Here is a 288,358-nt window from a genome sequence, read left to right on the forward strand (position 1 = left end):
CCGTGTGATCGCACCCCCCAGGCTGGGCTCCTGCCATCCAAATCCTGTCACTCTCTGACTTCTTTCCTCATGTCAGACCTCCGCTGCCCCTTCTTTCGAGACACACGAGTGGTACAACAATAAAGGACTCAAAGCTGGCACCGCGCTGCCCACCTCCACCCCCAGAGATGCCTTTTCTCTTGGGTGCGGGTGGCACCGGTGGTTTCTTAAATCCTCCCTTTTTGCTTCTGTTCTGTGTCGACGCTGTAAATAAATATGACAGAAGTCCTTTGTCACGGTTGTGTGATTTTTCGTGTCTGCTCCATTGTAGTCTTCCTCTTTTGTTTCCAGCCTTGTGGCCTCGCTTTGGGGTCTCATGAGCTTCATATTTCCTAGCAGTGGTCTCACTGGTTTATCTGGCAGGGCCCTGATTTCTGGTGTCATTTCGTGTGTTTGGCTTTGACCCCCCGACTCCATTTTCACTTTCCAGTCCTTTCCCTTTTGCCCTGCTGGTCCCCTGATTTCCAGCCCGAGCCCCCTGGGAGGACATTAAGGAGAAGTTTCCATTCACGCCGAGGTGACTTCAGGAGGGTCTCGGGAACAGTTAAGGAGGGAAGGGGGTTCGGTGTGCCGCTGTGCAGCTTCGGTGGTCCGAGGTGAGACTCGAAAAGCCCGCGACTGGGGACATTTCTTGGACACAGCTGGACACGGACCAGAGACAAGCGCACATTTTCAAAATCCAGATTGATTAATCACTGCCTCCTTTTCTTTCTTCACCAAATTCTCCCAATTGATCACAAATTATCATCGGACCAATTTGTCAAGGAATGGGCAGGCGGCTCCAGCCGCGGAGACACTTCATTTATTAGTAGAGGATGACACGCGCGCCCACTCCGCCGCGGCTTAATTGATTTAGCTTATTCATTACATCACTGCGGCGTCTCGCTAATTGCTTGGAGAATTCGGCGGGCCCCCAAACAATTACACGAGTTTACTCTTCGATGACAGGTGGGAGGCCCGAGTTCATTTCAAAAACATGCAGAATGAACACATTTGGGTAATTTGGCCTCCCCTTTGGTACCACTGAGCCACCTGGACATGGGCTGGCACTCAGGTGACACGCTGGCTGAGATGGCACAAATGCAAAACACGTCCTCCCATGAAGGGGATATCTGACTATTAGAACACACACACGGGGTGACGCCACCACTGAGGGGGACCTGCTAACTCTGAGGAAGAAGCCCACGTGGGCCGTCCAGCAGCTGCTGTTGCAACGAAGCCCCCTGTGAAGAAGGTCGCATTTGCAGGCCTCGGCTTGACCAGAAAGCGACAGGCCACTCGGCAGATGGCACTCGGTATTCGAGTCGCGTCATGCGTGTCACCTGCGTGTGTCATGGCGGCTCGTCCCTCTTCGCCTCTTAACTTGAGGTTTGTAGCCAGCAGATCTCCCTGAGCTGCAGCCCTCGCCTTTCAAAGTCTTTGTCCAGATGAGGGCAATGCCAGAGGGCATCACGAAGGCCCAACGTGGCAGACCAGCAGCAGCATCTCTTGGTCGGACTGGTTTTTTTGTGACGTGAGTGGCGTGTGAACTTGCTGGTCATTAGAAATAAAAGGGGGGCAGACATGATCAGTGAGGGACGTTCACGTCAATGTTAGGGACGTCCGCACGCGTAGGGGGCAACTTTGGGAAAGCCCCACAACTGTCACGCCAGCAACGCCACAGACAAAGAGACGAGAATGAAGTCCATCAGGCTGAGGATGTTCTGCTGAGTGACACCTCGGGGGGCACCAGAGCAGACCACCTGAGTCGATGCCCCTTACTTGAGACGAGGCAGCAGCCTGATGACCCGATGAAGGTGACGTCTCTTTTGATGAAGGTGGCCGCCGCTGTGACACTCTGGAGTGCTAGGCAGACTCGCCACGGGTGTCGGGTGACATTTTGATGGACGCTATTCTGGAATGAGAGCACTTCCTACGTTTGTCTTATCATTTTATTTTGATTTTATTTGACCCCCCGATTGAGGGGGTCACAGGGGGCAGTGCTAAGGTCGTGTCTCTTGATTTTGCTCCCCTTTGTTCTTTTGGGTGTTGTCTGTAATTTCATCCCAGACCCTTTCCCCTCCGTCTCTTCATTTTGGCCCTTCAGGTGTCACACACATGCATTGGTCAGACGGCAGTGATAACTCTGTGGGGGTCCAAGCCAGCCCCCCGCACACAGGTGCCTGGCCATTACGAGGAGACTCTCGTGGACATCACTGGCGGCTTCAATGGACTTTACAGGTGGCTCTAGGACATCGTGCCACTGACTTACTAGAAAAGAGAAGAGAGTGATGAGCAAATGGAGCTGCCAGTGCCCCCCACTATGAGGGGCAAAGAAAAGGTGACAGAAAACACAAAATTAAAAGGACTTTGTGTTAGGAATTAGAGTCCCAAATGTGGCAAATGGACGTGAGGCCACCAACAATACCCACAAAGCAGGGCCGGGACCCTCACTCTGCAGCCCAGACGATGCTTACTCTGACCGGCCCGCCCTCAGCAACTACCTGCCGGCTTCGGCCTCCCCAGGCCCAAAACTGAACAGCTGGCTTTTAGAGTTGAGTCCCCAAAATGTCACAAACGTCCCTCATGAGGGAGAAACGGTGAAAAGTCAGGCTTGAAAAAGAAAACTCGACGCAAAGAGTTCGGGTGGGCCGCAGTGCTGTGAGGACGTCGAGAGGCCGCTGTCCCACTTTGTCACTTCTCGTGATGGCACAAACTACAGGGGTCAAGTTGACCGTTAGGTGCGTCGCTAGGGGCGTGGCCTCCGAGGTAATCGACGGGATAACAGGGTGGCTATGAGTGCCCATCGCTGTCTGAGATCTCTGAGGGTTTGACCCACTTGTTCTCTCGACCTCGATTATTGTTTCTACCGTTTGGTTTCACTTTGTATCTTTTATTTATTTGTTTGTTTGTTTTGTTTTTTACACGCATCTCCTGGTCGTTGCTCAAAAAGCTTACTGGCCAGACAGGACACCAGGGAGGTACAGCGGGTGAGTCCCGTGGGCGTCAGCACTGCCCACACCGTGGAAGACAAGCAGAAACAAGAAAAGGAGGGTCCCGGGGTGGTGCCCCGTTGAACTTTGTGAGGTGTTGGCACTCGAGGGTTCAGAGGGCATGGACTTCCTGTTATACACTGGAAGGGGTGTGGCTTTGTGGGTACAGGAAGTGACCTCATTGCTCTGCAGTTGGTTTCTCATCCGCCCCGTAAGGCGCCCGCTTTGTGTGTCATGTGGATGTAGTGCCACTGGCGCGGTACCCAGAGGAGCCCCGCCGCCCTCCAGCTTGTCTGCCTGAAGTGTTTCATCCGAGCGCTTGGTCCAGAGGGAGCCCCTCGATGCTCGAACAAAGCGCTCCTTACATGTGCTGATTGTACCTGGGGCTGCCCCGTGGATATTCACAACGCGCCCGACTCAGAAGACGTTTAAAAACCAGCGCAGTCATTTGTTCGTCTTTTGTCGAAGTGTTTGTATGACACGCTGCTGCGTTTTCAGTTAAGTACGCTTGGCAACGGCAGAATCAAGGTGGGCTCCTTAAAAGGGACACGGCTGGCATATCCGCAGCGGGATGTGCCCTAGCGCCAGTGCGGTGGCGGGACGGCGGTTCCTTAAATAATAAATGGCTTGGCCTCACCCCGCCACCTCGTTTGCTCAAAACATTTTGGACCTCCTGGTTTGGCGCAGCGGATACCGAAACATCTGGACGAACTTTCGTGAATCCAAACCACGAAGTGAAATCAAAGGTCGAAAAACACGAAACGCCAATAAGGACAGAAACACAAAAAACAACACATAAGACGGAGCTCATCCAGGGTGAGGATAAAGTGAGCCACACGTGACGACATCAGCAGTCGCGCTCGCCCAGAGCATTGTGGGAGAATCGCCATAGCAACAGGAAGCGGGATTGGGTATGTGAAAACGAAACACAAAACCTTAAACTGACGAGCCGTGGCGTCTGTAGCGATGGCTCTCAACATTTGGGTTGTCACCAAGCTGTCACCACAAACGACAAGGGGCAGGGGGTCCTGATCTCTTAGGGCTTAACATTCAAACTCTGAGGGGTCTCCCACCGGAGGTTGACCGTCAGGCCCCCGCCTTCAAACACAGCAGTGCACACCGGCCCCCCATTACTGATTGTATTCACACCTCCTGCAAAGGATTTGGGAGGAAAAAAATAATTGGATTGTCTGCTTGAGGAATCAAAGGCGCCTCACGCTGGCGCATGAAATAAGCTGCTGGATCATTGGCTGCGGCGCTTGCATAGTTTAATTAATAAAACAACATCCACGGGCACAGGTTACCATCCCAAAAATCAACCCTTGATGCTCGAGAGATGGCAGCTTTTTAACTTAATGGCGCTGCTTGAACATGCAGCTGGATGGAGCGACAACGGAGGCGTAAATCGGAGGAATGTCTACCTGCCTCTCTGAGATCAAGGTGGGACGAGAGAGAAGCCCCCAACACGAGGTGACACGTCTGATGTCAGGGAAACCTCCAAGGAGAGATGGAAATCAACGGGCATCACCCTCTGCTGGCGGGCACAGATATTGGTGTGTTGACACTGGAGTGTCCTGCAGGGGGTGTCCTGTGAGTGGGCCGCTTTTATAGCCCAATCAGAAAGTCTTCGTTTGTTTCCACATTTTGTGAAGTCGCAGCCTTCTGCTCAAATCCTTTTAATTCAGTTCTGTCGAGCGACTCTCAGCGACAAAGCAAAGGCGGGACGGGAGGCATCTTTACAAAAGTAACAAAAACGAAAAACCTGAAATACCACATTGAGACCACCACTCAGACCCTCTGCTGTGTACTTTGGACGCCATTCCAGCCTGGACAAGCTTGGCACTCGAGGATTTGGGGGGGTTTCTGCCCTTCTTCTCCTCTGCAGGTCCTCTCCAACTCTCTCAGGTGAGATGAGGTGGGCTTCTGTTCCCAGAGTTGTCCCTAAGCCACCCCGGGGTTGGCTTTGCTCTGTGACCCTGAAGCCCAGTCTGAGGCCCAGAATCTCTTTTTAGGGATTGTTTGCTTTAGGGTTTGCCTTTTGTTCTCCCCCTTTATGGTCATTTTTAACAAACTGGTGTGGTGGATTGCCGGCTTTTTACTCCGGCCCTCACCCCCAGGCCGCCAGGAGGAGCTCTCCAGACAGTGTGAACGTGCCCCGAGTTCCAGCAGGGACTCATGGACTATGTAGTTTTTATACACAGCCCTGCTGGATACCTTGGGGGCCACCAGGAGTCGCTGTAGGAGGACTCGGAGGCTCGTATGTGCCCTATAACCCGGGAGTATGTCACGGTCACGTGACAGGAAGATACGATGTGCTCCTGGGTTGAAGAAAAGGACTGTTTACCCTGACCCGGAAGGAATAAGGAACTGTGGACTGATTGGGCAGGAACACCTCCGGGTCAGGGTGTATAAAAGGACTCTGGGAAGCCCAGTACATTGAGCTGAGCTGGGAGGTAGGGTGGCGAAGTGTCTGGGCGAGGAGGATTTGTGATTAGTGTGGCGATTGTGTATTTATGAATAGTGTGGTGTGTAGAGTGCTTTGTGCACGTGATTACAGTAAAATAAATAGTTATTGTGCTTTTACAACGTGTCTGAAGTGGTACCTGAGGGTTCAAGAGGTGGATCGAGGGCTTATCTGCTACACTGGTAAACAGAAAGGACCTTTGCTGGTGGCCATTTGGACCAGACTTTCTTATTTTCTTTTTAATGTTTTCCATCTCCTCATTTTTGGACACTTTGAACTTTGGTGAACCCTAATTTAAGGCCTGTGCAGGCTTGATGCCTGCCGTTTGAGTTTCGGGCGAAATGGAATGGGGTGAGGCGTCTCTAGTGAGCCCAGAGTCATAGTGACAGGAATTACAACACTGTGTATCGATTATATAGTGCCTTTCACAGTGTGCATCCATCTGTCACATGTCTGTGTCTACATGGCTTACATCTATCTATCTATCTGGTCCTGAGCACTACGCCAATTCTGTCTATCAATCTACCTATCTAATCCTGCCTACTATACCAAATTCTTTCTCTTTCTTTTTCTTTCTTTCTTTCTTTCTATCTAATCCTGCCTACTATACCAAATTCTTTCTTTCTTTCTTTTTCACTTTCTTTCTTTCTATCTATCTAATCCTGCCCACTATACCAAATTATTTCTTTCTTTTTCTCTTTCTTTCTTTCTATCTAATCCTGCCTACTATACCAAATTCTTATTTCTATCTATCTATGTATCTATCTAATCCTGCCTATTATACCAAACTCTTTCTTTCTTTTCTTTCTCTTTCTTTCTATCTATCTATCTAATTCTGCCTACTATACCAAATTCTTCCTTCCTTCCTTTCTATCTATCTCTCTATCTATCTAATCCTGCCTACTATACCAAATTCTTTCTCTTTCTTTCTTTCTTTCTTTCTTTCTTTCTTTCTATCTATCTAATCCTGCCTACTATACCAAATTCTTTCTCTCTATTTAATCCTGCCTACTATACCAAATTCTCTTTCTTTCTTTCTTTCTTTTTCTTTCTAATCCTGCCCACTATACCAAATTATTTCTATCTATCTAATCCTGCCTACTATACCAAATTCTTTCTTTCTTTCTCTCTTTCTTTCTTTCTAATCCTGCCCACTACACCAAATTATTTCTATCTATCTAATCCTGCCTACTATACCAAATTCTTCTTTCCTTTCTTTCTATCTCTCTATCTAGTCCTGCCTACTATACCAATTTCTTTCTTTCTTTCTTTCTTTCTAATCCTGCCCACTATACCAAATTATTTCTATCTATCTATCTAATCCTGCCTACTATACCAAATTCTTTCTTTCTTTCTTTTTCTTTCTTTGTGTCTATCTAATCCTGCCTACTATACCAAATTCTTCTTTCCTTTCTTTCTATCTCTCTATCTATCTAATCCTGCCTACTATACCAATTTCTTTTTCTCTTTCTTTATTTCTTTCTAATCCTGCCCACTATACCAAATTATTTCTATCTATCTAATCCTGCCTACTATACCAAATTCTATCTATCTATCCTTTATATAGTGCCTTTCACAATTTCTATCGATCATACAGTTGTGTTGAAGTCTGATTAGCACATACAAGTAATTATTTTGCGAGACTTTTTTCACAAGACGTGACACGTATTTTCACTTTGTACTGTCACTGTTAACATATTGTAGGTTTTCTGTATATATATATATATAGAGAGAGAGAGAGAGAGAGAGTGGCAGGATGAACGTGTCACCTTGAGCTCTCATTTGTACCCAAGGATCTGTCGACGTCTCGAATCGAACCCGAGTGCACCTCGACGCAGGCAGCGGCGGCAGTTGATTTTCAGCGGTTTTGCTTCTCCGCCTTTTCGTGCGGCCTGCAGTATTTGTGCGTCGTGAGCGCCGTTTGCCGATTTTGTGCTCCTCAGAAGGGAGCTCACGAACGAGTTGGTATCTTGTCAGCCTTTGAGCTGCCGCCTTTTTGGTAGATGACATCTTCTATGTTAGCGGATCAAACAGATAATTCTATTACCGAGCAACAATGGAGCGGCGCCGGCCGTGCTGTGAATGCTGAGCGGTGGGCTTCATCTGGGCCCGCGCCCCCCGTCAGCCGCCGTAACGCACTGTCCACACGCTACAAAGTTAATGATGATATGGCTGCTGGGTGTTCTTGAGATGCGCTTCTTCCTATGATGTAAAATTTATGCCAGATACCCTGAGGGCTTCATCATGTATGCCACAGCACTGCCGCGGACTTTGAAGTTTTCGATATTCCACAGCGAGCCCCAAGCACTTTTTTTTTTTTTTTGAGGGAAGTGGATAGAAACGGCCTGCCTGTTAACTCTTTAAACTCCACTGATTTGCAGTCCCCTTCAGTTCGCCGATTCGAGGAGCTGCGGAGTGACGTCAGCCTGGCTCTGCCCTTCTGTCTTGACGCCATTCAGCCAGCCATGGGGCCGCGTGACGTTTTGTCGCCACATCGGCTGTCGAGACCATCGTGTAAAATAAAAGCTCCTGAACTTTACCCCCGAAGAGGGGGCAGGGCAGCCTGGACGTCCCCCGGGGTCCACTTTGACGGCCGCCTCATTAGAGCTGCTGATGTCCTCTGCGTGTGTCTTGAGAACAAACTGGGAGGCCACTTTAGGGGGCAGGCAGAGGGTCCCTGAGGTGTTTGACTTGGTCTGTCACCGCTGACCTCTGACCCCCGGGGTCACCTGTTAATGCGTCTGAATATCTCAGGTGGGTTCCAAGTCTTGTTGCCGGTCTTTCTCTCTTTGGCTCAATTTGGAGCCGTTGAGGTTTCCTGTAGGGGTGGCATGGTGGCGCAGTGGGTAGCGCTGCTGCCTCGCAGTAAGGAGACCCATCAGGGTTCACTTCCCGGGTCCTCCCTACGTGGAGTTTGCATGTTCTCCCCGTGTCTGCGTGGGTTTCCTCCCACAGTCCAAAGACATGCCGGTCAGGTGGATTGGCGATCCTACATTGGCCTTTAGTGTGTGCTTGGTGTGTGGGTGTGTTTGTGTGTGTCCTGCGGTGGGTTGGCACCCTGCCCGGGATTGGTTCCTGCCTTGTGCCCTGTGTTGGCTGGGATTGGCTCCAGCAGACCCCCGTGACCCTGTGTTTGGATTCAGCGGGTTGGAAAATGGATGGATGGAAGGATGGACGGAGGTTTCCTGTTGTCCGCTTTGCTTTCCGTGCCTGTGTCATATTCCATGTGGGTGGTCCCCCAAGAGGCGGAGCCCCCTGCCGAGCACCAGCAGGAAATCCAGAGGGTCTCCCCCAGTTTCCACTGGTTTGTCTCGAATGTGCCAGGGAGGTGACGAGTGTCACCTTTGCTCTTTTCCTTTATCTTGCACCCTTGACTGTTCTTGCTCCATTTTTCAGGATTTGTTCCCTTCGGATTGCCGTCACTGGCAGCTCCTTTTGGCTCGTGTACTTCCTTGGTGACAATATCAGTCTGTTTTATAACGCTGTCACGGGGCCCTGCTTGTACCTAGCCAGGGTTTTGATGGGATTTCCCCCTCTAGTGGCCACTTGGCCATTGTGTATTTTATTGCTTTATCGCTTTGTATTGTTGTTCTGCGCGTCCTTTTGGTCGATTTTATTATTGGCTACTTCTGCGCTGTCCTTTTCTGATTGCTTCTGTTCCCTGTGGGTGGAGCCCCAGGAGGCGGGGACACGCTGACATCACCACTCCTGAGGCCCACCCTCTGACTAATTAAGTCTGCTGAGAAGGCTCAGGAGCAGGAGAGCATTGTGGAGTCTGTAACTATTGGGGGTTTTTATTTTCTATTGTTGAATTGTTTTCCTTACAATTACATGGCAGCACATAAGGTGGGAGCTGAAAGCAGGCTGCCCCTGGGAGAGCGCCACTCCAAGGCAGCCTGCCCTCCCACTCTACTGGCTGGCTTCGGCCTACACCGGGCCTAAAGTTCAAAAAGTCCCAAACCCAAACCCTAAATATACGAGACAAGAGGGAGAGCCGTAAACCTCTGGCTAGCGGCAGGAATCTTAATACACAAGAATGTGGACAAACAATCCAATATCCCAAACAGGAGAGGCCTGCAAAGCCAACACGTGCCAGTATGGAGTCAGCCCACCCGTGGAGATGGAAGCGGCCGAACGTCTGGCTGTCCTGGCATGGCGTTGGTGACTTCGAGGCTCAGCTCTCTCTCTCGATTACTGGGCTACTGAATTGGGGGTCTCTGACGTGGAGATCGATGGGCCCATTTTAAGGTAAACGCGACTCCCACAGAAACAGAAGACGTCACACGCGGGACTGGCGCACACCTGCTGATGCCGACCTGGGAGCACATGAATATTTCATCTGCTTTACAGCAATTTCTTCTGGGCATTTTGTTGGGAAAGAAAAGAAGAAAAAAAAAGAAGCGGTGGCCTCGGCTTTGTTGTGTGCCGCTCTGCTGATGCGCAGAAAAAAATCTGAAGGAAGAGAAAAATAGAAGGAATACAAAATGCCGTCCCCCAGTGACGGCCCAATTCCTAGGGGGCCTCATCAGAGCCCCGCTAAAGCCTGCAAGTGAAGCGCTTGCTGATTGTGTCGTTTCCCAGATCTCCCGAAGTCCAATCAACTGGCGGGCGGGTCACTTTGTGAAGTGCATTCCTCGGCAGGCGGGCAGCACTCAGCTCCGCTCGGCTCCGCTCTTCTCGTTTTAACTGCACTCTCCTTAAAGGGACACCAGCTGTGGCACCCGAGTTGTGCCGCGCCAGCAGTTCTTCCTCTGAGATAAGGAGGCGCTTTGACAAACGCAGTGGGGGGGGTGGGCGGGTGGGGGGTGCTAACACAACCAATTACGATGTGCGAGCTTTCCAGGGCGGGCCAACGTAAGGGGTCACTTCTCATGTCACCGTCATGACCTCACGGGGGTCTGCCCTGGGCTTTTGGTTTCTGCTGTTGCTGCTCGCTTGATGCCCGCCTGTGTGTGGCGCATCATTAAGTGTGGTGGCGTATATCAAGGGGGCGGGGCAGAGCTTTAGGTGTCACATGCTGGGGGGGAGGGACTCTGTGTCTGATGCCACCACACTGACTTTGGGTACGAGGCACTGCGTCTGCGTCGTTTTCCATTTGAGAAATCTCGTGTGGTCCTCATCAGCCGTGCGAGCGCAGACGATCAACGCTGGCGATACATGGGCAGTGGCTGAGGGGTTGGCGAGTCCCATTCACGGTGTCACACTCACTCGTACGATACGCTTGAGGTTAACGGAATAGCAGCGTTCACGGTAAACCGTTTTATGACCGTATGACACTTACAGGATCTCCTGTGGAATTTCAGGTCATCGGGGGTTCAACTGTATCTGCCAACGTGTGGCACGTCTGACGCGTGATTCTCAAAGTGGTGGGCGGGTGACGTCGGGCCACATAACTCACGGGGGCTGCATTCCTTAGCAACTGCAGTGGCTTTGTGACGACGGCGACACGAGAAGGTGGCGCCTCTGGGAAGAACGCAGCCGTAAGAGACTATGCGTGCCACCCGACCTCGTGCCACCGGTCTGCTTCTTCGCCTTTGGAGGTTCCCTCTCGTTTGTTTTTGACTGAGAGTTAAGTTTCGTCTCTGCTCGCCGATTTCCGTGACGACGCTGGGCGTGCATTCACCTCCTCGTCTCCGATTCCAGTTTCCACCCAAGGCGATGAGGGCAGAGGCTGGCAGCGGGCACCTTCACCAGTCGATTTCTTTACTTGTGGCCCATTTTCGTCAGACTCAGCGGATATCCGACACTCTTGGCGTCCACAGCAAAGGGCGAGCACAAGCGGCACCTTCGCCGATGTGGGGATGTGACCTTTCATTTTTAAACGAGGAGTTTGGGCATAAAAAACAAAAAAAGAAAAGGAAGGAAGGGACTCCGCCCGAAAGCCCCCCGCCATTTGTGTCCCTCGTCGTGTCCCACTGCACCATCACGATTATCAAAGTGTTTCCCGATGGCCGCGTGGCAAGAACAGAAGCCTCGAGGTGACGGTGGAGGGGGGGCCTGGGGGTCCACGCGGCGCCTCCCACGTGGAGGAGAAGGTCTGCTGTGATTGCTCAGCGCGGAGTGCAATTCTCAAAGCAATTTCTGGGAGCCGCGCGGCGCGACTGAAGATCGGTCTTAGATGATTACCTTTCATTCCAAAGCAATCGCCTCACGTATGGCTGTTTGTTTTTCCAAAGGAACATTGAAATCCCTGGACACGACTCTGCTACACGCTGAAATATTGTTGGAGGGCCAGAGACGGGATTAAGTGGCACACGACTAAATGGACAGGCGGTAATCAGCGCCGGGCATCACCGGGTGGGCCGCTAACGATGCAATGACATCTGGAGGCGAGAAACACGGGTTAACGAGCCGACATCGGAGACCACCCAGTCGGTCAGGTGACGTTATTGGGTTGTTCTGCTGGGAGAGAGGAAAGAAGCGTTAGAGGGCAGCGCCAGCTCCCGGTTCGGCGGGCAACTGCCTCCCAAGTACGCGCCTGTGTGACGTCCGGAACTTGGAAACACAAAAGTGAAGAAACACATGGAGACAAAACAAAAGCCACAGCACAATTAACAACGTAAGGAAGGTCATCTTGGGTCGGGCAGCGGGCACATCGCCACACCCACCAGCTCAGGATCCCCCCCAGGGGGACACGCCGTCCAGTCCCACTCATCTTATCTGCCACAGCCAGGTGTGACATAGGTGTCCCCTCGGCCTGGACCGGATCACCCTCGGGTAATGGTGCCACGTGGCCGTGAAGCCCCCCTCACAAAGTGGGACTCCGTGAGCAACACAAAGTCAAACCAGCAGCCCCCAAGGACCCTCTGAAGAGACACACATGAAGGGGTCCACGTGTCACAAACAGGGAGTGCCAGGACTCCTTTTGCCCAGATATTCGCCCCCATGCTCACCCAATCTTCACAGAGTTTTCATTCTCCACAGATTCCCACACCAAAGTGCACCGGGGGACTTCAGGTGATGGGGGTCCTGGTCCAGGAGTCGCCGTCCGAGCAGATGGGCTCGGGTTCAGCTCAGGGTCAGCCTCTTTACAAATGACGGTGACGGCCAAAGTGCCTGCGAAGCCGCCGCTGATTTCCTGAAAGGACATTTTGACGTTTATTTTTGTATCTTTATTTTCTATAAATCATCCTCAATGGACCAAAGCGCGTTAAAAAGAAATTTATGCCACCGAGAGCGGGCTGCGGGAATACAGAGCAGGCAGAGGGAATTAGATTTCATGAGAGGTAATCACATCGGCAGGAAATATTTGTTTGTGAGCGCCTGCCGGAGTCCTGCTAATGCAACGGTGAAGGCGCTGGGCTTACGCCAAATGTAACAGCTTAGGAAACGACTCCGAGAAGACCCCCGAAACAGCCCACCTGAATTGTGGGAGCTCCTGGCGGTCCTCGCTTCTGATTATCTTTACTGCTGTCGGGCGCCACTCCGGCTCTCAGGCCACAGCGGCTGACAAAGCACCACCCGTGCAAGTGAAAAGAACCGAGGTCCACGACTTGGCACACACAAGCTTGGCACTCAACTAGAAGACGTAAACCTAAACAGGAGTCGGGGGGCACAGCCTGGCAAACACAAAGCCCGCCTCGCTCTGCAAGTCTCAGCCCCCTTTCTAGAATCTTCCTGACCTGGGTTCTCCGGCCTGTGATGAGTCGCCTGTATTGATAGCAGTGGGACGCTTCCCTCGAAGTTGATTTGTCACCTCCCATCTGCCGGTCACAGCGTGACACACGCGATTAGCAGGCTGACAGACCACAGACTTGGGGCTCTTACTCCGGGGGGCTCCCCTGACGTTTCGGGCCTGATTCTGAACACTGGGGCCTAGCTTGGCAGCTGAAGCCTCTTTTTGAGTTTCACAAGCTGGCACCTCACAACAAAGGCCTTATATAAGAATGGAGGGGGTCTCACAGCTGCAGTATCACAGATGTACCCCCCCACCCCACCCCCAGCTCTGATATACAAAAGACCCAAACAAAAAAGAGAGGAATTTACTGATAAAACTCCCACCAAACAAGGCCATGAAGAAAGACCACCGGATGGCCTCGGGGTCGTTGCGGCCCACTGTTGCATGTCTCAGGTGGGGAAGCCATGAGATCACTAAGGTGGGCAGGGAGGGAGAGCTGTGAAGGAAACACTTTGAGGAACACGGTGGACGTGGAGGGGGTCCGGGGGGGCATCACGGTCTCCAAAGTCACTCTGTGGAGGTAAGGCTGGCACTGTGGATGAACTCTGACTGATCTCACCTGGGGTCATGAGCTGGGGGCAACGAGATGAGGGGCACAAGCGCCAGCTGACGGCAGGGTGGGAGAGCCTCAGAGTGGGGTCCTCGGGGTCGAGGTGGTCCAGGCATGTCATGGGGATGCCCCTCAGATGGGGGACACGCCGGAGAGGGACTTGGGACTTCTGACCTGCGTTTTTATTAACAAACCTCACCTGATAAACCTCAAAAAAAATAGAAGACCACCAACATAAGTGAACACCGGGGAGGGAATCCTGGCTGACAATGAAAAGTCTGGAGACCCCGGAAGCCGGCGCAGTTGTTCAAACCATTGAAGATAATTGCAAATCATTGAAGATAATTGGAAAGCACAAAAGGCTCATTATGATCATTAAAACAACACGAGTCGTCGAAACGCCTGATACTGCCAAGCGATTACTGCCACTCAAACCAGCGGACCCTCTCCACAATGGCTGCACTGGCACCTTGTTTTGTGCCGCCGCAGTGGCCCCCATTAATGCCGGGGTCTCAGACAGAGCAGGGCTGGGGGGCTCCGAAAGACCACAAAGAGCACAGCTGATTATTCACCAAAGCCGCTGCTGATTGGCTTATCCTGGAGGGGCTGCGTGGTCAGCTGACATCCCAATGTGTCCCCCCGCCAAAGAGAAGTGTCAGTGGCTCAGTCTGGGGGACGTCATGGGGGTCCCGGAATTAAAGACTTTAGAGTAACAGCAGCTGACAAATAATAATTCTTTGCCTTTATATAGCGTGTATTATGGGACACGCTGGACCTGGGGGGGGGGGGGGTGGTAGGGGGAGGGATTGAGATCAAAGGAAACAAGGACAGCGCTGACTTCGGTCACACGTCTTCAGAAACAACGGTGGCTTCACCTGGACAGAGTGACGCAAAGTAAAAAGGCTCTAAAGAAATATGCGAAGTGACGCTAAGCTAGGAAACGTCATCGGTGACGGGGTCATCGAGTCATTCAAACATCATCATCATCATCATCCTCCTCATTTACTGACAGATCATCACATACGTTTGCCCGGTGACCCCACTAAGGTTGCTCAAGACTCCCCACAGGCTCACCCGATGGCGCTGTTCTCGACTGGCCCTTTCCAATCCTGTGCGCAAATAAAATGAATTGCAGTTTTCATTCCAACAGTTGGCGCATACAGCCAACACAATCAACTGGAAAAAAACTAATGGGAAATATAAAAAGGCGGACAGAGCAAGTAGTAATGCCACTGGAGCCCCTTGAGTGTCACAGGGCTCGACTCGATCTCAGGTCCTGTAAGACCACCGCGTCGCGTCCCCCCACTGGTGTTTGTTATTTGTTGTGTTCAGGATTACGCCTGAGGGCTTTGACGTCACTTCGCTGTGACATACCAGATGATGTACCACTTGATGCGTCGTCATGTCGAGTTTACAAGACGTTGATCTTTTTGGGGTCCCCCCCTGAAACCCCCTCATTTTAGGTCTCTACAATTATAACAGTAAAGTGTAAATCAATCGGCATCTCCAACAAAAACGATCCAAAGGACACACCGAGTGACCCCCTAATGGCACACGAGGGGTCATCATTACTCCATTTCACAAAGCTTTGAATAATTGGGGGGACGGTAATGCGGGTGTGTGGAGCATTGTGTTGGGTTTCTACGAGGGTCCTGATTGTATTTTGGACATTCGCTTCTTTACTGGTGGTCCGGGTCATCAAAATGACAGACATAATAAGCATGTGACGTATCAAGGTCAGTGGTGACAAACAGGACAGGATTTTTGATGGCTGCCCTCCATGGACCCCCATCACAGACTTTTTAATATATTTACACGTGAATATTGAAGCAGACGTTTGACTATTTCAGATATTGCGTAGTGCGACTTCTGCAAGTTTTATCTTCTTGGCTGCACACCACGGGACCTGCCATCTTGTTTATGAAGTCACGAGGGCGTCGTGTGCCAATTCTGATTTTTTTACACCCCGTAGTCCTCCTCTCGCTTCATGATCACCAGGATGTTTAAGGTCAGTCGTCCCTCTTTTTAATTTTCTCGGTGTTTTCCTGTTGAATTTTTCCTTTATTGAGTTCTGCTGCTCTGTCGTCTCCTTTCCTCTCGGATTCTGCCTGAGATGCGCCATCTGTTGGAATTCAAAGTGCAGCGCATTGTAGGGTAAAGTCACAAAGCCGACTTCACCATGGATGTGAGGCTTTAGTGTCACGTGTGGAGCCCCTGCAGGCCACCAAAGGAAATGGCTGAACTCTACGATTACACCACCGTGATTAGTGGGCACATCTCATGTCCTGAGCTGGAGGTCTCTGGAGGACCCAGAAGGTCTCCTAGTCCTGCTTTTACTGATTCTTAACCTCGCTCAGACCAGCGGCAGCTCATCCTGGCTCAGACGGGGGGGGGGGGGGGGGGGTCACATATCTCAATATTAATTAAAGCGCCTTCTAAGAGTAAAAGCTAACGGGTTGAATGGTCAACTAGTAAAAATCATACTCCACAATGACAAAGCCCACTCCAACGGGTGGCGCATCACAGTCACACCTGAGCACTGAATGCTGGGCGGACAGGCCTTGTGTTGGACCGGGTGCTTGGCTTTAAACACGTACGCCATACCTGTGCTGATTGAAGGGTCCCCACCTTCCCTGCTTTTCTCGTCCCTGCCTTGCGTTCACCCGTCACACTCCAGTCACGACACTCGGCCTCATCAGCGACTCCACTTGTCTCTTGGCCGCCGTCCGTCAGCCGCGGTGTCTTCACCTTTTTCTGTGACGATTCCAGGTGGGACTTGTGGCGATTTGTTCTCATGACAAAGGAAAAAGGGGGGGGGGGGGGGCTGTGAACCCTGAAAACCGATCAAATCTGTCAAAACAACGCAGAAAGGCGCAAAAACTCAGAGAACACAAAAAGAGGACTCGTCGAGTATCCGAGCAAAGAAAACGACAATAACGAAGGTAGCGTGAAGAATGGAGGAGGCCTCAAAGGCGGCTTTCAGCTAAACGATCAGAAGGAAAGGCCAAGCGGGTGGACCCCGAAAACAAAACGCCACTCGAAGACCCTCAAACAGCCAACCGACACAACGAGACGGCGCCATCGTCAAACTGTGGAGAACAGCCAGCAGCGCTTAGATATCAAAGACAGATGGACCGCCGCACAGCCTTAAATGGGGGCTCTGGAGACGAGGTCCTGTATGGGGGGGCTGCTCACGTAAGACAGGAAGTGGAAGGGGCGGAGCCTGAGACGTGCAGACCGGAAGTGACGCCAGCGAGTTCTCACCCACTCCACAGTAAACTGGAAACCCCACCAAGACCCTTCTCAGAATTTTTAGTCGACTCAGAAACTCCTGGTGCCCACGTGCCCGACAGCGGGTACTCCAGTAACCTCCAGGGGGCCCCAGATGACAAATGCTGGCACGTGACGGGCAGGCGTGGCAAACCACAGCCCCTCTAAGTGACCTCAGCTTGGCCAAAAGACGCACAGAGTCGGACGTTAAAAGCAAATGAATGGAGACATGCGGGCACACGAGTGCACCCGGGCTTGTGCACGCTAGCTTGCCTGCTCTGAAGCCGGGCACCATGCTGACGCTCACACCAACGAGGCTTTCAGTTTATTTGCAGGTCTTTTTCCAGGATGAGAATGGCCAACACGACTGAACTTCTGGCCGGGCGTCGTAATCTGTACCATCCAATGGAGATTTGAAGTGGCGGAGGCCACCGAGCACACAGGAATGACATGGGCACGACATGGAGCCCAGGAGCCAAGATGGCACCCCAGAGTGGACGTCGTGAAGGTCAGTGCCCATCCCGTCGGCCAGCGAGGCCAACCGCGTGTGTCTTGTGAATCGAAGCCGTAAACAAAAGCAGCGGAGCGGCGCCCACACCGCTGACAAGGATGGCATCATCAGCGGACAAGATTGATCACCCGCACAAAGCTTCATTATTTTCATAGGCGCTGTAATGGTTATTAGACGTCCAGCGCATTAACCCGGAGCCTCCTTGTATTTAAAGATGGATGAGATTTGCCGTAATCTATAATTAGCTGATAAGGGATTTAACCTCATTATGTCGTGAGTGGAAGTCAACGGCATGAATTTGGCGCAACTTTGCCCGCCGCCCTCCCCCAGAACGGCCCGCAGGACTCGGGAACGAGCGCCGATTGTTTTTGAGTTTTTATTATCAACGCGCAGGAACTTCAGGCGCCGTTTCATTAGAAAACAGATGGCTTTAATATAAAGTTTGGCTCCTGGGTCATCACCATGGAAAAGCCGCTAATTAAAGTTGGTGGGCAACAGGGTGCCCGCTCTTCACAGTTTTTACACCAAGTCACATGGTCATGGCAGTGCCAGCATCAGGCAGTCCCAGGAATAGGTGGCACCAACCCTGGCACCCGATGTTGGGTCACGTCACCTGCAGTCGACTGGCACGAGCTCATCGATGGGCCGCACGTGTCGTCGTTAGCATGGCCCCCGTCACACGTCTTCAAGGATTTCAGTTTGACCTCCTCAAGTCCAGAATGTTCCTCCAAAGCAAAGTGTCTGCATCAGGGGCATTTTGGGACGAAAACTCCAATAGGAATAGGGATGGGAGTGCAGAAAGTGTCCGCAGACCACCAAAGGAGACGGGCACCACACGCTGACCCGTGCCATGAGACCGAAACCATCGCTGGAGGGACACTCAGCCTCTCGAGTAACGGAAATTCTAGAAGAAACCAAGAAAAACGTCAAGACAGGAAACGGCGACAGAGCCGCCTGTGAGAGCGAGCGATGAAGAACATCTGAAGCCGTGAAGAAGGCCGGCCTGCCAAAAATGACCCAAAGGGCCCTGCGGCTGCTCATTCAGGGGTCCCAGAAGGAGAAATGCGAGCCCCTCAGTGGAAGTCAGCGTCACACAGGAGAGCAGATGATCAATCAAAGAGGTGTGATGGTGTGGGACGCTTCAGAGGGTCTGCCAACCCTGAAGGAACCGGACATGTGGAGTATTGGGGTACCTCCTCGGCCCCAGATAGAACTAAATGAAAAATGAAGATGGTGGTCTCAGCTGTGGTTCAGACTGAGTGGGACCTCAGTCTCTCTCTCTCTGGTTCTAAAGGTGGGATTCTTCCAGAAGGGGCTGCACCTCCGGGTCTGGAGGGGAAGTGAGGTCAGGCATCTCCTTGGACTTGCTTGCCCACTGGCACTGCAGATGAAACAGGAGAGACAGTTGGCAACGGCGCCCCCTCTAGACCCCAGCTAGAACCTTGGAGGTGTCCCCGAAGTGTGTGTCGTGCCAACCAGAATCCCTCGTCTGTCCCTGTCCTATAGCTGAAGCGTTATTGGCTTAGTCGGCAGGACAACGAGCCACAAATACAAATGCAGAGGACTGATTGGCCGCAAGTCCTGGGGCGGACCCTCAAAGTGCTGCCTTGGACCCAATAGAGATGCTGAGGTGGGCAGCAAAGGAAAGACATTCTGCAAGGAAGAGCGGGCGACGTGAAAGACGGGCGTCTGATTCGACGAAGCCCTTGCTTGCAGTTACCACGGCGCCCAATCTAGAGGGTCCCGACTTCAAAGCTGTACCATGTGTTCCCTCGTCTCGCTAATCACCCATTTGGTCTGAAGGGTCAAAGCTCTTCCAGCAAGGGGGCAAACACTTCTTCACAGCCCAGACGAAAGCCCTGTGACAGCCTGGCACCTCATCCCAGTGCCTGGTGCTGCCAGGACAGGCTCTGAGCCCCCCTCAACTGGATTAAGGTGGTCCAGGGTATGTATGCCTGTGTTTGGTGTTCTATTGAGAGCTTCACAAATATGACTTTATTATCCAAGTGTTTCTTCATTATGATTTTTGACATTTTATCAGTCTGTGTGTTCCTGTGAAATAGAAAAAAACAAGACGACGGTTGGCACATGCCAGGAATACCAGGATGAGATAAGCGCTTTCAGCCCTTAAAACTTTACAATAAGCTTGTGATGCGCACACAACGCTAAGTGAGGATAATTCAGACAAATGAGTCTAAAGTGGAAAACGCAGCCCAATTAATCTCCTCGCATTTTCTATACAACAATTTAGAGGTTTTAATTAAATCTGCCGTCGCCATGGCAGCGTTCAATTAACGCCAGTCTTAAGAGTGGAGAGCGCAGTAAACTTCACCGACGCCACCTTCCTGTCCTCAGCAGCCGCCGCCCACTGGCCCCCGGCCCCTCCTTTCATGTGTTATTTGCATTTGACCCCTCCCATCAGGCCACTGTGTTGCCAGGCAGCAGTCACATGACTTTAGCAGTCACCCCAATTGTCGCGTTTCCTTCAGGGGTCTCTTTTAGCTTTTTTTGGGTGCCTAATGGGCACTTTGACCCCCTGCTGTCTCTGGATGGCGGACTTTAATCAAAACTGACCTTTCTGTGGTGTATTGGCATGCTGGGGTAACGCTTTGTGCTGCTGTCGCGTGGGTTTGTCCGCCGTGGCGTTGCCCCGTGTGGAGTTGGCACGTTCTCCTCGTGCTTGTTTGGATCTTCAGCAGACACGTCGGTTAGGCTGACCGCGGGCAGAACAGAGGTCAGAGCTGCCAGCAGAGGCCGTGGCACCCCCACATTGGAAGGCAGGAGGGCATATGCTGTTAATGAACTGCTGTGGCATCACCAGGCTTGATCTCAGCTGTGTTGTCAGGCGACACCCGCGTTTTATTCGAAGGCGTCACTGCCTTTACACTCGTCTAGGCGTCACGTGAACATGGAGATCAACTCGGAGCTGCACCCACAGGGCTCTTTAAAATGGAAGGGGGCTGTGGTATCAAGGTGGCCTCTTCGTGGTCCCCGACCCACCCTTCAACCAGCAAAGCAGGGGGCGGAGACTCGGAGATAAAGGAAGACAGTGACAGAGGGGGCGGAGCCTGATAGAGACAGGGAGATGCTCAGAAGGGGAGGGGCCTGCGAGATAAAGGGAGATGCTATAAGAAGGGGTGGAGACTGGGAGATAAAGGAAGACACTGGTAAAGGGGCGGAGCCTGACACAGAAAGGGAGCTGCTATCACAAGGGGAGGGGTCTGTGAGATAAACGAAGGCACTATCAGAAGTGGGGCGGAGCCTGATAGAGACAGGGCGATGGTACCAGAAGGGGTGGAGCCTGAAAGAGAAAGGGAGATGCTATCAGAAGGGGCGGAGACTGGGAGATAAAGGAAGACACTGGTAAAAGGGGGAGGAGCCTGATAGAGACAGGGAGATGCTATCAGAAGGGGTGGAGCCAAAAAGAGAAAGGGAAGCACTATCAGAAGGGGCAGAGACTGGGAGATAAAGGAAGACACTGGTAAAAGGGGGAGGAGCCTGATAGAGACAGGGAGATGCTATCAGAAGGGGTGGAGCCAAAAAGAGAAAGGGAAGCGCTATCAGAAGGGGCAGAGACTGGGAGATAAAGGAAGACACTGGTAAAAGGGGGAGGAGCCTGACACAAAGGGAGATGCTATCAGAAGGGGTGGAGACTGGGAGATAAAGGAAGACACTGGCAGAAGGGGCGGAGCCTGATACAAAAAACAAGATGCTATCAGAAGGGGCGGAGCCTGATACAAAAAGCAAGATGCTACCAGAAGGGGTGGAGCCTGCAAGACAAAGGGAGATGCTACCAGAAGGGGCAGAGCCAGCGAGAGAGTGTGTCTCAGGCATCAAGCCCTGCCTTGCCATCTGCCCCACTGGGCACCACTCGGGCATCTCCATTAACTCAGCATTACTGAAAGGTTTTCTCCTCCTGATAACTTAGCTGTAAGTTATGGAGGTACTGGGGATGACTGGCACATGCCTGTAAGAAGATCAGTGGACTTGCAGTGGAACAAGAGGAGGACACAGACCAGCAGCAGTGAGAACGTCACTGGGCTCTGACCAGAGGACAGTAAGGTCGCCAGTAGCAGAGTTCAGACACTAGAGGGCGACGGACCCCCAGCACTGCTGCCTGTGGACCCTGCAAACCTAAAGCTGGGTTGATTTAGCGGGGGTTGGGGGGGGTTCAGTTACTTTTTCACGCAGTGCCAGCGGGTACCTTTGCTCATTAGTTAAGCAGAGTAAGTTAAAAGAAGAATGAAGAACACCACAAAGGCCTCCTTTCTTTGCTCGTTTCCATTTTTCTCTTATTAAATTTCCGTTGAAATCTGAAAAGATTCTGTGTCAAAATTTTGCTGAGGAAGTCAGTGAGGGGGCAACCTACTTCTTCATGGCACCATCTATAAATAAATTCATCACGTGTGCCATGCATCAGGTTGGGGGTTAAAAAACAAATTAATAAAATCCTGACAGGAATTTATTTTCTGCTTGCTGTTCAAGAAATGTGCCAGAATAAAAACGGAGCTGCCAGCAATTTTTTTGGCCGCTTTGTGAGAAAGGCCTCCTCATCAGCTGTGCCTCAACAAGTTTGGGAGAGGAGAGCAGAAGATGAAGACGATGGTGAAGAAGATGATGAAGGTTCAGCAAGTCAATCAGCCACACCACAGCCGCTGCCTCAAGTCCTTAGCATGGCACCCACCCGTCACACGTGTGAAGCCCATCCTTAAGACCACCTGTGGTGCTTTGGAAGGACAACAACTGGCAGAGGGTGCGTCTGAAGCTGGAACTTAATGCCAGTCGGCCATGTGGCGGGACCACTGCAAAGGGCACAGTTGGTGACACCTGAGGTCCTTCTGCCTGTGCCTGCCAATGACTGTGGGACAACGGGGGAGGGTCCACCATCACATTGCTGGTGGGAGGCACAAGGTGACCAACCGCCACCAGCTGGAGGGGACATTAGAAGAAAAGGCCACCCAAACACGACCTCTGGGGTGGCTGCTGCTTACTTTAATGTTGTTGGTCGTGACGACTTGGGATGTTAAATTCGCCTTTTCACAGAGATGACAAAATCGCAGACACAACAGGCCTGAATGGGGACAACAATGACAAACAACATCAAAATGTCCTCAGAAAAGAAATTCACATCACTTGTGCTGCTTACGCCAGTCGCAGGCTCACAGCATCAAAAACGTCAGGCGTGTTGCAAAAATCTCGCTAAGTAAACCGTCGGCACTGCCACCAATGGAAGGCTGGGGGACCAGAAGACAAAACAAACAAATGTCAAAGAACACAAGCAACAAAGTCAGGAAAACACAAAGAGAACTGACAAACCAAAATGGAGTATCCTGCTGCTGCTAGCGCACATCCACAATCCCGGACAACTGCACGAGTGACGTCATGTCGTGGGACATCTGGGAGACACGGTGCCCCCCAACATGGAAACGGGGGGTGACAACGAAAAACAAACACAGAGCAACTCAAAAAGAAAAGGCAAATGGAAGGGATACACGACACGTGTGCAGTGGCTGATGGGTCGTCTGGACCTGCCGGTGGGTGGTCTAGTGAGACCTCTGTGGGCAGGTGGACGGACAGCTGCTGAAATTCTCCAAGATTCCGACTGAACGACTTTGACTCTCGTGTTTTGCATTCAATGACTTTTAGCCAAGTCCACCTCCTGGTCCTCGACGTGTACCCACTCGTGACACGACACACACGTCCAGACGGCCGCCTGCTCCACTCAGCTCAACGCCTCTCTGCCAGCACCTTCCACGACGGGCACAAACGGCACGTAGACGGAGGACACTTTAGGTGACGGGGATGACAGCTCTTTCTGTATTGCTTGGGGGCTCTGGCAGGTTGTCCTCATTTGCATATAAACGGTGATTTATTACAGGCCGTGTCACTTACGGGGCTCTGGTGAGGTAGACCACCCGTCCCCAGGCACACGAGTAGTCACGGCCACTAACTACGCTCTACTCGTTTCTCTGCAGTCTCGAAATGAACCACAACGACACCTCTGCTTGTGCCTGAAGGTCCCACCCCTAGCACTCTGGGGGCACGGGAAGTCGGTGCCCCCTTGGGAAACCCGCTTCCGAAGAGTGCAGAACTGCGAGGAAGACAACTGTTTACCGAGTACGCTCGAGAGCCACACAGCACAGCGAGTCCAGGCCACGATTTTTCCATTGAACGTTCTTATTTTGTCCTCATTAACAAAAGGTACCGGCGGCACGGTGGCGCAGTGGGTAGCGCTGCTGCCTCGCAGTTGGGAGACCTGGGTTCGTTTCCCGGATCCTCCCTGTGTGGAGTTTGCATGTTTTCCCCGTGTCTCCGTGGGTTTCCTCCCACAGTCCAAAGACATGCAGGTTAGGTGGATTGGCAATTCTCAATTGGCCCTAGTGTGTGGGTGTGTGTCCTGCGGTGGGTTGGCACCCTGCCCGGGATTGGTTCCTGCCTTGTGCCCTGTGTTGGCTGGGATTGGCTCCAGCAGACCCCCGTGACCCCGAGTTCGGATTCAGCGGGTTGGAAAATGGATGGATAAACAAGGTACCCTGTTGGTCCCCAATCCGTCACATTCTGTCACAGTGGGCAGGAACGGCATGACGACGAGGTAAGGTTGGGAATCGCGTTGGACTTTTCCCACAAGCCTTCCATGACGTCTCCTTTAGAGTAACGAGCCCCAAGCACAGCCGTCTCTTTTGTGAACGCAGCTGACCTACGACACTTCATCGATTTAAGGTCCAAGTCGAAGCCCTGTGTAATTCTGTAAATACTGCACGACAAGAAGAAACGACAGAATTCAACTGCACCGGCATTCGTCTGGCCATACTCTCCTGGCATCTGCGCTGGCTTCATTCCACCCACACCCAAAAGATGCAGAGAATAGGCAACCTAGCACCTCAAAGTGGGCAGTCTGAATGAGCTGGGCGACTGCACAAACCTCAACAGCAGGTGAATGGCACCACACCCTGCTGTTGGTTCATGCCCTTCACCCAATACCTGCTGGACAAGCTGGATGTGAAAGGTCTGCAACACTGTGCTTTACGCTTTAGCCACTAGGGGGCACAATGCCTGCGCTTTCACTGCACACACCGCAGGAAACTGAAAAGGTAAAGAAACAAAGGGCCGTTTCAGAGGTTTCTCTCACTTTTATTAACGTGGACATTACTGACTGCTTTCTGTCCAAAATCAAAAAGGCGTCCACATCTTCCCAAGAAGAACACCGAGTGCAGGGCAACACGTTTTCAGTCCCAGAGGCGGCCGAGACGAGGCCATCGGAAGGAGCGGGCGGCTCTGCTCTCTGCTGAGGTTATACTGCCACCCGGTGGCAGACACGCACAACTGAGCGCCTACAGTGAACAAGCAAAGAAAGAGCCGTCAGAAGACCGGGCAAGAATGAGAGATAATCTGAATGTCCTTAACCGTCTCGGTGCCACTTAACAGAGCTCTTCTGCTTTTTATTTTTAAAGGCGTATTGTAAATCCCTTCACTTGATGGCTTTGGAGTTGCCAGATGATACCACAAACTGGCTCAAAAAGCAAATCCAAATGGCATCACCATTAGATGGGTATGAGACATGCCAATGTGCCACATGAAGCATTCCAAAGAGCAAATCCTATCTGACCGGGGATCAGCACATGGCCGAGGACCCTCCATGCCTTCACACAGCTCATCTTAGACCAGCTCTTCTTGAACCTCGACTCTTACCTCCATTAAGCAAGATGGCGTTTTGCAGATTCTGTGTGGTTTTCTTTCAATTCAGAAACGGCACACTAGTTATGGTAAACTTTTACTTAAGTAACAACTAATGCATAGATGATGTTGAAGAATTCGTTCTTTTTTTTTGTTGTGGTTACTTAAGACATTACTTCCTAACTGGCAGGCCAATCCACAACAAATCGGTGACCACTGGTCTAGCGCTCAAATCTGTGTGAAGAAGTCTGTGACACGTCACTCCGCACACGCTCACTAGGGGGTGCCACTCTCAACATGCCCACTTGCTGCACCTGCTAGTAAAGTGCACTGCCATCTTTCTTTACAAAATGGAGCATACAATTGACATGATAACCTTATAAAGGAAACTTTAAATAAAAAGAACAAAACAACTGAGAAAGGAGAAGTCAATCCCAGTCGAGTCCTCTGGATAACGAATGGTGGGTCTGTGCGGGGTCCCCGGAGGCCCTCTTTACAGCTGCTAATGTTATTTTTTAAATTATACCATTTACTCCTGCTCTCTTTTGCACGTCTCCTGAACGATTAATGGACTCCAATCAGATTGTTCTTCTGTTTTTTATTTAAATTTGCCTATTGTTAAGTTACAGTGTCAGTTTGCCTCTTGCCTGTCTGTATTCTATGCCAATTACTAATATTTTTGGTGCATCACCTGTTAGAATGAAAAGCGCAGACCATCTTATTAACCCAATTTCAAAACCGTTGGGTATGGAAAATGCCAATAAAACAAAAAAAAATCATTTGTCCATTCTCTTCATCTTGTCTAACATTGAAAACACGACAATAACACATTATGTGATGCTTTACCTTGTACATTCTTGTTTAATTTGCACTCACGTCAACTTCAATAAGCTCCAATGGAGCCGAGACAGACGAGTGCTTCCCGTTCTGTAACATCAACATTTCTTTCCATGGGAAAGACGCCATCTGGAAGGCAGCAAATGTTGCTCCACAATTGGTACAAGTGTTTTACTGCACTAACAGTGCCCTTAAAGATGCCATGTGCCCTTAACACACCCCCATACCAAAGCAGACATGGGTCTTTGAACCTGATGCTGATAGGAACTTGGATGGTCCTTCCTTTTTCTGAATTGACAGTTCATGGGACTTCCACTTCCCATCTCGGAGAACTCTGAACTCTGTATGGCGTCTGCTTTGCATAGTAAAGTCTTAACCTGAACCTCAGAATGCAGCAGGGAACGGTGCGGAGCGACAAGAAGTGTACTGATGAACTCCTGGGCCCACGTCACGACAGTCTGGGGGATCGAGGCTTACGTGTGCTCAGTGGTGGTTTTCAGACTTGTACTTTACGTGTGGTGATTTGAGCGGCTTCCTGACATCTTTTAATTATATTGTGCACTGTAGAGGGTGAAATGCCCCAAATCCTACCAATCCGTCTTTGGTGAACGCTGTTCTCAAATTTCTAGATAATCCGCTGACAGATCTGTTGGCAAACTGGCGAGCTTTGACCCATGCTGGCTCTTGAAGGCTCCTTACTTACTACAACACAACTGCCTGCACTGTTTCAGATCAACTCGTCACACCATCATTAGTATATTTGGAATCAATTCAGCCGCTTAGCTGAACCATGGCATATACTTGGTCTTTATACGGTTTTTGTTTGAATCATTTTTAAGGTACACTTGCAAAAATCGTTCCTTTTTGTTTTTATTGCCATTTTCCATACTGTCCAAATGTTTGTGGAATTGAGCTTATGACAGACTGACAGACCACACATCACAATATTCATTCCAACAGACGCCTCACCAGACACCACAGACCTGAAGACGCCCAACCTGCCAAACGGACTCCAGACCACCGGTTAGGATTTCTTAGGCCTGCATTTTGTTTTTTGTTCCCCCTTTTTAAATATTTTACTGAAGCAGGTTTGGTGAGAAAGACACTGCGGTGCAAACAGGGCCACGGGCTCACTTTAACTCTTTTAGGGCGGATGTCGACTTTTGTCGACAGGAGGGGTTGAAGGCGAATGTCGACAAAAGTCGACATCCAGGGATAAAGGGCGACAATCAGCTGTTAATGGCGACAAATCTCACTGTCACGTCACAGGCATTCCCCTCTGTGCTTGGAGGAATGCTAGACTCGTTGACTCGGCAAATAAACCTTGCGTGTGCGTGAGTTGCGAAATGTAAACAAAGGCAAGATGGCACCGACATGTGAAAAGGCAGCGAAGCAAGTGCAGAAAAGAAAACACTTGGCAGACGTTGTTTTGCGCATTACCGCGGAGTCGGACTCTTGATTTTTCAGAATCGGACTTTATTGGCAGTGATCAGGAGATCGAGCAAGAGAGTTAGAAGCAGGCATCAGCTGATCAGACACCAGCCGATGCCGCGCGAGCGGATCTGCTGCCAGTTGAGTGCCTTCGCGCAGCCGATGCATCTACGGCAAGGTTCGCATGGGATAAATACACATACATTGATCCGTTGAGAGCCGATATGGCTACCGGAGTTTACAAGACGGCATGGCTTGCTTTTGGACACGACAGATCACCAGCTGCTGTACTTCAGGCTGCTCTCTCCTGATGCTGCTTTTCAGCTACTGTCAGACGAGACAAACAGGTAGGCAGAGATTTTTTTTGAATCGCGGGCTGCGTTTGCATCGCATTCTCGTTATTCAAAGTGGAAACCCACAACGAAAGACGAGATGAAGCGCACTGTGGCATTACAAATAGAGATAGGACAAAACTGGTGATATAACTTCAGGGAGCATTGGTCTAAACGTGTTTTGTCCCCTGGTGGCTTAGGTACGTGCTGCTGCAAAGTTTTATTCACTTCTGTAATAAACAGAAGCAAATCCCATGGGGTGAGCCAGGCTATAATGCCATACATAAAGTTCATAAAGTTTCAGAAGATGAAAAGAGGTGACAATACGGTTTTCATGCAGGCAGAAAACTTGGTGGCAGTGGCATGGCACGATGGCAAATGGGTGACTTGTCTCTCTACAGTACACACTAACTATATGTTAGAAAGTGCAGCAACAGACAATTGAAAAATAGGCACCAAAGCAACACGTATTGTAAGGAGTGCAATGTGGCAATGACTGAAATTGGCTGCTTTGAGCGAGATCAGACTTTGCTGTGTAAAATGTATGTGATATGTATGTGAAATCATAGAGTATGCAGGCTCATACAACATGCAAGACAGTAACATTTGTCAAAAGTAAATATTTTTTGTTGATTTTATATGTTAAACAATTGCTTTGTGTTCTTTTTTAAAAAATGTTAGTTTTTGGAAAAATATTCAGCCCTGGGAGAAAAGAAACAAAAAAAAAATTAGCCCTAAAAGAGTTAAATCTTATTATTGCTGCTGCTGCTGCTTCTTAAGGTAATAAAACTATTTAGTGCTCCAAATCATTAAAAACAAGTCAATTAAAACGCAGGCACAACAAGTCAGGAGTTATGAACACAGTGGCCAGAATGAAGACCTGCGGCCGGCCATTGTTTCAGCGAAGTCTGCAGCGGGGCGAGTTCTTCTGAAGCCTCTTGTTATTGTCCTGGTCACATGATGGCAAAAATACAATCAGGAATAAAAATAATCAGAGCAAGCAGTCACTGCTTTGGAGTGCACACAATAAGAGAGAATACTCACATAGACATACGGCTAGAAATTGGTGTAATGCTTTAACCTGTGAAAAAGAAATAAGGATTATACTCACAGAAAGATACAAAGGCACCACACACACACACACACACACACACACACTGGCATGGCGGCCAGGTCTCAGCCGTACTCTGATAAATCCTGGAATGGCGAGAGAGCGTCAAGTGGCCAACTCACTTGCTATTTTATAGCCGCACACAGCGCGATTAGCACACTGCACCACACTGGGCTCCTCCGATGCCGTGACGGCAGCAGACTGAGGGGGCTGCTTATTAACAGGCAGGCTATTCATTTTATTTTTCCAGAATTATGATTAGAGATTGAAGGAGCGCCATCTTTTTGCTTGTTATGTGTGTTAAGCACACGCACATCTAAAGGCATTTTTTTCAAGCCACATAAGTTTAGTTGGAGCAGTCGGGTCCATTGTGACATGACGGAGATCATCACAAGTGGAGTTCACATACCGGTGATTACTTGAACAACAATATTTTAAAATAAATAAATAAATAAATATACACACACACACACACACACACATAGTCATATGAAAACGTTTGGGTACCCCTCTTAATTCTTTGGATTTTTGTTTCTCATTGGCTGAACTTCCTTCTAATATCTGACATGCCTTATGGACACAGTAGGATTTCAGCAGTGACATTAAGTTTATTGGATTGACAGAAAATATGAAATATGCATCATAACAAAATTAGACAGGTACATAAATGTGGGCCCCCCAACAGAGAGATGACATCAATACTTAGTTGAGCCTCCTTTTGCCCTCTAGATGCTGTCCTCCTATAGCCTCTGATGAGTGTCTGATTCTGGATGGAGGTCTTGTTGACCATTTTTCATACAAAATCTCTCCAGTTCAGTTCAATTTGATGGACAGCCTGCTTCAAATCATCCCATAGATATTCAATGATATTCAAGTCAGGGGACTGTGACGGCCATTCCAGAACATTCTACTTCTCCTCTGCATGAATGCCTTTGTAGATTTCCAACTGTGTTTTGGGTCATTGTCTTGTTGGAATATCCAACCCCTGCGTAACTTCAACTTTGTGACTGATGCTTGAACATTATCCTGAAGAATTTGTGGATATTGGGATGAATTCATCCAACCCTCGACTTTAACAAGGGCCCCAGTCCCTGAACTGGCCACACAGCCCACCCCAAAGCATGATGGGACCTCCACCAAATTTGACAGGAGGTACCAGGTGGTTTTCTTGGAATGTGGTGTTCTTCTTCTGCCATGCAAAGCGCTTTTTGTTCTGACCAAATAACTCCATTTATGTCTCATCAGTCCAAAGCACTTTGTTCCAAAATGAATCTGACTTGTCTAAATGAGCATTGGTATACAACAAGCGACTCTGTTTGTGGCATGAGTGCAGAAAGGGCTTCTCTCTCATCACCCTGCCATACAGATATTTGAATTGTAGAACGATGTACAGATACACCATCTGCAGCCAGATGTTCTAGCAGGTCTTTGGAGGTGATCTGTGGTTGTCTGTCACCATTCTCACAATCCTGCCCATATGCTGCTCCTGTATTTTTCTTGGCCTGCCAGACCTGCTGGTTTAACAGTAACTGTGCCTGTGGCCTTCCATTTCCTGATTCCATTCCTTACAGTTACAGAAACTGACAGTTTAAACCTCTGAGATGGCTTTTTGTAGCCTTGCCCTAAACCAGGAGACTCAACAATCTTTGTTTTCAGATCTTTGGAGAGTTGCTTTGAGGATCCCATGCTGTCTGTCACTCTTCAGAGGAGAGTCAAAGGGAAGGAAGCCCAACTTGTGATTGACCACCTTAAATCCCTTTACATCTCATGATGGGACACACCGGTCTATGAAGTTCAAGGCGTAACGAGCTCATCTCACCAAGTAATCAGCATTGAGCAGTGACAGGCATTCAAATCAGCACAATGACAAGGGGACCCACATTTGTGCACAGCCAGTTTTTCACATTTGATTTCATTTCATACAACTAAATACGCTTCACTAAAAATCTTTGTTCGGAAAACACCACAGTACTCCTAGGAAATGACAGACAGACCACTGTCATCTTTATTGTTGAAAGTCGAGTCAATTATGCAGGCTGAGAGGGGTTCCCAAACTTTTTCATATGACTGTATCTATGTGTCCTGGGCCAGAGAGAGCCACAAACAGGACTCACTCTGACTGACCCTCAGCTTCAACACAACTCGCTAGCACTCACTCCACAATGGGCCCACCACACCATTTGCAAAGTGCACAAGACTCATTCTGAGGGGCGCAGATCAAGAAGGCAGAAAGAATCCCAGAGTTCAGAAGGCACGTCATGACTCACATACTAGCGAGTTTCTTTTCACCCACCTGTACAGTAAAGCTTTGCCTTTGTTCGATGCAACAGAGAAAAATCCACTCCGTGGAGAAAAGTCCATGCATTGGGCCAGGTGAATTGACTTCTTCCGAAATAAGGGGAAATTAGAGAACACTGTGAAACTGGGAATGTGTACCTAAAAGGGCGAAACAAACATATGAACTTCAGCAGAATTACTGGCTTAAAACTCTTTACACCAATGCACTGTCTTGGTTTCAACATCCAGTGTCACCTTTAAGGGGCTCTTTGTGGTTTTCATGTCCTTCACTTGTATCTTGTGGTTGACTGTTGTCACACACGTGCACAGCTAATAATAATAATTCTTTGCATTTATATAGTGATTTTCTCACTACTCAAAGCCCTTAGCAATTGCAGGTTAAGGGCATTGCTCAAGGGTCCAACAGAGCAGAGTCCCTTTTGGCATTTACGGGATTCGAACCAGCAATTTTCCGATTGCCAGTGCAGATCCCTAGCCTCAGATCCGCCTAAGCTAAGGGGCTCTGAAGTAGGTAATTCCTGGTCAGACCAGGGGGAGGCAGAGTGCATGGACTCTTTATATTCCCACCCCCCCCCCCAGTCACATCCGGCTCCACCCCTGAAGATGTCACTTCCTTCCTCCATCTTGAAAACCCACCATGTCTGTACCAAACCTCAGTTCTGTTTTGGACTCTTGTCATTAAAGACCATTTTCTTTTTAGCTGCCATTTTTTCAAGTATACAGCAGGCTGCCCCAAACCTCTTTTTGTGTCAAGGCTCCATTATTTATCACACTGTGCATAAAAGACAATTCTAGCACCACAACTGGGACATGGAAATACCAAGCGAGTCCAAATGATGTTAACACTAATGGTCCTGCTATGTATCTACTTGTAAACACTTGCGGTGGATTTTATGGGCCACATATGGTCCATGTGTGCAGCACAACATGATGGCGGACAGGCCGAGACATTCCTGTAAGTCATCTTGCACATAGGAAGTACCTTTTATTAATAAATTGTTTTCCCCCATTGAAATGTTAACATAATTTTGACTCACCCTGTACTCCCAAGTTTCATTTTAGGGGAATTTAAATTGCACATTAACCTTTTTATTTTTAAAGGACCTTAAAAGTTAGAACTAAAACTAGAGACTTGTTTCTCAAACTCACGTCACCTAGAAATTGCACCATTTGGCCTGACCAGTGGTCTTCACGTTCGGCTCTGGGAGACCCCCCAGGTCTGCAGGTTTGTATTCCGCTCAGCTCTCCCCCTCCGTTTATATGGCTTACACTTATTTCTAAGAAATTTGGAAAGTCTTTGCCACTGCTTTAAACGCTTACATTTCTTTTGCAGTTTTCTTTTTATTTTACTTTTTATGTAGAGTTTGCTTCCTTAATTTTCTTCAAATGCTGATTACTAGCAACGAGCAGCACCGACATGGGTGCAAACAACACCTTTACAAATGGGGGGGCAACTGTTCACAATAAATAAAAAGGGCACTGGGTGGCACAGCCTCTCAGATCTTTCTGGTATTTTGTGTCTTCAGTGTAACTACCGGGCTTGTCTGTGCCTCACTTACACCTAAACTGCAGTGAAGATGCCCCAGGATCTCACCCCTCTTTATGCAGGAACAACACCTAAACATACATTTGGTTTCCACAAAACAGCTAGGAAATATCTCATTAGTGGGCATTCCTCCAGATAGTGAAAGATGCATGAGTTGGCATCAAAAGCCATCACTAAACCATTTCTAGAATAAAACCCCTCGAGTAATTAAAACTGAAACAGAATCCACACAGTGATCCCAGGCACTCACCAGTTTGACTGCATCATCTGCCAGATCTGACGCGATGGCCAGAATTTCAGTCTGCGGATTAAAAACCAAAGATGTCGCCGATGTCACCAAGTTCATTATGGCCTTCAGTGGCTTGGGGTTGCTTTTACTCAGACAAGCATCATGAGGATAGACATTCACCACTCCTGAACTGGACCTACGTGGACATTGAAGAAATGAACGTTACAGTGGCGGCTCTTGTGAGATGGCTGCCTGGTAAAGAGAAACATGGATGGACAATCCACGTAGAAAGAAGTCAAATAAAAGAACTGCAGGAGGGCACACAACTAAATGCATCCTTGTAACAAGAACAGGACAGTCATGCTAGTATAAAAAAAAACAAAAAAAAACCTCAATTTTCAAAAGCTGTCATTTTTTTTTCTTATGGGTCCTGAAGCTAAGGACGTATCTGGCCAGTGACACTAAAAGGAACAGTCGCCTTCTGAAATGCCTGGATGTCCCTTGTAAAATGTAAACAGCGTGCAGGTCCTGCGTAACCCACCGATGGACGCACAATGAGGGAGACGACGGAGTACGAAGCTGATCCAGCCCTCCCGAGTTCACTTGAAATGATGGCTCATGTCTCATATAAGCCCCCAAAACTGCCATTCTGAATTCAGACGCACGGCAGCTTCTAACTTTTCCGGCATTTCAGCTTGAGAAGGTTCACTTTGGGTCAGGCTGGAGGCTCCACTCTAAGTCGCGGGGTTTGCCTTTGGCTCCTCCCACTGGGGTGTGTTGCTGTGCAACGTTAAGCAGGCGATGGGAGGGGCCTGTGAAATAAAGGAGGTTCATTTACGCCTTTTCACTTGTGCACTGCGTCTCTGCCAAGTCTACGGCTCCTGACTGTGATGGTTTTAGTGGTTTTTTTGGCCAGTTTGCCATTTGGGGTCAGGGCTGATTTGAATTTGAATATGGCACCTCTTCTGTCCAGTTGGCCAGGTTCACACCGCCAGCTTAGCTCAACAAAGTGGTGTGTACTACAGCTTGGCTTTTCTTTCACAGATGCCCAGATACTGGAGTTTCCTTGTGAACACGCCAGCCTTCACGCCACTATGACGATCAGTAAATCAGTGTATGCAATTGGCTGCTAACTAAAACCTACTTTTTGTTCTGCTTAGTATATAAAATAAGTCACAAACTGCCTAGAACCCAAGGCTAAGGAGGGGAAAGCTGCCATGTTTTCTGCTTTTATCAACAGTAAGATGCCATGACAAACCCATTAATACACCTGGCATTGTCTGGTTTTTGTGGAGGATGTTTTCCAAGTAGTGCGGCGTACTGATAACTTAAACAGAAGGGTTTGACGTCCTCCACTAATCAAAGCTCATTTTCAGGTGAAGGGGCCCGGTCTTGCTTCTCTTTAGTGCTTTTATGATTTCTGGTTTTTGTTAGTCAAACTGCATGCACTTTCCACTTGTCTGAGAATTTCGTGGTGCCTACTCCTTTTTCCACATTCCCTCGACTCCAATGGCTGTTGTTCTCTAAGTCCTGAGTAATTAAATCTGAACCTCAAATAAACCTTAATGTTAGTGTAAATTCTGAGACTGACAACACAATAGATACAATTACAATACAATGCAATTTATCTTTGTATAACCCAAAAATCACACAAGGAGTGCCGCAATGGGCTTTAACAGGCCCTGCCTTTTGACAGCCACCCAGCCTTGATCCTATAACTAGAAAAAACTCCCCCCCCTGAAAAAAAAAAAAAAAACCTTTGTAGGGAAAAAATAGAAGAAACCTCCAGAAAGGCAGTTCAGAGAGAGACCCTTTAGTAGGTAAGTTGGGCGTGCAGGTGGGTGTCAAAAAAAAAAAAAAAAAAAAAAAAAAAAACACTCCTTAATATAATAGTGCAAAAGAAATATAAAAGAAATATTACAAGTTAGAGCAAAAAAAAAGATCCAAATATTCACCACATTTGACAAAATGCAACTTTCAATTTAACAGACTATTACAAAAAGGAGAAACCCACAATAACTGCCTGCATCTGAATGATGAAGCCGACAGCATTACTGACGCACAGCAGTTCTAGTCTGGCTGATCCTCCTTCTAAAGGCCTGTAAACCAGAGCTGTAAAACATCGGCTTTCCGATACTCCCGGGGGCCGAGAACAAAGCCTGCCAATGTCCGTGTGTGCGACTCTGCAAGCTTCTGACGCTCTCTTACGCCGAGCAGGCTTGATTTAGGAACCCGTGCAGCCACGTCAACTACCAGGAGCCCGTCAGTCCTGCAGGTTTTACGCTTACTGCCTTTCAGATGGCTTCTTAACTCACGTCACGTCGTGCGCCATGTCAGTGCAAGCCATAAAAATGATATAATCAACTTGAGCCAGACTGCGGGAATGAAAAGCAATGGGATCACAGTGACTGCAGTCGGAACTGCTTAACAACTGTGCTGCACTCCTACAGTATTTAGGAGGCCATGGAGAGCACATCTCAACACCTCATTAGCTTTGTCAAGTTCCATTCTTCTTCTTTTTTTTAAACTTGATTTACTGTAACTCCAATCTTTTTGTGCTAAGCGTTTAAACTCAACACAGTTGATTAGAGCCGTCAGAGGGTTATTGAAAATGTGGGCATTTTGTGGTTTCATTTGTGGCTTTGTTTCTATCAACCTGCAAACAACTTTAACCCATCAATAAGACAGTCTGCACAACCATTTTGTTAAAAATATGTTCACAGACAGAATGCACCAAGTAAATACCTGCTTGGATCAGGTCGATAAAATCTTTCCTTGGTCCACGTGTGCTATCCCAGCAGGCTTTGCCCATATACTGTAGACCCCTCAGTTCTTGAAGTGTAAACAAAGATTCATCCTTCAATCAACCCACAAAAAATTTTGCTAACTTTGGACATTTCTTAATCAGCCACTCTCCCAAGTGTTTCATGGGAAAACCGTCACTACGTAAAGTAAAGACATGAGAACTGCTGTTAAAATTAGAACACAAGACTAGCGTTTCACCGAAAAAAACATTTTAAAAAGAGTGCTGCTGATAGAATCTCTCTTCTGGCTGCACACAGGGACGCATTGAGTGAAGTGTGGCCAGGTGAACCGAAGCCCACAGCCATGCAGTTGTTGCATATCAGGCAGGAACTTGAAAAGAAAATCTAGGAGTGCAAATGGTGAAATATTCAAATTTGTTTAAGATGCAATGCACCTTCTCAAGAGTATCTTGCAGCTTTGCCTTACTTTAACAGCAAACAAGAACACTAAACTTTATTTGTATACACATAAATCTATCTATAAATCTATATATACACTGCCTGGCCAAAAAAAAAAATTCACCACCTGGATTCAACTAAGCAAATAGGTACGAGCCTCCTACTGGAGAATTACTGCATGGGCGATTATCTTTCAGCTGGCAATAAGTTGTTTAACCCCAACTGGTGGAATGAGTTGCTTCTCATTTCTTAAATAACATGTTGAAAGACACATCTTGTGGTCGTGGTAAAGATGTTAGTCTGTTTGAGAAGGGTCCAATCATTGGCAGGCTTCAAGCAGAGAAAACATCTAAGGAGATTGCAGAAACTACTAAAATTGGGTTAACAACTGTCCAACGCATTATTAAAAACTGGAAGGATAGTGGGGAGCCATCGTCTTTGAGGAAGAAATGTGGCCAGAAAAAAATCCTGAATGATCGTGATCGGCGATCACTTAAACGTTTGGTGAAATCAAATTGAAGGAAAACAACAGTAGAACTCAGGTCTATGTTTAATAGTGAAAGTAAGAGCATTTCCACACTCAAAATACGAAGGGAACTCAAGGGATTGGGACTGAACAGCTGTGTAGCCGTAAGAAAACCATTCATGGGCATATTACAAGATGACAATGCCAGGATTCATCGGGCTCAAATTGTGAAAGAGTGGTTCAGGGAGCATGAGACATCATTTTTACACATGGATTGGCCACCACAGAGTCCAGACCTTAACTCCATTGAGAATGTTTGGGACGTGCTGGAGAAGGCTTTGCGCAGCGGTCAGACTACCATCATCAATGCAAGATCTTGGTGAAAAATTAATGCAACACTGGATGGAACTAAATCTTGTGACACTGCAGAAGCTTATCTGAACAATGCCACAGAGAATGCGTGCCGTAATCAAAGCTAAAGGCGGTCCAACAAAATATTAGAGTGTGTGACTTTTTTTTTGGCCAGGCAGTGTGTATATACACACACACACACCACCCATACAATCAGATTGTGATTCAGACTATGAATGCCATGAATGTAATTACCCCGATCTCCATGCTGTCAAATAAACGAACCACACGCCGTGGCGCAACGTTAGGGGCTTCACCTCCGACGCTGATGTCCAAGGTTCGATTCCCGAGAGGGGGTGCAGTGAGTGTGTACGCCTGATGAGCCCAGAATTAGGGCGAAACACGTGTTGTGTACTCTTTGCATTACTGAACAGTAAAACTATTTCAACCATATTTTATTTTATATATTACATATATTATAATATATATATATATTTTTTTTAAATATAAAAGCCAAATCCCACTGACTCACTCCTCACAAAATCTCCCGAACCATGAGGACTTGGAACTTGAAATTTGGAATGTAGGTTACCCTTGACCCATAGGTGCTCGCTAAGAAACAGTTTTAAAAAGTTTGTGGTCCAAGTGCGTTCTGTGCGTATGTCTGCCCGCTTTTCACGAGAGAATTACTTAAGTGATTTAGATCGGGTTGTTTCCCATATTTTGCTTGAACTTTCCGGTTGATTTTGCGATGTCTCACATCACACTAAGTACCAGAGTTCAATTGCCGTACCGATGTATTTGTGCTAATCCGAGAGAGAGTGGCTGTGGGCAGAGGCCTTCCTCATTCACTCGCCAGCCTCTGTTTGAGTCGCTCTACATCTCGCCACACGTTGGAGTGCACCTCGCCTCTGCTTAGCTAGCAATACCCGTTTGTTCAAAAGACATCATCTACAGATTGTTAAGGAGTAACGTCTGATGTTTTTGAGAGAGAGATGATTTGTCAAAAGAGAGGAATGTAGCAGTAAGTGTAAGTGACGCCACATTGTATTTGCTACATCTTATCTACGCCACCCTGTGCTTTAAGGCTCGGTCATATTGCTTGACTTTTCAGACATGGACTTCATTTTCTTAATCTTTGTGGGTCTGGGCCGTTCGTGCCGCTCACGTGACAGCTACTCATGCAGTGTGCCATTCCCTGTGACTCAGTCCAACCAGTCTGTGACAAAACCAAACAGGTCTGACTTTGTCTCAAGTTGTACGGTCGGGCTGTGTGTATGCAAGGGAAGACAACCAATGAGCACTCAGACAGAAGTACATTACGTATAATGTAGCGATAAGGAATAAGGAAAGGAGGAATTCTGGACTTCGCAAACTGGTCCAAAACACCCAATGAGAGGCTCGTCGGTCTGAAAACTCATATTTTACATACCACAACAGAATGGAATACAGAAATGGCCAAGGTTACATCTGAACTGGAAAGCATACACATAGCACCAGTTCTGTAAGGCAGCACCTAACTGGTTGTCAGTAAAACAAAGTGTGACCTCATGCTACTTTGGAAATGTGTATCTGTCATCACAGAATGGTGTAAGTTATCATCCCGTGGTATTTCAAGCTTGGCAATCCCCTGACTAGAAGTCATGTAAAGTGGTGCCAGCATTAGACAAACCCATCAAACCACAAAGTAATTATTTACCCATAAAAGATAAACTAGCTGCTTGATCTGGTTGCTCATAATTTAGCAAATGGGAAGCATGGCAAAAGCTTCGATTAGCGTGAGTAACCCAAGAGGCCTGTGCTCTGCTGAAATTTCTGAATGACTGTCAGGATCAGCTCAGGTGGGTCAGACTCATGCAGCCAACTAGTGGAAATAAGACAGGCAGCAAAGTCAATGCAGGAGTGTTCTGTAACCTGAATCTGCCCGCACATTGTGTCTACACCTTTGGCTCATGCAGGACGCCACGCTTGCACTGCCCTGCTTAAATTACTTGATCAAGCAGCATGAGTGAGGAGGAGGAGGATGCATCTGCGCACTCGGGTATGGCCTCCACACGTACAGACTCCTGTTTCTGGTGCTGTACTTACCCACATGCTACATACTGCCCATTCCGAGAGGCGGCAATACTGGTTCCCCTCAAGCAGCCATCGTCTGTAAACTTATTGATGCATTTTCTACTTTTTACGTCCCAAATAAACACTTCACCCTCATCTGCAGGGAAAGACACAAGAGGCATTCATTAAGGATTTTTGTAAGAATATTCTAAAATAACTCACACCAGCTCATCGTTTTACATACAAATCTGTCATATTTATATGGCTAAAAGTAAAGAAATTCATATTTTATTAATATATTAAAATAATGTTTTGGAAATGAGATTTTAAAAATTAATGGAAGCTGGGAGATCAATTATCACCGCTAAGAAACAACACAAACTTTGTGAGCAGTTTACTGAGCAGTCTTCATGGATTTTATTTGGTGCCAAAGCCAGGAAAGCAGATTTAATCGATTACAGAAAACTGGAAAATCTTAGTGCCAGCCAATAAACATCCATGGCATGAGCTCAACAGGCAAAAACAAACTGGTGCAGCAACTCCACATGGTCCCCGTATCTGCCACAAATCCACAGGGTATTGTGGGGAGTTCAGAGGATATAAAGGCCCTTTGCTATCAATCACGACAAGGGAAATACTTCAAAATGGTCACCACCTGAGGGGTCTCCTTCCAATCAGGTGTTTGTGAGGACGAAGCAGTAACAGGCAGAGCAGAGAGAACCACAAGTCATTCAAGAGAAATGCAAATTACTTTAAAATGTGCAAAATTAAAAGTCACTCAAAAGCAGAGACAATTGTGAGTGCCTACCAGAATGAGCGTACATCGTGCTGCCATCTGGAGAAAAAGCTGTGGCTCCAATGTTTCCATTTATCTTCATGCTGGCAACAAGTTCCTTTGTCTGAAAAATGAATTTTACATCAAGTCTGTCAAGTGAAAACTTACAAATAAATCTAAATACTGGTAAGAATATCTTCTCACTTTTACATTATTAAAAAAGGAATGCAGTAGCTATGCCAAAATTTTATTCAAATAACTCCAAATTATCTAAAAACACCAAAGGAAATAAATACAGATATGTGCTACAAAGCCCACTCCACACTAGATAGTCTAGTCAACGTTATAAAATACACACACTGGATGGAAATGTGAACCCACACAACACTCCACTCTGGAGGAATGAGGGAAGGCAAACAAAACACAGAAACAGCACCTTCATAGTCAACAGGTGGAGATATCCGGACCTTCCAGAGAGAAGGAGAAACGAGCCGTCAGGGGAAACTTCAAACTGCTTTATTCGATTTATTTCTAATCCTGTTAACACAAAAGGTGATATAGGGTTCCTTTTATATTCACTCCATGTTAAAAATCAGAAACACACCCCCACCCCCCTGCACAAATGTGGGACCCTTTATTTAGGACATATATACAGTATACTAATGGGGGGAGCACAATTTCTTAGGTTTGTGAGAAGACGTGGAATAAATAAAGACGGACCAAGCGTCTTCTTCAGCTCTCTTTTAAGTGCCCCTGGGAGGGCAGTCCATTAAGAAAATGTCTTCATGCCAGATAAAGTGTGTCCACCTGCCGGTAAACGGCACATCAGAATATTTCAAAGATTCTTTTCTATCCCCACTGTATATGAAGCTGCTAGAGGTTTGCTTTCACAAGTAATGCTGTGAACTGGAGGTTTAATTTTCTGTCCTTTGCTGTCAGACGGCCAGATTATCTGTCAGCCTGAACTGCACGGCTAACCTGCACACACAGAATTGCATTTTGGTCCCCTGCCTTCCATATTCACTTTTATCACTGCTACATACAGTGCATCCGGAAAGTATTCACAGCACTTCATCACTTGTTCCACATTTTGTTATGTTACAGCCTTATTCCAAAATGGATTAAATTCATTTTTTTCCTCAGAATTCTACACACAACACCCCATAATGACAACGTGAAAAAGTCTGAGATTTTTGCAAATTTATTAAAAATTAAAAAATTGAGAAAGCACATGTACATACGTATTCACAGCCTTTGCCATGAAGCTCCAAATTGAGCTCAGGTGCATCCTGTTTCCCCTGATCATCTTTGAGATGTTTCTGCAGCTTCATTGGAGTCCACCTGTGGTCAATTCAGTTGACTGGACCCGATTTGGAAAGGCACACACCTGTCTATAGAAGGTCCCACAGTTGACAGTTCATGTCAGAGCACAAACCAAGCATGAAGTCAAAGGAATTGTCTGTAGACCTCTGAGACAGGATTGTCTCGAGGCACAAATCTGGGGAAGGTTACAGAAAAATTTCTGCTGCTTTGAAGGTCCCAATGAACACAGTGGCCTCCATCATCCGTAAGTGGAAGAAGTTCAAAACCACCAGGACTCTTCCTAGAGCTGGCCAGCCATCTAAACTGAGCAATCGGGGGAGAAGGGCCTTAGTCAGGGAGGTGACCAAGAACCCGATGGTCACTCTGTCAAAGCTCCAGAGGTCCTCTGTGGCGAGAGGAGAACCTTCCAGAAGGACAACCATCTCTGCAGCAATCCACCAATCAGGCCTGTATGGTAGAGTGGCCAGACGGAAGCCACTCCTTAGTAAAAGTCACATGGCAGCCCACCTGGAGTTTGCCAAAAGGCACCTGAAGGACTCTCAGACCATGAGAAAGAAAATTCTCTGGTCTGAGAAGACAAAGATTGAACTCTTTGGTGTGAATGCCAGGCGTCACGTTTGGAGGAAACCAGGCACCACTCATCACCAGGCCAATACCATCCCTACAGTGAAGCATGGTGGTGGCAGCATCATGCTGTGGGGAACTGGGAGACTAGTCAGGATAAAGGGAAAGATGACTGCAGCAATGTACAGAGACATCCTGGATGAAAACCTGCTCCAGAGCGCTCTTGACCTCAGACTGGGGAGACGGTTCATCTTTCAGCAGGACAACGACCCTAAGCACACAGCCAAGATATCAAAGGAGTGGCTTCAGGACAACTCTGTGAATGTCCTTGAGTGGCCCAGCCAGAGCCCAGACTTGAATCTGATTGAACATCTCTGGAGAGATCTTAAAATGGCTGTGCACCGACGCTTCCCATCCAACCTGATGGAGCTTGAGAGGTGCTGCAAAGAGGAATGGGCCAAACTGGCCAAGGATAGGTGTGCCAAGCTTGTGGCATCATATTCAACAAGACTTGAGGCTGGAATTGCTGCCAAAGGGGCATCGACAAAGTATTGAGCAAAGATTGTGAATACTTATGGACATGGGATTTCTCAGTTTTTTTATTTTTAATAAATTTGCAAAAACCTCAAGTAGACTTTTTTCATGTTGTCATTATGGAGTGTTGTGTGTAGAATTCGGAGGAAAAAAATGAATTTAATCCATTTTGGAATAAGGCTGTAGCATAACAAAATGTGAAAAAGTGATGAAGCGCTGGGAATACTTTCTGGATGCACTGTATTTTACTATCATAATCTGTGGATACACTTGGTGACAAACACTAAACAGAATACACCGTAGTGAAGCAATTAGACCAGCTGTCGACGAATCCATGGGTGCTTCTGTAGCTTTAACCGGAGGACATTTAAGAGTAAGATCATCAGATTCCTCAGTAGTCTTTAAAGTGCTCACCTCGGATGCCGTAGACTGGGATTATCTTCCCTCCCATCATGTCGTACACGTAAAACATTTTATTACGCATGCTGGTTGCAATAACCTGCTCCCCGTCAGCACTGAAACGAGCCTTGAACACAGGAAACTTCTCCAAATGGATACTCTGAATTTTTGGATTTGTTTTGCCGTCTACCTGTGAAGCAAAGAACAACTCTTAATAATGTCGGCCTTCACTCTTTGCAGTTTCCTATAGGAAAGCAAAACAGACATATCTCAAACCTGAAGAAATTCGGAGTCCCTGAGTCCTAGGTAATGACTGAGCATTCACTTTACCACACATCAAGATGAAGGAAGTAATAATGTTTAAAGGATTTCAGCAGATAAGAAAAAACTCCCTAAGGGAAGCCGAGTGTCAGAAGTAGGCTTATGATGTGCTTTTACTTCAAGCAAAGAAACAGGACGTCTGCAGTGGGGCTGTCAGATCAGATGTCACCCTCTGAAGTGAATTTAGATGTATTTTTAAAAAGTCGTATTTGAAGGGAACAACTGACACTGGAATGTAAACACAGGGGTATCTGTTTCACATCGACGTCGTGCTCTTCACGCTTCGCTCTGCAATACTGCAGGATTCTACTGGATTGCGAGGAGTCCGTTCGTGTTTTAGAACGCTTAGCAAATTTTCATTTAAGGTCTGTGTTTTAATTTTTCTACTGATGTAAAACACATTGACTGACACAATGAATTACATAATAAAATAAAAATCAGCCATATTCCATTTCTGCAGCAACTGTAAGAGAATCAAGCAGAAACCGAGTTTAGTTCAGTTCTATGTTTTATTTCTTGACCACCTGAAGAACTCAACCGCCATTCCAAGTATCAAGTCAGGTTTCGCACACCCCGTCTACCATCTCCTGGCCGTTTCTTGTGACTTGTTATAAACTTCTTCAGCCCCCCAGTAGGCATTAAGCCTGCCAAATTCCAGACACAATACTGCAGTGGCGACTCCAAGGAATTACCCAAGGCAGGGGACATGGACTCCAAATATGGAACTGTCAGACAGACACTTAAACACCACAAACCCTGGGCAGCTTCTACAAACGGGACGTCGACCCCTGCACAGCCCATGACCCTCCAAGTCTCCTCAACCTCACCTACCCTGGCAGCCCACCTGTAGACGTACAGTACATACAGTCTACACAGCACATAAAAACACAAGTGATTACAGTTGTGAGCCTATCTGAACTAGATATGAATATTCAAACCTTCATTTTGGGCTAATCTGACGGCCACCAGCACTAACGTAACGTCCTAAGGGAGGCCAGCATTTGTGCGCGTTGTCAATGCCGTCACTGCCTGGGCTCACTTTACATGTCGCCATTCTTTGAAGTGAACAGTAATGAAGCCTTGCACAGCACAAACCTTACGAGTGTGAAATACACACGCACACACACACACGTGCCACACTATGTGTTAGTCGAGCAAGAAATATAAACTAAGACAGTAAGGGCACCGACTTACACACCGGACATTACTGCACAGACACCTACCTGAAAGAGTGAAATAGACTGGTCAAAACCAGCCGTCATTATGACTTGTGCGGCGGGATGAAACTTCACTGTTGTCAGCTTGGCATCCGATGGGCGTTCATTGTTGGCATTGAGGCATTTTTTCATCTAGGGAAGATATTAAATGGGAAGTTTATTTGGAAGTAAATCGGTAGGCGTTCTTTGTGACCCAGTGCTTTGTCACCTGCCCCAACTCTCCTGCATTAAATGTGAACGCCAACATTATCCATTTCTGAGAATGCGTGAGCGTGCAACTCGCTCAGTACTTTGTGTCAACTAATTCTTCAGTTTTGATTTTACACAACGTAGTTTCTGTTAAAGAGGAGTAAGGTTGTAGTAGGAAAACCATTTACGGCCTGCAATGCACTTTACAGACCAAACACAAATAATGCAACATTCTACTGACAGTCGTTCAAGTGCCATCCATCTAGCAAAAGCCGAGTGGCACATGCCCCTGCTTCATGGAGTCAGCATTCGGGGTGTCCACTCATCTTTGTTCTCCAACACCTCAGAGATTTTTTTGGATGAAAGAGGAAACCAACTAGAATTTTGATTGTAAAGAAGCTGATAATTACATCCTTCATTAAAGAGAGTCCCAGCCCTACTTCACGCCAACGGCTCTCAGTCTCCGTCCTGGTGGCCTTGGTGGTTTCAGGTTTTCACAATCACAGAGTCCCTGTCCCTCCAACTCCCCCGATTAGCTCAGCGCTTCCTTTGTTTTCCTTTCTTCACTTATTTTGCATTCAGAACAGCACAGCAGTTACAAGATGAACACAAAAGTGCATCTTAGCTCCGACTCGGCCCTCTTAAGGTTTGCCCCTTACTGATATCCTTCAATTCACAACTAGCACAGCAGACAAGAGGGCACAGGACACTGAAGGCGAAAGTCACTTCAACGTCAGGCCCACTGGTGTGTTTGTCGTGGCTTTTTCTTTATGATTACAGTGGCTTTGTTTGGTTTTCATTTTATATTTTCGGATGTTTTAAGTTTTGTTTATAATGTGCGGTTTGTTCGGTGGGCGGCACGGTGGCGCAGTGGGTAGTGCTGCTGCCTCGCAGTTAGGAGACCTGGATTCGCTTCCCGGGTCCTCCCTGCGTGGAGTCTGCATGTTCTCCCCGTGTCTGCGTGGGTTTCCTCCCACAGTCCAAAAATTGGCCCTAGTGTGTGCCTGGTGTGTGGGTATGTTTGTGTGTCTCCTGCGGTGGGCTGACACCCTGCCCAGGATTGGTTCCTGCCTTGTGCCCTGTGTTGGCTGGGATTGGCTCCAGCAGACTGCCATGACCCTGTGTTCGGATTCAGTGGGTTGGAAGATGGATGCTCGGTGTCCTTGAGAGCTTAGAAAGGCGCCTTGTATAAATAAAATGTATTATTATTATTAATATTAGTCAATAATGGGTTAAATAGCCAAAACACCTGGAAAAGAAAAATGTGAATCAGGATGAGCACCTTAAAAAGCAAAGTAAAGAACACTAAGCTAACACACATACAGGACGTGCTTGGTATAATCGACCGAAAAATGAACAGACTTCCATTAGGAATTTCTACATCCTGCCTGAAGAAGGAGCCCCGAGTTGCCTTGAAAGCCTACATATTGTAATCTTTTTAGCTGTCATTATGCTCGACTTTTCACTACACTCATAATGGCTAACACGGTACAACACCCTCATACTATTTTTACTCCAAAATAGAAACTGATAAATAACAGTTTGCTTACTTAGGCTCGGAGTCCAAATAAAGGAGAACAAAAACCTGCAGCCACACGGGGTCCCCACAACCGAGTCCGAGAGCCACAGCTTTACGCTCAGCGCCCTCGACACACCCTGTGTGTGTGCGGGGACAGTCGTGGGCAGCTGGCTCTTCACAATGGCAGATTATAGAATCTGAGAAGACATGAAGGAAACAAACAAGTCACCTCAATGATGCCTCTGGGAAGGGAATCCGAAGGTGCCACAAAGTTTCCTGTCCTCTGTAGTAAATTATCTTCATCTTCATCACTGTCCTCTAGAATAATTTAAAACGAGTCTGTAACATTTCACAGGAGACTTTAAACAGAAATGCTTGATCAGTGAAATAAAAAGAGAAATACAAAATTCTACGGCGCCACTGAACAGTTTTCAAAACAAGACCGCAAATCCGTCAAAGTGGCTTCATTTTCTCACCCTCTCCCTTCTTCTTGGTTTTCTTCTTGAGGTTGCTCTCTGCCCAGGCTGGCGTTCCTCCCATTGCTTTCTGAAACCTTGAAAATGAAACGGCAAACCGTGAAAAGCCACACAAAACTGAGAGGACGGGCTGAAGCTAAAGGTAAAACCAGCTGACTCAAGGCAGGCGCCACTACACCTCAAGACGCAGGACCGCCCGACAGTGAAGACCCCGAATGTTAGCCAATAGGAGACCAAAACAAATAAAGAAGCACTCACACGTGACAGCTACTACTGCAATACGTGACGTGGCCAGATGTGTGTCACGGAACCCGCATGCCCAAGTGGCACAGTCAGGGCTCTTGCCCTAAACACGTTACATTATTAACTCTTTGAGGGCAGAATATTTTTTGCCAAAAGCTCAAGTTTTCTGGAAAGCGCACAAAGCGATGGTTTCAAATATAAAATGTCTGTTGCTGCTGTTGGCACCTGTTTAGCATCTCTGGCAGCAGCAGCTGTGTGGGCAGCTTGATGGCCAGCAGGAATACATGGTGGGCTTGCTGCCTGGCTGTTTTTGCAGTGTGACATAATCTGGTTTGTACCTGTTGTCATCGTAAGTGGCAGTCCACCCAAGCGGTAGGTGCATCAGCTACATGAATGCATTCAGCGCCGCAATCAGCTGATGCTGGTACCACTCTGTCATTTTCGGTCTCCAGATCACTTACAGCAAAATTGGAGTCCAACAAGTCCGAGTCTGATTCAATGATAATACGCAAAATGTCCTCCACAGAGTATTTCACTTTGTGCATTCGCTTTGGTCTCTTGCCAGATATCGATGCCTTTTTAGTGGTTGCTCACTCACGCGCATGGAGTCGAGGTCAAATCCACAAAACTAACGTTTCTTCTAGCAAAACACGTAACGGCCAGTTTTGTCGCAGTTTACAGCTGATTACCATCCTCTACCCCCGAATCTCGACAAAAGTTGACATCCGCCCTAAAAGAGTTAAAACAGGACGACTTAATGAGAGGTTGGCAAAGTGAGGCACTCAAGTTTGGCCCGATGCTGCGGTGCGTCCCTGTCTACAAAAGGCACAATTAGATCCTGGAGTTGTAGCCAATTCCCCCCCCGATTTCCCAATTACCATTTCTGGCTAAAATATTAGAAAAAATTATTTATAATCAATTGGTTGATCACCTTAACTCCAATCATTTATTTGAAATGTACCAATCTGGCTTTAGGCGTTATCATGGTGATGAGACGGCCGTCCTGAGAGTATTCAATGACATCGGGTGGCACTGCGGGACGAGACTGCTGCCTTTGACACGACTGACCATGAGATACAGCTGTTGTGGCTCATTGTGATTATGTAACATTACTTCTATTTACTGTATTTGATTTCTATTTATGTTATTTACGTTAACTGCACTGCGGTGGGCTGGCACCCTGCCTTGCACCCTGTGTTGGCTGGGATTGGCTCCAGCAGACCCCCATGACCCTGTAGTTAGGATAGAGTGGGTTGGATAATGGACGGATGTTAATTGTATGCATTTCTTTAATTCTATTATTGTAAAGCACTTTGGCCACAGCATTCCGATGTTGTTTTAAATGTGCTATATAAATATACATAAAGCGGACATTGATTTTTCGGTTTTAATTTCAAACACCTTCTCTTATTTTGAGGATTTACTGGACTGGGTTTTTCTAGGGTGGGTTTGAAGGGGTCTAAAAACTATTCACAGTGCAAGGCCTCGACGGGACGAGTCCAGCGCATGGTAACCTGGTACATACCATACATCAGCCCAATGGAGAGGAAGACAAGTGTGCCATGATGTGACCCACACTGTGCACGGAGAGAACGTGCAAACAGCTACAAAAGCCCCCCTCGCTGCGAATCAAACCCTAAATCCACTATGCCACAAGCGGCTATATGGCAGCACTTTCTGCCATGAGAAACAGTGCCAACGTGGAGGGAAGGGGTGGATTAAGAATTTGAGACTCAAAATGACACACCACGTCGGTGGGGTTCAGGAGCTAAGCTGCCCAAAGAAAGAACAAAAAGAGCAGAGAAGAGCGTCTTCACGTACTGTTCCTTCAGTCTCTGCTTAAACTTCTGCTTTGGAAGTAACTTCTCTGCATCGCTCTTCAGCAAGTCCTTCCGATATCGATGGGTCATATCGATGCTGTCAAAAGGAAAGAAACAGAAACAAAACATTAAGGTGACAGACACTTCACACAATTACAGCCTGCTTTGTAACATTTTCAGGCTCCATTGACCACAACCCAGCGCCCTGATGGAGGAACTGCAGGACTTCCTTAGGAAAAAGAAAAAAAAAAAAAAAAGACGCCCCAAATTCCCAGGTACACGAGATCAGTCATTCGAGACTCCACTGCACTACCAAAGCACCAACGGAGTGAGGAACTTCATTTTACCAAAGGACACCAGTCACGAGTCTCCAGTGCATCCCTTGTGTGATGACAAGAGACGTCCGACATCGCAGACTCAAATGAGCAGGCAGTTTGAACCAAGTGCTGGTTTTCAGACGCATCGCTGCCATGCAGTGCCACCCACAGCAAGTGGTTCAAATGGGGCATCCCCACCCAACCAGAAATGATGACCCCACCACAGCCGATTTATTCTTCTCAGTAATTCCACAGCACTCACGTCTCATCTGCCTCATCATCCTCATCCTCCCAGGCGGCCCTCTTAGCAGAAGGAACTTGAAGGCGCGACTCATCTTCCACCTCTGCGTCACTGGAGTCCTCAGCCAGCAGATCACCCGTCACGGTGTCATGTGCCTGCAAACACAAATTAGCCAGACATGTGACACTGCGGTGTAGATCTCGATGGTCTCTCGGCTTCTCTTCTGCCTCCCCGCTGTAAGAATCATCTTACCTTCCACTTCTTTTGTACATTTCTGGCCGCTTTTCATGAAGTTTCCCAGCATTAAGATTTCCAGGCCACACAGAAGAAGAGCAGCAACTGGGACAACTCTTAAAGGCTGGGTGATCAAAGGCCAATAAAACGGAGAATTCTGACAAACACATTTTTATTAAAATAAAGCACTGGGAGCGCATAAAGATTTGGTGCAAACTTCAGGCTCCAAGTCCTACACAGATAAGCAGATGTGAAAGGCACTATATGACAAGGCCGTATTGAACAGATCGTTCATTCATCTCAAGGGGGAACAGTCGCCCAAGAAAACTTCTAACAACCAACCAGCGCCCCTCAAACGCCAATTACACAAACGAAGCAGCACACGCGGCCAACGGGTACAGGGCAGTGCCAGTGTGGTGTAGAACTTCTCAATTTGATTTATCCTCTGCGACTCAATGAGCAAGTGACATCCTCTCAAATTAGACAAACTCAAACTCTCTCGGAGATGTCCAAAGCTTTTGGTTTATTTTTTATACTCGTTAATATTAATTTAGAAGAAGCATATTAGGCCTGTGAGGGACTCTCTGATGTTACCAGTGGTTTTATTATTTCTTTAAAAAACAGACAAACGTTTTCTTTTTTTCCTCGTGTCGCTCCTTTGGCTGGGGATTAAATTGTGTTTTTCTCCCCCCCCCCCCCCGCTGTATTTCTATTTTTCTTTTGTTTCTGTTTCATTTTATGCAAAGTCAACGGCTGCATCTGCCATGTTGTCATTAGATGTTTGAATAGCAGAATGCTGGAGTTATGTTCTCGTTTTCCAAATTAAAGCATTAAATATACACTATATGGCCCAAAGTATTGGGACCCCCCCCCCCCCCAAAATCATTGACTTCAGGTGTTCCAGTCACTTCCATGGCCACAGGTGTATAACATCGAGCACCTAGGGCTGGAATGGGTCACTTTCAGGAGCTTAGTGAATTCAAGCGTGGCACTGTGATTGGATGCCATCTGTGCCAGAAGTCCATTCATGAAGTGTCCTCACTACTAAATACTCCACGGTCAACTGTTAGTGCGGTCAGAACAAAGTGGAAGCAAATGGCAGACCACGTGAAATCACACAGCGGGGACAGCGCATGCTGAGGTGGGCACAAGTCGCCAACTTTCTGCAGAGTCCATAGCTACAGACCTCCAAAAGCTCAACAACAGTGCAGCACACAGAGAGAGCTTCATGGAATGAGTGGGGTCTCCACGGCCGAGCAGCTGCTGCCAAGCCTGACGTCACCAAGTGCAACGCAAAGCCCACCGGCTGCCACTGGACCAGAGAGCAGTGCAGATGTGTCCGGCCAGGAGAATGCGACTCGCCTGACTGCACTGTGCCAAGTGTAAAGTATGGTGGGTATGGGGGGGGGGAATTATGGTGTGGGGTTGGCCTTGGCACCTTAGGTCCAGTGAAAGGAACTCTTAATGCTTCAGCAAACAAAGCCAGTTTGGACAACTTCATGCTCCTAACTTTGTGGGATGGTCCCTTCCTGTTCCAACATGACTGGGCACACACCAGGGCACAACACAAGGTCTGTAAAGAAATGGAGGAGCGAGTCTGGTGTGGCGGCACAGAGCCCTGACCTCAACCTGTGAGAACAAACACCTCTGGGATGAATTTGAGAAAAGACTGCGAGGCAACATCAGTGCCTGACCTCACAAATGCTCCCCTGGTCCCAAATTCCCATCAACACACTCCTACACCTTCCCAGAAGAGCTGAAGCTGTTAGAGCTGCAAAGGGTGGGCCGCCTCCATATCACTGCCTATGTACTAAGGATGGGATGTCAATAAAGTTCATGTGTGTGTGGAAAGGCAGGCGTCCCAATACGGTTGGCAATATAGTGTATAATCTAATAATAATAATCATTATAACTACTAATAATATAGTGTACAATCTAATAATAATAATCATTATAACTACTAATAGTGTATAATCTAATAATAATCATAACTACTAATAATATAGTGGATAACCTAATAATCATTACAAATACTAATAATATAGTGGATAACCTAATAATCATTATAAATACTAATAATATAGTGTACAATCTAATAATAATAATCATTATAACTACTAATAGTGTATAATCTAATAATAATCATAACTACTAATAATATAGTGGATAACCTAATAATCATTATAAATACTAATAATATAGTGTACAATCTAATAATAATAATCATAACTACTAATAATATAGGGTATAATCTAATAATAATAATCATTATAACTACTAATAATATAGTGGATAACCTAATAATCATTATAAATACTAATAATATAGTGTACAATCTAATAATAATAATCATTATAACTACTAATAGTGTATAATCTAATAATAATAATCATAACTACTGATAATAGTGTATAATTATAATTATTATAACTATTAATAATAGTGTATAATCTAATAATAATCATTATAATTACTACTACTACTACTAATACAGTGTGTAATCTAATAATAATCATTAGAACTACTGATAATATAATATATAATCTCAATTCTTCTCTAGTCCCTGCCTTTCCATAAAAGCGACATTTCCCTTTGGATCAGATGACTTCTACAACTACTGTACCGCTAAAAGGTGTCGAGCATTCAGGAGCGGATGGCCAGCCCGGAACTGAAACTCCTCATCATCATCATCATCAGTAGCAACGGCGCCTCTTCACTGTCACTGCGCCTGTCGGCCCGATGTGAAGTCTTGGCAGGTGCCCTGACCTCTCTGGTGCCACCTTAAACATTATGCCAGTGCCTTCAGATTTAATCTTTACGCACCCCAGACACGTTTTAGTATTACTGTACTGTTATCGAGTGTTCTGAGGAGACACGGCACGTACACATTTCATGGCAGATAACTTGATGTGAAATGCAAAGCAACCTTTCCAGCCAAAGACACAACTACTGCGAGTCTTTTCTAGGCAGGTCCGCCAGATTTCCCCCCCTACGTCTACACAAACTCTCTCGCCCGCTTATCGTAAACGCCACTCGCTGACATTACTTACATTTATGTATCCAAAGCGACTTACAATATCTGAGAGGTCCGACTGGTCCCAGGCAGGTGACGCGACTCGCTCATTGGCACACAGTGGTAGTAACTGGATGTGAACCCACAACCTCGGGGCCCAAAGCCTTTACCGCCGCTTTCTTGACTGCGATAACGAGTTAAACGACCAATTCTGTTGGCGGCTGCCGCAGCGCTGTGCTCCCTAGTCGAGTCACACGGACCGCTGGGGACGGAGACGAAGGCGGCGCGGCTCACTCACCTTGTCGGCTCCGCACAGTCTTCCGATGAGTTCGTCTTCGGCCCCGAACACCAGCTCTTCCAGGTACCGCTCGCTCTCGTCCTTTTCCCCGAGCGCCTTGATGTGTCGGCGGCGCACCTTGGCTTCCAGAGCCGCGGCCTGCGCGCCTCTTTTCTGGGCTACTCCTCTCTTCGACTTCGCCGCTGACTGCAAGCCCTCCATTGCGCCGGCGAGATTCTGTTCTAAACGCTCTTTAGCTGAGAGTTTCCACGAATGTTCAATTGCTCGCCGTCTTTTCGTTAATGTCGGCTGCAGCAGACATCAGAGGTACACGATTTCGCGAGTAAACACTCCATGGAACTGAACGAGCGCGGGGCCGTGTGGAAGCACGTGGATCCACTATTCACCTCCGACCTTTCACCTTTGACGTTTATGTTGAGGGGATTGTCAGTGACGCCCACGAAACGGCTTCGGTGGGTAACAAACACCGTGGACTACCGAAGTAATCGATGTGATGACGCGGATTCTCAAAACACCGGGCAGAAAGAAAAAAAAAAAAAGATCACGACGAACCGGTATTTACTTCCGGAGTAAAGATTACGCGTCAGAGTTGTTTCCGCTTTGGTTAACTTTTTTTATGAATTGCAGAAGTATAGGGTGGTCCAGATCTAGTTATGCAGTTTTCATTACGCTATAACTTATTAAGTTTATTACATAGAGAATTCACAGCACCTGCCCTGCACGGAGAGAATTCACTTCAAATTCTTTTTGTTGCCGACAGATGGCAGCACCTGCCCTGCATTCCAAAACGGCGGGGAGATGGTTGTCAGTCGAACTGTCGCATAATTAGATCTGGACCACCCTATATATATATATATATATATATATATTAAATACATAATACTACTACAACAACAACAACATTTATTTATATAACACATTTTCATACAAAAAGTAGCTCAAAGTGCTTTACATAATGAAGAGAATACTAAATATACTATACTAAATATATATAAAGCAAAATATAATTCTCCAATTTAGACAATGTTGTAATTAAACCGAGCACATAAAAAAGAAAACACAAGAGAAATAAGAAAAAAAGAATTAGGAGGTCTCTTCATATAAAATCATTAATAACACTTAGCCATTTTTTCCCTGATTTCCTTTCCATATATTTTTAAGGAGTTAGAGTTCAATGTGAATTCTTTGATAAATAAAACACCAGTGAAGGTTTAGTTGGAGATATTTACACTTGTGAATAAAGAATTTCCCTAAAATAAGGAGGACATTCAACAAACGTTAAAGTTTCTTACCCCCTGTAGAATCCCAAAGATTTATGTCAGGTGAGGTGAGGTGAGGTTGGGGAGCGTGCACTGGTACACACCCACCACATGATGAAAGAGCTCGGGACCCCCCAGGTAGACACACAGTCCAGTCCCACCCTCTGGAAATGACCCTCAATCTGCCACAGTCAGGTGTGACGCGGGCATCGCACACTGAGGGTCCTGCGAGCTGGGTGACCCTCGGGTAATCACGCCACATGGCCGTAGTGCTTGCTGTAACTGAAGCCCCCTCACAATGCAGGTCATGTGACCCCCCAAACCAGCAGCCCCCCCAAGGATCTTCGTCTTCGTCGGTCTTCGTCTCAGGTCACTGGGTAGCGTCCATGTCTCACAAACAGGGAGCATCAGGACCTCCGTCGTTTTGCAGTGATATTTCAGGAGCGTCGTTTCTAGTAAAATGGGAAAGAGAGGGAATTTTTGGCCAGAATCATTCCAAAGTGTATTACTGTAACGGCACGAGAAATACAGCTGCAGGTGCGTAGTTTTAATGTCCACTCCACAAAGCTCAATATTCAAATTCTCCCGATGGACAGAGGTCACTAATTCCTTTATAATGGACCTGCGGCCTTTAAGAGCTGAACACGCAGGTTCTTTCTAACCGATTGACTGAAGATGAAAGACAGCGAGTTTGTTGAGGTTACGGTTGTTTTGTGTAAAGATTACAAGTGACTTCAGTCGCCAGTTAGTAAAGGTGGAAGATGATGGGTTGGGTCTCTTATTGTGCTTTTAATCGTCAGAACTCAGGAAGTCGGCGAGCTCCTAATACGCTCTTCATATTGTTGATGGTTGAGAGAAAAATGAAATTTCATACAAAATTCATCAAAGTCAAGTGGTTACCCTGCTCAGGCACACCAAACGCTTCTCTCCATGTTTATTACCAAATACAAGCGCCAGTATGTAAACCATCCAGCGGGTGAGACACATTTATAATACGGACATTAAACAGATAAAGCCGTCCCAGGGACACAAGTCTCGTCACGCCGGCCGGCTGGCCTTTTATCCTGAGTCCTGAGATTGGCACAAGTCACCCTATGACCAGAATCTCAACCCAGAAGTCGCACTGCGGCCTTTGCAGCTGCCCACCCACATCAAGTCCTGCCCGCTCTGGCCCTCCTGGCCACCGTGTCGTCTGACCAGTCCAGTCTGCTGGTACTTCTGTGTTCTCCCCTGGATGGTGCCCGCCCGGTCCCACGGGCACACTGGAAGCCTGATGCTGGTGTGGAGCGGAGATCCACAATCCTCTTGTACTTCAGTCGTCTGAGGAGGCCTGGAGATGGCGGGCACTGGTATTGTGCTGGCTGAGCGGGGAGGGGGCGGGACCAAGCCAGGTCCACACCGCCAGCCCCTCAGCCTCACATCTGCCAGTCAGGTGGGCCACGGCTGGGGGCACCACCTCGGGGTCTCTTATCAAACTCTTACCCAAGATATGACGAGCACCCAGTGATGTGTCGGGTGTGACCTGACTGGCCAGATGTGTCACCTGGACATTTAATAGCAATGCAGGTGACAACAAGTCGACACCGATGACCTGTTCTGTTGGATTCTTGTATTCCAATAAACACATAAATAAACCACAGCACAGAATTCCTCTTTGTGGCCGTTTATTGTATTTATCGTTTTCTGCTTTGACGATTTTACTTTGTAATTTTGAATTCTAGCAAATAAAATTTTACATTGAAACATTCATCAAATTCTCCCGTTCCTGGGACAAACAGAAACGATCACTCCACAAATATTAAAACAATGCAAATGCAACTCCCACTGTGACAGAACAAAGTGTAAAGTGACACGTAACCGTTAACACGTTCATCTAGGGGTAACTAGAACACAACTTTTTATTTTCTTGCCTGTGATGGAGCGGCGCCCCATCCATGCTTTGCTCCTGCTTTGCCCCGATGCTGCTGAATTGTATTTAGGCGGCTGTGAGCTAACGCCGCGATCATGTCGTGCTTCTCTGTAAGTTTATTATTCTTCATCTATTTTTAATGAAGCACTCCCGTATATACTACTGTACATCACTTTGAAATGGGCAATACCGTAGCGCGGTGTCCTATAGTCCGAGCGGGTATGCGAAGAGGTCTTCAGCCGCCATGTTGGCTCTTCAAGGCGGTCTGCGTGGGAGCCCAAATGGCGGCTGTGACGTCACGAGCCCGCCCATCACGTCTATTTAACCCTCCCCGGCCCGCTCCGTCTTTCCCGTTGCCTGACAGACACCGAAGTGCTCGGCTGTTTTGATTCACTGGCCAGTCTTGTGAGGCTTCCTTTAATATCAGGTAAATTCCACCATGTCGGTGGGGTGGACTACTTTACTGCTTCCAGCAGCGGCGTGCCCGTTGAGTCAGCAGGACTGCCTCTGATGGGCCGAGTAGGGTGCACATTGTTCAACTTGAGCGGTGCCACGGAGCACGAGAAAGCCCATCGAAGTGAAAAGCCGGTGGCTTGAGGTCCAGCGCGACACTCGTCCAAGTTTACCATTTAGTTTGTGACAAGCGGCTAACCTGTAGCGCCGGACCTCGTAAAAATCGAGGCTTCCCTAAAAGGGGCGAGCGGCATGCGGCTGTGGAGCAGCTCGGGTGGCCGCAAACTAAACCAGACGCTCGTCTCGATGCCTTTTTTGGGGCGGAGTGGCGGCAGATCTCGGCGGGCACTCGGACCCACACGGCCACTTCACGCTGGCTTTAAGTGGCATTGCGAGCGCGCGGCGTTAGGCCCACCGGCAGGGCCTCGCAGAGTTTCCAAAGCAAATCCTTTTTGATCGTCACGACCTCTTTGTATTCGTTTTGGACGTGGGCTCGTGTTTGATGTGTGCCGAGCACAGTTGTATGCATTGTGGAGCTCGTTAGTTCTAACCCGGGGACGCCATTTTTGACACGGAGCCAGTTTTGGTGTTGTACTTTAACGTCGCTGTTGCTGGGCTCTTCCGTGTTTAAATGTCCTCGACGTGCCTTTAATGAGGTGTAAGACGATCCGGCGGAAAAGACGGTGCAGAAACCGCAAAGCCTTAAACAAAAGCCCGGCTCGTGTGTCGGAATGTGACGAGTGGCCGGCGGCAGGTCGAGCGCCGGGATTCCCCGCCTCAAGGGCGCAGCCCCCTTTGTCCTTGAATGAGGCGCCGATTAGTTTAATTACAGGTGCTGCCGTGTGCTTCGCTTTCCCCGGCGTTATGTAGCGGAGCAGTTGAGCGAAAGTCGGGTGTCGCCGTTTCAAGTTCGAGTCCCGCGCAGCGACGCTCCGTAAGGGAAGCCCCGCCGCCCTCTGACGTTCCGTACGCGTCTTCTCTTTCCAATTCTCGTTTGTTTTCTATGTAGTTTTTATTATTTTTTTGTTTTTTTTCTAGCGCCATGTCCGGAACCGAGGAGCGCACTTTCATCGCGGTCAAGCCAGACGGGGTCCAGAGGGGACTGATGGGCGAGATCATCAAGCGCTTCGAGCAGAAGGGCTTCCGCCTGGTGGCCATGAAGTTCATGCAAGTAGGTGTGGGCGCCCGGCGGGCACTGCGGCTGGCATGGGCTGTTGTGTGTGTGTGTGTGGTCTAACTGTGCACGCTTACTGGGTAGCGCCTTTCCGAAACGCTGGGTGTGTTCGTAGAAATAATCAGACGGCGAATCACCAAAGGAGGGATTAAAAATGCAGGACTTCTCGGGCTTGGAGTTACAATATGGAAGTGAGAAGCGATTTTTAAAGTTTTCAGACCAGATTTGACAACAGAATGGGGAAGACCCCAGATGTGTTTTAGTAAAGAATCCCATCGTTTGGGGGCTTGACATTGAAAGACGTGTTTGGTTGAAGGGGCAGTCCCTCTGATTCGGCTGTGTGCCCCCCTCTGATTCGGCTGTGTGCCCCCCTCAGTTGTCAGACTGCCACTGTCCTCACAGAGTGAAAGAAGAACTCCACCCTCTAGTGACTCGGTGGGCTTCTGACTGCAAGAGTGTTTCCTGTTGGCACCATTGGTGGGCTCGAGACCACGATGGAGTGCGCTTCGTGTATATGTTACACTGGATGTCTGGGGGGCACCACATATCCAGCCTCACCGTGAATACCACCAGTCTTTCTAGGCACAAGGCCTCAAACTTCATGGGGCAACTTGCCATGGCATATAAAAGCACATTGCTGCCTGGCTGGGTGGCTTTCAAGGCATCCAATGCTGAAATGGGAAATTCACCTTCCTGGTTTCCAGTCTTGGAGAAGGTGCCCTTTGAGTTTGGATAGAGATGTTCTGTGTAGAGCAGGGTGAATGCAGGTGCCCAGGAAAACTTGGGCATGGTTCACTTTGATTTAGGTTGTTCCATTTTCCTATTCTGCAAGTGTGAAGTTAATGTTCTCAGTAACTGGACGGCTGTAGCCACTGGGCCTCCGTCAAGTAAGGATGACCGCTTTCCACAAATGAGACTCTCCAAGGGTGACGGGTTTTGACATTTTGACAGCCAGTTGACTCGCTGCCAGGCGGCACAGGTGGGCGTTCAGATGTTTTGCAGGTATGGTGGGTCCAGCCTTTGTCTTGGTTTGCCTTTTTCCATTGTGATTGGACAGTCTTGTGGTCCGGTACGCTGATATTCTTTTCTTTTCTTGGATCTCTGGCTGAATGTTGTTCTGGGTGTCACATTTCACACACACACAGGCCCCCTTACATCTCCAGTCAGAATGGCGCTGGTTTGACTTTTGTTGACCAGTCACACACTGGTGTGTTACAGGATATCAGCTGGCCCTGACTTGCTTAGGATTACAGAAGTGAAGTTTGTAAGTTGTGCAGTGTGATGGGGCTCGAACTAGATAATTATAATGGGGACGTGCCACCGGCCATCTTGAATGGTCTGCATTGTCACTGTGCACTTGGAGGTTATGCCTGTACTCCAGTTAAGTGGCCTGTATGTTTTTTCGGCTGACATCCTCCTCTGATTTGAGACACCATTGCTTCCATTTTGTTTTCCCAATTGGAGTACAGGCAGGTGACGTGACCTGCGCTCGGTCCTACAAGAACTGAACCCGCAACCTCAGGGCTTGGAGTCCAAAGCTTTAATGGCCAAGCCACACTGCCCGCCCCATAGTGACCAGTTCAGTGCGTGTGAAAGGACTTGGAGCTTTTGAGGAGGTCCTGTCTGCTCAAACTGCTGTTCCCTTCTAACCCCACAGGCCTCTGAAGAGCTGCTGAAGGAGCACTACATTGATCTGCGAGAGCGACCCTTCTACAGCGGCCTGGTCAAGTACATGAATTCTGGGCCGGTTCTGGCAATGGTCATTTGAAAGGCTTTTTATTTATTTTTATTTTGTTTGTAATGCCAGTTAGGTTGCCTGCACGTGGGCACAAGCTTCATACTCTTGCTTTCTTCACTTCACAGGCATGGGAAGGCCTCAATGTAGTCAAGACTGGCAGAGTCATGTTGGGCGAGACCAATCCAGCAGACTCGAAGCCTGGTACCATCCGTGGTGATTTCTGCATCCAAGTTGGCAGGTCAGTGATGATTTATGGGGAACATTTTTAAATCTGCACAGCTGAATTTGAGGGCCTCCGTTTTGGGGTCCTGGTGGGCCGAGTTTTGACCAGGCAAGTTTCTTAATTGGAACTGTCTTTGTTTTAATTTCACTTTGTCATGTTGGGTCACTTTAGATGGTCCTGTACTGTACTAATTGTGCAACTGCACGACTGCCCACCGTCTCCCCGCCATTTTGGAATGCAGGGCAGGTGCTGTGAATTCTCGGTGTAATAAACTTAAGTTATAGCGCAGTGAAAATGACGTAATTAGATCTGGAGCACCATATAGGCATGTGTGCCCTGAAGCAGATTAGTAGGCCTTCTTACCCCCCCGCACACCCCTGCCTCGAATGCCATCCTATCTACACAGTCACAGTCCTGGGGGGCCGCAGTGGCTGCAGGTTTTTGTTTCAACCCGGTGGCTTAATTAGAAAGCCGTTCTTGCCAATAATTTTAATTTCATGGCATGTTGGTGCTTTAACTCTGCCATGTCAGGTCCTTCTCGTATCATCGGAGATTTTCTTCCCTTTTCTAAGGAGATCATCCAAATGCTTTGAAGGCTAAAATGGAGGAGGAATTCTCCGTCCTTCACTTTCCTTCCAAGTATTTAATTAAACTCAATAGTGCATGATAAATACACACAATGGTAACGAGCTAAATGAGAAGTGCTGCTCTTTAACACGTTAGGAGCCATTAAGAACCAAGAATACGTCGAAGACTAAAATAAGCAACAAGGGTTCAAAATCTTACTGAGCGAGACCACTAAAGTGAATCAGAAGTGTGACTTGAGTAATAAGAGCGTCTGATGAAGCGACTGGGTTGGATTGAGGACCCCGGCCTTGGAGGACGATGAGCCTTTTTGTCCTTGCATTGCGTTAAATGGCAAGCCACAGAATGCAGCGACTGTCAACTCCTCGGGTGGCTGAAATGAAGGGCAGGAATGTTGTTTGCGCCATTTTGGATTTGGCAGCGCCATTTAGAAATTGGGTTGGGACAAAAACGTGAGACCTTTCAGGAAATCCGGCCTAGAAGGGCCGAGCGGCCCCCAGACCTGCAGTTGTGCAATGAAGAAATCTTCTACGTGTGGAAATGTCTGTCTGTCCTGGAAGTGCGAGGTACAGCATGGAGCTGAAAAAGGCGACCGACACCAAAGTGAAGCTCGCTTAGCCACTGATGGATGGGCAGACAGGCGGGTGGGTGGGTGGGCGCTGCCATTGACTGAAGTACCAGAATCCTTGGTCTCCGGGAGTCCGGGCCTCACACTGCTAGCTGATTAGAAAACGGTCAGGACGGCTCTCCCTGTGACTTTGTCAAATACTCAAGTGTGGTGTTGGATATTTGAGTAGTAAACCGTGAGACGGATTTATTTTTATATATTGTGTATATTAAAGGACCGTCGACAACAAATTATTAATGAACAATTAATAATAAAAGTGAAGTTCAAGAAGTCGGACTCTAAAGTAGCACTACGGGTTAGCAGAAATAACCCAGAAGTGGATGGAAAGCAACGCTTTGTACCTGACACTTGTAAGTCGAGTTGGTTGCGCTCGGTGACGGCGTCCTCACGTTGTTCTCGTGTTCACACACAGACGCACACACGTCATTCCAAAAGAGGTCTGAAACCTGACCGTCCCTCGACTTTTTGGATGATCACAATATTTTTCCTAAAAACCCCAGTTCTGATATTTTCGCCAAGCTGGCTTTGGTCCTGCCGTGTCGAAACGCCGGTCCCATTGCAGACGTCGCCATGCTGTTGGTTCTCTCTTTGAGTGAAGTGACCTTTCACCCCTGAGGCTGATTGGTTTTCATCCAGAGCCCTGACCTTTGACTTAATTGCTGTCCTGTCCGTTCCCTGTGCTGGTGTTTGGTGTTTTTAACGATTCCATTGCTGTGTCCCACAGAAACATCATCCATGGCAGTGACTCTGTGGAAAGTGCCAAGAAGGAGATCAGCTTGTGGTTTAAACCTGAAGAGCTGGTGGCGTACAAGAGCTGCTCCAGGAACTGGATCTACGAGTGACGCCCTCCATCATTCCAAAAGAAGTCAACCCGGGGAACAGAACAGTGTCTGGTTTTTAATGGTTAATCGATCAAACAAGCACTTTTCAATAAAGCTGAAGTATTCTGGGTACTCGGTGTGTGCAGCTTTTGAATTCTCTTCACAGGAGGGCACTGGTGGTCCTATGAGGGACTTGCCTGTTAAAAGGCCCAGAAGTGCCATCTGGGTGGTGGCACTTGGGATGTTTGTGACTGAAGTTTAGTCGCCGGTAAGGAACACCTCGTCAGGTCCCGCCATATATCCCCCCCTTAGCAGTTTAGGCTGCGCTCCACATAGTTGGGCGAGAAGCGAGAGCGGCCTTAGAGGTTCAGACGAGGACTTGATCTTTGGCAGGCCAATGAAGGTGGAAAGGTTACTGATAAGAAGCTTGGGCGGCTATTTCTTGTGTACTTTGCTATAGATAGCATTGGCACAACCCGCACCGCGTGGCAGTGAAACATTCAACACACTTTACAGCGGAACCTGAAAGATGGCGCCTCGTATGTAGGTGTGGATCACGAAACCCGGGGCCCATCTTAGAGTTGGTTTAGAAACTCAGACTTCAAAGATGCATTAAAGTGAAAGTAAACCTGCATATGAGGGCATGTGAAGAAGCTGTGCCCACTGGCACTGGCTGGTATATGTGGAGCTTCTGCACATCTGCCACAGATTTTAAAACATTCAGACGCTGCCAGTTTTACTCGGGTGGGGATGCCCTGTGGCCCACCATGATACCCTGTCCCTTTGTCTCCCAGTAGTGCCGTTTCTTGATAACAAACCCAGCACAGTGCCCATGTCTGTGCCCCTCCATGCCGTGTAGGGTGGTGGCCTTTAAGGATGTCACCCAGCACAGGACATAAATGGTGACCATGTAGTGCCACGTGTGCTGAATACCAAAGGGACCTTTCCTTTGGCCAACACCCACCTGGCTATTCCTGCATATTGGGGGTCTTGACTCCTAGCGTGGTGAGCTGCCACTCATCCTGGGTGTGTTTGGGGGGTTTGTCCCATTTGTGTTCCTTTTTGCTTCTGTTCTTGGTGGATTTAGAGACCTCCAGGATGATGATGATGATGCACTCGCTCTTTGCTGCTTCCATCTTGTCATCCATAGTTCTTGATAGAAGACGGGACCAGTGGAGCAGACCCCTGTACGTTTACATGGTGGGGTGGTGAGACCCCCGTCTGCTCCCTAAATGTCCAGTGGATTCAGAAAGTCACCCGTCTGTCATTCTTGACGTTTTATGTTGTAGCCTTGGGCTTTACATTTTTTTTTTTTTTTTTTTTTTGTGTTTGCCCATTCGATGCCAAACTGACCACCTGACTTTTAGGCCCTCTGCAAATGAAATAAAAATAAATTCAGGCCTTTAGCTTTGGCTTCTTCTGCTTGTCATGGAGACATGATGTAGGTCACCTCAGTTGAGCTGGGTGGGCACGTGCCTGTGTATCGAGGGTCCGCCAGGTGGGCACAAACCAAGGAATGAGAGGGGAGGGCTGCACCTTCTGAAGGGTCACACAAGCACAGCGAGAAGGTTTGGAACAAACGGTCAGCAGAAGAGAGGCGATGAAGAAGCCAGGGGTCACATGCCCAGGCTGTGCGGACATCAGACCTCCACCGCCCTGGGCATTAGGGCACAGAAGAGAGACACAGGAGCCCACTTGGAGGTGGTCTGGGCTGGCGTTACTCCCCATTCCGGGGGGGTGGGCTCAGGAAAGCCGAACTGCCCAAAATGCAGGGTGGTCCTCGATGAGAACCTGCTCAGAGCACCCAAAGGCTCACAAGGCAAAGCAGTGGCTTAGGGACGACTCTGTCCTCAAGCCCCCACTGCCCCCTCTCTAAATAGACCTGAAGACCACCGTCAAGGCCAGGGGTTGTGAAGCAGGTCGGGTCGGACCCCCACAGGGCTCAATTGTTGAAGTACGGCTGAGGGGGGGCTGCAGCCTCGTGTCTGTTTTTTTACTTTGTCATTCTGGGGGTCCAAGAGTTGAGTGCTACAAGAAGATTTGGATTCAAAAGAGCAACTCACCCAAAACTGGCGTCTGTTACTCCATGTAGTTGGCAGAGAGGGCGCTGATTGGCTGGCATTAGATTTGAGGTGACAATGGCAGGTCAAAGTTCAGGGAGTGACGAGCAAAGGTAAAGAGAACCTCAGCGGTAGGAGACTCGGCCTCCACAAGCAGAAGGTCAATTCACTGACCACCTGCGGCCCTCCGGCTGTGTCTCCGTAACGACGAGTCGGACACTCGTTTGTGTGCCGAGTTCTTCCCGTTAGAGTTGGCGAGCGTTTCGCAGACGTCACTTATTACTGATATTTCAGTATTTGGGACATCGGGAGCTTCGACTGGATGACATGAACTGCGGGACACACACACACACAGCGTGACTTTTTGTTTCATGGACACGTTGAGGTTGGCTGCTGTCGGTCACCACAGCCTCGTCTCCTCGTTGACACGTCCGTTTTGCAGGACACCATGAGATTCCTAATTTTCCTCGGCTGTCACTCCACACCAGGTGAGGTAGCCGTCAGTATCGCATGCCGTTCTCCTTTCAGTTAATTTCTGTCCTTCATCGAGCAGAACTTCAGCCCTGAGGAGTGATGAATGGCGACTGGACTTTCAAAATGTCTCGTGGCGTATGGAAGACAAACAGAGCTCTCCACTGGAGCCTGGGTGGTCTCAGGATTGTGATCACGTGCGATTGGCGTATTCGCGGTTTGGATGTTCACCTTCCCACTTTGTGAATTTCCAGTTGGACGATTCGGCAAACTCAAAGCCACTGCTGATGTGTGACTGGGCCTGTGCAAAAAAAAAAAATCAAAGATCAAGGACCTGTGCGCCCGTGTGTGTGTGTGGCGGCACTACTGGGGCTTGAAACTGCAACTCCCAGCAGTCCCTGCAGTGGCTCTGATTGGTCTGCTGCTGGGTTCAAGGAGGCCGGTGTGGCGTTTAAAAGGAGGCTGGTGAGACCAAAGAAAAGAAGAAGTACAGTGCCCTCCAGTCTTAATGGGCACCCCTGGTAAAAATTAGCAAGAAGGGTTAGAAAAAAAAAAAAGAGTCGCAGGTTGTTGAAGACACGTCACTGAAAAAATGAGCAACATCTGAGTCTGAATTGAAACGAGTTCATTCAAAGCAAATCAAAAGGCCTGAATATTTGTAACTGAAACACTTGTGCCACAATTGTTGGCACCCTGGCATTGAATCCTTTGTACAAACCTCCCCTTTCCAATATGACAGCATGGAGTCTTCTGGAGGATACCAAGCCTGGCATCTGAGCCCCCCATTCTTCTTTCCCTACCCTCTCCAGATCATCCAGGGGGTCCTCTGCCCCCTCCTGTGCCCTCTCCTCTGGTTTTCAACTTGGTTCGGGTCAGGAGACCAAGATGGCCCTGGCAGAACTTTGATTGTGTGGCCACAGTTGCCCACCGCTGGGTTGACATGGACGTGTGTTTTGGAAGGTCCCGTGACGCCCCAGTTTTAGTTTCCTGGCGGATCGGAGGCTGCCAGGTTTTGATTTCAAATCTCCTGGTGGCTCATGGAGTCCATGCTGCTGTGTACCCTAACAATGTTTCTGGGGCCCTTCAGCCCCACCACATCTCACAGTCGGGTCCATCACAGCCATCCAAACCCACTTTGCGTGTTTATTGCCAAAAAAGTTTTTTGTTTCATCAGACCATAGAACTCGGTGCCAGTCAAAGTTGTAGTCACGTTTTACCAACTCCAGGCGCCTGGCACAAAAGGCTTCTTTCTGGCAAACCTTCCAGGTAATCTGTTGCCATGGAGATGCCCATGTCAGATGGGGTGCTGGAGACTTGATAACCCCAGGAAGTGACTTTTCCCCAGCAGTACTGTACGTGGGGGTCCTCCTTCACAGTTCACGTGAACGTCGTGCCCTAACTGTACCAATGGGCATTGCCAGGCGAGTGGCTGTTTATTTATTTCTAGCCATTCCCCGAGTTATGAAGGGCAGCACACTTCTTGGCTCATTTCTGGCTCGCTATGGAGATCTGCTTCTGGGGCTCCTCGTCTTTGTATCCCAGTTAGTTGGCAAGTCGTCGATTTCAGCTGGAAACTTCCCATATGCTCCCATCATCTGCACAAGGTCCGATTGAAATGGGAAACCTGCTGCAGTTCCATTGGTTCCCATTCAAGTGTTCTGAATATTTCTTGATTTCTCGAGGAGGCCTTTTGATTTGCGCTGAATGAACTCGTTTCAATTCAAACTCCGATGTTTCTCATTTTTTCAGTGCCACGTGACTGGGATTCTCTTCCGACTCATTTTTACCAGGGGTGCCAGTAAGAAATTTGTGGTTGGTGTTCCTGTGCTGAACAGTCCACCCTTCGTCACCATTTCAGGATCATCTTCACATTCCCCTTTGACGTGCGGACCTCTGGCCTGTTCACCTTCCTCTTCACGTCGCCTCTGTTGCCGTTTGTTTTCACGGACTTTACTGGGTGGGTTTGTTGTATTTATTGGATAATTGCTGTAAGGGGAGCTGGGGTGGGATTGTTGTTCTCATATTCTTTATTTGCCATTTTATTTCCGGTGGCTTTGTGTCCCTGTGAGTGTGTGAGGGTCGGGCCAAAGCTGGGGGCGTCCCTGGAATCTCCACAAAAAAAAAAACCAACAAATCGCCGTCCCCTCGCCGGTGTGAATCTGAGCGGCGCCGGACCACCACGCCCGCGTGTGTGTGTGTGAGGACAATGAGAGCACAGCACACGTAGTCGCCACTTAGCGCTTTGTTTTGCTCCCAATGCAATTTGGCCACCACGACGGGACTTTTACTCGACCAGGTGAGATCTTTTTATTTGGTACAACTGACAAAGACAAAAGTTCAGCTTTGCTTTCTCCAAATCCGTCGAGTGTTTGTGTGGCGTTTTCTACTACCGTCTGTTGGACGGCGTGAGACCGCAGCGCCCAGCCGCAATGCTCCTTGAAAAGACGTCAAGAGAAGGCTGCAGCACAACCCAACGGCAAGGCCTCAGAATATGTCTACCAGCCACCAGATAATCGTGCTGTGCTGGTCAACGCTGAGCGCACCCGTCTGCGCAGACTCCAGTGCTGTAAACGTGACATCTTCATTCAGGTGAAGGACTGCACCCCGCTAAGCACCAATCAGGAGCGGCCGATGCGTCGTCCAGAGCTGAAGACTCACCACTTCAGTTTAGCACACCCTGACTAGAGCTGCTGATTCACGAAAACAGAAGTCATGTGACCACCGTTAGAATTTGTCACTCAGCCTCACCTGCTCGGTTGCGGCGTGATGGCCGAGGTCACCAAATCCTATTATGGGATGTCATCTGCTGTTGGATTCTGCGCTGTATTGAGACCACCCACCTGGTAAGGGGATCTCTCTCTTTGAACGGCCTTTCCGGAGGTTTCTTCCATTTTTTCTTCTTAGAGAGTCCAGGCTGGGGGGCTGTCAAGAGGCGGGGGTCTGTTAAAGCCCACTGCGGCCCCCACAAACAATAATTTGTATTGTATTGTAATTGTTTGTCTCTTTACGTTATACAAAACATAAATCAAAATATCATCGAAGAGTTCATTTATTTCAGCAATTCAATTCTAGAGATTCATGACACACAGAGTGACGTATTTCAAGTGTTTTTATTTCTTTTCATTTTGCTGATTGTGGCCTACAGGTAATGACAACCCAACATTCAGTATCTCAGAAAATGAGAATATGACATGAGACCAATAAAGAACATGACCAGTCTGTCCGTGTCCGCACTCGATACCCAGTCAGGGCTCCTTTGGCATGGAGGCGATCAGCCTGTGGCCCTGCTGAGGTGTTCTGGACCCCCAGGATGCTTTGATCGCGGCCTTCAGCTCGTCTGCATTGTTGGCTCCGCTGTCTCTCATCTTCCTCTTCCTCATAGATTCTCTAGGGGGTTCAGGTCAGGCGAGTTTACTGGCCAATCGAGCACAGTGATACCCACCATGGTCATTAAAGCAGGTGTTGGTACTTTTGGAAGTGTGGGCAGGTGCCAAGTCCTGCTGGACAATGAAATGAGCATCTCCATAAAGCAGAGGTGCGTGTGAAGTGCTCTCAAATGTCCTGGCAGACGTCTGACTGCGCCGACTTGATAAAGAAGACACAGTGGAGCAACACCAGCAGAGGACATGGCACCTCAGATCATCACACCGGACCTCCAGTAACTCGGACTCTGTGCCTCTCTACTCTTCCTCCAGACTCTGAGACCTTGACTTCCAGATGAAATGCTAAATTGACTTTCATCTGAAATGAGGACTTTGGACCTCTGAGCTGTTAACAGTCCAGTCCGCCTTCTCCTTAGCTCAGGTGAGACGCTTCTGACGTGGTCTCTGGCTGACACAAGGCATGCTGTGACAGTTGTAGCCCACGTCCCCGATACGTCTGGGTGTGGTGGGGTCTTGAAGCTCTGACTCCAGCTGCAGTCCCCCAAATTCGTCCTAATCCCCTGAAGGCTGCGCTTATCCCTGTTGCTTGTGCCCCTTTTTCTGCTCTCACATTTTTTCCTTCCACTCAGCTCTCCACTAATATTCTTGGATACAGCACTCTGTGAACAGCCGTGAGCTCGTGTGACTTGTGGAGGGTCTCAATGACAGCTGTCATCGATTGTGTGGCCTACTGAAGCAGACCACTGAGAGACCATTTCAAGGCTCAGGACCCCTTGGCAGGTATTTTGGGCTCATTAGCTGAGTGGAGGGTCACACCAGGAGTCTACAAGTCACGATATTCTCATTTTCTGAGATACTGAATGTTGGGTTTTCATTACAGTACCTGTAGGACATAATCGGCAAAATGAAAAGAAATAAACGCTTGAAATACATCACTCTGTGTGTCATGGATCTCTAGAATTGAATTACTGAATTAAATGAACTTCTCATTTACTGAGGTGCACCCGATACGGCCTGACAACTCCAACGTCAAGTCAAGTAAGCCACGTGACCGGACACCGCACTCCAACGGGCGGAGGTCTGCAGCACCACAGTCAAGTCCTGGAAGAAATGAAGAGAGCAGGCGAGTGTAGTCAAGACTTCATTTGTTTAATTGACTTAATTCACCGTAAAAAAAAACCCAAAAAAACAGAACTTCTCATGTACACAGTTAACAGTTTAATGCTTTTCCACGCCCATGCTGAAATTATTTTTTGCAATTAAAAAAAACAAACAAACAAAAGCTTTTTCACTTGTTTCTGTACACTCGAGGAAGGATTCCCATCATTCACTGCACAAATTACAATGCCAGTTAAAAAGGAGCGGAGACAGGATGTGTCTGTGCACCATCTGTGCGAATATCAAAATGGTTACAGAAAAGAATGTAGAAACCCTATACATCGTACTTCCCCCTGTACACAGTACCATGGTGACAAAAAAAAGTACAAGCGCCTTGGCACGCACCCCCCCCCCCCCAGTTTTCTTTTTTTTTTTTGTTTACATTTTGAACTCATGTGTATGTGTGTTTTTTTTTCTTTTTCTTTTTTAAACAAAGGACCACTAGAAGGTTTGTATTCAAAATACAAGAGTATGGAAGAAAACGTCCATTTCCCCATATCACAGTTTCTCAAAGTAATTCCCCAGTTATAAAGGATCATTAGTATATCAAATATATAGCACCATAATACAAAGACTGAGGGCAGAGGGGATTCCACATAAGAAAAATAAGCAAGAACCCGTGTTAGTATCCAAAAAACAAGCGAAATCGGCCTCCTGGACAGTGGGCTCGTTCAAGCTGCTTGGTCTCTCTTCTCTTTTTTGTTTTTTCCTTTTTTCTTTATTTACAACATTTGGTTCAGCAAAATAGTGTTAACTTTTAATTGGATCTTCTTCTTCTCAAACCAAACAAATGTGAAAGAAGTGTCGCGCGGGGAGGGAGAGGAACGAGAAAGGAAACCAGAAAAACCGACGCGGACAGAAAAACAGAAACTGCGCCCTTCAGCCGTCCACCGTCAGGCAGAAATGGGCAAGAAAACAAAAAAAAACCAAAAGAAACTTAATCACACCATCGTTTTCTTTTTTTAAACAACATTTTCACTCAAGGAAACATCAAATATAAAAAGTTGTATTGAACATTAAAGGAACATCTAAACAGCAAGACAACGGCCGAATGTGTAAGATCATCTGAGCAAAAACTGGTCTGTCCACTCAACAGCTCTTCTCTTTAAAAAAGTATATCTATATATATATATATATCTATATATGTATATATTTATATGTATTTATTGCTCTTCCTTCTAAAAATAAAAGAAAAATGCAAAAGCATACACGTTGAAATAGAAAAACTCTTCCTGTTCCGTACGCCGCGAGTTTGCGAGCCTCCTCTCCCCAATAGTGTGGTGCCGGACACGCAGAAGGAGCCTCGACTCCCAGGCCTCCATCTTCTGTCCTTTAAAACGGAAAAACAAACAAACAAACAAACAAACAAGCTACGACCCACAGAGACCCCCAAAGGCTCTGATGCCCCCAAAACAGAATTGCTGGTTTTAAATCGATTCCCGTGTCGCGTCACCTTACTCTATCGCTTTGTTTTAACAGTCCTTCACGCCGGCACCTCCTCCTGCACTGTAATAAATCACACTTATTCTGAAAATATAAAACGCTTCTCTTTAGAATACTTTTGTAGTCAACACTCTTAAATAACTTTTGATATTTTCTTGACTTCGGATGTGCTATGCATAACCGTGAATACTGGCACACCTCGCAAAGCAGTAGGATGCAGGCTCAAATTCTATATCTGTATCTGTTCAACAAAAATAAAAATGACTTCCTGAGAATTTCATAGGTTAAGATTTACTGGAAAAAAAAAAACACAACATCGAGAAAACATCGAGAAATGTGGTATAAAGACTTTGAATACGATAAATCTTTGTGGATTCAGTATTGCGCGAAAACCATACAAATAATTCTTTTTGGATAAGTGTAATATATTTCAGTAAAGATCGGTTATCTACACTTTGCATTTATAATTTCTTATCTTAGCTACAATGTTCATTTATAATTTATGTAAAAAAATTCACATTAAAATTGTCATTCTTCACAAAAAGACCTAGCAGATCTACATCTGGTAAAGAAAGGCGAGTCTCTGAAGAGGTGGAGAGTGCGCCGGCATACGTGAGCATCAGGAGAGACACCGAGAGCGTGAGAGTGAGTGAGTGAGTGTGTCAGTGAGTGTGTGTGTGTTTTGTGCCATAGATCCAAAGCCAGTGTGCAGCATAGTGTCATTTGCAAACAGAAACCCATCAGTTCCACCTACGAGGTCACCTCCGTCATCGCTTCATGTACGGTGATGGTCAATGGAGACGGCTCTCTTAACAAAAACTGACATTTTTCAAGTACAATGAACAAGTCCATCTGGCAAATTGTCGAAAAAACATTACCTGCAAAATATTCAATTTCAGATTAAACCAGAACTTTTCATTTGTTTCTCACAATAATTCAAATCTCTTTTTGCAATCAACAGGTGTGTCTAACTGAAGACAGTTCAAAAATGAAGAACAAAAAGAACAAACAAACAAACAAAAGTGCTCACCACCACAGGTGAAATTAAGGCTTTTGCTTTGTCAAAAGTCCTTTAGCTGTCTTATGGTTCTTGTTTAATGTAGTAGCTGCCTGAACCATTGCTCTCCTGATCAGAGACGCCTTGCAAGAAGGTAAAGTCGTCGCCTTCCAGTAGCTCTTCCTTTAGCTGCTGTGTAGTTGCTACAAAATAAAATGGAACAACAGTCAGAAAGGGTCTCGAGGCTTCCAGCACCCTTCACATTCACACCAACATTAGGAGAAACATCACTGGTGCCATGACACATTTACAGGGTCAACCCCAATGGTACCAGATTGACAAAAGACTCTGAGCCCAACGGCCTCCCCGCTCACCTCCCTAATGCGAAACAACAGCGCCAAGTCCGGTCTCCTCTGAGAGCGCCCCGCGCATTCATATCTGGTATGCCAAGATGCCCCCTAACGTTCAGGACTCGTCTGTGACCCACAGAGCTGAGATACACACCAAACATTCAGATCTCATACACGGCCCTAGGCCGAGGCACTCCCTAACATTCAGATCTCATCTGCAGACGACTATCTTCGAGTATTTCACGTATCTGCTGTCACACATGTGAGCATGGGAGGCAGCTAAAGGGTCTAAATGAGAGTAATTCCACACCAGGCCAGAGGGTGGCGGAGTGTGCTGACCTTTGTTCTTACTTTCCTGCAGACCGTTCACGGGAAATTCCCACCTGGCCCCGATGACGTCACTTCCGGTTCCGGACCCTTGCAAAATGTCACGTCCAGGTCTGAGCCTATGGAAGAGGACCCTGGATGACCTCACTTCCTTTTCTGGCCTTTAAAGCCGCCATATTGGACTAACCTAATCAGTTCTGTTTGTGGACTCATCAGTGCTAACAATTCACCCTTTTGTGGCCAGGGAATATCATACAGGTGGCTGCCCCAAACATCTGCTTTTATAACCTGAACACTCACAAGCACAACGCTGCACGATTCCCTTGCTACCAGACACGTTCCATAACGATGGCCGCGCCACATCCTGAAAGATCTTCTGGAGCAGCCTAGTGAGTCAAAACTTTGTAACCGCGGGCCAGCACCCACTTCTACAAGTGACACTGTAATAACCGTTTGTGCTGCAGCGTCGTCAACTGCCTGCGAATCCTCGTCTCATGCCCACCCAGAATGCAAAGCTGTGCCTCTCACCTTGTTGAAACCGCAAACAAATTCCTCCTCCCTAAAATCTTGGAGACAAAACCTCTTGACCATCCGTTTGGATTTCACCATTAACCACAAGCCCTGGTGCTCGATGGCTCCCATCACACAACAAGCAGAAAGTGGCCGGGGATTTGCAGCCTGCTCACTAAGCCATCCTCGAGTAACGGCTCCGACTCTTTATGTACTTTGATCCACTTAGGTTTTGCACGCCTTAAGAGATTCAATGAAAAGCGAACCGACTCGAATCCGAACGCAACATCAACGTTCCACCCCACCGCCTCCTCTGGTCAAACCAAAGCATTCAGAGACGTGCAGCATGCGAATCAAACGGACGAGGAACACCCAGGTAGTCTGACACCACCGATGTGAACGCTCACACCCACCCAACCGCAGCAGCGTCTTTTAGCTGGAGGACCAGCCATCCTCATTCAGACACCGTTTCAGCCTCGTGTTTATGTGCATTCGATGATTCAAATAAATAAATCGTTAAAGGAGAACAAAAGTGACCCATTTAAAAAAAAAAAAAAAAAAACTGATTTGACTTGCATTCTGGGATGAAGAAATGGCCATCTAGATTGCGTTCTTTTATATTAATGAATGGACAGTACACAGAAAAAAGATATAAAAAAAAAAAAAGAAAAAAGTAAATGAAGAAATAAATCAATGCTGGGCTGTAAAGGCGCTTTGGTTCCTGGCGTGGCTCTCGGTCCCCTTTGCTGTGAATGCCCACATGAAAAGAGTGACTTGGAGGTTGGCGGATGATTACCTGTTTTGAGGCTGGACTGAATTCTTGGCTAGTGCTGGGAGGCTGGAGGGCCTCTGGGGCTGTCTGTGCAGGAAGGGTTCGGTATGGAGGGGGAGTCAGCTCTTCGTCACCAGAGAAACTCCTCCGCACCATGCCGGTTATGGGCAGGCTCGACAAACTGACAGGCTTCTTCCCAACTGGCATCTTCCTTTCTAAACACCAAGTCAAACTACAGTGAGCTATTGGGTCGAGAGCTCCCGAGTGCTCTTTCTCTTTTAACTCATTCAAATCATCAAAAGTATAGAGAGAGACATAAGAGGTTTGAGCGTCACTGGTGATTCTGTATTAAAGAAAGACCCTAGCTTTAAGCATGGAGGTCTCCATCCAGGAAATCTGATCAGAAAGAACTCACATACCAGTATCTGGATAGTGCGATTTTACCACTTCTCTGTTGCACATCAAGGGGACAAAACACCTATGTGGCTCAGTAGAGACCAACATAGACTAGAAGAAGAAGAAAAACAAAAAATAATACAAAGGCACCTCTCGATCAACTCCGAGAACAGCTGATGGGTCAGGAATTTTAAAAAATAAAAAATACGAACCAGTGTGGGAGCAGCCAGAAGCATCGCCATCAAAGACAAGCATACCCTGCCATGCGCTCGATTCACTTGGTGGGGTGGGGTGGGAGAGGACCACTCTGAGGTACATTTTGGTTTAATTACAATAACACGGGGACTTCTAATCTAGGACTTCCAGGTCAGTAGTAGAATTTCACCAATCCCCTCCCTCCGCTTTTAAACAGCTGCGACGACAAAGACATACGAGGGTTGATCAGCATGCTCTGCCCCGACATGCGTCCCGTTCACGGAGTTCTCGCTGTCACGTGTGCAGAATCCAGTGAGGGTGTCCTAATCGACATGCAAACCCACCTCCACTTTCTGGTGCCACAATTCGTGAGTAGTCGTCCTTACCTGAAATAGCTGGAAATGGTGGCATTGTCCACTAGTGTCTAAACTCTATTATCGGGTCATTATTGTTCTTACACGAGCACGTGAGTAGGGTGTCGTCACCAGCTGTGTCTCTGGGTACCGCATGCCCATGAGTGGCAGCATGCAGATTTGACGTCTGGCATCTGTCCTACAATTGTGAGCGTGACTTCTTCTGGTCGAAGCATGCGCGTCAGGTCAAGTCAAACTGCAATGCGATGACGGTCCCGTCTTAATAAAAGAGAGTTTTCTCTGGAAAGACTGCTAATCAGTAACATTACACTGAACTGCCGGAAATGTGGATATCACACCATGACAGCGGACTTGCACACGGTCACGCTTTTGACCAAAAACTATGTGGTAGTTGTTTTGCACCCCCCAAAACCCCCCCTGATTTCACCTGTGAACTCATTCTGTTCCCAAAATAAAAACTGAGACTGAAGGAAGACCCTACTGTGGAAAACAAATCTGGAAATCATGGCAAGGGGCTTGAGACCCTGTAACAAAAGTGGAGTACAGGAATAAAAGCAGCATTGGGATTGCATCTCAAGAGTAGAATTTTGATGGGAGACTAAAAGTGAACCGCCGTAAGTCATATAATAAAGTTTCTGGGTCCGGACCCCCCACCCTCGTAGGTCCAGTGAAATGAATCAAAATGCAACACATGGCCTTCCAGCAGGACTACCTGACCTCGAAACGCCTGTCATCTCACAGACTCTCGTCTCCACTGTGGAAAAGTTAAATTCAGAGCCCACGGGCTCACTTGCTACCCCCCTTTCATGAGCTCCTTTGTCACCTAATCTGGGAAAGCCAAGACATTCAGTCAAGGCAGCCATCGGCAAAATCCAGGACTCCGATGTTCCTGCCTACTGAACATCATGTGGAGTGAATGTAACACGCGGACACGAGGATGGACTTTAAAAGGAATTGTTGGTGTGATGTGCTTTCTTGTTTTGCAAAGAATATCAAGACGCATAGATTTGTAACCGTCAAGCATGTAGTAGTCAGAAGAATAATATTTCTTGTAACCTGTTCTTTGCAGAGAACACCACGTCAGATCCAGAATAAACTAAGAACTAGGGGACCTCGCATGCAAGGACAAGAAACACAAGTGTGACCAGCACTAAGCTGTGCCGAAACAGGACTGGTCAAAAGGCATGAGAGCCGGCCTTACACTACAACGGGCAGGCAGCTTTCACAGACAGCACAGTGTGTTGGAGACATGCGAATCATCAAGATCTGTAAATAACGAGTCGCAAGGTTGGTTTTAGTGTAACACTCGCCCGATTGTTAATCTCGCAGTATGCAAGATGTGTTAGTTAGCAAGCCACAGCTAGGGAGTGTGCTCCCTCTACCATTCACTTCTACCTGCGTTAAGCTGCTTGTATTTTTTGACTTTTACAATCATAAACACCACATCACCCTACAGTGGGTATAGAAAAGACCCCCCCCCCCTTTGAAATAGTGCCACTTATTTTGCTTTACAGCCTTAAATGTAAACACACAAACTTAATATTTATTCCATCTTTACTTACTCAATACAATCTCTAATATCCAAGTGACAGATATCACAGCTACAGATCAGAAGAATTTAAAAAAATCAAAAACAAGAAATCCTGAGATTAATAAAGGATCGCCCCCCCCCCCCCCCCAACTCAATCAGGTGTCAGTGCCCCCCATTTCCATTACGGTTACTGGCTTTCCTTCCACCTGTGCTCAGTTGTAATGAGTGTGATTAGTGAAGCTGTTCCTGGAGCATTCATTCCCTTCCTTGGCAGTGCCACTGACAGCACACAACTGACTAAGGGTGGCAAACCACTTTCAAAAGATCTCAGGGATAGAGTTGTGGACGGACATAAGGCAGAAGATGGAGAACAAAACATCTCAAAGGCTTTATCAATCCCAAGGAGCTCAGTAAAGTCCATCATAAAGAAGTGTTTGGTACTTCTAGGACCTCCCTGGATCCTCCAAACTGGATGGAACTGGTAAGACAGGCTACCGAGAGGCCAATGGCCACTTTGAAGGAGTTACAGGACTTTATGGCACAGAGTGGTCATTAATGGTGTGCATGTGACAACAATTTGACAAGTGCTCCACAATGGTGGCTTGTTCGGGAGGGTCGCACTTCTCAAGAAAGGCCACATTAAGGCTCATCTGAGCTTTCCCAGAATGCACCTTGAAGGTTCTGATGCCAAGTAGAAAAAAATGTCTTATGGTCAGATGAGAGCAAAATCAAACTATTTGGCCTCAATACCAAACAGTACGCCAATGTAGCTCACCATCCACAACACACCATACCTACAGTAAAGCATGGAGGAGGCAGCATCCTGTTGTGGGGGGCCTGGGGCTCTCGTTAGAGTAGAAGGAAAAATGGATGGGGCAAAATACCGTCAAATTCTGGAGGAAAACCTGCCAAAAAGTTGAAGATGGGCAGAATGTTTACCTTTTAACAAGACAACAACCCAAATCACACAGCAAAATTGACCTGAAGAAGAAAACATGAATGTCCTGGTGTGGCCAGTCACAGTCCAGACCTAAATCACAGTGAAAATCTGTGGAAAGATCTGAAGATAGCAGACCACCAACACTCACCATCTAATCTGAGTGAACTTAACAGTTAAACTGTAAAGAAGAGGGGGCAAATATTGAGTGGGCTCAATGTAGGTGTGCAAAACTGATAGAGAAGAATCAGCAGACTCAAGGCTGTCATTAAAGCAAAAGGGGGGGGTCAACAAAATGACATTGACATTGGGGGGGGGCCTTTATTCATCTTAGTAGGTCTTGGTTTTGATTTTTTATCATTCTTCTGAACTGTAGCTGTGATATCTTTCACTTGGATGTTAGAGGTGGCATTGAATAAGTAAAGCTGGGAAGAAATATTAGTGTGTGTGTTTACATTTAATGCTGTAAAGCAAACAAAAAAAAAAAGGGAATATTTTTTTTGGGGGGGGGGGGGGGGGTTCTTTTCTACACCCACTGTACATGCTGCTATTTGAAGGAGTAGGAGAAGTGAGCTGCTGTGGCAGAGAGGTCTGTGCAAGTGGAAGACACAACAGTGCCCACCAATCTGCTGGCATTGCCCTGCTTTGTCATCTCTACAAAGTATACAACCTGAAGCTGCCTCTCTTAAGGTAAACCTGGCACAGTAAATGAACCCTTCATTCAAATCTCACAAAATGTTTTTCAGTTTTAATACTGAAGAGTCTGAAATGGCGCCACCAGTGCACTCCACCCGGGGTATCTCACATGAAAATTGGACTTTCCTGACCAGTTTCCTTAAAGTACAACTACGTTAGACGTGAACAGAATCGCTCCGTGGGGAGTCCAGCCGTTTCTTGAAAACAAACATGGCGCCACACAGACATGACAACAACAGTAGGTGCTCTTCACATTATAAGCAAATGCACCTGCAATTTATCAAAAACTCTATGAACCAAACGCTACCATTGTCAGGCCCTATGATGGTCTCAATGGTTTTCTATGGGGTGCCATCAATACTAAAGGGGGCCAGAAAGCCGACCCATAGGATCCTCTTCCACCACGACAAAGCTCCAATAGTCTGAAGAGGTCAGCACCCTAAATTCAAAGGTTGGCGGCCCACTCTATTCTCCTGACCTGGACCCCCCAGTGACCAGCATTCATTCACAAGTCTAAAGAGACACGAGGTGGGAGGAGAAGTCAGACGATCTCTTTAATGTGTGAACTGAATCTCTGGAGCAGCAACCGGAAAAGTGCATTCACGTTGGAGACTGAGAGCAATTGGGGGGCCTTTGGCCAGTACTTTATGTCGGGGCAGAACCTGCTGATCAACACTCATACATTGCACTGTTTACCCCCCCAGAAGTTTAGGCTTTGCATGAGGCACTTGTTTCGTATGTGGAGCTGCGTTTGATTAAAGCCCATCAAGTCCACGGTAATAATCAGTTAGCTACTCATCTGTACAATTTTTTCATCCACATTTTTAAGGGATTAAGTGCAACAAAGTATGCATGTCTGTCAGAGCGCTGCTTTTTCCTCATTTCAAATAACAAATACATTGCTCATGCTGGTCACAGAAACAGACAGTTACCCCCCGTACAATGAATTCCGCACTTACCTTAAAAGCTGCGACCGCAGACAATTAAGAGACCCTGATGTGCTTTCAGATCTGCCCTCCCACCGCATTTAATGATACGACTGCATTTTGATCGCATTTGTAGGCTTCAATGCACTACCCCGAGAATATATAATAAAATATAATAATAATAATAATAAAAATACACTCGGCTGCCACTTTATTGGGTGCACACAACAGGGCTGTAACTCGGACTCTACGGCATGCAGACATGGGCAGGGGGTCTAGTTTGAGCAAACATTACACATAATCTAACGGTGGCAGAGCATGGACTGTTGGTGCCAGACGTAATGATTCCAGCGGCCCTCCTGGGATTTCCCCGTTCTCAAGTCTGTATAACGCTTACTGGAAAGTGGCACAATAAACAAAAAACCTCACTGAGCAGTGGAATTGTGGGTAAAAAAGCCTTCTTCGTGAGAAAGGTCAGAGAGGAACGGCCAGACTTGTCCAAACTAACAGAAAGAACACAAATACATAAATACTGGAACGATACAACAGATTCATCTACAAATACACAACACGTTGGGCACCACTGGGTAACTGATCAGCTAAACCGGACCACTGAAAAGCAGGAAATTGACAACATGCATATCTCAGAGTCAGAATTTGGTCTGAAAAATATTCAGCTCAATCCATGGATCCATCCTGCCCAGTGTCAACAGTACAGGCTAGTGCCTGTAGTGAAAAGGTGTGGGGAATGTGTCTTGGCACCCACAAGGCCTCTTAATGCCAACTGTGTATAATCAGAATGCCACAGTGCATCCGTTTTTGAAATGGCTAATGCACCACTGGCACAGAGCATGCATCATCTCAAGATGGTTTCACAAACACGACGGCTACTTCAGTTTAATGCCCTGCATGGCCCCAAGATCACAGCCCACCAGAGGGCATTGGGAGGAGGTGGTGTAGAAGATTTGCAGCTTCAATCTGTGCCAGCATAGACCACAATCACCAATGAGGATCTGCAGCACCTCAATGAATTTTACTCCTCACAGAATTCAGTTCTGGAGACAAACTCCCCAGAAAATCTGGAGCAACGGAGGTGGACCTAATAAAGTGGCCACTGGAGTGAATCTTCAAGATACTGAAAAGAAACGTCAGAGGAAATCGGTGCGGATTTCCTGATTGTGAACTTACAGGAATCTTTAATAATCTCTGGAGTCTTTAACGTGTGATCTTTGGTCTTGCCCTCGTCTACATCATTTAAACCCATTGTCTCTAAATTCAATTCTTCCATGACCCGGTGCTGCCAGGATAGATGCCAGTGCCTTGCGACCTGGAATTGGATTAAGCAGGCTTGGGAGTGCCCCCCCCCCAGTCTCTGGCACTAGATTCTTTTTAATAGGAGACAGTACACCTTGTGATTTGTCTGTCTGTCTGTCTAATGCACACAGCAGCTCAAGTCCCATCTTTAGCGCACCGCACTGCTCCATGCCACACTTTTTCCACGGTTCTGTAGGCCTCACACTGCTGGTGAGCTCATTGTCTTAAATGTTTTTATGGCGTCTTCACCAACTGCCCCAAAAGCTCATGCACAATCAAATTTCATGCTAACTTTATAGAATTCCCATCTTGAGAGGATTATATAAACAGTAAAGTCTCCATTCCTATTTCTGTTTTATACATATAATCTAGATTTGGCATGAAAAGCTGAATATGAGACAAAAGTTAAGTAGTCGCCTTCCTCCCCCCACACATTGGTTTCAACACTTTTAACGTCATGTAAGCAGAAGTAAATTACATTGGGATAAAAATTTTAAAGGAATAAGTAAATCAAGCCAGCTGCACTGCCGATACCCCCAAACTTTTGATTTTCTTTTGAGGCAGAATCCTGACAAACCTCTGCACTGTTGCATCAGCAAGTTAAACAAGACCGTAGTCAAACAGATGACAGGAAATACAAAGCAGCTCATTCTTAGCATCTCTTTGTTCCACGTTTGTTAGGCTGGAACCTGGAGGCCGACTCTTACAGTTTATCACTTTTTTTGGAAATCCATAGTTGTGTTGCCAGTTTCAGCATACTGAGGTGTTCAATCATGAACATGGAGGCAGTTTCTTGTGAACAGGATGAGAAGGTGTACCTGTAATTTGTCCACTTTTGCTGTTCACAGCCACTAGTTGCACGTATCTGTTCAGAGGCAGGTAACCACACGCACCATCAAGCCTCATCTCAGTACTGAGCACGTATAGCTAACAAAGCAGGACGCTCTGGTCTACCTGCAGATCCAGGCCACTCCAGCAGGATTTATCTTTGGTTCATCTGCCTACGTGTACTGATGCTTGACAACGAGTTCAAAAGGAAACTGAAGCCCACTGAATCAGCACCCTCATTCATGCAGGTTGTCCAGAATTTTCTTGACAGTCGCAGAGCAGAGAATTATACTGAGCTTGTGGAGAACCTGCTGAAAGTATATCAGCTTACGGGAGCCCGAATGTCACTGAAGACGCACTGTTTACATTCTCATCTCTATGTTTTTCCACCAAATCTAAGCGATGTCAGAGATGAGCACAGGGAAAGATACAAAGGCGATGGAAAACTGATATCGGGGAAATATTCACTCCAAGCATGATGGGTGACTGCTGTTTGTTCTTGCAAAGAGAGATGGATGTGCAGTACAAGCGCAAAAGCAAGCGCCTCAAACATTTTGGAGCATGCGGACCTCACTTTTATACTGAGGTACAATTGACATAAATATACTTTAACGTGTCTCTGGTATCGTCTTCTGGTTTGTTTTCAGAATAAACACATCAAAACAATTTTGGTGGGACAGAGTCCAAACTCCAGATATTGTGTTGATATATTATATTGATATTCAAAAGGGTCATAACGGCAATGATGTGTATTTCAAAAATCTGACGTGCTGGCTTAATTCCGATTTCACATATGAAATCAGTCTAAAAAACTTAATAAAGAGCTGCTCTGAAGTTCCCAGAAGCAAACAAAAAATATTTTTTTGTAGACCAGTGTAATTAACCATGTTTGATGAACTTATGTGAAGAGTTTGTATCAAACAAGCTTACTGTTTATACAATTCATTTAAATGTGTGATGGGAAATGCACTACAATGCCTGATACAAACGAGCTGATCGATTACGCTGACCTGTCAAATCATTCGATATGCAGAAGCAGTTTGGAAATGAAGTGTGCTTGGAGAATTCAGAACGAAGAGGCGTCAAACTGTGCTAAAATGTATTAAAATACCAAAGCAGCACATCTACGATGAAGTACCACGCACCACACAAGCATGTCGCTCACAAGGTGGGACTGCAACATCCACAAAGCTAACGAGCAGCAGACAGAAGGCGTGTGCATCGGCAAAAACATGTCGACACGTTACCAATCAAAGGGTTTCAGTAGCCAATCACAGTATTCCATCCCACTCAGGGGTACTGCCAGGCCTTAACGGAATTTAAATTTTAATAGAGAAGACCCAAGAGCGGCTGCAGGCTCAGCGAACCACAAGTCACAAATGACTTTTGAACTGTGCTAACGACTGACAGATGAAATCAGTGGTACTACAAACACAAAGCGTTTCAGCTGGTAGCCCTGCACAGATTGCTGCCTTGGAGAAACTGGGACTTGCAGACAAAGTGGTGGCAGCAGACAAGACAGCGCAGACCTAACCCTAATTGTAGAGGGTGAAGTGCTGCTCAGATTAAATAAGCTGAAATCAAACAAATCACCAGGACCAGATCATATTTACCCTCGAGTTCTTAAGGAGGCCAGCGAGTACAGATAGAGACCCTTGACACACATTATTAGGAAGTCACTGCGCACTGGGGAGATTCCGAAGGACTGGAAAATAGCAAATATCATCCCATTATATAAAAAGGGTGACAGGGCAGATCCAAGCAACTATAGGCCAGTAAGCTTAACGGGCACCACAGGAAAATTAATGGAAGGAATTATTAAGGATATGATGGAGCGATACCTGGCAAGGACAGGAGTTATTCTGAACAGTCAGCGTGGGTTCAGAAGAGGGAGGTCGTGTTTTACTAACAGGCTGGAATTCTATGAGGAGGCAACAGAAGGACACGATCAAAGTGGAGCAGATGAGATTATTGATCTGGACTTTCAGAAAGCATTTGATAAGGTGCCATATGAGAGGGTGGGCATCAAATTAAAAGAAGTGGGAATTCAGGGTGATGTTTTTAGATGGGAGCAGAATTGGCTCAGACACAGGAAGCAGAGGGTGATGGTGGGAGGAACCTCATCAGAACTGGCCAATGTTAAGAGTGGTGACCAGCAGGGGGCAGTGCTAGGGCGCTGCAGTTTTTAATATATATAAATGATTTAGATAGGAATATAAGTAACAAGCTGGTTAAGTTTGCAGATGATACCAAGATAGGTGGATTAGCAGATAATTTGGATTATGTTATATCATTACAGAAGGACTTGGATAGCAGACAGGCTTGGGCAGATTTGTGGCAGATGAAATTTAATGTCAGTAAATATAAAGTATTACACATAGGAAGTAAAAATGTGAGGTCTGAATACACAATGGGGAGTCGGAAAATCAAGAGTACACCTTATGAGAAGGACTTAGGAGTTGTAGTGGACTCTAAGCTATCGTCTTCCTGACAGTGTGCAGAAGCCATTAAGAAGGCTAACAGAATGTCAGGTTATATAGCGCCTTGACGTGTGGAATACAAGTCACAGGAGGGTCTGCTCAAGCTTTATAACACACTGGTGAGGCCTCATCTGGAGTCCTGGGTGCAGTTTGGGTCTTCAGACTACAAAAAGGACATAGCAGCACTAGAGAAGGTCCAGAGAAGAGCAACTAGGCTGATTCCAGGGCTACAGGGGATGAATTATGAGGAAAGATTAAAAGAGCTGAGCCTTTACAGTTTAAGAAAAAGAAGATTAAGAGGTGACCTGACTGAAGTGTTTAAAATGATGAAGGGAATGAGTCCAGTGGATCGAGACGGTGACTTTAAAATGAGTTAATCAAGAACACAGGGACACAGCTGGAAACTTGTGGAGGGGAAATTTCGCACAAACATTAGGAACTTTTTCTTTACACAAAGAACGACAGACACTTGGAATAAGCGACCAAGTAGTGTGGTAGACAGTAAGACTTTAGGGACTTTCAAAACTCGACTTGATGTTTTTTTGGAGAAATAAGTGGAGAGGACTGGCGAGCTTTGTTGGGCTGAATGGCCTGTTCTCGTCCAGAGTGTTCTAATGTTCTAACCCAGCACTGTGAAGGAGGCCCTGCTCACCCGTTTCACTTGTACACTGCAAGTGGCAGTCAAGGGCAGACTTAACATGCATGAGAAGGGGGGCAAGGAGCTCCTCAAGAACATCAGTGTAGTCAACTGCAATTCTGACCATAAGCAGGTTTATTATAACTGAAGTGTATTTAATAGACGTTTACTTTCTCTAGCAGTGCTGCCATATTTCAACGATAATACTGAAGGATAGATATTGTGAGGTTCCATTTATGTATGTGTTTAAACCAATTAATATCTTTACATGTGTTAGTTTTATAAGGGGCGATATTTCAAGTCAAGTCAATATTTCAAAGTAGACTGGCTGCATGGCATAATAAACTAATTAATGAAAGTAAAAGGGCACACTTTAGTTGTCCATGTTACACCACTTGTCTATTTAAGGGAATGTGACAGCAGTACTGTGTTTTTCAAATGTTTGCTCAACCCTACAACATTATCATTTGTGATAAAGAACATATGCACCTAGCTGAGCTTTGAGAGCTTAGAAAGTATTTCATTTAATGACATGTTGACTGGAGTATTATAATTTAATAGCCAGGACTTGTGCTCCCTGGGGTCCTTACTTGATGTGCGTTTTAATTTTAGCATCTGATCAGTTCAATATGAAGTAGGTGTAAACATGAAAAGTGTTTTAAATCGGTAATGATGGACTGAGGCTAGGGATCTGCAATGGCAATCGGAAGGTTGCCAGTTCGAATCCCGTAAATTGCCAATAGGGACTCTGCTCTGTTGGGCCCTTGAGCAAGGAAGGCCCTTAACCTGCAATTGATGAGCGTTTTGAGTAGGGAGAAAAGCGCTAAATAAATGAAAAGAATTATTATTAAGTCTTTATGTGCATTTTACTTGTCAGAGCACTCGAGTCTGCACGCCGTGAAATGCACTATATACAGCAAATATAACTGAAGAGGCTGTGGAGCGAACGACTTCTGACCACATTGATACGCTCCCATTCCAATGCAAAAATGCAGGACGTGCTCTACAGTAAGGTAACAAAATTCACAAAAAGTTTTCAGATGGCTAAACCTTTCACTTATCTCTGTATATATAAAATCCAACGTCTGTCTGCTTTTCACGAGAGAACTACTTCACAGATTTAGATTGGGGATCCTCTTTAATAAAACCCCTGTGTGCGTCCACGTGTCCGTGTGTGTGTGTCTTCTGGTGAACTCTTTAATAAGACATCATTGCTGGGGAGAGTGCTGATTGGGTAGTCGTGGCCAAGGCGGAAGTACAGGGAAGGGCGGAATGAGTGGCAGAGTCACCGGCCTCTAGCAGGTGCTTCAAAAGCCGCCTGACGCGTCACACAGGACCTATAAAATATCGCGTGGCCGATCCAATCGGATTTCGGTAAATGAGGTAAGCAACATCTCCTGGAAGAACGATCAGAAAGACAAAGAAAAATACGAGCAAATAGATCGATTTAAGAAAAAGAAAATGAGTGTCAGAAAAACGGCAAAAGAGAAAGACTCAGAAGAGCAAATAGATCTATAGAAGAACAGGAAAATGAGCGTCAGAAACATGTCAAAACACATACAGCTAAAGCGAAAATAAAGAGAGGCAGGATAAGAGCTCTTCAAACAGACACAGCACACCAATCAACAGCCACAGAGGAGAGGATAAATGTAATATTAATTATACTTACTGTATTGTCATATACGTTTCTATTTTATTTTTATTATTATTTTACACTTAATATAGACTGTACCTACTAACGTTTATGCACTACTGTTCTAGTGCCCGTTATTGTAACGGGCTTAATGTCTAATTTTCTATAATTTGCTTGAACATTCCGGTTGATTTTGCGACTTCTCTCATCGTGGCGAGTATCAGAGTTCTCTTGCAGGAGCGATTTACTCGCGCGAATCCAAGACCGATGCTGCGGGCCGAGGGGAGGGGCAAGGTGGGCGGGGCCTCACGCGTTTGAGTCGCTCTACCTCTCGCCCCGTGTGTTGGAGCGCAACCTCGCCTCTGCTTAGCTAGAGATACCCGTCCTGTTTCACTACTACAGGGGACAGCTAGTAATGGATAAATAAAACCCTTTTTGGTAAACGTATCCTTACATGATTTACTCTGTTATGTGATCTCGTTTTAATGTTTAATGATTCATAAAAATCAATGAAAACAGGTTGATAATTGATTACGAAATAAGCTTACATGCAAGACTCAAATTGATTTATGTCCGTTCCCCCCCCCCCAAACACATCTCTCCCTCTGTAGTCTCCATGCTGGCTTAGGCTCACTGAGTCTACTGAGAAGAGCAAAGACGAAAACCAACAGTTTGAGTTCAGAGCTCAGTCAGGCACCGGGCAGCCGTGGGGCTCAAAAAGCAGAGGAAGGTGAAAACACAGAAATTATTATTAAAGTGTGAAACACATAAATGAGCAGAAATACTCTGACACTAAAGACTCTTGCCTTTTGTCTCATGTTCAGCTTTGACGTCTTATGAGAACTGCCTACACAGACAGTACCATTAGCTGTATTGAACTTACTGGACCAACACTTGAGGGCACCATGTGTGTGTGTGTGTGTGTGTGTGTGTGTGTGAGACTGTTACATCACATCTATAGAGTCTACTGTATTTAAACACAGTTTACACACAAATTCAATAAATTATGAAAAACCCACTTTTCTTGTGTCCTTTGTACTGCTGTGACTTTTTCTTCGGCTTTGTTACACTCATTTGATTGTCTCTTGGAGCTACAATGAGAAAGAGAAAACAATACAAGAATGAAAATGCTGTTTCCTGGTGATTAGAAGATGTCAAAATGTTAGGTAGACTAAGCTATTAAGAAATAATCTGTTGAAAATGTGTTCCGACTCTCTGTGTTAAGGATTTTCTGCACCCGTCGCCAGATGCTAACTAATTCATAGAAACCCCTGCCCTTTAACCCTTTTCTACTGCTGCTTCATCCTTCAGCACATTCTACTCCTCTGATTGTTAAAGCATCTGGCTGAAGGATTCATCTCTGCAGCCCCAAGCTCACAAATCGAGAAGACGTGTTGTGAGCTGTACAGCCCAGCGTGCCAAGATGGCACAGCGACAAACATCGTTGGAGACTATGAACTAAAGTGAGCATGAAAGACGGGGAGCTTGGAAAATGTTACAATAATCCAGTGTGGATACTCTGGGGTCCTCTCTCACATTTCTTTGCATGTCTCATCGTCACAGCTGTGACGTCACATTGCATTGTCACTGCAGGTCACTTAGTGTCACTGTGAATCACTGTCATATGGAATGAAAATCAGACCAATTTGTTTTTAAGTATTGACTGTTGGGAGCAGAAATCTCCAAAACCAGAAGATTCACTCTAATCGCTCTCAGTTTATGGCAGAGAGAGGACACAAACTCAGAACACGCGAGTACAGGCGTGAAGATAATCACAAGCGACATCCAAACACACATCATTCATATAAACGTCACTCAAGAACAGGGTTAACGAAACTTTTGAAAAGTACAGAACATCCTGCAAACATGTCTCATGCTCTACAACAGTGCAGGGCCTCACAGTGCTCGAGACCTCGGCTTGACGGCAGGCTGCTGTGTCCGCTGTATGCAGTGTTGCCCTTTTCTCACCCGTTCCTATGACTTCCACAGCCGTTTGTAAATTCCTCAACAGATACGGTCAAGTCTGCATGGCCCTTCTAACAGACCACTGTGCAGACTGCGTGGCCATGAAATCACCAAAGGACTTTATAATGGCCCGGGTGAACAGGTGGGCATGCAAATTAAGAAATGGGCTAGTAGTGCTGAACAGTTTAAGCAGGTTATGATCACAAGTCTAAAACGTTATTACATTATTGTTATCTGCTTAAACCAATTCAGGCTTGCAGGGAGCTGCAGCTTATTCCAGCAGCACGGTGGGAATCGGCCCGGAAAAACTTCACGTTACTTGAGGGGCTGAGGTAGCCAAACCAAAGTACTCATGGGTACTGGACGCAGTGATGGCTCGGCTCACCCCTACGCTTACAATGTCTGTGCTTAATGTGACTGTAGCTTATTTGTAAATGTATACAGTGTCCTTGGTATCAACCAGATGGTGGGCTATAATTCTGCTTAGAATTCCAAAAGCAAAACCTAAAAGAAGCGGTGAGGCGGGCGGGCGGGCGGCCTTCTGCTGTTATGCACCTCAAATCTGGAATACGAGATTACCGATAGAAAGTCGCCAGGCTGATACGGTGGAGCACTCTAAAACAACTGCTAAAAACCCGTTATTATAACATGGCTTTCTCATGTCTTCATTTTAGGGTAACCCTAACCCTGCTATTCTGTACTAGCTCTGTAAACCCGAGCTGTAAAAAGCCTGGGGTCCCAGAAACTGTTGAAATCGTCAGGAGAAAAAATTGAAATGTCGAGATGTCAGTCAGGTAATTGAAAGGAATTACTCTGGGCGTCTCTCTCCTCCCATCTTTCGTTTTGCCAACATGCTCACCTCGCTTGTGTATTAGCGGCTAAGTGAGTTTCTGTTTCCTCGGAGGTGGAGCCCTTACCCCAAATCCACTTCTCACTTCCAGGCCGGACAGACACACACACTTCCACACATAGACATTTATATACAAGATATACATTGAATTGTTAATTTTTTTCCATGGCTCTGAAATCCGTACTAACCCCTACTTTCTCTGCTGTTCTTTTTCCAGTTTTCTGTGCCACCACCAGCTGATCAGGGCACCATGCAGTCCCTACATTGATGGACTGAAGGCCAGAGGTCCACATGACCATCACCGTGGTCTAATTCTTCCATGTGAAGCCTGAAAACCATGAGGACTGATTGAGATCATTGATGTTCGGTAGAGTGCCAAGTGGGGGGCTGGCCAGGTGGTCTCGCTGCTTCGGAAAACCTGCAGATTTTGTTTTTTTCCTGCAGCCCTCTGGAGTTTTCTTTTTTTTCTGTACTCCCTGGCCATCAGACCTTACTTTTTTTATTCTTTGTTAATTAGCATTGTCTAATCTTCTTTTTATATTTTTCTTTCTTCGTCTTGTAAAGCACTTTGAGCTCCAACATTTGTATGAAAATGTGCTCTAGAAATACATGTTGTTGTTGCTATAATGTATATGAAAAAATGAGAGCTGTAATATTGCAAGTTTACTGAACTGTGTGATCAGAGAAATGCAACAAAAAATAATAGATAACTGCTTTTTATACATTTAGGGAAAAAGATGCCAGCAGAAAAAGTAGTGAAGTGGCAGTGCCAAGGTGGAAATGAACACAAATGTGTAGGATTAAGCAGCCTGAAAAACCCAAATCTGAATAATAATAATAATAATAATAATAATAAACTGCACTCTTGGACCAAAACGAGGAAGGTCACAACACAAATCCAAGTAGGAATCTAAAGCTTACTCTGTGCTGCTGGAGGCTGTAGCTGATAGCTAGTCAACTCACACCAGCCTGCAGGGTAAAGATCAGGAGACTCGCAATCCACCCACTGGTCATACTCATCCTCCCAGCCGTCAAAGTGAATTCTCAGCAGACGGTGGACAATCCGCGTGACTGTGGCGACACACACCAGTCGAGGCTCCATGAGATCCACAGCCTCCAGCTTCATACCACTTTGAAAGCCGTGATTTGGGACCTCCTAAAAAAAAAAAAAATGAGCAAAGCCCACCAACAAGCAAAGGTAAGTGAACATGTCTGCTGTGCAGGAACAACAGAACCACAGGGATATGCAAGGTTACAACCTTCCTCCCACAATGACTGAAAAGAAATGAAACTCTACAGTCCTAGAAGTAAGGAAAAACATGGTGGATGTCTTTTAAGATTTACCTTACAGGTGCCACCCACCCTTTAAAACAAGCAAATACAAAAAAGCAGAAGCGCAATCCTCTTATTAAAACCGAACGCTGGGTGCTGCGAGCCTCGCACACTCGATTGTGCGTTTTTGAAGACATTCGCCTGCAAATAATCAACGGGTATAAAGACAATAAGGCAACTGGTTGCATCAAGAAGCAGCTGCCATCACCACCGAGACCCTTGAGGATCAGACAGAAGAAAACAACATAAAAAGCAAACTACAATGCAGATAAAGTTACAGTCTTTTCAACAAAGAGTAAGAGTCGAAAAATAACTGTCAGCAGCTGTAGTGAACAACAGACTGGACAGATCAGTATCAGCTGGGTGACCCTACATAAAGAATACAAAAACTTCAAACAAGTGAAAATTAAGGGGGTGGGGGGCATTCTTTCATCATGTTTATTTTCCCCAATAAAAATTCAAGGATGCAGTACCATAAAATCAAATTGTACCGCACAGGGGTAAACGTGTCAAAGGCAAATATGAAGTATATTACACGCTTATCATGAGGCGAGTCACTGGGGACTGGCAGCAAACCCCGGTAAACAAAGAAAGAGCTTTCGCCATTAATGTGAAAGCTACAGCAGAGAGCCAGGCCTGGTGGCAACAGTGGGTGCGCCGTCAGACTCGCCCACTAACTCCCTTTATGACACTTGGACCATAACTTGTGTGATCTATTAAAAAATATATATATATATATATATATATATATATATATCTCATGGAGATCTGCAAGTCACTTGGAATAAGCAACATGAACAGAAATATCCAGCCAACCACACGGGAAAAAGGAGATTGAATGTTGTGCTCAACACTCCCCCCAGTTCTATTGAAACTATTCTGAACATTAGAACACTCTGGACAAGAACAGGCCACTCAGCCAAACAAAGCTCGCCAGTCCTGTCCACTTATTACCATCAAGTCGAGTTTTGAAAGTCCTCAACGTCTTACTGTCTACCACACTACTTGGTCGCCTACTCCAACTGTCTGTCGTTCTTTGTGTAAAGAAACACTTCCTAATGTTTGTGTGACATTTCCCCTTCACAAGTTTCCAACTGTGTCCCCGTGTTCTTGATGAACTCGTTTTAAAGTCACCGTCTCGATCCTCTGGACTAATTCCCTTCATCATTTTAAACACTTCAGTCAGGTCTCCTCTTCAACTCTCTAAAAGCTCAGCATCCTCCATAGCCCCCCATAATCAGCCCAGTCGCTCTTCTCTGGACCTTCTCTAGTGCTGCTATGTCCTTTTTGTAGCCTGGAGACCAAAACTGCACACAGGACTCCAGATGAGGCCTCACCAGTGTGTTATAAAGGTTGAGCAGAACCTCCTTGTTAAAGTCCAATGCTTTGTGGTACGTGGCAAGGACATCTACCTGAAAACATCCCAGGTGATAAAGACCCCGATTGTTTCAACATGGCACAGGATTTGCCTCAACAGGAGTGTACTGTACACGTCTTAAACTGAAGAGCAACACTATTTTTAATCCTAACAGGTCTCTATTTCGAGGCAACTCGGGTCCCTTCTTCAGGTGGGGTGTGTTGATCACATTTTGCCTGAAGAAGGGGCCTGAGCTGCCATCGAAAGCTTGCGTATTGTAATCTGTTTAGTTGGCCAATAAAAGACGTCACTTTGCTTGACTTCTCGTTGTATTAATAATGGCTAACACGGTACAACACCCCAGTACTACAGGTTTCGATTTAAAATACACTGCACAAATACTTTTGTAAAAAAAAATACTATTGACAATGAGCAGATAACACAATACAATTTCTATGTGCCAAAGTGATTTCTTTATTAATCGGCTGTCACGGCGGCCACTGCTTACTTACCTTATTGAACAGTTTGACGGGTGCAGCTGTTGATCCAGTTTCCCTGAGGTAGTCAAACCATTTAAATGGGAGCTTTGTGTAGCCTGTGCAAGTAGAGGACAGCAGAGTTGATGTCATCAGTTCATGCAGAAGCAGCAAGTCCTGCTCAGCTCACTGGCTACTCTAACAAGGGAAGGATGGCCTAGCGAGTTTATGGTCAAAGGAGTCTGCCGTGGACATGACTTTAAATGAACAGATCTCAGGTCTTTTCAAAGAAATTATTAAAAAAATAAACTCTACAAGAGGTTTGCCACATGCCAGCGATAGACTGGCACACTATGGCACAATATGCAGATTGTTAGGCACCAAACAAGAACAGCTTTTTTATTGTTTCTGTCTTCCCTGGCCATCTGACTTTAGCATCGGACTTATCATTACTTACAGTACATACACACTTCATCTATTACTTGTATTATTTAAGTGTATATTGATGTATTCTTAATTACTTTGCTTAGCATTTCATTTCTTAATTCTTTTTATTGTATTTTTTTGCCATCTTGTAAAGTACCTTGAGCTTGTATAAAAATGTTCCATAGAAATAAAAGTAACATTTTGAAATAACAGCAGCAGACCAACCTGAGGTTACATCGGGGTACTCACCTCTGATCCTGGACGTCCGCATTGGCTGCAGGTTTTTGCTTTTCCAGACTTTTAACCAGAACCCGTTTATTTTCTGTTTTATTTGGCCTTAGTAGTAGTTAACTCAGAACCTTTAATTACCGCTTGTAGTTTTAAACGGCAGCATTTTCGTTTTAATTATTGCCATCAGTTTATTATGAGGTGCAAATGACAAAGGAGCCAGCAGCAATCCAGCTAATGTGCTTCCATTTAAACCTGAGCACATGAATCATGACGTATCCGTGTTAATGTAGGGTTTTGAAATAAATGAGAGAGAAGGGAAGGACCGAGAGGTGCATTTGGACGAGGTTTTCAGAAAACAACAAATCTACAACGTGATAAAAGACTTGCCTTGGCTGAATACAAGCACTGACAAGCCATAGAATTAATCAGCAGGATTCATTATCTGCTCGGCCCGGCGTCCAATTACAAAACTGGCTGGAATGAAAACCTGAGCCCACCATGGACCTCCAGGATCAGAGTGGAGTACCCCCAGGGTCACATCTTTAAATAGTCTGGCGCTTTAATACGACTCTAATGATACGCACCTCGGGGTGGGGTCAGCTCTATCATGTTGATTTCACAGAAGCCAACGGGGAATATTGACGGGGAGGTGGCATGATAGCAAAACCAGTCAGAACCATCGGCTGCTTCAGAGCCATCAATGCCGATCATTAAGTATCCATCTGCTAGTACCTAAAACCGTTAAAAAAAAAAAAAAAATTACAAATTAAACGAACAAACACAACACAGAAGTAATGAGGTAGAGGTACACAAAGGCACATGACATTACCACCAGTGTCTTTAATGGGAGCTCACGGAGCACAAACCACAGTTGGTCAGTTAGTGGCTCCGATTTGCCCCACTGTTAGTAAGTGTGTCTGTGGGCACCATGTGATGGAGGGGCACCCAGCCTTAGGGTGATCCCTGCTGGGAAAAGTTCCGGCATCTTCCCACAAATGTATACTGGGAAAAAAAAAGTGGAGGGGTGGAATAAACAGCTCTGAGCCTACCAAAATGTAGAAAAGCACCATGCAAATGTAAAGAATTATTATTATTATTATTATTAAAAAGGCCTCACACCATTACATCCTCATTTGAGTTAGTCATTTGTTGTTGAGTGAAATGTGATAGTTAAAAATAATTTAGACGGGCCGACTGCACAAGATAATGACGCGATTTTTGTGGGTATGCTGTTGTCTTACAGTAAATCAGACAAAAAATAAGCTGTGGTCTGTATGGGGACTGGAGCTCAATGAGCAAGACTACAAGCCGCGAGGAAAGGAATAAACAGGAGAGAACGTCACAGCTGAGCAGCAGCAGGCCAAACCAGCTAACCCACCATATCAGTTTCTTACATATTTCTCTGAAAAGATCTACAAGATCTATAAGCAGGAGCTCCTCTTAGTCTTTTTTTTGATATTCTTGCTTTGCTAGTCCTGCTACCTTGGCCGTAACATTCATGTCTTTGGTGACACTTCCTATGAAGTCAGTAGATGGACTGGGAGAGCATGGGGGGGAGGGGGGGGGGTCATGAGGTCACTGGAAAGGGGTGTGTGGCGCAAAAGGACAAAGGTCCAAGTCTTCAGAGTCCTGGTGCTTCCTGTCTTGCTATATGGTTGTGAGACATGGACGTTATCCAGTGACCCGAGACGAAGACTGGACTCCTTCACGTGTGTCTCTTTGGAGAATCCTTGGGTACTGCTGGTTTGACTTGATGGAGTCCCGAATGAGGCACATTACCTGCATCGTGAGGGAGCGTCAGTTATGGCACTACGGCCGTGTGGTGCGATTACCCGAGGGTGATCTGGCTCACGAGGTCCTCATTGTTGAGCTCCTGAGTGGCTGGACCAGGCCAAGGGGTCGCCCACGTAACACCTGGCTGCGGTAGATAGAGGGTCATTTCTGAAGGGTGGGACTGGACCGCGTGTCTGGCTGGAGGGTTGCCAACTGGAATCCCGAGATGTTTCGTCATGTGGTGGGTATGGCAACGTGCTGTACCAGTGCCTGCTCCCCAGCTTGACTTGACTTAGTCCTCCTCTGGAGATCAACTTATTTTTTTTTTTCTTATTATCTCCAAGAAGTGCTTTGGAATGTTAAAATTGTAAAATGTAATATTAAAGTTCTGTATTTTTTATAAAATGTATCTCTATAATAGCAAATGTGAATGGTCTTAGCCACTCACCATGCTCAACTGGGCCAAGTGGGTTTGAAAATACAGGTGAATGTTTAGTGCAGGCAACACTTACATCGTGTTTGTATTTCTGCTCCTGCCTAATTATCCGTATGAATCCATATTGTACTATAAGACAGACACCGTCAATCAGCCCAGCACATCGTGCCCCTCACCTTTCTTACAGTAGCTACACATATTGTGGAGAGATTCAGAGGATCGATTGCTTCGAGCTTCATTCCATCTTTGAACCATTCCCCAGTTTGGTCAACGTCTTTCACCTAAACATACGTACAATACACAGAACAACAACAAAAGAAGAAACCACTGAAACATCATTATCATTATTAAACATTAATAACTGTTATTATTATTATTAGCTTTAACCATCAGTGAAATAAACGCTGAACGTTGTGCAGAGCTCCATTTACCAAAAAACCTCCTTCAGAAGTAAAGGCTGCTTACAGAGACGCATGAAATGTAATCCGCGCTTATTCAGGGTCTTGTTTAAGATTGGCATTCACTTGGATAAAGTAAATGAATCCCCACTGGAGATGCAAAGGCATTCAGAAAGAGGGCATTTAGGGGTCCTGATTGATGGCAAATACCGTTAATGATGCCAGGTCGCGGTTTTTGTCCTGATGTCATTTGAAGATTTGGCCCTGAAAACTCCCAACTGACTTTTACAAAAGTCTATTTTCAGTTCTTATTTGTAATTCTTCACCACATTTATTGCTAACCTTCCTCATATATTCTGACAACGCTCTGCACTGGGAGTGTTAGGCCGGGTTTATACTTCACACGACGCGACACCTGCTCCAGCGGACACCACTGCTATGCAAGCCTTTTACAGTTTATACACATGCACGTACTTTACGTAAATCTGGAAGATTCCACCAGGTGGCAGTGTGAGATATCATCACGGTGAGAACGGGTTCAGCTTTGCTGTGTTGTGAATTGCCTGGAACATCCATTAAATTCCGAGGTCACCTTACCGCAATATCTCTGAAAACGAAGTTTAACAATTACATCCATCAATCCAGGGATGCGCCCATTCCAGCAAGCATTGGGCACGAGACAGAAACAATCCCTGGAAAGGGCATCAGCTCATCACAAGGTGAATACAAGCACTCACATACACACTGGCGTCATGTCGGTGGAAACCCAGCAGGAAAACATGAATACCAGTGACGTGACTCCCTGCGAGACAGCGGCACTACCGCTCCACCACCGTGTCATCCCCATGTGTGTCATTATTAACAGTTTTCATTATTTAAATGAAGTTAACGACTCATCTGTCAAATGTAACATACTTTTAATGCATTTCATCATGAACGTGATATCAAGTATAAATCTAAGGATTCTGAATGCGCAGAGAGCTGGAATATCAGAAATGTAATGTGTTCTGTGTGGTGGTCTGTTGCTGTTTGCCGCTGCTATCATGTCAACGATTAACAACTGGGATGACGTTTACGATGGTCTGCTTTAATGATAAACTATGAGGTTAAAGTGGACATCTCGAGATTAAAGCAGAAATTTCCACTTTAATCACAGAATACTCCTTTTCACCGTGTCCTTAATTTTTCTCTCTCTGTGGCTCAAATACAGCGCTGTGCATTCTGTTGCTGTTGTGAAGGTGCCAAAAAAAAAAATAACGACGAGACAGAAGATGGTATGCGAGACCATTAAAATGTGTCGTGTCATTACGATGGGGAATACGCAACGCTTGAATAGAAAAGCACCACGAATGCATCTGTATGTCAGCATTTTGCTTCACCACATCGAACCGTTCATCAAACATTGAAGCGCGCACATCGACCCGCAAAGCGGCTTTCTGTCACATGTGGATAGTAAACTGAGACTCTTGACGTCACATCCAACTTTTATCACACTGCACCCAGCTCCGACTTTTTTGCTGGTACTGAGACTCCCGCACGCGTCGCGTTAATTTCTGAGAACGTGCTCAGAGGACACGTGAAATGAACGCTGGGGCATGCGCGTACGCGTTCTGAGCGTGAAGTATAAACGAGCCTTTATTGTCACACCTTAAACAATCAAACAATATTTCTGACACTCCTTTGGAAACAATGGCCTTCCACATAAAAGTGCTGCTGTTTACTGGAATACATCCACCCCACCTCTCAGAATGCGGACACAAATACTTTACTGTCAAAAAACACAACACCTTCACACCCTGTCATTTCTCAAAATAAATTACGGATTCAACATCTTAATGCTTTATTTTTATTTTTTTTTATTTTGGCTGAGCTTGCTCTCCTGTGATTCAGCACACTTACACAAAACACAAAAGAAAGCTAAAAGGGCGTCGCACAGCACAGTTATCACTTACTCACCTTCAAAAATAAATCAGCAGGTGCGTCATACACTCCTTCTTGCTTCTTCGAAACATCTGCAATTTAGAAATGTCAGGTACTTAGTGCTGCAGGCTCCCGATGCGAAGTGACAATCTGTACAGACTAAGCAAGAGCCCTGCACAAATAACAAGCATACCTGAACGTTTAAATCTGTGCCCAATGCTTCGAGACCACCCGACTGGGTGGATGAGCGGACTGTACATGTGACACCAGAAGTCGTCGGAGCCATCTTCGCTTTCTTCATAGATCAGGCGGAGACGACCTCCAATCACGCTGTCCACAATGGCGACCCGTGTTCGACAGAGGTGCATTTTATCAACCACTTCCACTCTCATCAATGGTTTAAAAGGGTACTGCATGCATTCTTGTACCTGTGAATAAAACCCAAAGCAATAACGATGACAATGACAACTCACTCCGTATATAGTGGCATATACACTTCTGACTGACCGACAGGGACATATGAAAGCTCATGTTTGTATTGATTCTGTATAATGCGTTACAGGCAGGCATCTGTTTTGTATATTCATTTGTTTGTGATTAAAGGATATGGGGATGAAACTTTAGGAAGCAGACCCATGGTGGAATATTAGCTTACTCAAAACATGTGCCATAAATCAAGAAAACGGCTGAACTTTAGTTGCGTAATAATTCTGCACACGTATATCTTCCCCTGAGAATGTTCACACTCACATTTCCTTTGTAAAACATTCAGGTTTCAGGTTTATTAACATTTTGCATTGACTGACAGCACTGTATTTGTTCCATATTCAAATGAATCCTCAGAATACAACTTGCCTAATAATTGTGCACACATTGTAAAGTAATTCATTTAGAGTAAGAAGTCCACAAAGGGAGAAAATGAATCCCAAATCATTAAATAAATAGTCTTCTATTCCTGAGCTTTCAACACCTACCAGGTGTCATCATCATAGAGAAATGTTTAGACCTACTGGAATCAAAGGCCGTTTATCGCAGTGTGTTTAGTAAGGGGGGTTCAGAGGGTGTAGGTCTTAAAGTCTTTTTTATTAAGTGGATGTTCTTCTTTACAAGCCTGCATATGCCAGGTTCATGTCCAAGTGTCTGTTAATGGCGTTTGACAGCCACGATTCAGGCAGCTCTCGGGCACTCTGAATCTTACTTGTGCCGTGTCCCAGTTAAACGTGTGCCCGGTTGATTGGTACCACAGGCACAACCGTAGCCCAGACCTTTCACTGCTAAAATAACAGATGTTTATCTAAAGCCGGTACTCTACAATATGAACAAGACCAACCATCCTAACATGTAATTTATAGCAGACGACTTGCGGACTCTCAAATGCTATCTAAAGGATACACGAGGCAAGTCTCAAATATTTTACCTTACTGCGGTCTGTGTACCAGTAAATTAAAACTTTAAAAACACACAAGACTTCCTCTAACCAGCACATTCTAAAAAAAAAAAATGGCTTCCTGGAATCAACAAACCTTTGAAGCAAAATCTGGAGGAAGAGTTTTGGCACCAGTTAATCTCTTCACAAGAAATGCTTTCCAGTTTGAGTACTTATGTTGAATAGCTGTTTAAAAAAAAAAAAATCAACCAACAACATTAAATTACACAAATAATTTCACAGTGCACATATTAAAATATGTAATATTTAAGTTGTTTTTTGTTCTTACATCTTGGAGGAACAAGTGGCTTCCCGCTGGTCGCACACCATCCAACCGGATGAACATCAGAGTCACAGAGGTTGCACCAGAAGTCATGACTGCCATCATTGTCAAAGCCTTCATATCGAAGTAATGCCTTAAAACCTTCAACACATACACAAAACAAAAGGAGAGAGAACGTCAACCCATCTGTGTCCAAGAAAATACGAACATTCCTGAAGAACTTTACTTACTGTACGACCCTTCATCTTTCCCAAGTAAATATTTGAAAACATGGTACACCAAATTTTAAAAATGGGTTAAATCAGACAAAGAGAGCGGGCTGCTGTGTCCAATGGGGCAGAGTAAAGGAGGCAGACAATATGGTGAGGGGCCTACACAAAGCTGCAGGCCATGTCCAGCGAGTGCGGTGTGAGTGCAGTGGAGAACATGCAGAGATCACTGAAGGAGGCCAAGAGTGTTCGGGAAGCGCTTCACAAACGTGACTGACCTCCGTGAACAGTAGAGAGGGACCCTGCACTCCTCTTGGTCACACTGCCCATTCCTGTACTCCATTAGGCACATCGTGGGCACCCAGACAGGGTGTGTGTGTGTGGACCTGTGGGCCTGTTAATGGTCAACAGACAGCACTGCAGGATTTTCTTATGGCCTGGCCATTAAGTGGGTTTGCTAGGTGGAAAGGAGGTTCTTGTCCTTAGGGCACCATAAGAAGAAGTCACAAGAAAAGCTTAGAATCAGAAGGTAGAAGTGGGGTCTAAAATAGGAAAGGAGAGCATGTGAATGAGACGACGTACGTGCAGCTTTTTGAACCATGATGAGAAGGCAAGGAAGACGCGAAACTGGAGAGAACGGCACTGATACTTAGATTTTTCAATGGAAATGTAATCTTCACCGCACTGATGAATTTTAATAGAAGAGTACACCAACATAACATCTTATTACACGATATAATGTCCTTAAAGCTGCTAATCCAATCCAATACTGGTAGCTGGGTAGGAGCACCATCCTGAACGGGGCACCGGTCTACTACAAAGCCCACTCACCTCCACACTCACTCTGTGACAGCGGGGAACTTGGAAATGTCAACGGACTTGCATCCTTTGGGGACATGGGAGGAAAACAAAGATGTTTTGCAATACTAAGATATATTTGAACCTCACTTAGTGAGTCCTAAGAGCAGGTACGGTCAATGGAGTCGCACTTCTCAAATGAGAGAAGACAAAAAAGGTTCACAACAAAGACTTGCACTGCTGCTCCAGATAATTACAGCCAAATCAAAATCGACAAATATCTCCCTCCAGTAGGCACGGCACAGCAGCGACTGTAACCCACAAACCAGTCGGGCCTGGCCACATGACCCTGGGTGTCACTTAGACCATCGGAGCACTGAATGTAGACATTTAGACACAAATCTTGTACCTTTGACTCGTGCTAAATAAAATAATTTGTGTTTCCCTAAAGCCGATAATCTACAATATGAAGACGACAAACTGCTGTGATGTGTAATTTATAGCAGACGGCTCATGTGCTGTCAAACGATATCTGAAAGACACCTTAGAGAAGGCCCAAGAAAGACCAAAGTATTTCACCTTGTTCAGTTCTCCATAGCAAGTACAAGTAAATGAAAACTTTAAAACACGCAGGCCATAAGACCTCCTCGAAGTTGGAGGCACTAAAAAGGACTTCACGCAATCAACAAACCTTGTAAAAAAATACCAAAAAAAAAAAAAAAAGTACCGATTTGACCGACATGTTTGTCCAAAGTGACTTACGACATTTATGATACGATTACTTTCATTTTTTTTGGTTATCCAATCGGAGCACAGGCAGGTCAAGTGACTTGCTCAGGGTGACACAGTGGTGTCAGCAGTGGGATTTTTGAACTGCAAAGCCTGAACCGCTATACCACACTGCCTGCCCAAAGGTCTAAGCCCTCACAAAGAAAAGTCTCACTTTGGACATGAAAACCCGAATAGATCTGCCATCAGACTTAAGAGGGCAATGAGGATCAAAAGCCTCACAGCACAGAATAGTAACCTGTCGATTATACACAAGTGATTCCAAATGTATACGAAAATGAGAATGACAAGCGACGCGTCATTTCTAGATCAACAGATCTCCACGATGTTTGTGGGGTTGGGGAGACCCTTGTCTCGCAGAGTCCACCAAACAACACGAGGGTGAGCGAAGGTCTGCTATTAAGGCAGATCACTAGAAATGAGGAACACTCTTGACGGCTGTCGGTCTACAGAATGGGTTTGCTGGTATTTTGCTCCAACCTCCTTCATGAGAACCTCAGCTCATGTTCTAGTATGAGGGCACCTATGTAGGTTGGACGAGTGTCGTGAGTCGAGACACATTACAGCACGAAATGGGCCAAGTAAGCAAACACGTCACTGACAGAAGAAACGTTCATAGAGTATACGCGGCCACTTTTGGCCTGCACTTGATTGCTTAGTTTTATTTCTAACGAATGACAAAAGCATTTACTGGCAGCACAAAGACTTCTGAAAATGTGGCGACAATAATCAGTGAGGGTTTATCTTAAACTTTGTCACATGTACAGCAGATTTTTATCAACATTCTGCTGGCTTTTGTAAATAACAAAATGAAATATGGACTAAGCTAGGGTTAGCACCTCTGGTTATTAAAAAAAAAAAAAAAGGACCTGCTAGTGAAAAATGTGTTTCAAAAAAGTTAAATCACAGGCATCCGCTGTCATTATGTCTGCTACGGTAGTTGCCAAAACCGATGAGCCCAACATCTACAGAATCTTTCAAATCGGTTTCTTTCAAAGAAGCTCAAGTCAAGCTCAGTTGTTCAAAAATAACAACGCCTGACAGGTTAAGTTTGTGAAGCAAAGATGCAGTGTCTCACAAGACTCATTGAGAATTACGCTCCGAACAGATGATCTGAGGCCACTTCCCTATGTTAGGACCCAGATATGTCTGACAATGGCATCAGAACTGAAAATGCAGACCTCGAGAGAGTGAAAGGCCCAACCTGAACCTCACAGAGCTATTGTAGCCTAACCTAAACAGAAATGAAGTGCCTCAGTTAGGTGGACTTTGGGGAGTGGGGTTAACGTATCCACACATGGGAAACGCTTCATACAACAACGTTTGGTGCTTAAACTTTTACACAAAACAGGTTACACAAGCAGACCTTCACTCCATCTAGCTGAAATGATGCGCGATTACCATCTTTGACAAAGGCTAGGTGCTCATTACACGTGACCAACACTGCCACAGGCCATTTTATTCTGCAGACATGAGCACACATGTGGAAACTGGCCTAACACGTTCTTGCATTTGATTATGCATAACAAAATATTGGCCTACAATAACTTACTGCTGAAATCGCAGCATCACTGTCTAATTCTTCCACGTGAAGCCTGAAAACCATGAGGACTGATTGAGACCACTGATGTTAGGTAGAATGCTCAGTGGGGGCTGGCTGGGTGGTCTCCTGCAGATCTTTTTTGTTTTTCTGTCCTCCTGGCCATTGGACCTTATTTAATTCTTTGTTAATTAGCACTGCCTAATTTGTACATTTTTCTCTCTTCATCTTGTAAAGCACTTTGAGCTCCATCATTTGTATGAAAATGTGCTCTAGAACTAAATGTTGCTGCTGTTGTTGAAAGTCATGTACTTGACATCACAGATTTTTGGTCTTCTACTGTACATATAACATAAGCCAATCTCAGTTTTCTGGAGGCCACAACCTTCCTTCAGCTGAAAGCAGTCGTGCTACAATTAATGCCAGGTTCACTCCTGTGAATTAGCGGATACTTCTACACGTAGATTTAAATGCTAGACCGACAGTCCAGGAGGTGTTATGGACCAGGCCAGCTTGGAAGGAGGGGTTTGTTGTTCCTCTACGGTGAAAACCAAATGAGGTCTAAGGGGACGCATTTCCTTTTTCTCGCCATATTGTGTGTTTGGTCCCCAATCTACCTTTGCTCTTTCGCATTTCAATTAGTCTCCTTGTGTGGTGACAGCGTGTTACCATGTCGGCTATCTGCCTTCTGACAAGTAGCACAGTTACGGGCAGGGCAAATTATACAAAAGCAATGAAATATTGGCATTACAGCATGCAGTACGCCATATATGCTGTACAAATAGATTAATAAAATACCAGCATTGCAATAATTACAGAACAGCTACTAACATGTAGCGATTTCAATGGAGAACATGCGGAATTGGGCAAAGACCAACATAAGAGGCACGACAGCTTTACCGTGTGCAAACTGCCAAGGCCAAAGACCTGACGCTGTAAAGATATTTAACCCGGTGATTCCCAACGTGGGGCGCAATTCGAGAATTCAGGTACATTAAACAATTTCTAAAATGAAAAATGATGATAGAAAAAAATATTTTTTTTTACAGAGACATTTAGATATTTATATAAACATTTTAGGGATGGTGAAGAACCCTTTAATTTATGATTTTATAACCAGCTTGGATTTTTCTACTTAGAAATCGTTTTTACCATTAAAATAATATGAGTTGTAACAATGATTATAAAAGTTTGCAATAGAACAAAAATATAAAATGATCAAAATATTACAGAAAAAGCTGTCATTAAAGTTATTTTCTACTTATGAATATCATGTCTCTTATTATATGTTTTCAAAACTGTATTTTCATATTATTTATTTATTTTTTTTAACAATTCCTTAGTGATTTCTTTGTCGGCACTTCAACTCTCCTCTCCCTCTTTTGTTTCCATGTTCTTTGGACGCTTGTTTAGACCAAATTAATGACATTATGGGCTTCCTTCCTCCACGTGAGTAGGAGTTCACTTTTTGAACAGGTAATAAAAATAAGGCATATGTAAGGTACAGTGGGGGACATCACGCTTTTAGAGAGGCCTAGGTGGGGCACTGGCCAACAAAAGGTTGGGGAGCACTGCTTTAATTGATTATTCTGTTTCTGCCTGTTTTTGGGCTCTCAAATATCAATAAAATAGTGTGAGGGGCTACTCAGCCTTCCCAAGTTGGTGAAGTGGCACCAGACAAAGCAGCAGTTCGGGGGTCTCTGCCTCAAAGGACACCAGCAGGTACTTAGTGCAAAGCCAGTGGGGTCGCTTACCTGACAATTTGACAATCCCAGCTATCCAGTACACCTTGGTAGGCAGGTTATTGTCTGTATTTAGAACTTCTACTCTTACACCCTCTGCGATGTCTCCCCAGCATTTTGATATGGGTACCTGTTGAAAAATACAACATTTAAACCGTGACCAACAAAAAAGAAACAACGTCCACATAAATCAGAAACACGCAGTTTTAGCTATCTGCTTATATTCCCCTCACAACACAGAACTGGACAAGGAAGTTATTTAACAGATGGATGTCAGCGGTTTGTTACTTACAAAGGACCAGCCAAGACAATTATCATGGGAGCCACACATTCATTCACGAAACACTCAGGATGTAAGGAAAATTAGATCAAACAGCAGTCCCAGAAAGAATAACAAAGTCATTTAAAAAGCAACATAAAGGACAGAGAAGAACACAAAGATGTCACCTCTGTTTCATTTATAAACTTTTTGGAAGACATTTTAGAAGAGCAGAAAGAATGGATTGGAACATCCATCCATCCATTTTCCAACCTGCTGAATCCGAACACAGGGTCACGGGGGTCTGCTGGAGCCAATCCCAGCCAACACAGGGCACAAGGCAGGAACCAATCCCGGGCAGTGTGCCAACCCATCGCAGGACACACACAAACACACCAAGCACACACCAAGCACACACTAGGGCCAATTTAGAATCGCCAATCCACCTAACCTGAATGTCTTTGGACTGTGGGAGGAAACCCACGCAGACACGGGGAGAACATGCAAACTCCACGCAGGGAGGACCTGGGAAGCGAACCCAGGTCTCCTAACTGCGAGGCAGCAGCGCTAGCACTGCGCCACCGTGCCGCCCTGGATTGGAACTTCCACACATAAAACAGGTAATGGAGGTCCATGCAAAGCGTATCTGACTTGATGCATTTGGCTCTTCTATTTCCAATTCTCAAAACTATTGTTGTCTGACGCGGTGGGCTGGCGCCCTGCCCGGTGTTTGTTTCCTGCCTTGCACCCTGTGTTGGCTGGGATTGGCTCCAGCACACCCCTATGACCCTGTAGTTAGGAAATAGCGGACTGGATAATGGATGGATGATTGTCTGATATGTCCAAATGAAATTCCAGTTAGGTGATACTGAGCACTGTGACTTGTATGTCTACAGTGACGTCATGTCGTGTCATTTTCTAGCCCACTTAATCCAGACCAGGGTCACGGTCAGGAGCCAGAGAGCCTATCCCAGGTAGCACAGGGCGAAAAGGCAGGAACAAACCCTGGACTAGATGCCAGTCCATCCATCACAGGGCATATTTCTATAGTCGGTGGACTAAGTCAAAGCTGAAATGCATTACTGAGCAATTCATTTCAGTTTAAAAAAAGAAAAGAAGCCTATAGAGCAGCCCAAAGAAGAATGCATTGCTACCCAAGTAGTGCTCTTGCACCCAGTGGGAGACTCTGGTCATGGCAGTATAGAGGTGCCAATGTATAAACGAAAAATAAAGCGGTCCTGCTCTTTACTGGACACCTTGATGTGTTTATGATCTTTCTGTTCCTATGACAATAAAACAAATGTTTCAGGTTTGACGTCCATTATTTGTCCTCAGAGTTCAGAACTGTCCCGACTAGGAGGCTTTTTCCATGTGGACAAGACTAGCATTTGGGGGCCTGGGACAGACTGCAGAAATCTGGCTGCCTGATTCCATCATAAATGTGTATCAAGAGGGGACGGCGGGACATTCCTGAAACACAATGCCATCGGCAGGTATCTGCCAACTGTCAACGTCTGGAACCAAAAACACCAATTGATTGGTGAAAGTGGATTCTTAGGGATCAGGAACAATGACCTACAGTACTTGTAGTTGTCTTTTTCATTTCCGGAAGCAACATGCTAACGTTTGCTATAGAAACAATATTTATAAAAAATAAACAAGCACTTACATGTTTAAAGCAGGTAACTGGTGCTCCAACAAAGTTATTGCTATTAATATAACGCCCCCAGTCAAAGCCTTCAACAGGTACAACTGTAAGCAAAAAGAGGCAAACACCATTTGTATTGTGACACCAACTTTCTCTTCTTTCCTGATTCACAGCACAATACGAAATGCAACTTAGTGATGAAGTCATTGGATTGTGCATTTTGAAGAATCAAAGGACGGTAAACCTGTAGGCCTACAAACGCCTGGAACACAATTCAAGCCACAGGACTTACTACCGTCATATAAAATGCAACATTTACCTTTCCAAATAAAGACGAAATGATGATTTTGGGGTTACTAATAGCAGACAGGTCCAGGATAAAGCCATCACTGATTTTACTAACATGACACTTGACAGGCAGACAGATAAATTAATAAATGGACACACACACAGACACACATTACCTGTTTTTGCCTTTGCTTGATTCTGTTGACTCGCTTGATACTGAGCATATGCTGCCAGTTTTGCTACGAGAGGTTGCTTCTGTAAAACTTTTGCTTTTTTTGTTGGAGGTTTGCCCTGCAAATGTAAAGCCGCATCTTTAGAAAGCAGAAGAGGAAGTGCGCCCCCTTGACGATGCATCAGAATGAGGGGAGGCCTATTGGACCCCTTAACAAATCTGTAAAGGCAGAGGTGCTGTGGGGCATTACTGCTAGATCCAGGCCCGCTTTTAATAATTAAACCCAACTCTCTGCCAGTTTTGTAATCTTGTTCAACCGGACTGGACCACCCTCCCTGAATATCAAGAAATTATTGGGGAGTTAGTTTTGGAATCTCAAGTGATGCCTACAAAAATCAAAACAGTAGACGAAAGCAAACAAAGGCTTTAATGGCAGAATAAAGTTCAAGACCTATTATTCTGTTTTTGGTTTATTACCACCAAGAGGGGCAGGAAAAACTACACACAAACACATACGAGATTTAAAGGAGGAACACAAAACAGACCTTGAGCACAAATACTGCTATGGCTGTCCTGCACTTCTTGACTTACTGTACTTCATGTTATGAAACTGAAAGCTCATTTTTACACTTTATAAACTGAGACTAAGATAATGGGGCGTCCTTAAAGCACATAGTCAACCAGAAGGGAACACTTGAAAATGTCAGTTACCCTGGCCAGGACGTTTTTAGTGACACGTGCAGACAACAATAACATTTATTTCTGTCGCACATTTTCATACAAGTGCTTTACATGATGAAGAAAAAAGACAAAATAAATAAGAAAATAGAATTAGGGAACACTAATTAACGCAGAATATAAGTAAGGTCTGATGTCCAGGGAGGACAGAAAAAACAAAAAAAAACTCCAGATGGCTAGAGAAAAAAAATAAAATCTGCAGGGGTCCTGAGGCCACGAGACCACCTAGCCCCCCTCAAAGGTATTCTACCTAACATACAGGACCTCACAATCAGTCCTCATTGTATTCAGGGTTCTCATGGAAGAACGGGACGATCGGCCACAGTTCTGAATTCAGCGTTTACCTGGAGTCTGGCCAGAATGCTGGCTTTCTTTGAATTCGATGAATAACTTCTTGAACACGAAACACTGCAGAAACGCTTTGTTTTTGAGTAAAACGCATCTCTTACACCAACCATCCCACACATTTCACAGGTAGCTGTTAATAAAGAGCAAACAAATGTAAATTATAAGGGAAATGGGAGGACGACAAAGTAATTCTAAACTACGCTACAAGCAAGTGTATTCAAAGAGCAGCACTTAAAACAGGCCGTAATTTAAAAGAAGGTTCACCACCCATATTTAGCTGAAGGGTTTAACCATTAAGATAAAATAAAACTAGGACTACTGCAGGGAGTCTGGAGGTCTGCCTTCGTTCAACACTTTAGTGCACTGACCCATCCCTGCCTTGCCGTCAGGGTACGTGTAAACTTGTCCATTATTCTTGATGATAGGCAAGCTTGCAGGCAGAGACGCGACTTCTTCTTCACTCTCGTCCGAGCTGGAACTGCTGCTAGAGTCCTCGCTGCAACTGTCGTAGCCATCAAACATCCCGAAGGAGTCTCTTCTTTTCCTTTCTGACCGAGGTGTGTGTTCAGTCTGCACAGAAAGAGATGAACATTAGAACACTCTGGACAAGGACAGGCCATTCAGCCCAACAAAGCTCGCCAGTCCTATCCACTTATTCATCCATCCAACCCGCTATATCCTAATACAGGGTCAGGGAGGTCTGCTGGAGCCAAACCCAGCCAACACACGGCGCAAGGGATGAAACAAACCCTGGGCCGGGCGCCAGCCCACCGCAGGGCCCTATCCACTTATTTCTTTCAAAACTCCACTTGATGTCTTTTTGGAAGTCCCCAACGTCCTCCTGTCCACCACACTACTTGGTCACTTATTCCAACTGTCTGTCGTTCTTTGTGTAAAGAAAAACTTCCTAATGTTTGTGCAAAATTTACCCTTCACAAGTTTCCAACTGTGTCCCCGTGTTCTTGATGAACTCATTTTAAAGTCACCGTCTCGATCCACTGCACTAATTCCCTTCATCATGTTAAACACGTCAGCCAGGTCTCCTCTTCATCTCCTAAAGGCTCAGCTTTTTTAATCTTTCCTCATAATTCAACCCCTGTAGTCTCTGAATCAGCCTCATTGCTCTTCTCTGGACCTTCTCTTGTGCTGCTATGTCTTTATGGAGACCCAAACTGCACCCAGTACTCCAGATGAGGCCCCACCAGTGTGTTATAAAGACTGAGCAGAACCTCCTGTGACTTGTACTCCACACATCAAGGCGCTATATAACCTGACAGTCTGTGAGCCTTCTTAATGTCTTCTGAACACTGTCTCATAGTCAACAGCTTAGACTCCACAACGACTCCTATTCTTCTTATATAGTGGACTCTTGATTTTCGGACCCCCCTTGTGTATTCAAACCTCACATTTTTACTTCCTATGTGCAGGGTTGGCCCTAGGCTCGTGGCGGCCCTGGGCAGAGAAAGAATCGGTGGCCCCTTCGCCCGCCAATGTCAATATGGTATCTTAGGCCACGTCCGCCTTTCTCTTTCGTTTCTAAAAACCAGATTTATGTACTCGAAATCTCTTCATTTTGCTTAGAATGGGTATGCGAATGTCTCGTGTCCCGTATCCGACCAGATATTCACTATGACTATTGCACTAACACTTTATTAAAACTAGGTGAAACATTAACTTGTAAGACGACTCACCCACTTGCACTAGCCTCGCTTCTATATGCGCGTGTCCGTAACTTGAAAACCAAGTGGCGGCCCATGATAGTCTCATTATGGCAGAACGTTATAATGCGACATATAGCTTACTGCTCCGACTCTAGTGAAATTAGTAAATACAGCGTACTAATTAACAAGAAACACAATGTTTTTCGGCCACATTGCCATCAGCTGTGTTGTTATTTTCTCTTTCTGTTTTATATTCAATATATATTGGCGTGGCGGCCCCTGGGATTTGGTGGCCCTGTGCGGGTGCACAGTTTGTACTTGCCTAAGGCTGCCCCTGCTATGTGTCATTCTTTACATTTACTGACATTAAATTTCATCGTCCACAAATCTGCCCAAGCCTTTCTGCTATCCAAGTCCTTCTGTACAGATATAACGGATTCCAAATTATCTGATAATCCACCTATCTTGGTATCATCTGCAAACTTCACCAGCTTGTTCCTTATATTCCTATCTAAATCACTCATAGATATTAATAATAGCAGCGGCCCTAGAACGGACCGGAACACACCTCTTAACATCGGCCAGTTCTGATGAGGTTCCTCGCACCATCACCCTCTGCTTCCTGAGTCTGAGCCAATTCTGCACCCATCTAAAAACATCACCCTGAACTCCCACTTCTTTTAGTTTGATGCCCACCCTCTCATGTGGCACCTTATCAATAACCTCATCTGCTCCTCTCTGCTTGTATCCTTTTGTTCCTCCTCATAGAATTCCAGTCTGTTAGTAAAACACGACCTCCCTCTTCTGAGCCCACGCTGACTGTCCTGTCCTTGCCAGGTGTTGCTCAATCTTCTCCTTAATAATTCCTTCCATTAATTTTCCTGTGATGCCCATTAAGCTTACTGGCCTAAACAAGTCCTGAGTAGCAGTATGTCATTTGTGGGATTATCAAAGAGCGCCTATTTGTCGTAGAAACACCTGCCTTGTGTGCACTGGCACAAAAATAAGTGGAGTTGGGGGCTTTTCCATAACTTATGTGTTAGAAATAAATTGGAAAATACTGTGAAATAAAGAAAGAAACTTCCCCTAAGTAACTACGTGAGTCCTTAGATAACTATATTATTCTCTCACACATGACAGTACTACATAACGCTAGTCACTTTTAAATACATACTTTGAAAGCTACAGTGTATGCCCCTTAAGTGCGTCTGTAGAATTTTCAGCACATGGCGTAGTTCAAATATGTCCGCATTTCAAAAAAATAAACACATTGTTGTGGGGTCCTCATCATAAATGAATGTGTCAGACTCCGCAAGCAGAAGCAAACACGTCACAATCTAAAACAAGTGGGCAGCACGGCTCACTCAGAGACAAACTTGTTACGTTGTTTTGTGTTTTTTTTTTTTTTTTTAATTTATTTTCCCACTGGCACTTCCTTCAGGTAGTGTCCCCATCCCAGGATGGCTTAAAAGGGCAGCAGAGTATTTCATGGCATTCGTTGCACTTGACACGTGTGTGCGGCTGAGGTTTAGGCCTTAACCACCACTACGCCAGCTTGTCTGACCTGCCTCAAGGGCAGGGGTGGGCAAAGTCAGTCCTGGAGGGCCGCAGTGGTTGCAGGTTTGTGTTCCAACCCAGTTGCTTAATTATGAATTATTGATTTAATTAACCAAATAATACATGATAAATACACACAGGTGTAAAAACGAAACGAGCTAAATGGAGGACTGCTGGTTTCTTTTGTCATTTGAATCTTATTGCTAATAAGAATACAGCTATTTAAGCCTAAAATAAGCAATAAAGGTTCAAAATGCTAACGAGTGACACAATAAAAATGAAGCAGAAGTGTCACTTGAGCAATAAGGGCTTCTTATTAAGCAATTGGGTTGGAATAAAAACCTGCAGCCCTCCAGGAACGACTGTGCCCACCCCGGCTCAAGGGGCTTCATTGCTTTTCCCCAGGAAGGCGACTTTAAAAAGAAAAGTACAAGAAAAGCTCAGTGATCCACGGTGTACTGAATCTTCAGTTTGTTAAGAATTAACTACGAATTTCCAAATTCTGCTTAAACTGGGTATTGGTGTGCAGCAAAATGACATCCCTGTCATCCGCTTAGGCTACAGCCTGAGTCAGAAACGGAAAACACCAAGCTGGACTCACAAGGGGTCCCCTCGTAGCTCCACACGGTAAATAACGTGCCATCTTTTTGGTCTGGTGCTGTTTGCTGTACGTATTGTGGGCCTTTATGTCTCTTTTCTTTAATGACCTACTTACTGGTACGTTAACTACAAACCAGGCCTCTAGAGCTGCACTAAGTCCTTCAAACCTGCAAATGAGCTTCTCCCATGTGGCCTGTTAAATAAATTAAAAGGAGAGGAAAGAGGTAAGTGAAGAGTGGAGCTCGCCGTAAGCACTGCAGGTTCCAAGTGAAGCTCAGGCGATCAGAACGTTTGTGACGGTACAAGAAAGTCTATGCGGTATTAGCTTAACGCGTATATTCCAGTTATGCTATGCCACGTGTGTGCGTTACGTGAGTTAGGAGTTTAAAAATCAGACGATGTCTCCACAATGGCCAACAAAGACTTTGATTCCTGAGCACTTTTAGGTGTATGTGATGGATTTTAGCCTTCCGATTACTAAATAAAAGTAAAGTTACCTTTCGCTATCACAACGTCCTACCGCATACCGTTTTATGGCAATCGCCTGTTTTTCCCCTCAGTACTTGGCGACTACAGCTGGTAGATTCACGCTGATCTAAAATTGGTGGCACTGCCGCTCGGGTACACCAAGTCCTGTTGTTTCATCTGCGAGGAGCACAGAAGGGGAGCACATAAACCACTTGCTGACCCAACGCAGGGATTTCTGCTTCCTCTTCACATAAAACCTGGATGAAGAAAACGAAACGGATGAAAAATTTTTTGTGAAGGCGATGAACAAAGATGATCAAGAATTTCGATATCTGTTTCCATGAATAACTGATGCCGAGATTAAGGAAGCTATTTTTTGTTGGTCATCAGTGATTAGCAGTTCAAAAGGTCTGCTAGTAGGGAGGAAGAAATAACGTGAAGAAGTTGTGGAGACTTGGTAACTGCAGAACACCAGACTCCATCCAGCTGGTTGACACCAGACGTCAAACAGACAAAACCATGAAGAGCATCAGGCCACTGAGGATTCACGCTTGGACTCCTTCTTTGCTAACCTTGGTGTAGTCCACGACAAACATGGTGACACTGCAATGATACAAGAGCGGTATCAGGTTTTATGTGGGGGCGCCATCGCTAAATGTAGACACCCAAGGAGAACAGCTAGCCCCGCCCACTGTGCCCTGAGCTGGCCCCACCCCTTCTGGCCTACAGTAGATGCCATAAAAACAGAAAGACTATGGAAGGTGGTGCCGCATTTTGGCCAAGCAGTCAATGAAGTCAGAGCTGCGTAAAGCCGACTTTTGTTGTGTGCAGCGAGCCTGTTCCTTTTTTGTTCATTTCGTCGTCTCAGTTAAGTGGGGTAGACCAGCTAGTACCCCAACATTTCATCTGGTATCCTTTGGTCCGTTTCACCCGATCGCATTTTATTATTCCCCTTCGCATTTCCTGCGTGTTTTCCCTGTTCAGGTAATCAGGACACGTCACTCCTCAAATTGCGCACGGATCGACGAGAACAAGCACCACGTTAGGAAGTTACGCAGCACCCGTCACAGAACGAAAGACTGGACCACTCGAGTTCTGCGTGCCAAGGTTACGAAATCGGCGTGCAGTGGAATGTTATACTTGAGAGCTTCGGATAGGAAACTGTAAACATTTACGGCATGAAGAGAAAAGACACGTGGAGCTTGGGAGATCAAAATGACATTATACCCAGTCAGTAAGTGCGGTGCTCCTCTTTTGTTTTCACAGTCACACACTGACCGCTGCAGCACACTCATGGGGTCTTCCCTTAGTTATTCATGTGAATTATGTAATGTGTTCATGTCTCATTATCCACATCAAGAAACTTCAGCTTGCTCTTTCACTTGACCTTCTGGGAAACTCTCGATTTGCCGACAGGGTGCTGTTAAACAGCCACAAATGGCAATATGTTTAGAAGGTCCCATCAAAAATGAAAAGGTTTGCTTGGACATACCTAATTGTGAACATCGCTTTAAAATGATTAATCTTAAAAAGATGAGAATGGTGCAGAGCTGTTACACCGACACTGTAATTTAATAAAGACAGTCCTTAGAGTCGCGTTTGGAGGTTTCCTGCATACTTAGAGTGGATCTCCTGTCCATTCACATATACGAGATGAAGGTGTCATCCACAGACTTCACTGCTGGGTTTCTCTGCAGTTAACATTCCACACACACACAAAAATAAATAAATAAAGCTAAATCTGAAAATTCTGGGTATCTACCAGAACACATTTGCGGGTTTAGTGTTTTATTTATAAAGGCAAACCTCTGACTGCTTGTGACCTCCCAATGCTCTGATGAAGCCAAGGCAGAAAAGGGGCCTTCCATTGTAGTGCAACTTTCTTATAATTATTGATCACATATTTGAAGTTCATAATGAGTTCTAAGGTGGTCGCTTCAGTTTGTTCTTTCATGCTAAGGGGCGGAGTGGTGGCTCTGAGGCTAAGGATCTGCGCTATCCCGAAGGTTGCCGGTTCGAATCCCCGTCAGTGCCAAAAGAGATCCTACTCTGCTGGGCCCTTGAGCAAGGCCCTTAACCTGTAATTGCTCCAGGGGGCGCTGTACAATGGCTGACCCTGCGCTCTGACCCCAAGGGGTATGCGAAAAAAACTAACAAACACTGTTGTAAGTCGCTCTGGATAAGAGCGTCTGCTAAATGATGTAAATGTAAATGATATAAACGTTTTTTGTGTTGTCCCAACTTCAACCACTAGACCCTCCTGCCACTAACTGGGAAAGAAATAAGCAACGTCTCTGCATCACCAGGCCTTGAATAAATGCTAATGACATTTCTGGAGTTTTTGGTGGATTTGCTTTCACACAGTATGGTGGAGAATGATCATTATCTGTAGATGATTGAGAGCTTCTAAGCTTTGTCTATGAGAGTGCACACACCAGTGCCCCCTAAAAGAGAGAGAAAAAAAAAAATCAGGCCAACCGGGGAGTGGCCTACGAATTACTACTGGGGTGCCGAGCATCACAAGATCTCCAGCAGCGGCCAAGTGAGATCTAATGGTGGATTCCTGGAGCCCCAGACCTTGGAAGTGGCTGGACACCATTGTCAATGAGCAGCAAACCTTTCACAGAAACCTGCTGCAAGGAGTGTTCAATGGAAAGGGACAAGGGCTCTCACACAAAAGCTTAGAACATAAAAAGGCACACAATCACGGGCAAGGCAACCCGGCAGTAACCCAACCCTCAGCTTATGCACATTCGGTATGACAAAGAAAAAAGGACAAAAAACACAAACATACAAGAAGAAGAAGAAGAAGAAACAAAAACGCAGAAACGCGCATGAGCTCAAATGTAAACCGAGACGCCGGCGACTTTCTGAAAAGTGGAGGCAATCCGGTCTTAACTCCCGGAGCAACGCAGGCGGCTGAGTCTCATCAACAAGGCACACAAGCAATTAGAAACCTGCCTTTCAAGTTTCCTCCATTTCTGGGAGGCTCTTCAGACTGGTTACACGCCCATCACAACTTAAACAATTAGTCTGAAAAAAAAAAAGTGTATTTATAGAAATATATACTGTATACATACAGGGTGGCCCATATTTATGTGTATGATTGAAAAGGCGTTACTGCCAGGAAACTACCAGTGTTATTACCCAGTAAAGTAATGGAACATAAACCTTAAGAAGCGCTCCAGTGCATCGTTACGCCCATTCTCAGTGATGCCATGTTCCATACTTTTTCGCACAGCAGTTTAAATGCTACAGCCTGTGAAACGTCCCACACATAAACATGGGCCGCCCTATCTATATATACAGTCAAACCTTGGATTGCGTCTGACTTGGTCTGCAAGTGTTTTGCAAGATGAAATAAACTTTAACTTGATAAACGAGCGATTTCTTGCAATATGAGTAGTAGGTATACGCTTTGTCTGCCAAGTGTCAGGTGATCACAACTGAGCCGATGGTGGTTCTCTCTCTCACTGCGGGATTGTGGGTAATCGTCTCCCATGCTTGCTCTCAGTTGGCGTGCCTCACTCATATAGTCAACATCCATACGAACAGATACTGCTTACTGTAGCATTGTGACCACGCGTGTGTGTGTGTGTGTGTGTGTGTGTGTGTGCGTAAAGCATTTTTTTTATTTTGTGTCCAAGTGTAGTGACTGTTCTTTAGTAACTACACTGCAACCTGTTGAGAAGCACCACCCAAATAAGGCTGTTTAACGACAATGCAATGTCACATTTCCGTAAAGTCCTCAAAAGGAGGCAAAAGCAAGCGTCATTGGATCGGCTCCTTGTTAAAGTCCCAAAAATAAAAGAAAAAGATCCCAGCGAGTCAAAAGATAGAAGGGATCACAGGTGGCGCAGTGGTGGTGCTGCTGCTTTGCAGTAAGGAGACTGTGGAAGATTGTGGGTTCGCTTCCCGGTTCCTCCCTGTGTGGATAGCGCTTTGAGTACTGAGAAAAGCGCTATATAAATGTAATGAATTATTATTTATTATTATTATTCCGTTACTTACAGTGAAAGTCGTCCTACTCAATAACACTCCTCTTCCTCCTCTCCTCCCTCGTCTCCCTCACACCAGCCACAATTCTTTTCAAAGGTGAAGTGCAGGTTAGTTTGTTTTATGTATTTTACTTTATATTTTGTATTAATCATTTTATATCAATAATTTTGGGTTGTGGAACATATCAGTTTCCTCCCACAGTCCAAAGACATGCAGGTTAGGTGCATTGGCGATTCGAAATTGTCCCTAGTGCAGTGGTTGTCAAACTGTGGGATGTGCCCCCCGAAGTAACAAAAAAGGGGCGCGAATGTTGCCATATGTGGCATAATTTTGCTAGTCATAAGGAAATTTTAAACATGTAACTGTGTATCGGCAGCAAAAAATACAGGAGTAAATTTTATTAGGGTTTCAAAAAAACGTTAGGGGGCGCGATTAAAAGTGTTATGAAAACTCGGGTCGCAAATACTTAAAAGTTGAGAAACTCTGGCCTAGTGTGTGCTTGGTGTGCCCTGTGGTGGGCTGGCGCCCTGCCCGGGGTTTGTTTCCTGCCTTGCGCCCTGTGTTGGCTCCAGCAGACCCCCGTGACCCTGTAGTTAGGATATAGTGGGTTGGATAATGGATGGATGGAACGAATCATCTGAGTTTCCATTATTTCTTATGGGGAAATTCGCTTTGCTATACGGGTGCTTTGGATTACAAGCACGTTTCTGGAACGAATTATGCTGGCAAACCGAGGCACCACTGTGTGTACATTGACAGAATTGTAACATCGTGTGTATAATACATGAGCACACATCTACATCCACACTTAAGAACTTACTGTATGAGCTGTGCCCTTCAGAAAGTCTTCAGCTCCCGTCACTTTTGTCACACTTTCTTATGTTGCTGTGTTAGAATAATGTGAAACTTATTTTTCCCTCCTCATTATCAATGCTGAATAGCAGAGAACAACAAAGCAAAAGCAGGATTTAAGACATTTTTACAAATGTTACTAAAAATAAAAAACTAAACTATCAATCACATTGACACAAGGATTCAGACCCTCTACTCGGTCCTTTGTTGAAGCCTCTTTAGCAGCAACTCCATCCTTGGGAGTCTTCTTGAGCTGACATGACAAGCTTTGCTCTCCTGACTTTGGGGATTTTCTGCCATTCTTCATGCAGATCCTCTCAAGCTCTGCCAGGCTTTGTTCAGAGATGGTCAATGTGGTTCAAGTCCAAGCTCAGGGTGGGCCAATCAAGGACATTCCCAGAGTTCTCCCCAGGCCACTTCTGTATTGTCTTTGCTTTGTGAACCTTTGGCCCAGTCCTGAGGTCCAGAGTGCAGTAAAGCAGCTTTTCATTATGGATATCTCTGGACTTTGCTCTGCTCAGCTTTCCCTTGAAGCTGTCTAGTCTCCCAGCCCCTGATGTACCACCACCATACTTCACCATTGGAATGGTATTGCCTGGTGTTGAACAGTGCCTGGCTGCCTCCAAATGTCATGCTTAGAAGTGTGGCTTTTAGGTGCCTTTCTGCAAATCCCAAGCAGCTTCTTTGTGTCTTTTACTGAGGACAGGCTTTGGTCTGAAGGACTGCCATAGTGGTGATTGTCCCTCTGGAAGTTTCTCCCGTCTCCACACAGGTTCTCTGGATCGCATCTAGAATGACCATTGGGTTCTTGGTCACTTTTTTTTTTTTTTTTTTTTTAAACCAAGGTCCTTTCCCAAATGATTGCTCAGTTTGATCAGGTAGGCAGCTCTAGGAATTTAAGAATTATTGACATGTGCTCTTGGGGATCTTCACTGCTGTAGCGTTCCTCAGGTCTCGACACAATCCCATCCGTCCCTAAGCAGTGCAGGCAGTTCCTTTGTCCTCATGGCTTAGTTGCTGCTCAGCTGTGGACCTTCTATAGATGGGTGTGTGTGCCTTTCCCAATATGTCCAATCACCTGAAATGGCCACAGGTGGACTCGCAACATCTCAGCGATAATCAATAGAAGAGGATGCACCTGAGCCCAAGCAAAGGGTCTGCACACTTGCGTCAATGAGTGGTTTACATGGACACACGTCACTAGGCGGGTTAGAGAATGACAGGAGTGTACCAGATATTCCTTGGCGACATAAAATCTTTTCTTGCACTATTTATAAGACTTACTTGAGCTAAATGTCCCATCATTACATTGCAGTGGGTTGACCAAATGGTTCGGATATCTGGCTCAGTCTGTGGCTGGGAGCAAATCATTGAACGAAAAACACACACTTGTACCACAGCCCTGCACCCGGAGACGCCGAGCCCGACAGAAAGGCGCCATATAAAAACTGCGAATCCCCACCGCTTGTGTCGTTCTAACAGTGAGTTTCCCCCTGGGATTAATAAAGTATCTATCTATCTAACAGCGTGTAAGCATCGCACAGGTGGTGCAACAGAGGAGCAGCACCGAAGCTTCTCGGTCCGTTTTTATGTAGCGCCTTTCCCAGCAAACACCATCCCAATGTAAAGTGCGTGGCTGAGCGAAGCCCCTTCTTAGTTCTCCGCTTCACGCACCTCGACCTTGGGAGCCGAGCAGTTGTGACAGAAAGTTGACGGCCACAGGTGCACAAGCGCTAAACCTGTTGCTGCACCAAATGTAACTTCCTTACATCGTGCCGTAGAAGTAACGCTTTTTAGCGGACGATGAATGTTCCATAAATCGTTACAACACAAAGACAGTTTGGACTTCACTATTTGGGTACTTTCTAGTACAGCATACCAGTACCTTCTTTGGACGCAGAAGGTGCACGTCCTAATAAGCTCCGTCCCCTGTACAGACAGCCTTTAAAAAGCGACACTGGCCCCCATCGGGGGGAGGATTGGGGGGGGCTTGGAGCGGCGGGATCATAAACTTGAAAACACAAAACATAAAGCTTGGTGATCTTTTGAGAACCGAGGAAGCAGTGCAGGAGCTCTGAGCTCTCCACCACGGACTACTCTCCAGCTGGAAGCCCCACTATACATGCAGACCAAAGCGGGGGGGTGGGGGTGATAACCAAATCAACGGGGCCGCCTCGAAGCTCCCAAAGCAGCCCGGCTGGAACTCCTCGCTCGGGACCCCCAGTTTAAAAGCCCTTGCACGCACGTCAGGCGCAGGCCTTTCCGCGGCTGCCCCTGTGTTGCAGCAGGCTGACAATCACAACAAAGGAAAGAAGAGAAGAAGAAGAACCAGCAGCAGCAGCAGCCTCGGCTCTCCAGCCAAATTTCAAACTGCCGACCTTTAGGCTTACCAAATCCCGTGCGTTTTCCATCAGCCCCTCATCCAGCGGCCCGAGTTTTTGTATTCGCCCGGGCGAATCTCAATTCCCACAGCCGAGAAAAACAGAACTAAAAAAGCAAAGTAAAAGCAAAAAAAAAAAAATTCACTCCTGCAGAGTATCAACAAAATTAACATATTTACAGTGCGCAGGCGCATTGCCCGCCTCCTCCAAGCGCTGATTGGCTGGGAGCGCCGTGACTCATCCGTCACTAGCCTCTGAGAAATGATTTGGCCCCCGGCGGCTGCCGTACTCGGTGGAGTAACAATTGTAACCGAGTGGAAACAACGGCCAGTGGACGGGCTCGTCGTGTTGCGTACGTTCGTGGAGCGGCGATTAGTACGAATTTGATCGAGAGAATGCCCGTCAGCTTACAGGCAATGGTCAAGTATTTATTATTATTATAATAATACAGATAATCATTAGGGTCAAGTCGCCAGTGCGCTTTATTCTGTTGTTTTTATATAAAGTGTATGTTTACTTGAGTGACAAATAATTTAAAGTGCCACTTCATAATACTTCGATCAGCTTTTGAAAATAATTAATTATTCTGTTTTGAAACCATACAATTCGAAACATATTGTGTAATCCTTGCATGGAATAGATGAAGGTCCGCAACCTCAACATAAGTGAAGGAATGCGAGAAATGAGGTTGGCAGCAAGGTGCCCCCGGTGATCTTGTAGGATGACCAACAGGAGGCAGCGTAATGATTCTTCAGAGCAGTGGACCTCAGGTTCAGATCTGGAAGACAGCAGTGCCTACAGGTTTTGTACCAAACCAGATTCTTAATATCTTTGTGTCTTACTTGAAGGTCTATTTGGATGGGATTGGTTTTACACCAGGAGGTGCAGGAAGTGGGCCGCCGTCAATCCATTCCTGCATTTCCCCCATTCTTGCCTGATGAGGACTGGTAAGTTAATGCATGTGTGCCGGTGTGTTCTGTCATTTCAGAGCACATAAGCAACCCATATTTATAAAAAACAATATGTCCGTATGCACATCTAAGGTGGTCCTTATGACCCTACAACCTCCCTACCCCCGCAAATGTAATATAAATTGTGCACATCCTACATAACCTCCCCTGTCACTCAGCACACATGACAAGGAGTACCAGCAGTTCACAACAGGTTTGATGCACAGGCTAACGTATTTATTACCCGAGGACCTCGGTAACCTAGGGTTATTTTTTACTGATTTTTTATACAAAGTAAAAGCTCCGAAGTTTTCACTGAGACATGAATGCACAGTCCATAAAAAGTTACTGACATGAGCGATTCAGATGGGACTAACATTACGGACGTCCTGCAGTGATGGTTACTAACCTCACCTCCTGGTTTCAAAGCTAATCCCATAAAGTTAACCAGCGTGGTAAGATTTCCAGCCCTTTAGTTTTATAGCTGCGTTCACTGCTTTGATTCATTGCTTCATTTTCTAAATCAGCTGCCAGTTAACTGAGATGCAAACAACAAAGGAACAATCATCTCACCATCTAATTTTTTTAAAACATTAGGGCAATCTGGACAAGAACAGGCCATTCAGCCAAACAGAGCCTGCCAGTCTTGTCCACTTAATTCCTTCAATTTAGCATCAAGTCGAGTTCTGAAGGTCCCTAAAGTCCTACTGTCCACTTGGTCACTTATTCTATGTGTCTGTGGTTCTCTTTGTGAAGAAAAACTTGCTAATGTTTGTGTGAGTTTTCACCGTAACAAGTTTCCAACGGTGTCCCTGTGTTCTTGCTGAACTCACTTTAAAGTCGCCGTCTCGATCCACTGGACTGATTCACTTCATAAACTGAAACACTCAAGTCAGGTCTCCTCTTCATCTCTGTAAAGGCTCAGATCTTTGAATATTCCCTCATAACTCTGGACTCCGCCTCGTCGCTCTTCTCTGGACCTTTTCTAGAATTGCTTTGTCCTTTTTGTAGTCTGGAGACCCAAACTGCACACAGGACTCCAGATGAGGCCTCACCAGTGCATATTAAAGCCTGAGCAGAACCTCCTGTGACTTGTGATGTAACTCCATTTACACTTGTGTGTGTTCATTGTCAAATATCTATGTGAGAAAACGCATTTGGAAAGAAATGGAAGAGGATAACAGCGCAGAGCTGAGAATAAGTAGGTCTGCTGTAAGGCTTCAATGTTGTGCACATCTTATCTTAATCTTAATGCTTATTGTGGTCTTCCATTAAAGGAAATAGTGCAGGGGTACTCAACTCTGGGCCTGGAGGACCGCACTGACTGCAGGTTTTCATTCCAGCCAGAGCCATAATCAGAAGGCAGGCCTAGCAGATAATGAAACATAGTATTTAATTCAATGGCTTGTTAGTGCTTTCATTCTTCCAAGACACATCTTTATGACATTGTAGATTTCGGCAACATTTAAAACTGAAATGCAGCTCTAAAACTAATATAGGCTAGTAGGGGGTGGGGGGGGTTTGAAGCATAACAAATGTGTTAATTAAATAAACTAAACCAAAAATAAACATAACAGTAAATGAAGGAGTTCTGATTAAAAATGAGCTTCAAGCAAAAACCTGCAGCCAATGCAGACCTGCAAGACTGGAGTTGAGTACCACAGGACTAACCCAAGGCTGTCAATGCAGCCCCCCCCCCCACCACTGCCTCCACTCAGTGACCCTCTGCAGGCCACAACTTCTGCCTGGACACCAGTTCCAAAAATTCAGAAACAATGTGCTGCACGTGTAAATTATATGGGATGGGCTTCCCTAAGATGAAACAAATGGACTCACATGCAATGGGGGCATCTTCTGGGCTTCTAAAACTACCTGTAATTCCACCCCAAACCACAAGTTGGCATTGCTGCTCATATCTTTCGCTGTTGTGTTGTAAGATCTGAAGACGTCACTGCTGCTCATCCTCTTTCATCCGGGACCCCCTTAAACCAAAGACCCAGCAGACGTAGGCAATCATAACAGACTTGTGTCTGTGCGAGATGTTTTTCTCCCTACTGGCGCTATTCTCTTTGTTTTTGTTCTTGTTTTGTGGTAAGTGGCCTGCCATTAATTGGGGTCCACCTTGTTGGTGGCCAACTCTTCTTATACATTTGTAATTTTTTTCTACATCTGCTTCAATGAATATGGCGTGTTTTCTTTCCGAGCCGGCACACACGTAACGTTAACAGTTAACCCAATGGAGTAGTTGCAGGAGGTCCCACTAGCTTCACCGGGCTACGTTTGCTGCTGCTAAAACCATTTGTGTGGTTGCCACGTATTGCAATGCAATGATATAACCAATGAAAATGTACACACAAATTATGTACACTGTGGTGGGTTGGCACCCTGCCCGGGATTGGTTCCTGCCTTGTGCCCTGTGTTGGCTGGGATTGGCTCCAGCGGACCCCCGTGACCCTGTGTTCAGATTCAGCGGGTTGGAAAATGGATGGATGGATGGAAATTATGTACAAAAGTGAATTTAACACATCCCAGAACCCCAAAACATGGCAACTACTGTATAAGCAACCAGCATCAAAAACAGCAGATTAACTTAATGCAAAACAAAAGCTTTATCAAACAGTTTGAAGTCCCCATAAAATGGAATACACCTGGGCCACATTTGATTTGCAGAGAGTTTTAATGCATTTAATTGATTTTAAATTTGATCAGATGATTTATAGAACTGTGACCTGATATCTGCAACACAAAATTGTCATAAAGGGGAGCAGACTTCAAAACTAAGACGAGGACTTCACTGCTCTGCCTACAAGCAGTCCTCACCCCAGGCAGCCTGACACCAAACACAAAAGACAGAATTTGAGGCCTGCACAGGCCCTGGCTTTAACATTTCAAACAACACTTCAAAAATTCAAAACAGATACAAAAAAATGCCCTTCAAAAGAGAGGATACCTGTAAACCTCTGGTGAAGACAAAGGCACATGAAGAATCTTTATAAATAAGGAATTTATTTATAATGAACAAAAGGAGAACAACAATGGCAAAGAATGGGAAAAAAGGTAAATAAAAAGGGGCATGATTAAAAGTTAAAGAAATTCAAATCTGATAGCTGAATGCAAAAATGTAATAAACAAGAGGTAAAAATCAGTAACCAGAAATGAAAAACTAAACTTACATGAGGCTTCATCTGAACTCCTCAACCCTCAATGAACCTCTGAGAGACTGAAATCATCAGCCAGAATATAAAGGTAAAGCAATTTAATGGTAGCCCCGCATCTTGGGGAATTCCACTCACCGAAAACAAGAAGAATACCCAGAAAACATAAATAAATACCATACAATATTTGGAAAAAAAGATAAAAATAAAGAATGTGAAAACTAATCTCAAAACAGCAAAAGTGATATGAAAAGGAACATAACCGTAAGCCCTGGATGAAACATGACAAAGCCCAAGGGATTGTGGGAGTCGCCCTATACTGTAGATACACTGTAGGCAGTGCTTATTTGTATAAATCGTGATTTTAATGATGAGCCGTGTCGACAGTGTATTTGAGTGTATGTTCTAACACGTACTGCAGATCTGTGCAAATGTTAAAGGTTAATAAATAGCTTACAACATTCTGGAATTTGTTTTAAGCTTGTATGAATGTCTGATCTTCATGAAAGAAAGACAATTTTGAAACATGTTGGCTTGAAAGACATCACCAAAATTCAACCATAGAGGTATTTTTAATTCAGTCCCCCTTCTTATATGTTGGCTTTAAGATTTCAGACCACTGCAGTGTTTCAAAGTTTCTGTGATTGTTTGTCCCTAAAAATTATGAGAAGCCAGTTGTGCTCAAAGTAGACACTAATGTGTGACACTTGATGGAATCTAATGTGTTTGATAAAGTGGCAGGATGATGATCATACAGTACGAGAACAAACAAAACGCCAATGCAGAAATCCGCCATTCCTGTTACTAGTTTGCAACTTTCAATCCACCTGTTGTATGAAATGGAAAGAGCAAGTGGATCAAGCACCAAACCAAATGAGCCAAACAGAATGTCAGCACCCACCTTTAGACACCACGTTGAGTCCATCCTCCTGCAAATGCATGCTGGTAAATGGAGGAGAACTGTTGGACAGGGGAACCTGATCAGGTGGCACCTGGTGGATTTCACTAGAAGTTTGTGTCACATGCATTATGTGCCCATGGCCACGTGCAAATGAAAACGAAGAAGAACAAATCAAATGGCACACATACTGTGGGGTCTATCGCTTCATACAAACTGCACAGTCAAAGTGTGACCACATTCTGCCAGGTCAACATTGTGGTGGTGATTTGTGAAATGTGGCCACCTCGTAGTTTTTGCCCTGATTCTAAGGTTGGGCCACTTCTGCAGGATGTTATGAGATCATGTCTGCTACAAGGAAATTTCCAAAGCCAAAGTAGTGGGTGTAAAGGCTGTGATGCATGCCCCAACCTCAGATGATATGCCAGTCTAATACAGGGGTACACAGACACACATGGCCACTCATATTGTTCAGCCTAGTTGTGTTTTTACCACAGAGAGATCACACAAACTCCCATGCACTGGGAGATGACAACAGCTATACAAAGTAAAAGAATGATTACCTGGATGGCACCGTGGCATTACACCAGTAGACTGAGTCTGAGAGGTGGGAAATTGAAGAAGCAAGCAACACAAACAGATGTGTGCATGCCGCTGATTCACAACGTGTTATGTGTTCACACTGTGAACACTCTTGGCAATCCTTCTGTATACCAGCAACATCTGCAAGATCTTCTTATGCAGCCATTTCCATTCTGAAGTCGCCTTCCTGTGGCAGAGTCTCAGGGCATGCAGGCCAGTTAAGCTTATAGTATCTAAACAGAACATAAGATAATGTAATACAAAGTGAGGTGACTGTCACGATGAGCAGCACACAAATATGGCAACATGATGTGAGGCCTTGAAAAAGATCCATAAACCAGGCCAGGACCTCCCTTACCTGGCCTAAAAATAGACCCAAAGGCAGCCTGACCCCAAACTCTACTGGTCTGCTTCTGCCTACACAGGCCTAAAAGGGGTTTTTGGCTTGAAAAGTTCAAAATATAGCTTACAAAGTTAAAAAAAAATGCTCCTCTAGGGGAAGGAACTATATACCATCTGGCTAGATGACACAAGTCCAAAACAAAAATCTTTTATAAAATACATATTCGCAATTGTAAAGTAAGGCAGCAGCGTGTGGTGATTCTGATACCAAAATGTCAAAAACAGGTGAAGCCTTTAAAAAAAACCCACAAAAAACAGGCCTAACTGGCCTGCCCCAAAACAGAGGAATCTGACCCTAAAAAATGGGGGTCTTGCTGCTATAAAGCCCCAAACAAAGACGACAGGCAAAGTAATTAGAAATGTCCCAAAATAGATGAAGAATATCTTACCAAGGAGAGAAACTGTGAAAAACTCTGGCATTAAGACAAGATTATAAAGGAGGGTTTTATTTTACAAAAGCCATATATATATCTTATATATATATTTCTCTTCTGGTTTGTCCTGCTTCCTGTTCAAAAGCGGTCCCGCCCACAAGCAGCCAACACGGCATTTCTTGATTCCTATTCCTGCTCTTCCAAACTTCTCCACGCTGCCTGAGGCCTCCCATACACCCCCACGCCACTTTTCTCAATTCCTATTCCTCCTTCGGACTACCTGCTCCTCTCTCATGACCCCATTGGTGTCACGTCACTGCCCTCTATCTAGCCTGATCGCATGACCTTTCACTTCAGCCATGCGTGCGCCTGGGAGTCTTTTCCGTAGCCTGATACAGAAAGGTACTCTGTCGACCATTGGCATTGGTTTCGCTCCTTGCTATTGGTTTCACTCCTTCGTATTTTTGTTATATTGCGACGGTTGTTTCCTAAGCCTTTGTTATAAAATGAATGACAGTATCTTCTATGTCAATGAGTTTTTGTACAACGTCATCTCTATTCCAGGATTCAGCAACTGCCTGTTCCTATCAGTGGGTTATTTCTTGACACAAACGATTGACAAAGGCAATGCACTCTCACTACAACATAGGGCAGTAGATTTCATTGCATCACATTGGGACAGATTTGGAGACATTCTTCCTGTTGTTCTTTCCAATGCAAGTCAAGACAAGACTCATCGTTACCCAAATACATACAAATATTATTGAGTGCAAACTGATCGCTATACAAAATTCTGAAACAATCTTCATTCCCAGAATCTCTCTCCTTCCTTCTGACACCAGTCTCCCTTTTAAATTTAAATGCACACAATTCCCACTCAGACTCGCCTTCTCCATGACTATTAACAAGTCCCAAGGACAAACGTTTGCAAAGATTTGTCTTAATCTACAACAACCAGTTTTCAGCCACGGTCAGTTGTATGTGGCTTTTTCTAGGGTTAGATCTTTCAACTCATTATCTGTCGTCTCCACCAAAACACCTGTGCACAACTGCGTCTTTCAAGAAGTACTTATTTCTTCTTGATTTCTGAATTCCTTTCTCACCGTTTTCTGTTCCTTGATCTTACACTGGCGTCGGCTAGTATATATATATGTATATGTTGCACCAACCACAAGTGTTACCTGGTAGGTAACCACCCATACAATCAGTTTGTGATTCAGACTATGAATGCCATGAATATATATATATATATATATATATATATAGTAACAGCTATCCCGACCACAGACAGACATGACACCGCAATGTCCACAACACACATATTTATTATACTATTTACAATTTTGCACTCAGTCCTTGGTCCTTCAGGCCGCCTCCACTCCTGCCTCGTAAGCTCCATCCTCTTCCACCCGACTCCGGCTCCTCAAAGGGAGTGAGGCGGCCCCTTTTATCCTCACAGGTGGTGCAGTGGTAGTGCTGCTGCTTTGCAGTAAGGAGATTGTGGGTTCGCTTCCCAGGTCCTCCCTGTGTGGAGAGCGCTTTGAGTAGTGAGAAAAGCGCTATATAAATGTAAAGAATTATTTATCATGCCCCGGATGTGCTCCAGGTGCTTGGTGATGATTTTCTGGTAGCACTTCCTGATGTGGCTGAAGTGCTGCCCTCCATCGCTCAGGAACCATCCAGGCAGCCCCTTGGTTGGGCCACGGACCCCCACAGGGTTGAGCTTCCCAGCTCCGTATCTATGGCCCTTGATGGAAGTTAGGGGGGCTCCCATCTTGTGCCCAGGGGAGATATTGACCCTTTCCCAGTCCTTCCATGATCCAGGCTTCCCGGTGGGGCAAGGTCCCTGGTCGTCTGCCACACTATATATATATATATATATATATATATATATATATACACACACATACAGTCGACCCTTGATATACGACCGGCCTGACATGTGAACAACTTGCTTTACGACCAAAATTTTTGTTTTGAATTACGACCAACATCTTGCGTTACGACCCGAATGTGGTCACGTGTATCCGCTTGTGCGATTGTAAACAAACAGTCGAGAGCATTTGTAAGCGTCAGTCGGAGCCGAGATACATGTGTTTGTGGACATAATTTCGGTCAGTGCAGTGATTTATAGAATTTATTTCGATAATTACTAAGGAAGGAAGCGAAGGTAATGAAGGTAAAGAAAGTGATCACAATCGAAACGAAGAAGGAAATTGTGTGGAAATATGTATAAGGAAACTCCTTCCAAACAATAACCACCTTCCATTTCATTCTCCTCCTCCTTCCTTCCTGCAAGCCAAAGATGTCAACTTAAATGGTGAGTACAGTATGAAATTGTTCTTTCTGGTAGGCTAGGCACTTTTTATAACTTTTTGGTTAGTACATTAGAAAAATTATTGGTGTTTTTGGTAAATTATGCACATTATACATCCGTTTTTTATTAAAAAAAGTTAAATAAGTGTTGCTGTGGGAGGTTCGGGCATTTCCATTATTTCTTATTAGAAAAATAGTCTTGACTTACCAACTTGAGTTACAACCAGCCCTCGCAAACGAACTGAGTTCATAAGTCAAGGGTCCACTGTATATTTATATATATATATATATATATACACACATACAGTGCATCCGGAAAGTATTCACAGCGCATCACTTTTTCCACATTTTGTTATGTTACAGCCTTATTCCAAAATGGATTAAATTCATTTTTTTCCTCGGAATTCTACACACAACACCTCATAATGACAACGTGAAAAAGTTTGAGGTTTTTGCAAATTTATTAAAAATAAACAAATTGAGAAATCACATGTCCATAAGTATTCACAGCCTTTGCCATGAAGCTCCAAATTGAGCTCAGGTGCATCCCGTTTCCCCTGATCATCCTTGAGATGTTTCTGCAGCTTCATTGGAGTCCACCTGTAGTAAATTCAGTTGATTGGACATGATTTGGAAAGGCACACACCTGTCTATAGAAGGTCCCACAGTTGACAGTTCATGTCAGAGCACAAACCAAGCATGAAGTCAAAGGAATTGTCTGTAGACCTCAAGGCACTGTATATATACACTAGCTGGGCCCCACAGCTCTGTCCACATATTAGTGAAAAAGGACAGTGAGGAGGGCCCTGCCCAGCTCCCCACTCCTGACGTCATGCTTCCCCCTCCCCTCAGCCCACAGCCTCTGTCTCTGATTAGTGCGAATAAATCGCTCCTGCAAGCAAACTCTGATTCTTAGCGCAATGAGAGAAGTCTCAAAATCAACCAGAATGTTCAAGCAAATTCTAGAAAAAAAAACAATCTGTTAAGTTGTTCTCTCATTCGCTAGCTAAGCGGAGGTAAGATACGCCCCGAGGCCCACTGCATGTCTCTCAAATTCGCACAAATAAATTACTACCGTAGGTGCACTATGATACTTAGTGCAATGAGAGAAGTCGCAAAATCAACTAGAATGTTCAAGCAAATTCTAGAAAAAAAACCCGCTCTAAATCCATTAAGTAATTCTCTTGTGAAATGTGGACAGACATACAGACAGTTGTTGCATTTTATATATAGTACTGTATATATATATATATATATATATATATATGTTATATATATATATATATATATATATATATAGCAGAAATGCCCAAAGGAGTAAAAAAAAAAAAAAAAGAACCAAAATGACCGTCCTTAGCGAACAAGTCCTTATCCACAAACCAAAGGCTAAATCCTGAGCAAAAATCACAAAGCAATATTTATGGAAATGAATTCCAAACTTCACTCAACAATGAACCAGACTGGACACACTGGCCAGCCTTCTTTTGTGGTGGGAGGGGATGACCCTGCCCCTTGGGATTCCACTCCCAAAACACAGGGGACACGATGACATTTAAAGTGACAGTACATAAATATTCTAAAAAACAAAAAAGCAACAATACTGGACAGAACCAAATTGTAACCAAAACAATTGTGCTGAAAAATGAACGAAAAAGACAAGGAAAAGGAATAGAAACCTAAGGCAGGTTAAGGAACCCTGGCTAAAACGTAACAGAGAATTTGTCTTCAATGAAATCAACACTCCAGAACCAAAGACAGAAGCAAGAAAATTTCAGAAAGTCGATACTCACACTTGTGCTCTCTCCCGATGACAACGAAACACAGAAAGGCGCTCTCTCCAGCTCCCAAATACATACGTAGGCTGAGGGCGGTCCTTCAACGCTGATGTCAGGGTGGCTCCGCCTCCTGGGGAATCCAACCACAAACTGCATGGAACGCAGGGGAACAAATGATACGTAGATAGCAAAAAAGAACACAAAAGACAAACTGTAAATGCAATGAATACTTGGAAAAATAATATTTTACAAAAAAACAAGACACAGAAAAGGAAAATAAACATACAGTGGTGTGAAAAAATATTTGCCCCCTTCCTGATTTCTTATTCTTTTGCATGTTTGTCACACAAAATGTTTCTGATCATCAAACACATTTAACCATTAGTCAAATATAACACAAGTAAACACAAAATGCAGTTTTTAAATGATGGTGTTTATTATTTAGGGAGAAAAAAAATCCAAACCTACATGGCCCTGTGTGAAAAAGTAATTGCCCCCTTGTTAAAAAATAACCTAACTGTGGTGTATCACACCTGAGTTCAATTTCCGTAGCCACCCCCAGGCCTGATTAGTGCCACACCTGTTTCAATCAAGAAATCACTTAAATAGGAGCTGCCTGACACAGAGAAGTAGACCAAAAGCACCTCAAAAGCTAGACATCATGCCAAGATCCAAAGAAATTCAGGAACAAATGAGAACAGAAGTAATTGAGATCTATCAGTCTGGTAAAGGTTATAAAGCCATTTCTCAAGCTTTGGGACTCCAGCAAACCACAGTGAGAGCCATTATCCACAAATGGCAAAAACATGGAACAGTGGTGAACCTTCCCAGGAGTGGCCAGCCGACCAAAATTACCCCAAGAGCGCAGAGACGACTCATCCGAGAGGTCACAAAAGACCCCAGGACAACGTCTAAAGAACTGCAGGCCTCACTTGCCTCAATTAAGGTCAGTGTTCACGACTCCACCATAAGAAAGAGACTGGGCAAAAACGGCCTGCATGGTAGATGTCCAAGACGCAAACCACTGTTAAGCAAAAAGAACATTAGGGCTCGTCTCAATTTTGCTAAGAAACATCTCAATGATTGCCAAGACTTTTGGGAAAATACCTTGTGGACTGATGAGACAAAAGTTGAACTTTTTGGAAGGCAAATGTCCCGTTACATCTGTCGTAAAAGGAACACAGCATTTCAGAAAAAGAACATCATACCAACAGTAAAATATGGTGGTGGTAGTGTGATGGTCTGGGGTTGTTTTGCTGCTTCAGGACCTGGAAGGCTTGCTGTGATAGATGGAACCATGAATTCTACTGTCTACCAAAAAATCCTGAAGGAGAATGTCCGGCCATCTGTTCGTCAACTCAAGCTGAAGCGATCTTGGGTGCTGCAACAGGACAATGACCCAAAACACACCAGCAAATCCACCTCTGAATGGCTGAAGAAAAACAAAATGAAGACTTTGGAGTGGCCTAGTCAAAGTCCTGACCTGAATCCAATTGAGATGCTATGGCATGACCTTAAAAAGGCGGTTCATGCTAGAAAACCCTCAAATAAAGCTGAATTACAACAATTCTGCAAAGATGAGTGGGCCAAAATTCCTCCAGAGCGCTGTAAAAGACTCATTGCAAGTTATCGCAAACGCTTGATTGCAGTTATTGCTGCTAAGGGTGGCCCAACCAGTTATTAGGTTCAGGGGGCAATTACTTTTTCACACAGGGCCATGTAGGTTTGGATTTTTTTTTCTCCCTAAATAATAAACACCATCATTTAAAAACTGCATTTTGTGTTTACTTGTGTTATATTTGACTAATGGTTAAATGTGTTTGATGATCAGAAACATTTTGTGTGACAAACATGCAAAAGAATAAGAAATCAGGAAGGGGGCAAATAGTTTTTCACACCACTGTAAGCCAGGGAACACACCTGGGCTGAAACATGACAATAACAGCACAAAAGCTTGTGTAACGTAACATAACTAAGCATAACATGACGTACCACTCAAACGCCCTCAGTCCAGTTCAGGGTCACGGGGCACAACGGCCTGTCCCAGCAGCACTAGCCACAAGGACAGCAGATGTGGTGCCAGTTCAGGCCGGTGTGTGAGGTACAATGAACTGAATTAGCCTCCCAGGGCATGTAGGACATCCCAACACACCCAGCCTACCTGGAAAGGGCTCTCTCTTTGAACTGCCTTTCCCAGAGTTTCTTCCATTTTTTTCCCCTACTAGGGTTTTTTTGGGAGGTTTTTTTTTTTGTCTTCTTAGAGAGTCAAGGCTGGGGGGCTGTCAAGAGGCAGGGCCTGTTAAAGCCCATTGTGATTTTGGGCTATACAAAAACAAATTGTATTGTATTGTAGTGTAAAGAACTACGTGCCACAAGGCAACATGAAGTTGAAGTAGCAACAAAAATGACAACTTAACTATTTTTTGTTTGCAGGTTCGGTAAAATCGTAACTCAGCAGAGACTAACTTTGATCATACGGCTTCACCAAGAGTGTATATTGTAATGAACACTTTTCTATCGTGTGTTACACTGATTTCATTTTCAACCGCGTGATATGTTTTGTTTTAGCGTCCCATATGACTTTACGTACATCATTTAAACATCATGTTCTCAAACTCACTCAATGTGGTTTCAGGGTCACCATGAGAGCCAGCACCTCCATCAACAGCCATGGACACAAGGCAGGAGACACGTCCATCGTAGGGTCCTCTCACACTGGCCAGTTTGGTAAGTGCGCCAGATCCTTTTTAGATGTTTGATTCATGGAAAAAATATTAATAGTAACAAAAGTCAGGTTGAGGTTCACGTTTTTAGACTTGTCTTGATGGCCACAAGGTGGCACTACAGGTGTACCGTTTTTTTTTTTGTTTTTTTGTAGGTAACATTATTCAGAAGAATTCATGGAGTAGTTAAACTGACTAAGCTTATTACAAAATGGATGGGCGGATGTTTGAATACCCCATTAGACTGGCGCCCCGTCCAGGTTTGGCTCCTACTTTGTGGCCAGTGTTGCTCTTCGCGCCCGTCTAGTGGACTCGGAACTGGGATGGCCAATTCATTAGAAACTGATACACATAAATGTACTGTTTTAACAAATGAATAAATATGCATTGGCCAGCTGTGAAAGTAGGCTCCACACAGATGTGGGAAAAGATGAAGAAGAATTTAAAGTGGTGTGTAAATCTAAACATACATATTTGTAATGTCTTTAATTCATTGAGCGACTGATGTGAGAATTTCAGGAACATCAAATGAGCTAATTGCTAATTTTGACTGTAGTTCTAAATGAAAATATTGCCATGGAAGTAAGACTAAATGCTGCTATAAGTTCTTACTAAATTTAATTTAAGACACATTATTTGTCGATTTTCGTTCATACTTGGAAATCGATCAAATAGAAATCATTTTCAATGTACACGACCAATTCTTAGAGGTAACAGCCACTGCCGCAGTTTGTTAGAATGGAAGTAGGAAGGCGGCTTTTAGACTTTTAGAAATGAATGTAAAGCGCCTGACGTCCACGGCGCTATAAACGTAAAACAATGTCTGGTGGACCTCGAAGGGTAGGGGCAGTGAAGTGGGCGACCTCCAGGGCTAAGTATGCCGGTAGATGAAGCGGAGCTCAAGTGACACTGCGAAAACTTCCACCAGACGCAATGTCCGGGGGTCGAGACAAAGGGGGGCTGGGGCGTGGGGGGTCATTTCCTACAGCTGGGTGTGTTATCCGCGCTTAGATTTTTCTCCAAGGATTTCGCAGCGTGCAGGAGGACCAAACGAGCGGACCACTGGAGCCCGCCGGCGGTGCCACTCCGTGAGTTTGGGCAACTCCGACTGGCATCGGCTAGTCAAGACTTCTAAATAACTGCGTGTTTGTCACATTAAAAGTCATTCGAAATAACCTTTGCACCAGACATGCGACAGCAGCAGATCGGTGATGATGATGATGGGCTGGGGGTATTGAGGGAATGGGGTATTTACTCATTTGACCCGAGTGGGCAAAGTCATAGATACGCATTCTGTGTAATAAAAGGACTAAAATGACGTCGAAACTTAGGAAAGGCACTATATTAGGCATTCACTATTATTATATTATAGATAATCATATTATAGATAAAATATAGACAGACAGACAATGTGAAAGACATTATATAGATAGAATACAAACACTATATAATCGCTAGATTAGACACTCTACAACAGAATAATCGAGATCGATATGAAAGGACTATAGATAGATAGATAGATAGATAGATAGATAGATAGAAGTGAAAGGCACTCCATAATTGGGTGACAATAGAAAATGCGCTCCATAAGAGTGAGTCTTTCTTACAGAAATGCCCAGACTTATCTTTAAGGAGTGGCACTCTATGATGCCAGGGTGCGGATCCCGTCTGCGGGCACGGACGCTCCTTCCCCCACTTTGACATCGGTCACGAGCCCCCGGGTCGGGTTAGGCCACGCCAGCGTGACGGCGGGTTGCAGCAGCTCGCCGAGTTCCCGAACAGGGCGGCAAGTTTGAAGACAGCGCGCCGCTTTCCTCCCGCTTCCCGACTCCCGCCTGCAATCCCCCGCGTCGCTAGCGCGTGACGTCACCGGGCGGCGAGTGTCTCATCAACAACTCAGCTGAGAGCAGACGGAGGAGCGCAGGCAAGCAGGGAGGGAGGAAAAAGCTACTCGGTCCCTTTAAGGGAGGGACTGCCACTTGTCCGGATATTTTCTTTTTTTTAATGTTGGACTCGTCTTGGGGGATCCAGTGTGCATTTGAAGGCGTTTGCTCACTCGCGAATCCAACAAACGGGGGAGGAGAGAGAGCGAGAAAGAAAGAAAATGGAGTTAGAGGACGGAGTGGTGTACCAGGACGACCCGGGGACAGCGGCGATGATGTCGGAACGGGTCTCGGGCCTGGCTAGCTCCATCTACCGCGAGTTCGAGCGGCTCATCGGCAAGTACGACGAGGACGTGGTGAAAGAGCTCATGCCCCTGGTGGTGGCCGTGCTGGAGAACCTCGACTCGGTGTTTGCCGAGAACCAGGAGCACGAAGTGGAGCTGGAACTGCTCAAGGAGGACAACGAGCAGCTAATCACCCAGTACGAGCGGGAGGAAGCGTTGAGGAAGCATGCTGAGGAGGTGAGTGGGCCGGGCCGGGAGGTGCTAGCTAGGCCGACCTGGAGCAGCTGCTCTTTTGACTCGCACTGGCGAGATCGCGGGCGCTGGGTTGCTTCCAAAGAGCGAGACCGAAGATGCGTCCACGCGCGGCGTCTGTTTATTATTGAACCCTGACGTGATTTGTTCTGTTTATTAGCAGTTCCAGAGTCGGAAGCCACGAATGCTGCGTCCGGTGGTCGAACCCGTGTTGCCGGCTTTCCACTCTGATCTCCTTCCTAGCACGCAGGGGTCCCGACCTCTTAATATTCGAGTCGAGCCGCGACGTGTTGCGCTGGTGCCGCAAGAAGGGCTGAGACGATGCTAGTGAAAAAGTCCACAGTGTGAAATAGAAAAAGGACGACCTCCTCGGCCAGTGCAGCAGCAAGTCGAGGCGACCAATTAACCGGACAGACGTCTGCAGTCGGTCCGTAGGACGTACATTTAAATGGCCGGGAACAGAAAGTAATTTAGGCATCAGCTGATCGTGACAAGATGAAACTCCGAACCCATTTTTAGATATGACGGCAGAATAAAAAAACGACGAAGAATTAAACAGACGGCGTTCACATTTGCTCAAAATATCCAGTAGGCACTCTCGTCGCCTTTTAGTCATTGGGACGCCCCAGGTGATGAAGGACAGAAGTTTGCTCGGGTGTATCAACTCTCAAAAGTTTCTTTTAAGTCGCTTAATTTCATCCCATTTTCATGTCCAAACATTAAAATATTGCAGTTGTCGCCATCCATCCATTTTCTAAGCCTACTTAGCCAGGGCAGGGTCGCGGATTCAGCTGGAGCCTATCCCTGCAATCAATGGGCACAGGCAGGAGCAACCCCTGGGTATCGCAGAGTGAACACACACAGGACATATATATATATATATAATTTTTTATAAGTTTTTAACAAGTTAAGACACTCTTAACAATTTAACACTGCCAATCCAGCTAACCTGTGTGTCTCTCGAATGTGAACATAAAACATTAGAAATTTGATTCAGGCCGTTTGTCACTTGTTTGTTTAGCTAATGGCCAAGCTGTCAGATCACTCTTAAAGGTTGTCCAGGTTTCTGCTTCAACTCCATGTCTCTGAACTTTGTTCCAGATTTCCACAGGTTTCTGTATGCAGAAGTGCTTCCTGCCATCAGTCCTAAATGCACTTGCCCTTAGTCTCCACTAGGTGTCCTCGAGTATGTGATGCACTGTTCTGCTGGATCTTCTTTGTCAATCAATGCCTTTAAGGTGTTGAAGACCTGGAAGTGCAGTCTCCTCTGCTTGAGAGTAAACAGGTTTAATTCTCTGAGTGTGTCACAGTACAACGGCGGAGTGATGGCTCTGAGGCTAGGGATCTGCACTGGCAATCAGAAGGTTGCCTGTTCAAATCCCATAAATGCCAAAAGGGACTCTGCTATGTTGAGCCCTTGAGCAAGGCCCTTAACCTGCAATTGCTGAGCGCTTTGAGTAGTGAGAAAAGCGCAATATAAATGCAAAGAATTATTATTATTATTACAACATGTCCTTTAACATCCTGGGATGCACTTGGTTGTTCTCCTCTGCTCAGCTTCAGTCGCTGCCATGTTGTTCATGTTGGTTGGTGTCCTGAACTGCACACCGCTCTCCGGATGTGTTCTAACTAGTGAATTATATATATATAGTCTGAGCAGAACATCATTTTATTTGCCTTTTTAATCGTTTCTGTACATTGCTTAGATGAATAAATGCTTTGTCAACATAGACCCCTAAATCTTTTTCAGAGGTTGCTTCCTGTAGCTTGTGGTCTCCCAGCCCATATTTATAATTGATGTTCCTGTTGCCCACGTGTGTGGCACTTTGCACTGCTCTACATTTAAACTGCATTCTTCAAGTGTCTGGCCAGTTGTGATGCTTGTCCAAGTCTTTTCAGCCACGGAGAGAACATGCAAACTCCACACAGGCCTGCCAACCCCCCGTAGTCACCAATGACTTGACATCGCTGCTCCGTGAGGCTGACCGCTGCATTTGGCAGGTTAGTGCGGTTTACTGTTATTTAAGACTTTAAGTTCCGGCAGGGGTTGTGGTGCGGTGAGTTTGGATTTGTTGTAAAACTGATGTAAGTTTCTGGGTTGCTGTTCAGTGCCCACCACTGAGTGACCCTGAGTGAGATGCTTAACCTTTATAAAAAGAACTGTTACCTGGAAAGCACCCTGCGAAGGTGTTCCCTTATGGAAAGGCATCATAGGACACAACTTCCTTGAAGACTGACAACAGCAGGCATCGCCCTATGTAGATAGTAATGAGTAACTTTGATGCATTTTGGGCTGAGTCGTTGGGTGGTCTTTTGGCCATGGGACCCCACAAGTTTACTTTCCCCATCATCCGTGCCGGCTGTGATTTCTTTGCTTTCCTCTCCCCTTTGGCCTTTTGTCCATAGTGGATATTTTCAGACTGGACGCTGACTTTTGCGTCTGTAACTTTTCTTTTGTAATTCGTCTTCTCTTGTTTGGTGAGCACTCTGAGCTGCACTTCTGTGTTAACGTGCTGTAGAAGTCAAGTGTAGACGTATCGTTTGATCTGCTGGGTGGTGCAGTGCTTAGCGGAGCTGGAGATCAAACCCCTCGCCTTTTCCTGTCTTTGTGGGGGGTTTCGCTCGCACATCACATGGTGGCTGTGTCTTCAAGTTTAGTGGTCACTCTGAATTTGTGCTCTCATGACTGGACCCCGTGATGGATGGCTGGATGTAAGTTAGTTTGTGAATGTTATCTGCTGCGCTTGTCGTATATTTAATTTTCATGTGGCGTCTTCCTTTTATTATTACTTTATTTGTTTTTTTTGTGCCAGTGTGCTGAGCAGGTTACTACATAACAAGTTGTATTGAATTCTTTGTACAGGCCTTATTTCACTGAAGGGGACCATATAGGCCGATTACTTCTTCTTTCGGCTGCTCCCATTAGGGGTCGCCACAGTGGATCATCTTGTTCCGTATCTTTCTGTCCTCATCGTCTTGTTCTGTCACACCTGTCACCTTCATGTCCTCTCTCACCACATCCATAAACCTTCTCTGAGACCTTCATCTCCTCCTCTTCCCTGGCAGCTCTATCCTTAGCATCCTTCTCCCAATATACCCAGCATCTCTCCTCTGCACATGTCCAAACCAACACAATCTCGCCTCTCTGATTTTTGCCTCCCAACCATCCAACTTGAGTTGACCGTCTAATGTCCTCGTTTCTAATTCTGTCTATCCTCATCACACCCAATGCAAATCTTAGCATCTTTAACTTTGCCACCTCCAGCTCTGTCTCCTGTGCCACCGTCTCCAACCCATATAACATAGCTGGTCTCACTACCGTCCTGTAGACCTTCCCTTTCACTCTTGCTGATAACCGTCTGTCACAAATCACTCCTGACACTCTTCTCCACCCTGCCTGCACTCTCTTTTTCACTTCTCTTCCACAATCCCCATTGCTCTGTACTGTTGATCCCAAGTATTTAAACTCCTCCACCTTCACCAACTCTACTCCCTGCATCCTCACCACTCCACTGACCTCCCTCTCATTCACACACATGTATTCTGTCTTGTTCCTACTGACCTTCATTCCTCTCCTCTCATATCTCCACCTTTCCAGGGTCTCCTCAACCTGCTCCCTACTCTCACTACAGATCACAATGTCATCAGCAAACATCACAGTCCACGGGGACTCCTGTCTGATCTCGTCTGTCAACCTGTCCATCACAATTGCCAATAAGAAAGGGCTCAGAGCCGATCCCTGATGTAATCCCACCTCCGTCACTCCTACCGCAGACCTCACCACAGTCACACTTTCCTCGTACATATCCTGTACAACTCTTACGTACTTTTCTGCCACTCCCGATTTCCTCATAGAATACCACAGTTCCTCATGAGGCACCCTGTCATGTGCTTTCGCAGGTCCACAAAGACGCAATGCGACTCCTTCTGGCCTTCTCTAAACTTCTCCATCAACACCCTCAGAGCAAACATCTCATCTGTCGCGCTCTTTCTTGGCATGAAACTATCCTGCTGTTCACTAATCATCACCTCACTTCTTAACTGAGCTTCCACTACTCTTTCCCGTAACTTCATGCTGTGGCTCATCAATTTTATCCCCCTGTAGTTAGTGTAGTCCTGCACACCCCCCTTATTCTTAAATATCGGCCCACCAGTGCATTTCTTCTCCACTCCTCAGGCATCATCTCACTTTCCAAGATTCCATTAAACAATCTGGTTAAAAACTCCACTGCCATCTCTCCTAAACACCTCCATGCTTCCATAGGTATGTCATCTGGACCAATGGCATTTCCATTTTTCATCCTCTTCCTCGCTGTCCTTACTTCCTCCTTGCTAATCCGTTGCACTTCCTGATTCACTATCTCCACATCATCCAACCTCTTCTCTCTCTCGTTGTCTTCATTCATCAGCCTCTCAAAGTACTCTTTCCATCTGCTCAACACACTCTCCTCACTTGTGAGTATGTTTCCATCTTTATCCTTTATCACCCTAACCTGCTGCTCCTCTTTCTCTGCTCTGCCCCCCTCTGTGTAGCCCACAGGTCCTTTTCTCTCTCCTTAGTGTCCAACCTCTCATACAACTCATCATACACCTTTTCTTTAGCCTTCACCACCTCTCTCTCCACCTTGCGTCTTATCTCCTGGTACTCTTGTCTACTTTCTGCATCTCTCTGACTATCCCACTTCTTCTTCACCGTCCTCTTCCTCTGTATACTGTCCTGTATTTCCTCATTCCACCACCAGGTTTCCTTTTCCTCCTTCCTCTTTCCAGATGTCACGCCGAGCACCCTTCTTGCTGTCACCCTTACTACATCTGCTGTAGTTTCCCAGCTGTCTGGTGACTCTTCACTACCACCCAGTGCCTGTCTCACCTCCTCCCTAAACTCAACCTTGCAGTCTTTCTTTTTCAACTTCCACCATTTGATCCTTGGCTCTGCCCTCAGTCTCCTCCTCTTCTTGATCTCCAACGTCATCCTACAGACCACCATCCTATGCTGTCTAACTACACTTCCCCATGCCACCACTTTGCAGTCTTCAATCTCCTTCAGATCAAGTCTTCTGCATAGGATGTCATCTACCTGTGTGCATCTTCCTCCACTCTTGTACGTCACCCTGTGTTCCTCCCTCTTCTTAAAATACGTATTCACCACAGCCATGTCCATCCTTTTGGCAAAATCCACTGTCCTCTGACCTTCTTCATTCCTCTCCTTGACATCATACCTACCCATCACCTCCTCGTCTCCTCTGTTCCCTTCACCAACATGCCCATTGAAATCCGCTCCAATCACCACTTTCTGTTCCTTGGGTACACTGTTCATCACTTCATCCAACTCGCTCCAAAAGCCTTCTTTCTCACCCATCGCACACCCAACTTGTGGTGCATATGCACTAACAACATTCATCATCATACCTCCAATTTCCAGCTTCATAATCATCACTCTGCCTGACACTCTTTTTACCTCCAGGACACTCTTGACCTACTGCACCTTCAGAATAACTCCTTCTCCATTTCTCGTCCTATCCACACCATAATAGAACAATTTGAATCCCCCTCTGATCCACCAGGCCTTACTCCCCTTCCATTTAGTCTCACAATATATCAACCTTCCTTCTCACCATATCATCTGCTAACTCTCTCCCCTTACCTGTCATACTGCCAACATTCAAAGTTCCTACCCTCAGTTCCACTCTCTTTACCTTCCTCCTCTCCTTCTGCCTCTGGACATGTCTCCCCCTCTTCTTCTTCTTCTTTCGCCAACAGTAGCCCAATTTCCGCAGGCACCCTGTTGGCTAACAGTACTGGTGGCAGTCGTTGTTAACCCGGGGCTCGACCGATCCGGTATGGAAATTTGTACTGTTGTCCGCATATTGATTTGGCAAAATTTTACACCGGATGCCCTTCCTGACGTAACCCTCCCCATTTATCCGGGCTTGTGTTTAGGACTGGCACGAAGAAACACACTGGTTTGTGCATCCCCTGTGGCCTATATAGGCCAATTACTGTAGAACTGAAAACCAGCCGGTGGTGTCATTTTACTGTGACTGTTTAAAAAGTTTCAGGGGGGCCGAGATAAACGGGCATTTGGCATAGAAAGCTGGTCCCGCACAGTCTCAAAGAGCCCCACATCAGTTTAGTTTTATATAGCGCCTTGCACAGCCTGAAAAGGTGTCTTATAAATCAGAGTGCAGCTCATCAGCCCGACTCTGTTTTCTGCACAAGGTTTTTTTTTTTTTTTGTGCCCATATTTGCCCTGTCCAGTTCCAATAGACACACTGGCACAGGAACATTAACTCTTATACTGTGGGTACACTTGCGGGGCTTGCACTCGTCTCAGTGTTTGTACTTGGTGCGTTACTGTTTCATGTTAGTGCTGCGGCCGCGGAGTTTCCTTTTGAGAATATCTGTGGGGTCATATTAGCTGCATAATGTCTTTCAGGCTATCTGTTATATAGTGCCTTTCATATTACCACCTCATCATATAATTGGTCTATTATAAAGTGAACTTCAAATGGCTTCTTCATGAAGTAACGACTTTCACATGACCAATTAATTACAAAATGCCTCTGAGACTCTCTGCTATCTAGTGAGTGTAACGTAATCACTTCTCTGATGCGATTGGTCTGTTTTATACAGGGTGGTCCAGATCTAATTATGCAATTATTGCATTGCGTTGCATTAAAAGTTGCATAGTTAGATCTGGACCACCCTATAGTGCCTTACACATAACCTATAAATGACAGTGTCATTCACATAACCTGTTTGTTGACACGATTGCTCTGTTATATAGTGCCTTTCACGTAAACTCTTTGTTTATTATGTAGTGCTTTCCACACCCTATATAATATGGTGCCCTTCATATTTATTTCTGCTGTCTGTTTTCTATAGCGCCCTTCATTTCTGTCCATCGAGGCAGACTTATGAATATAAAAGAGGTGATTGGTCGTATCTTTTATATCGATGTACCATTTATATAGCACCTTCCATCTCTGTCTTTTTAACTGCCTGTCAATAACACCAGCTCCGGGTTAAAGGCATGGAAATGCGTAGAGCCTGGCGATGTCCTGGCGTAAAGTCAGTCCGTCATTCTTTATGTGGTCCCCTTCAGCGTTTACACCACTCTATAAATGACATTAACATTCTCAGACCTCGTAACAGTGGGGCGAGGCAGGAACCAAATCCGGAAAGGACCACCAGTCCATCGCATCTCAAGCATACACATCCACACACAACACTGGAGGGTGTTAAGTAACTGTGCGCACACACATACACACACCTCTTTGGGAGGTCAGGACGCTGGATCTGTAAGGCAGGTGCCAGCCTCTGTGCCACCGCGCCGCCCCACATCAGAGGAGCGAGATGAAATGTAATGATGAGCATGCCTGGTAAACTGTAAAGAGACCCCCTGGGGGAGTCCACACAAGTGAGGATGAGCTTGAGGAGACTTTGGACCAGTCACGAGCCGTCCAGACTAGCTCTGAACTTGTGGGGGTCTCGATGATTAGGGTGGCAGAGTGAAGCAGTACGGTTTGGTTTTAATGTGATGACAAGTCCAAGAAGATGATCAGAAAGCTGGTGGCCACACCTTTGTGGCCTTCTGATTTCATTTCCAGGGTTATTTGTAGAGTGGTGACCTTGTGTTGAAATAAACAAAAAGGTTAGTGCATTGGCGATTCAAAATTGTCCCTAGTGTGTGTGTGCTTGGGGTGTGTGTGTGTGTGTATGCGCCCTGCCTGAGGTTTGTTTACTGCCTTGCGCCCTGTGTTGGCTGGGATTGGCTCCAGTGGACCCCCGTGACCCTGTAGTTAGGATATAGCGGGTTGGATAATGGATGGATAGATGGTTAGAAAATGAGTGAGTGCTCCTCATACGGTCGAGAGGGCACACATTCTGGGTGGCGTACCTCATTTTACTTGAGTTTGGAAAGGACAGCGTGGTGCCTCAGTGCCTATTGAGGTTGCTTTCATGACTCCAGAGACTTGTGTCCAGTCTTGGTTGATGGACCAGTGCAGGGCTGGCATCCCAGTCCTTGCCTCATGCCTGATGTGGCACCTGTGGATGGGTAAGTGTGGGTTCTGGCAATGTGAGTGTGTTCTGTACTCCTCTGGTCTGAACTGCGAAGTTGTCTGCTGCTATTTCTCTCTGACCTTTTGTGTGCTTCGCCTGCTGTTGTCCTAACAAGTCACTAATGTAGCTGACATCTTGAGTGAGTGCCATGTTCTGTTTAGTTGTGCACGGGCATCGGGAGGACTGGCTGCGTTCAGTTTCCTCCAATGGTTCCAGCTGCTTGTGCTGAGATTCCGATCATGGCTGCCTTTTGAGTTTTGCTGTCATGTGAGAAACTTGGCCGCACTTTCCTATTCAGAGCGTCTTCATATTTGCCAGCAAACGTCTACATTGTGTCCCATGCCAACCCCCCCCCCAATCCCCCCACCCACCCCCAGTTTTAACTTGCCATTTTGTATTTTGCTTGCTTGTGAAGATCTGAATGTTTAAACCAAACCCGCCACCTGGACTCTGTGTGGCAGCGTGTGCCGGTTCTTCCTGTGCCCGTGTGGGGTCTTCCCTTTTCTTTCCATATCGCTGGGACGAGCTGCTCAGATTGATTGTCAATGTTGGGTAGATGCGTGTGTGGGGGCTTCCCATCTTGAATTGGTTCCTTCTCTTCCCGAGTTCAGGCTGAGATTGATGCTGCCAAGAACGTGCACTCTGGCAGCAAGGAGGACTTGTAGATTCATTTCTGCTTGTTTTGTGTAGCATTCTGGCACCATGGTTAGTGCTGCCACCTCTTGGCTCTCGGTGCCACTGGACCCCTGTCCTGTCTGGGTGGGCTTTTTTGTTTCCGGTGTGTGTTCGGTTTATTGGGGAGCTGATGCGGGAGTGTGCCATGATCAAGACTGGCATCCTGTCCAGGGCTGGCAATGGCCTTGTGCCCAATGCTGCTAGAGGAGGCTGAATTGGACAACATACCAAAAGTACAGACAACTTGTGAATTGGAGGGGAAGTGGCAAATACCTGACAGCAAAGTGCTGTGAATGTCATGGATTATGAGATTGAAAAATAAAATACATTCTTAAATAGAGATGATGATGATGATGAAAACATAAAACCCTTGTGTTGGGTACCGGAGAGCACAGCCAAATCTGAGGGTGCTGTCTTATGTTTTGTCTGACAGTCGGGTGGTACGGTGGTCGGCTCAGCTGCCTCTCAGATCAGATGTCTGGAGTTTGACTTCCATGTCACATCTGCGTGGCTTTGCCCTCCGGTACTCCGGGTTTGCTGCAACCTCCACAGAGTACCAGCTGGTGAATTGAAGTGATGACCTGCACTGGACTGGCACCTCATCTGGGGTGGTGCATTTGTAACACCAGCTGCAGCTGGGTAGGCTGTGGCCCCCCTCGGCCCTGGATTGGGTTCGGGGGCTAGAGAAGGTTTTGCTGCGTTTTAATGACCGCATTACAGCGGAGTCCAGGGATTGTGGCGGCCCGTCTGCGTTGCTTGTCGTGTTAAACTTCTGTTGAGGTCTGCAGCAGTGCACTTCATGACTGGTAAGTAAGGGTATTTATTTGGTAGTTTTGTTATATGGTGCCTTTCATGTTAAACACATTTGTAAATGTTCTTTCTGTCTTTGAATTGTTTGATGCAGTGCTCTTCAAATGAAACACTGTTGTCGATTCTTTCTTTTATTAAACTGTGCCTTTTTATATTAAGCATTTTTGTAGTTTTATTATATAGTGCCTTTTAAGCATTTCTATGCGTGTTTTGTTATATGGTACCTTTCACGTGAAGCACTTCTTTATTTTTTTCTTGTTTTTTTATTGGTCCTTTATCTCTCTCTCTCGTGCTTTGTCTTTTACACTAGACAGTTTTTAGGTTCTTTTTATTATATAGTGCCTTTCCTATTAAGTACTTTTGTGTCTATTCTGTTTAATTGTATCGGGCCATATTCAGTTTCTTTCTTTCTACACCCAGAGGTTCTACTTCAGCACAATTTCAGGTGGGTTCCTGTGCAGTTTTCAGACCCCTTCTACTGTTGCAGCCTTTGGTAAAATCGTTTAATTTTTTTTCTCCTCATTAAGCAATTCTTAATACCCAAAAAGGACAAAAAGAAAACAGGATTTTAGATTTCTTTCCCAAACGTATTAAAAATCAAAACCTGAAAATCCCACTGACACAAGTATGCGGACCCTTTGCTGCGACACTTGAAATGTGCCTCGGGTGCATCCCATCGAGATCTTTGGAGACCTCATGTGCACGTTCAGTTGCCTGGACTGATTAGCAAAGGAGGGTCCCACGTCACGATGTCGAAGGCGTTGCCGACAGAGTTGAGAGACGGGTTTGTATCTGGGGAAGACCACAACACTGAAGATACCCAGGAGCACAGCGGCCTGCTTAGTTCTTATGGAATGGAATGAAGTTTGGGACCACCACATCTCTTCCTAGTGCTGGCCACCTGACCAAAACTAAGGACTTGTGGGATAAGGGCCTTGGTAAGAGAGGTGACCAAGAACCCAATGGTCACTCTGGCTGTGCTCCAGGCAACCTGTGTGGAGATGGCAGAAACTTCCAGAAGGACAACCGTCACTGCAGCACTCCACTAATCTGGGTGTCTAGACAGAAGCCTTGCCTCATGGAAGCCCACTTGGAGTTTTCCAAATGGCACCTCAAGGACTCCCAGACAATGAGAAACAAGATTCTGTGGTCTGTTAAAACCAAAATTAGCATCCTATCTGAAGGAAAGCGGGCATCGCTCATCAGCAGAGTAACACAATTCCAAACGACGAAGCATGGAGATGGCAGCGTCAGGGACTGAGAGACCAGACAGGTTTTGAGGGAAAGCTGAATGGAGCCAAGTCTAGAGATATCCTGAATGGAAAAACTCCTCTGAACACTTTGGACCTCCGACTGGGCCAAAGGGTCACAAAGCAAAGACCGCACAGGAGTGGCTTAGGGACAACGCTGGGAATGTCCTGGAGTGGCCCAACCAGAACCTCGACTTGAACCCAATCGGAGATCTCTGGAGAGAGCGGGCAGTGGCCCTCCACCGCTGGTGTCCATCCCACCAAACAGAGCCTGGCAGGAAACCCCCAGAGCCAGGGCTGCAAAACTTGTCATGTCGGACTCTGGAAGACTTCAGGCTGGAATGGCGGCCAGAGGGGTTTCAACGAAATACGTAGGAAAGAGTTTGTGTCCGTGGGATATTTCAGGTTTTTATTTTTAAAATAAATTGCAAAACCTGTCTGAAATCCCATTTTAATTTCTTATTCTGAGGTACTGAGTGTTTTTTGATGAGATGACCAAATGAATTTAAATGATTTGAGCAGGAGGCTGCATTGTCACAAAATATGACAAACGTGAAGGGGCTGGAGACTTTGTGAATGCAGGTGTGTATGTACAGTATGGTGATTGATTGATTTTTATTATCAGAGTGTTGTCCCTGACGTGTGTAAGGACTCGGTGATAAACTGCTGATTTGGGCAAAGCCTCCTTCAAGGCGGTGATCAGTTTGTGTTTAGCTGTGTCAGGTAGGAAAGGCCAAGGAAAAGGAATAAGAATGTCTGCCCGTCGCCCTGAGGAGGTGCCATCTCTTTTGTTTTTCCCAGAATTGTTGTGACCTGCGTCACTCTACGTTGTCTGCGTTGACGCCCTCACATTTCGATAACCGCCAGCCACTTTTGTATTTTGTGGTCAGCTCTAGGAGATTACAGAATGTGGGATGTGGATGGGTGTGGACGCGCCTGTTTTCATGGCCAGGTGTGTAGATGGTTATTAGGCCTGTTGGGATTTGCCTCACAACTGATGTCCCGTTTGTGATGCCAAGTGAAAGGCACATTTGGTAGTCAAATGCACAACGGTGCCACTTGAGTGTGGTGTCGGGAGTGTAGGAAGTGTGTAAGGTGAGATGAGACCGGTCAGCTATTGTCCATTAGATAGGCAGGCAGTGTGGCAAGGTGGCTAAGGAGGTGGACTTTCATCTCTGCGCCCTCATCCGCCTGGCCAGTCGCCTAACCAGCCTTAACCACTCCTAACGTGCAGCAGGATGGTCTTGTATACAAAATAAAGCCGGTTGTGTCAGTGTGTTTGATTTGACACGTATGCAAAGTCAAAAGTGATGTGTGTGTCCTGCTCTAAATGTGCTATTTGAATAAAAACCAAAGTTGCCATTTCCCTTTTTTAATACTCTCATTGTTCTCTGTAGCGGTTACCTCAGCATATTTTGTCTTGCCCTCACGTCTCTTTAGTTGCCTTGGATGTGAATATTACATGTGCTAATGATTGTGGCTTCAGGTTGGCTGGGAGTGAGCGAGTGTGCCCTTCGACAGACTGCTGCTTGATCAGGCCGCAGCCTCCCTTGGTTTGGACTCCTTTGACTCGGATCTCACCAGGAGTGGTAAAGGATGACTGACGCCTTAGGCTGCTTGCGCTTAACAACTGCAGCGGCGGGATGTGCACTGACGTGATTAGGGTTTGTAGGGGATGACGGATCACTTCACAAATCTCCAGTGTTGCACGCTCACCATACGTGGGTAGCCACTGAACGTGTGGTGAGTGCAACCTCCTCCTTGGCCCATCTTTTTCCGTTCTCAGCCGATATAACAGACGTGAGGCACTTTTTTCTAATTATGCAGTTCCAAATGCGCACTTTGCTTTTCCCTTGCAGTCACGTTGCGTGTATCGGTTACAACCACCGATCACTTGGTGGTTGTCCATCTTTGCAAAGGCAGATGCCTGTCATCCATTGGCTCACTGAGGAGCACTAAGGCCGAGTCTCTGGAGGAGGTCCTACTATGTGACTGGTGGTCACTCATGGAAGGCTATTACTGCAGATCTCTGTTAGGGTGACCGTCGAGTTCTTGGTCAAGGCCCTTCTTGCCTGGTTGTTCATGGGGGACTCCTGCTAGATCCAAACAACTTCTTCCATTTCACGGTGGTTGAGACTTGTGCTCCTGGGAAGACTCCAAGGGTTAGAAAAGCTTTTAACTCCTCTGTGCCTTTCCACCGTTTGGTCACAGAGGTCTCCATCCTGAGAGTTCCTTGGACTTCATGGCTTGGTGTTTGTCCTGACATGCAGCGTGAACTGTGGGGCCTTCTGTTCACAAGTCCACGTGTGCCTGTGCCTGTCTAAATGACGTCCAGTCGATTCAATTTGCCTCGGGTGGACTCCAGTCAAGTTCTCGACACACAAATGGGGGACGCACCCGAGTACAGCTTGGGGTCTGAATACTTCTGTGAGGGAGAGATTTCACTCTTTGGATTTTAATACATTTGCAAACCTTTCTGAACGCAGACTTTAACATCGTCATTATGGGATATTGAGTGTAGGCTGATGGGCAAAAATGACAACTTTCTCCATTTAAAGTGAAATCGGCACCACAATAAAGTGTACAGAAAGTGACGGGGTCTCCATAATGTCTGCAGTCACTGTGTAAATACTACAATTCACGAAAAAGTCGCGTGATCTCATCATCTCTGTCCTCGCCTTCCAAAGATCTACAATTGAAGTGAACCGACACCTCTGGCCCAGTGTGGGTAGGTGTGTGGAAGTATGCCCTGTGGTGGACTGGCATCTTCTCCATGGTTGGTTCTACTACTGCCAGGATGGGTACTGGGTTAGAAAGCGGATTGATGGCCAAAGCAGAAGTTTTATGAAACGCTATCAGTGAGTGAATCCTTTTTATTTTGTATCCCGAGGTGCTCACTGAGCAAAGGCGATTCTGGTCACTTGTGTCCGTCTAAACATCACAAGCTCATTTTTTCCAGCTCGCTGCTGTGTTTTTTTTCCTGCTGTTTTTATGTTCGTCTTTTCACTTAAGCCTGATAATTACAGCGGTTGACTGAATGAAGCTCGTCCCTCTAATTATTACATGTATGCTGGCAAATGCGTTAAGATTAGGGAAGAAGAGAGCGCGGCAGGGCTGATGGCACATTAGGTCAGTGTCGAGGCCGGCTATTTTTACAATGAATGAGTACAAGGGTATCATTTACTGGGGAGCCGTCATCTGTTTGTCGCAGGATTAGGCCGCCACTCCACCACAAAGTGTGGGGGGGGGGGGGTTTGGGCGGCACACGGGATGACCATTGAGGGCCGGTGGGAGGCAGGCTGTTGTTGTTGTTTGTGTCACCCACTGGGTTTTTCTCCTGCTTACCTGTGGAGCTGTTTTGCTCTCTTTTGCGTTTAGTTGTGTGTTGTTTGAGTTGGCACTTGTCATCTTCAGGCTTTTTCCATCCTGATGTGTGCCTACAAACTGGCAAGGCAGTGGCTAGAAAGGACACTTTAAATGAAGAGGACTTTAAGGAAACAAAAATTGAGGAAAAAAGTCCACAACCAGGTGCTCAGCTGGCAAGAAGTGTCAAGATAGGCAAGCAGCTGGATTTCCAGTCTATTATACCCCTTAATGGTTAGTGCTCAATCAGCTCCTTTATCTTTTATTACTGTTACTTGCTGTGCCCCGTGGCTCCACCCACGTAGTAGTGAAACAGGACAGTGAGGAGGGCCCCGCCCACTTGTGACGTCACATTTCCCCCTCCCCTTAGCCCACTGCGTGTCTCTCGGATTCGTGCGATTAAATCGCTCCAGCAAGCAAACTCTGGTACATAGCGTGATAAGAGAAGTCGCAAAAAATCAACCGGAATGTTCAAGCAAATTCTAGAAAAAAACCCAATCTAAATCCGTGAAGTTGTTCTCTCGTGAAAGTGGACAGATGGACAGATGTTGGATTTTATATATATATATATATATATATATATATATATATATATATATAATATTAGAGAGAGAGAGAGAGAGAGATTTGAGAAATCTGCTAATGAATGAAAGGTGTTGTAAACTCTGTTCTGAGATCTTTCAGGCCAAGAGGGCGGACGCTCCAAGCTACAGTTGACATTACACGTTAATCATGGCACCTGACAGTGGCGGCGTATTCAATTTGGTCATATTCTGTGCCCATGACAGTAAGGGGCTGATAAATCTCTAAACCCAATCAAGCCTCACCGTCGACCCCCCAAACAGAAAGTGAAAGTAAGAGCCAAACGGGCAGAGGAGGACGTGCCATCCTACTTATGCCAGTGTGAGAGCACAGAGACCACTAGGTGGCAGTGTCCCCTGTACTGTATTGGGCTGGTGGGGGGCACAGGGGAATCACATGTTTTTAATGGAATGATTCCTGTACCTGCCCTAGTAAATGTTAAAGGTATTCTGGTCCCCAGACTCTGTTAAAATGGCATTCTTTGTAAGTCACTTTGGATCCAAGCATCTGCTGATTGAGTAAATGTTCTCTGGTGCTAAGATGTTTGGGAACCCTTTTGAATGTTCTCCGTTTCTATCTCCGCTCAGGACACAAGTCCTAAAACAAGGTAAAGAGAAGCCAGTTATAGAAATGACACACAAACCTGAAACTTGTTCATTTATTTTTATTGGGGAAAACCATCCAGCATCCCCTAGGATTATCTGTTCATTGGAATTCAAGTCAATGGGACAGGGCTGAGTGTGGGTGGCCCATAAATTGGGGTCTTTGCCATAAAAGTCTGAACTTCACCACATGAGTTTGTGGAGTGTGACATGTCTCGATCAAAGGAGACTGCTAAGGGCCTCCGAAAGGGCAGGCTGGGAAAGGTGACAACCTCATTTCAGGAGACTTTGGACTCCTCCAGGCCACTCTCTGGAAAATCATGTAAATATGGAAGAAATTCAACACTATTGTGACCCTCGTAGGAGTGGGTGACCAACACAGTTCACTCCAAGAAGTAAAGCATGGAGTATTCTAGGAAGTCCCAAAGAACCCCAGTGTGACATTGGAGGATCCAAAGGGCCTCTCTTGCGTTGTTTGTAAGTCCACCATCAGGAGAGCATTGAACAGCTATGGTGCGCGTGTCAGGGCTGTACGGAGACAATCCGCTAATCTCCAAGAGGGGCACTGCTGCCCGTCTAAACCTTAACCTCTTGGATAAGCGAGAAGGCAGTTGGAAGAATGTTCTGTGGATGGACGAGTTGTTGTTGGGCGAAGAGCAAACACTGCGCGCCAGCATAAGAACCTTATTGACGTTCCACCTGTGAAACATGATGGAGGCAATACAAGTGTTTGGGTCTTCATTGCTGCTTCTGGACCAGGATGGTGTGCCACAATTGAATTCTAGTGGAAGATGTCAGGGTGACCTGAAACTCAGGAGAACATCGGCCGTGCAGCAAGACGACGACCTTAAACACTCTAGTCATTCAACCACAGAGTGCTTAAAGCTTAAGAAATGGCCGAGTCGCAATCCTGACCTTAATCAGGTGGACATGTTGTGTAAGCAATTCACACACAGAATGCCCACCAGCGTCTCTGACGTGAAGCCCCAGTGCAGGCCTGATCAGCAGTCACCGGAAACGTTTAGCTGAAGTTCTTCTTGTGCACACCAGTTACTGAAAGCAAAGACCTACAGACAGATGTGTCCCTTTGGGTCACGTGCCCGATTTGGTGTCATCAGCTTTTATGACCTTCCTACAAGTCTGATCACATTGTAGGCCACATTTATGCAGTAACAGAGGAATTCTAAAGCAGCGCTACAAACAGAAGGGGACACAAACATGTCAACACAAATAAAAATGTAAACCTGAGACAAAGTAAGTTGACGCGTTCAGTTCCTCCCCCTAATCTCTCAACTGCTGACAACGCTTTGCTATTGGGATTTGCTATGTTGCATACAAACCCTGAGATACTGCAAGAAGAACGTCCTCCATTGTACGCCCACTCTGACACCCCCCCCAGTCATCCATTTCCTAAGCCGCGTATCGTGTTGAGGGTCACCGGGGACCTCCGGCCTGTTCTCGGATTACTTGTGTGGGGGTCATCCACAGACCCCCATTTGAAGAGGGGCAAATCTGCAGTCCCCAGTTAACCCAAACTGTAGGTTTTCACATGGAAGGAGGTGCCCCCCGGAGAACTTGGGGAGAACAAGCGGTGTCCGTGTCTTGAGCCGTGAATCCTGCAGCACTTCATGGCTGCCGTTCTGTACTCCGCTGAGCTGAGGGGCTCCAGTGAGGAGTAAGTAGGCCACACATAATGCGTCTCCTCCAGCAGGCTACGTCACGTCTGAGTGCATTCAGATGTCCACTGGCTCCTTGCTGCTTTCTTAAACATCCTGCTGCCTTGTTGTACCTGTGACATTACACGTCATGATGAACTTTGTCCAAAATAAGGGCAGATATATGGGTGGGAATGCAGATAACAGAAAACTGACTGTGTCACAGGAGCTGATGTGTGAAAGAAAATGCGAAACATAAAAGACGTGGCTTTAAAGGAGTCTCATCTGATAGAGCAAACCATTGAAAAATCCTTCAGGAACACATACTGGTGGACCCCCCATCTCCCCTGATGGATTATGGACTTCCTCCTTGTCAAGGTAGGGAGTTACAAGTCACTAGGAGCTCCACAAGGCAGAGCAATGGCCCCACACTCCTCTCGATCTAACAGCACTGACTGGCACCTCTGACAATGTGACACGTTGTGAAGAGGAGGGACAGGAGCAGAACCTCCAATAAAATGTGAAGAACCAGTATAACCAGTGCTCCTTATTGGAGAACAAGTGGGGAGAGCTGGTAGCTTTAAGCACCTACGAGCCATACTGGATAATCACTTGAGCTTCAATAAAAACATGTGGCCCCGAATCCAGAGTCACGATTAACTTAAAACGTATTCATTATACAAAATCACCATCCCAGGGTTAAAGTCAGTGCAGCATCTCCATGTTCTCCTGCTCCTCTTCTCCCGAGTGTTGTCCACGGCCTGCTGACTCACTGAGAAGGAGGAGACGGCGGCAGATTCGTTTATGCCAGACCTGGGTGTACGTCTGGTGCCACACCTTTGCAAGTTGGAAGCCCTCCAAAGTAGCTCCTGCAGCTCCTCCTGGCAGCACCCAAGTACCCCAACAGGGCTGCCCATCAGGACTACAGCTCCCAATTTGCCCTGCAGGGATGCTGCCACCCTGTGGTATAGGGGAATACATGGCCTTGAGAAACAGTCTCCTTCTATACTCCCATTATGGCTTCTCTGCTGGGAAAGGTGCCTGCAGACCAAGCCATCTGGGATGCGTGTCCATCCACATCCTTCCATTATGGAGTCCTGTCCATCCATCTCTGCTGGGATGCCAGTCCCACCATTCTGGCATTCCCAATGGACAGACAATGTCAGCAGCGCAGCTATTTATTAAGAAGGCCGAGGAGGATGAACACCTCCGTAGCATCTTATGGAACGACCACTTGTGTCGTATCGAGAACGCACCGACCTTTTCATTTCTGCCCTGGTTTGGGGGGCTGTCTGTATTTAATGAAAATAACTTTAGACCCCAGTGGGGTTATTTTCCTGTTCTCTGTGGACAATCGCATCTCAGGCTCCAAGAGCCGTATAACAAAATGAAAAGCAGCAAAGACTGTGAAGGACCACCGAGCTTTCCCTTCTGGGAGGCGATGCTTGTTGACAGATTTAAAACCAATAGAAGAAGTTTGACACCATTGGCAGTGACACCTTTAAGTGGACCACATTCAGTTTTGTTTTTTATATATAAATATGTCTCAAGTGTTTGTTTGCTTCTTCACTTGCACTAATGTGCTCTTGTATGTTGCTGATTGCAGATTTCCCCTGATGGACAATAACGGTCAACCAAACTAACTAATAAAAAGCAAATGGGCAGAAGTTTATTTGGGCACAGTGGGCAGTGTGCCACCGTCCCACGCCTGGTCCACCTGTTCTAGTGGGCAATGCTAAATTGACCCCACCCCTAACCCTCTCTTGGCTGGGTGCCCACCTTGCACCCAGTGCTGCCAGTCTTCAGTTGGTATGAATGGAGAGCTTTACTCTAGCAGGCCTCCAATTATTCAAATCCTCCACTTGCTTTATGTGAGCGTTAGGAGAGCAAAGGTTTTCCTCCTTTTCTGATCCCCTGTAAGCGACAAAACCGTTTAAGTGTCTAAATACTCTGGAATTGTGACAGGGCCCTCGTGCTCAAAGGTTCCCGCAGAGAGGCCTGGGGGGCTTGTTGAGATAAGGCCCCCCCCCTTCTGACCGTAAGCCACTGGAGTCACTGGAGTCGGAGCCGACATTCTGACTCTGCTGTCTGCCAAGATAAATTTAAAAAAGAAAAGCGACCTTTGCCTTCAGAAGAAGAAGAACACGCCGAGCGGGCGAGGGCGGGCTGAACACAGATGAGGGCTTTTGGCACAGGGCGGCCTTATTTATTGGTCATATGATATAATTTACACTGCGCGTATAAAAATAAATCCGATTACAAAATAACTTTAAATCATGTGAGAGGCCGACTCTTGAGATAAAACAGAAAGAAAAAGCCGGAAGCAAAATCTAAGAAGTCAATCTGCTGATGGGGTGGGCACTCCATGTGAAATGTGTGAATGTGCGCACAATAGGGAACAGTATTGGGAAGACCCCTTGAGCGGTGCTCCGGTTAATGAAGCGCTGGCACCTTTTTTATGTATGTAAGCATATGGGGGGGATAAGCTGGGCAAAAATACACACAAACTACAAAGAACACGGGACGGTGACTTACTGTACTGACCCCGCTGGCTTTGTCTGTGCGGACCCTTCAACTCTTGAGGGTGTTTTATTGTGCCACACCTCCTACTATGTCTGTCTTTCCTGACTGGGCACTAAAGGACATTCACTGCCTTGGATATTTTCTTGTCTTCGTCCTCAGACTTGAGCTTCTTGGCCTGTTGGGTAGGCCACCATACTTGAAACCGCATCGAATCACAGATGAGACCCCCAAAACCAATGAGCTTGTTCCGTTTCAGCCAGGGTTTTGTGTGCGTATTCCTTTCCCACATCTTCTTTGTTTTGTGTCATTTCTGTTCATATTGTTCTCTGTGTATAAGATGGTGTTCTCTTGTGCCCCTCGTGTTTTGTGGCTGGTGCCCCAAGAGGCGGGGCACACCCTGATGCCACTGCTGCTGAGATTGTGGATGTGTTCCTTCGAGACACGTCCGGGTGGTTACGAGGTGTTTGGTTGTGGTTCTCCATGCTCCATGTTGGACTGTGATTTCAGGTCTGCCACTACTAGCCAGCCGCATTGTTTCTTTCAGAGTTGACCCCTGCTTGGTTTCTGACTTTCCGTCTCCTGATCCTTTCAGTGTTTTATTTTCGTCTATGGGGGAGGAGCAAAAGCTTTAGGTACGTCAAAAATTTCAATGTCCGGTTTTCGACGGATCTCAACGTTTTGGGGTCCCCTGATACCGAAAACCTCGATATCTCAATGGTGGGTGTGCGTCTGCGTGTGTCTGGGTATCACAATTTCTTCAGGACATCTAGAGCTAAAATGGCTGGATTTAAAAAATACCAAACTCAAACCTGATATGAGATGACGATGATGTGCGGATTCATGCACTCTAGGGGGGACCCTCAAATAGCGCAATTCTTCTCATCAGTTGGTATCGTAATGACCCGTTTTATGATCAGAAGGATCAGCATCAGAGTGGTGAATAATGATTGAAATGTTAGAGAAGAGTTTGGGTAACTCGGGTCTGAGGGCACAAAGCCTGCTGACGCTCACGGCTGAATCTGTTTGCTTCGTCCCCACTACGTTAGTGTGTCTGCTTGTTCAGCTCAGTCCGGAGACCCCCTCGTGTAGCTCCGAGGTCACCAGTCGTTTAGAATAATTGAGCAGCGTTGTGTGAAGATAAAGCATTCCTTAATCCCCTCCGGTTGCTTCATGTTGAAGTTGTCATCCAAGATGTTTTTGGAGCTGCTGGGTCTTGTGGGTAATTAATGAAGTGTTCCTCGGTCCACCTCATTAGTTTATTTATTTTTCTTTGTGGATTCCAATCCGAGATGAGTCGGGAGTTTCTCAGCGTCCCAATTTGGCCACCGTCACATGCTCTCCCTCCTCCTCCTCCTCTTCTTCTTTTTTAGATTATGACCTTATTTCTCCCTAGCAGCCGATGAGCACATTGGTTCCGACTGGAGGCTCTGGGTGACGCGGAGAAATAACCCACAATGGGAAAATGGGAACGCGGTAGCTTTGGCTCGATGAGAATGCAGTGTGCCGGAGGCTGGGCGCTTTGGGAACGAGAGCTTCTGGAAGAGGAGGTCCTGCGGAATGGGGAGCGACCGGATTTGGCTGGATCGCTGCCATGTTTTCCCACATGTGCTCAACTATTTTGCTTAATCATTGCCTTACTAACAGCGCACAACGTCACAGGCGGGGGGGCTTTACAGAGTTCTGCAGGAGACCACACAGTATGCCAGTCATGGTGGCTGTTAATCGCCGTTAGGGTGCCAACACCTGGTCACCAATGAGGGGCAACAGATCTCGATGTTAGATACTTTGGAAATGGCTTAGCCGTCCCTTCAGTCTGTGTGTCTGAATTTTCATTTTTAGAAAGTTAAGCACAGCCTGCTATTAAAGTTGGGCAAAAGTCATGGAAGCTGCAGCTTAATTGGACAAAAAGAAAGTGACCGTCTGATCCATTTGATGAGCCCACTTAGTACGTTTTTAGCATCCCGGTGTTCCGATTTGTGAAATGGCAAAAAAAGTACAAAATGGGTGAGCAAGTGCCAAGGCGAAAGGCCAGGAAAACACAAAATGGCATTGTCCAAATGTGAGGCCAGGTCCTAATTCCTATCTGTAAGCAGAAGCTTGGATGTGGCAGATCTTAAATAGGATCTCGGATGTCATGTGACTTCTGTGTCACATGACTGTCATGCGGTAAAGCCAAACTCTGTAAATGGTGGCAAATGTGACCTAAAACCAGCATGTAAAGGGTGGGGTGGTGACATCTAAGTAATGGTGATTAAAAAAATAATAATAATAATAAGACCTCTGCCATTCAAAACAATATCATCCATCCATCCATTATCCAACCCGCTATATCCTAACTACAGGGTCACATGGGTCTTCTGGAGCCAATCCCAGCCAACACAGGGCGCAAGGCAGGAAACGAACCCCGGGCAGGGCGCCAGCCCACCACAGGGCGCACACACACACGCACACACAGGGACAATTTCGAATCACCAGTGCACCTAACCTGCATGTCTTTGGACTGTGGGAGGAAACCCACGCAGACACGGGGAGAACATGCAAACTCCACACAGGGAGGACCTGGGAAGCGAACACCCAGGTGTCCTTACTGCGAGGCAGCAGCGCTACCCACTGCGCCACCGTGCCGCCCAAAACAATAACAGTAATTCACAAATAACGAGAGAAGTGCCGTCCTGGATGTGCAAAACTAACATGCGTCACACGACTGCTAGTCATGGGCTACGTCAGATTAGCTGATGGCAGTCAACGATTATTTCACAGTCGGATTTGTTGAGTGGGCGCCGGACAGCAGGCATGCTCTGTTTGTAGAAATTTAAGTGTCTGCAATGGGAGAGGCTCTGGCCCACCAGGGCGATATAATGGGATGGTCAGGTGGAAATTTGAAACGGAGTTGTGCCAATTCCACTGATTTTTAAAATATTCAACATGTTAATAATAATAATACATTTTATTTATTTGTATTTATTTGTATTTCTAAACACTCAAGGACAATAATGCAGGATGCCGTGAGCAGCAGCAGCAGCAGCACAATAAGCCGGTCGGGCGTCCTTGTCACAGCCAACATTCAGTCAACTGAGTGTCACTGCAAGAAGGGCACTTGTGATTAAAATGGAACCAAATTAACGAGTGATGAGACATCAGCCCTGTCCTGGGCCCAAGAACACCCTCGTCGTGTGCCATTTGCCTTTGAATTGCTGCTGTTCTTCTATCTGTTAGTTGAGGATTTTGTGTCGGGTGGTGTGTGCGGCGCTCGTAAGCCGTCCTGTTTGGTGCTCCCCACGTTAGCCCGAGCCTCTGATGACAGGAAAGTGCCACCGGTCAGGTAGCCAGCCATGTGACGGCGCCGACTGCGCGAGCGGAGGAAATTCCTAAATCTGTGTAATCTACAGAAGCTCTTAGACAGCTAGAAAAGAGGAAGCGGAAACTGGGAGTTTTCAGGAACAAATGGCTTCCTTTCTGTGTTGCTCTTTGTTATGCGTTTGATGTGACATCGTTCTCTAAACATGAACTCGTGCTTGTGACGACGCTGCTGCACTTGCTGGCCCTGCTGTGTCCACTTGCCATGCACTCCCAGGCTCAGTGTAAGTTGTTTCCGGGTTTCTAGTTTATGCCCACCTCCTGTTGTATCAGAGTTGGACTGGTGATGACTGATGCTGGCGGGCACGTGCCCACTCTGTGCCCAGTGTCTGCTCAGGAGAGGCTGCCACTCACTGTGACGCTGTAGTGGAACGAACAATTCAAAAACAATTCACTTCCTGCTGTGAACTCGGACTCCCGGGGTCAAGTCCTGCCATTCTACGCTTTTCCATCCTGCCCATGTTGGTATCAGATGGTTTTATACGTGTTTTTTGCATCAGTTGGTTCTCTCTGTACGTTTTATTTAGGGGGTTTGGGGCCTGAATTTGATGTTAGTTTTTGCATTTAAAGTAAATTGACGAACTTAAATATTTTTGTTTTTTTCCAGTGTCTTGCTGTGGCATTATCTTTATTTTTGGTGATGGCCACCCTTCTGTGAGCCTGTCGTCAGTCTATATGCGGGTCCGGGTTAGGCTTAGGCAGCTGCCATGTGGTGTCAAGGGTCACAATGTTGGGTGTCACCTTTGTCAGCCTTTGCAGATAACACTTTTTCTTGGCAGTTTATTTCCTAATTGACTTGCTGATACTGATTTTTCTCACGGTGGTTCCCGACTCCTGAATTTCAGGTTCTGGTTTTTTTGGCTCTGACGTAAGATCAACTTTGCCCCCGACTTGTGTCTTTGACTCCTGGACCTTCTCATTTTTTCCTTTCTGTCTCAAGACATGATGCCAGGTGCTCTTCTCTCTCGAACATTCGGTTAGCTCTTGTGGTTACCATTTTGAAGCATATCTGTGGCTCCTCTTGGGGACCCGTGTGGGCCATCTTCACACCGTAGCTCAAAGTGACTTCATTTCAAATTTTGGGTTTATAATTTTTGTATTTCATCGGCTTTGGATGAGTGTGCACAGACCCCTGTCCTGAGCAGACGGAACGAGGCAGCCAGAGGCTTGTGTGTGACGTCGTGTTCTTTTCATTCTTAGGACACTGTGGTGCCTCCAGGCCCGAGCACCTCTGGCACATCCTGTATGATTTTCCTTTGAAAGAAAGATCCTGATGATCTCATCAAAGAAGAAATACTGAGGAACAATGAACAGACAAATTGATGGTAGTGTTGCTTACGTGTTTTTAATTTCAGCAGATTAATTTTGTAGGTGCCAGAAAAGAAGGACAAGCATCCAGGTGGTGATAAAGGAAGGATAGCCATAATGGAAGGATTAGGCAAATGGGCTCAGCGGGAGCAGTTCACTCCCCCGTCCAGCAGGTGGCAGTGTTCCTCAGAGCTAAACCTGATTGGGACACCTAACAGAGTGGTATGGGACTTGGAGTCCAGAGGCACAGGCCTATTGGGGTCTTTGGGGACCACCAGAAGGCACTCCCAGGGAGGACTGTCCTGATTTTCATACAACCCGCAAGAGCTTCAGGGGACTTGGACAGGACAGCGGAGTGCAGTTCCCAGGTCTAACTTAAAAGAAAGCCTGCTGCCTCACTGAAGTTGGGTCAGAGTCGAGAGGCAGTGGGGTACACACACTTGGAGGAGGAAGGAGAGTTTTAGATGGTGTGTGTTACTGCTGTCTCTGTTTAATTACAAATCCTCTATTTGAACCTGGAATTGTGCTGAGTGTTGGTATGTCTGTGGTTTGGGGCTCAGGGGTGCCCCCCTTGTGGTTACAATAGTCCACTACTCCCCAGCAAATGAAGTGGACACTTCACACCGTTTAGGAAAAGCAGCAAGAAGCCAGTGGTGGGGGTCCCGTTAGTCTCACCATACAGTTACGCGAGGGAATGACCCCCATGAAATCGTAGAATTCATCCCATGTGTCCTCAATACAAAGAAGTTGTAAAAATCCCAGTGTCCTATAACGTGTGATAAACTGGCAGAGGGGGCACACATATGCCCACCCTAAGCTGATGCCGGTCTTGTTTCGTTTTCTTACTTGGAGCAGCTAATAATTATTAAAAAAATTATTATTATTATTAGGGGTTGTACAGAAAGTTGGATCTCTGGCAAATGGCCGCCCATGTGCAAACTCGAACAGTTATTGTTATTTGTGTGTTTTGTCAGGGCTTTTGTTAAATTTAATACACAGAAGCAGACGCAGCCATCGAGATGATGGTGCAGCGCAGGTCTTGTGTTTCGTTTTTAGGTTTTTGGCCTTTAAGGTACTTGCCTGATTGACCGTTGTACTGACTCGAGAGACGCTTCAGGGAAAAATGACCGTGAGAATTGTAGTCCGTGAGTGGGCAAAAGGTCAAACTGAGAGTCAACCACGATGACCACACATCAAAACTAAAGCAGAGCCAAAAAGGAGTCTGAAACCAAGAGCAGAGGTTCAGTGACAGAGAAGAACAAAACGGGGACAGGAAACGAGGGCTAATCAGTCAAACTTGGGTGCCCTGACACTGCATTGCAGAGGACAACTCTGAGGATGTCACCAATTAGTGTGTTGCAATGCACCCTGGGAAACACTGGGCGAGGAAATGGCAAATACCAAAGGCTGTAAAATTGAAGCACATTAACAAGAGATATGCGACTACAAGTGAAATACGACTGGCGCCACATTTCTGATCAACTATGCAAAATCGGTGAATGTGAAAGCTCCAGAGTCCATGTATGGATGTCCAGAAATAGAATCGGAAAAGATAGAAGTTCTCTCTCTCCATCTATCCATCCATCCATCCATCCAAAATACCCACGCTTCGCAGCGGCAGAGTACTGCTTTAAAATTTTAAATAATAAACTGACGGAAAATATACCAGTAATTATTTGTTAAGGATCTCTTTGTATACCATGTTGTCAGTTCGCCCCCTCCGGTTGTAATATGACCAAGCTGTGCACTGAGCTTACTCTTGAGCATTCAATGTATAGTTGGCCATGTGAAAAGCAAATGAAGAACGGCAAGACCGCGTCAGTTGCGGAGCTCAGCTCGGAGCGAAATGAAGTGAATGAAATGAGGTGAATGGGAGGGGAGATGATCACGTGACTCCAACACCCGCCTTAACTCTCCATCCCTCCACAAACACAGTCTGTCAGATCCCAACTCTCCTTTATAGCTTAGATATAGATAGATATATCATATAGATATATGTAGATATCTATATCTATCTATATCTATCTATCATATATATATATATATATATATATATATATATATATATATATATATTATATATAAAAAATAACAAATTCAATGACTGACTGACTGTCTGTCTGCTTTTCGCGAGACAACAACTTCACGGATTTAGATCGTGGTTTTTTGTTTTCTAGAATTTGCTTGAACATTCCAGTTGATCGCACCGAGTATCAGAGTTCGCTTGTGGTACCCATTTATTTGCGCAAATCTGAGAGAAATGTAGCAGGCCGAGGGGAGGGGGCGGGGCCTCTGGTGTACCTTACCTCTGCTTAGCTAGCGAACGAGAGAACGACTTCACAGATTGAGATTGAGTTTTTTTTTCTAGAATTTGCTTGAACATTCCGGTTGATTTTGCGACTTCTCTCATCGTGCTAAGTATCAGAGTTTGCTTGCGGTACCGAGTTACTTGTATGAATCCCAGAGACCTGCAGCGGACTGAGGGGAGAGGGGCGGGGCCTCCTCACTTGCTCATCTGCCTCGGGGCGTACCTTACATCCACTTAGCTAGCGAACGAGAGAACTACTTTACAGATTTTAGATCGGGTTTTTTTCTTGAATTTTCCTGAACATTCCGGTTGATTTTTGCGACTTCCCTCCTCACACTAAGTATCAGAGTTCACTTGCAGGGGTGATGTATTCACGCTAATCTGAGACAGAGGCTACAGGCTAAGGGGAGGTTAAAAGTGGGCGGGGCCCTCCTCACTGTCCTGTTTCACTACTGTGTGGGTGGAGCCAATGGGGGACGGCTAGTGAATGTATAAAAATGAAAGATCCCAACACCCATGTGGCTACTCCAGCCCTGTCAAAGCCGGATGTCGGTGAATTCTTTAGTTGTGATGGCGTGGCAGACAAATAGCAAACAAAAGATTAGGGTTAGCTGGCACTGGTGGGACGAGACGAGAAGGCATTTCAATGGTGAGAGGTTATGTTCGATTACTTAGGTCAGTCTGTCCGTAAGACTCCCTCGGAAAGATACGCACACGAGATGCTCCATTTGCGACAGACGGCACATGGCGTCTGAGCTGCATTGGCTGGCACCAGTCACCCCAACTTCTGATCAAGTCCGCCACCTAGCTTCCTCTCCGTCTTTTTGTGATCATTGAATGCAGAGATCTGACGAGGGTCCCCATAAACATTAAAGCAAACTTAGTTGGCATTCGTCCAGACTCGGATTTCAAACCACATACTGTATGATGGGGGCCTTAATTCACATTGTGCTTCTGGTTTGGCCGTTCACACTTTATCTGAAAAGGTCAGAGCCGTGTGGTACCCAAGTCTAAAATTCAGAATGGAGTCACAGTGTGAACCGAGGCCTAGTCGCCCCGCTCGGCTCCGCACTTTTGTTTTGTTTTCTCTTGATTGTGTTTGAGTCGAGTGGCAGTTTTATCATCGAGATTCCTGCCACATGCTGCAGGGCGAGATAAGAGGAAGTCAGCGGAAAACAAAAGAAGAGAGAATCCTGGTTTTTCTGTCTCGTCGTCGTCTCTCTTTGTGCCGATGTGGGAGCAGCTCTGACATGTAAATGTTTTGATCTTCATTGTTGTAATTGTTGTACATTCTGAACCTCTGAGCTCGTCTGCCTTCTGATATTTATCTTTTTATTTCCTGTAAAGTGTGCGCTCGTGCCTGCGTGTGCGCCTCCTGACAGACACGATGCCTCCCAGCCTTGGGCGCCGACTTGTCATAAACATTAAGGGGCAAAAATGATCCTCATTTAATTTGGCCTGTCGTTAACAGCGTGTATCACGTGAGCTTAGAGAGCCGGCGCTGCTATCCAGAGTTTTAGCAGCAGACAGCTGTGGAGATGCTTTGAACGATCCCTTTAAATGAAAACGGACCCACGTGATCTTTGGGGGGGCTTTGAATGTTTCTTGAAAGGCATTGCAGACCATTTTAGTGTGGATGTGGACGGAGGCCGTGTGGTCACGAGGAGTCGTTATTTCAAGTAGTCTCAGGTTTACCACTCATGTTTCTGACTGACATGCAGGTGGGTTCAGGACAGAGACCCGCGTAGTGATTGGAACGAGAGGCCCAGGCTGAAAAAGATGATGCATAAGGAGGAGTGAGCAGCAGTGGAGCAGGAAGGTCCAAAATCAAAGTGAACGTTGATACCAATGGGCACAGCAGCAGCTTCCATACTGGTCAGAAGAATCCAGCTGTCTTTTGCTTCTCAATGATGGGAGGATCAGAATTTGGCCCAAGCAACGAGAATCCAAGTGGCCATGCAGTTTTGCTGGCTGCAGTACGGTGATGTGGCCCACTTTAGTGCCCCTGATACCCACTGAGTGAATGGCGAGAGCTATCTAAACACTACAGCCCAGTTCGTGACTGCAGTTTAGGCCAATGTCACAGTCGCGGCGCCATGTCAAGTTACATGACTGGAAATCACAGAGCGTGTTGCCAGACAGAGCCAGCGATGTACGAAGGGTTAATAGCTGTGGTGGTCCCGCAGAAGTCTCGCCCCTTTATTTCTCTTTTTCCCTTCTGTTTTTTTATTTTTCTGTTAAACACAAGTCAAGTCAAAGTGAACTTTATTGTCATCTCAACACATATGCAAGTATACAGACAGACGAAATTGTGACACTCAGGGTCCACAGTGTAACAACATGAAGTGCAAATAAAAAATGAAATTCAAATTAAAACACAAACAAGACGAGACATTGTGCAAAGAAGTCATCACACAGACGAGCCCCTCTTCTGTTTGGGAGGGTCTTTATTCCTCGACGCTGCATTTTGAGTCTCTGGATGGATGAGCTTTCATTGGTTGTTGGCTCATCGGCACACAAACGGGCCAAAGAGAAGAGCAAACCTGTGACTCTGCGGGAGTCACGGGGTACGTAATGGTGTAGCTGTGCTACCGTGGGAAGAACTCCATTACCCAGCAGCCCAAGGGGGATTACCTGCATAGGATGAGTGAAACGGAAGCAGGGCAGCGGGAAAGTTGAAAAGGGGGGTCTGGCGGAGCAACGGGAGATCAGCGTTTTTGTGTATCCTGTCCCTACGTATCATCTGAAAAATCAATTGTGCCCTGTGGATCGTTTGACGTTAGGGTGAATAGGCTGCCTGTCGTGTGTCTTCGAAAGGAGCGCTCCTGCAAATCTCCGCTCAGGACTACCGCTAGGACCGTTTCACTCATTTACTACTGAAGCTGATCTCAGGATAGTCATCTTCACACCAAACTATTTCACCTGCTGTTGCTGGTTTGGACTATAGAAGGACATTGGGGAAAGGGGAGGTTTGTCTGATTGCTGCTGCTGTTGTGTATTGGGTTTTCATTTAATAGATTATTATTTATTCATTCATCGTTTTTGTGTCTCTGCCTGTGAGTGTATGCAGGTCAGGCCAAGGCTGGGTGCGTCCATAGAATCTCCACCAAAAAAAGAAATAAATCGCCGTCTTCTCGACGGTGTGAACCTTACGGGCCCAGACCACTACAACGGTAGGTGATTGGGTTCACGGTGACAGGCCCTCTCAGATGTGACAGAGGCTGGAGTCCTCCAGAGAGTTTAGACCCTTTTCTCATGTGTGCATTTATATGGTCCGAGTAGCGGCAGTGCCAGCCAGCAGCCTTGATCATCACAAGTGAGCGAGTGCATAATGGACTAACGTACCCTCTTAATTGTTGCCGTTTCCTTATGGCTGTCACTTTGCAGACCACTTGGTGGTCCACCAATCGCACTTAGAGAGCCTTTGACCTTCACTGACGCTGTTGTAGATGTCATTAGCTGTTGCATCAGCAAGGCTGTCTGTCTGTCAACCCCTGGCTTGTGTAAGGAAGGACAACAATAAGAATCTTTATATATTTAAAAAGAAAAAAAGGATTTATTCACAAAAATAACAGCAAAATATTCAAAGGATTTGTGAAGCCCCAATACTACAGCTGAAGAGCAGCAGAATGGCTAGCAACCCAAGTTTATACAGAATTAAAAAAGGACAACATCATCTATAATGCGACCTCACTTTGCCAGCCTGGGGGCGGCGCCTTAGTGATGAGGTAATGGTGACCCCGCCTCTTGGGGATCCACCCACAAAAGACCAGGAACATCAGGGACTAAGATTAGCCTCATTGTAAGTAAATGGATAAAGCATGCATAGCTAGACCAAAAATAACGAAGTAACAGAAATGCTTAATAATAATTAATTATAATATTTAATAATAATGAGTGAATTAATCACAAGTGAACAAAAACACCTGTGGAAGAAATGTAAACAAGCCAGGGAGAGGATGTTTGTGGGGTATGGTGTATACTGTAGCGCCTCTCCCAGCAGTCCCCAGAAATGCTGCCAGTTGCATTGGTAGCTCTGAGTTAGCCGGCTGGCAGTGGACTGGCATCCCATCCAGGTGCACTTTGCAGGAATCGTACCCTGTGCCATGTGATTTTAATAATGCTACAGAGCCAGCTTTGACCCCCCACCATGCCCACCTTTTCAGCATTCTTGAGACCTGATAGCAGCCCCAGCCCCCTCCTTCCTTTGTTTGGAAGTGTTGTCATGTGACACTCATCTGATGACTCATGTGACAGGCAGACCCAGAATGCTGACTCAGCAAAAGCAGGCGCATGGGTGACACTCCTGTGACGTGCTGGCTGTCATGGAGGTGATGGTGTCAACAGCTGCGTTCGGTTTCGCCATCCCTTTTGAGCTTCTTACTGTGAGGCCGGGCCAGTGTGTCCATGGGGGGGTTCTCTTCTGCAGCCTTTTAAGATTGGCTTTATGTAAAGCACTGAGAAGTCCTGAGCAATGGCACCACCGCCTCACAGCTCTGGCACTGCCTATGTCGATTTTGATAATTTGGGGAGCAAATGGCAGAACAGCCCCTCAACTTCTTCACTTTTTATTTCAACGTGCCAAGCTTGGCTCACCAGATGTCAGATGGGAGTGCTGGCAGAGCGGCATGGCTCCCTTGAACCCTATGTAAATGTATGAATTGCTGTGTGCAGACGATGGCACAGCTTTGTGAGAATGACTCGCACCTTGGGCAAAGGACCCTCGCAGTGAACACCCCCCAAAGTAGTTTAAGTAGTGGGTGCTCCACTGCCTTTGATGTGCTCTGATGCCATGCCTTATTATTCAGGTGTTTATTTCATGCCATTGACAGGTCTTGGCATTTTTTGAGTACAACGACTTAACGTTTGGTTCCTTGTTTGTATTTTTTTGTTTCTTTTTACTAGAAATTTATTGAATTTGAAGACTCCCAGGAACAGGAGAAGAAAGACCTGCAAGGTCGAGTGGAGTCGCTGGAGTCCTTCTCACGGCAGCTGGAGCTCAAGGCCAAGAACTACGCAGATCAAAGTAAGCCTCCCCTGCAGCCCACCGGTGTGAGGAGGCTGTGTGCTGCGGTCTCAGCCTTCTGATTTCATTACCGGCTCAGTCTCTGTTATGTAAGCTCTTGGTTTCTGTGTTTTCCATTTCTGTTTGCGTTTGTTTCTTTCCCATAATACAGACACGGGTGCCGGTAATGTGACCTCCTGAGTGTGAGCCACTAGCATGTGACACCATGAGCACCAGTCTCGCCTCCTCAGAGAAGCATCTGTTGGCAGTTTAACTGGGCGCAGGGCGTTTGGCTCAATGTGGCCCACCAATTTGAACTCCTCTAATGGTTTCAACAAATGTGATTTGAAGGTCCCTGCTTCACCATCCATAAACTGCAAGTGCACAACTCTGGTCAGGTTAGCTGGTTTTGCTCTAAACGATGGTGCCAGTTCTTAACCAGGGAGTCCCATCTGAATCTAGTGGCTCATATGTGACCATTCAGGAACATATCTGAAGACCTGTCCACTTACTGACACCACTAAGTCCAGGTTTAAGTTTGTAGGGAGTTGGCGTCTGTCCTGACAGTTCTGTGTGTAAAGGGGGCGCCAGTGCATTACAGGCCACGTTATCACCCGGACCATCACTTCCTTGTGCTGTGCCACCTTAAAGCCACCAGGTCGGGTAAGCTGTACACAGGGAGAGAATGCAAGCTGCAGACCCTACACAGACCGCCATGCTGCTGTTGTCCCGACTCCATAGTCATTTTCAGAGGTGAACCAAGGAGAGCCGAGTAAAAACCAAAACAAAATAAATAAATTAGAAGGAAAAAAGTGACGGAAAGCAGACAAGAGGCCAGAATCAAAGTCAAAACCAAGGAAGACGCGATCCGAACGATCAGATAACTGCAGATGACTTTTTATCCCAATACACCGGTGAACTGGGGGCTGCAGGTTTGTAGGCCATGGCCCCTAGAAATGAGAGACGAGACCCTAACGACTGAGCCGACATTTTGTTGGTGATACAGAAACCTCAAAGTGGCATAAAAGATGGTAAAATAACAGAGAGACACTTTCACGTCCCGCGAGACGGGCACGTCACCTTTGGAAACAAGTCCCGTGATACACATGCAGAGCAGGTTAGAGATGATGGAAGTAGGAAAATTCGAAAGTCTCAAAAAAACGACAGTGAAGATCGCATTAGTGCAAAAAACGGAAATTATTATTACTTGGTGAAATAATGGAACGGCGAAAAGAGATTGAATCGTGTTTGATGTCCGGGGGGAGAAGAGAGACAAGTTAGTGACTTTAAAATGTTCGAAGCGCTGCACGAGATGACGATCACACAACACGGGAGCAGCAGCAGCTGATCGAGCAAAAAGGAGGTCAAAAACACAACTGTTATTTGTTTCCCATTGTATCACCGCTAAAGAGGGGTATTAGAGGAGTGACCACGTCTCCTTGGGGTGCGTTCTGCCCTCTTCTTCACAACGGCACGTAGCGCTTGGCAGGGTGGGGGGGGTTGGCGAGTGAAGCTTCCTAGTATCGCCAACATTAAACCAGATCATGACAGTTGTGCTATTGGGAGTGACCTACGAATGAGGAAGATGAGAGCAAGTGCTTCAAAGAGTGGCAGGTGTGTGCAGAGAGACGCCAGACGAGCCCAAGTCAGTGAAGGGGACCGAATGATTACAACAGCAGAAGGCCTTCTCAGCCTCACCTGATCACATTTATCATGAACAGCTTGGTACCCCCAAAGTCTGGCACAGAAGAAGCACCAACCCTGGACAAGGGCACAGGTCCAGTGTTGGGCACAGACTTACGGTCCCTCTCCCCAGGCCAAGTAAGCAACACTGCACATCGTTTAGAGTGAGGAGGAATAACCAAATCGGAGCGTTTATAGGACACAAGGAAAATGTGCAAAATCCACAAGGTGACCAAGGTGTCTTATTGTTCATTTTCCAGATCAAAAGTGAAATAGCATAAAACATGACCAGCTGCTTTATATATTCCAGCATGATCCCTGGGCTGAGCAAATCTCGCTGCTCCACCACACTGGCATTTCTGTTTCACCGCTAATGGGAAGGTGGCATTCGTGAAACTGGACTCACAAGGCCCACGTGTGATGTTCTTGGCATCCTAGTTCACGCGTCTTCAGCAAGGAGCCCACTGATAAATCACAGGGTCTGCCTGCATGCGTGAAAGGGGGCTCGGTCCCTGCACCAGAGGTTGAGCACGGCAACTCCATTGGGAGATTTGGTTAATGTCACGTGTCTGATTTTTGACATTTCATGCCCTTACTGTTTTACGTTCCTTTTTGATGATTTAATGTGCTCATTTTTAGTTGGCTTTTGTATTTAATGTAAAAAGCACCTCCTGTCACTGTCAGGCCCACATGAAAAACAACTTAGTTGGCTTCCAGTTTTCCTTCAAAGAAATTTGTGAGAAAAGTTTAAATTTTCACTTTTTTGGAATTTCAAAAACTCCCACTGAAAAACACTGGTGAATTTCTGAAGTCTTCTATCCAAAAATCGAGAAACCCCATTAAGAGAGTGATGTGCGTAAATCTCGTGGACTGACAATCTACATTATATATATATATATATATATATATATATATATAAGTGAATGTCTGTCTGTCTGTCTGTGTGTGCGTTCCGGCATCACTTCCGAATTTCATGGCACTTGGCACACGTGTTTCTCATTGGGCGACTAAAAATACTGTAGGCTGAAATCAACCCTAACGCGCACACCCCCATCTGGGTAGGGTGGGGGGGGTGATCTTGTGGTCTTGTATGCATGTTATCATCCAGTTGACACTCGGAATGACCACCAGAGGGCGAACTGGAGGTGACTGCCAGCATTCTATATGTTTGAGTGCCACCACCACCCGTGTGCCTGGTGCTTTTGAAATTAAAGAGAGTTGGCGTCAACTGGATGATAACATACATACATACATACATACGTACATTCAAAACCGCAAGACAAGCACATTAGTGAGTCTTCATTGTTTGCTATTTTTATTTTTAAAGTTTTTTTTTTATTTTTCTCAAACATCCATCCATCCATTATCCAACCCGCTATATCCTAACTACAGTGTCACGGGGGAATGCTGGAGCCAATCCCAGCCAACACAGGGCACAAGGCAGGAAACAAACCCCGGGCAGGGCGCCAGCCCACCACAGGGCACACACACACACCCCAAACACACACTAGGGACAATTTAGAATCGCCAATGCACTTAACCTGCAAGTCTTTGGACTGTGGGAGGAAACTGGAGTACCCGGAGGAAACCCATGCAGACACAAGGAGAACATGCAAACTCCACGCAGGGAGGATCCAGGAATTTTCTCAAACAATTAAAAAAAAAAAAAAAAAAAAACACTTTATTTTCCTTCTGGGCAATGCTGGGTATTTCAGCTAGTGGAGAAATGAAAAGGAGTGTAACCAGAAGAGTCCACACTGTCCCCCTAACCGATATCCCACCCACCCACCCGGTCCTGTGGATGACAGATGGAGAGAGGAACAGTACATCTGCCTGGAGCAGAAAATACAGGCCAGGCTGAGGTTTAAGGGAGAAGAGGGCAGATTATGCGCATCTGCCCATCAGCACTTAAGACGTGCAGTAGCCGTCTCTTAGACAAATGTCGATTCAACTGACGTACTGCACTGACAAGTGTGTGTGTGTGTTTTACACCCTGGGAGGGCAGTGTCTGTAGAGTGACTAGTGAATGGCCATCAACATCCCACAATGCTCTCCTCACTGTAATACAGGCTTAGTGCCCACCATCAGCCTTGGTGTGTCTCAGGTGTAACAAGCGACATCTGCTTGGCCCCACATGCCCATTTCCCACCCTGGATCCCGATGCTACCTTTCAGAATGAAGAAATCTTCAGGTTTATTTACTAAAATGATATTCCTTTTTTTTTTTTTTTTTTGCATACATGACATCCTGTGTCCCATTTTATCCATTTCAGGGTCACACGGGTACCAACGCCCATCCCAGCAGCACAGGAAGCAGATTAGAACACAGCCACAGTAAGGGCAGCAGTACACTACGGGGCCCTTCACGTCCACACCGTCAGGGGGGCAAATCTGGAATCGCCAACCCAAAATCAGGGGGATAACCGGCAGGTACAGGTCTTTGAAATGGCACTAGTGCGATACCCAAATTAAAAACTGCTAATTTAATTATGGAAGAAGAAAAGTGAAGCAACACCAAGTGCAAATGAAATCCGTTTAAGCACTGAGAGAGGCCCACAGATTGGAGCCGTGCGCTTGTGCTTTAGCAGAAGGCCTGAAGCTTAATGAGACGGAGATTCGTCTCCTCACGTCCCCGGCTGACCTTATTTAATTTTCTTCCTTCACTGAAAGGGGACACATCAATTAAAAAAAACCAAAAAAAAAAAAAAACGTATCTTTCTTCTTTTGAATATTCTGTTCTAATTAATCAAGTGGCTGGAAGATGGCAACGTGACCATTGCACTGTGGAGGTGGCTGGCCCATCGAGTCCCAAGGGCATGGCCATGGCCGTGCCACACAACTGATCATTTCAATAGACTCTACCCATCAGGCACATTCTGTAGATCTCCTGCCTGCAAACGGGAATGTCGTCCACAGAATTGCTCTTTGTTTGACAGGAGCCGTTGTCTACGCACATAAAGGGTCCGTTGTTTAATTTGGCACAGCGCTTTCTCGTCTTTTTATGATCTGGATCGAGTTGTACATAATTTCTGCTCACTCTTCCCAAGTTGTATAAAAACATGTGACCACTGACTCCCCCCCCGCCTTGAGTTGTGTTACGTGGGTTCAGTCGTGCGTGGGGGCGCCAGATGAACATTCCAGTTGGCAAATTCCCTTCTTTGTGCCAGTAACGTACTGTATAGAGTGGCCAGGGCATCGGGCACACATAAAGCACAAGGCTACTACTTGAGCTGCCACCACGTCTCACTCTGGGACCCGGCCTGGCAGAGGGCAGGTTGTAGAAATTACAAAGTGGTGATGCCAGGCCGAGCGTGAAGGGCCTTCTGCGTGGTATTCACCTGTTGAAAGCTGAACAGGAGCCCTGATGGGTTTATAGGTTCATGGGGTCCGTATTGTCACATGTACAGAGTCGAGTGCAAATGAACATGCAACATGTCACTCACCAGAGGTGCCATCATCAGTGACTTAGTACGTCTGAAATACGTAACCACCTTACCTCCAAATTAGATGTAATCCCCATATATATATATATTATGAGAGAACTACCATATATACTCCCGGATAAGTTGGGGCTTGATTTTACCGTATAATTTCTGGTATTTTATAATGTTGGTCATATAAGTCGAATGCAGAGAACTCCCGCTATTGGTCCAAGAGATTACAATATGCTAACGCCCACCTGAGAGAGTCACCACGGAGCACACGGCCATTTTTGTTTCTACGTATTGTGTCTACGTGACCCCACGGTGAAACCCGCACTGTTTTGTGTTATTTGTATCTCCCACCCTCATACTCCTTTATCGTAAGAGCCTCCCTCATCTACGATGGAGCGTTCGATCAGAAGAACATATGAAGCTGATTTTAAATTAAACATCGTTGAAGTGGCAAAAGAAATTGGTAACTGCGCTACTGCAACAAAATTCAATGCGTCTGAGAAACTGGTGAGCGAGATTGGAGGAGGCAAGAAAAATTTTAAGTGTCACATTTCTGAACGGGCGTATAAGTCAGGGTCTGATTTTATGATCGACTTTTCATGTTTCAAAACCCGACTTATACGCGAGTATATACGGTATTAAAACGGTTTTAAATTAGGATTTTTTCTCTAATTTGCTTGAACGTTCCGGTGGATTTTGCGACTTCTCTCATCGCGCCAAGTATCACAGTTCGCTTGCAGCACCAATTTATTAACGAGATTCCGAGAGAGAGAGAAGCTGCGGGCCAAGGGGAGTGGGAGGCAGGACCTCAGGAGTAGGGAGCTGGGCAGGGCCCTCCTCACTCCCACGCCAGCCTCTGTTCGAGTCGCTCTACCTGTTACCACGTGTTGGAGCGCACCGTACCTCTGCTTCGCCAGCGATACCCGTGTGTTCAGCAGACTTTATCATCTAGAGACTGTTTGGAGAGAGATCAGAGCTACGTGTGGTTTACAGGGTGGCTGCTCATTGGCCACGTGCTCTTCTCCCCACGCGGGGGACCCTCTCCCGATCAGAGCTGAACACGATCAGATACAGTGGCGACGTTTGACGTTGGAGTGTACTTACTTTCCGCTTGGCTAGAGATTCCTTGCCAACTTTTTACATTTTTGACAGAGAGATCACAGCCACATTCTCCCCCCCAACAGCAAAACCAAAAATGTGGGATATCAAGAGGCCCTCGGATACGAAAGCACTCGTTATAAAATCTTCTCAATACCAATTATTACTTTTCTCTTGATTTTTTTCCAAGTCTCTCCTGTTTCATCACTACGCAGGCGGAGCTTCTAGTATTAAAGGGCATCTTTGCCAGCTGCCATTGCAATCGATGAAGATGAATCAATAATTATTGTGATCAATTGGTTTGGGTTGACTGTACAGCTTTCCTTGCACACACACACACACGTGGAAACGAGTCCACAATAAACATTAGAAAAGACGTATGAAAGTTTTGCCCTCGGTCAGTCGTATTCTGTTCTTGTTTTGTAAGAGTAAACCTGGCCGTCTTCATTCTCCAGTTGCACCAAAGGAGAGCGGTGGCCCGCTTTTTATGGGCTGAAATCCCCCACTGAAGGCTTTCTGCCCAGTATGGAGCCTGTGTTTTACCACGGCGGAGTGTTGATGAATGAACTGGAAAGTTCACAAAAAGTCAGAGGAGTGCTAAGCATGAAAATGGAGCAGGGGCACATGCTGGGCACCAACATGGGCATCACGTCTGTCCTGTGATCCTGATGAACAGGCGAGGATTAAAGAGGGGTCACTGCTCACAGCGCGTCTTTGGTGCAAACGGAGCCAAACAGCCATGTTAACTGCTACAGAGCAACAAGAGAGGCTGGCAGCTCGGGGTCGAATGGCTCTCCAAAGACACAGCGCCAATCTGGAGGTGACAGGCTGCTGCCAGGGCCTTGGACAGACCACATGACTAATCACATAAACATAACCAGTATTCAATATTAACAAGAAAAACAACAAAACCTGGGCTAAGCCGTAGCAGGAAGAAACCCGTCCACCATTGGGCACACGCACACTCCCAGCCCACTAATTCTACTGGGGTAATAAAACCGTGTAGTCCAGTTCCGGGTCTGCGGTGGGTGTAAGACAGGAGAAGAGTCCTGCGTGGGGCGGCCATCTCGCCTCACACTCGCGTGCTCACCCACAGAGGGACAATTTTGAAATGCCTTGCATGTTTCTGGTGCCCTGAGAGAGACCCCACGTAGACACAGGAAGAGCAGGCGTGATTTGCACAGACAGTACCTGGAAACAGCGGCCCTCGGGCAGCCTCCTTCGTTCGGGTGAGGAGGCTGGCGTCTTTGCTGTTACTGTTGTCATCATTACAGACTCCGTTAGAGTAACACGTTGTTGTTTTTTTTTTTTCATTGGTTACTGTGAGCTGTGTAATCGTTTTATTAAATTTATACACTTGGTGCCCACCTTAGCAGCTGCTCTTGCTTCTTAGTTTGAATCAGCTGCTCCTCCCAACAGCCAATGGTGAGCCAACACGATCGACCAAACGTTCAAATGGCCGAGGCATGCAAACTAAGCAGCTATAATAGTTGGTGCCAGACGTGCAAACATGTCAGCACTCTCCAAGGTGCCAGACATGGTATTCCTGACATTTTATATGCAGTGCCATCTGTGAGCTGTGGGCAGATGAGCCCGCTCAGAACAGGAAGGTCACAAATCGCAGCTCTTTACAGCATCCCAGAATGCAGGACGTGTTGAGCGTTTGAAGAGGACGGCCTACAGCCAAAGACCTCACTGGGCACAGGAGTGTGAGACTTCAGCAGGCACTGACCAACTGTAATGTCACCTAAACTGACGAATCTCTGTGTCTGCTGTGCCATGCAGGATCAGGATTTGTGGTAGATCGCGTGATTGGTGGATCCATCGTGACTTGGGTCAGTGGTCTAGGCTGCTGGTGGTGGCAACGATTTATTTTCTTGCCTCACATTGACTTGTGAGCACCACTTGAATGCCACTGCGCACTTTTTTTTTTTTTTTTCACAAAACACATCATTTCAGGCCCCGAGTGTGACAGTGACGACCGTTTACTCCAGTGGCCTCCACAGTCCCAACATTCAGCATCTTTCAGGAGGCTTCCCTGACCCCGGCCAGGCCTCCAGTTTCGACAGCTCTTTGAAACTGAATTCCTCCCTAAATAGAAAAGCTGGCTCAGGATGAAGAGGTGTGTGCCACCCCGTCCCCTGCCCCCTTCTTCTTCATTCAGGTTGTGAAATGTAAGACCTCCCGAGGCCCGGCCGAGTCATCAGACACCTGCTGGCAGAGGGATCACGTGTCACTCTTTGCATGCGGCTCGTTTTCTTTTGTTATTTGTTCCCATCACTTATTAAACCAGTTGGTCCCGCTTGGCATTTCAATCTATTTTTGCAAAAGAGACGGACAGAACGTTAATGTCAGTTAAAAGCCAAAAAACGTACGTTCAGGTTTGTGTCCTCTTCAGGTACGCCTTTGTTTCTCAAGCCACAGACTTGGACTTTGGTAGTTGGGGTTTTCCCCTTTGAGTTTGGTTTTTGTGAATGTCGGGGTGCCTCAGGGTCAGAGTGCATGGCATGAAATACTTGACTGAAGGGTGAAAAGGAGCTCGAAGGTCACCGACATGGCTAGCAGTGTCCCCCCATCATTGAAATAGAAGCACAGCCGAGACCCCTTTAAAGTGGGGTCCATGTGCACCATAGAAGGTTGTGCCATTAGAAATAGGGATTCCCAAAGTCTGGAAGGTGCTGACCATTGGCACTTGTGAGTGTGCGACTTGTGCCTACAGAGGTCTGTTTGCCAAGCTGAGCTTCTTGGTACTTGTAAGTGTCCCTTATTAAAGTTACATTTTTTATTTTTATATGTTGTTTTTCTAAGTAAATGGCATGTTCAAAATGCAAGCGATGGATAATTGTAAGCTTCCTTAACAGCATAGTTACCTGTGCTCGTTTCACGCGGGTACAGAGTACAAAACAAGAAAAGTCCGTCTTAACTTTACGTCACCCCCTTCACATGTGCCTTTAGCCTGGAGACGCCCAGCAGTCCGGTGACAGCTTTGGCACCAAGCACTGGCACGTCTGCTCACATGGCTTCAAGCGGGCTTGTTTTGTGGAGCAGGGCTCCCTCTGGTGGCTTCTGCAGTGATAACACGAAGTGGGCTTTGTGTGGAGTTGGCTCTTTTAGTATTGATATCGTCATCTGGAAAGAGTACAGCGCAGTTCTGGGACATCTTGGCTATTCGCTAAACAGACAACCTTCACAAACTCGATCGTCTCCTCCTGTTTGTCAAACTTCTTATTTTCAAGTCTCACCAACATGCCATTCGCTGGTGCCCTGATAAACATGAATCTAAAATGCAGAATGTTGTGCTTTAAGCTTTTTGAAAGTACATTTTCCTTTTTCTGCTTTGAGTTTTTGCTTCCTCATTGAGAAATGTAATTTTGTTAATATAAAGAGACATTTTCAAACTCCTTTTACACAATTCCAGATCACAGATGGCTCAGAAGCATCCTGGGTGAGAAACAACCCTTATGAGGTGCCAGTCCATCACGGTGCCCACTAATAACATACACTGCCTCACCAGGAGAGTTTACTTCATTAAACTACACATCTTTGGGAGGGAAAGCCAGGCAGACAGGGCATAGCATGCAAAGTCCACACAGATGGCAGCCTGGTGCTGGTTTTGAACTTGGCATGCTGGGTCCATATACACATACTGTATACACGCATTCATTCTCAGATCCTATTAATCCAGGCTGGCAGCCACATTGGGTGAAAGGCAAGAAATGTTTAAATTATGATGTTTAGATGGGTAATGAATGTTCACAAAAAATCACACACAGTATATACAGAGTGTGTGTGTGTATAAAATATATATTGTATATACACACGTGTGTATATGTAATTATTTATATATGTATGTATATTGTGTGTGTGTGTGTACATACTGTATGTGTATATATGAAATTGTGAAGAAGACTGAGAAAGGGATGGGGCAGAATTAGAAATGTTAAACAGGTGAAAGTCTCGAAAAATTGTGACTTCAATTAAATCCCTCATTTCGAGTAGCTTGAATTATCCGGTGGAGTCTCCATTTAATGTTTAGGAGGAAAAAGAAAATGAATAGGCACAACTAGTCGAGTTGATGTGTTAAAGTGTTGTCATACAGCTGCCAAGTGGCGTCTTGGGTGGCTCGAGGTCTGCCTTCTCCAGAAGCTTGGAAGCAGATGAATGGGAACTTCCTGTGTGGGTGCCAGTCCTCTAAGGGAGGAAACCGAACAGGCGAGGCTGGTAACATCAGGACTGGAAGTACAGTCAGAGTGTGTTCGCTTCAATTCTATACCTTCCATGTATTATTTATTTATATATTATTGTGTCTGTGATTAAAATGGTCAAGAGGTGACATGATCAAATTTGTTTAAAATTATCAAAGAAATGGTTCCAGTGTTTCCAGACCCTTACTTTAAAATGAGTTCAACAGGGACCTGGGGACACCGTTGTTAAGTTTAAATGTCACACCAACATTTGAATATTTTTCTTAACATAAAGAACCACAAACCCATGGAGTAAGTGACAAAGTGGTGTGGCAGAGAAGACTGAGGGGAAAGAAGCAACTGAATAGCAAGTGGTGGAGTTGTCGGGCTGAATGGCCTGCTCTCCTCAGTGTGTGTGTGTGTGTGTGTGTGTGTGTGTGTGTGTGTGTGTGTACAGTTAATATTTTTAAACACTGTATATAATGTCATAAACCGGTTTCTAAGATTTTTGACTTTGACTTCAGGTAGTTCTACCGAGTAATGGTGGAGAGTGTAGCTGCGATTTGAGGACTCGGGGCCTTCCTTGAACGAGTGTGGCCCTTCTCCTCTGGCCGTGCCCACCTTCTCCCTGCTCACTGGATGTTGTTTTTTTACTGTGTCACCCCGTTGTGTATAAAGCTTAGAGAGATGGTAGTGCCTAAAAATGACAGGAGGGCTGCTGGACGGTCAAGCGTGTCTGACGCCATGAAGAGTGTTGTGTGTTGATTAGCACATGAAGTCAGAAGTCCATTGGATTCTGCACACTATGAGGGCCCAATTAGCCCTGGTCCACACACCAATCCTGAGAGAGGCTCTGGACCCATCTGAGACCGTTATTTGGATTAAATGGGTTTGGAGAAGTTAGGTTGTGTTCTTAAATGTTGTGACATGTCTTTTAGTTCCGATTGGCTTCGTTGCCTTTCCATTCATACGCACTAACATGTGGGATCAGCAGTCACATTAACTTGCAGCTGTTTGGGGGTGTGGGGTACCAGAGGAACACCAGAGCAGATTCCACATGGACGACAACGGGGCACCAGGTCTGGGAGGTAGCAGCGCTCACAAGTGTGCCACTCTCCTTGTCTTTGTGTGTGTGTGTGAAATGTCAGGCTTCTATCTGCTTCACTCTGACGTGGACAGACGAGCAGACAGGCGCCTCTCGGTTGTTCAGGTTATGTCTAGCAATAACTCTCTTCTCAGTTAGCAGGTTAGAAGAGCGGGAGGCTGAACTGAAGAAGGAGTATAACGCTCTTCATCAGCGGCACACAGAGGTGAGTTTGGTTTTCTCCATTTTGAGCGTTAGATTTCTGAAGGTTTGCCAGTCACAGAGAGTACAGCAGTCATGTAAACCAGGGTCTCGGGGTTTGTACTTTTGGGAGGCTGCCATGGCCACTGGACTTGAAGTAGTTATTAAGAAGTCCCAGAGCAATGAGTTTATGATATCGGCAGAAAGTAGAAACCTCACACCTGTCTCTGCTCCCTCAGACTTCACGTTAAAGAGAATCCTTCTTGAGTAATCCATTAAATTAAAGCCTTAAATAAAATCCTACATACCATGGAGTGGCTTAATATGGCAGCCCTGCCCTGCCTCTAGTGCCAAGACCATAAACAAGAAGACAAACTGTGCAAATACTCAAAAGACAGTCAAATCAGTGCTTTAAATAAATAAAAAATAAAATAAAATAAAGCCGCCATTCTGATCTTAGTTTGACATCCATGACGTTAAGTGTGGGAAAAGGAGACCACCGAGCCGTAAGCAGCGGTCACATCCCTCACTAGCAGACATTTCACCTTTGATTGTCACATTGACTGCAGTTGAGCTCAGTCACTGGGGACAGATGGGGCCTACCCAGGATGCACTGCTTCAGAATTCCATTCTGCTTATTAAAAAGGAAAATAATTCAGTTCAAGTTTATTGTCCTTACGGGTAAAGTTTTTTATTTTCAGCACATTTTCTACAGAATGACTGAGGCATCACATTAAAAATGTGGCCAACCTAATACATAATAGTAATAATAGTGACATCCATCCATCCATTTCACAATCCGCTGAATCTGAACACAGGGGTCTGCTGGAGCCAATCCCAGCCAACACAGCGCACAAGGCAGGAACCAATCCCAGGCAGGGTGCCAACCCACCACAGCACACACACAAACACACCAAGCACACACTAGGGCCAATTTAGGATCGCCAATCCACCTAACCTGCATGTCTTTGGACTGTGGGAGGAAACCCACGCAGACACGGGGAGAACATGCAAACTCCACACAGGGAGAATCCGGGAACCGAACCCGGGTCTCCTAACTGCGAGGCAGCAGTGCTACCACTGTGCCACCGTGCTGCCCATTAATAGTGACATATGGTTCATAATATGTACTGTATAAAAAATAAAACCAACATAATAATAATAATTCTTTGCATTTATATAGCGCTTTTCTCACTACTCAAAGCGCTCAGCAATTGCAGGTTAAGGGCCTTGGTCAAGGGCCCAACAGAGCAGAGTCCCTATTGGCATTTACATGCAGACTTGGGCAACAGCTAACAAGATCAGCGACTGCTCGGCCGGCACGTTAAGCCTGTGGATGTTCATTAAAGTAAAACAAACGTCACGGACTGATAGTATGAGGGTGGACTGGAAAGATACAATAAAAGAACATGGAGCTCCTGGTGTGAGGGAGTGGGAATGCTTGGGAAGAATTCCATTCTTTAAGGAAGCAGCGTATTCTTAAGGAGAATGGCCGCTCCTCTGTCCCCGACCTGAAGCTGAGGCGCCATTGGCTTGTGCAGCAGGCCGTCACAGAGATGCTGACGCTTACAAACCCCCCATGTGACTGATTCAGACCAGGAGGAGTGGGCGACGGTTTCTCAGCGGTGATGTTAAAGGCAGACATCAAGTGATGGGAAGTGTTGTAGCATTAAAATTAAGGGGGCTATCACCTTTTCACCTGGGGTGTTGGACAACTTGGATTAAGCACGTTCCGGTTTTTAAAACTATGGTGTGTTCATTCAGGTCCCCTTTCTCAAAGATTGCATTTTGTTTGAAGGCCTGAGGCCATTCATTGTGTAAAATATGCAAAAAAAAAACGAAGGGCATTAGGAAGGGGGCAAACACATTTTCACATCACCTGTTCATTAAAGAACTCTGTCAGACCTGACTTTATTATTTTATAGCTCCCTTCCATGCAAGAACATCAGCAATGATTGTGTGTTTTCATTTCCAGAACGTTTCAAAACCCAAAGATCTGCTCATTGATTGTAGACGAAGCACAAACGTTACACTTTCAGTTTGAAAGACTTGACCCTCCTGCAGACAGAAGGGGGCGCTGCCGTTCCTTCCGGCTCCTGCACTTTGATTCAGTGTCTTCCAGCGTATTCCTAACTCCCAACAATCTCTGCTTCCCTGCTTTGTGACGGTGGGGCCTTGCGGGTGAACGGGGCTCCTTCTAAAATCGATTGTTAGCCGTTTAGGTCTTGTAACGTTACAGAACACACGCTTCATGCCAGTTGGCACTCTGGTGCTTCTTTATGCATTAGGCCGGCTTGGTGGTTTGTGCTGCTGCCTGAAGGCTCCAGCAGACAGAGGGAGAGGATGCCATCTTTGCTAATGGCTATGAGGCTCCACTGCAGGCGCGTTTTCTCCATGGCCGTGTCAGCTTCGCATCTCAAAGATGTGTAAATTAAGTTATGGTGACCAAATGTGGGTGGATGTGTGCCCTGTCACCAAATGGCCTCCTGTCCAGGATGGGCTTCTTCCCTGCTGCCTTATAATGCTGGAATAAGTGTAAGATCCAGCACTGGAGCAAGGAGATTTGAGATAGGGAATGAATGACAGGATGAAATGCTTTTGAACCATAGTAGGGTGCACATTGGAAAGAATAAAGCTAGAGAACGAGGCAGTCCTCATTGTCATGTCCTTGGAAGATTTCTATTGCACTATTTCTTGTGTTGTATTGAGGATTACTTGTGTTCTCTTCTGTGTATTGTATTGTCACCCACTACATACCTGGAAAGGGGTCTCTCATTTAACTGCCTTTCCGGATGTTTCTTCCGTTTTTTTTCTTGTCTTCTTAAGAGAGTCAAGGCTGCGGGGCTCTCAAGAAGCGGGGCCTGTTAAAGCCCATTGCGGCACTCCTTGTGTGATTCTGGGCAATATAAAAATAAAGTGTATTGTATTGCATTGTCCTCATTGTTCTCCTGGTGTGATCTGTGGTCCCAGTGCTTTGGGATGGGCTGACTAAGACCTCCCTGTCCACGTCAGCTTACCTTCAAAACACAAAAAAGTGCTAAAGAGGGGGTAGCTGTAATGTCTTACTGGAACTTGGATTACAAACAAAAGTGGAAGATTTGTCACATGAGGAACTGTTCAAGTGTGGCCTGATCTAAGAATTAAAGTTTAAAGGAAAACTCCACCCAAAAATCTATTTTTGTTCTTTCTTAAATGTTACTTACCCCGTGTAGTTTGTAGCGATGGCCCTGTTTTCATGGAGATTTCAAATAAAACAAAAGTTTGTGATACAATACAAGTCTATGGTGACCAATGTTGGACAACAGCAACCTGTCTAAAAATGTCCGTAAACACTTAAGTTACTCGTGTCGCATAATCTACATGTCAAGTCCACCAGTCGCACACTCACAGCATCCCAGACGCAGTTATTTATAATAAAATATTGTTAGACAGGCAGGCGGGCTGTGAACCTACCTAGACAGATAGATAGATAGATACTTTATTAATCCCAAGGGGAAATTCCCATACTCCAGTAGCAGCATACTGATAAAAAACAATATTAAATTAAAGAGTAATAAAAATGCAGGTAAAAACAGACAATAATTTTGTATAATGTTAACGTTTACCCCCCCGGGTGGAACTGAAGAGTCGCATAGTGTGGCGGAGGAATGATCTTCTCAGTCCATCAGTGGAGCAGGACGGTGACAGCAGTCTGTCACTGAAGCTGCTCCTCTGTCTGGAGATGATCCTGTTCAGTGGGTGCAGTGGATTCTCCATGATTGACAGGAGTCTGCTCAGCGCCTGTTGCTCGGCCACGGATGTCAGACTGTCCAGCTCCGTGCCTACAATAGAGCCTGCCTTCCTCACCAGTTTGTCCAGGCGTGAGGCGTCCCTCTTCTTTATGCTGCCTCCCCAGCACACCACCGCGTAGAAGAGGGCGCTCGCCACAACCGTCTGGTAGAACATCTGCAGCATCTTATTGCAGATGTTGAAGGACGCCAGCCTTCTAAGGAAGTATAGTCGGCTCTGTCCTCTCTTGTATTGCCAGTCCAATTTATCATCCAGCTGCACTCCCAGGTATTTATAGGTCTGCACCATCTGCACACAGTCACCTCTGATGATCACAGGGTCCAGGAGGGGCCTGGGCCTCCTAAAATCCACCACCAGCTCCTTGGTTTTGCTGGTGTTCAGGTGTAGGTGGTTTGAGTCGCACCTGCACGGGTGAATTGATATCTGAGACGCTTTCACAAGCCGAAACGTCTGAGGCGCATTCTCTTCTAACTTTTAGTCTTGTAGTCGTCTGTCGGGGAACCTTGTGCTGTCATTGTCACATGAGGTGCAGTGCTAGCCAATGAATAAGCTGCTACTGGGCGGGGCTTGAGAGCAGTGAATGAGGCGGGACTTCAGTTCAAACACGCGTTCCATTTTCGTTCGTTTCAGAAGTGGTTTAATTACCAATACTCCTGGGTATGACGTTAATCTGCATCCAGCCCTGCGTGTCGCCCCTCCAACATACAGGGGGAAAAAAAAAACCTGGGGGCTGGTGGCAAAATTGGCACTCCATACCAAACCACCCAGTGCTCCATTCCACCTGAAGTAGTGTGGTGCTGAGGTGTCACCTGTCACTTGGCTGCACTCTGGGATCCTGAGCTGGTTTGTCATGTGGTGGGGCGTGCCAATGTGCTGTATCAGTGTGGACTCCTGACCTCTCTCCCTCTCTCGCTTAGTAAAAATTGCAGTTTTTGGGAGGTTTTGAGCACACGACTGGATGACCTGACATGTGGACTATGTGACATGAGTAACGTGAGATTTTGTCATCTCCATTTTTTGATGGTGTTTGCTGTTGCCTGTCATCTTGCATTGTGTCATCTGTCATCTCTGTTCTGCATGAGCAGATGAGATTACCGACTTGTCTCAACCATCACTACAAGGGGCAAGTTGCATATAAAGTAAGGTGTCCTTTTTGGGTGGAGTATCCCTGAGCAGTTGTAAGACAGAGACTCAGTCGAAATGTTGTGGTGCCAACAGGGCCGCCCTGTTTACTCAGAAAGGGTTGAAACAAAAATAACAAGCGCAGCAATACAGCTAGCTAAAGTAAGGGTCCTGTGTCCGGTGGTCAGGCTTTAGGGAGAGAGCTCCGTCTCCTACATGAGACGCCTCCTTCTGGAAGTTTCCTGTGTTTACAGCCCATGGACTGAAGATAAGGTGGTGCTCACCTTAGACAAGCGTGGAAGGCTCCCCTCTGACGCACACGTGTGACATCCTTTAAGAAACAAATGATCACCTGATTGATCTGCTGTAAAGATTTCTGCTTGCGTAAATAATTAAATAAAATGACCGGCCGGTGACTTGCTGTCATTTAACTAAACACATTGTCAGCAGTGACAGTTGCAGGATGAGAAACGTGACGGATTGGTGTAATTTCAATGTCGACAAACAGAAATAGACCGTGAAATGGGTCTATCACAGTGCACAGAAATCCGTCGTCAAGAGTCGGGCTGTTTGGGAGGAGAGTTAAAACGGTCTCGTTGACCTCGTCTGGATGTGGTGCAAGCAGGCGCTTATTAATAGCGCGTCTCTGGGATGGTTGAAAAATGAGAAGCAGCAGAACGGGGTCATGAAGTTACATAACTGGACTTCTCAGAACGCTCAAGGCCAAGACGTCCGGATTTGTCCGTGTGTCTTATGTATGCTCAGTGGCGTGGGCTCTGTGACGGCATGCGTACAGAAGCAGGGGTCACGCCAAGGAACAGGCCGACCTGGAGGGCACAGCTTGTGGCTGCACATGGTGGGGTTAGGATCAGGTTGACGAATGCCAGCGCTGCTGTTTCTCGGGACCCTGCTGGTGACCTCCCTCGATTTCGTCTTAGCTTTATATGAGAGAGAGGGAAGGACCTTTAGACACAACACACATCATCCATCCATTATCCAACCCATTATATACTAACTACAGGGTCACGGGGGTCTGCCAGAGCCAGTCCCAGCCAACACAGGGCGCAAGGCAGGAAACAAACTCCGGGCAGGGCAACACACAACAGTGAAAGCAAAAAGTACACCGGCGCTGGAGTTCTGCCCACGTTAACCTTTTCTTTTTTGATTTGTCAGTGTTTCTTTGTGACTCTCCCTCGAAGGCCAGCGTCCCAGAGCCGTCTTTTCACTGCTGCAGATGTGACTGGAGTTTGGCGTGGATGGCCAACCAAGGACCTGCAGGGTGTCTGTTTCTCTCTTCCCATCCCATCCTCCTGGGCCGCCTTCTTTTTCGGTCTTGGTTAGTCTGGCTGTCCGTAGTGGACACTTCAGTTTGTTGTCCCCCAGAGGAGCCTTCATTTTACAAAACAACAATACACTGACATGTTTGTTAAGAAAGTGGTCTTGTTTGGGCCATTTTTCAGTCTGGGTGTCATATTTGTTAACCTTTTCTTCATTTTGTTGGCTTGGGTTTTGGGCCTGATCTCGGGGACAGCTGACATGCTCTGTTTGGGGAGAAAAAAATGCACCATGTCACTCTTGTCCCTGGTGACCGTGACGGCACTCTCATAGCCTTGACGCTTGTTGCTAGGTGGCACGTGGCAGGAACCCCACTGGGGAAATGGAAACCCAGGCAACCGGACCAGCAGTTAGGGTGGCGTCTTTGTCAGGTCGACCTTATTAATGTGCTGAGAGGTTTTAATGGTGAAATTGGCCAATCGCAGAGGGGCTTACAGAGCACCCCTAATTTGAGGAATCACTCCACTTTGTGCCTCACAATCCAGCCTTTGATTCCACCCATCTGTCCATTTCATTTTAGGTATTCACTGTAAGCCGCTGTTTGAAATATTTAGGCCAACCCATTTAGCATAATGTCACTCCATGGCAAATGAAAGTTACAAATCTCAGGAGACCAATTATTTTCAGACTGCGTCTTTGTTTCCTTCCATTTTTCATTTTTCCCCATTCCCTTGTTCATCTTTTCATTTCCGTTCATTGTAATGTTTGTAGTTTTGCCTCAGTCCCTTCCCAAACTTGTTTGGGGACTTCAGCTGTCACCTGCTATCTCTTGACGTACGTGGCCCTTCAGTGCCATTCCTCCGTGTACCTCTCTTCATTGACACTTCATCTCTCGAGCCCGCTCCCCTAAAGCCCACTTGTCGTGATTTTCGAGGCGCCTGTCTCACCTCCTCTCCAGTTTTATATTTGACTCTCTCAGCATGTCTCGTACGTCTTTAGTCCTCCTCGTGCGTCTCACACTTTTTCTTTTGTCGCGTCACGAATGCCAAACTGACCAATCGGATTGCTCAGAGGGATGGACTTGCAGACCATAGCGTTTTATTATATAGTTGATCGCCATCAAAAGTAGAAGAGCTGACAGAGAGACCATGAAGGACGCTGACGATGTCAGAGAGGCGCCCACTTGCTCTGTCCTTCCCCGATGCATCAGCCACCAAGGTGTGCCACACCGTCACAGATTCAGACTATCATCACATTACCTCTTATATTAGGAAACTGCCTTAAAATTTACGTGGGCAAACCCCCGGGCTATGGCACAAATTCAGACCTCGACTGGCTGACAGCTCAGATGAGTTCAGACGTCAGGACCGCAGTTTACGTCCCACTTTTTTATGAGAACTGGCCATTCAGCTCATCATTGTGAAGGCAGGGACATCGTCCAGTTGAGATGTGAAGGCCACCACATGGCTGCTATGCTACTCGGTTCCACACCTTTCTAATGCTTGTGTGGAGTTGACCCCACGATCTCCAGTTGACTTTGTGTCTGTTTTCTTTTTTAAATTCTATTTTTATTTATCTTGTGGTTTCTGCAGATGATTCACAACTATATGGAGCACCTGGAGCGCACCAAACTTCAGCAGCTGACGGGGACAGATCTGCTGGAATCGGGAACGCTTGGCCGGGTTCGGTAAGTGCTCAGGACTGCACCAGGCCGGCATCAGAAAGTGTGCTCACCACTTTTTCCCCCATAATGCCATGGTCTGTGTTATCAGGGACATCAGGTGTGGTAGTCGTGTATGCTGGTAGGTCAGGAGAGTTAGCCAAGCTGATCATTTCATTTCCAGTGAGTTGATGGCACTGGTTTAGATGTGCTGCCTGTTCTCCTCCTGTTTTTGTGAATGTCATGGATAGAAATGTAGTAGTTGTTGCTGCTCAGGGTCATGCAGTTATTTGGTGTGGGGATTGAACTGGCAGGCCTTTGACAGTAAGCCACATTATAAAAACTATGAACGGTGCCCACTGTACCACACGGACACGCATACTCAGCATGACATAACTGGCAGTCTCACCACAACAGAAACCCTCCGGTTAGCCTGGCTCAGTCCCAGGCCACCTCAGGGGCTCGTGATGATGTGACTTAAACTTTCAAGGACTGGGCATTTTCAGTGGAGTCATAGGAGGCGAGGACGGGCTGGCATCCGGACTTAGAGTGGATGGCATTCCCTTACTATAGGGATGGACAGTGGCAGACTGTCTCCAGGTGACAAGTGCTCCCCCAGTAGTGGCTGCCCCCTTCTGGTGGAGCTCCCATTTGGACACCCAGGGGCTGCATGAGAGTTGTAGTACCTACAGGCAGCCACTGGAGGGAGATGAGGACTTCTCTGTCCTGTTGAGGTTCTTCCTGACCTGGAAGTGCTTCCTGGGTGATTTCCAGGACTGGCTTGGAAATCTGCTCCTCCACCCCAGCCAGGCAAGTCCCAGTCCATCATGAAGGGGCACAAAGCCCACCTGAAGAGGTGTGGAGAATATAAAAGAAGGGGACACTGTGGTCTATCAGACTGCAGTGCAATGTGAAGAAAGAGTCTGGCAAAGGTACTTGTGTGAAGAGTAATGCAGTGCCCCCGTACATGCCACACAAGTTTGGGTGTTTTGTGTGTCTCTTTATGTTAGCCTTAGACCTTAGTTACAAAAGAGGCATGAAGGCCTGGGTCCTGTCTGATTTGTGCGAAGTAAGTGAGTTCAGAAGGTCCTTCCACAGCCATTCAGCCATCCAAACTGGGCCCATTTACAGTAGCTGGGCGACGTCTGTGTCAAGATGGGGGGTTTTGGGGCATGCGGTGTCCACACGTGGCATAGTTGAACCTGGAGTTGAACTCGGTGGGGTGTGTGTATATATATATATATATATATATATATATATATATACACACACACACACACGTAGTATATATAATGCTATGCAAAATTTGGTGTCATGGTGGCTTTTCAGTAACCATGTGATCTTTGCATACCGTTGTGATTCAAGCCATAAAATATATCAAAAGGGGGTGCAGACCCCAAAAAACCCCAAGCCGGCCCAGCACTTGACGCAGGTCTGACTCCCGAGGGTAAGCTTCACCAACAGTGGCAGGCAAGCCCCAAACTTAAGTGACAGGCTGTCCAGGCCCAAAATGGGGCTTTAATAGCTTAGAGAACGTCACCAAAATGTCAGCATCTCCTCCATATTTTTCTGGGGCTGGCCTGTACCCCAGTTATATCGTTAGGTGACCCTGCTGCTGCTTTAGGCTCCACATGCAGGAGACGGGGCAGATAACAGAGAACAACAGTACGAAACAGCAGACTAAAACAAACAATGAGCTGAATACACCGCATATGAACAAACCAAGATCAGACTTAACAACATCATACAGACAAAAAAATGAAACTAAAGTCAGGGCAATAACCCCGGCTGAAACCTAACGGGTACAAACTGCCACCTGGTGGCCCAAAAGGGCGGCCGAGCACTTTCATTAAGTGTTCAATTGCGGGTGTGTGCGTGTCTCTCTGACTGCCAAAGAGCTCTGAAGTGTGGTGTTCAAATCCACACCGTTGAGCGTCTCTCCTCGAACGTTGGCATGGATTCCCGGTTTCTTCAAGGGAACAGCATAGAGTGGGTTTCATCCCGAAATTTAGTTGGTGTTCCAACCTGGGAGTGCTGGGTACCCGTGTGTGTGAATTGTATGATTGAGTCAGTCACAGATACAGGATGAGAGCGCAGAAACTGCACACAAGTGGTCGACAAACCCGAGACCCCCAGTTAACTGAGGAGTCCTCCTCCCATTTACTACAGCAGTGTATCATCGTTCTTGTATAGCGCCTCCACTCCCCAAGCTCACAAACGGGCGCAGGACTTCCTCGTGGCGATGCGGGGTCGCGTAGAGTTGAAGTCAGCGCCCTCCCCTCCCAGTGGACTCGAGTGTCAGTGAAGAGCTGCAGCGCAGACCACCGTCAGCACGAGAAGTGTTCGCGGCTCGCCGAGTGGGAGTCTAAATATTTAATTAGCTCTCTTTGTGAGAGCTCGGGGGAGTGATGTCAGCGCTCAGTCGCTCTCGCTGCTGGGCTCGGCTGCGCGGCTGCTGCTGCTGCTGCTGATGGCATTGTTTCTCAGCGAGCTCGGATACACCCACATCGCCGGCGTCGTCGTCGTCCCAGCAGAGTATCCCTTCTCTTTCCCGGCGCAGCATCACAATGCCAGGGCAGAGCCATGAGTCCCGGCTGCATGCTGCTCTTTGTGTTTGGCTTTGTTGGCGGGGCGGTGGTCATTAATTCTGCCATCCTGGTGTCGCTCTCCGTCCTGCTGCTCGTGCACTACTCGGTGTCGACTGGCCTGCCGGCGCTGACGCAGAACCTGCCGAGGATAATCAGGTACCCGTGTGCTTCTCTGCTCTCGCTGTTGGCATTAGCGCTTCCCCTCCCCCGCCATGCCGGCTTCGCTCCCCTCAATTCCGTCCTCCCCTGCCTATTGCTGACCCAATCCCCCCCCCCGCTGCTTTTAAAGCGATGGACTGAACGGATTATTTTCTGCTTAGCCGGTGCTCTGTTTATTTTGAGCCTCCTGGCCGAGCGTCTGCTGCCATCTCCACTTGAACTTTTAAAGCAGCTGCCGGTTGGGCTTTGGGCCGTCCAGATGAAGCCTTGTGAGGCCTGGCAGTGCTGACCCCCGGGGGTGCGCCTCATGTTTAGTTGAACCACTTGGGTAGCCCGAGCTGCATGTTAATGAGACGCGGTAAATAAAGACATGGCCGCGCCGGGCACCCTGCTGCTGTGCCTCAGTCTACAGCTCATCCTCGTTTTGCTGAAAATGGCCTGATTTACTTGGGCAAGGGGCAGGGCGGCCTACACTTGTGCTTCTGTTTATTGTGAATCTGAATTTTCTGTAAGATGCTACCTTGTGGCTTTTTTGCACAACTCATTTACCATGTGCTTTGGACCGAAGTGTCCGCTAAAGAAAGTCGCGCGTCTCCTGGCATGCTTGTTGTCATTTTGCCAGCTCCCATGCTCGATATTAATAGCAGCGGATAATTTTCACACATAAACGCCCAGCCTCATTTGGCTTTTGGCTCAGCACTTCCAGGTTTCCGGCCGTGGCTGCTTCAACTTGAGGGAGGACAGCGTTTTCGGCGTGGACTGCTGAGCCCAGGTCACCAGTAGTCGGGTCCCGTTATGTCAGCCATTTGTGAAGGAAACTTGGGGGGCACACACAGAGTTCTGAGAGGCTGAACAAAGCAGGGGCAATGCAACACTTTAATAGCATACGTCCCTTAAAGGGACAACGCGGGACCACTAAGGGATGGAGTGTTATTGTAGGCACCCATGTTAGAAAAAGAGATGTTGTTTAGGTGGAAGTGTGCTGTGGACCCCCAGGCCACTAGAGGGCAGATAACAGAATGAGGCCAGAGGTTGGCATAGTGTGTCCACTAGCTAGAAGGGGGTGTTTCAGTTGCAGAAGCACATGGCACAGTACACTCCTATTAACTGCTAGGGGGCAGCAAACTCTGGGTCTGCCCCTTTTGATAAAGGAATGGACAGTCGAGTGACTGACTGACAGATGTGAAGATCTGGACACGCTGGGGGTTAAGGGGCGACTAGCCTGCTATTCTTGGGGCAAAAATGGAGCAATCGCCAATCCTGGCCAAGAGCCTGGGGCTTATACAGTAGTGACCTCTCCTGGTGGGGTTTAAAGCCACCTCTTTGCCAGAGTCAGCAGTCTGAATTGGGCAAGGGGCTCCGCCAGGGTTAGGAAGTAGATAGATGTGGCACAAAGGAAGTGGGCTAGCAACCCTGCCAAGCAAATGGATACACGTGTGCCCTATGTTGGCATATGTTTGTTTCTGTTGGGTTGGTGCTTTGTTGTGTGTGTGTGTCGTATATATGAAGTTCATATGTGTAGCTGTATATACTGTGTGTTGTAAAATGATTACAAATGCAAGAAAATCGGTGTTGGGGTCCCGAGGGATCTCCCATTTAGCTGAGTTGTCCAAAGGAGGAAATGAAAAGAAAGCACCAACGTGCTCCATCCATCCATCCATCCATCCTAAAGGTTTGGTGCAATGCCATCAAAAATGAGCTTTCAGAAGCAAGTTGGTCCGACTGAGAATGCCGACTTCCGGCAGAGGTCTCGTGTAGGTACTGTTGAGATGAGGTGGGACCTCGGCGGTCTTTTCATGGCTTCTCTTCTGCCACTTCGGCTAAGTAGATGCAACAGAAGTTGGCGGCTGTGTCTCGCTCTTTTTCTTTCCCGTATTCACCCAGTATAAGTCCACTCCGTAAGTGTTTGACAATATGTACGTATAAAGTGCGCATGCGTGTGTGTGTGTGTGTAGAATAGGTATACTGTATGTGTGTGAATAGATATACGGTTGATATCTGTACATAAATTGTGTGTATATATGTATGCAGTACAGTGTGTGTGTATATTTGTGTATGTGTGTTTTTCGTTCTCAAAAGTAATATTGATTCCAGAATTTTCCATATACAGTTTTCCTACTTTATTCCCAGTGGCAGTGCCAGTGGTCCAGTCTTGATGAGTCAGGCGGGGGTCCAGGTAGTGTGTGCCCCGCAGCCGCATGAAGCCGGTCTCTTTCAGGAGTGCTGTGCCCTGATTGGTTTGCTTTATCCGTTGTTGATGGGCTCCCTCAAACCTCACACTGTGACTAAACTGCCAAGTCAGCAAGTCACTTCATTTTGCTTGACTGCCCAGACTGCCACACGTCACGTGATGGCACCACACGGCTCAGTGTCGGAGAAGAGTGTATTCTGGAAGTTGGCGGAGGCCTCCACCTTTCCTTGCGAGGCTGACTGGATGTTTAATTGTGGTCCTTAGTAAATAAGCCACAGACTGAGGTTACTACTTTGAGAGGAAACCGGAGTGGCACAAAATAACCCAAAAATCTCAAACCCACTTCATCCTGTGCAGGGTTACAAGGTGTGGAGCCTGTCCTGGCAGCAGTGAGAGCAAGGCAGGAAACAGACCTGACGTAGCATCGTAGAGCCTTGGTGACACATCCTTATTGACACTGGAGTACCAGGAGGAATGCCAGCATAGTCATGGGGAGAACATGCAAACTGCGCATGGACACTGCGTGGGTGTGGGATTTAAACCACTGACTCTGGAGCCATGAGAAGCCCCTTGATACTTGGCAATCTGTGTAGCGTTCTCCTGTCAGTGATATAGAGTGGCCACCTGGAGCCGGAGCTGAATGGGGGTCCACAGGACTGGGGGGCAGCTGCCTTACCAAGTGTGCCCCGAGCGATCGGCTTATTGTTAATAATTGTGCTTGATAGTGAAACAACGTAATCGTTGCCTTTGTAGTTCATCTGGTTACATGTGAGCAGATGGTGGTCAAAATGGATGGATTTGTCTCTGCGCGTTAACTAACGCTCTGTCATGTCGTCTTGGTTTTTTTTGTCTGCCCGCAGGAAGGATCGGCCGCTTTCCTTGGGGATTTTTCCCCTGACTAGCGGAGACCCCCTCCTCACACCTGATGCTCAGCGGGATGGAGTCGAGACCCCTGGGACAGAACACTGGCGATTCAATGACCTGAGCCACCCACGCTCCAATACAAGTCTCAAGGTATGGGGGGGGGGGGGGGGTGATATTTCAGTTAAATAAATGTCATTACTTGTAGCACACCATTCACACAGTGACATTATGGCAGCAAGGTGCCATGGTAGTTAACACTGCTGTCACACAGCTCCAATGACCTGGATGAAGTGAGTGGCTTGGGCACTTTGTGCTCAGTGAAGGCCCTCCTTGTACCCACTTAGGTGTTCTCTGAAAGTCATGCAGCGTAGGTTAACTGGTCTGCTAGGAGTGTGTGCCCTCAGTGTCCGGGGCGCCCTCTCCTTAAACCTGATGCCAACTGGGATGAGTCCTGGCAAAAAGGACACAGAGGTCAGGGTCCTATGAGAAAGAGAAAGGAGCACTTGGCAATATTTTTAAAGCTGCCAGGATAGGCACTTGGTCCCTCTGTGACCTAGCAATGAATTAAGCGGCTTAGGGAATGTACTGTATGTGTGTGTGTGTACCGTATATATGACCAAAGGAGCATGGTGGTGAGCTAGTGGCTAACTTGCTTGACTACAAGCCACAAGGTGATCAATTCAGTCCCCATCTGTGACTCATAAGTGACACTGACTAAGATGCTTGATCTGCCACGTGTCGTTAGAAGGTCTACAAAGTGTATTCCAGTGGTGAACGTGCTCGGCTATTGCATACCACCTCTTACTGGGCAACCCTCAGCAGGTCATCAGCCTGAGCTCACAGCATTCTAAAACCCAAACCGCAGCCTGAAATGAATAATGGAAGGCCACACTTCTACTGGCAGTGGGTGGTGACAGGTGGCGTTTCAAAAATTCAATTACATGTTCCTGTCGTATAATTCACCCACATCAAAAATAATGCCAAGGCTGCCTAAAGCACTAAATGAGGTGGGGAGTTAATTAGAAGACCATCCCAGAGAAGACCAAACATGACAATTAACAGAAATAAAAGAGAAGCTTTCTGCCTCCTTGGGCCTACTACCGTGTGTGTTGAACCCGTCTACCCCGTCAGGTGGCTCATCCATTTGCTTGTTTACTGGCTTCTAGAGGACCACCAAGGTCTCGTTTTCTTGCTCTCATCTCCCCCCGACCACTTCCTCCTCCCAGTAAGCCACCCAGTGTGTAATCATAAGGGACTCCAAAATGTCTCCCAGTTTAAGAAGGCAGTGTAGCCCCCTAGTGGCCAGATATATACATTTGGCTTATGCCAAACACACAGCCAGCACATCTCACTTCTTTATTTACTTGACATGAACGCACATCATTCATTGTCTTACAGCCGAGCCGAGTCACCACTTTGGGACCTCAGGTGACACTATCAGGTGACATTGCCCAAGTATTGCCGATGTGTTAATAAGCACACCACCAGCCAGGGACCTTGCCTGTTGAAAACAGAACAAATACTCTTGTGGCATTGGTACAAATGGCAATGCAGCTCAGTCCCATGATCACGTATGCCAGAGTGATCGTGCCAGTCAGTACATGTTTAAGAATTGCCTTCAGACTTCTGCAGACATTTCTTCTGTAGAATTAAAGCGTCCTGCCTGCAGTGTACGAGTCTGAGGGAACACAGTCAAGGCCCAGAGCCTCTGATATTCACCCAGTTTTGAGTTTGTGACTGTGCCAGGGCAGAGCATAACTGTGATGGGTCTCCCCGCTCCCTCTCATATGGGGTGGTGCAGTGTGGTTCATTTTTCCATTCCCTGTCCACCGTGCCTTTTTATTTTAAGCACTGAACTCTCGGGAGAGGTCACCCCTTGGGACCAAGAGCTGCTGCCACCATGGTGACGGTGCTTTGATGAAGACGTTAGGCACAAGAATAGGCCAAGGACATGAGCAAAATTACCAGACATTCAACTGATTTATATGTGTAGACGGGCAAACCACAGGACCTTCCTCACTGCTGTCCTCATATAGGAGATGGAAATGGAAGGACCCCTGGGCCTGTATGAGTGTCGGTGCCCTGTAGGGCTGGACTGAGTGCAGAGGTTGACGAAGAAGAGTAATCCATACTCGGTAATCAGTCCCTTTCAATATGACACAGCCACAAACACCTCCTAGCCAATCACGTGACTGTCGCTCAGCCCATACAGCAAATGCCCAAGACGTTTGACTTGAGTTGATCTTTGATGCCAGATGTAGTGGACCATCCCTCTTATGGCCACACTATGCTGCTTTTCAAATGGGTAACGGGCACCTTGAGACACGTCGCAGCAACCCAAGCTGAATGTGACAGTGACCTCAGTTTTCTCCAACTCCCCAACGCAGTTCCCAGATCCCCATCTGAAAAAAGAGGACCACGGAGAAGAAATCTGCAGGAACTGAAAGAAGTGGTCAGCAGTGGCCAAACCTATCAAGGAACGCTTCGGGCACCTTGTGCAGTCCATGCCTCAATTTAAAGTCAGGCTGATATGGAGACCAAAGCAGGCCCTAACCCAGACGGGCACCTAGAATGTGTGTAAATTTCACTTGTATGTGACATTTGGTGAAATTATGTTCCTTAAGTCGGGGAGAAGTTTGCCTAAAGAGATTAGCATCATGGCCTCAGCCAGATTGTTGAAACCTGGGAGTTTGTAATGGCTCACATCTGTGTCTCATGCTCTCTGTATGGATTGTCTTGTCAATTGTGTTTCTGTCCAAAGTTATGAACATCCCTGCAAACTATTGGTGGTGGTTCATTGCTTTTAATGCCAATATTGAAACACGTGTATTTGTTATAATGTTTTGGGAAATTGAACAAAGTTTTGTAATATTTGCTTTAATCTCAACAACAGCATCTAAGAGTGTAGCTTGCATAAGGAACCTCAAAGGAGATGTTCACCCTTTATGGCATCAAGGCTTATTCTACCACTCACCTGGGCCTGTACTGTATCAGTACGGAAATGTCACTGTGCCAACTGCTTGGATTTTTAATAGTGGTGGTGTTTTGTTTTTGTATGAAATAGACCCCCAAAAAAACACAGCAAAAAGGTATGCAGGCCTTGAAATACGCTAAACCAGGTGGATAGCGCTTTGAGTACTGAGAAAAGCGCTATATAAATGTAATATTATTATTATCAGTCCTCCAAGATCAGGAAGCCCACAGCAGGCCTCACTCCAGGCAGTCAGAGCCCAAACTCAAAAGGCAGGCTCCAGTCTGCACATTGCCAAAATGGAGCTGTTCAGAAATATCACAGAAACACCCCTTAAGAGGAGAGGATTACTGTAAACCCCTGATGTTCAGGACCGAACCTGAAAAGACATTCTACTGTATACATTTCAGGAATTGAATCAGTCAAGAAGAGTAATAACAAAACAGGAGAGGCAGGGGACAAACAGAGCACAAAGAATAGTCGAAAAAGGGCAGAGCTAAAAATGAGAAATCCAAATCCTTCGTCATTGTTGTAATGGCGCATCACTGTACGTGTCTTTTGTTATTTTGGAGTTGTTTAGCATAAAGAATCTGTCTATGGAGATTTCCCACAGTTTTAAACTATTTTGTCAAAGTTTAAATTTGAATTGTTTCACTTGTCCCGTTCTTTGTTTACATGTCACGATAGCTGTGTCATGTGACTGTGATCATACAAATATGGCATCACTTCTATGCTTTGGGATGCCTCGGTTGGATAAATGAACAAAAACCTTAGCGTAGTCAAGTTTCTAAGCGGGTAGGTCAAGTGCTAGGTACCGTTTTGGTTTTTAAAACTCCCTACGTGCCCTGGACTTTCGATTCTCTGGTTCACCCGTGTCTCTCGTGTCCCTCGTTAGCTTGGCCTCCCTGACTTATATTGGCTTTGACGCCTTTTCTGTCCCTCACTACGTTTAGCTGTAAATTTGCACCTCCTGGTTATCTGTTGTCTTCTCACTCCATAATCAAAACCCAGACAACTCCCAAAGGTACTCACAAATATTCAATGGCGGTCTGGAGGGCCTGAATCAATAGGCCAAGGGGGGTCCTTAGTCTTAATGGGTGCATAACTAAACATTACCAAAATGACATAATAATGGAAATGTATACAAAACATAACAAAAAGCCTAATTCAATCAGTAGGATCACAACACATGGTGAGGCCCTGCCTAAAATATGAAACGAGTGTCCTCAAAGGCACCAGACCTCTCCCAGATGTAACTGGGCACGCATTTCAAATAGTAAATATGTTAAGGGGTGGCATGGCGGAGTCCTAGTTTGCGTTGCTGCCTTGCTGATCAGGCGCTGTGCCCACTCGTCATCTCCATGGGGTTTGCATGTCAGTGTGAGATTTCAGTTTTTGATTTTTGATAAATTTTCAAATAGTTCTCTTTTCACTTTTTCACTCTGTGGCATTGAGTTTAGCTTGACAAGGGAAAAAAATGAGCTTAGGCGTTTTTAGCACAAGGCTGTGAAACGTGAAGGGCTCTGAAGACTTTGTGAATCCGCAGTAAGTCGAGGGATGCTAGGATGGTGTGCTCTGAGATGACTATTCAGATGGGACTGGCCTGGTTGTGGCCCGTCTGTTTACTTCTTCACTTCCCACCAATCAACACGAAGATCAGGAAATAAGACTTGCGAACAGGACAGTGGTGGCACACACCATGAACCACTCGGTGGCAATGTGTGCCCCCTTTGAACTTGCACTGTGGTTGAACAGTTTCGTTGGTTTCAAGAGTGGACGCCTCAATGACCTCTGAGTCGATGCCTGTGGTGACCCACCGAGTAATCAGCGTTGCTTTGATGGGATTGTGCTCGGCCCCCCGTGAACATCTCGTTTTGTCTGTTAGGATGTTGTATTTCTGTTTTATTATCAATGTCACCATAAATAGAAGGTGTGCTGCTGTTCAACCAACTCATGTTCCATTTGCTTTGTCGAGATGCACCTCACAATGTGCTTCATTTTAATTCTCTCCCCAAGGAGTTGGAGACTGACGATGTGCAAAAGATTGGTAAGAGTTCACAGGAGGCTTGGGGACATTCGATGGCTGCCAACTGCCAGGTAGTTGAAGTCCCGAAGTGCGGAGCTGAAGTCCGTCGTCAGCTGCCCGCCCGTGCTGTGGCCTCTAGTTGTCGCTTGTGTTTTTCAGCAGCTTTGTGTTTCACAAGCCCATAATACACGGTGTGATATCATGCATGCCACCAATTTTAATGGGTGTTGGGCTGGGCTGAGGTGGGGTTACTGGTTTTGGTCACGTGACTTGCTGCATGTACCGCTTTCCAGTTTGCCAGAGCTGTCAATGAGGCTTGGGCAATGACCCAGAAAAAGGGTCCAAAATGATGAAAGCGGTTTCTGTTTTATCCCGTTGGCCTGCAGCCCCACAGGACGTGCGGGTTTGTGATTTGCATGCAGTGTGTGGCCCACGAGTTGCATGAGACGTCACTCACAGTGTGTGGTGGGCTTCTGTATCGAAGTAGATCCTAACCACTAACATAGGGGTGTGTCGTCTGTGTTTTTTAACATCAGTAGTTGTGACCGAGGTGCTTAGTAAACGAGATTCATCGTGAGTGGACATTTCAGTGTGCTGTCACAACACAAAGGAGGTGTGCATTGTGCCCGTCTCACTCTTCTGCCCAAGTGCCATCATGTGATTTGTTCATTTTTTGCTGTCGTGTACTGTCATTGTGCACATCGTTTTTTCGTATGTGTATGGAAAGTGTGACTGATTTGATTCGGACTTCTCTGTGGGGTTTTATTTTTTTAAAGAAGACGCAGTGAGGGGCGTAGTAAGTGTGCTGTATGTCGGGAAAGGGACACGGGGGGATTCTCGTCTCTCTCTGTCCCTCTACGTTTTACCGTGTGTGTGTCTGAATGCTCCTTTGTGCTCTGTTTTAGGATGAGCTCTCAGATATCAGCCAAGGTGGCTCCAAGTCTGTCACGCCGATGTCAACGGCCGCATCGGACGTGGCAATGCCTTCTGTTGACACGCCCCTACGGGAGGAAGCTGAGGGATTGTCTAAGAATCTCAACACAGCGAGCAGAAAACCAGACAGCAGCAAGAACATCGAAGTTCAAGTAGCCCCAGGTACTAGGACAGTCTCCATTGGTAAGTTGTGGGGCTGCTGGGATCCATGGCGTCTGTCTTCTTTACAGGGAAATGTGTTTACCAAAGGGGCTCGTTGCACTTGTGGATGTGTGGGGTCACTCAGCTGGCCCTGTGCTGGTACCCCAAATCCCACATTGCACCAAACTTCATTAAAATACGGCATCAATAATGGTGTGTTGAATTGGCGTCAGTGGTTTTAGAAAATAAAGACCTGCTTCTCGGCAGGCACCGTCTCCCTGAACTTACGTAGCCATTTTTACTGTTTGTCTTCAGTGCCATGTGTTGGCAGTTTATTAGGCACACCACCCTAGTAACATGTTGCGCCTCTTTTGGCTCTTAGGTGGCATCCAATGATGTGGCACTGTCACGAGATGCTACCTCTGCCAGAAATTGTGCCTTGCTAGGTTTGTCCTGGTCAACTGTACTTGTGAAGCAGAAGCAGCAAGGAGTGACAACTGCTCAGCCACAAAGTAGTAGACCTCTGTCATAGGAACAAACACGAGACATCAAAAAGGTTTGGGGCAGCCACCCATATATTATGCCCTGGCTGCAAGTGGGTAATTTGTTTGTGAGTTGTTCACAGGGCAGAGTCCAAAACAGAACTGACTTAAGGCTGTTAAAGATGGCGGCTTTAAAGGTCGAGACAGGGAGTGATGTCATTGTGACCAGACCCGGAAGTGACGTCCTCATGGGCGCCAGAAACGGAAAGTGACGTCATCATTGGCGCCAGAACCGTGCGAGATTTCCCTTGGATGGTCTGCAGAGGATTGAGAGAGAAAGTCAGTGCACCTTGCCACCCCCTGGTCTGGCGTGGAACGCCCATTATTCAGGCCCTTTAACTGCCTCCCAATCGCACGTGTGTGACACCACACACACACACTCACGGAGCGGGGCTGTTGAGCGTTGAGCTGAGTACATTCAGTCTGACCAGCAAATCTGTAAGATGCTGGATGTTAGGACATTCAGAAATGATGGCCTCGTGCAGGCGCTGCAAACCGCTCCTTTCCACCACATTCCAGTGAGTTCAGTAGGCCTGAGATTTGGGGACTGTGATGCCTAGACACTTCACTGTCATGTTCCTGTTACAATACAGTGGAAGTGTGTATAACCCGTAGCCAGGAGGTGGTGACCTTGGTTAGCAATAATACTCAGCTGTGACTTGCTGATCAGATGTTCCTCATTGGGTATTACAGTCCTAAAGTGTGGCCCACACCATCACGCTGCCACCCCTGTCAACACCAAGCAGGATGCTCAGATTACATTCTGATCCCTCCAACTGCGTGATGGCAAAGAATCTGACCTGCCACCAAGTTGTTGTCCACTCCTTAACAATTCTGCTTCTGGCCCCCCAGAGACGTGCTTTATACTTTCTTGTTTTTCACTGACAGCAGTGGCAGGGTTTTCTGGTGGTGTCGCCAATTCAAGACAAAGTTTAATAAAGGGTGTACTCTGAGATGAGGGGATTGGCCTGGTTGTGGCCCATCTGTTTGCTTTGACACTTCTCATCATTAACACTAGAATTACCAGAACCTACAAAAAAACTCGTAGATCCGTCCCACCTTAAATCGCTTTGCACCTCTCCATCAGAGTCTTTTGTCCTGTAAATGTGTCGATAAGCGGCCTGCTATCACATTCCCCACCGCTGCACAGTTTTCTCAGCTCAAGTCTGTTTACCTGCGTGTCAGTTGCTTAGAGGTGTGCAGAGTGAGAAGTCAAGCAAAATGACACCTTTTATGAATAGTATCTCGTTATTTGGAACACATGCATTTCATGTGTGTTCTGTGTCTACAACGATCTATATAAACACATCGTTAAAAACATCTGCCATCGCTGTACTTTGTATATAAGAGCCAGATCGAATGTTACTTATTTACCTTTATTTATTTACTTACTTACTGCAGCATAAAGTCACAAGTAGACTGCAGAGCCTTCCGTGTACATATACAAAGTACAGCGATAGCAAAAGTGCGAAGTGCATTCTTGCTCCGATGTAGAACTGTCGTCATCATCTGAGTTCACCTCTGTTATAGCGCATCTTTATGTGAAATCAGTGTCAATTTAGGGGGCAGGTGGGATAATGAATGCAACTGAGAGAATAAAACTGAATAAAAAAACAAAGCTAACCTTTACAAGTATCATACATTTACACTGGCTGTTACAGACTAAAATCAAATGTATGTTTTAATTCTAAAATAGTAAGAATAAGAGCAGCTCACTTCTCAAAACGGACTTGTCCGGGGTCGAACCCGTGAAGTTTTGATTACCAGTCAACAGTTGATACCGTTCCGCCCCCGAAGCAGTTGTAGCAAATGTGTGTCAATGTCACACCCTAACGCGGGTTCTTTTTCTGCAGTTATATTTTTGAATAAAAGCGCACTTGTTCTGTTATATTTGTACCTTTTCTGAAAGTGTTTTTATTTGATATTTGGAATTCAGGCTTAACACATTAAACACTTCATGTCTACATTTTGTCAATTATTACAAAAACATGAAAAACGTTTCTGTTTTAACGATGTGTTTACTGTACATAGATTGTTGTAGACAAGGAACACACATGAAATGCATGTGTTCCAAATAATGATCTAGTATTTATAAAAGGTGTCATTTTGCTTGACTTCTCACTTTATACAACTCCAAACAACTGACACGCAGGTAAACAGACTTGAGCTGAGAAAACTGTGTGGTGGTAGGGGGATGTGATAGCATGCTGCTTGCTGCTTATCGACACATTTACAGGACAAAAGATGCTGATGGAGAGGTGCAAAGCAATTTATGGTGGGATGGATCTACGAGTTTTTTCATAGGCTCTAGTAATTCTAGTGTTAACCTTTGACCCCTCTGATTCACAAGCTGATCTTCTCCACAGTTTTGCCTACCAGTGGTAGTTTTCTTACTTTTCTCAAAATTCTTGGTAAACCCTTGGTTGTGCATGAAAACTCATGGTGACAATAGTTTTGGGTATCATGCCATGTTCAGCGTCACTCGTGTTGTCCATTCTGATTTCCAATTGAACACTAGGTGCCTGATTTAAACCGCACACGGCTGGTTCATGCCTGCTGAAACTGAGAATTTGTGGGAATATGGGTGGTGGTGGTGGTGGGTTTGTTCTGTCCTTCGTCTTCAACTCTGATTCTGTGTGCCCCTTCATTTGGTCATCTTATCTGCTGCCAGTTTCTTTTCCTGATTTCCGAGTGACCACAATAGCAGAGTTAGTTTTACTCCGACTGTGGATCTGTGTTTGTGGCTTTGAAGATCAGTCCAGTTTGTCTCCATCCATATGCTGCCCTGTTGACTAAGAGTTGGCTTCATTTCATCTCCTGCTCTTATCCTGCCTCAAATCTCACTGCACACGCTTCTTTTACAAGTACTCACTCCTGTCTCAAGTGACCACTGAGATATTTTTTCTTCTGTAAGCAGCAGATCCAAAAATGGTTTGGGGTTTCGGCACAGGCGCTGGTCACAGTGAAGTGCTTTTCTTTAAATTGTAGGATGGCTGCAATTCTTGTGTTTCTAAATATTAATGTTGTGTGCGGTCACAAAAGAGTCTTCCTAACAATAGAAGATAACACCTGAATGGGGTCAGATGGTCTACTGGTTGTGAACATACCTTCTGTATCATAGCCCCCGTCAAGTGGCCGCCCAATTTAAATTACTCACAGAGCAGTGACCAAGCTCCGGCTGACATGATCAGTTTTCAAAAGTAACCTTTATTTATTTGAAGGTTTATCTGAAAATGATGACAAATCAGATGTGCAGGCCATTATTGAATCTACTCCAGAGCTGGATATGGACCTCAGCGGGTACAAGGGAGCAAGGTGAGAGATTTGAATGTGTGTTTCAGGTTTTGTCTCTCTGTTTTCCATGTGCTCCTCCGTTTGTACAGTATGTCTGCTCTGTGTAAGTGAAGCTCATTATCGCCCTTCATTCATGCATTCGTATGAGAGATGTACAGATGCCAAGGTCCAGTTTTGGACAAAAGAGTGCAGTGCTCCTAGCTCCTGCTTCTGCCGGCGTTTTGCTCCGGCTCCTCCTATTGCTGTCTGTTGCTAAGCAATATTATCATGCCACAGTCACATGATGGGAAGACTACTGGAGCTCCGCCCCCATCCCCTCCTGGCTCAGTCCCTTACCTGTGTGGTGTTTGCACCTTCTCCATACATCCCCATGGCCTTTCTGCAGGGACTTTGCCTTCTTCTCACATCTCTTTGACATCCATGTTAGCTTTCTTGGCGTCTGTGCATTTTATAGCTGGGTGTTTACAGTACAGCAGTCCATGGTGTCTCCCAGTCCAGCTTCTGTCCTGAAGCCCCAGTCCCAGTCTGGTCCTTCTTCACAGCATGTCATGTCTGAATGCTGTCTTGCACTCTCATTTTACACGTTACTGTTTGTATGAACGTGATGTTGTGCACAAACTCTGTTTTCTTGCACCTTTCTTTGCTTCTTTTAAGTAAGGTAATGGATTTTGAGGTTGCTCTTCTTTTATTTTAGAATTGTGATTTTGCATTCTATTACCCATGATTGTTCGTGTCCCAGGTACTCCCTGCGTGGAGTCTGCATGTTCTCACAGTGTTCATGTGGGGCTCCTCTGTGTGCTGCAGTTTCCTTCCCCTGTCCAAAGACGTGTCACTTGGGTAGGTTTGCCAGATTAGAAAATTAGAAATACGGGACACTCTCTTAAAATCTCTCTCTGTATTACTATATATATATATATATATATTATAAATGTATACATGCCCAGACCAATATATTATATAAAAGTAGAGACATAAGTTAAAAACATCAAAATTCTGTAAAAGTGAAATCATTTGAAAATATTTATTTAATACAGACAACAGAGAAATATTATTATTATTATTATTTTTATTTAATTCAGGCAGTTAGAAAAAAAAGTGGGCTGTGGCAAGTGGTGACAGCACACTTACTTTATTGATGCTGTGTGTTGCAATGCTGATAGAGAAGCGCACAGCACTACCCATTTACTGACATTAAATTTCATCTGCCACAAATCTGCCCAAGCCTGTCTGCTGTCCAAGTCCTTCTGTGATGATATAACGGATTCCAAATTATCTTCTAATCCACCTATCTTGGTATCAACTGCAAACTTAACCAGCTTTTTCCTTATACTCCTATCTAAATCTATAATTAATCCATCTAATATATATAAAAGGGACATCTGGCAACCCTACACTTGGAGGAATTGGCATTGCTAAACTATGCCCGTGTGTGTGTGTTCACCCTGTGTTGGATGGGCGCCCTGTCCTGGTGGTGTTCCTGCCTTGCGCCCAAATGCTTGCCCTGACGACCATTCCATGCTAAACAGGTTAGAAAAATGGACGGGTGTTTGTCAAATGACTGAATGAATGAACTAACAGGATCAATGACTCCAGAGGTAATCAGTCATTCAAAAAGACAGCAGGCTGTGAATGGCACTTCAAGTGATGCTTTTTTGTTTCTGTCCCCATCTTGTCACACAGCACGCCAACCAAAGGAATTGAAAACAAAGCATTTGATCGCAACACTGAGTCTTTGTTTGAAGAGCTGTCATCTGCTGGATCGGGGCTTATTGGGGATGTGGACGAGGGAGCAGATCTTCTGGGTAAGCAACCTTGGAAAAGAATGACATCCATAACGCTCCATCTTGGACTAGTCTGACTCTGTGGTTTGTTGCAACCTTGAATTGACAAAGCCTTCCTGCTTTTAGACTAACGTAGCGAAGTAGAAGACAAACGGCGTTCAAAGACACATTTGTACTTCACTACAGGATTGTCTTTGTATGTGAAAGCTTGTCCATTTTATTATTTAAAGAGACGTGAATGGTAACCATTGTTTGACTCCTTCGCATTAAGAGTAGAACCCAAATAACCTTCTCAATTGTAAGACTGAAGTGAGTATTCTTTCTAATTTAATTGCTTGTAGATTTACTCTGAGGTTCGTTGTTTTCTACCTGGCGGCTGTCAGGCTCAGAATGAAGCTTAGCCTCCAGAATTTAGTCTCAAGCCTAGCAAACAAAATTCAGCCTGATCCACAACTTGAGTAGCAGGCTGTCGGCCTATACAGGCCCATCGGCAAAGAGGTCAAGTCTTCAAAATGAGAGGAGAGGGACTATGAAACCCCTTGATCCATGAGTGTTCCTTTTACATTTTAAAGATTTATTAACAAAAAAGGATCCAAAAAGTAAACACAAAAAACAATCAGGAATGATCTTAAGGGAGTGCCTGGAAGGCAACCCAAAGTAAGCAGAAAAATCAAAGAACACAGGACACTGTTCCAAAAACGCGTCAGAAGACAGAAGCAGGTACTCCGATGACGAAGCTTCGCACTGTTGCTCTTACACTGAGTTTTTCTTTTTTCCTTTGCCTTCTCTTATGGACTCTGTGGTTTTGAACCCAGAGAAACAGGAATTTCACATTGGGGTTATACAACTCGGAATGGTTGAAAAGTTGGAAGTTTTTATAGTGCCTTATCACTACGCCCTTTTGTTTGTTTACTGGAAGCTGCCATTTGTTGCATTAGCATTGGTGGCAATGGAGCAACGTTCCATCCCAACAGCCCCCAGGGGTGCGCTACACGTGATGACATTTAGAGGGGCCGGTGTAAAGGTCAGCTGAACACTTTGTGGAGGATCAGATGGTAGGGTTCTCTAATTGATTTCATTTCGCTATTTTCTCTGACTTACATTATTTTTTCTGGCTTTAGACTTTTGATTTTTGGATTAGCGTTCTGATTTTTTTTTTTTTTTTTAATGATCTTTTTGGTATTGACCTCTGCTTGGCCTTGACCATGGCTTTCCTCCCGATCCCAGTCTTACGTTTTGACGGTCTCGCCTCGAGTCCGCACTGTTACAGGCTTATAAAAGGCCTGGGGTCGGTCCGACAGCGGTAGCAGTGGTGGGAGGCCCTGCCTCCTTCGGCTCAACAATAAGAAGACAAGGACTCCTTGAGATATATAAGCAACATAAGCAAAAATGTTTATTGACTCTCAACAGAGAGAAATTATTAAAGATAAAGAATTTACACAAAGACAGCAAACGAAATAAATTAAAAGGAAAAGAGACTGAGGCCAGGGATAACGCTTTTAATATTTTGAACTAGACACGTGAGGACAGTATTTGACCATTTTACATTCCGGAAGCAGAATCGAATGCCCTTAGCGTGCTCAACTTGACTTGTTCCTAGTGAAAGGTTCCAAGGTTTGTTGAAAGCACCGTTCACACTTCAGCGAGACCACAGCAGCACGCGGTGCACGTGCACTGCAAGTCCCGTTCAATGATTCGTTCACTGTAAAGATGGTCCGTGACCGTCTTGAGAAGCCTGAAAAATGGGCCTGATCAGATTGTCTCTTGTTCTCTGCACAGCTGCTGGTATGTGGGCCCATTCATAGCTTCCATCTTGAAAGACACCAGTGATGCAGGCCTCAGGGTAGGAGAGATCAGCTTGGTGATCAAGCCAAGTCCTTGGGTGCTGCGCTGCGCTCTCCTGATCGCTCCCTGCCTTGTGTCCTGTTGTTCTGGATATCCACGCAGAACATAAAGAAGATGCATGGAGGGAGCTGCCTTGCTCAGCATGACCACCTTGCACGCTACAGCTGAGTAGCACAGTCCTGATCGGTGTATTGGATTTGAAAGTGTCAATTGCAGACGCTCACATTTTAATGTTACTGTGTAGGTGCGTCATTTCGTTATTCTTATTTGGGCTCCGATGTCTTTACTAAAGCAAAACTACAAAAGTCAGTTTACATTCCGCACATCAGAGCAGAAATGTTGCCACCCAGCAGAGAATGGACAAGTAAGGTGCTGCAGCAGCAGTTTTGGTAGCACCGGTTTCTTGAGCGAATGTTCCAGAAGGGTCTCGTCTCCACTTGTTATTCATTTGCATTGCCCCCTGGGGGTGTTCCCGAGGATGGTGTGGGCTGACACACTGATCACCCTGTTCTCACAGAGAACAAAAGGCCCTTTCGGTGAAAGCGGACATTTCCGCCACTGCAGCAGAAGCAGCGCTCAAACTGCTGACGGCTCAGCTGACTCTGGTGATTTGCTGATTTTTGTTCTGAACTTTAATCTCGGCCGTGAATATCTGGGAGTTTGTTGGTAGGCTTATTTTCTTGCTGTATTTTGGCTTAACCTTGTTTTTTTTTCTTTTTGGAGTTACCGTGACGGTCCTTTTATATTTTTGTGATCACCGTTGCTATTGCACAATGACGGTTGCTAAGGGCTGCAGCCCCAGATGTCATCGGTCCAACCACCAGAGCTCCATAGAAATCTCCTCTTCAGTTCTTAGCAGTTGTTGTGAACCAATCTCTGGTGTTTGGGTGTAGGACCGAGTGTTATCTAGTTTCAGACAGGCGAGTCTTCTCCTAGTCCCTTTACTAAGCCCCATAGCGGCCTGCCTTTTAAATCATCTTGGCAGAACGGCGACTTGAAAATCGGAGCTCAACAGTTACCTGGAAATGTATCTCAGCGAAACCTTGAAGTCACTCGTGTGATCACGCATGGAATCAATGAGCTATGTAAGTGTACAGCATAAGTAAGCAGCAGGAGCCAGAAGATGACACGTTAGTCAAAGTTAGCCAAGTCTTGTTAAGCGACAGGTCCGATCGACCAGACGTCAGACCCAAATCAAAAGCCTGAAGAACACAGTGAGCTCTTGGCGTGTCTCGCTTTTGCTCTTTGCCACTCTACTCACATTTCCAAGCGTGACAAGTCTGGTTGGACCAATCAGGTCTCGCTTTCACTGTCGCCAATGGGTTGGTGTTGACTGCGTGCTGATTTTTCATTGCGCTAAACACCTGCATGTCTGCAAGTGAGTCTGGACTTGGTCTTTGCCACCGAGAAGAAGAGTGAAGTGGTGAGAAGTGAAGTGTGTCCACTCTCAGTGTTGTCACCAACGGCCCTTATGTGCTAGGTGTCAAAATCACCAAAGACAGCACATTATACTCAAAGAGTGACAAATCAATCTAGCGATGCCAAACCTGAAGTGCACTGCGGTGCTTGCACACGTCCGCCACGTATCCCAGCAGTGCTCACTAAGTGTCGATGAGGGTGCATGTCACACTAACTAGGGTTTTTCTTTCCATGCTCTCCTGTCTCGGCTGCTTCCACAGGGGAATACTCTGGTGTGTATGTCTTCACTTTCTCTGTCTCTCATGTTGTGTCCTGCTCCCGATTTGCTGCTGGCCATTTTCTGTCACCTTGAATACAAATGAGACATCCCTTTATGCCCCTCATATCAGTTGGCAGGAGGCAGAGCGCAGGTTTGAGTGGTGTGCTCCATATTCCACTGTCCACGTCTCACCATGTTAACTGTTACTGCATGGCAGTCCCTGAAAATCGAATGCACGTGGCGCAGGTGGGGGGGATTGTCAGTTAGTCGGGTAGAAAGAAATTTCTCTACAGCTCCATGAAGGGCACCCCAAATCTCTGTCTCAGCAACCCCATACTTGTACTTGCACTGCAGAATGAAGGGATCAGTTGCTAAACGCAATATGCAAGCATACTTGTATGCATTGGCATTGACTGGCACCAGGAAGGTCTGCTGTGCCAGTCTACAAAAAACCAGAATCTACGTGGGTGTCAGGGTGCATGTGACCGTACTGTAAGTGCGAAGGGCCAACCCAGGAAGGGACTGCGAAGATGTCTACTCTTTAGGCAGTGGCTTCGTTTTAGGCCCAACAACGGATGTACTGTTTGCAGTGTGGTCACCTACAAATATGCTTCTCTAAAGTGTCCCCGTCTCCACTCAATCAATGCTGCCACCCACACTGGGCGCTGCTTGCTTAGAGTGTGCCAAAGACTCTAGTAAGCACCGTAGAGAAGTTTCTTTCAGCGTTACGTCACTCCCTGATACACTCGCCTACCCTTCTCCATGTGAGCCTGATTTTCTGGAACAAGCAAGATCTGATCTGCCTAGGCAGCCAAGGGGGCTCACCAGGAGCCTTCCTCCTGTCCATCATTTCATTTTCTGCAGACACTTACTCCACTGTTGGGTTGCCTCATATTGGGTGGCGTGGCACACACACTTGGGAACACGCCACTCAGGGGTCTCCAGACGTGAGCTTGTGCTCTCCGTCCTGCCAACTGGTCAGCCTGCCTCTCTCGATGCCTGCTGTTCCCCTGAACCTGAATGTGTGTTTTCGATAAATTTGACCCCCACATCCCTCTCCAGGTCCACCCATCCAGATGTAAATAATGACCTTTTGTTTTAAAGACTGGCATCATCACGATGCCTACTGCTTGCTTTTGAGAGTAAACCAGCATGTGATGTTTTAGGAGGAAGCAACGCTGTGTGGTCTGTCGATGTGGGCCGGGGGTGACGGATGTATCACAGATTTGGTTGCTTCCATCCTGTGGCCAGCAGCACTCGGCCCCTTTGCCCGTGGCACTTCTGTTTGTTTGTTTGTTTCACCTCCGCCTGTACGTGGAGCTCAGCTGTCTGACGGTCGCTTTGTTCCTCACGGCTTCTCACTGTGTGCAAATGTCTCTCTTTTTGTTTTGTTTTTTTATTTTTTCCTCTTCTCTACATGGACTTGCATGGGTTTTCAGATCATAGTTTCTTTGGTAAGGTTTCACCTGCTTTACTATGCTCTATTGCTGCCATTTTGTCTTATCTTCCATCTTCTAATAATAACACACAATTAGCCAGCTTGGTATAATACCATTCAGGGGGCAGTCTTTACTTTACTATCCACCTTACAAAAATGGATATTAAGATCACGTACATTCAAGTAAACCTCCACCCACAAAGCCCAGGTTAGGATTGGTTCCGGTTGGAGGCCTTCTCCTTTTGCCTTATGGGTAAGCCAGAACAATCGGACCTGGAGCCTGGCATCATTGGTCTGATAGCCTGTACTCTCCCGGAGCCAAACAAATGCCCTGTCCGCACCATGCTGAATGACACTTTAGAAGATGTTAGGACGTTCAGCTTTGCCAATTCACTAGAAAGAGCGATCTGGAAGTGATGAAGTTTACAAGACACCTTGCTGGGACTGAGTCCTCTCACCATTTAGCTGAGTGGCTTCCCCATCCTGCTGATTAATCACCAAGGCACATTAACTTAGAAATATTTTTAAAAGCTATTCAAAATGCTAACATTGAAACCTTCTATGGAAGCAAACATTCACAAGAACAAAGATAAGGATGCACCCTCCGTCCTACCCGGCCTGAGGCATCCAGGGCAGCGTGAAGTGTGTGTGCGATGTGACGCCCCCTAAGCAGATGCTACCTTAGAGAAAAAGCCAAGCCACAGGACCGCACTGTGGCACAATGACCTGTGCCATGCGGCTGGCAACTCACATCAGTGTACGGGTAGAGCCTGAATCTTTAAGAGCATCGACCAAAGGAAGGAAAAAGTCTTTGATTGGAAGAGAGTGTGGGGTTAAGAGCAGGCAAATGGAAGGGTTAGGGGTGGAGACTCCGAATCCAATTGGCTGGGCCAGGGGCCAATAGCTGGCAAAAATAAGAAAGGGGTGGAGTCAAAGTATGAGACACAAGCAGGAGGAGCCAGGGATAAACGGTGGGATGAGGCGGCCACAAGCACAAGTAAGAGTGGTAAAGAGTCGGCAGAAGGAACACTAGGGAGGGCGGTTTGTTGTGGTAGCGTCCTTAGGCGACTCTGTTCTCCACTTTGTGCTCTTTATTATGTGGATCATAACAGAATTCCCTACATCCCATACTCCTACCACACTGTCAGGGTTGACTGCTACTGTACTGTACTGTACTTCTGCCATTCTTGTACATCTGTAACCCCAGGCAATTCGACAAGAGAACAGGCTGGAGAGTATGATGCGTGTTGATTCATACATTGTAGATAATGTGCCCAAAATATCAGCGACAGGGTACAGTGAGTGCTGGCCGAATTAAATATCCCTTATTATAACTGCCAGGTGGCTCTCCGTCTTATTATTTGATTTGTTTTATTGGTCCAGCTTGGTCTTTGCTCCTGCATAGCCATTGAATGGAGCAGCCAGTGAGAGAGACCATCATGCCTTTGCCCAGCACTTGAGAAAGGTTGGGAGCATGCTCTGGTAGCACCTTGCCGATCCCCCCCAGATTGGGACCCGGGTGCAGCCGTGCAATGGGTGACACCCCAGCACCACACTGGAACATCGTGAGGATTTTTATGGTGGCTGGAGTGCCAATCCTGCCGCTAACCCCCTGAGTTTTCCCTGTAAGTTGCAGGGATGGTGCAGGTTGGCGTCACACCCAGGACGGAGCAGTGGCAGGTTAAGGGCCTTGCTCAAGGGCCCCACGGAGCAGAGTCACTTCTGGCGTTTACGGGATTCAAACTGGCAACCATTCAAGTGCCAGCGCTTACCGCTAGCCTCAGAGCCACCACTCCACCGCACTTCTGATCTAATAGGGTCTTAAGTATACGCCTGAGCAGCAACTGGCTTATTAGCGTCCCTGCATTTTGAAATTAGGTTTTGTTAAACATTAACTTCCCTGCTAGGTTTATTATTTGAGAATTAGAGTAAAAGAGTGTGGCTCAAAGATATTTGATAAAGACAGGCTGCTAAAATATGAATCTTACTAGACGCTGACAGGAGTGGACCCTCTGTCTGCTGTCGTCAGCCATCCTTGTCAAAGTCTTGTTGTGTTTCCAGAGTTGCCCTGATTTGAGGATTTGTGGCCTTTCTTGAACGCATCTGTCCACCTTTCTCTGTCATTTGCCCGTACAAATGTCACTCACTTTGTTTTATGTCTGTTGTCCCATTTGCTGTACACTCTTGAGACTGTGGTGTGTGACGGTCTGGCACCAAGCATCTCATCACAGCCATATTGCTTCTTGGCCATTCTCACGTTTGTTTGAACAGTAACTGAAACGCTCAGTCAGGTCCCCATGCTACATTGCTTGAGTTGCAGCCGCGTGATACCAAACCTAATAAAGTGGCCCCTGGGTGTGTAGTTTTAATATTACATTGCTGTTCATTGTTAAATATCCCCTCACATATTCTTTCATTTTTTTATTCAGTGACACCCCTGGGCTTTAGTTGTTGACGCACGTCAGATGGTGACACTATGGCTAACATCATGAAGGAAGTTGAATTTGTCACCACTCTGGTGTCTTGGGCAGAGCAAATGGTGCCTACCTGTGTGTTTTAATTTACACTGTGGCTTCACTGCTTTCTCAAGATTAAGAGCACAACGCATGGAGGAAGACATTTAGGAGTTGATGGTGGGCTCAGGGTAGGAGGTGAGGTGTATCCTCGTCTCGGTAAGCCCAATGTCTTAGTCACACTACCTCCCTACTCTTAAAGTTCACATTAAAATCTGCACTAAAACTCACTCCGCTGTTGTAGAAGTGACATTTCATTCTTATTAATTATGCAGTGGTGCTGCAGAACTAAACCCTAACATGAATGTTCAAAGTGATTGTCTAATCTCATACTTACCTGGGCCCTTCCACTTCATCCAGTTGAGTTGGAAAACCAGTTTTAACCGTGGCCTCTGTTTTTCCCCACAGGTATGGGACGTGAGGTTGAAAATCTAATTCTGGAGAACACGCAGCTTCTGGAGACAAAGTGAGTCTTGGTTCTCGATACATCATGACTTTGGTTGGCCCAACTTTTAGATTCTCCAAAATTTGCGCCACCTCGCTGGGTTGTGGTCAGACTTTGAGACATGACCACGTCAACTGCACTTCATCTTGGCTTTTTGAGTTTCTCTGAGGCCCAGTCCACACCAACATGAGCAAATTTGAAAAAGGCATCCTTTGTTTAATTCTTTTTCCATTTTATTATTCATTTCTTAGCTGAGATGTTTCAGGTGAGCTGGACACTCATGTAACAATAAGCTGGTACTTCTTGATTCCAGTGCTTAGCGATGAATGGAGTTCATTTCTCCCAGAATGCACAGGACTTTCCAGGTTTCACTCCAAGTCATCTTTTTAAGCTGCCCATCTCTCTGTACTTAGAAATGCCCTGAACGTGGTGAAGAATGACTTGATAGCCAAGGTGGATGATCTGTCCTGTGAGAAGGAGGTCCTGAAAGGAGAGCTGCAAGCTGTGAAGCAGGCCAAGCAGAAACTGGAGGAGAGAAACCGTGAACTGGAGGAAGAACTGAAAAAGTAAGCAACAGAAGAAGTTCCAAGTGTGTGTGTGTGTGTGTGTGTGTGTGTGTGTGTGTGCAGCACTTAATGTTAAGTACACGTCTGCTCCGTTCATCCTGCTCATTGTTAGATTACAGGTAACTCCACAGAAAAAAGGTGAATTTGTAGAAAAATGGACTGCTTGTTTTTTAGCCAACATAAATGTCATGTACTGTTCTCAGGGCAACAAGATACAAAGTCAGAAATCAAAATTATTTGTATTGAATTACTTCCAGGGCTCGTGCAGAAATTGAAGAGGCAAAGCAAAAGTCAAAAGAGGAAGATGATGTAAGTGTGTCTTTGTTTTAGCATCTTCCAAAATGTAAACCATCGTGAAAAAATTCATGGGGTGCTGCTCAGCTTAGTAGCACTTTGCTGATTTTTTTTGTTGAAACTGTTTTACTGCACATGCATAACCCGTGCTTGATGTAAGGGTCTCTGATCACCACAGCCTGGCCTTTGTTAGACCTTCATCATCATCATCATCATTATTATTCACCTTTTAACATCCATTGTATGGGTTTAGTCAGATTGGGCTTGTGATGCCCCAGGTGCCCATTTCCCAGGACAGTCCTAACCAAGATGGACTATGGAGAATGAGGACACAAACTACAACTATGGCTCAGGAATTGCAAAATGTGGTTAATAAAACAATTCAGTCAGTGTGCAGTGCAGAAGTCTTCAAGAAATGTATCCATTGAAACACTGCTGCATGAGGAAGCTAAATCTAATAAATAGTTAAGTCAGGGATAAAATCGGTCAAAATCATTTCCTTCTATTACAGTAATCCTTCCTCCATCGCGGGGGTTGCGTTCCAGAGCCACCCGCGAAATAAGAAAATCCGCGAAGTACAAACCATATGTTTATATGGTTATTTTTATATATTTTAAGCCCTTATAAACTCTCCCACACTATTATAAACATTTCCCGCACAATTATACAGCATAAACCCTTTGTATTCTCTTAGATATTAGGTAAGATTTGTTGAAATTATGTATGTAAACACAGTTATTATTTTATATTATATATATAATTTTAAAGATATCGAGCGTCTCCGATATCACATATGTTACAGCCATTACGACAGACAGGCCACCAGCAATAAATACGTACAATGCAAGAAAAATTGTATACAGTAAAATGTGTGTACAGTGACACTAAACTATGCACATGTAATAAGTACTCTACGTAGATAATTAATTATGGTTACTCACCAACAATGACACGACGACTTGTCCGATAACGATGAGTTTAATTTTACTGCACTACAAAGGATAGCGTTACAGCTCTTGTAAAGGAGCCTCTTCAGGCGACTGTGTAGCATCACCGTTGTTCTCCTTCCATCACTCTTCAATCCAAATCCCTAAAGCAGATTCCATCCAGACTACTGCCTTATCACGTCCACTTGCAACTCGTTTTGCGCCCTGGTTAAAGGACACTGTGGCTGTAGATCTTATATGCTTTTGCTCCTTTTTAAATAAAAAGAATCGTGGACTCATTGATGCTGTAATGGTGTCCTGCAGCGGTGTAGCTGTTTCCTTCCTTCAACATATCCAAAACTTTTACCTTTTCTGCAATCATTTGCATCTTCTGTTGACGCTTGGACACGTTAATGCTGAATGAGTGAGATTAGACTTCCTGGTTAATGCAGCACTCCATCGCTGAGCCAATCAGCAGCACACAGGAACTTAACCGCGTGCTCTGATTGGGTAGCTTCTCAGCCATCCGCCAATAGCGTCCCTTGTTTGAATTCAAATGGGCAAATCAACTGAGGACGCACACGTACTGTAGACCGCAGACATCCGCGAAACAGTGAAAAATCCGCGATATATATTCACATATGCTTACATTTAAAATCCGCGATGGAGTGAAGCCGCGAAAGACGAAGCGCGATATAGCGAGGGATCACTGTATATGCGCCTTTCCTCTCTTTCCCATCTCATCTTGCTTACCCAATAGGCGGCATGCTGAGCAGGGCTGAGACACCAGCGTATGCGGCCCTCAAACCGACACTCATCACAGCCACCTCCGTAGGTACCCACAAGGACATTTGGAGTCTGACTACTTCAACCTGCCACCTTACTTCAGTCCAGCAGGACCTCTGGAGCATTCAGTTACCCCGCTCCTCAAAATCATCAGAGGTTGATGCACCCCAGCACGCTTCTGCTTGTACTCCTTTGCTGGGGTTACCCGGCCACTCGCCTCCTTCAAACCACACTGGCTGCTGCCCGGTTCTGTTCAGCTTTCTTTTATTGACCCCTTGATTTCTTCATCCTGATTTCTTTCTCTTCATTTCTTTCCTTCCCGCGCAGACCTTTTTATAACCGTACCATCTGTGCCAGCTGTCTAAGATGTGTTGTAATTAAAGCCATCAGTGTAAACGTTTGCAGTGCACCATGCAATGAATGTCTGTTATATGTCATTTGCTATGGGATTTGCAAAAGCTGTGCTAATGTTTGTGATGGAGTGACAGAGACATACCAACAGGACGAATACACAGACAGACACACAGGCACTAATCTTTATATTGAAGCAGATGAGTGCAAATGTGCCAGCCGATTTGCACAGTCTCAATGAGGGATGGCTGTGCCAATTGCGTTCATGCATGTTAAAGAGCAATTAGCCAATTTCTTCATTAAGTTCTCTGAGGTCAAGCGACTTTTCCTCACACACCTACACTCACAAAGTCTCTAAACTGCACTATATATATATATATATTTTTTTTTAATTAAAACACCTGCATCTGATTGGACCCACTCCCCCTCTGGCTAGTTAAACCATAAAAACACTGGGGTGACGTCAGTTATTCTCATGACAATGGTCTCCACCTCCAGCCACATTTTCTTAGCCTTGCCTGTGGACCTCATCCTCCACACCTCACTCCAAAGAGGCCCCTAATATTCTGTTGTGACTCCCGTTAGGATGAACCAGTCTGAACCAAAAAAAATCTGCTCTATCCCTTGACGTACGTGTAATCAATCGCATTACATGCGGTACTGGAATTGGATTCCGTTTTCTGCCAGACACATTTCAACGCGCCGCTCCATGTTCCTAAATGTATCGGTAAGCGTCTTGAGGGGAAGAACAGCATTAATTTCACGTTGGATGTTTTCCTTCAAATCTTCTTGTTCCGATAGACTTTTCCTCTGAGCAGACCCCAAAGGAAGAAGTCTGGTGGTGTCAGATCCGGCGACAATGGTGGCCAAAGCCCCTTTGAAATGACCCTGTTGCTGAAGAAGGACTCAGTTCCTGCCAAGCTCCTTGCCAGTATGTGACATGTTGCTCCATCTTGCTTGAAGTCACCTTCCGTTGACTCACAATCATCCAGTTGATTCTGATCTTGCTTGAAGGAACTGGTGGCCCAATAGGTTTGCACCATGAAGACGCGCTACTCGATACTGTAGACCGCCACCATGATGAGAAGTCGAGTGACTGAGAGAAGGGGTACGGGCGCCCAGAAGTTGCAAACGGCTGTTAAATGTCGCGACGGCTGTCCGCCGCCTACCTCATCGCTCCGACGCAGTGACATCCTGGCTTGTTGGAAGCTCCATCGTTGTTTCGTTCAGATTACTTTGTCCTAGCGAGAGTCATTACACAATATTCAGGGCCTCTTTCCAGCGAATCTCCCTGTGTTATTGTTAGTTTAATTATTTTTAATAAATGCACTATTGTTATTTTTCCATCATAAACAACTAGAGCTCCTCTCTCTTATTACTTTGTTCTTATCTGTAACGTTTCAGATGGTGTTCTTCAACTACTTTATTTAGGCCGTCTTTGTCACATTTCATTGTTTACTGCTTTTCCATAGTTCGTGAAGTGGTCCTTTCAGTTCCATATCTTCTTCTCTTTCTGTGACTGGGGACACTGGCCCCCCTAGGTCACCATGAATGAATTTGGCCTACATGTGGGTAACTGGTATAGAAGGCCACGCCACAGTTTGCAGATTTGAAATTGCCAAGCTTTTCTTCTCTGATTTGTAGAGTGATGTACCCACAGCGCAGAGGAAAAGGTTTACCAGAGTGGAGATGGCACGCGTTCTCATGGAGCGCAATCAGTACAAAGAAAGGCTGATGGAGCTGCAGGAGGCGGTGCGATGGACTGAGATGATACGGTGAGAAACATTTTCCAGTCCTGTAAACCCCGTCATGAGCCATTCATCTTTGTAATATAAAGTACTTGTGTGACGTCTAAGGTGGTAAGTGCTACAGCGCTCACGGCCTGCACTCCGCTATAAACTGAGATACACGTTGCGCCTTAGTCTCCTTTATTTGCGTGGGTTCAGTGATCCTGATAAATCAGAGGTCCGCCCTGTGAGTCGGGCCATTCATTCTGTGTCTCCGCTCAATCACTCTGGTCAGGTTTGAAAAGTCAATGTCACGTTACACAACTTCTAGACAGAGTGGGGTTGACACTTGATGACTACAGTTGCTGATTGCACAACGAGGAACAACAACATTTATTTCTATAGCACATTTTCATACAAATAATGGAGCTCAAAGTGCTTTACATGATGAAGAAAAGAGAAATAAAAAAAGACAAAGTAAGAATTAAAAGAAGACAACACTAATTAACATAGAATAAGAGTAAGGTCCGATGGCCACTCCAGACGGCTGAAGAGAAAAAATAAAATCTGCAGGGGTACGAGACCATGTGACCGCCCAGGCCCCTCTGGGCATGACAGGGGATGAGAAATGGAACAAGTCCATGATGACTGTCCAGCACAGGTTTGGATTTCCAGAGGCTCGTCCCATTTTTCTGACCGCCAACAGAGCTGGCGCTGTATGAAGGCGACTTCAGCCTCAATCTCTGTCCTTTTTACCTTCTAGTATGCAAAGTATAGGGAAAGTACTGGAATCCTCCAAAGGTTTGATGTCGAGATTTTGATGAACCTCGACAGTTTAGACCTCCCTGAGTCTGAAAGAAACATTTTTGGAATTATTTCTGATTGTGTGCGTGTGCGTAAACACGATAACTTGAGTAGGCGTTCACTTAGGTCAACCAAATTTTGCATACAAGTATTAAGTAAAAAACGTAGATTTCTGTCAACTTTTGCATGAACTTTTATTCATGCAGCTGCAGAGTCTGATTTATTCAGCTTTACTTTTCTACTAATTGTTCAATATCGTATTAATTTGATTTGTTGTTGATGGTTCTTTAATGGACATAATGTAAAAATCGAATCATTGTCTTGCGGTTTATTATTTTCTTCTTTTCTGTTCTATCATGGTACGTAGTACCCAAGACCCCAGACAGACGAGCCTCTGTACTTTTTAAGAGGGTCAGAACACCCGCACTCCTTATTCCCACCTGCTGCATTGTACGTCTAACTGAGAGCTGATTGGTTGTCAGCTGTCATGCACACACAGAGCCCGCCCTACGACTTAAGATAAAATCAAACTTGTCTGAGGGGCAAGTCGCAGACTGGTTAGGCGACGTCAAACTACATGGAACACATCACGACAGCCTCCAGCACGCTGAGATTAAGTAAATGGAGTCTACGATGGAAAAGTCGTGCGACAAGCCCTGCTACATACAGCCAAAGCTGTGTCACGGCAGGAGGGAGAATGTGACCTAAGCTTACTGCTCTTTGTCTCCACCAGAGCTTCCAGAGAAAACCCAGCACTGAACGAGAAGAAGAAGTCCAGCATCTGGCAGTTGTAAGCATTTTTAATGCCTCCCTTCGTTTATTAAGTTGACAATGCAAATGTCGATGTGAAGAATGCACTGAATAATGTCTTCTCTTTCATGTCTTTTGTTTCCTCATCTGCAGCATGTAGGTAAATCTGGTATTTGTGGTCCGTGCCTGACATGGAGAGCTGCATGCATGTGGTTTTCTGTCTGGTTTGACTGATTTGTTGCTCTTTCTTTCTTTTTGGCTTGAGGCTGGGAACATGGCCTACTCTCTCAGGGAGTGTGAATGAGCTCCTTTTAATGACCTCAGCTGGGGTGTTGTGTTTGATGGGCGTTGGATGGCATAACTCGGATTCCAGAGTGCCACCTACGACTAAAAGTTAATGTAGACAAACGATAAAAGTCTGGCACTTTGACTTGGGCAAGGGGAGAACTCGAGGAAAGTTCTCAAGTGATGCTGCATGGCGTGGCCCACAGAATTACTTCCTGTGAGTTGTGTGTGTCTGCGGACTATGAATTACCTGCACCCTTGGCGTTGTCAGCGTATCACGAACAATATCTTACATTTTAATAGTGTGCTTCTTTACTTTTAAAGCTTTTTGTAGTAGCGTTGGCTGCAGAAAGGCACTATATATCAGAAATGTTTATTCCTTGTTGCTAGTGTGGTTGGAAGTGTCATGTAATTGTCGTGATTTGACTCCCAAGGCCTGTGTTGATTGGTAGTTTAAATGGGCCGAGGCCTCTGTGCGAGGAGGGTCTTCAGCGTCTCATCATCTCATTTCCCCTTTTAACACTTTTACTGGTGCCAAGTGAGGAGCTCAAAGGTTTTCTGACTGGGAGCGTTCTCTTTCTTAACTGGGCTAACAAAGCTTGATCCTCTGCATCTTTGCTGTCATCACACTTCATCACTAAGCAATTTTGGGAGCCTGATGATTGGACCATTTTGGATTTTTTGGCCTTGATTGGAAAAAATAATCAAAAGCAGTGGTATTCAGTGACGGCATGCTTTGAACCTTTGCATGGGTTCTTGGGATGTAAAACATGGACTGCAGGGCTGTCGACTCCAGGCACGTAGTTGATCTCCACTTTCTTGTCGTTTTTACGCAGCTTCAGCCGTCTCTTCAGCTCTTCAAGTAACACGGCACGGAAGCCTGACCCTCCGGTCAATGTGAAGTTCAACGCCCCGACCTCTCACATTACGCCGACGGTCAAGAAGAGGAGCACCACGCTGTCTCAGCTGCCAAGTGACAAGTCAAAGGCATTTGACTTCCTTAATGATGAGTGAGAATTCTTATTTATTTCTTTACATTGTTGTACATTTGCTTGTTTGCTGTGAACAGCAGGGGTGGCTCAGCGGGTCAACACTGGACTGGCACAAAAACATGGATGGATGGTTATAACAAATTTATTTCTATAGCACACCTTTGTCCCAAACATGTAGCTGAAAGAGCTTTACTAGAAGTTTCAAAAAGTAACACTTACAATGTAAATTAAATAATTACAAACTTACACAATACAGGTAAACAAATAACAGAAATGGAAGCGACCTTAAGCTCCATTTAACTACGTTCAGTTTCTAATGCCAAGTCCAATGCTTTGGTCAGATGGCCTGGAAGGAGAGGAACTTAAAAACCTCTCAGGTGGCCAAATGCTGGAGAAGCTACACCTCTGGGAGTCCAAGGCCAAAAGACCACCGAGCCCCCGGGCCTTCTACCAAACAGTCGTTTCTTATTTTTCACGCACTGTCCTCAGAGATTCAATGTGGCGGCTCTTGGCCACATTTCTTCTACCGAGTACTGTGATCAGATGGTGGTGGCTCAACATGCCACCCTAGAAAACAGACAAAGAAAACCGAGAACAGAGGAGGTCAGTAACAATTGCAAATCTTTAAAGTACATGATGTTGCAATACATGTTTTAATTTACTAGAATCCTTATTATAAAACACACAGTGCAGTCCCAAGGCCTTCCAACTGGGTGATAAACCACAGCCTACTAGCAGAGGTTCAAGTTCAAGATACAAAGAGGGTCCGACTTGCATGTCTCCTTCAGACTAGTGATGACAGTACAATAGACGTGGGACACAATGTCAGACAATAAGACACTCTGACAGTATGAGTTGCTGTTCAGTAACTTTGTGACTTATGGAGACCAACTGTCCCTAAATCTAGTAGTGTCGGGGCTAATGGTCCTTAAACGTGATCACATTGAATGTCTGGGGTCTTTAATAATCCCGTTAGCCTTTCTAAGGCAGCATTTGTTATATCCTGATCATAAAGCAGCAGTGTGCCAGTATGGTCACGTCACCTTCCTCTGTAGTGCCCTGCAGCCCTGGACTGAGCAGATGCCGTGCTGTAGCCGGTGAGTACAAACTCCACTGTGTACCTGTAGAAGTTGGTGAGCACAGATGGAGACATCTGAGGACGTAACATCCTCGGTGAGCCTCTTTGATGACAACAGAGATGTGCTGTTCCCACTTCGGCTCACCAAGTTGTGCTTTTGTGTCTTAGTGGAAATCTTAAAGGTAGTTGTCGGGTCTCTTCTAGTGTGGAGGTTTAGGAGTGCTTGACCCCGTTTAACAGAACTTCCATTTGTATTTAAATAGTATTGAAAGTGTGCCATGCCTCATCAACGTCATTCTTTTACAGGACAGATGGTGCCAGTTTAGCATCTCGAAGGGAGCAGAAAAGGGCACAGTATCGGCAAGTAAAAGCGCATGTGCAGAAGGACGATGGCCGCGTGCAGGCCTATGGCTGGAGTTTACCCCAGAGATACAAACAGGTAATTTTTCTAACGCTAACGTTTTCCTTTCTGCTGGCATGTCCGTTATATTTTTTGTATTTATATTTTCCATCTTAACAATCCCAAATGTTGTCATGTAATGTGCAGTCAATACGTTTGAAGGCCAACCAGTGGATGCTGCTTCAGTGGCTACAAGCCATTGGTGCAGGAGCCTTTCATGTAAAGGTCTTAACAGCTCTGTCCGTAGTGCCAAGGGTTCAGTGTCCCTCACATGGTCACAAGGATGAAAGGAGAGTGTGCTGAGCTCATCGGCAAAGTGACAAGTGTCTGCTTTCGAGCACCGCACTCAACGCAATCTGGCAGCGTAAACACTGGGGGGATTTACAGCAGGCACACAGCGAATGGTGACCACCATGTTGGGTTTGTCTCACTTCACTGGAATGGAGACGTAAGAGAATGTGTTGCCAGAAGAGACCAAAGTGAATGTTCAGTAGCAATGTGGACTGAAGAGAACACATGAGGGGTTTGACTTACAACGTCCACACCATGGCCAAGCACCCGCCTCACATCTCTGACATCTTAAAAATCTCAGATGAAAACTTCATGGCAACGTCCTCGATGAATGTGTAGCAGTGCTGTCGACAGTCTGTGAGTGTTCTTATTCCACACACAATTTATCCCAAACATCGCATGTCCTCATCAGCCCCATATCATTATTTGGGTGCCACTTTGGCCAGCATAGTCTTCAAGAGGATCTCCTCCGTCTAAGAGCGGCTGGAGTTCAGATGAACACAAGAAGAATTTGATATTGACGTATAAGTGGACATTTTACTTGCTTGGCTGATATGCTCCACACACTTTGTCTTGAATCTCATTCAACGCCTTTTCTGCATGTGTGAGCAACATAAGGCTTGGCACGATAGGTAGGCCTGTTATCCCACACGCGCCAATAGCTTACACCCACAGCAGCACCACCACACAGTGGCCAGTTTTAGAGCTCACTGGTGATATGGTTCTGTGGACTGCGGGTTTTGTCTCGTTAGAGCTTTTCTACATTCTGCCTTTGAGAGCCTCTTTAGATGTGAAAAGATCATCATGTGCTGAACAACAGTACGGAAATAAAAAATTACTCCCGTGACCGGCCTTTGACAATTCAGAAAAAGCATTGCTACCCAAATTACTGCATTTGTGGTATAACGTTGACCTCTCACTTCACTAAACAGCATAAAATAAAACAATCACTAAGCCAGACAGAAACGGCCTTTTTGTGGTTGCATTGTTATTTGCAGTGAAGTGATACGCGTCAAATGCTTTTACTTTGCTTTAGGTTTTCATGGGAAAATAAAATCGAGCCAGTCTTTAATGTCCTTTGGTGTGGACCAAGCAGCAAATCAGCAGCGACCTTACCTTTCTCCCAAAGTCTCCGGCGGGACGTTCGTGTGAACCCAATGATGTGGGGAGTTGAGACGTCACTAGTGACACCGGTAGGGTGTGATTGCAGCATTTAGTGACAGGCTGTGCACAGCAAATCCTTAAATCCTCTCTAATGTCACACGACAGTCACAAGTCAGGTGATTTAAGACCGTACGGCACGAGTATTAACATGGCAGCTTCTATAAGAAGTGAACTGGCATCCTATTGGCTGACCTGCCACTACAAGGCGAGTGAATGCTGGCCGGGAGTTTAATGCTGTGCTGAATTTTACTTTTATATTCTCTTTTTTTCAGATAGTAAATGGAGGTCAAGGTGACAATAAGATGAAAAGCTTACCTGTACCCGTATATCTCAGACCGCTGGATGAGAAAGATGCTTCCATGAAGGTAATTCCCAAATACAATACGATACAATTTATTATCTGTAAAGCCCAAAATCACACAAGAAGTGCCGCAAGGGGCTTTAACAGGACCTGCCTCTTGACGGCCCCTCAGCCTCGACTCTAAGAAGATAAGAAAAACTCAGTGAAGTACATAAAAAAAAAAAAAAAAGTGTTTATGATAAAGAAACAACACGAGAGAGGAATCAGCAAAATAAAGGAAACGATTGTCAGAATCGATCAATTCCATTCTTTGTGCGTATTTTTTTTTTTCCTATCAGGTAAGCTACTTGTGTTTTCTATTCAATGAAATGAAGTGTCAGAAAGTTATACAGTGATCCCTCGCTATATCGCGCTTCGCCTTTCGCGGCTTCACTCCATCGCGGATTTTATATGTAAGCATATTTAAATATATATCGCGGATTTTTTGCTGGTTCGCAGATTTCTGAGGACAATGGGTCTTTTAATTTCTGGTACATGCTTCCTCAGTTGGTTTGCCCAGTTGATTTCATACAAGGGACGCTATTGGCAGATGGCTGAGAAGCTACCCAGCTTTCTTTTCTGTCTCTCTTGCGCTGACTTTCTCTGATCCTGATGTAGGGGGATTGAGCAGGGGGGCTGTTCGCACACCTAGACGATACGGACGCTCGTCTAAAAATGCTGAAAGATTATCTTCACGTTGCTACTTTCTGTGCAGCTGCTTCCTGAAGCGACATGCTGCACTGTGCTTCGCATACTTAAAAGCTCAAAGGGCACGTATTGATTTTCGATTGTTTGTTTGTCTCTCTATCTCTCTCTCTCTCTCTTTCTCTGCTCCTGACGGAGGGGGTGTGAGCTGCCGCCTTCAACAGCTTTGTGCCGCGGTGCTTCGCATACTTAAAAGCAAACAGCCCTATTGATTTGTTTGCTTTCCTCTGTCTTTCTGACAGTCTCTGCTCCTGACACACACTCCGTTGAAGAGGAAGATATGTTTGCATTCTTTTAATTGTGAGACAGAACTGTGATCTCTGTCTTGTCATGGAGCACAGTTTAAACTTTTGAAAAAGAGACAAATGTTTGTTTGCAGTGTTTGAATAACGTTCCTGTCTCTCTACAACCTCCTGTGTTTCTGTGCAAATCTGTGACCCAAGCATGACAATATAAAAATAACCATATAAACATATAGATTCTACTTCGCGGATTTTCACCTTTCGCGGGGGGGTCTGGAACGCAACCCCCGCGATGGAGGAGGGATTACTGTATTGTGCTGGTGGGATGTACAAGTGAGAATTTCACTGTACTCTGGTCGCTTGACAACACTACAGCGAGCGCAAACGTGCAGTCGTACCGACGGGTCAGACAGGCGGCTGAGCTCAGAACTGATCTCACACTCGTGCAGCTCCTGCTCTGTAAGCGTCGCTCCCTAAACTCACAATATCTGATTGCTCTGCTATTGCCTGTTTTGAATGGATTTGCTGTAATTGATGCTATTTTTTATGCCTTGAAGAATGTACCCTCCGAAGTGCGCCATACTGCTCATGTTCATATGTGGCACAAATGTAGATTTTAATAAAAAATAAATACATCAGGATACCAAAATTAGACAAGAAATACACGACTGCCCCAGGAAATTACAAGACGCGTCTGGTTAATCAGATACATTACAGGGACTAGCTGCGCCATCACAGGGTGGGTTGAAATTCTTCACGATTAGGCCGAGTGCTACCATTATTATTATTAACTATTCAGTCTTTTTAAAGGGTATCATTTTCAAAATCCAGTCATGCTAACAAGAGCTGGTGTCCTGCCTCGCTTGGTAAAGTTAACCGCAGACCGCTGTTGAAATTCCTTTTTACTTTATTCCCATTTTCACAAGTAGCAGTGAGGCCAAACAGAAACGGCAGACTCCCGTCATACGGAGCCACTTCACAGCCCCCTTTTACATCTGGGGTGCTGCAGGACAAGCAAGTGGGCAAGGATGGGTGGCAGAGAAAGGCGTCCTGCAGTGAGGAAAACGCATGCCGTACGTTTGAAACTGCACATCAGCCCACTGTGATGTTAAAGGAAGGCACCTTAGCTGTTGTACCCATAAGCCCCTAACAGACAGAACTGGGAAAAAGAGGAAGTCCGAGCCAAAGGACTACGTGGGAATCCTAAACAGGGCCAAAGATCAGCTAACAGAAAACCTTCACAAGAGGCACACCCAGAGATCTGAGAGAGTCTGTGCCAATGTGAAAGTGAACGACTCTTACATTTATAGCATCACGACGACGACTTCTGGTCATCCTAACTGAGCAGTTTGCTTAGCAACTGCATAGAAATGACCACAAAATGGCGAAACCTATAAGAAGACAACGGTGTTGTGCAAAAACAACCAAACCCAAGATGTTAAACAAATTGTAAGTTTGTGAGAATGAAACCAGAAGTGGCTCTGAAGCTGAGGATCTGCGCTGGTATCCAGAAGGTTCGGTTCAAATCCCCATCACTCCCAAAATGAGATCCTGCTCTGCTGGGCACCTGAGCAAGTCCCTTAACCTGCAATTGTTCCAGGGTCGCTGTAGAATGGCTGACCCCAAGGGGGATGTGAAAACGAGCAAATTCCTAATACAAGAAATTATATAAAGCGAAATAAAGAACAAAAAGATAAAAAGTCAAAATGAATTTCAGAAACTTGTCCTCCACAAAATAACAGCCCGGCTTTTATCAAACGCACGTAAAAAAGAAGTGAAGGGAAATAAACGGCGTACATAAATGACCATAGCACTGAGGTGTTGTGCTGCTCAGTTTGGGCTGCTGGGCTGAGCTTTGGCTGTGTGACATTAAACTTGAGCTCGACTTGACCGTGGCTGACATGGCAGATGACCTGTCCTGCTCGGTTCTCTGCTCAAGTTGTCGAAGTGTCATTTCAAATTCTGCTTTTCATTTCAGCTTTGGTGTGCTGCAGGTGTAAACCTTTCCGGTGGAAAGACACGTGATGGAGGCTCCATTGTAGGAGCCAGCGTTTTCTACAATGATGTCACCGGGGCTGACACTGATGGTAGCAGACCAAGGCGAGGATCACAGAGTAGCCTGGACCGACTTGAACAGGAGCTCAAGGTAGCCGCCTTCGCTTTCCTTTGCTGTTTTAGCACTTGATGAAATGCTTGTTTTGTAAGACTAGCCAGCGGACCCAATTAACACGACTGAGCCGAAAGTGCAGGCCATTGGAGAGGAGTCGAGCGCCACCCAATATTCTGTCACTGCCCGTTAATGGAGAACACTTTAAGGTGGCCTGTGAGGGTGGCATTGTGGTCGTGAGCCTGCCCTCCTGACAGTCTTGGACTGCACCTCCTATCCCACAGTATTCTTCGATTGTGTGTCACTGCAGGTGGGCTGGCGAACACTGGGTCATGTCCAGGCTGTTGAGGCTCACACTTATGGCAGCTCTTTATCAGCCTGAAGACACCCTACTTCTGTATGTGTGTGATCTGTGAGACAAGCCAGCATGGATGTCCTCCCGCTCCATAGTGGTGACCAGTGTGCTGCTTTATGATCATAACGGCCATTTTGATTTCAGACCGACCAGGGACTTGCTGGAGACAGACTAGAGGAAGATGTTGGCAAAATCTGAGGCCATCAGTGTTGATGCTGCTTCTCTCTGTGGTGTGTTGTCCTGAAGGACCGTTAGCCACAGTGTGTGCTGAGGCCCCACAACAGGAATCCGCAAGTAGATCTGACCTTAGGCCAAAATCTCACTTTTTGACCAAATCCCCCTCACAGTAAAAGCCAGTCGATTGTAGGCCTCACTTGGACACACATGGACAGTTTGGGCTAATAATCTAACACACAGTCTCTGGTAATGTGGAAGGAAAATTGGATTAGCCAGAGAGTCCCACACAGACACAGGAAGGACTTGCAAAGCGTGAAAACTGGCACTTCCATGGGCTCAAAATAAACTCGTGGCTGAACATAACAGTCCTCTGTTTCTTTTGTGACCAACCATTGTCAAGCAAAGCCAAGAGTCCAATGCTCCTTTGAGCCTCCTGTACAGGAGCATTAGGCCGTTTGCAGGAGCCATCACTGAATGTGGTGCCAGTCCTGACTCACTCCTCCCGTACAGACTGGCAAGGGCCCAATTTCAAGCAACACAGCTCTTATATTTTAGAGCTGTGAGTGGAGCAGCCTGCGGAGACACGGGCAAAGCATACACACTTTATATAACAGATAAACACTGGGCTGTATCTTGGACCCTTTCTCCTGGATGCTGTGAGGGTGCAGTGCCAACCACTGTGTGAACCAAGCCCCCCTTATTTGGAAGAGTAAAATTCACATAGGGCAACCAGTTAGACATGAAAGTCATCCTTGCCATTTTAGTTATGTGGGCATCAAGTTTTAAGATGCATGAAGTCAATGAATGGATGAGGACCGCGACTATGAGATGTTCAGAAGTTTGCTGTGTGGGTTTTCTGTCTTTTGGCTGTTGATCTTTTGCTTTCAACTCCACTTGCTGCCATCCACTTCTTTCCACAGGAACAAGAGAAAGAGCTGAGGCAGCATGAAGATCTTTCCAGTCTGGTCTGGATCTGCACCAGCACTCACTCATCTACCAAAGTCTTGGTCATCGACGCCAACCAGCCTGGCAACATATTGGACAATTTCTTTGTGTGCAATTCTCATGTTCTTTGCATTGCCAGTGTTCCAGGTATGGTGGCCTCATTTCCTTTTATATATTCACATAAATACGTTCACCAAGTCGCCCCATTTTAGCCCCACAGTCATGTGCTGGAGCCTTTCTTGACAGTGTTGGTGAGTAAAATTGAGACAGAGTGCCAGTCCGTCACGGGCCACAAACACACACTTGGGTAAATTTACAGTTGCCAGTTAACCCAACCTACATGTGAGCGGATAATCGGAGCATCTGGATAACAAGACAGGCATGGAGTTTGAATCTAGGAGACCAAATCTGTGAGGCAGTAACCCTAATCACTGTGCCACTGTGCCATGCTCGATGCACCACGATGTGCAATTCATTTTTTTTTATGTCATTGTGATTGCACATCAAGCCATTAACTATGTGGTCTTCTGTTAAATTCAATGAAGTTTCATGTTGTAATAAATTCTTGTTTGACTTGGCACCAGAGAGTGCCCACATGTTGATCAGATATGTGACCCTATCACTACCACTACTTAAGGGGGGCAGTTCACACTCCTCTGTTTGTCATTTTCTAACCCACCTGCTGAGGAGACAGTGCCAGTGCCAGTACAGGGCAGAGAGAAGCACTTTGTCTTCATTCACACATGGCATAAAGAAATGTTCAGGAAGAGGAGGAAGAGCCAACGTTCAAGTACAAAGTTTACTCTGCGCACGTCACAGTACGACTGCTACTGTTACCTCGTAGGAGCGAGTGGCATACGAATTGATCGGCTGTACCGGACACAAGTCGTCTTGCAGTGTAGGTTTAGTGGCTATTGCAGAAAGCAGTGGTAATAGTGGGCATCAATGTCGAGTATCTCTGTTGAAGTAATCTGAGATTTTGTTATTAATATGGACGGAGGCCGCTTGGTAAATTTATAATTACTGAAAGCCATAAGGAGGTGTTTGGGCCAAACTGTATTTGTGCGTTGTAATAAACAGATAATGCCATACGACTTCTGCATTAAAAAGACTTGCAGGTGAGTGCCGAAGGTTTGCTTGCCTTGTGACAGATAGGGGGTGCTATCGCTCCCTTGAACCCTTGGACAATACGCCAGACACCAGATAAAAGTCCAATAACTTATTTTATTTGGACAATACGGTGCACAAAGCACCCTCCACTCCATTATACTCCTAAACAATACAAATCACCAATAAACGATCGATCCTCCACTCTCCCAGACGCGTTGCCACCCAGCTCAGCTCAACGTCTGGGATCTCCCACAGTCCTTTTATAGTCCTTGACCCAGAAGTGTTTCCAGTCCCTCAGTCCACATGACTTCCTATCACTTCCGGGTCAGATCAAAAGTCCTCTTCGTCATTCCCTCTGTCGCCGTGATGGTTATAGGTGACACCAAAGTCTCTGGGCCTTCCTGGAGGCCCCCATGGTATCCAGCAGGGCTGTGATGAAAGACTCCACTGTCCATGATGCCCTGCTGGGACTCGGGGCACCTTGGGGGTATTGGCCGGGATAAAAGGCTGCCCATGTCCCACCGCCTTTAATAAGTCCGGTTTGGTTGTGTGAAGCTCCTGAGGTGAGCCCTTTGTCAGACCTTTAGCTAAGACGTTTGCTAGTCTCTTATCGTTGATATTGTTGAGTGAACTTGATCTACGTGATGGACGCTGTAGTCACTTTGGTGGACTATTCTGAGGGAACGTTATTTTCTGCAGTACAGATTTCAAGAAATTCGTTTTACTATCCGGCTAAAAAATGAGTGGGAAAAATACAAAGACATTTAATTGTAAAACACAAAACTTGCAAACCTGTGCCCACCGCAGGAGATTTTCTGTCGCTGTTTTAAAAGGTGTGGATTTGTAAATGAATTGTGTCCATGTGGAATATTCCTTGTAAATGAACTACAGTTCATCTATCGTATCTTTGAGTCAAATTTGGGAAAACTGAGAACATTTAAAATAATGCGTTTGTTTTGTTGTTTCATTTTAGTGTTTTGCTTCTGAAATTTTTCCTTTAATTTAAATTTAGCTTCAAATTCTGTTTTTATCTTCAGGGGCGAGAGAAACGGACTACCCGGCTGGAGAAGAGATTCCCCGTGAAATGGAAGGCGGGCCGTGTGACAACGCCTCTCTGACGGGCAGCCTCGCCAGCAACAGCTCAGCAGGCAGTGACAGCATGCTGGGTGGGATCACCGTGGTGGGCTGCACTGCCGAGAGCGCTACATCCCCGCAGGCAGTGAACGCTGCCGTCACCATCTCTGCTGCCACGGAGAAGCCCACAGGTAGGGAGATGAGCCCAGCTGCCTGACTGGGTGGTCTTTGTGCTGAAGTTGTTTCAAATGATGGTACACCAACACTTTAGAAATGGTTAGGCCTCTACTATTTACAAACGTCAGCAGAGTTGGAATTTCATGAAATCGTGTTACAAGTAGCAGGAGCAAAGGATTTGGGGGTGAGGACCATCTTCAGAACTGGGTCTGTCGGGGGTCAATGCTGACACCATTACTTCTTTAATAACCATAAATGATCTGAGAAGAACGTAAAGAACAAGCAGGTCACAATGATACTAAAGTTAGAGGGCAGATGTGGAGCTCCCTGAAGATTTGTGGGAGATGAAATGTAATGTAAGAAAAAGATTACACAATGGGGGTCCTGCCACCTGTGTGAGAGGAACTGGTCACATCCACATTCAGACAGCGGACAGAGGCCTTTAAGGAGGCTAATAAAATGTTGGGTTATATAGCGCCCATAATGCATGGAGTTGCAAGTAAAGGAGGTCTCTGGGGACCAGGACTTGAGATTTGTGAGCATGACGGGGACGTTACTGCTTGGTGGTTAGGTGGAGCCTTGAGCTTGATTCAGGCTAGTGTACAGAAAGGCTACTGGAGGTTGACAGCATAGGTGGCCATAAAATATTGGAACAAATTATCAACTGTCAAGACGCGTGATGTCTTGTGAACTTGGTGTCCCATCGGGTGATTCTTAAAGCAAATGCTGTTTGCTTCTGTTGTTGCTGCGTTCTTAGGCCATCATCATCACCACCTGCTGTACTGTAGGTAGTAACATGGCGACTGTAGCAGGCGCACATCCGCTTACATTGGTTGTCATCACAAAAGATGGAAACGCCTGCAGATCTGGAAACCAGTCCTGGTGTTTTTAATTATCAGCCGTTGTAATGTTTTATAGTGGCCATAAGACCGAAGGCAAACTGTCTGCATTTTATCAAGATGACCTTTTTGTCGTTTTTAGAAGAGGAGGTCACCGAGGCTGACACCCCAGACGATGGAGTGGCCACCGCTGAGGAAGCCACAGAGGCAACAGAAGCCAACTCTGGCTCAGTAGACGATGTGGTGGACATCAGTCAGCCGGGAATTTACACCGAGCACGTCTTCACGGACCCTCTAGGAGTGCAGAATACGGCCGAGACCTCCGCAGCTTATCAGAAGAGGTGCGTTTACAGTGACGACCCAGAGGGGCTGCTTTGACAGCTGCAGTAGTCTTACCTTTGTTTGTTCATTTCATCTAAAAATCGATCTCTTTTTTTTTTTTGTGATCAGAATTTATTTTAAGTTTAATGAGCGAAAAAAACATTTGGGGAGAACCAGTAGGAGGCAACAACCCCCCCTAATAAAATTGACCTGTAATTGGAGGTTAAATAGAAGGTTAAAATTTACAGACAAAGTGAGGAATAAGAGAAGGGGAACATGAAGAATTCAGATGAGTGGCGTGACGTGAACCCCAAACCTGCCAAGCAGCTCTAAATCAAGCGCACAGCCGCCTCACGCTTCTTTATACTAAAGCCTGCCTATCTATCTATCTAATCCTGCCAACTACGCTATCTATCTATCTATCTAATCCTGCCAACTACGCTATCTATCTATCTATCTAATCCTGCCAACTACGCTATCTATCTATCTATCTATCTAATCCTGCCAACTACGCTATCTATCTATCTATCTAATCCTGCCAACTACGCTATCTATCTATCTATCTATCACCCCACTTTGAACCTTTTCAAGTGCCATATGACGTGAGAGCAGCACAAAGGTAAGTCACCTCAAGAACTGCTAAGCTTACTGCTGGGCTACAAAGTCTTGAGTGGTGAGGAAGACCCTCACTTTAAGGAAATAGAGGAGGCCAAATTTAAACAGGGGGACTGCCAGGAGGTTTTCAACCAGAACACTTAGTGGTCCGTACAGCATAGACGATGACTGGTTGCGAGTTTCACTTAAGTGGTGGTGATCACTTCTTCAGACAGAGAACTGTGGGAATGGCAACCAGGTTACCAACCGTCCAGCCAATAGTAAGCCTGCTTACTTGATGGTCACAGGGAGGAAAACTGCACCACGAGGACCTTCAACGTCTGCTCATCCTAACTGAGCAGCTTGGTTAGCAACTCCATATAAATGACCACAAAATGGCGCTGCCTATAAGATGACAACAGTGCTGTGCAAAAACAACCAAACACAAGATGTTAAAAAACTTTTGTGAGAATGAAACCAAAAGTAAAAATGAATTTCAGAAATATGACCTCAATGAAATCAAAGCCCTGATTGGATCAAATGCACATAAAAAGAAATTAAAAAAGGGCGTCCATAACCAGACCAGCGAGGGGCTCCTGGGCTGAACTCCACCAGCTTTGGTTGTGTGACAGGAGAAGCCCCGTTGTGTGTAATGCCATTGATGAAGCTGCTGAGACTGAGGCTGTTTACTGGCCTGTGGTGTCCAATCCTTTTGTCTCTGTTTATTTTTGTATAGCACCTTTCAGTGACTGCAGGCTCAGAGCACTGTAATGAGTTTACAGGTAACATGACAGATTACTCACTCGGTTCATAAGGAGAAGACACGGGTTTGTTTAAACAGACAACAGAACAAAGTACAGTGGAACCTCGGGTCACAAATGTCTCGGATCACGTATGTACAAATCGCGTTACGACCAAAAAGTTCACCAAACTTCTGCATCTGTTCACGGGCACACACTCGGGTGACAAACAAGCCTGTTTGTGTTCTGGTTTGTACGCACTGATGATTTCCACACGTGTTCAGTGTCTCCCTGCACATTGTTCTCGGTCAGACGTGCGTTCATTCGCTGTGAACTCTTTGTGCTCTACAGTATTTCGTGTGCTTTTGTATTAATTTTGCAATTAACCACGGCCTCTAAGTAAGTGAAGAGTGGTAGTGTAGGTGAGAAGAAAACTGAAATTGAATTAAAGAAAGAAATTATTGAAAAGTATGAGCGTGGCGTTCGTGTTACTGATCTTGCCGTCGAGTGCAAGAAGCCAAAATCTATGATTCGACTGTTCTAAAGCAGAAAGAGGCCATTAAAGCAGCTGATGTTGCTAAAGGAGTTCCAGCGTTAACCAAGCAGAGGCCTGAAGTGCTGGAAGAGGTGGAGAAACTGCTGCCAGTGAGTCTGAACGAGAAGCGACTTGAAGGGGACAGTGTGAGTGAAGCGATGTGACATGTGACAAAGCCAGGGAGATTCAGGCGACTTGCTGCCAAACTCTCCTTCTGCGAGCGGCTAGTCCTTCCTTCATGCCAGCTTAGTTTTCTTGGTTGTTTATGTTAGTTTTTATATAAATTTCCGGTTTTCCAAATTTTCATTTTTTTCCCTCATTAAAAAACCAAAAAGTGTTTCCAGCGACCGATTCGTAAGGCTGAAGTGTGAACTCCTGCAATGTTAGTTCTCTCTGTTATTCAATATTTTTCCATTTAGTTTACTATTACGCTGTGCATTCTATGGTATGATTAACTATTTTTGTGCTTAAAAATCTTTTTAAAAAAATATATTTACATACAGTTTGCACAGTCCGGAATGCATTAATTGTATTTAAATACAATCCTGTGGGGGAAATTAGTTTGGGTTGTGACCCGAGTTTTGGAACGAATTACAGTCGTGACCCGAGGTTCACTGTAGTTTGAAGCAAATGAACATAAATGGAGCCCAGCGCTACCTGCTAGTTAACTAACCCTTGAACTAGAAGTCCGTCACCGTTTGGTGTGTTTCAGTGTCCTCACCCTCCATTATAATGACGTCCCTTCATGTGAACACTCGGCTGTGCAGTCGCCTTCAGTAAATCTCCACATGCGTTCTCGAGTGGGTGCTCCGGCGTGGCTCCAGTTCCTGTGAAGGTGCTGTTGTACACTAAAAAAAAAAATTTACAGTAAAGTACTGGCAGCTGGGGTTGCCAGAATTTTACCATAAAAAAGAAGGTGACACTATTTTTAGGTCTACAGTATAATTTTGTAGTAAAACTGTTTTTTTCTTGGCAACACATTCCAACAGAAGGGAATGTTTAACCATAGGCAGAAATTCATGTTATGTAATAAATATGCCAGTCAATAAACCATTAGAGAGTATTGTGAGGGTCAAACCCCAGTGAGCAGTTTGCACCAGTAGAGTAACGCCAACTAATAGCAAACACGTACCATTTAATTATAGGCCTTGAAAACAAGTCCGTGTTTAAGGACGCTACGGCACCTTGTCTGGTTTGGTGTCCTACAGGTGTGCCAGCTTATCGAGTACAAGCCACCGTAAATCAGCCTCCATAACCTCGAAAAAACACGTCACTAACGATCTGGCAACAGGGGGCGTGTCCTTATGCAAATCTCGTGGCCGGTTTTACTGAAGCCGCGCTTTCTGGTTGTTTACCTTCGCTATTTAAGTTTTACACTGTAAGTGAACAGATTGTTTCAGTGTAGTTGTAATGCATCAGTAAACGGGATTTAGCACATTTTGAAGGCAGACAAATATCGATCTTACAGAACTTGGCTGTAAAAACAATGAAGTGTATTGTTTAGGACATGCAGGTAATTCTCAGCAGAACATAAGGGGAAAAAAAGGTCTTTTACTTTCACCATTTACAGTATTCTTACTGTTTAAATTTACTGACATTTTTTACAGTGTGTGGATGGGCCCGGAGTACTAACAGCCACTTCTGCTATGAAGTTCGGTTCAGCTTTTCTTCTCCTCTTACACGAGTTATTCAGTTTGTGTTCAGTTTGTCTTTTTTGTTTTTTTTATGGTGGTTCCAGGGAATTGGACGCATCTAAGAACGGCTCAGCGGCAGTCACTGATGAAGAGGATCTAATGAGGGAAGAAGCACAGAAGATGAGCAGTGTGCTGCCAACCATGTGGCTGGGTGCCCAGAATGGCTGGTAAGTGTTTGGCTGAGACTTGCCGTGACTTTCATTGGCCTTCAGTAATAAGCTGTGCCATCAAAGCTTTCTCAGTCTGTTGGTAAACGTTTTGGTTTGAATATTTTGAGATGTCCCGTACGCTCGAAATTCTTGATTATGACCCCTTGATTATGATATTTTGCATTGGGACTTAAACGTCCATGTTTTGTGAAGTTACACTTGTGACGCTGCATTTTAATTTTCTTTCAGTTTGTATGTTCATTCTTCTGTGGCCCAGTGGCAGAAATGTCTTCATTCAATTAAACTGAAAGATTCAATTCTTAGTATTGTGTAAGTATACATCTTCAAAAAAACAAATCTTTGTAGTATGAAATTAGAAAAGGGGACATTTTTTAAAGAGAAAAGTTGTTGTCCCGTTTCAAGGATGAGAACCAGGAGAGAGGCAGAGGAGAGCGTCGAGTTGATGAGAGGACTTCAGATGCTCTCTGACCGCTCCTCGTATATCCCTCGTGACTCTTTTTCTCTTTTGTGATTCTCTTTCCAGACATGTTAAAGGACGAGTACTCATTGCCTTGGCAGATGGGACCTTAGCCATCTTTCATCGGGGTGTAGGTAAGCCGACCCATTAAACCTCAGGAACAAAACCTAAGCAGCACAGCCGGGCCGGTCAGGTCAGTGTCACCCAACCCTCCTCAATGGAAGGCTGTCATTAGTCAAAGGCCGTGTCATTCACCCCCCTGAGTAGCGGTCCACGGACTTGTATGGGGGGGCGTTTGCTTTGTCTGCTTCTTTTCACTTTCTCTGTTGGTAAGCCTGAGCCTGATGACCCTTCACTGCTCCACTGAACTCCATTTTGTTCTTTCTTTTCTTTCTTTCCTAAAAATTAGATGGCCAGTGGGACCTCACAAACTATCACCTTTTAGACCTGGGGCGCCCGCACCACTCTATCCGCTGTATGACTGTTGTGCATGACAAGGTGTGGTGCGGGTACAGAAACAAGATCTACGTGGTGCAGCCAAAGGCCATGAAGATTGAGGTGAGAGGCCGTCTTCTGTTAACGAAGTGTGTGTGTGTGTGTTTTATAATACGCTTAGTGTTTGAGCCGAGTGTGTTACACAGTATGTATGCATTAATGTGTGTGTGTGTGTGTGTATATCTCTATTATAATATAAAAAACCCTGGGACGAGACTTTTTCAGAGAGACACTTTCACATCCCACAAAACGAGACTTTGTGCCAAGAGATTTAACCACCAGGGGCTGGAAATAAAAGACAAAGAGTAGACGACAAAGTAGAACATCGTAAAGAATTCAAAAACCGTTGGCGTGATACACAGGCAGAGCAGGTCAGAGATAACGGAAGTGCTAAAATTCAAAAGTCTTAAAAAATAAAAGATCACATTAGCGCAAACAAACGGAAATTATTACTTGGTGAAATAACGGAACAGCGAAAAGAGATTGAATATACGGTTTGGATTTAAACTTTAAGGCGCAGACTTGTAGATCGTCAAAGTCGTGTTTCTTCCTAATGAAGAGGCGTATCAACGAGAATTAAAAGATTTGCTGTTTGGTGAAAGTGAAATTCACATACAAGGGTGGCAGAGTCGGGAAGTGGCTGGCGAGCGAGACGAGTGGGGGGCTAAGCCCCCTAGTGTGTGTGTGTGTGTGTTTATGTGTGTATACACCTTGAGGATGGAGGGTCTGGGAGAGAGACAATACAATACAGTTTATTTGTGTAGAGCCCAAAATCACACAAGGAGGGCCGCAATGGGCTTTAACAGACCCTAACCCTCTTGACAGCCCCCCAGCCTCGACTCTCTAAGAAGACAAGGAAACCCTTGTAGGGAACAAAATGGGAGAAACCTCAGGAAAGGCAGTTCAGAGAGAGACCCCCTGGCCAGGTAGGTTGGGCGTGCAGTGGGTGTCAAAAGAAGGGGGACAATACAATAACACAATACACAGAACAAGTCCTCAATACAATATAAAAATAAACATTTTAGAAGTATGGAGTAGAATTTAACAGTAGATGATATCCCATAATATGATTTGGATTTGTGTAGAGTCCTGGAGACCTCATTCATCAAGCTGCCCTCCCCAACATTTAGGCCATTCCACAGCTGAAATAGTGCTAATCCAATGAAGGGACCCCTCTTTCCCACGAGTCCTGTGATCCTCCATCAGAGATGACTTTACCTTAGGCAGGCAGAACAACTTAGCAGGTGGGCATTGGCACCAAGTGGCACATTTGAGTACCGAGAAGAGAAACAGAATAGGTGAGGGTTAGTAACAAATTATAACTATCATGTGACTGATGTTTTAGTGCTAATGACTAACAACAGAGATGAAGTCTGTACAGTTAATCAGCAGCTCTAGTCAGGGTGTGCTAAACTGAAGTAGTGAGTCTTCAGCCTGAGACCGAAGGGGCATCTCTTATAGCAGCAGGCAGACCACTCCACAGTTTAGGGGCCCTGTAACTAAAACCTCGACCTCCCATTGTTATTTTATTAATCCTTGGAATCCTAAGCAGACTGGCATCTTGAGATCTTAATGTGTTTGTAAGTCATGATAAGTTGAGACAAGTAAGCCGGACCTCGGCCATTTAAGGCTTTATATGTTAAAAGGAGGATTTTGAAATCTGCCCTAAACAGGCAGATAACAGGCAGACAATACCACCCCCGGGACACAGGAGGGCAGCCCCCCTTGGTTTGCATTGCAGCCACAGGATTGGAGCTTGGAAGGTCAACCCTGCTGGGGCCCGTGGCCACCGTCTGAGCCCTGGAGTGCTGCCAGAAGACGACAGAAGAGCACCTGGAGCACCTCGGGGTGCAGCATGAAAGAGACGCCTCATTCAGTTGACAGCGCAGGAGTCGGGAGGTGGAGGACAAAACTGTAAGGAGAGGAGTGGAAAGGAAGGAAGGAAGGGGCAGAGAAATGTGTGGCATAAAAAGCGAGTGTGTGTTTGTACGTGTGTCCCTGTGCCAGTCTGTCGTCAGGTTTTATTCCACAATCTGTCTATCTGTATCTATACATGTACGTGTGGGTATGTGTGGGGACGTCTGCATACACATCTGTAAAACACGTATGTCCTTTTTTTAAACAGAAGTCCTTTGATGCCCATCCCCGAAAGGAGAGCCAGGTGAGACAGTTGGCTTGGGTTGGCGATGGCGTGTGGGTGTCGATCCGTCTCGATTCCACCCTGCGACTGTATCACGCACACACCTACCAGCACTTGCAGGATGTCGACATCGAGCCGTACGTCAGTAAGATGCTGGGTAAGTTGTACAGCCAGGCACATGTGGCTTGGCATTGAACTTCATTTTTAAATACAGTGGGCATTCCTGAATAGGCGCACATCTTCTGACGTCCACTGGAATTTACTCCTCAAAATGAGTCAATAAATAGTAAATCCACGGTCTGATGCCCAGTTGAGTAAATGGCACCTCATTCGGGCTCTTTGAAGTTGTCAGGTGCTGCGTGACTCTCACGTGATTCTCATATAAGCTCATTTTTTATTGTGTGTGCAAGAAGACGACACAATGAGTTATTAGTCAGGTGGCCCCTGAAACAAAGTTTACCAAGTGAACGCCGCTGATTGCCAGGCCCTCGGCTCGTCGCCCTCGCCTGCCCGTTGCCTCAGGCCTGTGCGCCAGTCATTGAAGTAGTCGTGGATGAAGAAAAGAAGGTTAAAACAACACAAGGAAAGTGTTAAGATGACGAAGGACACCAGATGAGCGCCGAGTGTTTGGATCTTTGTGTTGGTGGAATGGTCAGCAGTCCATCAGCTTGACACCACGTAATCCGTTTGGAGTTGTTGACCGCTGGACTTTCAAATGTTGTATCGTTTTTTACGTTTATTTTGACCGTTTGCCTGTCATCACCTTTGTTTTTCACAAATACGGCCGTTTCTGGTTATCATTAGAGAAAGACGTGCGAGTCAAAGTGCAGTAGTTACGATGTACCGTAAGTCCAGACAGTGGACAGCAGGACGTCCGGTTACGTAGCGCCATCGATGTGCGGGGTACAAGACAAAGCAGGTGTACGGCTAAGCTTTATAGCGCACTGGCGACGCCTCACCTGGAGTCCCGTGTGCAGTTCTGCTCTCCAGACCACGAGAGAAGGTCCAGAGCCGAACAATGAGCACAGTGGATCCCAAATGTCCAAGTAATGTGGTGGAGGGTGGAACTGGGGAGACCTTCGAATCTCAACTGGGTGTCGTCGTAGGGTTGGCGCGCGTCGTGTGCCTTTTCTCGCCTCGTGCCACAGACGGGGAGCCTGAACTCTTTAGCAAGGTCACAAGCTCTGTGGGTCACAGTTCGACTCCCAGGTTGGCCTCTGCCAGTTCACCTGCTGTGCCCTTGCCATGTGGGCACATTCTGGTTATTCCCCCCAACATGGCTTTCTTGATTATGTAGACTTGATGTGTGTGTGAGAGAGGGAGAGCATATCATGACTGGCACCCCTTGTGCCCAGTGCTGCTGGCACAAGCTCTGATTGGCTGTAAACCTCTGCCTGATGGAGGCTCTACAAAGAGAGGACCTTTTAGAATATTATATGGTAAATAAAGAATGGTAAGACTGGGCACACACACATGCACCCGTCCCGCAGAGGCCTGTAACATGTTGGGATGAAAGCCATTTGAATTTCCTGTGTTTTGTTTTTCAGGTACGGGCAAACTGGGCTTCTCCTTCGTGAGGATCACTGCACTCATGGTGTCCTGCAATCGCCTGTGGGTAGGAACGGGGAACGGCGTCATCATTTCCATCCCTCTAACTGAAAGTAAGACCCTTGGCGTTGTCTCGCGCCGTCCGGTTTGCTTGCCATGCACACTCTTACTGTGTGTTCGTTCAGAAAAGCTTCAGCCATCAGTTTAAAGAGAGACCGGGGGGGTCAGCGCAGGGTCTGCAAGGGGACGAGAGTTCAAGAAGAGAAACGGCGCGCAGGAAGGGGCCGACGTTGAGTGACGCGCCACTCTCCATTACATCGTAGACCTCCATGAGCGAGTGTTGGCACTGATGTGTGGCTCTGGGTTTCTTTTAGATGTGTAAAGACTAAAAAAGACAAAAGAGCGGGGATGTGCAAGGTGGGCACCGGTGGGCCGCAGTGGCTGCGGGGCTTGGATGGAGCCCATCTCACTCACTCATTCACTCACTCATTGCCTAATCCTGTCCACCTGTATCTTAATTCATTTCAATTCTGTTTTGTTTTTGCATTCAAAAATACTTGGCATTATAAAATGTGCCAGTGTGTTTACCAGCGTATACTGTATGACGATACACTCAGGTTGGCATCCTTGTGGCCTCGCAGATCCAGCATCATGGGTTTGATTCCGGTCTGCAGTTTCACCCCCAAACACGTGTATGTTGGTTGCCCCCTAAGTAGGAGTGCGGCTGGGCCCGGAGGTGAGCTGCTGCCTTGTCATTTTCCCACCTTGTGCCCAGTGCTTCCTTGACGGGCACCAATTCCCTGTAACCCTGAACTGGATTAATGGGGTTGGAAAATAAATGGATGCACTTCCCTGATAAACGTCAAGAAATGAGTGCAGTCCAAATAATGAAAAGGTGTGAGGCCTTCTAGAAGATCCATAAACCAGGCCAGGGCCTCGCCTCAGGCAGCCTGACCTCCCAACTCCACAGGCAGGCTGCAGTGTGCGCAGACCCAAAGGGAGGAACGGGCTTTAAAAGTTCAAAATACTCCAAACAGACGTGAAATGAAGGCTAGCAAAGATGTCCAGATGGCAGAAACCCCCCAGATACAAGTCCAGAGGTGGCATCTAGGAATCAAAAACTCCAGAAAGCGGAACATCAAAACTTAGTGCTGACAACGCGCTCTTGAATGGCGCTGAGCCGCTGAAGGATCTGCTCGCAGGTTCAGAATGTGAAGGCCGAGGGTGGTCCTCCCCAGTAGAGGCACATCACGGAGATACTCCATAATAAGTAACGAAATATTAGATCATCACAATAGACGCATGAAGAATATCACCGTAAACAAACCGGAGAGGAACGCGACAACGACACACATGCAGTGAGCGAGTGGTCCACATGGCCCAAAACAGCAAACTGGGCTGTGATGACGAGGGTGGGGCGTCATACAAAGAGCTCCAGGTGGGCATCTTGAGCTTTATAAAATCGCCAGTGGTGCCATGAAGGGGGCAGACTGGATTGTGGCACTGTAGAAGAAGCGGGTGCTTTTGTCAGGGAATCGTTTTGGGGTCTCGCCCCTCTCTACGGCAAAGGCGGACGGGTATGCCACCCAAAGGGCAGTCAGGTTTCGGCTCTCTTGCCACGTTTGCCCGCTCTTCCCTGAGACAGCAGGGTGTGAAGTCCGCACCATTGGATGACCTACCAGTGCCACTGCGCCAAGTCAAGTCCGGGTGTCTAGTTGAGGGTCCCGTCAGATTTGGGCCTACTACCCCAGCAGCACCAGGACCAGCCTGGACACTCGGAAGAGAAGGCCGAGTCCACACAGCCAGGGGCTTTGAATGCAGAAACGACTCGACAGACCCTGAAATTGGATTGGCCAGTAATGGCCGCTGCGGCCCCCCCAGTCGCCTTGTCTTGTTATCAGAGTGATCCCTGTTGACCGCTGGGTTCTCACTAATCCTTCTCCTTTGCTGTCATACCCGTCCACTCTCCCCCTCTCCACCTCTCCTACTGTAGCTGTAATCCTCCACCAGGGACGTTTACTGGGGCTGAGGGGTAAGTGCAGACCACGCCAGTCACAGCAAAGCTGCTTCTTCTTCTCCTCCTCTTCCTCTTTCTGGTCACCCCTGCCTAACCCTCTTTGCCCGCCTTGTGGTCCGGTCTGCAGAGCGGTTGGCGTTTCAGTTGCTCCAGTCACACTTTGATTCCACACGCCTGTCACTTTTCATTTTGTTGGTCGTCTTAACCCGCTTTTGTCTTTTTCTGCCCCTCATCCTTTTGTTTTCTTTTTCTTGAGCACAATCCATGAGAATGGAGCCCCCGCTTGGCCCTTTGTGTAACCAGTAGGCCTCTAGACGTGCAGTCGAGCGTCAATCAGCGCGCCGCCGTAACCCTCTGAGCATGCTCCACTGCTTGTAGCCGACTGTGCGCAGCATGTCCTCCTCCTCCTCCTCCTCTTCATCTCGTCTGTGCCCAACGTGACTCTTTGATGTGATGTTTTATTTCCAGGTTGTGTCACTGCTGTCCTTTAACTTCTGCTCACGTTGAGACCTCTCCTTGCTTTGGCTGATTTGTAGCCATGCTGACCTCGTGTGACGTGATGTGACATGATGTGACGTGACGCCTTAATGCGGTTTCTTTTGTCCTTGTCTTTTGAAGCCAATAAAATAACATCAGGAACAGCGAGCCGTCCAGGCAGCGTGATCCGAGTGTATGGGGATGAAAACAGCGACAAGGTGACGCCGGGCACGTTCATCCCGTACTGCTCCATGGCTCACGCGCAGCTCTGCTTTCACGGCCATCGGGATGCCGTCAAGTTCTTTGCTGCGGTGCCAGGTAAGAGAAAGTAAGAAATGGGTTAACAGAACGAGACTCCGGGCCTCCGAGGTGGTGGTGGTGGGTGCCATCGGTCCTCGGCTTTTACCGCGCTGCACGTTTTACTTGAAGCCCCCGTAACGTTTATGTAGATTGAAATGTAGAAGTTATGAAATCTGACATCCTGAAGGCAATGAGATCAGCGGCCATTAAGTCTGAAGTCCCCTTCAACTGAAACAGCCCACCGTTCAATTGGAGAAGTGACGGGAAAGGACGAGTCGAAAACTTGATAACGAACAAAGGAAAATGAAACGATAAGCTGCGATTATAGAAATCCAAAAAAACAAAATCCAGGGAATCGCGTTTATCAAATCAGGATGAACCTCCAGACGGACTGAGCGCTGACTTCCTGTGGGGAGCACGAGGGGGCGGGGCTTGTGTCTCAGAAGAGGAAGTGATGTCAGGGCTCCCACAGTTCATGCCCGCCGTGTTTCTTCCCTGCTCTCTCATGCCATCATTCAGACTGCGGCCCGCTTGCCTTTAATGTGAGGCCGGATGTTCTCTCTGGGGCTTCAGTCAGGCCAAAACACGGGACCGCTGGAGTGTCGGTGGTCTTTGCAGGGTGGGCAGGGTGTGTTTTTTTTCTGAAGGATTCATTTTTTTTGTGTACATGAATGCCAGAATGAATAAAAAAGAAATGTGTGTGTGAATGAATGAAGCCTGAGCCTCGCCCGGGAGATGGAGGCTGTGCCAGCGGCACCGGCACAAGGCAGGACTCCAACGTGGGACAGCAGGCCCTGCTTAGAGTCTCAGAAAGGCAGGACTTGTGATGAGAGCTCTCTGTGGGATGGTGCCCGGCTGGCATTGCCACTGTCAATTCAGTGCACCCTGGCTAGAGTGGCTTTTTATTAAAGAAGATGCCAGCTGTGAAACCAGGAGGACTGGGCTGCGTTTCAGTGGCTAAATCATCCAGGAGACAAACGGTGTGCACGCTAGGTGAAATGACCGTGACTCCAGCCCAACAACGCCACGTCAGACAGAAGACTGTGCCTACCTACCTACCTACCCAATGCCACAGCTCAGTCTGGGGAGTGGCGCTCGGTGACGTCTGTGTCCTGGGCTGCTGATCAAATCTGTCTTTCACTTTCTCAACAGGTCAGGTGATCAGCCCTCCAACTATAGCTGGCAGTGACCTCGCTACCGAGAAGCCGGGACCCTCGACGTCGGAGTCGCCAGTTCAGGAGCTCGTGAAGTCCGTGCTAGTGATGAGCGGAGGAGAGGGCTACATCGACTTCAGGATGGGTATGAGATGCCAGACTCGTTCGGGGCAAATGCTCTGCACTTGAGTGCGCCCGTCGTCTTTCACAGGAGTGCCACTAGTGTGCCACCCCCCCCCCCCACAATATCACTCAGCTGGTTATTGTATTTGTTGTGAGGGGCATAGAAGTGGCTAACCTTGGGTGTCTGCGAGTGCCTGGCACTCAACTCGCTTCTCGGGTGTCGCGTCACAGGCAGGCAGAGCTCAATGTACAGGGTGGTCCAGATCTAACTATGCAATGCAATAATGGCATAGTTACATGTGGACCACCCTATAGAGAAGGTGACACCAGGCACGCCTACCTGGGATGAGGGATGAAGCAGAATCCTTGTGGCGCAGTGAGGTGGCAGCACTGACCGCTGTGCCACGCGTCTTCAGTTTCTGGTGCCCCACGTCGGGTTCCTATTCATCAGTGGAATACTTGAGCTGACGGAGGAGGCCGACCGGGTGGGTGGGTGTCTGGCGCAAATCAAAGGCGACGCCATAACGGAAGGAGAAGCTCCAGTCGAGGACTGTGTAGGCCGGTCGGTCCGCCGATGTGAGTGAATGAAATCACTGGAGCTTTTGGTGAAGTTGATTATTTCTTCATTAATGTTGTTGCTGCTGTTTCTCCTTGTAGGCGATGAGGGGGGTGAATCGGAAGAACTGGCCGACACGCTGCAGCTCCAGCCCTCCCTGGCCAAGGCCGAGAGAAGCCATTTAATTGTGTGGCAGGTGATGTACAGCGACGAGTGAGCTGCGCCAGGACAGGCGGTGTGGTGCCATCAGCAGGAAGCGGAGGACCCGAGAAGGAAGCCGTCCGTCCGTCGCATGCGCAGTTTGCTCTTCCCATTTGCCTTTTTCTGTTGTTTTCTTTTTAAACTGCCGTCGTTCTTTTAGATTTCCGTTGTAAGAGCACACGCTGATGGCCCTCCATTCGGGGGGTTCGGACGGTGCGAGGACAATGGCGGGGGTCCGGCGCCTCGTGATATGCACACCGTGTCGTGCACGTCTGCCGCGGCCCCCCCTCCAACACACACACACCCGTTTGCCACTCGCGTCACCTTCTGCTTTTTCGGTTTTCCTTTTTCGACGGAGAGCTGCGGTGTGTTTGTCCGGCCGTCTCATTCGTGGGACGTTTGCATGACGAGGGGACTTTGCTTTTCTCGGTTGCCTTTTGGTTTTTGTTCTTCCCCAGCTGCCGTCTCCCGATGTCCTCCTCACTCAGTTTTAGGTCTTCCTACGTTGCGAGAGCGCTAGCTTGCCGATTGTAGACACTTTAAATAACATACATAGGCTGCCTTAGTAACAAAGAGAATACTTAGTTTTACGTATTATTATGCTAATTGTTCTGAGGAACTACATTTGTATTTACAATGATGAGGAACTAAATATTTATTTCTATGTGAGTGTTGCAAGTTACCAAAGGAAAAAAAAATAAAAAGAGAGAGAGAGAGAGACCACCTCACTTGCGAGTCCGCGACAAGAGACCACTTTTTACGTGGTTTACGTCAAACCGGAAACATTCAAATAATCGGAACCCGTCGGTCGGCCACGGAGCCTGCGCGCCAAGTATGGACGGCATCTGAACGCGGCGTTGGGACGTCCGTTGTTTAACGTTTGCAACTCCTTGAAGAAATGACAACGAAACAAAAAGTGGGCGGACATTTACAGACCCCGCTAAGCCGTGCAAACCAGCGGCTGCTGCTGTCGCCACACACACACACACACGGTCTCCCGCACAGTTACAAAAGGGGCGACCTCAGAAATAAGTGTCCGTCTGTGTTAATGCTGGGAGATGCACGAGATCTGCGCGGGTCTGGTGTGTGCGCGCGCGCGCGTGCGTGTCTGGTGTGTGCGCGCGCGCGTGCGTGTCTGATGTGTGTGTGCGCGCGCGTAAAAGTCAGACCTCAAGAGTACAGAGGCGGCGCATACAAACGCCCGATTGCTTAAAATTTTAAAATCTCTGGGGGGGGGGGGGGGGGGGATATCAAAGTGCATACAGAGTGTGTGTTTACGGTAACTATAATATATGGACGGCGCTTTATTTGCTGGTGGTTTTAAAAGTTGATCTTGTAGGGGGATTTGTGCGGTGTGTGTGGAGTAGCAGTAAATGTAATGTGCCCACATGTGGAGCTCACTAACTGGCACTCGTCCCCAGCGTAGCTGTGATGTGCGCTGATGTGCTGCACGCAGACGAGCAGTCGGGCCGACGTCTCCTGATTACCTAAACTTCTTATCACTTCAGACGGGAGAAAAGACATCAGCCTGCATACATACAGTAAGTGTGTGTGTGTGTTTACAGCCACTCTCAATACGTACACGATACGCGTTAAGAAGCGGCCGTCGTTTCGTGTTTTTTCTTCCTCGTAGTGCGCATGCTCTCGGTTGTGTGTGTGTGTGTTTTGTTTTTTTTTTAACACTTGCGCTGCTATGAAGTCTCGCGAGATCCGCGCAGAGAGCTCCGGCTACGTTCAGATTTCACCTCTTCAGCACGCGAGTGTGTCCGTCCGGTCTGTGTGTGTGTGTGTCGGACACATAATAACGGGACGGCGTATGTTGCTCCTCGGCTCGTTTTTTACTCCCGATTTGCGGTTTCTTTCTCTAAAGAAAGGCGTTTTGTTTTTTTTCTCTCTCTCTCTCTCTAATTGTTAAAATCAGCCACATTCGGATACTTTTAAGCCAACTTTTAAATATTTTATGGTCTGTGTAAATTTTTTTGTACATTATGGTCCATCTGACAGTTGTATTTTACTTGCCTCTGTAATTTAAATACAGAATTGCTACAGTGTTGAATTTGCCGTCTGTTATACTCGAGATGGGGGCTTCATTCTCCAAGCCTGGATGTAACGTCCATTTTGCAGTGTAGCCATTTCAGTATTTATTTCTATGAATGAACCGCTGTGGTTCAGAATGTAACTTTGTACATGAGATATATATATAAATATGTATATGAAACCTAAGAGGCTCTCTTTCTTTGCTTGGACCTCACGACAATACAACGGTTAACGAGGCCTAGTAAGTCTATGGCTGAAAATCGCGGGAGGCGACGGTTTACTCGCGACCCGCGTGTTTTCTCTCGACTGCTTCCTCCCATTTGGAGCTCTGGACGCCTCGCGAGAGAATTTGGGGCAGCCACCCATATCTGCACAGAGGGTGTGAACTGATGACTACTGGCAAAGATGGCAGCCGTCCAAGGAAGTGATGTCATTTATGGCGGAAGCGGAGTTGACATCTTCGTGGGTGTCGGAGCTGGAAGTGACGTCTTGTATGAGAAGTCCGGCGGGTTTCCCCGTGTTTGGCCTGCAGAGGAAATAGAGAAAGGCTTAGCGTGCCCTGCTGCCCCCTGGCCTGGCGTGGAGTTCCCTTCTTTCGGTCCACTCGGCTTCCTCCTACTCGCACGTGTGTGACAGCCTTCTGTGTTCTCATTCACGCTCCTCGTCCTCCTCATGACCGATGTTCCCCTTTTGTGGGTGGGATCGATGGAATGTGCGGAGCTTACAAGGACTTTCAATAAATTTCATAGTTGAACCCCCCGGTCACTCAAAACCTGTGCCCCCCGGTGTGCTTGACCTTCAAGCTCTCTGATGTCTGATTAGAGCTGTGGCCGTCACCCTCGGTGCCTCCACGGTGGCCTGCCATGCAGCCCGGCGGTCTAAGCGTATGAGGACATGAAACCCACCCGGACTTCTCCTTCTTTGTGACCCAAATAGAAACCTGATGGAGATCAGATGACGAGGACAGCTGGCACATCGCCTGGGGTCCAGAGGGATGTGGCCGTGTCATTCTGTAGTGATGGACCTCCACTGTAGAGCGCGCCACACACAGCAAGGTGAGACCACCGGGTACTTGATTGACCCTGGCTAAGGACACAGGGGGGTCTTTGGTGGCTTGAAAGATTTCCAGTGTGGAGTTGGTTGGCATAAAACCCAACCTGAGGGGCGCAGATTTCCTGGTGCCTTTCAAACTGTGCCCTTTCTTTCTTTCTTTCTGTGTGAAGGACCCTTCCCCATCGAGCCACCCTCATCATCTCAGATGATCCCCAAACAGCAGGTGGTTGGTCACGTGACGTCATGCCAGACTGGGGGCTTCTGGTTTTGACGCGTTGCACTTCTGTGGAGAGACTCCGGTGAGCGTCCTTCACTGCGTGTTTGGCATCAAGAGGTGAGCGTCATCCACACCAGAAGACCCCCTTTACAAGTTCGCTTGCCAGAAAACATTTGTGAGCCCTTTGGGATTCTCTGGATTTCTGGTGCTGAGCCAAGTCTGGACAGTCGGCCAGCACATTAAACTGGTGGTCCACACTGACCACCCTGAGGGTCAGCGGCAGTGCACCGGAGATATTGGCACCATCTCAGGACCAGGTGACGCCATGGTGACACTTCGTCTTTGCTAGCCTGGCACCAGAACACAGGCTCCGTACCATCCATCCACATTGTGCAGATACTGAGTTACCAGACTTGGAGGACATCAGTGAAAATGACAAAGCACGAGAATCCGCGAGGCGAGCCTGAGCTCCGCTGCACACCACCACCGTGTCCTGCTTTGTCACAAGGGCGCCACTTAGCGTTCTAGGCCAAGAAAGAGCAAAAGTACAAACATCTGTGAAGTTCTTCTGAATGAACCTCACAAGAGATGAAAGGACTGAAGACTCCGCACTGAGCCACAGGGGGGCGCCGCCCTAATGGCCTGTGGTTGGCCCTGCCCCGCCCCTCAGCAAGTGCACCAACTCCTTTAGGCCTGATTGGTGCCTCCCAGAATATGGGCGGTGCCTGTGGGTCATCATGGTGTCCGTCTGTCCTTTACCCCCCTGCTGCTGTGTTACCAGTGCTGGGGGCTCCGATTCATTCAATCAATCAATAAATCAGAAGAAAAGTAAATCTCCTGCCAGCAAGTCGCGTTTTACACGAACAGGAGGCGCGTTGAGCCCGTTAACCACCTAACGGCACATGATGGCAGCCGTGGCAAGTGAAGGTCAGGCCCCCCAGGGTGACGAGGGGGTCTTTTTGCTTTCCGTTGATTTGTTTTCTCGTGGAGGGAAGTCGATGTTTGCGTCTTTTAGTGAAGCTCAGGTTCAGAAGCTGTGATGAGAGAAGCCATCAAAGTTTAACAGGAAAGCCCGATGAGGGACGAGAGGGCAGCCGGCTGGGTACGCGTGGGGCACACACTGGCATACCCACCTGGGGGCTTTTTTCATGTTTGGCTGGATGGCCCCCTTCCTGACCAGCACTTCTCCGTTGCGCCTTCTCTCATCAAGCCCCCCAACTCCTGGCCTGCCTGTAGCCCCTCACTTACTCCTGCAAACACCCGAACAAAGCCCCCCATTGACCGTGAAGTGGTCCCCACGAGGCCTCAAGGAAAGGGATGTGAGGACACAAAGGGTAACAAAGCCACCCGGAGACTCCGGCGCATGACAGTGGAGACCACCAACTCCAATGGAGGACATTCAGAGCAGACCGGCCTGCCCGAGAGACCCCAAGTCCAAAGCAACAACCCACTCATTGATGGACATTCAAAGACCTGCAGGCCCCCCCCAGCCTCACCCAAGGTCCACGGTAAGGCAGAGACGGAGGAACATCGGGAGTCACGACAGAGGAGCAGGGTGGGAAGATCTGCTGGCCAAGAGGGGCTTCAGTGCTGAGAAATGAAAGATGTGAAAGGCTTCAGCCCGAGTGTCCTCGACTGACCAAAAGGCCACCAGCTTCAGCTTCCTCCAAAGGACCCCCACTGAAGCGGGAGGGCCAGCTGTGGACATTGAAGGGTTTGTGTCTGTGATGCTCACAACGGCCACCGGAGGGCACTCATGCCCTGCTCAAACCTGTTGAGTCCATTTGATGTTTGCCAGGGCAGGAGCCCATCCTGGCAGCACTGGGTGTCAGGCAGGAATCAACCCTGGATGGGCCAGCAGTCCAGTGCAGGACAAAGAAAAACCCCTGTGGGTCTTCAGGGTGCGAGACAAGGGGGCAACATGAGGGTCCACACAGAGCGTGTCTGGGCCCTCTGAGGGATATGCAAATATAAAACGATGATATGAATACGTTGGATTATTAGTGGTAGTAAACAGCTGTCTGTTCATATATATATGAAGACCCCCGGCCCCCCATTTTATATTGCATTTCGATTCACAGTTCAGCAGCCTTCACCTGCCTGTGTCCCAGCTGCTGCCATTACTGAGTCTGCCACCAGGTGGCAGCAATGCATTGCCAGTGAGCTCTTAGTTCAGCTGCCAGCCCTGCAGTCCCCGCCTCCCCTCACCCACCCTATGCACTGGGCGCCACTGGCATACTGGGTGTCTGTCTGTCTGTGCCTTAAATATTTATGTATCTATCGTGCCATTGCTATACATTTGCCTGTTATATAGCGCCTCTCATATCTGTCTATCTATATTATTATATCAACCTACCTATACAGGTTATAGTGTCTTGAAAATCTGACGGTCTGTCTCTCTATTATATTGTGCCTTTCACATTTATCTGTCTGTTATTCAGTGCCTTTCATATCTGTTAGATAGTACCTTCCACGTCTGTCTGTCTTTGCATGCCCTCCCACCACACAGCCACTCCTGATGCCAGTTCTTCCTGGCACCTCTCCCTTGTACCCCTAAAAGTTCAGCTGCCCCATGGTGGTGACTCGCCCCAGCCCCAGGTAGGTTTCATGCCAGTGTCCAAGTAGCACTGTAGCCAACAAAAGTGAAGCCTGTGCCTCTTTAGCATCGGAGGGCACAGCTGGCATGGTCCTCCTCGCCATGTTGTAAATGCGCCGTTGTCTTTCAAGCACCGAGTCATTAGCACGTCGACTGCTGTTGCAAGGGACAGAGCGAGGAGTGCAGTAATCGACGCAGAGTTTAGAAGATGCCACTAAAAGCTGGCACTGCACCAAGTTGTGACGTCTTGGTATTTCTCATGCCCGCTTTTCCTTTTTTTTTGGGGATCGAATTTGAACTTCACATGCAGAATTGGATCCGCACAGCGTAAGCCGATCCCCTGGCCCCTCGTGTCGTCTTCTTGCTCAATGGCAGCCGTGTGAAGGTGAACCCTCGCTGGTAGTACGGGCAGTGACGCGACCCTCATAATTACAGCAGCAGGTCACTGCTGCCTCAAGTGTGCAGTCCTAGAGCGGGGCGGACAGGCTGGCATATGGCACACCCACCGCTCCCGGGGCTGGGGTCTTACTGTGGTGGGTGTCTCCATCACGGGTGGTCCTGACCTCTGAAGAGGTCTGCTTTTACATTGTCCCCTTGTGATGAATGGCATAATTTTTCCATAATAAAGCCACTTAGTCTTGGCACACAGCCACTCTGCAGCGACGGCACTACAGCTGGCTGAGACGCGACGGTCACACCGTGTACCCAATACTGGCGTGTCGTCACGGTGTGCCGCTGACTGGTTTTCCTAATTGTTAGCTTTTCGGGGGGGGCACTTTATCAAAAAGTGACACTCCCTTCCTGCCCAAACCGGCCTTGTGATTGGCTGACAGATGGCTGCAGGCTCCGCCTTCAAATTTTAATGTATTAAACAGCGGCACTCCAAATTTCCCAGAATGCTCGGAAGGTTGGGAAACCACAAGATGCCCTTGGTTGGCTCACCCATCCATTTGCTGCAACTGCTTATTCAATGAAGGGCTGCCCGGGAGTCGGGCACAAGGCAGGAGCCAGTGAAGTGCAGGTGGGCCCTCTGAGGATCCCCAAATGACTCGTGGCCTTGGAGTGTACATACGTGTGTGTCTGAGGGGTGGAGAAGCAATTGAACATCTGGATCCGCCAACAGCAGCTCAGGTACAGACACTGCTTTCATGGGCAGCAGTGGTCAGCTGCAGTCTGAGACCCTCAGTTTATGCCCACAGTAATACCCACATGACATATGGACATTATGGGGAGACCTGTGATATGATGTGGATTACTGAACAAAGTAAAGGGGGCTATGAGGTCTCCAATGAGTGGGCCAGGGCCTTGACTAACCTGCTCAGAGAAGCCCCCCCTAAGTGGGCCGGTGAACGTGATGGCCGTTTGAAATTCTTTGGGGTGGCTCAGAGGCTCCTGCAGTCTGTTGAATGAAACCCAACGACTGGCATCACTCCTGATTGGAGGGGGGTCCTCTCTACAAGGCGCTATATAACAGTGATAGTCCTTACAATGCAAGTGCTTGATGTCTGAATGTTACCTGCTCCACTGGGGGGGGGGGGGGGGGTGCGTCACAGACCCCAATAGCCAGTCCTGGGTTCAAATAGACAACGTTTTTGTGACTCCAAATGAACGCAGAACACCATTCCTTCCCCGGTCCTCCACCCGACTCCAACTCCCAGGTGAGGCCCCTCTTACCTCCAGTGCCTGGAAGCCCCTCCAAGTAAGGGTAGCCTAAGAACTCCAATTCCCAGTATGCTCTGCAGGTAGGCCAATGGGTGCCAGTTGTCCATTAACACTGCCACCTGGTGTATCAGGGCAGCATACCATCTCCCCCCAGCACAGTCCATCCAATTATGTTGGCCTCTACCCCTGCCAGAACCCCAGTCTGTTTGTTTCTCCTGCCATGCCACTCATTATGGACTTCTTGGCCAGGTTAGGATGTTGGGGTCCAGCCATGACACACCATATGAGTGCCTGAGTGTTGTGTTAAAAGGTGCCAAGTGACACTGGGCTTACTGGGGGGTAGTTAATGCAGTGCCCCCTCTTGAGAGCGTCCACGAGGAAAGGCACCATATAAACCTGCCGCTAGCCTGCCCTGAGGTTCGTCTTTCTCACAGTCGTTTTGTGTCCTCACACACCCCCCCCCCCCCCCGTCCAGCTGTTTGCCTGTTTTATATTTTGATTTTACGCTTTGGTGAAGAACGTCATAAACACCCCGACAGTTAGGAGCCCACTGCTCAGCCCCCGTTCTCAGCCTGTCATCGGGCCTTATGCTGTCACGTCTCCTGCCCCCCGGGTCCCCGTGCTGGCCTCGCCTGTTTGGTTGCTTTATTGATCTTCTCTGCGCTGCCTCACTCCATCAATTTCAATCCTCGGCTTTCTGCATTTCTTTGTTGTTTTTCTCTTTTCATATTTCAGCACGCATGCCACGGGTTTTATAATCCCCAGATAAAATAACAGAATGGATGGGCACTGAGAACGAGATGGTGGTCATGAATTATAGATGTGGCACTGGAACATGATATAGAAAAGCCATCGTGATGGAGGGGCACAAAGTTCAAATAAACGGCTTGAAGGGGGCCGAGGGAGACCAGCGGTGTGCCCACCGTCAAAACACAGCCAATCCCACCGTCAACACCAACGGTGGCGATGTTACACTGATGAGTATCACTGGGGTCCTGCATTGTGGATTTGCTTTGTCCCCCTGCAAGATCTTCACCTGCTTCAATCCCCCTTAAAACTCAGCAGAGACCACGGGCCAGTCAGCCCACCCACTGCTGTCTTCAAATCCACACCAGTGTTAGGGCATGTGGGGAGCAACCAGCGCTACAGCCAGCAGGTAGCACTGTGCTGCAGAAATTCAACAGGCAGGGGACTCGCCTCCAAAGCGGAGCAAAATCAACTCACGGAAGGTCGTCGTCTCCTTCTGATTTGCTGTGACTTGTTCACTGGAGTTTGTGACACTTGTGCCTGTGGACCCTCCGTGTTCTCTTCATACCTGTGCACAGGTGTGTGCTGGTGGAGCCTCAGCTTTTCAGGTCTGCTGTGGGGCTTCAAGCCCTTTATGGCACCTCATTGACTGAGGTTTTTGTAACGTAATGTGAAGGCATGTGAACCGCAGCATCTCGCTCCCCTTCTAATAGCACCCATCTTCTCCAGGCTCCACCCCTTCTGACAGCACCCATCTCTCCCAGGGTCCGCCTCTCTTGACAGCATCCCTCTCGTAGCTCCACCCCTTCTGCCAGCACCTCTCTCTCTTTTGCTCCATTCCTGGCAGTGTCTCTATCACCAGGCTCCACCCCTCTGGCAGCATTTTTATCACCAGGCCCTGCCCCTTCTTTAAGTGCCCATAATCTCTCTCTCCATTATACACACACACACACACACACATCCCTTCTGACAGCTGCCCTTTCTCCCAGGCACCATCCCTTTTAACAGCACTACCCTCTTGTGCTCCAGACTCCACCCCTTTTTACATTTCACCTTTTTCCCAGGCTCCACCCCTTCTGACAGCACTTCCCACTTACCTGCTCTCCAGGCTCCGCCCCTTCTGCCTGTGTCTCCTTGCCAGGTCCCAGGATGTTCATGCCACAGCTGCCACTGCTTACCGGGGCCAGTGTAGCTCTGCTCCTTTATCTTCTCACGTCAGACTTTTCTCTCTCTGTCATTGCTTTTAATGCACAGGTTTACAGGGGTCAGTGGGGTCCTTCTGTCTCGTGTTCTGTGGAGATTAAGAGGGGGGCTAATGAAGGCAATGAGTGGAGTCAAGCAGCCAGCTGTTACTTCAAAATGAGAATGCGGGGGTCACAGGTGGACCTTTGTCAGATACACAGTGTGCTGGGCAGGGGGACCTTCACAACTCAATCTGGCATCATCAGTTTGGAGGAATGAGGTAGACAGGACTGGGGAAGGGTGGTCTGTGCTGACCCCAATGGCTGTAAAGTTCTATGGGGGATTGGCCTCCAGTAGATTTGAGTGTTTGACTGCAGTAACATCCAGTGAGGCCGAGTTTAGTTGCAGTCCAGGGGCTCGACTGAGTAATTTTTGGAGTGACTTTATTACTTCTTTCATTTCTGCAGGGCCACCTGCTGGTTGACAAAGGGCAGTGCCCCACCTGCCACTCCCACAGCCCTCCAGGAAGGACCTGGGGGGCCACCCACGACGCGTCACTGTGTGTGCAGCTTACTGTGAGCTCTTAGGCCAGAACACCACTTTTGTGGGACGATTCTTCTAAAAGGGTCTCTGATGGGGCGCCTGGTGCCCCATTTTGTGAGCCCCCCGGATGTCCAATGTTTCTATCTTTTGGGGAGGAGGTGGGGCTCTGATGTTTATCTCCCCCCCCCCCCCAAATTTGGCCCCCTGCTGTTCTCTTTTCTTGCTTGAGGTTTGTCCTTAGGCTGAAATGCCAAACTGGGTGGAACAGCAGCCCCCATTAAAACAACCCCCCACTCCCAGCCCCCCCACCAGGAATTATTCTAGCATTGAATCAAATTTAAATCGATAAAAGACAAAGCTGCCTGGGCTTATTCTGCCTTTGGAAATGTGCCCCTGCACTAAGATGTTCCTTCTTTTAATAAGCCAAGGGTGTTATTGATTATTTGCCCATTATTTTTGCGCTAAGCCTCTGAAAGATGATCCTGTGCCCACCTGCCCGCTCCTGTTCATTTTTATCTTCTTGTCTTTGCTCTCCATGCCATTCAGCAGCAGCAGACGACCCCCAGAATGCACAATTAAAATCCGAATTACCAGGCAAACCTGAGCTGGGAAGTCGACCCCGGCAGACTGGCCGTGGCCCCGCCCCTGTGGCATGCAAATCTATGTTAATGAGGTAAACATACTGACAGCCACTGGGCAGGGGGGGGGTCAGAGTCTGAGAAAACTAAGAAAAAAAGGACCAGGGGACAAAGAGCCAAGGGATTTAGGAAAGGAGAAGTCGAGAGGCCGAGCGGAGGCCGAGCCCGGGTTCAACAATGGAGAGTTATGGACGCCTTTACTGTTTCATCTCTTTTTGTTTTTCTTAATCGATTTGCAAATTCTTGTGCTCATTATGGGGGGCTTTCCTATAATTGTCTCCTTTGTTTTGTTTTTCTTTTTTGATTAAAAGCTTACTGTTGTTTTTTGTGAAATATTTTTCACCGTTTTGGCCGGCGATCTGTGACACGTTGTTAGGAGCGTGTCCTAAGAGGCTGTGACCCACCAGTAACAACGCACAGCTTCAAAGGAGGCTGATTTGTGATTACTTTCCTCCTCGGAGTTGGCGGACGCTCAGTTTTGTGCATTTTCCTCACCGCCACTTTTGTGGCTCTGTTGCCATGGCGTAGTCCCGCTGGTCACGTGTGGTGACATCATCACCGTGTGTCTTTTCTTGATGGCACCCTCGGCTAGTTAGACCCCTACGTAATTTTTTTCACCATCAGTTTGGTCTCTTGGTGCCCGTGTTCAGCCCATGTGGCCTGCCATAGTCCACCTTCAACAGAAGAGCAGCACTTTGGGATGTGAGGAGACAGTGGAAGCTGACACAGGGAGAACATGCAAATACCACAGAGAGCAGGCCGCATTTGTGCAGTGTCTTCTTGGGGCCTTGAACTAGCATTGCCACCCCTGCACCCGCTTGCCACCCACGACATTAATCCAAGGCACAGCCGCTCCAAAATCAACTCATCATTCTAAGTTCCTATGCCATGAAGGGGTTAAAGGCGTAGTCAGCGCTCAGCCAGGTCCAATCTGTTGCGCTCTCTGGCTTACACATCCTTGGCACTGGGTAACGGGATTCTGTGTGTTTTGCCAGCTGGACATGCTAGTTGCTTCCTCCTGGGCATTTTTGCCCTGCCAACTGTTCCCTATGGATTCCTGGTGTTCAAGTTTACAAAATGTGGCAAATAAATGAATCCGGACTGGCAGAAGCAAATCTGTTAATGCTCACCAAGCAGTGCCCAGTTTGGAGTGGCATCTGGAAGAGTCTGGGCCTGCCTTAGGAGCTGTAGAGATCCTTCACAGCTGAAGTGCAAATTGCTTTGCATTGAAAGCGTTGTGAGTGCCATCAACTGAGCAAGGAGGAGAGACCATTGATGCCAGGGTCTGGAGGTGGCAAAGCTGTGTGGAGGAACCTGGCAGCTTGTGAGTGATGAGGGGGCGGGTGTGAAGTGTAGGAAGACGTGAAGGGCATCTCCTACAAATGGACTCCCGCAGCTCGGTAAACAGTCTAAGGCGTACGACGGTGCCCGTGCTGCCATGCCAATTACCTTAAGGTAAACGTGAATGAGAAACTGGCCATGGCAGTGGGGATATCTGCTTCTCATGTGAGCTGGCACTACCAGCCTCTGAGAAACTTTCTGGGAGTGCCTTTGGCAGGCTATTTAAAGGGAAACAAACATTTGAGCAGAGCAGGGGTGGCAGGGTTGGCATTCACTGTGCAGGTGGCATCACAATTCACCCAAACGAGGCCCCCGTTTAATTTCTTTGGTGTTCTTATTTTTCCTGTTTTTGGTGTCATTGATGTGTATACGAGCCTCAAGGCTTCATTCCTTGCAAGAGGCGGGGCCACGCCCACCCCCAGCCTTTATAGTAAGGTGAAGCAGACGAGACCCTCCGAGGCTGACTGGCTGTCATCACTGTAAGTATTTGGGGGTCTTCTGCTGCGACTTTGGTTACATTTAGTGGTTTGTGGATTTTGACTTCTTTGCCTTTTTTTTAATATAAGGAACTTTGTTTTGTTTTGGCCATTTCCAGATGGAGGTTTGTGGTTATCCTCCCCCTTGAAGGACATTTGTGTGCATTTCAAGTATTTTTTGATATTGCAATGCCTGGGCCTGCTGCGAGAGGAGGACACATGGTAACAAAAAGGGTTTGATGCGTCAAAAAAGTCCCAAAAAAGGCAGGCCAGGGTCTTCACCTGCCTGCCCAGATAAGGCCTTGCTATTTGCAGCTAGCACCCAGCTACCACCTGCAAGCTTTGGCCCAAAATGGGGAAAACGTCTTTGAATGTTCAAAATGTCTTATAAGGGAGAGAGAACCGTAAAGCTCTGGCATTTACCCATCCCTCTGTTTATGGACACCTACCACACTCATCCTCCTTGGATTGGCACTTGTCACAAATGTCCTTGTCCATATATTAGGACACGCACAGCCCCTCGTCTCCTCATGCCAGCTCCTACCACAGCTTCTCCCCATCTTATGTTAGTATTAGTCACATTCCACCTCCTTACTGTGGTGGCACCTATCCCAAACCCTACTCACATGTTGGCACAAACAGCCCATGCTCCTCTCCTTGTCTAGATATCTCTCACTCTTCACCTTGTCCTCAAGATGGCACCACCCAAAGTGCCTCTTCTTCACCATCACTCCCCTTTCCCACTTATCACACACACTACCCTATGTTGGTGCCAGCTGCACCCTCTGTCCCTCCTCAGCTGATGCCTACCATACCATACTCCTCCTCCTCAAGCTAGCACTTCTCACAAGCCCAGTTCTCCTCGTGTTATGGTCTCTAAGCGTTGGCTTCTACTACCCCCTCTCACCCTTATCATGCCTGCAACTCTCCCTCTCCTTATTGTGTTGGCACTTATCATCGACCTCATGTTAGTGTCTACTGCAGCATCCCCCCAGTTGGCACCCCCTCTTCTCCTTGTGTTGGCACCCATCTCAAACCCTATTCTCATTACACTGCTGCCTACCACACCCACAACACCCACCTTCATCCATTTGGTCCCAGGTGTCCTCGTCATACTTCCAGCCACCTGAGCCAAAGGCTTGATCAGCATGCCAAGTGAACTGCTGACCCCTCCTATGCCACCATGGCCATCCTCCCCTGTAAAGGGAGCTCCCCAATACTCTGGGCCAGCTTGGTGCCCTTCCTCTGTGCAGGTCCATGTGTGCCATTCACAGCGGTGCCCTGCTCGCGGGCACTCGCACGGCCCCAGATGTTCTTTTTTCCCTCAGTCGTTGGCCTTATTGTCTGGCCTCTGCAGCAGAATGGCCTTGTTGAAGTAAAGCATGGCATGTGATCTGAGGGGCATGTGGCCCTTGCCAGCAATTAAATTAATCTTTCATGAGCTCCTAGAACAATGTGAAATTTATCCCCAGCTTAACAAATTGCTGATACGACCGGGTTGCTTATCAGCGCCGTGTAATGAGCTTTCATGCGGGCAGTGAGGGCTGCCATTTCTCTGCCTGGCATGTGAAAACAAGAGAGATGGTGTTGTCTCAACTGCTAAACATCACTGATGCCCCCCTCACTGGGCATCTGTCTTAATACAGAAGACCACTTTGGAATTGTCATTAATAATTCAAACACACAGACAAGTCCTGCTTGTGAACGTCAACAACAGCTTCAGTACAGAAACTCGAAGGTCAGACACCAAATCAGCCGTGCCCCAAACTCGGGAAGCGGGCATGATGGGAGAGGGGCTCCGGTAAAACCCCAAACTGCCATTTATTCACTATTAAAAGGAACCAAATAAAATAAGAGCTATGTGTTCGTGGCCTCCATGGTCACCACACCTCAGTCAAGCTGTGCATCTGTGGGGTGGCTTGAGACAATTCGGGACACACCGGAGGTGACATGGGACAGCATCACCCAATTCTGATGGCAGAGGGAGGTCCAGCTCTGGCCTCATGGCGTGTCCACTTCACTGTTGTTTAGGTGGCACCTGGTGGCCCAGAACTCCATTAAGTGACACTACTGGTATTGTGCTACAGCAGAGAAAGCAGAAGGCTGCAGCGGCCAGAAGGGTACCTGATGTACTCCTCGCCCCTGTGCCCACAGTACGCCCTGTCAAGTACCAATGTGGGCAGATGGGGGTGCTCGTGTCTCACTGCCTTAAATGTTGTCCCATAATGTGGAGAATAACTTAAGGTCTCTCAGCAGCCTCCCCATGAAGTCAGTGCTAGGAGTCACCTTAAGTGGGTCCATGCAGTTACATTGGGAGACTGGCACCATTTTAGGCCACACTACAGTAGACCCACCACCAGAGAAGAGGTATCCAAAGGACTGGATTGTGACCTCTGTCACCTCGTCAAAGCTGGCATCACATACTGCTGGCCACTGTGGACTTGTAAAAGGCAGAAGATGCAGAGTTCACATTTGGAGGCCACTAGAGGGCGATAGCGCCTGAGAGCTACAATGCTGTGAGTGAAGGAGAACATGAATGAGCTCAAGGGGGTCCCTGCAGTTAGAGGGGCATGTCTGCCGAGCTTGTTGGGGAGCAGTTCTCTTTATTACCTGAATTATCAGCACACCAGCAGGGGGCAGTACAGTTTAACATTGGCTTAAAGAAGCTTGAGGGCAGCATGGCAAGGCACAGCACCTTTGAGTGGCTGGCACACCATCAGACATAAGGACTCTGAACAACGGACTTGTGAACTTTGTCATTTAAGCTGAGTCAATGTCACGCGGTTTTGGCCATTATGGACCTACAGAAGGGTACCTGATGTATTCCTCATCCCTGTGCCCACAGTAAGACCTGTCATGTACCAAAGTGGGCAGATGGAGGTCCACTGGGGGTGGTGAGTCTCCCAGCCTTTAATGTTGCTTGGGTAGAAAGGGCTGAGTTCATACACAGAGGCCACTGGAGGGAGATGACACTCGAGAGCTACAGAGCTGTGATTGAGCTCAAGGTGTGTTGGGGGATCAGCACTGCTAATTAAGAGTGTGTGCCTTACATGAATTATGGACACCCCAGTCGGGGGCAACACAGCAGAAAAAAGAATCTGAACAACAGAACTGTGACCTTTGTCACTTATCAAATCCAATGACACATAGTATTAGCCATTGTGGACCTGCAGGAGGTCACTACAGTGCGTTAGCACAAGCCCCCCCCCCAAACCCCCCACCTGACGGGTACAACGTTATGAGTGAGCTCAAGTGGGTTCCTGCAGTTAGAAGGGCACACCTGGTACATTTGCTGGGGATCAGCACTACTTATTACCTGAATTATCAGCTTGCCACCAGGGGGCAGCATGGTTTAAACGTGACCATTCCATGGCTAAAAGAACCCCCTGCCTATAGTCAGCAGGGCACAGTGCCACTGTGTGGGTGGTCTGAACAAAGACTTGAGAATTCTGTCACTTCATCTATTTTAATGTCACAAATTGTTAGCCATTGTGGACTTGCAGGAGGCCCAAGCTTTCATCTACAGACCACTAGAGGGCATGAGAGGGTTAGGATTATTGGGAGTGGGCTCAACTGGGTCCATGCAGTCAAGCACGCAGTGTTTTGGGGCACTGTGTGATGCCATGGTACATTCTACCCACCACCAGAGAAAAGGCATCCAAAGAACTGAATGGTGAGCTCTGTCACTTAATCTACTTCACTGTCACATAGCCTTGGCCATTGTGATCCTACAGAAGGAATTCATGCTGGGAGGCCACTAGAAGGCGCTGGCACCTGAACCATTGAGCTCAGGTAGGTCCCTGCTGTTAGACTGGCACATGAACTGCTTACTAAGAGCGTGTGCCACAGCAGAATTATGATTTGCCAGCAGGGGGCAGTCTGGTTTAGCTTTCATCAGAGTAAAGAGCAACGCCAGTCAGTCCACTACCAGAGAAAGGAACTCGCGAACTCTGTCACTTACCTAATTCAGTGTCACCCACCGTGGGCCTACATAAGACTGAAAGCTCTTATTTAAAGCACATCACCTGTCAGGTAGGGAGCTTAAGAGGGTCCCTGTGAATTAAGTGTGTTCCTTAGCTGAACGCTGCACCAGCAGGGGGAGGTACGGCTTGGCTCAAACGATGCCTTAATGTTTTTAGCATAAGCGACTGCAGTAAAGAGCAGCCATGTAATGCGGTGGGCCCACAACCAGAGAAGAGCATCTGAAAGCCTGGCCACCTAATCTGCTTCCGTGTGACAGAACATTCACAAGGGCCACAAGCGACATCGTCCCCAGTGGACCTGCTTGTTCAGCTTTGTGAAGCCTCCCGAGTTTCCAAGTGTCCGAGCCCCGAGTCCAGTTGAGCTGCGTGGGCGCCGAGGTGTTGCGTCACATGCGCTGGCAGGGTGATTAAGTGTTAAGATTAGACCTGACAGCCTTTCACAATCGTCGGCCTCCCTGCCAAACTTTCCCTTTGCTTTTCCTTTTTTTCTTCTGCCTCACCTTATTTTTAGAAAGCTGGCGTGTCGTCCACTTGTGCTTGTTGCCTGCTCTTAAAAGGCTGCGTCTGAATATCACAGCTGGAGTTCTCAGCCCCTCGGCGTTCACCTGAGTGGTCTGAAAAGGAAAAAAAAGTCAGTCAGGCCCTCAAATGGATGGGTGTGTGTGTGCACTCCTAGTGTACCTATGCAGGGTATTAGCAGGGAGAGAAAGTCACAAGCAAGGGTGGGCATGTGTGTGTGTGTTATCACAGATGGCTGTCTGAGGATCGCCTTCCACACTCTGCCAAGGTGTGCAGTAACCACTCTGGGACGAGAGGGGGCGCTGGCACCAACAGCATTGCCTCTTTTTTCCTTCACAGACGCCTGATGAGGGCAGCTAAGCCCCACCCACATTATGAAAAGACGAGGCTCTTCCAGACGAGACCTGACATAACCCAGAGGTCCCCAGATGGTGGTATGTCACTTGGTCGCGAGTCACTGAGCCCTGTTAAGAGAAGCCAAGCTGGCTACTGAAGCAACTTCACAGCCAATTTTCTGTTGTGCCACCCAGTGCCTAGTTTTGTTTCATTTTTTTGGTGCCAAACTATTCATTGGGACCCCTCTCCTCATTCAGACCTTGGCAGTGTATGCACATCTTTACATGATTTCACATTTATTTGAGTGTGAGTGACAGAGAGAGCACACTCTTCATGGGTTCTACTCCTCTACTGTAGGCCTCCGGGTGCACACGTTTACCACACCTGCCATAGGTGTTACCACACACACTTCTTGTTTATATAACGCCATTATACGTTTGGGCCTTTCTGGTCAGCCCATGCATTGTACTGTGACAATGACAGGCTGCTATGGCCGCTCTTATGTCCCCACGGGAGATGCCAAGTTGAGGGACATCATGAGCCACAAGCACAGGCGGAGTTCATAATTCAGCTGGCACCCGCCACTCCTGTCTTCAGCCTCAGTGGCTTTCTGCATCCCAACAGAGTGACATTACCCTCATGCTGGTAGAGGTCTGGTATGACACGGGCTTCGAGGCCATTGGGTGGCTCCAGACTGACAGAATTGCCACCATATGCCTTCATATTCTGAGTAAGCAAAGCAGAAGGTGCCACCCAAGGGTCAGGAGTGAAAGAGGCCTCGCCTCAGCAGAGGGTTCAATTTGGCTCTCTGCCAGTCGTCACAACTGTCAAGACCTCTTCTCCCATATGGCCCTCATACTACAACTGTCCCTCATTGGCCCCTCTATGAAAGCAGCAAAAAGCTGAAATGGCAGGAGCTGGCAAAAAGAAAAACCCAACAGTTCTGCTCTGATAGCAGCTGCTAGTCTGTCCAAGACAACTGAGGCCATACTTGTCGATGCCAGTGCCATACCCCTTTCTCCATGAGAAGACTCTTGACAGTCCTCATTTGGTTTTTCACTCTGCTGACAAGTGTGCCTGCCATCCGTCCAGCTGGGTATTTTTGGCACACTGGAGTGGAGCTGCTTGGGCACTTTCTAAAACTCGGGCAGGCAGACTGCAGTAAGAACTGAAGAGGTGTGCAGCTACAAACCCACAGCAGGCAGGATGGGGGTAAAGCCCAGTGTGCCATCCCTGATCCTGCACTGGTGACAATGAAAAGTGCACTTTTAGTGTCACACATCTCCTTTAGAAAGGTCCAGACAGAACCATAGGAGACTGGCATCATCTGAAGCAGGGCACAGTAACAAGAGCCAAGAGTCAGGATGCTTGAAGGACAGTGACACTCATCAGAAATTACAGACATGGCATTGACTGGAGGGCCTGAGGTGGCAAAGCGACTAAAGAGCGAGATTACAAAGCCAAATGACAAAAAAAGAAGACAGTGACCATATGGGGGTGGCACAGCGGTTAGTGCTGCTGCCTCATAGCTCCACGAATCCAGATTCAAAGCACAGTGTGTGTGGCTTTCCTCACAAGGACACGCGAGTGTCACTCACTGGGGACAAAAACTGTGAGACAGGGAGTGAGTACATCTGCCATTCATGGATAGTCCTAATTTGTACCCACGACTAATGGGATAAGCGCCTTCTTCCAGGGATTCCACATGCAGTTGTAGGGTCACCAATTACTAGATCTATAAAAATGACTAATAATAATAATAACAATATTCAGTCATTGCATTGGTGTGTTCCTGCCTTGAACCCAATGTCGCTAAGTAAAGCTCCACCACCCAGCAACAGAGCTCCAGAAATGCAGGTTTAGAAATTGGAAGTATGGATAACAGTGCTAATATTTATAATATTAATGACAAGTGGCATTACGCCCATAAGTGTCACATGATCACCACACATCCACAGCTGTACAGGACACAAGTCGCCAGGGGGCATTTTTAACCTTAGGGCCAATTTGCAGTTGCTAATTAGTTGAAGCTGAAAGTCCTTAAAATGGAGGCCATCTTCAAAGGTGGAGGTCCAGAGGACACAACATGTATTCGCCGCTTGCCCACTCATGTCCCGCTTCAATGAGCTCAGACGGGTGCTGGTGGACGGCTCCGGTGCTGCCGCAGGTTGGGGCCGTGCCAGTCGGATGGCATTCGCGCTCGCTCTTTAGCTTAAAGCCCCTCTCTAATCACAGCGGCCTCGGCGCTATTTCAACATCTGACGCACTTGACAAATGGCTGTCATGCAAGCTGAGACCTTCTTGCCCTTTGTGCGCTTGTGACCTGCTTCTTGGAACATCTTGTTCCTCTTTCCTATTTGGTCACAGTGACGCCCACCTTGCAGAAATGGCAATCACTTCCAGCAGCTGTCAAGCGCAAGTGGCTCAGGTCCTGCAACGCTGACAGCCATTATCTGAAGACGATCTTTAGCAAAGTCTGTGACCGCCGCCCGAGGCTTGTGGAAGTGCTAAGTGTGTGCATACCTCGGGAAATACGAGGCTCAGCCAGCGCAACGTGAGAACAGACCTGCTGAAATGAATAGAAGCTGGCATTCCAGTCGAGGGCCCAGGAAAGAGCAACGTCCTCTTCCATGCCTTTAAAGAGAAGATGCAGGGATAAAGACAGTAAATAAATGGAAAGGAGACGCAGATAAAGATGGTCAATAGGAGGAAGATGGGCATGGAGGTGGGCATCAGAGAATTTGCATGGATGAGGGTGCAGCCTCACGACTCCTTCATTGACACTTTGTTTAAATATCATCCATCCATGATTGAACCCCTTTCCTCTGTTTCAAGGGTATACCAGTGCCAGAGCCCTTCCTGACAGGAGCCACCCGCAGTCCAGGTGGCTTCATACTGGGCCAGGCCATACCCTCCAGCTAGCCCCACAGGACCAGCTCTTAGGACGTGGCAGGAAAGCCCCAGGAGCTAAAAACAATCACCCAAGGGGGCGCGAGGAGATCCTGCATGCAGACAGTGACCAGGCCTTTAAATACCAACAGACCTTACATGTAATTACTGGAACGACACTGGAGCTGCTCCTCAAGCAACCCTGTGGGCTACTGGACTTGTTTATGAGCCGCATTAACCAGGGGACCGGCCACATCGATAAGACAGGCATGAAAGGCACTATATGAGAGACATGGGCAGACAGCTACACAGAATTAAAGGGGAGTCTTTATATGAAGCATATAGATAGACAGACGGACATTAAAGTCACTTTATATTAAATATAGATAATAATGGAAGATATTATATAAGATATAAACATAGTGTGGTGGGCTGGAGCCCTGCCCGGGGTTTGTTTCTTGCCTTGCGCCCTGTGTTGGCTGGGATTGGCTCCAGCAGACCCCCGTGACCCTGTGTTCAGATTCAGCGGGTTGGAAGATGGATGGATGGATATAAACATAGACCAACAGACATATTTATATAAAATACACAGATCATGTGTAAGGCACTATATAATAGATAGATGAGAAAGGCACTAAATAATAAATAGGCAAGTAGGCAGATAGATAGATAGATAGATAATGTGAAAGGCACTATATAACAGACAGATGTGAATATGCTAATGTTTTGGTAAGCAGTACAAAGTGTAAGGCGCTATACAAGGATGTGATTGTGTCTCCTTTAAGGCCTCGAGGTGCCCCTCTGCCTGACACAGTGATTTTCTGCCACATATAAGGCCAAATTCACAAATGGCTGCAGTATTTTGAAAATGTCACCCAAATATCCCAGCTAGAAAGGTCAGTGTCATCTAATCCAAAAGACAAAAACCCCCAGCAGCCTCTGTGTAATGAAGGCCCCTGTGCACACATGGCGACTCGGTGTGACCTTCCCACCTGCCTTCACTTCCCATCTGTCCTCATTCACACGCACAGAGGCATGACACGTCAGCTGCACCGACTGACGCCCTCGCTCAGTACACAATGCTTTATTTATCAACATGCGAGCGCTCCTTACAGCTGACTGCAGGCCCCTCGGGGCCCAAGTGGTGCACCTGAAGCCCCTGCCCTTGCCCCACCTTCAAGTCTATCCCACCCTGCCCTGGCAGCCTCTCTTTTTTTCCGTTCACCATTGACTTGACCGGTGCCGTCGTCTAATGTTTAATGAGTTGTGGGCAGAGACCTCAAAACACATGTCCTCCTTGTCCTCATCCTCACATCGCAAACGGAGGTCTCTAGAGTTTCATAACAGTGTAAGGCACTGTATATAACGGAACAAAAGGGCGGATGTCAGCTCAGCCATCCTGAATGTCACACAAGGCATATAAATGTGAAAACAGAAGCCTGAGCCTCCCAGTCGCCATTTTTAGGTGTGAATGCAGGCCTCAGCAGGCAACCCGTCTAACACATGGTGGGATGTTCACGGTCCTAGTGCCGATGGACCTGATCTCAGCACAGGGTCCCCCAACACCCCCGCATTCCTTTGCAGCTCTTCTCCAGCCCACACGATTCCCGTTGCTGCATTTTGCCTTGTGGTGTTCAAAGTGAAGTTTCATCAATTTGCTGACCTGTGGCACTAAGTGGTCACGAGGGCTGTGTTTCAGAAAACTTTGTATTGGATTTGGATTGGGAAATAAAGTAATCCTGCTGTTCTTACATCCAGCTGTTGGCAGTGAACACCCGTGGTTAAACTCTAGGGACACTGACAGACAGCATGGTGGCACAATAGTAAGCATTGCTGCCTCAAGGACTTAGCATCTTGGGTTCAAACACTCTCTAGTCTCTACGTTCTCAATGTGTCTGTGATTTTTTCCAAGGCTTCTAATTCCTTTACCGCATCCCACATGCAGGTCAGGTAAATTGGCAAACCCAAACTGGTCCTGTAACAATGAACGGGGCTCTATGTGCGAGCGTGCATTGGCATCCTGTCCAGGGTTGGTTACTGCCTCATGTCCAGTGGTGCCAGGATGTGCAATTAGCTGTTTACCCAGTTTAAGGATGGTGGGAGTCACTGGCTATCCCAGTCATCTTTGCCATAAGGTGGAAACCAGGCATGGACACAGCACAAGTGCATCAGGGAGTCGACTCACTGAAACACTGGGCCAGCTTAGAATTGCCAATTCATGACCTCATATCCTTAAAATGGGGGAAGACGACCTGACAACTTCTTGGTGGGGGCTTAAACCCGTGAAGACTCCTCAGGACCATCTAGCTATGACGAGCCATATACAAGTATTCTCTCTATTTTGGTCACTAGACCGTGTCCATTTCTCTCTAAGGCTCCACCTCTTCTCTTCCAGGCCCCTCCCCTTCTCACAGTGTGTGTGTGTGCATGTCTATCAGAATTCGGATGTCTCTCTCATAGGCTCCACCCCTTCTGAGACTCCACCTCTTCTGACAGCAGAATCAGTTTCTGTCACTCCGACCGATCCCCCCAAACCCCCCCACTTACTATGAGGCTCCACTCCTTTTGACAGCACATCTCTCTGGGGTCCAATGCTAGCAGCATTGATCAAGTCTGAGACCACCCCTGGATAGCATATCAATTCATGGGATGCACACACAACTTTGTTCACCAATTGCAGGCCAGTTTAAGAAAGAAACCAGGAGCCCCAGTAGAAAAGACAAATGGAAAACAATGAGGACTTTGGAGTTTGGAGGCTGCTGCGCTAACCACTGTGCCACCAACTTTCATTTCCAAAAAAGCTCTTTGGTGCTTATCAGTAGAGTATCATCCCCCTCCGTGGATTATAGTGGACACTGACGTACAGGTCAGAGCTACATTGACTTGAGACAGCGACTTTCCCCTTATACATACCTTTGAAATGTAGCTATACTATTTTAAATTTTTTCGAATATTTAAACTGTAAAAGGCCACTGGTTATAACATTGATGAACGACAAACATGCGTCCAAAAGTGGGAGCGACTCCTTCGAGTGGCTACTTGGCTTTTACTGCGAGAAGCGCAGCGTGTTCTTTAATGCTCAATTGTCCTCGCTGGTAAATCACGCACATGGCAGGCTTATAATTGAACGCATTACTTAAAAGCAAAATGCATTTGCCTGACAGGTAAGCATATAGCAGCGCTTAGTAAGCAGATGGCTCTCAAGAACTCATTATGAATTTATTTTGAAGAAATAATGCTCTGCCCCATTCACTCTCTCCTCTGTTCGAAGGCATTAATCAGACGGCTTAAGATATAAAGCCACAGGGCTGCTGAACAGGTACAAACTGGCCACGGAAAGGGGAACCACCCGAGATCTGCCACCAGGGGGCAGTCATCTGGCGGTGTGGTCAATTCTAAAAGCAAATGGCATTTCAGCAGGAACATTCCTGCCAGTCACTAGATGGCACTGGAGTGTCATGGTGGAGAGCAGAGGACCAGGAGCCAACAGTGGGCGCTGTGGTGTTCTGGCCACAAGACTGTGTGTGTCACCCACCAGTCACTTCACAGGTGTCCTATAAATGGATCCTCTTGACATTGTAAGAGATGATTTTGGTTAAAGTCTTTTATAAACAGTAAAGAGAGAGGGGATACAAAATAAAGGCTGGGGGGGACCGTAGCATTTGACATGTGAGCCTTGGGTATCAACAAGTCTAGCTGGGCTATTTGCCCCTTCTGCTTTTTAACTGATTTAGTCAATTAAAGAGCTAAACTCTACCCAGCAGCGCCAGGTGCAAGGCAGGACCCAAATCTAGACAGCATGCCATCCTGGTACACGATGCCCACACACTCACATATAATGCCAATATAAATTTACCTGGTAACCTGGCTTCACTTCTTTGGGATTCTGGAGAAAAGCAGAGCACTTGCAGGACCCCCATGTGGACCATGCTAGTATTTGAACCCCCGCCAGGCTAACCACCATACCACTCCCTCATTTGTCTTCCATTGGGCTTACTTGCTGCTTGGCTGAAAATCTTAAAAAGTCAAAGAAAAATTCATTAAAGAAATGTGTTTTTCCAATCACCACAAAATGACCTGTTAACTTGTTCTTTTTTTAACCTCTTGGTCAACACAATTTGTATCAATAAAAGGCAGAGAACAAGGCTCTTATCTGACTTCAGAGGAAAAATAAACTTGAAAAACAAGCAGCTGGCGTCCCCAGCGAGGGGCTATCAGTGCAGGCCTGCTCAGCCTTATCAGCCTGCTGGACAAAACGCACAAAGGACAAGCAAAGCCCCCACCTGCTGGGAGTCTGACAGCTAACTGGGGTTCAAATTCCTTAAACAGAACATTCATGAAAGGCATACCCGATGGAGATTTCAACATTTGAGCTCAAGGTAAAATTGACGGCTGCTTCCGACCTTGATGGACAGCGGGTCATTTCCATGCTCTGCCGAAAGAGTTACAGCATCAGAGAAATATCAGATCATTATGAGGCTGCACATAACGCAGCCATGAGGTTGTCTTGAGTGTAATGGAGATCCTGAGTTGTAACATGTCAGTGATCCACGGCTGGACGCTTCTTCCCTCCTTCACGCATTTCGACCTCAGTGAAGCTGCTGGCATGATTTAGGTCTACGCTTACAAACAGGGCTGCTGTTCGGCCAGTTCTCACTGCACCGAGATCACGTGTGCCCGACATAGCTGACAGATCATGCTTTTATGGAATATTGCTGCCTTTCACAGACAGAAGTGGAAATTGACCCACTGATGACTGGCAAACGGGCAAATGGAGTTCTAGTAGCTGCTTTATGAAAGGATACGCCTGTAGCAACCTGCCGTGTTACTCCTCATGTACAGAAAATGTTTCAGAATTGTTTTAAAGGCATCAATGCAGAATTCATTCCAAAACATATTTTGACTTAAGCCAAATTTGCATTTAATTATATTATGGGGGAATGTTTTGGGAAAAAAAGTAAAATATGCAAATAAATAAAATTGCTGTGAAATGTGATAAAAAAAAAAATTACAGCAACATAAAATGCGAGTATAAAATAATTAAATGTGTCACAAAATATATTTGTTGATGCTTACTCCTTTCTATATTCATTAAACTATTTCTTCATTTATTTATTTCAGTGATGCACCCTGAAATTTAAGCTGTCAGTTTCACTTGTCAAAGTTCAGAGGGCGGGTTCTAGTGAGTTCTGTGTTTTGATTGGTGAATCGTCAGTATTGTGGTTGGAAACTTTTAGTCACCAAGTGTCATATTCTGATGCAAACATACAGAGGTTTCTTGACATTTGCATGGGAATTGTCGGAAACGTTTTCTGGCACTTCTCTCTGATGAGCACAATAATCACTTTGCATGAGCCACAGACTTGCAAAGTCAAGCAACGTGCAAATGTCATCTCTGAAGATGATCCACCAATCAAATCAGGAGCACTCGCTAGAGCCCCGCCCCCTCAATTTTGACAAATCAAAGTGAGTTTCATTTCAGGGCTTACTTCAAGTTGTGTGCACGTCACTGAAATAAATTCATGAAGAAATAATTCAAACAACACAAAAAGATGCAAATGCAAGTACATTTTGAGATACATTCGTGTATTTACACTTCCATTTCACAGAATTCTAATTGATTTGTGTCTTTATCTATTTAGTCCAAAATATGTCCTCCACAGTTGAATGCAAGGATCCCTTCAATTTACATAAAGTGTCTGAATTTCTCACATCTTAGACGTTATTACCCCTAAAACAGGGGGGGGGGGGGGGTTCTCATACCACTGACCACAAAAAAACTCAAGTGCTTTTAAAGTAATTCTTACAAACACAATAAGCAACAACAATGTCTGACATATTTAAGTATTTATACCCACATTTCATGTTATTATGTATTGTTACATTCCACAGTACTTTGTGTATTTATTTTGTATGAAATATTCCTCCACAGTTGAATGTGAGGCCCTCTTCAATTGACGTAATCTGTAATTTCTCACATCACGAAACGGTGGACAGTCAGTTCTTTTGAAAGGACACCAAACAGACATTTTCATATTACAATAAATGACAGTTAAGGAAACCTTCATTGAAATGGCAGGTGTAATTGTAACAAAGCAAACTGGACAAAGCCTGACTGTCTGAAGAAAGGCAAACTCAACTTAAATGACGATCAATGTAACAAAGCAGACACGGTACAGTAAAGCACAGTAACCATGCAAGGGTAAAAGCCAGCGACTTGTTCATCCTGCTTGTTCAAACCAGTTACTGTTGCAGTGGAGTCGTGCCCAGCCCAATGCTGGCACTTGAGTCAGAATGACTGACAAAGTTAGCACACTCACATATCTAATAAATGAGGTTTACTAGGATGTTTGTAGGGTACTGTAAAGGGTTAAATGCCATTGGACTGCTCAGATTTCAGTTTCACAGGTAAATGTTCTCACGTCTAATGAACTGGGTGGCCCAAATCCATTTAACCCTTTATACATCCTAGTAAATCTCACTTCTCAGACACTAGCTGTCCCCCGCGGCTCCGTCCATGTAGTAGTTAAACAGGACAAACTTTAAAATTGAATAAACGAACAGGTATCGCTAGCTAAGAGAATGCAGGGTACGCTCCAAAACGTGGTCAGAGCGACTCAAACACAGGCTGGTGTGTGAGTGAGGAGGGCCCTGCCCGGCTCCCCACTCCCCTCGGCCCGCAGCCTCTGTCTTGGATTAGCGCAAATATATCACTCCTGCAAGTGAACTATGATACATAATGTGATGACATAAGTCGCAAAATCAACCGAAATATTCAAGCAAAGTATAGAAAAAAACCTGACCTAAATCCGTTAAGTAGTTCTACCGTTCGCTAACTAAGTGGAGGTAAGGTTACACCCAGAGGCAGAAGCGTGAGTGAGGAGCCCCACTCCCCTTGGCCTCGGATTAGCTCAAATACAGTGGTGTGAAAAACTATTTGCCCCCTTCCTGATTTCTTATTCTTTTGCATGTTTGTCACACAAAATGTTTCTGATCATCAAACACATTCAACCATTAGTCAAATATAACACAAGTAAACACAAAATGCAGTTTTTAAATGATGGTTTTTATTATTTAGGGAGAAAAAAAATCCAAACCTACATGGCCCTGTGTGAAAAAGTAATTGCCCCCTTGTTAAAAAATAACCTAACTGTGGTGTATCACACCTGAGTTCAATTTCCGTAGCCACCCCCAGGCCTGATTACTGCCACACCTGTTTCAATCAAGAAATCACTTAAATAGGAGCTGCCTGACACAGAGAAGTAGACCAAAAGCACCTCAAAAGCTAGACATCATGCCAAGATCCAAAGAAATTCAGGAACAAATGAGAACAGAAGTAATTGAGATCTATCAGTCTGGTAAAGGTTATAAAGCCATTTCTAAAGCTTTGGGACTCCAGCGAACCACAGTGAGAGCCATTATCCACAAATGGCAAAAACATGGAACAGTGGTGAACCTTCCCAGGAGTGGCCGGCCGACCAAAATTACCCCAAGAGCGCAGAGACGACTCATCCGAGAGGTCACAAAAGACCCCAGGACAACGTCTAAAGAACTGCAGGCCTCACTTGCCTCAATTAAGGTCAGTGTTCACGACTCCACCATAAGAAAGAGACTGGGCAAAAACGGCCTGCATGGCAGATGTCCAAGACGCAAACCACTGTTAAGCAAAAAGAACATTAGGGCTCGTCTCAATTTTGATAAGAAACATCTCAATGATTGCCAAGACTTTTGGGAAAATACCTTGTGGACTGATGAGACAAAAGTTGAACTTTTTGGAAGGCAAATGTCCCGTTACATCTGGCGTAAAAGGAACACAGCATTTCAGAAAAAGAACATCATACCAACAGTAAAATATGGTGGTGGTAGTGTGATGGTCTGAGGTTGTTTTGCTGCTTCAGGACCTGGAAGGCTTGCTGTGATAGATGGAACCATGAATTCTACTGTCTACCAAAAAATCCTGAAGGAGAATGTCCGGCCATCTGTTCGTCAACTCAAGCTGAAGCGATCTTGGGTGCTGCAACAGGACAATGACCCAAAACACACCAGCAAATCCACCTCTGAATGGCTGAAGAAAAAACAAAATGAAGACTTTGGAGTGGCCTAGTCAAAGTCCTGACCTGAATCCAATTGAGATGCTATGGCATGACCTTAAAAAGGCGGTTCATGCTAGAAAACCCTCAAATAAAGGTGAATTACAACAATTTTGCAAAGATGAGTGGGCCAAAATTCCTCCAGAGCGCTGTAAAAGACTCATTGCAAGTTATCGCAAATGCTTGATTGCAGTTATTGCTGCTAAGGGTTGCCCAACCAGTTATTAGGTTCAGGGGGCAATTACTTTTTCACACAGGGCCATGTAGGTTTGGATTTTTTTTTCTCCCTAAATAATAAAAACCACCATTTACAAACTGCATTTTGTGTTTACTTGTGTTATATTTGACTAATGGTTAAATGTGTTTGATGATCAGAAACATTTTGTGTGACAAACATGCAAAAGAATAAGAAATCAGGAAGGGGGCAAATAGTTTTTCACACCACTGTATAATCGCTCCTGCAAGTGAACTATGATACATAATGTGATGAGAGAAATCAAAATCACCTGGAAAGTTCAAGCAAAATATAGAAAAAAACCGATCTAAATCCGTTAAGTAGTTCTACCATGGAAAACGGACAGACATATTTTATATACTGAGTCAAAATGATGTTAACATTTGAATGGCGGAAACAATTTATTCACAAAACAGACTTGATATGTGCCAGATGATTTACAGGAATGTCTCAAGCTGTTCGCCATCATGTTCAACACACACAAACAACGAGCTACAGCACCATTTAAAGCCCGGAGATGCATTTCGCTGAGAACAGAGGATACCACAGTGCCAATTCTGTCCTTCAGGTCATTGAAGTGTCCTGCTATCCACGCACTCCTTCACCATACCCCATAACCAGAAGTCACAGGGTGTCAAATCAAAGGAATGTGGAGGTCCACCACGATACGGAAAGGTGCGGTCGAGATCAACACAATCCATTAGTGTTGATATCATTTGGCACACCCCGTATATAGAGATGGGAGTGTGCCAATCTTGCCAGTCATTCTGATTTAAAAGTACCAGCAGCAACATAACCAGGGCACCGGTGTTCGGTTGCCGTCAAGTGAGTAAGTCACCGGTCTGCACAGGCTGTGTGAATAAGTCGCTGGCCTGAAGGAGCCGACATCGACTGGCAAACATGCGCCTCGCGGTAATCACAACACTTGAGAAAAAGAAGTAACGACAAGAAAACGTTGCCAATTGCCTTGTAGCTCATCTCCAATTGTTGTTTCATTCGTTTTCACCCACCAAAATAACGGAATAAACACTGAAATCTCAATAAGGCGCAGCAAAGCCCCACGGTGGAACCTAAAAACGCCTTCAGAGCACCACGTCTTTCTACCAGATGGTACGTTAACGTATAAACCACAAACGGAAAATCCAGCATATCCCAATAATGTAAATGTCGGAGGTGTACATAAAAACGACAGAATTCGAGTTTAAAAATGCAATGGATAAACAGCTACTGGAAGAAATGAATGCAATAAAATAACAATAAAAAGGGTGCAAAGCGAAAGAACACCCGAAAAAGGTAGTAAATAAGCACAGCCTCTAATAAGCAAATAAAAACATACACAAACTTATGAATACTTGCGTTTGAAACGCTGCACGCATTCATTCATCGAATTCCACAACCCGAAAAGGCGGCGCCAACCGGAAACCAAAGTGAAAGGTACAAACCGGACATGCGTTGCCGCGCTGCATCCTCCAATCAGAGAATGGCTGAAAACGGACGCGCGGGATTGTTGGATGGGGACAGAAAGGCGGCACTTAAAGGTAAGGGGTATGTATGTTTAACATGACGGACAAGTAATGCAACGTGAGAGTTAATTGTGAACCTTCCATGTCATGACCAGTAACAAGCGTGAGAAATATTTTCATTTTAAATGCTCCCAGTTTTTTTTAGGCAGTTCGCATGACGAGTCTCAGAGAACGAAAGCGGCGCACGCGCATGTCCAGGCCACTTGTCCGAGTAAGACATTGGCTGTCGCCTCCCTGATTTACGCGTGTCGTGTGGCGGACATTGTGATGATGTGTATCAGTCTGTATAATTCTGTTATTTTAGGGACGGCTCAGTTGTGACTCGTAAGCGCGGTGTTTGTTAAATGCCTCGTACGTTTGCATTTCACTGAGAGGCGAAGCAGACGAGTTTCACAACTGAATAAAAGTATTTGGGGTGGGTTTAAAATTAAGACGTGAACGCATTTAACGTATCAGTTCTGTTTTTCATGCATATTTGGTGTGTTTTATATGGAAGCCGAGAAAGGACGCGCAATATCGTTATTTTTATTTAATTGTTTCCTCGAGATAACGGACTAATTTTATCGAGATCTCGAGAAAACAAAAGATCTTGTTAGATACAATTATTTAATAATTTCGAGAAACCGTTTAATATTTAGCTAATTAAAACCACGTCCTGTTTGAAATGGCAGAGGGCTCAGGCAGGCTGAAATATGTTTATGCCTTAGTTTAGAATTGTCCGTCCTTTTAAGAAGCCGGTTAGCAAGGCTTCAGCAGTATAATCTAAGCGAGCCTGATGTCGGGAGCAAAGGTTAAGTTTCGTTTTCTCAAGATCGCGATAAAGTAGTCCGTAAGATTACAATTTAAAAAAAAATAACGATATTGCGCGTCCTCTCTCGGTTTCCGTAGTTTTATTGGTTTAAAGTCATTCTTTTTCATTTTTTTACAAAAAAGAACATTTTGTTCGTGCGCTGCACCATGGAGGCACTGAAGTGTGTATTCTGTGTGGACTGAATGGAACTTGATGCCGTTTTGGAGGATTTCGGCGGACTGGATTGGCGAGCTTTGCTGAGCTGAAGTTTTTCGAGCCTGCTGAGGGGACGGCACACGCGTCGCTTCTCTCAGGTGATGTTGTGGCTCTTAAACTGGAGGAGCCTGATGATGTAACATGTCACGTGACTTCCTCCAAATTGGCTGATGCCATACAAGACTTGGCACAAAATGGTGGTGACAAAAAAGAAGCAAAACATTAAAAATGACTTCACCAAAGTAAAACCCAATCAAATAACTTTAGTAAAAGTTACCAGAATTACACAGTAAATAGAACAAAATTAATATAGAAAGTGTCCTTAATGTGATGACAAATTGAAGCCTGTCTTCTTTTTTGTTTGCCCCCTCTCACAGGTGACTGCAGTACAGTTAGTGTTGCTAGGCAACAGAAGTAATAGGAGAGGCCAGGGAAAAAGTGAAGGCCACTCCAATGATGATGATGAAAGTGATGGGGATTGTTATTATCCATATATAAAATGCTACGGGTTGTGTCTGTCTGTCACATGATAACTCGTGCACCAAAGAAAGCTAGAACCCTGATCTTGGTCTTAATTGAAAGCTTATGATGTGATACACACTGGTGAACCAAAAAAAGGTGTTAGCAGCAACCTTCAGAAAGTTATTGGGGTTTACTGGCAACTGCAACGGCAAACTGATTGAGACAGTGACATGGCAGAAAGAAAAAGAAGAGCAGTGACATCTGCTAAGTGTGAAGCACATTGCAGAAGCTGATTGATTACATGATAGGAAGAAGAAGAAGAATGACAGCTCTGGCACACGCTACACGCCAAGAACACACGGCGTGGCAATCTGCTGGCGCTCGTGATGTGCTGGGGCTGAAATCTTAATCTTTGAAGGATCAAAGGTCTGCATGTTTCCTAGTTATTATTGTTATTGTAGCTATTACAATACTTCCTTAAAGAGACCACTAAGACCGGTTTTTCAATGGAGGAACATTTCCAGCAATTGAGGCCAATGGTAGATAAAGCATCTGTGTGAAACGCTCAGGGGTTCTAAGGTGACCCCATGTCTTTTTTTTTTTTCATCCTTAACAAAGACAAGTAGTGGCTGTGGCTTTGGGCTGGCTGACTTTAGGTTTTGTCAAGGTGACACTGTGGCCAGTGTGTCTCTGCCTTAATTTCTTCCCCATATTCTTAATAGGTTGAGTCTATGGAAACGTTTAAGAAGCCATTTCAGCCGGGATGGTTGTGGAGGACTGAACTGTTAAGTGCTCGTCAGAACCTCTCTTGAATATCAAAGTAGCACATTCTGATTGTGGCACACAACCATGGCGTGTGTATCTGAGGTGCGCGCCATCCTAGCCTAGGTGTGCCGGCCCACTTTCATTAGGTCTCCTTGACACCTAATTAATACTTCACAATGCTAGTGACCCACTTTGGGCATCATCTGTCAGCAAGGAGCAGAGGTAATGGAAAGGCTGAAATGTAGAGCGGCACGGCCCCAGGCCTGGCTTTTGTTTTCAGGCCTCTTGATTTCCACCGATTTTGATTCGGGGCAGTAGAGGTGAACAAGTCGCTCCCTGCATGTGCAGATCTTGTTTCTGTGATTTATTCATCGGCTTTTAGTGAGTAATGGAGCTCTGGCACACAGCCGCCTTCTGTTCAGGACATTTATAACTTGCAGAGCATTACAAAAAAAGCATAAAGATCTTGGCCCTCTCAGTCCATTAGATTCAGGGACACATCATGAGGCTACTGGGAAACTGCTCATACTGACCACTGCATGAGTGGACGAGAAAGTCCTTCTTTTACCCATCATTTTATGTTGTATTCATGGGTGGCATAGTGGATAGCACTGGTCCCTCATGGGTATAACATCTAGAACTTGGTCATTCCATGTGTGGCATTGCATGATCTCCCTGTGTCTTTGTGGGTTTTACTCTGGTGTTACTGAAACAAACTCCAGCTGAACGAGGGCTTGTGAGTGGACGCAACACCAGCCGGAGGGCTCTCAACTCCAGAGAGAGAGAGAGAAGGGACCACCCTCAGTTGAGAGGACTGGTTCTAGAGCCAATTCCAGTGTATAGAGGCATGATGTATAAGAGTTAACCAGTGTGTTTCTACCTTCCCACTCCTTCACTGTCCCACATTGTTAATTCTGGATTTACCAGGCCAAAACCCACACCAGGTTATGAGGCTTTAATAGTTAAAAAGCAATGAAGTCACTGTGCGTCCTCCCAGGACTCCACACGAGCGCATCTTAATGGCATTAAAATTCAATTGCTCATCACAAGAAGCAAGGTCATTTTGACTGTATTGATTTTCTACTTATTTTCTGTTACTCATTGCTGTCCTGATGATCCCAGAAGCCACAAACGGTATCTCATTCAGAGTAACAAAACACCGCCGACTTACAGAAAAACAATCCCACTTATCAGAAAATCTCATACAATGAAAAAAAAGAAAAGGAAAAACAAGGAGAGATGGAACAGCAGCCATCGCCACCCTTGGTATCTGCTTAACGCCAGGGGCTCTCGACCTCAGCCCCGGCCTTCAGGATGATGGACCATTTGACCCACTGGGGAAAGCAGACGGCTACCTTGTGTGGATATGGAGAGTATCTGTTTCTTTATATTGGAGAGCTCGAGGAAAAGGGCATGAAGACCTTGGGGAGACGGACCTCTCATCACAACAGAAAGGAGGGAGAGGGGGAAAGAGCCTTCACTACCTGTCTGTCTAATGGTCTGCATCTACAGTATCTGTATAATCCTGCCTACTATACCAAATTCTGTCTGTCTGTCTGTCTGTCTGTCTGTCTGTCTGTCTGTCTGTCTGTCTGTCTGTCTGTCTGTCTGTCTGTCTATCTATCTATCTATCTATCTATCTATCTATCTATCTATCTATCTATCTATCTATCTATCTATCTATCTATCTATCTATCTATCTATCTATCTATCTATCTATCTATCTATCTATGATGCTGAATAGGTAATGTGCATATTCCTTAATTTATTTAAGTTAAATCACTTATTTAACTATTGTAGGTGCTGATGCTGTAGTGAAAGCAGATCACAAAATACTAGCGCTAGAGACTTTTTAATTTGAATCCAAACAAACTTTGGTAATCCAGGAAATGCACGACGCTGACCTTTTACACCTGCCTGGCTGTGACGTCACCTGTCCTACCTAACAATGGCAAGCAGCTGTCAAACAAGTGCTTTTCAAAATGGTGTAGCATAAAGATGCGAGTTAAATATATAACAATGTTAAAACCAGTTTGAATGAAGAAATGAATGTGGTGTAGCAGTGAAAAATGCCTCCCCTTAAACAGTTTCCCGCTGTGCCATGTTCCGAACGTTGTTTAGGCTATTTAAACCGGTGTCCATATCATAACAAAAATAAAACGGTTTTCGGTATGAACCGATTTACCTCCCAGCACTACCGAGCAGCCTTGTGGAGCGGATCAGGTTGGTGATACCTCTGTGTATTGTGTTTGCACTTCTTGGGGTCTGGCGCTAATATCCCCCTTTAGTAAGCATTTTTGAAAGAATTTGCGATTTCAATGCTTGGGAATTATTGAGTCTCATAACACACTCACATTTCTATTCACCTTTTCTTTGGTTTTCCTGAAGCTTTATAAATGAAGTCTGAATGTTTTTTGTTTGGAGAACCTTTTTAAAAGTTTAGAATTCCTAAATGTTGTCTTTGACACTGCTTTTTTTTTTTTTAAGAGGTGCTGCCATTTTGAGGATTTTACGTCACTTGTTGCCATGGTAACACACCCCACAATGCACCGGGACAGTACATTGATGTCATCATCAGCCGACTACATAAAGGTCACCTGTTTGTAGCTCTAGTTGATCCGAGATTGAGTTTATTTGTGAACGACGTGATTTTTAGGGTAAGACTTGTGCTCAGTACTTTGACTTTTATTCAGGTTCTGACGTCTCTCTCTCTTTGATCTCGGAAGTTTTGACCTTTGCTACTTTTTTTTTTCTTTACTTTCAGTTCTTTCTTAATAAAATGTGCTGACTTTCATTTTTAAGATGAAGTTATCAAAATATACAAAAAGAAAGGACCACGTTAGTAAATAATGTGACAGCCAGCCAGGGCCCTTACCTGACCGGGATACCTTTGAACTGGAGAGAGCAGACATAGAGCGTTATCTCCCCCAGATCGCTAGATGGCAGCACACCCCACAGATTGCAGCAGCACCACAAATTCTGACGCGGCACACTAGGAGTTGGAGTTTGGTGACTCAGCCCTGTTGGGTTCTGGGGCTGCTACCAGGGGGAGCTGTGGGCATTGTGGAGCCCTATTTTATTGGGTTTCTTCTGCCTCGCCCGGAAGGGCTTCTGGGTGCAGCATAGAGGAATCCTGCTGCCTTGTTTCCAGGAGTCGGGAGGTTGAGGACAAGGCTTGCTGGAGGAGGAGTAGAGCCAGAGACGAGGACCCCTCTGTGCTGCGTGTTTCTTTAGTGCTCTTGTGCTTTGTACTGTACTTTGGGAAATGCTTCCTGAGGAAGCGTTTCACACTGAGTAAAGCCTCATGCCTGTCTGGGTCTATTTTGGGGAGCTGAAGCACCCCCAGCAGGCCACAATAATTATAAAGAAGAACAGACCAAGCTGTCAAAAATTTACAGTGAAATTGCAATGTGAACCAACATAAGGGTAAAGAGGGCAACATTATCCAAATTTGTAAAGAAGAAGCACCAAGTTATTAAAAATATTCAAAGAAAATGGCCTCCTTATCAAGTATGCACAAACAAGTAAAAGTCCAAATATTTAAAAGCCTAAAATTACAAACAAAAAGTCTAGCTAAAATATTTGAAGGCCTAAAGTGAACTTATAGAACAGCCAATTTAATGTTAGGCCTAAATTGCAAAATCTGAAATAAGCAAAGTGCCGGCTTTTCTGGGTCAGTTATTTACGTGGTAGCAACCCCCATGCATGCCTTCAGAAGAGCTAACTGGCACCACCAGTGGCCTCTGTGTCACCAGTAGCAAGCAGGAGGCTTGTTGGGCAGTCACTTTATTTATAAGCGCTTTCATTTTCACCACTCGTGCTGTTCCTTACAATGCACCGTCATTTCCAGCATTGCTTTTTAGAAGAACGATGAGAACGATAAGAGCTCCGCACATTCGGCCAACAGGCCTGCCTTTCACTTCCAAAAAGAAGTCAGCCTCCGTCCAGCCGTGTTGAAGGACCTGACGCTCAGCACCGACTTTCCTTCACCTTGCCGTTTCCCACATTGCTTCAGACTCATGAGATGGCCCAGTCTGATCACTTGGATGATTAAAGTCACAAATGATCTGTGGTAACCGACTTGAAAATGACATCTGAAGAAGATACAGACGAGTGCTCCTGAGGATGAGTTGGGGAAGAGTTGAGTTTAACTGATGACAGCCCAGTCTGAGCTCACAGGGGCCCGGTGGTCTGAGCCACGTTTCTATAAAGACCCTTGTGCTGTGTTTTTTTCTTATGTTTTGCTTTTGCCCACAGGCTTATGCATCTTAATCACTGGCCTGATGAAGACCCATAAAATGGAGCGCAACGAAGGGGAATGATGACATGTTGTGTAACGTGCCATTCACAAATGAGCCTGAGCCAGGAGCACAAATCGGTGTGCAATGAAGATGCTCCTCTAGGAAGCACCGTCTGTGGCTAAAAATAAATGACAGCATTTGACAGTTTATGAGATGGTTTGTATGACCCTTAGAAATCCCTTCAGTTTATAAGCTGACATCATACTGGTTCTCCCTAAAGGGTTCCTTTTCCTTAGTATCCTTCCTCCAGATTGTGCACTTCATTATATTTGTTGGAGTTCATTATGGCAGCAAGGGGCCAGTCTGGCACTGCACACTTTGAGCCATACAATACAATTTATTTTTGTAGAGCCTTAAATCACACAAAGAGTGCCTCAATGGGCTTTAACAGGCCCTCCCTCTTGACAGCCCCCCAGCCTTGACACTCCAAGAAGACAAGAACACCCATGTAGGGAAAAAATGGAAGAAACCTCAGGCAGTTCAAAAACGTGACCCCTTTCCAGGTAGGTTGGCCATGCAGTGGTAGTCAAAGAGAAAGGGGTCAACACAATACAATACACAGAACAGAGCACAAGTCATCCTCAATACAATATAAAAATAGTACAAGTACGGAGCAGAATTTAACAGTAGATGATATCACATAATATGATTTGAGGGAGGGAGTGGCACGGTAGTTAGCCCTATTTAACAGTAGATGATATTCCATAATAGGATTTGGATTTGTTCAGAGTCCTGGAGACCTCCGCCATCAAGATGCCTCCCCTAATTGGCCATTCCACAGCTGAGTCAGCCAATCCGATAAAAGGACCCCTCTACCTGATGATTCCTGCGATCCTCCATCAGAGGTGACTTTACCTTAGGCAGGCAGAACAACTTAGCAGGTGGGCATTGGCACCAAGTGGCACATTTCAGTACCGAGAAGAGAAAGAGAATAGGTGAGGGTTGGTAACAAATTATAACTGTCTTATTACTTATGTTTTAGTGCTAATGACCAACAACAGAGATACAGTCTGTACAGTTAATCAGCAGCTCTAGTCAGGGTGTGCTAAACTGAAGTAGTGAGTCTTCAGCCGGGATTTGAAAGCTGAGACCGAAGGGGCATCTCTTATAGTAGCAGGCAGACCATTCCACAGTTTAGGGGCCCTGTAACTAAAAGCTCGACCTCCCACTGTTATTTTATTAATCCTTGGAATCATAAGCAGACCGGCATCTTGAGATCTTAATGTGCGCTCTGGTTTGTAAGTCATGATAAATTCAGACAAGTAAGCCGGACCTTGGCCATTTAATGCTTTGTATGTTAAAAGGAGGATTTTGAAATCTGCCCTAAACTTAACCGGGAGCCAGTGTAAGGACGTGAAGATTTGGGTTATGTGTTCGTATTTTCTTGTTCTTGTAATAATTCTTGCAGATTAACTGGAGGCTGAATAAAGAACAGTTTGAACATCCAGTGAACACTGCATTGCAGTAGTCAATCCTACTAGAAATAAATGCATGAATTAATTTCTCAGAATCCTGTTTATTTAGAAAGCGCCTTGCTAGAGTCTGCGGGCTGATTCAGTAAAATTAATGGTGACTCCAGCTGAGTTAAATGATGACAGAATATTTGGTGTGATCAGCATCATTCCCTCCAACAATTAACATCTCTGTTTTATCGGTGTTTAAAGACAAGTAGTTCTCATCCATCCACTCCTTTAATTCACTAACACAACGAATTAAAGACAACATCGGAGAAACTTCATTTGATCTAAAAGAAAAGTATAACTGGGTGTCATCTGCGTACGAGTGAAAATTAACATTATGTTTTCTAATGAGAGATCCCAGTGGACGCCTGTAAAGTGAAAACAGTAAAGGTCCGAGTACTGTGTGCTGCGGGACATCATATTGAACTTCTGTGTATAATGATGGAGTCCTGTCAGCACATTTCTGTACATATTGGAATCATAAACCAAGCGAGTACAGTCACTGCCTGTAAGGCCAACGTCATTTTCTAGCCTGTGCAGTAAAATTTAATGGTCAATGGTGTCAAACGCTGCACTTAAGTCCAACAACATAATTACAGTGGAGTTTCCTTCATCAGAGGATATCAGAATGTCGTTTACAACCCGTGTTAGTGCCGTTTCTGTACTATGACCAGTGCGGAAACCAGACTGGAATTTCTCAAATAAATTGTGATGCGTAAGGTGTGACTGAAGCTGATTGGCGACTACTTTTTCTAGTATTTTGGAGAGAAAGGATAAATTTGAAATAGGCCTATAATTATTTAGCATGTGTGGGTTTAGGTCTGACTTTTTAAGTGATGGTTTAATGACTGACACTTTTAGTGCATCAGGTACTGTGCCATGCAATAATGAACTATTGATAATGTTTAGAAGAGACGCTACAAGAACATCCACTGCACTTTTTACTTGTTTTGTTGGCACTGGATCTAGGGAACAAGTAGTGGGTTTCATTTTAGAAACTAAAGTTAAGACTTCCTGCTCTGTTACAGGATTAAAATGACTAAAGTGCTGAATGCAGTGTGAGACGGTCTGCTAAGCTAGTGTGCGGTTTGCACTGTGATGCTGAGATCTAGGATCTTATATACCATTTGTTTGTTCATTCATTTGTTTACATGTCCAAAGCAGGGTCAGAGAGGGCGGCACTAGACACAAGCTTCCAGGTGCCATGCTAAGCCTTCAGGCAAATGGTAGAGGGACATTGGCACGGACCCCAGTTGATTCAGGGACAGATTCTACCCACAATGATGAACAGTCAGTCGTAAGAACAGGACTACTAAGGAGGTACTGAGGGAGTTGGAAATTATAGAGGAAGAAGTGCTGCTCAGATTAAATAGGCTGAAATCAAACAAATCACCAGGACCAGATAATATTTACCACAGAGTTGTTAAGGAGGCCAGCAAGTACAGATAGAGACCCTTGGCACATATTTTTAGGAAGCACACTGGAGAGATTCCGAAGGACTGGAAAATGGTAAATATCATCCCGTTATAAAAAAAGGGTGACCGGGCAGATCAGAGCAACTACAGGCCAGTAAGCTTAACAGGCATCACAGGAAAATTAATGGAAGGAATAATTAAGGAGAAAATTGACAGGACAGTCAGCATGGGGGTCAGAAGAGGGAGGTCGTGTTTTTACTAACAGGCTGGAATTCTATGAGGAGGCAACAAAAGGATACGACCAGAATGGAGCAGATGATGTTATTGATCTGGACATTCAGAAAGCATTTGATAAGGTGCCACCTGAGAGGGTGGGCAACAAACTAAAAGAAGTGGCAGTTCAGAGTGTGCTGTGTAGATGAGTGCAGAACTGGCTCAGTCACAGGAAGCAAAGGGTGATAGTGTGAGGAGCCTCATCAGAACTGGTGATGTTAAAAGTGGTGACCAGCAGTGGGCAGTGCTTGGGCTGCTGTTATTTTTAATATTTATAAATGATTTAGATAGGACTGTGGTGGGCTGGTGCCCTGTGTTGGCTGGGATTGGCTCCAGCAGACCCCTGTGACCCTGTAGTTAGGGTATAGCAAGGTTGGATAATGGATGGATTTAGATAGGAATATAAGGAACAGGCTGGTGAAGTTTGCAGATGATACTAAGAGAGGTGGATTGGCAGATAATTTGGAATCCGTTATATCATCACAGAAGGACTTGGACAGCAGACAGGCTTGGGCAGATTTGTGGACGATAAAATTTAATGTCAGTAAATGTAAAGAATTACACATAGGAAGTAATTGAATACACAATGGGTGGTCTGAAAATCGAGAGTCCACCTTAAGAGAAGGATTTAGGAGTCGTAGTGGACTCTAAGCTATCAAATTCCCGACAGTGTTCAGAAGACATTAAGGTGGCTAACAGAATGTCAGGTTATATAGCGCCTTGATGTGTGCATTACAAGTCCCAGGAGGTTCTGCTCAAGCTTTATAACGCACTGGTGAGGCCTCATCTGGAGTCCTGTGTGCAGTTTTGGTCTCCAGGCTACAAAAAGGACATAGCAGCACAAGAGAAGGTCCTGAGAAGAGTAACTAGGCTGATTCAGGGTTACAGGGGATGAGTTAGGAGGAAAGATTAAAAGAGCTGAGCCTTTAGAGAGATGAAGAGGAGACCTGACTGAAGTGTTTAAAATGATGAAGGGAATTAGTCCAGAGGATCGAGACGGTGACTTTAAAACGAGTTCATCAAGAACACGGGGACACAGTTGGAAATTTGTGAAGGGGAAATTTCACACAAACATTAGGAAGTTTTCCTTTACACAAAGAACGATAGACACTTGGACTGAGCGACCAAGTAGTGTGGTGGACATTAATACTTTAGGGACTTTCAAAACTCGACTTGATGTTAATAAGTGGACAGGACTGGAGAGGTTTGTTGGGCTGAATGGCCTGTTCTCATCTAGAATGTTCTAATATTCTAATAAGATCAAAGATTCAACACACACTCGGATTACAGGGAGCACCTGCTTCTCCATGCAGCCAATCATGTGGCAGATCCTGATTAGGAATTTCACTTAATGTTCATATCAAACACCAGAACGAGATAAAATGTGATCTCCGTGATTTTGACTGCGCTGTGATCGTTGGTCGCTGACAGGATGGTCCGAGTGTTTCTATAACTGTTGATCTCCGGGGATCCTGGAAAGCTAAAGCCGCATGGAAATGATGTTTGAAATGGCAGGCAGTTCTCTTGAGCGATGAATGAGGCGGAGAGGCAGAAAGAAGTCTCCCATGAGGCCTTAGGGTTCCAGTTTATGGTGTCCACTGATTTTTCCGGAAGTATCTATTTAACAATTTTAATGTAGCAAAAAAAAAAAGCCATGTGTTTTGAGCATACGAGTGGCTAGTGAGCTAAGTGACACGAGTGAGCTGAATTTGTTTTCTAGTTTTTATTCCTTGGATGTCCTTCACATTGGTTGCAATCTCACAGTGTGGGTTGCCATTGGCGTCTATTTGATCTTTAATTTTTTCTCATTCTGCATGCAAACATGCAATAAAAAAGTTTCTCATCCGCCGGTTCGTGTGGTGAGTAACATATAAGAAAACATTTATGGGTGGCGTGTTCCTTTAATAGTTTTGAAGGCCAAAAAGTGTAAAAGGAGAACAAAAGAGCTTCTTCAAAGACAAAGCCATCAGTTACCAAAAGGATGTCCACCAATCAGGAACCAGAAACAAAAGCAAAAGTCCATCAAAAACTCGAAGCTAAAAATTCCAAAATCCAAGAAAGCCAAACACATCCAAGCAGGAGCACAAGCCAACACCTCAGCGCTGATGGGGAGTTTGTCAAAAGTGTATATTGGGCTGGGAGGGGGGCGGTCCTAGAGCTGCAGTGTCCGGAGGCCCCACCCCCTTCGGCTCAAAACAGCCAATAAAAAACATGAGCAACAAATAAAGTAAGAAGATGTCCTTTGAGAAATAATAGAATGTAAGCGTAAGGAGGCAGATACAAGTGACCCTTGTGTCAGGGGTGCAGTGGGCTGGGGGGGGTATACCACAGCAGGCAGCCTTCCCTGGCCCAGGCCTGCCTTTGTTGTGTCTGTGCCTGACACCCCAAGATGGTCTGGACTGGCACTCATTAAGGTGGATCGGGCGTCGACACCGCACTCGCTTCACGTGCAACCTTTCAGAGTGAGTTGGGTTCGCGTGAGGCCATCATTCAGTTAAGTGACGTCTCTGAGTCATCGCTTGTGGCGTTCCAGGGGTGTGCAGCTTAATAGCAGCTAGCGGCTGTTTGGCTTATCTAGGCGCGCAGGTTATGAATAAAAGATGTGAGGAAATCACGTAGGCGCTGAGTTTGTGTGTGCCGCTCAGCCAGAGACACATGTTTAATACGTGCTGTATGTTGATTAGAAATGTGACAAATATTAACATAACGGGGACTTGTAATCAGCGGCCGCTTGATGGTGCTCAGCCCCCAATTCATGTGCCAGTGTATTGGCAACAGGTGGGGGGTCAAAAAGGCAGGCCATGAGGGCAACTGAAAAAAAAAGCAGGCGATAAACGTCAGGTGATGAAGAGCGGAACGGTTTGCATGAAATGGGATGCGTAGTTCATATGTGGGGAAAATGATCTAAATAGACGGTGTGAGACAGTCGGCGAGCTTCAGGCTGTCACCATGTGTATCTTAGAAACGAAAGAAATGTGACAAAAGGACAGGAGACCATTCAGTCCATCTGTCACTCGTTTGTGCCGGCGTCTCCTCCTGGTGCTTCTTCAACTCTGACTATCTGTGGTTTGTTCCAGATGAACTCAGCTGTTTGTGTGGCGAGGTACTTCCTGGCTTCACTCCTCATTGCACTTCCCTTTAGTCTCCACTAGGTGTCCCCGACTATCTGAGGATTTTGAAGGCAGATTTCATTCTCAGAGCAGAACTCGTCGTTAAGTCCTGGGATTCACCACTTGGTGGCTCTCCTCTCGACGGCTTCAAGTGCTGTTATGTCTTTCTTGTAGCACGGTGACCGGATGTTCATCTTATCTGCAGTGTTCTTCTGCGTGTGCAAAAGCATTGCAGAATTTATTGTGGTGCAGAGCATGGCAAGGCGGGCACCGACAGAGAGCCGTTACCCGCAAGCACTGCAGAGCCACTTCTGGCCCGGGTACGTGGCAACCAGTAAGGCTCCGGCTTTGGACCAGCTGAGCAAGATGGAGGGCAGACGATGGTATCTCATCACCAGAAGATGAGGAGGAGAACAAGAAAGCAACAACAAGAGAGAGAAATGAATCCCTTGGGGTCTGACGGTGGTGAGGACTGTGCTTGTGCTGTTGTATTGTTGTGGTTGACTTATTGTTTTTCATTATTATTTAGTATGCATGTATTGTGTCTGTTAGTCTCCTGTATCCCTCTTGTTTGTGGGTGGAGCCGCCAAGAGGCGGACCAGCCTGACATCACAGCTGCAGGGCCCGCCCCCACTCCCAGAGGATTCATTGACTGATTTTTCTGCTTTTTTGGTTGTTTTTCATTTTGTTTTTGATTCGGAGTATTGGATTTTGATTTGGACTTGTTAGCTGCAGGGTTGCTCTTTTGTCTGTCTTTCTGCACTTCCCTTTTGTCCTTCATAGCGGTTCTCATGTTGGTCTTCACGATGCTTTTCCTTTCCCTTAAGGGGCATTTTTTTGCAGGTCAAGAAGATCTGCCCTTTTTTGGCCTGTGTTAGCTTCAGGTCAGGCTGCCTGAGCTGAGGCCCATTTCTAGGAAGGTCAGTGAAGGACCCGACCTGGTTTGTGAGTTTTGTTGGGGGGGGTCTCTCGCGCCCTTTTCACTGTGTCACATGTCTACAACAGAGACCATGCCTGTGGCTGTAAACTTTATAACATGGTGTCTTTCAACAGTGACCACCGCAGCCAGGTGGCCTACAAGTGAGTCTGTGGTGGGCACTGAGCTTGCGCCTTTCTGTCATGTACTCCATCCCCTGGACCTTTAGACACACACTCTGCGAGGGCTTGAAGGAGACTGAGCCTGAGGTTTTGTGCTGTTATATAGCGCCTTTCTGTAGGGAGTACCCTAATTTACAGTAACATTGCCATTGCTTCTGTATTTCTAAGATGCCAGCTCACGTGAGTCACAAAGGTTGACTTATAATTTAATGAGGTGCCTTTCTATTTCGACTCATTTCCACTCGCTTGGCAGCGGGCATTGAGATGACAGCCCAACACTCGAGCCACAGTGGACTCAAGTGCCCTTCTGTCCAAACAACTTGAAATATTTCAGTAAAGAAACTGTGCCCTCCCATTTATCGCCTCCAGCCGGTCTTCATAACCGTGAGGATTAGGACGTTCATTTTGACACCATGACAACCCTCCTCGTTGTAGTCTTCTTGTTATTGTAGTCACACTCCATGTCTGAAATATTTGGGGAGAGCAAAAACAAAAGACAGCGAGCAGCGTGACGCCCAGCAGTGCCCGCGAGCGCTTGACGACGGTGTAAACACTTTGGTCGACAGCGCCGTTGCCGGGGACTCCGCTTTCCCTTTCGTCAGAACTTCTCAAGCTGCGATCAAAGGAGTCACTGATTTGTTTCTTGTTGTATCATCACTACAGATGACAGAAGAGGAACTCAAACGTCATGGCATGAAACACGGCAGGAGACCGAGACAAAAGCAGCGACCATCCTGAAATGTGAGTACCCATTCGAGCCTGGCACCTTCCGGCGGGGCCGCGTCCACCAATGGCCAGGAGTGTCACTCACCACTCAGAGTTTATTATTGACATTCAGTGGGCCCTCTCTGCCTGGAACCCATGAGCACTGCCCCGTGGCACGCTGCTGCCCCCCGACCTCCTGGGTCCGGAGACGGCTTATTGACTGTGGGTACATCTCACCTGGGGAGTCTACACTAGCCCACCGAGAGGGATGGTGTGTCTTCCTGTGATGACTTGGTCTCCCCTCCTGGCTTAACTGTTTCTCCAGCTGCAACGACCATTGTGGCCTGTAGGGGGCGTCCTAAACTTTCCAGCACAGACTCAAGTCTAGGGAAGTTACAAAGCCGAGGAGTCGCCCCTACCTGAAGCAGATCATTTGCTTCAATCAAGATGAAGATTCCAGCCCCACTTGTTTGTGTGACAGACACACAGACCTTAGCATTTTCTATATAAATAAATACAGATGACATGCTACAGCACTAACACTGCCAGTAGAGGGGGCTGCAGAGCCACCGACGCCCCTTGCCTGTGCTCACCATTGAAGTTTGGTAAACTTTGGTGGGAAGCTGCATTTGCACCCACTCCCTCTACTGAGGTGTTACATTGAAGTCCTAGTTAGAATTTCTGTTCCATGGTCCAGAGAAACCAGTTCAACCCTTGGACCACCAGCCCACTCTGCCCTCAGGACCACCATTATTTACTTTAATGGGCTGTGCCACCCAGAGTGACTTCTGCCCTGCCTTCTTCTATTCTAAATAAAAGCAACTCCAGTCCCAGAAGGTCTGAGGCACATAAGCTGAGCTGCCCCACTGCACGGCGCCCCCTAGTGCAGAATCCTAATGACTTCTTTTTGAATGCCCCTTTGCACAGTGCCCAAACCCCCCTAGAGCCCAGCAGGTCACAAGATGGCTGCTGTGGCTTGAGCATTTACTTGTGTGTTTCAGTCGTTCAGCTCCCCTTTCTGGGGTTACGCATCGAGGAAGTGCATTCTGGTTGATATTTTTGGGTTTGAACCTCTGCTCTGTTTAGAGTGTCGTTTGCTCTGCGGTTTGCCTTTTAGGGACACCGATTTCTGAATCCAGTACCCTTTTTCTTGCCTTTACTTCTTTTTGAAATGCCCCTCTGCACAGCGGTGCCCCCTAGTGTAGGATGTCTGAACACTGACTCTGAGATCCTAATGGCGCTTCCGGAGATTTCCTTTCCCAGGCCTGACACCTCACGCTTTCTCTCTCTCTCTTTCTGTCTTTCTTTGTTTCTCTGTGGTGCTTTCTCAACGCCTAATTGGACGTTTATACCTGGGGTTTAGGCCACGCCCTTAGGTTGAGACAACCAATGAGAGGAGACACAATACACTTCCATAAAAAGCTTTGGCAGGTCTCGTCAACAGGAGAGCAGTGTGTGTGTGTGTGTGTGTGTGTGGCGCTTTAAGCAGGACTGTTTCCCAATTTTATTTTAGCCTCTGTTCTTAATTTGGCTGGTGACAGCATAGACTCCACAGTTTGGGATGCCATCTGCTGATGAGGTCAGCTAATCCTGGCACACAGCTCAGCTGACAGGGGAAATAGCACAGCAGTCAGGCTGAGAGGACAGAGAACAAAAGTGCACAATTACAGCACCTTGGCACTAAGCTGGCATAAAGAGAACTGAAAGGGCATCCAGAATGAACGGGCATTTGTCCTTGTCATTTAGTGCGATGGCACTGATGGGGAAAAAGTCTGCAATGGATGAATGAGAAGTGCAGTGTTCGGGCGCGATAAATGTCAGAAAAACAACCCAGTGTCCGGGGAACCCTAGTCTTGGCGTTAAAAATAACGTGTGGAAATGCGGGTCTGTAGAAAGCAGGCTGACCTCCAACCGAGGAGGAGCTCAAGCAGATTTGGCCGCTCGGGACACTTGGGTTATTTTGGATGTGGTCGTTCCGTCTGTCCATAAAGCACCTCAAGGTGATGGAGGCTGAGGCCTGTCAGG

At 46.4% G+C, this 288,358-nt stretch overlaps 4 protein-coding genes across 18 annotated transcripts; 2 read left to right on the forward strand and 2 right to left on the reverse strand.

The window, feature by feature from the left end:
* Window positions 1-24,594: 24,594 nt before the first annotated feature.
* Window positions 24,595-52,985, reverse strand: utp18 (UTP18 small subunit processome component). Of its 2 annotated transcripts, none has more exons than XM_051936273.1 (14): window positions 52,501-52,985; window positions 48,977-49,110; window positions 48,399-48,494; window positions 46,335-46,411; window positions 46,088-46,176; window positions 44,153-44,282; window positions 42,628-42,798; window positions 40,229-40,329; window positions 39,826-39,916; window positions 39,051-39,174; window positions 32,964-33,138; window positions 31,163-31,305; window positions 28,803-28,839; window positions 24,595-24,815 (listed from the first exon to the last, which is right to left on the reverse strand). In XM_051936273.1, exons 1-13 carry the CDS (start codon window positions 52,699-52,701, stop codon window positions 28,815-28,817), a joined length of 1,557 nt encoding a protein of 518 aa, XP_051792233.1. In that variant the 5' UTR covers window positions 52,702-52,985; the 3' UTR covers window positions 24,595-24,815; window positions 28,803-28,814. The 2 variants fall into 2 exon arrangements, with proteins under 2 accessions (XP_051792233.1, XP_051792234.1); XM_051936274.1 differs by lacking the exon at window positions 24,595-24,815 and adding an exon at window positions 28,483-28,707.
* A 2,975-nt stretch (window positions 52,986-55,960) lies between these two features.
* Window positions 55,961-61,422, forward strand: LOC114664749 (nucleoside diphosphate kinase A 2). The gene is made up of 5 exons (XM_028818994.2): window positions 55,961-56,095; window positions 57,160-57,292; window positions 58,953-59,054; window positions 59,159-59,271; window positions 61,194-61,422. Exons 2-5 carry the CDS (start codon window positions 57,164-57,166, stop codon window positions 61,309-61,311), a joined length of 462 nt encoding a protein of 153 aa, XP_028674827.1. The 5' UTR covers window positions 55,961-56,095; window positions 57,160-57,163; the 3' UTR covers window positions 61,312-61,422.
* Window positions 61,423-68,337: 6,915 nt separating this feature from the next.
* Window positions 68,338-130,832, reverse strand: mbtd1 (mbt domain containing 1). 3 transcript variants are annotated; one of them, XM_051918799.1, is made up of 18 exons: window positions 130,703-130,832; window positions 128,098-128,232; window positions 123,197-123,448; window positions 106,481-106,682; window positions 106,109-106,242; window positions 105,031-105,145; window positions 104,588-104,670; window positions 102,672-102,789; window positions 97,588-97,722; window positions 97,396-97,484; window positions 96,066-96,300; window positions 95,909-95,964; window positions 93,731-93,835; window positions 91,930-92,077; window positions 90,725-90,807; window positions 88,445-88,679; window positions 85,728-85,799; window positions 72,420-72,976 (listed from the first exon to the last, which is right to left on the reverse strand). In XM_051918799.1, exons 4-18 carry the CDS (start codon window positions 106,632-106,634, stop codon window positions 72,531-72,533), a joined length of 2,208 nt encoding a protein of 735 aa, XP_051774759.1. In that variant the 5' UTR covers window positions 106,635-106,682; window positions 123,197-123,448; window positions 128,098-128,232; window positions 130,703-130,832; the 3' UTR covers window positions 72,420-72,530. The 3 variants fall into 3 exon arrangements, with proteins under 3 accessions (XP_028674179.1, XP_051774759.1, XP_051774758.1); XM_028818346.2 differs by lacking the exons at window positions 72,420-72,976; window positions 123,197-123,448; window positions 128,098-128,232; window positions 130,703-130,832 and adding exons at window positions 68,338-71,005; window positions 117,640-117,806; XM_051918798.1 differs by lacking the exons at window positions 123,197-123,448; window positions 128,098-128,232; window positions 130,703-130,832 and adding an exon at window positions 117,640-117,808 and having other exon boundaries at window positions 72,421-72,976.
* A 1,865-nt stretch (window positions 130,833-132,697) lies between these two features.
* Window positions 132,698-241,756, forward strand: LOC114664291 (C-Jun-amino-terminal kinase-interacting protein 4-like). 12 transcript variants are annotated; one of them, XM_051918786.1, is made up of 32 exons: window positions 132,698-133,209; window positions 164,627-164,747; window positions 176,364-176,434; window positions 184,188-184,282; window positions 190,054-190,207; window positions 195,045-195,125; window positions 195,960-196,170; window positions 199,892-199,985; window positions 201,645-201,766; window positions 206,708-206,722; window positions 209,628-209,685; window positions 210,078-210,230; window positions 210,488-210,539; window positions 214,232-214,362; window positions 215,852-215,908; window positions 216,990-217,163; window positions 218,530-218,662; window positions 220,351-220,443; window positions 223,344-223,511; window positions 224,925-225,096; window positions 227,097-227,324; window positions 228,292-228,490; window positions 232,078-232,200; window positions 232,432-232,512; window positions 232,727-232,794; window positions 233,070-233,218; window positions 235,281-235,452; window positions 236,843-236,956; window positions 238,837-238,875; window positions 239,479-239,655; window positions 240,790-240,936; window positions 241,572-241,756. In XM_051918786.1, the coding sequence occupies exons 1-32, from the start codon at window positions 132,910-132,912 to the stop codon at window positions 241,685-241,687; spliced, it is 4,068 nt and encodes a 1,355-aa protein (XP_051774746.1). In that variant the 5' UTR covers window positions 132,698-132,909; the 3' UTR covers window positions 241,688-241,756. The 12 variants fall into 12 exon arrangements, with proteins under 12 accessions (XP_051774746.1, XP_051774747.1, XP_028674168.2 ...); XM_051918787.1 differs by having other exon boundaries at window positions 195,960-196,149; XM_028818335.2 differs by lacking the exon at window positions 206,708-206,722.
* Window positions 241,757-288,358: the final 46,602 nt, after the last annotated feature.

Source organism: Erpetoichthys calabaricus, chromosome 14, assembly GCF_900747795.2.
Source record: "Erpetoichthys calabaricus chromosome 14, fErpCal1.3, whole genome shotgun sequence".
Lineage (NCBI taxonomy): Eukaryota > Metazoa > Chordata > Cladistia > Polypteriformes > Polypteridae > Erpetoichthys > Erpetoichthys calabaricus.

Coding starts and splice junctions, on each gene's coding strand:
- LOC114664749 (XM_028818994.2), top strand. CDS start 57,164: ATGTCCGGAACCGAGGAGCGCACTTTCATCGCGGTCAAGCCAGACGGG. Junction 57,293..58,952: donor TGGCCATGAAGTTCATGCAA/GTAGGTGTGGGC, acceptor CTAACCCCACAG/GCCTCTGAAGAGCTGCTGAA. Junction 59,055..59,158: donor CTGGGCCGGTTCTGGCAATG/GTCATTTGAAAG, acceptor TTCACTTCACAG/GCATGGGAAGGCCTCAATGT.
- utp18 (XM_051936273.1), bottom strand. CDS start 52,701: ATGGAGGGCTTGCAGTCAGCGGCGAAGTCGAAGAGAGGAGTAGCCCAG. Junction 42,799..44,152: donor TATTTCACTCTTTCAGGTAG/GTGTCTGTGCAG, acceptor CTTCACAGGTAG/ACGGCAAAACAAATCCAAAA. Junction 31,306..32,963: donor CAGATGATGCAGTCAAACTG/GTGAGTGCCTGG, acceptor TCGCCCTTTTAG/GTACACATTCCCAGTTTCAC.
- LOC114664291 (XM_051918786.1), top strand. CDS start 132,910: ATGGAGTTAGAGGACGGAGTGGTGTACCAGGACGACCCGGGGACAGCG. Junction 176,435..184,187: donor TTCATCAGCGGCACACAGAG/GTGAGTTTGGTT, acceptor TGGTTTCTGCAG/ATGATTCACAACTATATGGA. Junction 232,201..232,431: donor CTGGGTGCCCAGAATGGCTG/GTAAGTGTTTGG, acceptor ATTTTCTTTCAG/TTTGTATGTTCATTCTTCTG.
- mbtd1 (XM_051918798.1), bottom strand. CDS start 117,660: ATGGAAAACGCACGGGATTTG. Junction 102,790..104,587: donor CAGTTACCTGCTTTAAACAT/GTAAGTGCTTGT, acceptor ATTTTTCAACAG/GTACCCATATCAAAATGCTG. Junction 95,965..96,065: donor GCACAGATTTAAACGTTCAG/GTATGCTTGTTA, acceptor TCTAAATTGCAG/ATGTTTCGAAGAAGCAAGAA.